The sequence below is a fragment of the Pelodiscus sinensis genome, chromosome 4, assembly GCF_052426305.1.
Source record: "Pelodiscus sinensis isolate ZL-2025 chromosome 4, ASM5242630v1, whole genome shotgun sequence".
Taxonomy (NCBI): Eukaryota; Metazoa; Chordata; order Testudines; family Trionychidae; genus Pelodiscus; species Pelodiscus sinensis.
In genome coordinates, this window is record NC_143055.1 from 128,546,309 (window position 1) to 128,793,357 (window position 247,049).

Below are 247,049 nucleotides of genomic sequence, written 5' to 3' on the forward strand. Positions count from 1 at the left end.
GGGTAACTGAAGCAGCCGTCCCAAGTGAATGTTTCAAGGGCTGATGACTTGGTTGAGAGACACTGAGTGCTTCCCCCTACCAATCCACTTTCCAGTCTCCATGCAAAGCAAACACCATCCCCTCTCCAACTTCCTTACACAGACATGCACATACAATGCCTCTTTCCCCAGTCACCATCCATCCTTGCTCAATCCATCTGCTTTCCTGCTGGACCGTAAGATCCCATGCTACCCAACCCATGGCCCAGGCTCGCTGGACTATGTATAGAGGCAGCTGATGAGTCAGGGAAGCAGCACGTAAAAACAGAAATAGCTGGCAGATGCGTGTGGTTTTGTTGGCTAATCTTGGCATCACTCGGTCAGATGTGATGAGTCAGGGGAAAATGCTGTGTGTTTAACTTTAAAGTTTCTAACGTGACCTGTGTCCCAGATCTTAGTGTGTGTCCGTGTCTTTAGCTTGGAGTTTGTGAGGACTATTAGGCTACGTCTAGACTGGCATGATTTTCCAGAAATGCTTTTAATGGAAAGGTTTTCCGTTAAAAGCATTTTCGGAACAGAGCGTCTAGATTGGCACGGACGCTTTTCCGCAAAAGCACTTTTTGCGGAAAAGCATCTGTGCCAATCTAGACGCACTTTTCCGCAAAAAAGCCCCAATCGCCACCTTCGCCATTGGGGCTTTTTTGTGGAAAACAAATCTGAGCTGTCTACACTGGCCCTTTTGCGCAAAAGCTTTTCGCAAAAGGGACTTTTGCCTGAACGGGAGCAGAATAGTATTTCCGCAAGAAGCACTGATTTCTTACAGTAGAAAGTCAGTGCTTTTGTGGAAATTCAAGCGGCCAGTGTAGACAGCTGGCAAGTTTTTCCGGAAAAGCGGCTGATTTTCCGGAAAAACTGGCCAGTCTAGACACAGCCTTATTGTTTAGCTAGAGAAACCAAAAGGAAGGGGAGGCAAACAGGAGCAAATTTTACAAGAGAGCATTGTTCAATGTTTCGCCTGCAGAAGTTAGGAAAGATTTCACCAAAAAGGTACATTAAAAATTCCATTTCCCCTTGAAAAGTTATTATGCCAAATGTAGTGGTTAAATTCAGTCATGAAGATATGAAAGAGCAATTTTAGCCCTGTTCTAAATGCAAGCCATAATTCAGCCTTAATTATGGAGTCACTACTGATGCCTCCAGAACTTGTAGCTAAAGCAAGAGAGGAACTGAATATGTAGAATACAGCTTAGTATCTATTTACATACTTAATGAAGGTTAACGTTAATTCTTTCAAGAATAGCTTGTTTATTTATTATTCTGTAAGGTCCCCTATTTTGCACTGTGTTTCCTATAAACCAGCAGCTAATTTGTACTGTATGTGAGAACAATAAATGAGAATAAAAATATGAAAGTTAAACTTGTTTCCTAGAAGCTGTATAACCTTTCAGTCTCAAAGTCATATAATTACATCATTCATTATTTACTTAGTTCCATAAGTGTACATGTCAGCTTTAAGGCAAAAAAGAAGATGACTTTCTACCTTGCAAAATTATTCATACTTGTGTAAAGAGGAGACAAAATACCAGGGCAAATAGTTGTGCAAAGATGATATAAATAAGAGGTAGTGTGAGCCGCAGGTGGGCCAGCAGGGGTTACATTTGTGCTCCTGTAGGCTAGCCTTGAGGACTGCTAGCGAAAACATCAGGTGTTCTTTATAAGATGGCCTTCACCAGCCAAAACTCCCCTTGTTTGCTAGCTAAGAACCTCGTATGGGATAAATAACATGACCTTGGCTCTCAGCCCCATGGGAACATTGAGAGTGGCATTGGGCCAACTCACACACACTTGGTAAACAGCTAAAGTATAAGATCTGCTGGGGGTCCCACCCCTTTGGGAGTTTCCCAGGAACCTAGACCTTGAAGGGTGCCCTGGGTCCCCCAGCTGGAGTCACGGTCACTGTGGCCTGGTGCAAGATGACCGAAATGGGATTCCCTACAGACCTGAAGGGGCGTAAGCATTTCCAAGAGCCTATTGCTCACTTATATGCATTGCTTTGCCTATGCTAATTATTTGGATTACTTTGCAGTAGCTGTGTAACCATTTAGCAGTATTAAGCCTGTAACAGTAGTGATGTAGTAAGATCTGTATTTTGCAGTAGTTGTGTAATTATTTGGATTACTTTGCAGTAGCTGTGTAACCATTTGGCAGTATTAAGCCTGTAATAGTAGTGATGTAGTAAAATTAAGAAAAGCAACTATCCCTAATCGACTGCCTTGAAGCAAATCCACAAACCTGGTGGGCCCTGGCTCTGTGACTCGACCTAAGTGTTTGCAGGATCAGGCCAATGCTGACTTTTTTTTTTCAACTTACGATCATTTTATATATTCAAGTTTTCTAAATATTTAGAGTACATTTCACACTCAGGAAAAGAATAACACTCCTGAAAACATCCCTACAATGTTGCATCAATATATCTGGATCTTTATCCGGAAATGGTATCTCTTGTACTGAGAGGATAGTTCTAAGCCCTGTATGTTTGTATTCTCTGTGGCCTATTCAGTCCTTGGCCACTGAGCTGAGATTTCCAGCAAAGGAGACAGTAAGGGTGGATTTGTTAAGTCATTGGGGGTATGTCTACACTGCATTCCTCTTTTGAGAGAGGAATGCAAATGCAGCCGAGCGAAATTGCAACTGAAGCGCGGGTTTGAATTTCCCACGCTTCATTTGCATAATTGCTTCTGGCCGCTTTTTCGAAATACTCTATTTCGAGATAAAAAACCCAGTGTAGATGCAGTTATTTCGAGAAAAAACCCTTCTTTCTAAATAACCCTTAAACCTCATTTTTTGAGGAGGAAGGGTTATTTCGAAGTAAGAGTTTTTTCTCGGAATAACCCCGCGGGGACTGCATTTGTTTTCTTGAAATACGCTATTTCGGAAAAGCGGCGGTCTGCGATTATGCAAATGAAGCACGGGAAATTAAAATCCGCGCTTCATTTGCAATTTCACTTCTCTGCATTTGCATTCCTCTCTCGAAGGAGGAATGCAATGTAGACATACGCTGGGAGACTGTCACTCAAAGGAAATAGAGATTCCCATTATACCCAGGGTTTACAGTTTGGTTCAATGGCTTACAGCACCTCCACTATACACATTGTTCCAGCACCGTAGCTGCATTGGGTGGCTGAACACCTTTTTGTGCTTAGGGAGTGAGATTCATGCCTAGATGGTCCCTTCTGCACTGGGATATTGGTTCATTTTGCCTGAGAGAGCCATTAGTTGCTCAGTGAAGATTCAATTCAGCAACGTGTTTTGCTAAGGAGGGATGAGATGATTATTATATTTATTACGGTAGCACCTTGGCACAAATCCAGACTGAGGCCCATTGGGCTAAGCACTATACAAACACAGAGTAACAGACAGTCCCTGCCCCACAGAGGTTACAATATAGACAAAACCGACAAGGGATGTGCCATGTAAGCAGAGACTACAAAAGGATGGTTTGCAAATATCATGGTAGTGCCAGGATATGTTAGAATGTGTAGGCTTGAAGGTCTTAGCTAAACAGAAAGGCAAAAGAAGAGGGAGAGGGTACTACAAGGAAGAGGTGAGAAAGCCAGGACTGGTAGGCAGAGGGGAAGTAGGAAGGGACGCAGAAGAAGCGTATGAAGATGTTTAAGATCAAGCATGTTTCTAAACGTTTTGCTGAATCAAAGCTTTTATGCCCACAGGCAATGTCATGCTGATCTTGAAAGGAAGATAAGTCTCAGCTTGTTGCATGACCTGATGATTACAACATATTATGACACATTGCACCCACTGCCTTCCCACATCAGGCTTCAAGTGTGAAAACTTTGTCACAGATAGCACTTTCAAAATGCAATCAATGGTAAGCTGCTTCATATTTATTTTTCATGTGAAATAACTTTCACTGAACCAAGATTTCATATAAAGAATCTAGAAAATCTGCACGGCCCAATTATACAGATATATTCTCTATGGATAGATCTTTGTGAATGAGAAAAGTACTGGCACAAACAAAATACCACAAAAAAAGGGCTTTTAAGGCTTGACTCACACAAGTACTTGTGCCTGGGTGCCAACTTTAAACATCTGAATAGTTCCAGTGGCATCAAGGAGTTTTATTTCTTTGCCAAAATAAATTTAATTTTCTCTTAAGAAGTGCTTCAGCTGAAATCTCAGGTTCCAATTTCCATTTCAAATGTGCTGTTACTTTCCTGAATTCCAGCTGCCTCGGTGTTCCTGCCTTTCTATTGGTTCTCCATAGTTTCTAGTGTTCAGATAAAACAGCATTTTGCTTGACTGTATTAGTACAAAAAGCTTCACTGCATGAGTATTGAATTTCACAGAAGTACGTTGCACAGAGTTACAAGATTCAGATTTTTTTTATTTTGTCTTTGATTTAAAGATTAGGGACCTGATTCTGTTCTCACTCAAAGGTTGTCTACACACTGAGGGCACGTCTACACTGCAGGGCAAAAGTCGAATTTAGATATGCAACTTCAGCTATGCCAATTGCGTAGCTGAAGTCAAAATAGCTTAATTTGGCTTTTGGCGCTGTCTACGTAGCAGGAAGTCAAAAGAAGAACACTCTTCCTTCGATTTCCCTTACTCCTCATGAAATGAGGGTTACAGAAGTCAGAGTAAAAAGTCCACCATCTCAAAATTGTTTTGAAATAACGGCTTGCTGTGTAGACGTGCACTTTGTTATTTCGAAATAATGTCCGTTATTTCAAAATAACGCTGCAGCACAGACGTATCTTGAGTTAGTTTGCAGGAAGCCAGAATATGAATCCACAGTGCATTAGCTTCTGCACACTGACCATGAAGACTCTTCTCCCACTCATTAATGGCTCTCAGCTGTTTGAAACAGGAATGAATCAAAGCACAATGTAGATCTTTTAGTGAATAATGACAGGATTAACACAGCCAGCTAGCATGTGGCAATTGACAAACCTGTGTACGGTAAATTCTCATCCTGGCTTGCCACGCACCACTTAACCATGTAGACAAGCCCATACACCAGTGTAAATCAGGAGTAACTCTCCTTAAGACAATGGAATTACTCAGATGTGAAACCAGTTTAAGTGTGAGGAAAACCAGCCCTTTGAGAAACAAAGGTTTCTAGTATGGAAACAAACTTCTGCTCCATTGCTTCAAAGGCTATGTGTGTAATGCAATCTCTTAAGAAGCATCTGTTCTTGAAGAATTCCCAAGAAAGGGATAATAGAATATGATATGGGAGAGAATTTCTAAATCCGGTTATTGACTTCTCATGAGATTTTCCTTTCCTTGGTATACCTGACCTGGCCTGCAAAAAGAAATTCTAGTGATTTATTCTGTTGGCTGCACTTTGGAGCTGTTATAAAAAACAGAATTAAATTAGTTCTTCAAAACTGTAATCTAATAACTTTTCATTTTCAGGTATCTAAAAGGGTGTCATAAAGAGGAGGGAGAAAACTTGTTCATCTTGGCCTCTGAGGATAAAACAAGAAGCAATGGGCTTAAACTGCAGCAAGGGAGGTTTAGGTTGGACATTAGGAAAAAGTTCCTAACTGTCAGGATAGTCAAACACTGGAATAAATTGCCCAGGGAGGTTGTGGAATCCCCATCTCTGGAGATATTTAAGAGTAGGTTAGATACATGTCTATCAGGGATGGTCTAGACAGTATTTGGTCCTGCCATGAGGGCAGGGGACTGGACTCGATGACCTCTCGAGGTCCCTTCCAGTCCTAGTATTCTATGATTCATTAAATTAAATAAGGTTGCCTGCAAAATCTTACCTTTTTTTAACTTCAGGGGATAATTTAGTATCTTTTAAACACAGAAAAATGTGTACCACCGAAATATTCCCACCTCTGCTGCAATTAAGCAGAGAGTCATTTAAAAGAAAAACCCTCATGGCTGTGAAGAAAAACTTGAAAATGTGAACCCCCAAACACTGGAAATCCAAAAGGCAAATTAAGCAAAAACAAAACTTCTTATTTTAAAAATCTCTTGATTTTTAGGAGGCTTGACTTGTGATTTTTGCATCTTGTGATTAGAAAACTAGTGTGGCTAGCACCATTGCTCCCTGCTACCGGAAAGGTACCCTGCATTTCCAGCACTCACCTTCTCCTTGGAAATCACAGAGGCCATAATGGGAGGCTGGTAGCTCTGTGGCAAGGTAGCCTCTGCTTTCATAGAGCTCCTTATCTTCTGCAAGAAGTGCCACACAGGTGCTTACTGAGGGATTCCAGAGCAACACGGCTCAGCTGAGGGTCTGAAAAGGAGAACTCTCTCAATAGTGTTTACTTTTCATGAACAGTTCGACTTAGGGATGGTAAATGTTGGTTAATTGAATAGTTGAGTAACCTCATGAATTCTTATCAGTTAGTTGACTATTCTATATCTTATCAGTTAGTTGACTATTCTGTATCAGAGGCAGCAGTGCGGGGTGCCAGGAGGGAGCTGGTCCACGAGGGAAGCCAGTTTAAAAACCAGCTCCCCTTATAGACTGGCTGCCTGTCACCCTGTGCTGCTGCCTATGATAAAGAAGCAGCAGTGCGGGGTGGCAGCACCCTGTCTGGGCAATGGTTCTGAGCTCCCAGACCTGGCACGAGCTGGAACTGAGCGGGGCTGCCTTCTCACCTGGCTCCTAATACGTTTTAAATGCAGAGCCGCAGCGGGGCAGGTCCCCGACTCAGTGTGAGCCAGGACTGAGCCTGGCTGCCTGCCTGCCCAGCTTCTAATACAATTTAAATGCAGAGCTGCAGCGGGGCTAGGTCCCGGACCCGGCGTCAGCCAAGACTGAGCCAGGCTGTTGTCCAGCCTGCTAAAAAATTTACTGGTGGGGTAGAAGGGGAGGGAAATGCGTGTAGTCTATAGCATTAACCTATAAGCTTTTGCTTATCCCTAGTTCAATTATATTAGTGCAAGCTGGTTTTCTCTGAATTACAGCCGAATCTGCTGTACACAAAGGGTACGTCTAGACTACAAGCCTCTTTCAAAAGAGGCTTTTTCAAACAATACTTTTGAAAAAGCCTCTTTTGAAAGACAGCATCTAGACTACAAGAAGATTTTTTGAAAAAGCGGCTCACTTTTTCGAAAGAGAGTCTAGATGCTCTTTCGAAAAAGCCCTGTTTTCATTCAATAGTGCCTTTTTACGAAGGATGGCTTTCAAAAAAAGGCATTATTCCTCGTAGAACGAGGTTTACCACGATCGACAAAACTGCCGTGTTCTTTCGATTTACTTTCGAAAGAAAGTGGCTGTAGTCTAGATGCAGGTGAAGTTTTTTTGAAAAAACGCTACTTTTTCCTGTAATCTAGACCCACCCAAAATGGAATATGAAGGCTAATTCAATACTGAGGCAATTTGTGTGTTGCTCCTGTGACAAAGGCCATTTTTTCTGCTCTTCCTTCTGGGGAATAGTTGTTCCACTTGTTCACTGTGAAACTTTGAAATGTCTGTACATATTGTAGAGATAATATATGTGCTACCAAAATTCCATGCACATAAGGAGCCCTACTAATGGGAGCATTTACTGCAAACAGTAACCATAAAATCCACACGTCTCTTCTTAGATTTTTTTTGTTTTGCTAGGTCAGGCAAATAATGGATTCAGACTTTTGTTATTCTTGAAATATGTGTGGGCAACTTATCGCCCTGCCTACCCTGTTTAGTTCTGGACACAAAGATTGTTGGTGTTGCCTTTCTGGTTTAACAATCAAGGATTTTCCCTTGGCTGTGGACTCAGGAAAGGGTACTGGATAAAGCGACTTTTAGCACTACAGACAGCTAGATCTTCTTATGCAATGTATCAAGTGCAATGCTGCAACAGTGGTTTATTCACCAGATCAGCACGTGAATTCAAAACTTCTGATGAACAGATCATTGCGATAACTGTATGATAGAAAGGTTTAGCTCAACTGGGTGCCCTCCCAAGCGTCTCAAATGTTAGCTCCAAAGCCACACTGACTACCTTGCCCACTAGGACATCTCTGAAGCAAATAGCTTAAAACAATGCTCATCTGAATCAGAATCTCCATGGGCACACATACGCAGATGGCCTATAATGAACTAGACAACCAGGTCACGTCTGAGGATATAGCTACACTAAAAATGCAAGCTACAGTGGCATAGCAATAGTGCAGACACTGAGGGGTTCTTCTAACAGTGCATCAGGAGGGGTTCTTCTATTATAGCGAATTCACCCCTCCAAGAGGCGATCGCGAGGTCGACAGAAGATTCATCTGTGGATCAAGAGGTGTCTAGACCAGAGCTTAGGTTGGTTTAATTACCTCACACAGGGCAGGAGATTTTTCACAGACCTTAGGTATATAGTGAGGCAGCTCTAATTTTGTAACATGGACCAGCTCCAAGGAAACAGTGTACAGTTCTCAAGCTCTTCATGTCTGTGTGGGTGCTGACATTGTCACCATCACTCAGGCTCAAGGGAGACAAATGAAAACGCGTCTTCACAGGGAGTCTACCTAGTGCCGGGAGTCATCCCGGTGGATTTTTGTCTCTCTCAAATGGATTGACCTCACCCTGACAAACTGGCTCTCCCAGCACTAGCAAAACCAGTCTCCATAAATCAGCAGTGACGGTAACTTAACATTTCTTACACGTACCGTCCTATTTCAAACCTCGGGGTCCCCACCAGCTCTTTAAATAGCTCCCTGCTGGCTTTTGCGGCAGCTCAGCCAGCTGCCCACCCACCCGCTTACGGTCACCTCTGCCAGAAATGAAGCCACAGTGACCCTGAGCCGATTGCTTTAAAAATGCAACCTGCAGAACAATACAGAGGACTGGCCAGTCTGGATCAGCCATCCACCTCCCCCAGCGCCCCCCTCTTTCCCAGAGGCCTGCCACAGACTTGGCCCGCGCACTCCGCGCTGGATTGCAACCCCCCAGCTAGCCAGGCTGCAATTCGAGCCAGGCTAGAGGAAGAGGGGCCAGACCCCCCACATCCCCACTTTGCTTCCCGGCCCTGCTAGGGCAGCGCTGCGGGGGGAGGCCCCGGGCCGGGGAACAGCTGACCTCAGCCGCTTGCTAGCGTCACTGCCCTGCGCGCTGGGAAAACGAAACCCGGAGCATCCTTTCCCCGGGCAGGCGCAGCGCCGCACCCCGCTCGCCCGGCGCCCTGGCGTGGGCGGAGAGAGGCGGCGGCAGGCTGCTCTCCCGCTGCCCGGCAGTGTGCGTGCCCGGCCGCCTCCCGAGCCCCCGCCATGAGGAAGCTCTGCCTCTCCGCCGCGGGGCTGCTCTCCATGACCCTGCTCATCGCCAGCGTCTCCTTGCTGGTGGCGCGCGTCTTCCACAAAGCCGTGGAGCAGCAGGTGAAAGAGGTGAGGCGCCCGCCCCGTCCTGCGCGCACCGCTCGGGGCGCGCCGGTGCCAGCGCCGCGGCGCTTGGCGAGGCGCAGGCGGCCTGGGCTGGCTGGAGAAACAGCGAGGCGGGGGGGGGCTGGGGCGAGCCTGGGGGCGAGCCTGGGGCCGGAGCTCGATTGCTGCCCCCCGAGCCTGGCGCAGAGAGGCAAAGCATCCCCCGGGTCCCTTCCCGCGGGGGTGGGCAGCAGCGCTATGAAATCCGTCCCTGTGAGAGCCAGAGGGGCGGCCCTGCCCGGGAGCTGCAGCGAGGTAAACAAGAACACCCCGGCTCGGTTTGAGCGCCCTGTTGAAAGACGGCAAACATCTTTTTGAGGCGGCAGGCGCCAAAAAAATCTTGCTGTAGCCACCTCCCCCGTCCCTGCAGACGCCTTAACTGTGAGGCGTTTGGTTTTAAAATAGTGTAAAATGTAATCGTGGGCAACTAACTTTAATAACTGTAATTAAGGGGCACACTCCAAAGTGGTGGAGAGCATACAGCATGGATAGCATAGAGCTTTACCCATTTGCTGACTTACAGTTCATGTTATGTTTCGTCTGAAGAAGTGGGCTGTGCCCACCAAAGCTCTTGATACCATCTACATGTTTTGTTTGTCTCTAAGGTGCTGCGGGACTATTTCCAGTCCATGTTATATGAGCCTGGTGACACTGATCGGGTGCGTCTAGACTGGCAAGATTTTGCGCAAAAGCAGCTGCTTTTGTGCAAAAACTTGCCAGCTGTCTACACTGGCCCCTTGAATTTGCGCAAGAGCACTGACTTTGTAATGTACAAAAGCAGTGCTTCTTGTGCAAATACTTTCACGCTCCCGCTTGGGAAAAAGCCCTCTTGAGCAAGAATACTTGCGCAAGAGGGCCAGTGTAGACAGGGAAGAATTGTTTGGCGCAAAAAAGCCCCGACGGCTAAAATGGCAATTGGGGCTTTCTTGTGCAAAATTGCGTCTGGACTGGCCAAGGATGCTTTTGCACAAAAGCACTTTTTGCGCAAAAGCATCCTTGCCAATCTAGATGCTCTTTTGCGGAAATACTTTTAACGGAAAAACTTCCATTAAAAGTATTTCCGCAAAATCATGCCAGTCTAGATGTAGCCATCTTGAATAATTCTGGCATGTTTGCCAATACATTTCTCTCAACTTTTCAAAAACGACGAGTCCTGTGATATCTTAATGACTAACTGATTTATTTTAAACAAATCTGTTAGACTTTAAGATGCCACAGGACTCCTTGCTGTTTTTGCAGATACAGAACTAGTCGTTCTTTTAAAGTTGTGGACTAACAAGACTACCCCCTAAGACTTTTAAACAGACTAACCTATTTACCCCTCTGAAACCTCTCAGCTTTTCCAGACTCTTGTTTGGCTAAATGTTTTATTTGGTGACAGGCTAATATATTAATGGTGTGATCCATGGCAAATCATTAAAAATATTCTGTATTTTAAACTTCAGCAGTTGGGTATCATTTTTTAAAAAAGCATTTAAAATAATTCCTAAATTACTTATCATATTGTTTTTTTAAAATCATTTGTTCTCCCCTCCAGTCTCTCCTTTGTTTTTGAATGGTTGTTATCCAGAGTTTCTAGCCATTAATCAAGATGGATCAATTGGATTAGCTGTTACTGTTAGAAAGCAGTTACAGGAAGACTCATTACTTACTGATATCAGACTTAATAGTGATAACCGTTAATAATGTTTGGTTACAAAACAGTGCTTTTCAATTCTAGATCACAAAGCAGAGTGGGGATTGTCATTTCCACTTTTCAGATGGGGAAGCTGAGGTGCAGAAAGATGAAACGATGTGTCCATCTCCAACCATGATCCAAAGGGCATAGCTGGGAATGGAAACTAAGTGTCCTGAAAGCCAGACCATGCTACTAAGCACTGTGTGGTACTGTTGTTAGTGGTGTTGACAAAAGATGTGTGTAAAGGCAGACAGTGAACTAGTTTAACTTAAATCATTTTAACTGAGCTACTTGTTCTCTGCAGTTTGTTTACAACTGATTACGTGAGTTTAGCTTGAGCCTGTACATTTACCAATGCAAGCTCAATGGATATTAGACAGGTCGAAACTGATACAGGAGAATCGACATGCAAAGTGCCACCAATATAAGAATCACATAACAACAGTGCAAATTTGTGTGTAGACCAGGCCTTAGTCTCCTCCATACTGGGTTAATGATGGGGAGGAAGAAGGAGAAAATCTATCTTGATCCCACTAGTCCTTGTGCAGCACATAGCAAGGAGTACAGAGATATTTGAAATTGTGAGTGGAGGTTAAGCTTATGCACAAATAAAGTTGGTAGGCATAGGGGAAATTTTTCAAAAGCGCTTTAGTGACTGGTGCGCCTACGTCCCAGTGTCTTTCAGTGAGAATTAGGTATGTAGGTCACATAGGAACTTTCGAGAAGTATGACATTATTCCTTTGCACTGAGCAGGGATGTCAGCATGTAGTCGGTTACATGATTAACTGATAAGCCTGTGCTCCAGGGCCACACCACTCATATCCTTGTGGGGGGTGGCACGGCTTGGCTTCTTTGGGGGTCACTCATTTGCCATGACGGGCCAGATAGTCTATCTTAGGACTGTTTGCCACTGACTGTACACCGTCCATCTCTAGATGTCCATTCCCACCTCCTTTAGATCCACAGAAGTCAGAAATCCACTTGCTTTGGTGGATCAGCAGAATCCATTTAATTCAGCATTCCTTTGAAGGACTAACATTTCTTAATGCCAAGCAGGGGAGGGTGTTCCATGCAACACTTCCAGACTGAAACGTGCCCTTAATCCTTTGTTCCATGTACTTGGGGTTTACCTAACACCCATTGGTTTCCGTGGGAGTTAGGTGCCCAGACACCTTGGAGGATCTGGGCCAGCTTGCTTTCCCACTCCGAAATATTGTGGCCATCCTAGGCTCATCTTTCTGCCACACGATCAATTCTATCCATGTGACCACTCTGGAAACAGAAACCGAAGCTGGGAGATGCGAATGTGTCTGAGAAACAAATGATGTTGACGAAATTAAGATCCTATGAGAACAGTTCTCCAGGCTTGTCTGGTTTAGAGCTTGTATTTACAATATGTAATGTGTTTTCCCAGAAGAATAAAAGGAGCGAGTGTAAATGTGATCCATTTAGTTGCAAATTATTTTCCCTTCTTCTGCTTCCTGGTGATGTAGCTCTGACTATGTAGTTTTCTTTGTGCTTTTTTTCTTAAGCAGTTTTATTTAGTGGACAGATTTATCCTCGCATTGACTTCAGTGGCTCTGAGACCATTTTTCCCAATATTGATTTATTTTCTCTTTTTATAGAACTACTGCATCATAACTGTAATGTCACTTTCAAAACACAATGAACACTTTTGGAATGAGACTTGTAGACCATGTTTCTAGAGGAGCTGTACAAAGGTGGAGTTCTGCACCCCACCCCCTGATGATAGATGGATTGCTGATACAATGGTTAAGTGATTGTACAAGAATGTAGGGGTTTATGGACATTTAATATAGACCTCTGTAGAATACAAGATGACCTGCTAGCTGATGGATTTGTGTGTGTGTGTGTTTTCTCATTGTTTGTTAGGAAAATCCTTAATGGGGGTGGGTGGAAAAGGGCCCCATGTCCCCCCAGGGATTTTGCTGGAACAGATGTTAAGGCCTGGTAAGGACTCTCAGTAAAGTGTAGGATTGGGGCTGAGAATAAGTACTCTCCCAGGCTGACCTAAAACAAAGTACAGAGTCAAAACTTACACCCTTTTGCTGGAGTTGGATTTATTAGCAAAGAAATTAACAATAATACCAAGTGCAGTTTCTCTCTTCTTTGAGCTTGGTGCCACTCTCAGGCCTTTGCTACAGATGCCACATCCTCCATCTCTAGATGTCCTCTCCCACTTCTCTGTATCCACAGAGGATGAAATCCACTTGCCTTGGTGACTCAGCAGAACTCATTTAATTTAGCATTCCCTTGCAGGATCAGCATCTCTCTGTGGGGACAGGGGGGCCCTTAATCCTTTGTCCCTATTTTTACAAGTGCAGTGCAGTTTTAGGAATCGTTCCAAGTAGAAAACTGTAACAAAGGGTTTGAAAAATCCCAGTGTAGCTAGTTGTTTCTGTTCCTGCCTCCCCACCACCTCCGCTTGTCTCTGAATTAGAGACCTTGTTGCCTGCCACGCTTTATCTGTCCTATCCTAACCTGTTTTTCTTGATATATTTTGATAGCATGCTAGTAATGCAAGGGGCCTACAGAATTAAATTTTCTGTACGATTGCTTTAGTAGGAATATGGTAGTTGAGGATAAGTTAAGACTTATTTTTTGTTATTTTTCAAGATATATATTAGGTAAGAGCTTTTGCAGTTGGTTTGACAGGCCATTACTTAATTCTGATCGAAACCAATAAGCAGAATCCACCATCTAATTTTTCTTTCTTCCGCAAAGCTGAGATGCCAGATTTCCTGGATCTCACGGCAGGTTCCCAGTCTTTCTGACTGTTCTGGGATTTGGCCCAAGAAAATGTTACTTCTTTCTCATGCATATTTATAGGCTGCCCCCTGTTCCTTCCAAGCAGGTATAAGCACCCACAGAAATCTTACAAAGCCCAGCTTTGGGCAAAGGGTTGAACATCCTGGACATTTTGGCACCAAAAGGGCGATATAAGCCCAGGAATTGGGAAGTTGGGGCTGCAGCAGCTTTTGCTGACAGAGTCTGCTCTGGAGTGTTACTTGTTTTCTCTTAAGGTCAGAAACCAAATACTTATCTCTATTCTATCGTCCTATTTCTATCTTGCTTCTTATAGTTTGTATTTAAGTCTTGCTTTTAAGTATCTCAGTGTCATATACTACACCTGCTCCAAGGCCTTTCAGGTGAAAGGAGGCTGGTCTTTCCACACCCAGCCTTGGGGAAAATAAGATCCTGTGGGTATGAAATGCTGTTAAAGAATTAGTATCTGTATACAGGCAGTCCCCGGGTTACGTACAAGATAGGGACTGTAGGTTTGTTCTTAAGTTGAATCTGTATGTAAGTCGGAACTGGCGTCCAGATTCAGCCGCTGCTGAAACTGACTGCCAGTTCTGACTTACATACAGATTCAACTTAAGAACCCCAAGCTTCCCCAAGTCAGCCGCTGCTGAAACTGACCAGCGCTGATTCCAGGAAGCCCGGGCACAGCAACTCTGCCCCAGGCTTCCTGTAATCAGCGCTCATCAGTTTCAGCAGCAGCTGACTTGGGGAAGCTTGGGGTTCTTAAGTTGAAGCTGTATGTAAGTCAGAACTGGGGGTCAGTTTCAGCAGCGGCGCTACTGGACCAACCCAGCAGCACCCCAGCTGCTCTGCCCCAGGCGTCCTGATTCAGCCACTGCTGAAACTGACCAGCAGCGGCTGAATCAGGACCTGGGGCAGAGCAGCTGGGGTGCTGCCGGGTTGGTCCAGTAGTGCCCAGAGCGGGTGCTGCAGGACCAATCCGCAGCGCCCCAGCTGCTCTGCTCCAGGGTCCAAAACAAAAGCCTGGTCTGCTGGGGGGGCACACTATCCGCGCCCCCCCCCCCCCCCAGCAGACCAGGGACACGGGGAGCAGAGCAGCAGCGGCAGCGGGGTGCCGCGCCTCTGAGGCTTTGCTCTGGCAAAGTCTCAGAGGCGCGGGACCCCCCCCCCCCCCCCCGCGGCTGCGGCTTCAGTCCCAGTGCCTGTGGTCTACTGGGGACGGTCCCCAGCAGACCACAGGCACCGGGTCTCAAGCGGCAGCAGCAGCGGTTCCCGCGCTTCTGAGGCTTTGCTCTGGCAAAGCCTCAGAAGCGCGGGAACCCGCCCGGTGCCCCTGGTCTGCTGGAGACGGTCTCCAGCAGACCAGGGGCACCGGAGCAGCTTACGAACGGGGCTTTCTCGCCCCGGAGCTCGCAGGTAGCAATCCGCCACCTCGACCTCCGGGGCGAGAAAGCCCCGTTCGTAAGTGCGGATCCGACGTATGTCGGATCCGCGTAAGTCGGGGACTGCCTGTACTTAGATACGTTTTAGTTTATGCCATTTGGGAAGAAACCAGTTAATCTGTGTTCTTACTGCTGTACTCTTTGTGGTTTTTGTAATTGTTATTCCCGTGGCAATAAAATTGATTTTCATTGCATTTCCTCATTTCAAGTGTGACTGCTGTCGATTGCCTGTGGACCCTCATGAGGGGGAATCTTATGGTTCTACTCACTTGTAACCTGGGATGATGAGGATGAACTTAGAATCTCTGGTCAGATTGGAAACCTTACCCACCTAAATTCCACTGCAGCTCCTTTCCTACAATCCCAGGGTGCCTACTGGTGGGATATTTGCAGGTTATACCTGGTCATTTGTAACAAGAACGCTTAACGCATGTCACTGCCATATAACCACATCTGACGTGTAATAAGATGGCAACCCCCCCCCCCCTCAGTTTATTTAGATTCTGAGTTGCATTTATGTATATAGAGTTGGTTCTAGTCACCCCCTTCTTAGGACTTCACAATGCTCTATGCCTCACTGTTAAGCCCGGTGATCCGTAGATTTACGATACCTGTTTTCTGACACCTACTTACAGGCTTTGCTGAACCTCAGTAGCCAGTATTGGCTGGTATGGAAACCAACATCGTTCATTGTGCTCTGGGTGGTCGGTCTACATGCCACGGAATTTAAGAGACAAACGTTTGAGGGAACGAGGCTGAGAATTCCGACAGTTCTAGACCCCCATCTTGCAAAGGCTAATGCGCGTGTTTGATTTCAGAGGGACTACTCATGCTGCAAGTTAAACCCATAGAGACGTATTTGCAAGGCCACTGCCTTATCAGTCTCGGTCAAAGGGCAGATCACGAGTCCGTTTCTTCTCTGTCATACACAGAATGCCCAGCAATTGTGTGATTTGATTTTTTGTTTTTGTAGGAAACAGTATTACAGAATGGCACAGAAACCTTTAACCTCTGGGAAGACCCTCCTCCCCCAGTCTATATGCAGTTCTATTTTTTTAACGTGACCAACCCATTAGAAGTGGTCAATGGAGATATGCCTTTTGTGGAAGAAATAGGGCCGTACACCTACAGGTAAGTCTACGTCCCTTGCTTTCTTTGCAAAAGTAAAAGTTGGGAGGGTTGGGGTGAGAACATCGATCCCCTGACCGGTTTCTTAGAAAAAAGCCTGTTGGCATGTGCTGGAGTGTGTATTCAAGGGAGGAAGGATGTTCTAGGTCAGAGATGCTCGTGTGTCAGACAGATAAACAGGGCTCTAGTTTTTATAGGGCCCTATGTGAAGTGGCACAGAATCCCCCACCTCCTACTCCTCATGGCACATCCCTGGCTGCCTCCTCCTTGTCACACATTTGTGCGGCGGCACAAGCTAGCAAGTCAAGACGGAATGGAGACCTTTCCAGTGGGGGAAGGGTACAATGAGGATTCAGTCTTTGCCAAGGCCCACTGGCCCCAGAGGAATTTGGGATGGAGAATAGGGCTGTAATCGTGTAGTTGATTAACTGATAAGCAAAAGCTTATAGTTTAATGCTATAGACTATGTGCATTCCCCCTCACTCCCTTGACAGTACATTTTTTAGCAGGCTGGCCAGCAGCCTGGCTAGGTTTTGCTTGGTCTGGGCCTGGGACCTACCCCCGCTGCAGCTCTGCATTTAAAGTGTATTAGGAGCCAGGTAGGCTGGCAGCCCAGCTCAGTTCTGGCTCATGCTGGGTCTGGGAGCTCAGCCCTCCTGGGAAAGGGCTGCTGCCACCCCGCACTGCTGCCTCTGTACCAGAGGCAGCAGCGCAGGGCGACAGGCAGTCAGTTCACGAGGGGAGCTGGTTTTTAAACTGGCTCCCCTCGCAGACCAGCTCCCGCCTGGCACCCCGCACTGCTGCCTCCGATACAGAGGCAGCAGTGTGGCGTGGCAGGGGGCTCCTTGGGAGTGGGGCTGGAACACATTGAGTGCTGCCTCTGTGGACCATAGACTAGGTGAGTAACCGATAAGAATCCGTGAGGTTAATCGACTGTTCCGTTAACTGATATTTAACATCCCTATTGGAGAATCGGAGAGGGGCTGGTGGATCAGGCGGAGGCATGTGGAGAAACACAGCATGGGCTCTCCCATGACATGTAATTTTGCAGTCAACGTGCCAGAGGTGGGGCTGGGTGGTGCAGCCTGTCTCAGTTACTTGTAAATGATGCAGATAAGCCAGGCTGCACATTTCAAAGATCTGTGATTCACTCTCCCTCTCCCTTTTGTTTGGCTTGCCCGATGTTGACTTGTCTGAGCAGGACGGCGTTGTGCCTGGCTCGGTCTGAGAGAGCAACAAACCCTGGAAGCCAACTTCTATTTTCCAGCAGATCGATTGGCACTGCCAGGGCTGTGGGTTGCTGACAGCACCAGCTGAGTCACATGCCGGCCATTATAGGCTGCTGCCCACTGGGGTGGAGGAGAAGCATTAAGCTCCTTGCTCAGGCCACAAGCCAGCAAAGCACAGAAGTGCATGCTTATCTTTAAGCTCACGAGTGCTTAAACCATGCTTAAAACTAAGCATGTGCATGTGTGTTTTGGGGGACAGTGCAGTCTGGCTTGGTATCGGACGGTCTCTGAAATTGTGCAGAGGGGTAGCAGCGTTATGACGGACGTAAACAAGATTGGACAACGCTAAAGGGCTGTTTGGAAACTCAGCATGCTGGAGAGATGATGCAGCTTTAAAACAAATCATGTTTTTGATCCACAGACTGTAAACCTAGTAAACACAGGGACAAGAGAAGGACTGTTGTCATTGTACACTGAAAATTCAAATCTAGCCAAAAATTGTACTAGAGACTGTCTCTCTAGTCATCTGAAACCATATTTACTGGTTTTACAGGACAGAGATCAAAGAGTAATTTATGGGAAAGCACAGCCTGCTCATCTGTCCAAACTTGCTGAGCTCCAAAACGCTCCTTAATTTTATCTGCTCTTGCCACATTGAAGACTTTCCTCTTTTATCTCTGAGACTCAACCCTGGGAATCCTAAGGGGTGAGTTTTATTTTCACATCCAAGTCCCTTAGGAATGGGAGACATCTCAGACTGATTATGACATGGAAATTGGGAGCCCCCTACAAGTGCTTATAAGCCTGTTTCCCACACGCACCGGCTCCCAGGGAGTCAACTGCTGCCCCGCGTGTAACTGTGTAAGCGCTGCAATATTCAGCGGCTACATGATTACTTAATTAGACTCGTTTTAACATCCCTAGTGAGCAGTTGGTGAGATGTAATCAAATTCTTACACAGCTATAAAGAAATACTAGCAAACATATAGCCTAACATTTACATCTCTTTCTTTTTCTGCAACAGTTCTGTGCACTGTTAATTTGGAAATTGGGAAAGCTAGTGCTACACTATTTAAGCATACAGGTTGAACCTCTCTAGTCCGGCACCCTCAGGATCTGACCGGTGCCAAACCAGAGAATTCAACTTGTATATTGTTTGAGAGATGATGGCTGCTAAAGTTTGTACAAGGGTGGGGCGTATATTTCAAAATCAATGAAAACTGGAATTCTGATTAAATCAGCTGGCAGCATTCCACCCTTTGTGTGCTAGTCTTGTTTATGAGCAATCCCAGGATATCTGCTGCTTGGGATGGTAAACAGTATTATAGAGGTGAAATCCTGGGCTCATAGAAATCAGTGGAACAATCCAGTGGACTACAGCCAGACCAGAGTTTCAGCTGGGGTGCAGGGACCAGCATATGGCCTGTTCCACACACTCATCTCACTTAACTCCATTGTACCTGATCCAAAGAGCACTGAGAGTCAGTGGAAGGACTTCTCTGTTGGTGTCAGTTGGCCTTGGATCTGGGGATGAGGCTTAATTGGTGCATATGCTTTGTACAGTATGCGTCTTCTGTACAGAAGGAGCGAATTTTGCCCATAGTGAAGAGGCAAAAGTGTCGTTTTCAATCCATATTTCACAAGCAGAATCTTATTCTGGGCCTTTACATCCTTTTGGGTGGTTTTGGGCTAACCTCTCCTCTTTTCACGTTGTCATTTATAAAGCAAAAGAAAAAAAATAAGGAAACTTCACTAGACTGCATTAAGAACGCTGGTGGGTGAACAGGATTGTAAAATTGCTCAGCATTGACCTCACTCGTCCCAAAGGGAGTTTTCCCACTTCAGGGAGAGCAGAGTTTGGCCAGTGCTGAGTGCTTGTGAAAATCTCACCCTTTCTCTTTACGCATTTAAAGCGGGAGTTCTGCAGCTATCTACTATGTATTTCAGAGAGTTTGTCTGTATGTCTGACTGTTCAAGAACTCCTCCTAAATAGTAAGAGCTAGGACTGCCGGATGTGATATGCAGCTTCTTCTTGTCATAACATAAAGCAAGGTGAAGGGTTTGGTTGTTCCAGGAAAATGGGAAGTGCCTGGAATGGGATTGATTCTCATAAAATCCTGACTCTTGCACCTCCCAATCCCCCTTCCCTGAGCCCCTCCTTAAGGATCCGAGCAACGCCGCGTAAATGTGCTAGTAATTTGTACCATTGCAAAGATTTCCTTAAGAGCCCAAATTTTCTGTCTCCCAGAGAGTACAGGCCAAGAGCAAATGTTCATATTTTGGACAATGACACCAGAGTCTCTTCTGTGAACCCAAAGACGTATGTGTTTGAACCGGATATGTCTGTTGGAGACCCTGAAGTTGATCTGATCAGGACAGTAAACATTCCTGCAGTGGTGAGTTCCATTGTGTGTATGCCTGGAATGTTACTGACATGTGTTTGGAATGTTACTGACACGTGTTTGGAATGTTACTAACAAGTGGCTCTTACTGACATATGACTACAATTTTTACCTATATGCATGGATTTCTCAACTTCAAAGCACTTGGTGACCGCCAGCTAATTTCTTCTTATGAAAATTTCTTGAGATTGATAAGAATGATCCCCATTTATGGACAGAGAACTGGCATCAGAGACGCTAAAAGGCCACTGAGGTAGAACATGTCAGAACAGATTGGAAATTAGGCATTCCTGGATCCCAACCCTCCGCTCAGACCACTGGACCTCCGCTCTCGGAGTCCTGTCATAGGATCTACTGTATCATTTTAAAGCGGGGTCTCAAACTCACTGAGCATTTTCACAGTCCCGTCCAGGGGAGAGGAGGTGTCCATACCAGAAACCTAAATGCTGCTCCTTCCTGCTCCACCCTCTCCCCTCCATTCCACTCCTTCACCCAAGTCTCCTCCCCTGAGGATGCCTCATGCCAGGCCCTCCTGGTAATCCCTAGGTCAGGGGGCTTGGGAGAAGGGGTGCAATGGAGGAAGCGAGCAGGAGAGGCAGGGCTAGAGGGACTGGAACAGACCTACCCCCCCTTCAGCTGCATTGGATGGGCCATAGGCTGTGAGTTTAAGATGCCTGTTTTAAAGGATATGATATTACCTCATTTTAAAAAAGAGGCACTTGATCTCTGAAGTCCTCGGGTACTCTTAAATGAACGGAGCCTGATTCTCCATCGCCCTGCACTTCATGTAGTCATGTTGTGATGGCGAGTTGGGGTTCCACCTGATCCGGCAGCCCCGTAGCAGCAAGAACAGACTCCGCCAGCCAGTAGAATAGAGGGGGTTTATTGCTTCTCCAGGGTACAGCACGGCATAGACGTGATGTGGTTTCAGGAGTCAGGGCCAGGATGCCTCAGAGCCCTTGGACTAGGGGGTCCATTGTCATCCCTAGACCCTCAACGTAGGCTGTTTTCTCCATGGTTCCCAGCTAGCAACTGACCCTTCCCCCGAAACCTGGTGTTGGTCTCCGCCTCCCTCCCTTTGTCTCTCTGCCTGGGAAGCGCCTTGTTATCTGGTCAGGCTGGGCCTAGCTGTCTGGGCTAATACATGTGTGAGTGAGTCAGTGGGAATCACACATCACAGTGCAGGGGGACACCAGGTTACAGAGCAGACAACACCCCCACTATGTCACGCATGCCCATCGGTTCAAATCACACTAGGAATGTTTTGTACCTACTTTACACTGATGAAATTGGCTGCCGAAGGTGCAGGGTAACAGAATCCAGTCCATTGTCTGATTCTGTTCTACAGCTCTTGGAGATGCCTGTCAAGCCAGGACTTGTACTGAACAAATATTCAAAAACCAGATATAATGGTTAATATTTTAATAGTTTTTTGCCTAACGGTTATGTGTTATAAGAATATCGTCCCTTGTCATTGTGACGGGACCATTTCCTGCAGTACCTTTGAAAGACCTTGTTTTATTACATTTGTGTATCAGTATGGGCCAGGATTGTATATAACCTCTCTAAGGAGGAGGCGTGACTGAGGTAAGACTTGGGAATGCCAGAAACTACTGAACATGGTCTAGACAAGTGTGGATGTTTGGGAGAATAAGCATTAAGTGGATTTCCTGGGGAACCCACCGAGAGAAATTAATCCAAATCCCCTGCCCCTTTTGCAGCCAGTTTCATCAGTGTAAAGTAGGTATCAAACATTTCTACAGTCTTTTGAAGCTACATCTGAAGCAGTGTCTGTGTCTGCTGATTACCTGTTACAGAAGACCAAGAGCAAAGGCCTAAGCTGTATAAAGAATCAGCTGATCTGCACACTCTGTTGCAGTTCTGGATCTAAGACTTGTAATCATGGGGGAAAAACCCATAATGGGTCTGGGCCAGTGCCCTTGGTTGGATTGGGGGTGACTTCTGGTGAGCTTTTTGACATGTGTTTTCTCTGTAATGCTTTTGCCTTAAGAATAAATGTGCTTGCTTAGAAGGATGGAAATGCCAATGATTTGGATGTGTATAGGTGCATATTTAGAAGCTGTGTGGTGGGCAATACTCTGGTCACAGCCCTTGAGGAAAGCAAAGTGCAGGTGCTGGCCTGTTTAAGTAGCTGGGCTCAGTGGAATATCGCAGTGTAAGGCAGGGAGCTGTGCTGGCTGGAAAATTCCCACCGGGAAGAGGATGGAAACAAATCTCTAGAGAGGAAAATATGGCTCTGCAGAAAGCCCCGGCTTATGATTTGTTGTGACACTGCTGTTGTAGCCGTGTTAGTCCCAGGATACCAGAGAGACAAGTGAGTGAGGTAATCTCTTATTGGATCAACTTCTGTAGACCTAGCACTGTCTACACCAAGGATCAGGTCAGTGTAACTGCATTGCTCAGGGTGTAGGTTTTTCAGACCTCTGAGTAATAGTTATACCTCCCTGATTTCCTAGTGTTGACCACATCTAAACAGGAAAGCTTGTCCCTTTCACCAACAGAAGTTGGCCCATTAAAAGACATTCCCTCACCCATCTTGTCTCTCTAGTATGCTGGGACCACACTAAGGATGTTAAGGACTAGTCAATTGCCTTCCCTCCCCCCCCCCCCCCTCCTTGCTGCCTCTATCAGCAAAGGGCGGGAGGAAAGGGGTGCTTCAAAGGGGCAGCTCCACACAGCTGTGTGGGGCTGCCCCTTTGAAACGCGGAGGCAGCATTTCAAAGTGGCTCTGTGGAGCCTGCGGTCAGCTGGGAACTCCCCAGCTAATCCTGGGTTCCACTGAAATGCCATGGGGAGCCCGGATCAGCTGGGAGCCCAGAATCAGCTCGGAATCCCTCGCTGACCCCGGGCTCCATGCTGCGCTGAGGATTTGAAATGTACAAGAGCGCCCGCTAGGGACTATTGTACATTTCAAAGCTGGCACGGGGTGCGCAGGCTGGAGTTAGCTGCTGATTCAGGGCTGCACATGGAGTTCCGCATTCCTCCTTGGAAATGTACAAGAGCCCCTTGTACAAGAGCACCGCATTGCAAGAAAGATGTGGAGAAATTGGAGAGGGTCCAGAGAAGAGCAACGAGAATGATTAAAGGTCTAGAGAACATGACCTCTGAGGGAAGGCGGGAATTGGGTTTGTTTAGTTTAGAAAAGAGAAGATTGAGGGGGGCCATGATAGCAGTTTTCAGATATCTAAAAGGGTGTCATAAGGAGGAGGGAGAAAACTAGTTCATCTTGGCCTCTGAGGATAGAACAAGCAGCAATGGGCTTAAACTGCAGCAAGGGAGGTTTAGGTTGGACATTAGGAAAAAGTTCCTAACTGTCAGGATAGTCAAACACTGGAATAAGTTGCCCAGGGAGGTTGTGGAATCTCCATCTGTGGAGATATTTAAGAGTAGGTTAGATAAATGTCTATCAGGGATGGTCTAGACCAGGCATGTCCAAAGTCCGGCCCGCGGGCCAATTGCGGCCCGTGTTCCGGTTTAATACGGCCCCACAAGTAATTTGGCAATATCTATCTTTTATGGCCCCCAACGAATCCATATGTATTGAGATGAATACATTGTAAAATCTCAGTTAATGTCAGTTGGTCTAAATCAGTTATAAATATATTTGGACACAACATGTATACTTGGTGTTATGTTCCTGTTCATATTTTTTGAACTTAAAAGTTGACAGACAATCTTTATTACCAATAATATGTAATGTATTTACAATGTTCCTGACATATATTTCAGCTTCCTGGATTTTTTTTTCATCTGGCCTTCAGATATGAAAGGCAGAGTGATTTAACACCTGTTTAGATTTGTGATCCATGTGACGAAATGAAAAGTATGCCGTTTGCAATAAACTTTGCATAAAATAGTTAACTTGCATTTAATTTTAATGGTTCAAAGAATGTCAGGCAAAATGGTCGGCCCTCATGCATGTTCACTTCATCAAATCTGGCCCTCTTTGAAAAAAGTTTGGACACCCCTGGTCTAGACAGTATTTGGTCCTGCAATGGGGGCAGGGGACTGGATTCGATGACTTCTCGAGGTCCCTTCCAGTCCTAGTATTCTATGATTCATTTGTCACCGGGCTTGCTGGGGCAAGTCAGCGTGCTGTGAAAAGCGATGCTCGTACGTTTGTTAATATCCCGCCTCACAGCAGACTTACTCGCTAGCAATAAGGAAACCCCAATGATTTGGACGTGGATAGGTGCACATCTATTTGTTTCTCCTAAGGTTCATTACATATTTTAGGAAAAAGTACAAGACTGGCCACCTGCATGAGTTGGTGGCCACACTCTGGGGCCACCAAAAATATATTGTGAGAACCGTTGCCCCAGAGGTTTGTTTCAGTCTTTAACCTGGTAGGCTACATTTTGAGTCAACGCTGTGTTGCACACCTAGAATTGTTCAGTATGCACATGAAGGGGGTGGGGTGGGGAGCGACACCCTGTTGTGGCTACTGCCTTTTAATAGGTCTTTGGGATTCACTTCTCTCTAAAAACATTGTATACTGGATAAGTCTGCTATCTAGTCCCTTGTTTTGTGCATTCCTAGAGTGCAAATGCAGGCACAATTTCCTATTGTCTTCAGCAGCAGTTTTGCATGGGTAAGGACTGCAAAAACAAACAAATCCCAAACAAAAAAAACCCCAAGCACTTTTTCAGTGTCAGCTGCTCAAGACAAAAGATGCTGTTTTCCTGACTGGTCTGCAGTAGATTGAACAGACTGGAATACTCTCACTTTTAGACTAAACCTTATGAATAATAAATCCTGGTAGCTCAGCCGCCTGATTTTACTTTTTCAGTTTTGGGTTAGGAAGCTGGGTAGAAGCAAATTACACAGGTGAGGGGTTGACATTAAAAAACTTTACTATTAAAAATAAGATTTAAGGGGTTTAGAAGTTTCTCCTGGCTTTTTATGTAAAAAAAATATAAAAATTCTTTCATGCAGAAGCTGATCATTTCTCCAAAAAGCTTAAAAAAACCCAACTCTCAAGGGAGTTAATTTGCATTAGCAGGTGGAACTTCAGCTCATGTGCCAGAATGTAACTTCATTAGGTCTGACACTAGTTCACAGTACAGGACAGGGAACTCTGGTGAGTGATCATGGCAGAAGCTGGAAGCAGCAGGTTAGTTGTGGTGGAGTTGGATATGCCTGGTGATCACCTGAAGACATTCATACATCACTGTCAAATACCACTGTAGGGCTTCAGTGTGGAGAGGCATTACAGCAATAGGAGGGTGTAGCTGTGTGTGACTTACTGCAGCAGCGCCTCCTGCTGGTTGCTCCAGGCATTAGCTCAAACTAGCCCCCAGAGCACCCTCTTCCCCCGACGTCTCACCTGTTGTTACCGACTTCTATCAGGAGCCGTGTCTCTCCCAGACCGTAGTGCCTTTCCCTTAGGCTCCTGCCTCACAGCGGGGACCCCCGGGGTCTTCCCCCTCAGGGAACCCCTATGCCCCCCTTGCCTCAATGACCCGCTGCTCATCATCATCTAGCCCTGCAACGGGCAAACTGAGTCTGAAGTGGCCACTCATCCTAGGCAAGAGGGTGTGAGCTGCTGCCTTCGCCTGCCCTGGCTGCCTCCCTAGTACCCCTCAGGCTCTTTCGCTGGGACTCCACCTGGAGTTACTCAGGCCAGAGGTCCCTTGGCTCACCCTGCCTTTCCCCAGCACTGCTCTGTCCGTGATACCTCACTAGCAGGCAGCTCCGTCCGCGTGGGAGTGTGTGCTCTGCTTTTGAACTGCTGGGCCCAGGGGTAGTTGCCCCCTTTCCTGCCCTCCATGTCAGCGGGCCTGTAGGTTGGCTTAAGTACCTTGCTCAGGTGTGGATTTTGCATACTTAGGAGTGATATGGCATAGACCAGCTCATCATCGCCTTTCCTGAAGGAGCTGGCTCTCTGACACTCAGCACTGAATAGTTTTGCTACTGGCGAGCCAGTGGCATAATGTTATTTGCAAACTGCACAAGTAAGGGAGGAGCTTGTCCTGTGGTGAGTCTCCTTAAAATGAGGGTTTTAGGAAGAGTGTAACCCTAAGAGTGGGAGCGGGATTTGGAAAGGTAGAAATTGCACTGTCGTGGGAGGTATTTTTAGCAATAAAAACAGCCTCTGATAACTTTGACTGTGCAGTGTTGTTGTAGTTGGGTGGGTCCCAGGATATTCGAGATAAGATGGGCGAGGTAGTATCTTTTATTGAGCCAACTTCTGTTGCAAAGAGAGGCGAACTTTCTACCGTAGACAGTCATACTCGAAGAAGTGCCGTGTGAAAGGATGAAAACTCGCCTCTCACCAACAGACGGCTCAATAAAAGATATTTCCTCGCTTGCTCTGTGTCTCTAACAACTTTGAATAATACAGGTTGGACCTCCCTGGTCCAGCACCTTCGGGACCTGACTCATCCCGAATGAGGGAATTTGTCAGACCAGGGAAGGTCCCCTGCTACCAGCCTCTCAGGATACTGTCTCTCCCTCCATCTGGCTCTGCTGCAGCCCTGCTGCTACAGGGTTTGGGCTTAGCTCTGGTCCGCTTCTGCCAGCCTGCTGGGACTCTGGGAACAGAGCTCCCCAGCTTCCATGGACCTGCTCTGCCAGGAGTTTCCCGGGGATGGGGGTCCCTGGGGACAGGGCTTGCTCATCCCAATGCTGGGGCTCCCCGCAGCTGGGCTCCCGTGTGCCGGTGCTCTCTGGTCCAGCAATGTCTATGATCCTGCAAGACCATCAACGTTGCTGGACCAGAGAGCCCTGGATTTAGGAGGTTCAACTTATCGTTGCAAAGAGAAATAAAACCACAGGCTTATTACTGTTTCTAACACTTCACATTACAGTCTGAATCTGACCTGCACACCCTTCCCCGCTGTTGTAACCTCGCTGACTCCAGTCATGCGGGGTACTCACTCTGTTTTGCTGAGTGTCAACACAATAGGAGTACGTGATCGTAGGTCTGACTCCATAATGGCGAGCTACAGTGGAGCCCTGTAGCAAGTTAATTTTATCCAGTTGCAGCTAGTGCAGCTGTTTCTCCTTGGCCGTGTCCAGACTCAGGGGTTTTTTCGGGAAAAGTAGCCTTTTCCCGAAAAAACTTCCCCTGCGTCCAGACTCAAGCCGCGTTCTTTCGAAATTATTTCGAAAGAACGCAGCTTTTCTTTCGATGGCGGTAAACCTCGTTTCACGAGGAAGAACGCCTTCCTTCGAAAGTTCCTCTTTCGAAGGAAGGCGTTCTTCAATGTAAAGAGGCCGTCTTCGAAAGAGAGCATCCAGACTCGCTGGGTGCTCTCTTTTGAAAAAGCGGATTTCTCTTTCGAAAGATCCGCCTGCAGTCTAGACGCGATCTTTTGAAAGAGGCTCTTTCGAAAGAAGCCTGCAGTCTAGACATAGCCCTTGTTACTACATGAGTGGTGTTCAACGTGACCCCTTACTGATGCACTCCGCTGTGACAGATTGCCAGACTGTAAAGACGACGGCTAGGCTTGGAAGGATAAGATTTGTATTGGGAAATGCTGGCAAACACAATTTTCACCCTACTCACACAAAGCCGCTTAAAAGGACGGCTGCTTAGTGAGCATCTCCTCCTGGCCAGGGGCACCTGGAGGCTCCCTGCCTGTTTTTCCCCCCTCTTCATGCTCCTTTGTGTATGTGAAGGCGATCCTCTCCGCCTGGCTCGATGGGCTTGTGTTAGCAGGGCTTGCCCTAGCGCTGTAAAAATAGCGTATCACAGCACAGGCAGGCGCGCTATCCTTTAAGAACTCACAGCAGCTTTCTGGGGCTAGCTTAGAACTCATTCACAACAGCCCAGCGTCCCAGACAAACGTCCACACCAGCAACTTAGCTCTGGCATTTTCTCTCACCCCACAGGGCTCTTCAGTCCCAGTCTGATCTTCCAGGGGCTGACTTCCAGTCCCAAACAGACCCCTCGTTGCCTCCTTACCCCACCAGCCTCCTGCACGCTGGGCTTTCCCCTCCAAACTCACTGGTGTCATGGAGCTGCAAGAGTCTTTTTATTTCTCTCTCTCTGTAGTGTCCATTGGCGCATTGGGCTTCCCCTTTAACTTTATCTTCCCTCTGCTTTTTATACGGCAGTGTTTCTTAAACCAGTGTGCCGCGAGGCAGTTGGAGGTGTGCCGCAGAGAACAACAGTTTAAAATGGTCACCCTTAAAGGGGCAGATGACTTTTACTAAGGTGGGGGAAAAAACCCCAAAACTCTCCCGCCCTCCCCGCTTCCCCAGACACTGGGTTTTTTTTTTTTTTTTTGGTTCAACAAAAAATCAGTGGTGTTCCTCATTTAAAAAAAAATATTGTCTGGTGTTCCTCGGTCTTAAAAAGTTTAAGAAACACTGTTATAGGGAATTCCCCTCAGATGAGCTCCTTCCGTATCAAAGTTGGCTTAGCCCCACACTCTCCAGCTCATGGCACAAGCTGCCCGGTTACACCAATGAAAACTATTTCCATTGATAATAATCAAGATGTGCCGCTAATCAAAATAGGAAAAATGCTCTGTACAGTCCAAGACTCTCTGAACATGACCAAAGTAGAATGTGAAGCTATTGATTTTCCAGGGGAAGCCAGTTTAAATACGCTCAGGCATTCCCACAGCTGTGAAAATTTAAATTGATACGCACTGAAGAAAATGACTGAAAATAAACACCATAAAATAAAATTGTACCATGCATAACTCTAGCCCAGTCCACACAGGGGTGATTCATGTTCATGCATTTGAATGTAGCTCCTGCCAGCACGATTCTCCTGACCTGTGTGAACTAAGATTTCTTCTGAGACTGATGCTATAAAACCCCTATTGTGGACTACCTAGGGAAGTAGTTTGTTTCACTGTCTGTCTAACGCTGTTCCTTGAGCAGAATTTTTGAGTGCACCTGTCTGGAAAATCAGGCTAGAAACTTGCTAGCAACAACCCTTCTATTGTTGAGAGCGTGATTCTTTTGCCATAAATAATCATTTGTACCAACATGTTCTTATGCCAGTTTTGATCTTTTTTTACATAAGAAATTTGTCATTTAACTAGCTGTCTAACTTCATTTCTTATACAGTATTGGGCTGTAGAAAGTTCAGTGTTCCACAGGCTACAGGGAACATGAATTCCCTTCTGTTCAGCATATGCTGTTTGCACTGATGTAGCCAGGCCATGTATTTTGGAGAACTGGCTGCCTTTTAAAGGATGTAATCTGCATTTGGTTTCACAGCTCTGTTAATTTCAGTCATTGAAACTAAAATTCAAACACCTATCTGGAAATAGGCTGCTGTGTTTAACTAAACATTGTTGCATGTACTTTGGTTTAATGCCTCAGAGCCACAACATTTTGAAACTAAAACTCCATTATTCTGGCCAGTAGGTTACCATACCGTGCTTAAACACCATCTTGATTCAGCTTTGCTTTAGGTACATTCTTAAGGATAGGCTTAACTTAATTAAATGGAACTTACGTGCTATATTGAATAGGGATGGATTTAAGCAAGCACGTAAATGTTTTGCTGAATTGGGGCCTGTGAAAGCATATCTTGATAAGAAAATATAAAAAGAATCCCAGTGACCCATAAATTACCGGTTTCTGTTAAATCATAAGGTTGAAAATATGCTGCATGCCTGTGCACTGTTCTCGTATTTCTGTGTGCATTTTATTTTAATACTGTATCAAATTGCCCTTGTTTCATCTCTCATATCAGACTGCCATGGAACAGACCAAATCAACTTCTCTCCAGTTTCCCGTAGAGGTGCTCCTAATCTTGTACCAAGAACACCTGTTTATGACACACACTGTCCATGAGTTGTTATGGGGCTACAAAGACAAACTTTTGACAACCCTTCATATGTTTCGTCCGGAGATTGATCCCATGTTTGGCCTGTTCAATAAGGTAACTTGCTTATGATGTCTTGCTTCCCAGGGCTTTAAATTAATGGCACTTCAGTGATGCAAGGTTAGGGCTGTAATTGCTGGTCCAGTGGTAAAGGGCATATTGAGGTCATGCGCTGGCATTTTGGAAAGGTTGTGAGGAAACAACTGGAGAGAGGACAGTGGGGATAGCTGCCTCTTCTCGGCTGAAGGACAACACCTGCTTTTTGTGGTTCGGAGTCCTTGCATGGAGAGCAGCACATCTGCTTTTTTCCCCACCCATGTTTGGCAACGAGGTTGCAGTTTAGAGATGGGCCTTACCACAGTTGCTCATGCCTTTGTCCCCTCTAATTCACTCTCTGCGGGACTCGAAAACCACTGGGAAAATTCAGCGGAGACAGAATGTGGCGGCCTATTTGCTTAACAGCCTTCCCTTGCGGGAGCGCACAAATACCTGGGTTCCAGAGACTGCGCCGGCAGCCAGTGTGTGTCTGGTTGCAATTCAGAGGGTTGATTCAGTCTCTAAAGTTCTTTATGGTTTGGCCCATGGATATCTTGGATACCCCCTTCTCTCTCCTTGAAAACGTCTGGAATGCTCTGGTTGGACCGTTCCGCACGGTTCTCACTGCATGGGGCATGCTCAGTGCAGCCCAGGACTCTCTGAACATGACCTGAAGCTATTGATTTTCCAAGGGCAGCCAGTTTAAACCTCTGCTGCAAAACTAAAATGATCTACAGCCTCTTCATCCCAGGCAGTGGTTCATGCGGTGAGCAATTTGAAGGGAAGAGAGGCTAGTTCTTGGTTTCCTCCCCTCAGGATTTCTCTGTCTCCGAACTAGCTCAGCTTCTCCCATGTCTCTTCTATTCAGGAAGCTGTGTAGTGAGCCACATCTGCCTCATGCAGCCCCTAGCAGAGTGCAAGGCACAGTAACAGGGAGGCCCTGCAGTAAACACTGTCCACCCTGCTCTGGTGCATCAGCCAGATGCCCTAGGGCAGGGGTGAGGAACCTTTGCTGAGTCAGGGGCCACTAGGGTGGCCAAATGGTTGAACCAAAAATACCAACCCCCCCCCCCCCACACACACACACACACACACAAAACCACCGGGAAAAAATTCTGTTGAAGAAAAAAAAGGGGGGAGGACTCCAAGACTTATTAAGCAATAAATAAATAAATTAAATAAAACAGCATTAAACAGCATGTCCCCTTTAAGAGTGAGTGCAGGGATAGGAACAGGGGAGTGGTTGAGCACTAAGACCCAGGGGAGGCATTGCTTCCCCTTGGTCTTTTTGCTGGCAGCCATTTTGTGCCAGCAGCCTTGTGGAACCAGGTAAGCAAGGGAACTGGGGGTTTTGGGGGTCGGGGGGCTCAGGGCGGGGGGGAGGATGGGTGCTGAGTGGTTGTAGGATTGCCAGGTACCTGGCATTTTCGCCTCCTGGCCGGGGAAAAAATCAGAAAATACCACACATCCCAGGTATCTGGTATTTTCTGAATTTTTTTACTGGACGGGAGGCAAAAATACTGGACTGTCCAGGTGAATACCGGACACCTGGCAACCCCAGCGGGCCACTGACCCACAGAAAAATCAGTTGGAGGCCCACACATCAGTGAGAAGCAAAAAAAAACCAACCAAAAAACCCCAAGCCAAAAAAACAACCCAAACTGTCACTGAGTTGGCCCTGAGAAGGAGAAAGACAGCTCGCACACCAGAGCCTGGGGCGACCCAGGCTAGTAGATGATGTGTGCTCTAGCTGTGTGGTGAGAGATGGGGGGGTGTAGCACCAGCACAGCCTCCCCAGTGCTGCGGGTGTGGAGCACCACGCCTCAGGAGCCGCATCCAGCCCCTGGGCCTTAGTTTCCCTACCCCCGCCCTGGGGAGTGAATGGACTGGCACTGTGGAGACAAACTCTTCTGTGTTTCTAGATGAACGGAACGGATGACGGCGAGTATGTGGTTCTCAGTGGGAAGAAGAACTACCTTAACTTCTCGAAGATTGTGCAGTGGAGAGGAAAAGAGTGAGTTCTCAGAAGTTTCCCACAGTCTCATCTAACTTCCTCTGGTCATTTCTGATGAGCACCAGTGGTTTCCAAAGAAGCCAGAAGCAGCTCTCTGCCCATCTCAAAACCCCCCAGCTCTCAAGCAGGTAGCCTTTGCCTGTAGAGGACAGAGGCAGGCTGAATGCACCTGAAGGGTGCTGAGGGAGCAAAACAACTATTCAACCCTTTACATGGATGCCAAATCCACTCTCTCCACCATTGCCCTGGGGCCCCCCAGCTGAGGCAGAAAGGGAGCTGGATTGTGGCTATGCCTCCCATCCCCAGATACATTGCTCCCTCCTTGGGGGATGTCATGGCTGCTGGCATTTCAGATGTGACGCTGATGGAGGCTGTACGCAATAGCATTCGGATACCACAGGGGGCAGACGATATGCCACGGTCTTCAAATACCGCTGTGGGGGAGTCTAAGGCTAGGTCTACACTATTGGGTTGATTCGGAAAAAGCTACACACATTGCACTCCACAATTTGCGTAGCTTTTTCTGATTGTTTTTCTGGAAGAGGCTTTTTCGCCATTTGGCCCTGTCTAGGCGGAAAAGCCTCCTCTTTCGGAGGCGCAGAGAGTTGGGGCAGGAAAGGGCTGGGGTGCCAGAAGCAGGCTGTGGCCAAGAGACTTACTTGCCCGCTGCCAAATTAGCCAGCCCGCCTGCAGAGCTTAAAATATTTCCCAGCCAGCTTGCTTGTGTGGCCATGGGCTTCATCAATAACTGAGCCCAGGAGAGGAAGCCTGATTCTTCTTAGCTGCCTATTGTTCTAACAAGCAGCTCCCATTGGCCGGTTTCTGCCAGAAACTGGCCAATGGGAATGTGCCGGGGGCAGGGCGGCTCCTAAAACTTCCCCACTCCCCTCTAGTTCCAAAACAGAAACAGAGCCCGTGTTTCTGCCCGTTGCATGGGGCAAGATGGTGAGCCTGTCTGGGACTCCCTGCTGCCTCCGCAGGCTGGATCCGGTGGCTTGGTGGCCTGCGGGCCGTATTTAGCCCAAGCTTGCTCTAGGGCAAAGCTCAGTCCATTCCTAGCTGTTCTGAGTAAATAGCCTTGCCTGTTGCTCTGCATCTACTCCCAGTAAGTCTAGAGATCGGAGTTCCCTATACAGTTGCTCCGCACGTGGTATGGCTTATAAACAAGCCCAAAATGAATAACCCAAAATGCCACGCTGCTAATTAAAATGCTTGCCAGCAACTTTTTGCTTGAGCAATATACTTGGAGCCAGATTTTCAGTTACACTAAGGCCCCAGCGTAAAGGGAGTGTTAGTGTAATTTGCGTGCACCTTAAGCCCCGCACGCACTGCCGATTGCACTAAGGATAAGTCCGCTCTGCGCTCGGAGCTTTGATTACATAGCAGCTAGACATAGGTGGATTAGCTTGAATCTAGCTAGCACAGCTAAAAATAGCAGTCAAGCCACAATGGCGTAGGCCCCAGTATGGGTTGTAAAAGCCCACCTAGATACCGGCAGGCGTACTCCCATTCCTGCCCTGCGCTGTGAAGCCTGTGCCACCGTGTCTTTGTTGCTCTAGCCAGGCTAGCTCCAATTGCAGTGTGGGATTGAGAGACAGACCCTCCCTTTCCTACCCTCGCTAGCCATGCGGTATTAACTCACCATTGCTCTATAATAATCCTATGGCCCTTTCGTTCCGTCTCTCCACTTCATTTCCTGCAGGTCGCTGGACTGGTGGACCACAGAGTCATGTAATATGATCAATGGGACAGATGGGAGTACTTTCCACCCATTGATAAGCACAGATGAAACTATCTATGTCTTTTCTTCTGACTTCTGCAGGTAAGGAGAGGAATTCCAAGCATAACATATCAAACGGTTCACACTGGGCGCTTCTGAGGCTTCGGCTGAGATCTTTTCCCCTTAATGATATGTTTAACAAGCTCTATTCCTGTGTCCTTTATGAATTCACACTAACCAGTGGTTTATTAGGTGATGAGCTTTCGTGGGCCAGACCCACTTCCTCAGATCAAATTGTGGAAGAAAATTGGTTGTGCCAATTTTCTTCCACAATTTGATCTGAGGAAGTGGGTCTGGCCCACGAAAGCTCATCACCTAATAAACCATCTTGTTAGTCTTAAAGTGCTACATAGTCCTGTTTTTTGTTTCAGCTAGACCAGACTAATACGGCTATTACTAACCACTGGGAGTGAGTTCCCTAACTAGGGTTGCCAGGCGTCCGGTATTGATGGCCTCTGTCCAGTAAAAAAAAACCAGAAAATACCGGACATGTATTTTCTGTTTTTCTCGGACGGAAGGCCGCTTGGGACATTCCCCCTCTGCCATGTCTTAGGGACGAGGGGGGGAGAGGGAGAAACAGTGAGCATGGGAATTTAAAGGCGCAGTGTCCCTTTCTTTTGTGCTGGGTTTTTTTTTTTCTCTCAACAACTTTTTTCTGCCATGTTTTTTTTTTAAGTATCTGGCAACCCTATAGACCCTAACTCAGCAGGATGAGAAGAGCCAGCCTGAGCATACCACATACTTGAAACTTCTCTCCCTTTGTGAAATCCGCTTGCACTTCCTAGTTTGCTAAAGACATTTCAGAATGCATCTTTCTGTGATGTCATGTCTAGACACATGGGAGATTTTTGTTTTCTTGTCATTCTACCTATTAGCCTCCTTCCCTCCTAGGTATCTCATTTGAACACAAACTTGACATGAAATTATCTTTTTAAAGCAGGAAGAGTAGATGAATCCAGACAATACGGAGAGTTCAAAGGCCCTTTTTGTGGCCTGCTGGTACTATCTCCCCCATGCATTTTTTTTCATTGTCGCTATCATGGTTGGGAGGTCTTTGGCGCACACAGGTGCAGCACCACTGAAAATCTTTTGGCTGACAAGATAGACTTGCGAGGAGTTGAGGGATCCTTCTGAGGCTGGGCATCCGGATCCCCAAACCTCCCTTTTATTTTAAAGGCTCACCCTTTTCATGCAGCACTACAGCAAGAGCTGATCCAAAGGTCACTGTAATTCATGAACTCCTAGGGCTGGAAGAGACCTCAGGAAGTCACAGAGTCCAGCCCCCAAAAGGAACATTGTCTGTGCAGGAGAGGTCAGATCATAGAAACATAGAACTGGAAGAGACCTCAGAAGGTCATCAAGTCCAGCCCCCTGCTCTAGGCAGGACCAATCCCAACTAAATCAACCCGGCCAGGGCTTTGTCAAGCCGAGACTTAAACACCTCTAGGTGATGCGATGAAGAAGGCCACTTAATTAGTGGCAAGGCATCTGTTGACTGCAGTGGGCTTTGGGTCCTGCCCTCAGCTTGCTGTAAATCCAAACGGGCAAGGCAGATGCCACTGGGAGGGATGTGCAATGTAGGCGTGTAAGTCTTTGTGCATGCCAATTCGGATTCTTGCTTTTCTTCCCCCCAGATCGCTGTATGTGACTTTTGATAGCTATGTGAGTGTCTCTGGAATCTCTGCCTATCGCTTTGTGCCCCCTCCCATGGTGTTTGCCAATGTGTCGGTGAACCCAGACAATGCAGGATTCTGTGTGCCTGCGGGAAACTGCCACGGCTCGGGTGTCCTGAACGTCAGCGCCTGCAAGCAAGGTAGGTAGCCCAGGTGTGCGGGGAACACATGGTCACTTTTAGCTAAAATGCGTGGGGGGCAGTTGGCATGAGGCTGTCCGGCGGCAAGGCCTCTCGGCGCTACATGACGTCATCGGGAGCGGAGAGAGTCTGAGTCGAGCCCCGCGTTGATTAAAAGGCGGCCGTCGGGGAGAAAGCTGGTCTGAACTAGCAGATACCACCTGCTCGAGTTCTACTTGACGTCATTGAAAGGCTGGAGTCTGGCGCGCGTCCTAGGAGTTGGACGGGTCACCACTAGCCACTCTCTACACAGCACAATCACTCTGTCGTGGGCAAAATTCAGGATAGGGCCTACATGCCACATTAGCCCTAGGCCTCCTGCTGGCTGCACTGGGTGAATTTCCCCTCTGTGAGGATGGGGTCTGCCAGTGAGTAGCCCTGCTCTGGTGACCCCCTTATGGCCTCAAGACAACCAGCAGCTCCTCACCTCTGGTTCCCTCCCGGTTCCTCAGTGGTCGAAAAACGCTTTTACAAATCCGGCAACAGCTTTCCCCGGGGTCTGGTTTATTACCTCACGTTGTGAAAATTGAACACAAGAGCCTGACCTCCTGCATTAAATTGGGCACGGCCCCAAATCTCTTGCGGTCCAGGGTCTTCCCTGCTTTGGCAAGCTACTCCCAGCCCTTCCTAGCTGGAGCTCAGCCTTCAGGCTCTGGCTTCCCAGCTCCGACCTTTTAACCTCCTGCATATTAACATAGCGCAACACAACATACTCAAAATAAAATGTTCAAATCCGTCCGGTCTCGCAGGCCTTCCCAGCATGTTCCATCCCCGTGCTCAGCTTCCGTCTCTCTGATCGAGCTTAATCGCTCCTAGCCACTTTTTGTTCTTTTTGTTCTCCTGGAAAACAGCCTGCTGCAGGACGAGGTATATCTCCTTATAATATAAGGAGATATACCATCTCATAGAGCTGGAAGGGAACTTGAGAGGTCATTGAGTCCAGTCCCCTGCCCTCATGGCAAGGCTAGGTACAGTAGACTTCTGATAATCTGGCACCATCAGGACCCAGGGGGTGCTGGGTGCCAGATTATCAGATATGCTGGGCTATAGGAAGGGGATCTGGGGTGGATGCACCCCTTCGTACTGCAGGACCAACCAGGCAGCACCCCAGCTGCTCTGCCCTAGGCATCCCCAAGTCAGCCGCTGCTGAAACTGACCAGCAGCTGACTCAGGGAAGCCGGGGGCAGAGCAGCTCCCAATTATCCGGCTGCCTGGAGCACTTCCAGGTTCCAGATGGTGCTGGACCATTGGAGTTTTACTGTACCATCCCTGACACATTTGCCCCAGATCCCTAAATGGCTCTCTCAAGGATTGAACTCACAACCCTGGGTTTTAACAGCTAATGCTCAAACCACTGAGCTATCCCTTCCCCGTGCTCAGGTGTGCTCCTTAGGAGTCAGAGTGGGCTGGCCTTGGGACAGCTGCTGCTTGGGTAAATGTCACTTCTCCCGTCAGTATGTGGCAGTCACACTTTGTGCTGGGGTCTGTGCTTTCTGTACATGCGCGGTGAAGGTTTGCTCTGTTGGCATGAAGAGTGCAGTGATGCTTCTTCAGAATGTCCTTTGGCCCAGTCTGTGTTGGGAATAAAACAGTCCTCGCAGAACATTTGTAATCCCTTCGATGAGACTGCTCAGGTGCTTAGCGCACGCAGGGGACCCTTGGTAACCACACGAAGACATGACTGACCCCTCCGAGAGGCAGTGTGGGTTCACAGCATGGATCATGCCAAGGGCCAGGTCCCTAGCTAGTGTCAAGGCACGTGACTCTTTTGCTTTCAGTGGGGCTATCTGTGTGCCCAAGTGTTTTGTTGGACCAGGACCTAACTCTTGGGGGAGAACTAACTACAAGTCACATTGCTTAATGTACTACTGTAAGGCACTTGATGACTGAAGTGAGGAGAGTGTAAGAGCTGAGGTAGGATACAGGTCGTAATTTGTTATGTTGGTAGCCCATACAAATATAATAACAATACCCAGCTTTTATATCATCCTTTTTTTCATCAGTAGATCTCACAGCACTTCACAACGAGCTTTTATGCTATTCCCATTTCATACGTGGGAAATTAATAGAGAGGTGAAGTAAGTTGCCCATGGACATCTGGCAAGTCAGTTGCAGGGCCAGAAATAAAACTCTGGTTTCCTGAGTCCTGGTTCAATGCCCTGTCTACCCAGATATGCTGCCTCATATAAAGTGCTCCCAATGAAGTGAATGGGGTCTGGAAGAAACCAGTTTTCTTCAGTAATTTATTGCTGGGTTCTGGGAATGTACAAGGATGATGCTTACCTTTGTTGTTTCATGTTGTGTGGGAAGCATCTTATTTTTGTTCTTGACCACACTGATTGGCTGGGTGGGTAAGGGTCTGATGCATTGTTGTCTTTAGCAAATGGTGACTTCAGTTTCTGACATTCCAGGTGCCCCAATATTTTTATCAGCCCCGCATTTTTACCAGGCAGATGAGAAGTATATTAAGGACATTCAGGGCATGCATCCCAGAAAGGAGGATCATGAAACATTTCTGGACATCAATCCTGTAAGTACACGCATCCCTCTGATATGACTTGCAGGGTACTGTATTTGATTCGCCCTTTAAGAGATAAAGTGCAGAAATGAAAGCTGCAACCTCTGCCCTGTAAGGACTAGAGTGTGTGACACGGTCTTCCTGTCCTGTGGATACCAAACCCTTGAGAGAGAAATCCAAACTCTCCCCCAAACAAGCAATATAAGAGCCTCAGTATTGGTCTGTGAGCTTGGAGTGTCGCTTGTGTAAATCCAAAACTTCCCCAAAGATATGGACTTGTAGAATACACTCCCTAGACAAGGGAGGAAGGAAGATATTAAGACCTGATCCAGTTGCTATTCATTCAAAACTGAGTCCTTAAATCGTATCGCTGTAAGCATCCAGTTTATATATGATGGCATCTGTGAAGCCATGAATTTGATGGGTTAGATATTGTCAGGCCATATGGTTTCATAGTGTTTATACTGGCTTCATCCCTGATCTCGCAAGCTCCTCTCTACACACTGTAACCAGCTCTCTCCTCCTCATTATCAGTTGCCTAGCTCATGGTGGTGAACCCCAAGACACAATTTTGTCCAGAGAAGGCAGAGACACACTCCAGCAAGACTTCCTTAGAGAGGCGCTTGCCACTCCAAACTCCAGGAGAATTGTGCTCCAAATTCCACAGTTTTCAGTCCCCAAAAGGATCATTTTGCGATTAGCGATATCTCAAGCTTTCCTACAAACCCACGCACACTCAGCAGCCTCCTCGGGGACAGGTTTTGGCAGGAAATCTTCCCTTTGTATGGGACAGGATTTCTTTTAGCCTGAGAAGGGCGGAGATGGTTTCTATTCAGCTGGTGTTTTCCCTCATAGACTCTGGTTACTCGATAGCATTCTGAGGCAGCCCCCTTGCTCTTCACTTGGTTTTCTTCTGTCTCACTTCCTGGCTTGTAGAGCAATGAGCAGTCTGCAGGCTCCACCTTTCATCTCGGGTTCCCCAAAGCCCTCTCCCAGTTCCCCTTGAAAAAGCAGAAGTGAAATCTCCATCTACGTCAGGTTCAAAAATCCAGGAGACTGGAGGCCAGTCGTACCCCTCAAGAGGTTAAATCCAGTCAGACTGTCCAAAAATTTCAAGATGGAGGCTCTCCATTCATCCCTGGAGGTCAAGAAGCCCAAGTAGTGGCTGGCCTTGGTCACAGAGCTGTTAGCTAGATTCACAGCTATTTTGCATCCCAGAAGAGATACAAGGTGGCTGGAGTTGACCACTGAATCTGGCAGAGCATTTGTATCGTTATTGAAGGTATCGGTCCGTAGCTTTAAAAATAGGGGTACTCTTCCGTAAATCCACACCACAGAGCAGTGGCTTGGAGGTGAAAATGTGAAGGAGTAAAGCAGAGAACGGAATGATAAAAATACAAAACAGAATGCGGGGAAAGAACAAAAGAGTGGCCAGCGTAATGATAAAGGAACACACCGTAATCTGACTCAGGATGCTGTGAGGTACAATGTCTTTCTGCTTCAGCAAGAGCAGCTCCTTTCTGAGCATTAGCACACATGCTGTTCAGAATCCAAACTCTTAGTGCCCAAGAGTTCCTGATTGCCCAATCTCTTCTTGCACAATTCTTTCTCATTATGTGATTTGACAATACTATGAACGAATCCCTGCCTCACCCAAAAATTAAAGCTAAATTTTGTCACCTGTACACTTAAAAATTTCTTCCCCTTCCTCCCCCCATGCCATTCATTGCAGCATTTATAATTATTATTGCAACTTTATGGAATAATGTTTTGCATAGGTCTTTTTAGTGGCATTGCAGCCAGATTCATCACTCTATCTTGGATTGTATTAGCAATTTGATTTACGATTAAGGCACAAAGACTCTAGGTTCAATTTCCCACTGTGCCGTAGACTTCTTGTGTCACCTGAGCCCTGTTTGTTTAATCTCTCTCTGGCTCAGTTTTCCCACCTGTAAAATGGGGATAATAGCACTTCCTTTTTCCCCAACCTTGCCTATCTTATCTGTTTACACTGGGACAGGAGCTGTCCTTACTTTTGTGTGCCATGCCTTTCAGGGTGGTGGTAATGAACTCTCAGTTGGAGCCTCTAGGTGCCATGTTAATACAGAGACACTCAGGTGTTATAGTAATGAGAGTCATTTAAATATATGGATGGATACAAATAAAAATAATCCCCTTGCATGTATCTACCTACCCCTCCTATAAAGAGGTAGGAAACCCATCCAGTTCCATCTTAATTAGTAGATGTGCTGTTTTATCATCTGAAAAACAAATCCATCCCACTGTAAAGATTGGGCTGAACTCATACCTTAAAAAAATCATGATAATTTTTTTACTCTAAAGTTTCCCTTTCTTTCACAGCTGACGGGGATACTTGTACAAGCAGCCAAGCGATTGCAGATCAATGTTCTCGTCAGACATCTAGATGGATTCATGTAAGTATTCATCTCTAGCAGCAGAGATTTCAGGATTGCTTGTCTGATTTCGTATTTGAAGTGACTTTGTCTGCAGAGTCATTTTGGGAAATACTATTTGTAAGGAGGAGTTCAGAGTCCAATAGGATCTGATCTAGAAAATGACAGGGGTAGTTCCTTCTCCTCATTTTGCATTCACACGTAGAATCTCTAGTAATTTCAGCAGCCTGAAAACTCAGGTGTGAGTCATCGCAAAGTAAAGTGGCCTTACTAAGTTTTCGGAACAGATTTTTCAACCTGCAAAAGCCTAAATGTGTAGAGCCCTGCGTGGATACGGAATTTTCTATCTGCATCTGTATCCACCAAAATGAGCCACGGATATCCGCATCCACATTTGTATATGCCGATACCCATGGATATAAAGCGGATATTCTCAAATTTGCAGGGTTCTAGGTGCAAAATTTGTATCTGCATTAGGGATGTAGGATCCTGTTTAATTGGTCAACCAGTTAAACGTAATGTTTAGTGGATACCCGCAGATTTGCAGGGCTCTATAAATGTGAAACGCAGGATGTGACAAAGAACCAGACTGGACTCGTGGCTTGATTTCCATGAAGCCAATAGAGCTGCACTTTGCTGATTGACATCAATTGAGGATCTGACTGCCTGTCCTTATGTTAGTTATAAGAGAGACACTGTCACAGGCATGCACATGTACCCACACACAGCCATAATTTCTGCCACAACACATGGCAAACCCAGTCCCAGCTGATGAGGTCAGATTGGTGTCAGCATGGTAGCAGGAGCTATTTAAAAACGTTACACGAACACCCATTCATTTTTTCAACCTGACACTTTTAAAGTTCCCACATGAGCTTGTATGTACAAGGCACTTTAAAATATGTAAAGGGTGGCATCTGATCAGCACAGATCCTTTGAGGGCCTGGATCCTAAGACATTTCCTCATATCTGCCTTACTGCACTTTCTAACACCTCGGAGATGCATCACATAAAACACCATCTGTCCCAGTATTGCTGACACTATTAACATAACTGCTCTGTAATACCAGGCAAGTGTGTTTCTTATAACAGCATCTGTGTCTGTGTACAGACCTTCAGCAACCACTCGGCTTGGTGTTCCCATTCCCTGGTTCAAACTTTCTGTTAGGTCGGCTATTAATAAATCTTCCCATGGATCCTTCTCCTCCCTCGGTCCCAGGAAACTCCTGTGTATTTTATTGCTTTATAAACAAAGACGACGTCCAGTTTCTAGATCCTGATTCTTATCCTAATCTGGGGAAGAGGAAGGTTAAAAGTTGAAATAAAGATAAGAGTCTGGAGTTTTCACATGAGAAAGTTTTCCCCCTGGAGTGCTGTGTTCTAATCTGTCTGGAGAAAACCGAAACTCTTGGGAATCTCAGTGCTTTGTTGTCTTTTTACACAGCGAAACGGGAAGTGTCCGAACTCTGATTTTCCCCGTGGTGCATGTAAATGAGGTAAATATTATAAATGGTCTCCACTGTAGTGTGTGCCTGGCTAGAAAGATACCACTGGGCCTACAAAAAAAAGTGGGGAATGTGTCATTTTTCTCCCAGGGGGTAGGAAATAGTTCTTTGTATAAAATTTCTGGTGGTTCGTTGCCCTAGATCCCAGTCCTGCAAACTCCCCTTCGCATCGGTCCTCCTATTGACTTCAAGGGCATCTTTCATGGACGTAAGAGTTACTCGTAGGGGAGAATTTTGAAGGATCAGGCTTTTAGTTTGTGACACTTCCAGGGAGGTTTGTTCACCGTAGACGGATCCCTGAATTCTGGGGATTTGTGATGCAGTCAGTGGTAAAAGGGACGACACCAGAGGTTAGTTTGTCTCTAGGAAGGAGCATTATCTCACTGAGGATCGTCGTTGTGGCCTGCCGCCATGCCGCTTCATACTGTGACCCAGCGAGGCCTCACACATTAATTGTGGCCTGCCTCTAATTACAGCTGGGAGTGGTACTTCCTGTTTAGAGGCCTATTGATTTCCAGGAGGCTGCTCCTGGTCGTAAGCACGTCAAGCGAGGACAGCGCTCGAATTGGACCCCTCCGAGGAACATCTTAGCGATTGCAGGAAGCACGCTGGCAACTGCGGGGGGGGGGGAGGGTGTGGCACTCTTCCCTCAGGTTCACTGCTGAACCAGTTCCTCAGTGGGGTGCTGGAGAGAAAGCATCTGCCCTTTAAAAATCCCACCCTTTGAAGGTGTCCCACAGCTGTCCCCACAAAAATCTCTAGTCATTTCTGCAAATGCAGACCAGTTGATCCCGCGAGGTGCTGCACTAGAGCTAGCAGGCTGAGGCAAGGCACATGCAACAGCCATCATGGCGGAGGGGATGTTGCTGTTTCCAGGGTCGCCCTTAGGCCTATGCAGAATGTGCAACTGCCGCAAATTGAGTGGTGCCGTAGGCAGCTGCATGTGCTTAGGGACACGCAGTACAGATTGGGGCGGTGGGGAGGGGGAGTGGGCTGGGAATTTTTGCTGGTTGTGGGTTTTTTTTTTTTTTCTCAACAGAATTTTTTCCTTTTTGGGGGTGGGGGGGGTGTCGGTATTTTTTGTTAAACCATCTGGCAACTCTAGTGGCAGCTGGGAACCCATGTAAAATGTGGGGGTGCTATAACACCCCTTGGGGTCCCATGCCTATGTCTCTGCCCCCGCAGTCCTGTCCCATGCTGATGCCTGCCACTGCCCCCCCAGTCCTGACTGCAGCCCCACCCCATCGAGCAGCCGCTCCTCCATTCCTCCCTCCTCCATCCTGCCTCTAAATAGGGCACCATAAACCATAAGGATGGTCTTATGCTTACTCCGAGTAAGAGAGAGCAGCATAAGGAAAACTGAAATGTATTGTTTTTCCCTCTTTCTCGTTGCCGTCTGCTCCTCCAGAGTACTCTGATTGATGAAGCATCTGCCAAAAAACTGAAGAGTGTTCTGTTTGAAGCCACAGTTGTATCCAGCATCCCCTTCATAATCATGGCATTGGGAATTATTTTGGGGATTGTTTTCATTGTGCTTGTATGCAGGCCCCCTGGATCAAGGGAAGAGGTTAGTAGCATCTGAAGTAGACCTTTCTTATCTGTGTTTCATTTGCCTGCAATGATTTGAGCTTTTGAGTTCCCACAACATTTTTGCTTTTTTGTTTTTGTTGAAAATGCTCTTTCCAGGCTAGAGAAGTGTTAATAGACCCAGAATAAGTGCACGCAGACAAAGCTATGCAGCCAGTTTAAGATGCATGGTAAGGTGGGTGAATATAAATATTTTGCTTTGTTCCTAATTCCGTAACTTGCTGAAAACACTAGTTGTAAAAAGAAGCCTGTCTAGTAAACTCTGAAGGGGTACGAGCCAAAAAACCCACCATATTTGATTGACATTTTGAGCCCTGTTCAACTTGACAGGTGCCTTTTGAAGAAAAATTATGAAGTTAATTTTCAGGTTCTCTAGTAATATTTTGTGCTGGTTTTAGGCCCAGTGTTCCTCTCAAGCCAACTAAGGCCAGATTTGTGTCTAAACCAACAATCCAATTCTGAACACCCAGACACTGAAGATGAATTCAGGTTCTTAGCCCAGATTTACAACTTGGGCCATTCTGTCCCCATCAGAGAACTGAAAATCACTTCATGATGCGCAGTCTTCACTTAAAACCTTACAATAGCTCATCATGTAATGGTAATTATGGTCTTACAACTTGAGCATTTCCACATGTCAATATACCTGACATAGAATGGATCATTGCTTCTGAATGGATCACCTCTTCCAAATTACTTCACAAACTTCTGCTATAAATGCACATTATGACTTAAAAAATCTCACCAATCAATTGTACAATACAGTCTCATACAGAAAATAGTGTTCTGTATGTATCTTCTGATCTGTTCCATTTAAAAATTGGCATTAAGATTGTCATTGCTGTCAAAGATTGTGAGCAGTGACTTCACCCTACTTCACTGGTCCTGTTTATACGGACACCTTAGTGATGAGAGAAAGTGATGGAGGTACCCTAGTAGGCTTTTTCGACTTCTAGCTGCTGTTGCTCTAGGACGGTCCTGCTTTTTGTATATTTTGTTTTCTAAGCAGGTTCCCACAACCGCACGAAAAAGCACATGCAAATCTGCATCCTGAATTCTCACCCCAACCATGTGTGTGCTATTTCTCAGTGGTGAGAACCTGGTCATGCTTATCGTTAGTCTTGTGCTGGTAGTGTTGTGGCAAGAGCTCAAGAGAGACACCTGTGTGATCTTTCTGCAGCCTGACCTACTTTCCTCAAATGTTGACTATTCTCACTTGGAAACTTTTGCTTCATTCTTGCACCCTCACCTGGGAAGCTTTTGGGCAAGGGATGTTTTAATGAGTCTGGCCCTGGGTTCCTTTATGGGAGAGGCAGATCCTGTTTCTCCTGAGCATCTGGGTTTCTTTTTCCCTTCCCTGTCTGGGTGGCAGGCTCAGCCTGAGAGACTAGCAACGGGCCCATGGGCGCCAGCCAACTCCCCAGTCCTACCTACCCTCTGAGCCCAAACCCAGAGAGATCAATCCCAGCCACGTTTCTCAGGCTTTCCTTGGTACCAGGGAAGTTTAAAAAAGAGGAAAGTTGGACTTCCACATTTCTCACGGTGACTGTGTTTTTTCCTGCAAACAGAGACTGGCTCGGAGTATAATACAGCCCTAGTTATACCTCCTTGTATTGCACCAGTTCTTTTCTCTCCCTCATGTTTATGGCCTTAAGCTATTTGTAGACTATTAGCATGCCCCGGACCCCTCTCCTCAGTTGTCATTTAGCCAAACTCAACATATTCAGCTCTTAAATCTTTCCTCTAAATCTGTCTCTTTCGCCCTGCATCATTTTTGGCTGTTCCTATCACAACTCCCTCTGGTATCTCATTAACTTCCCAGGTGCCCAGAAGTAAGTATTCCCCTTCCAGGGGTGGTTCCAGCCATATACAGAGGAACCCTCACTCCCTGCTGTGTGACTCAATATTTTTGCAGTGGCAGTCCAAGATGGGCTTTAATATCATATCCTTATTTCTCTGCCCTCTGTCGCCTAAAAGTCTCCAGCATTACTACTTCCTGGATTCCCCCTCCTGTTGAATGTGTGTGCATCAGATTCTTTTTCCCGAGATGCATTATCCTGCTTTTTTCCCCAAAATGCCCTGCCTTTGACTCTGCCCCTCTGTAGCTCCATTTTTACTATCCCTGTCTTCATTGGCGGAGATAATTCCTTCCAGTGTAATCTCGTCCATATGTTGTTCCCGGCTCATCATAGAGGGTGTTAAATAAGCCCTGCCCTAACGCTGCTCTCTGAGTCATCCCTCTAAACATCTCCAGGGAAAGGAGACAGGGTGTGCCATGGCTGACCAGCAATAATAGCCTCTGCAGAGAAGAAGGAGGCATGCTCCTTTCTCCTCTCTAGCCCCTTGGGGCAGCTTTCCCACTGGGAGCCCTATGGGGAACAATCTGTGTGCTTACAGTAGTGCTTACAGTGTGGTTGTACTGGTCCTGGTAGACGGTGAACAAAATTTGGGTGGCTTCTTGCATCGTCCCCCCTGAATATTTATGCAAAGGCCACTCACAGTCCACCCTGTGGTGCTTTTATAGCTTATTAGTTGTTAGTATTGCACTAGGGATGGAATTTGGACTTAGGGGGCTGATAAAAACCAGGATAAAAACGCTTCTTTGCTGCTTTTGAAACTCAGTGTTCTATTTGCTGTCCTCCAGCTCCACATTGTCTATGGTTAACTTTTCTGCTATTCCATTTTGTGTTTCAGAGTTCTGAAGAAGAAAGGGCTCCACTCATCAGGACATCCTAATACTCTTTTCTTCCCCGTCACATGTGAACTTGGTGAATAAACTATGCAAGTTGATCTAATACCGAACATTACCCGGCATTTGGCGCTGTCTAAAAACCACCATGCTAATTATAATTATTTGTAGTGCAGGGCTGGGAAAAACTAAAATGCTAGTGAGTGAAGAAACTTTTCTTCCCAGCTGCTAAATAAGTTTTAAAACAGATTTTAAAATGGCTTGAGATCCTGCTTTATTAACTAGTGTTTAATATTCCCAGTGTTGTTTTAATCTGAAAGCCATAAAAGCTCAGAACCACTATATCAGTGAGAGTAAAATACCTTGATTCATGTATTAGAATTACTTGGGGTAAACTTTGCAAAAGGACCTTAGTGATGTGAGCTCCTAAATTCCTTTTGAAAGTGGAATTTAGGCATGTTTGAAAAGATGGCCTGGATCTAATCTTGTCTTTTGTGTAGAGTAAACTTGGCTATTTAACAGAGTGTGAATGGATTTTTTAGCAGTTACTCATAATGCCTTTCTCCTCCAAAACTGTTTTGAGAATCTAAGCCAAAATGGTAAGTGAGACCTATTTAATCATTAGTTTGCAATCAATAAGCTAAGTGCTTTGTGACATGTTTTTGTACAGCACTTTGATCTGTCCCAATATTGTTTGAAATCCCATTGTGTGGTATCAATAAAATGCCCTAGCAGGTATTTAATTATATTTTACACTGATTAGTTGAGGGTACAATAGTGCGTTCTCCTTTTTCCTCTGTCAGTGTCTCTCAGATATCTGTTGTGTGGCGCACTGAAAAAGCAGATGTTGGAAGTGTATTTATAATTTCATTAAAAATGTAGGAAACCTACAGACCTTCTGTGTTAAGGCATGTTTGGAACATAAAGAAAAGCAGCATCAACATTTAAAAAAAAAAATACCGGTAGCGTAAAATATCAGAAAGGTACATTTTTTTTCCCTCGGTGAGGAAGTGTCCCCTCACATATATACTTCCATCCAATAAAGTCAGTGAAAAATTGAGAGAGACTTTTCTAGGCTGGCTGACCACTCCTGCATTAGCCTGTCGATTGTTCATATGTTGGGCTGTCCCAGTTCCTTATTTCTATTGTTGTTTATTCTCTGTATTACTGTAGCACTGAGGAGCCCTAGTCCTGTAGCAGAGCCTCACTGTGCGATGGTCTACAAGTTTGTAGCAGCGACGAGGAGTCCTGTGGCACCTTGTAGACTAACAGAAGTGTGGAGCATAAGCTTTCGTGGGCAAAGACCCACTTCGTCAGATGCATGTAGTAGAAATTTCCGGAGGCAGGTATGAATATGCAGGCCAGAATCAGGCTAGAGATAATGAGGTGAATCCAATCAGGGAGGATGAGGCCCACTTCTAATAGCTGATCTGGAGGTGATCACACCTCCAGTAGCTGATCACACCTCCAGATCAGCTACTAGAAGTGGGCCTCATCCTCCTTGATTGCATTCACATCATTATCTCTAGCCTGCTTCTGGCCTGCATATTTATACCTGCCTCCGGAAATTTCCACTACATGCATGTGACGAAGTGGGTCTTTGTCCACGAAAGCTCATGCTCCAACACTTCGGTTAGTCTATAAAGTGCCACAGGACTCCTCACTGCTTTTGCAGATCCAGACTAACATGGCTACCTCTCTGATACTTGAGATTTGTAGCAGTTAGAAGAGGCTGGAGATACTGATGCTGCACCAGGCTGACTTGTTCAGCTGACAGGCTACTGTCCTAGGCAAGCCAAAACCAACCAAATCATCATCATCCAAATTCAGGTATTGCCTTGTGGCCTGGCTGAGGATAAGGGCTCTTCTATGTAAAGAAGCTCCCAGCCCACCATGACCTGCATGTATGTTCCCAGTGACGTGAGACTCGGCCATTCATTTTAAGAGAGTTGCTCTGCAGTAACATCTTCTTTTCATCTTATGAGAAGAAATTATCTAGCCCTCTAATTGGCGGGGAAGAAAATAACACAATTTGAAAAATCCTTGTGGATGTGGGGTTTGGAGCTTTGCTTTACCTTTATCCCAAACACTGTTCTGTGGGAGGGGAGAAACTCCTTTTGTCATATTTGATTCCAGGTGCAGATACCCCTTCCCCATCACCCTCATCTTTGAGTTTCATTCTCTAACCTGCTCTGAATAACTTTCCCCCAAGGAACATCTGATTCTTAAATCTCCACTGGACCAAGGGAAGTGGTCTTAGCTGGCTAATAGACAAAAAAAGTGGTTCTTTTAATAAATGTTTCCCATGCTCCTGCTGTTACATTTAACCCTCCTTTCATATCTGTACAGCTGTCCTGTGTAACTGCACCTTCTAATTTTCAGTGTGCAGTTGGAAATCTATTAAATGTCATGTATAATGACTTCCATTGGGTTTTAAAACATATGCGCTGGTGGTGAGCATTAGTGGGGAAAAATGCCATAAAATCATATTTGGTTGTATCTTCTACATACAGGCGTGTTAGTCCCTGGGACGTCTAATTCTTCCTGGAACTTCTCTGATATTAAATCACATGTAAGGAATATTGTACGTTTAGTATTAGGAGCAGGATGTTCCAAGGGCTCAGCAGTGATCTAACACTGCTCCAGTGGAGCCAACAGCATCTGTGGGCCCCTGGGCAAGGTGTGTGTGGGGGTCCAGCTCTGCACTCCTGGAATGGGGGGGTAGGGGCAAAGCCAAGGGGCAGAGCTGCAAGCAGCCAGTCCCCCGGAGTACAGCACGCCCTTTGCCCTCATGCAACCCTTAGTGCTGGCCACAGCATGCGGCACTCCAGCAGCAATTTAAAGGGCCCCCTTTGAATCGCTGTGCCCTGGGGCAACTGCCCTCTTTGTCCCCTGCCTCCCCACCCTCCGGCGGAGAGCCTGCACTGTTCCCATTGAAGTCAATGAGAGTTTGCAGCTGGTTTCAATGGGAGCAGGTTTATGGCATCCCCAAGTACATTTGAAAGTCAAGAGCAAAAATGACTACAGAATTAAAAGCGGAAATGCCATTCAAGCAGGATGCATGATACAGTATTAGATAGTGTTTTGTTTACGTTTTGTGAAACTGGTGCATTGCAGTTTGATACATCTCATTGGAGCATTCCTCCACCCAACCCTCTGTTTATCCAGCACGTACAAAAAGTCAAAGATACCTTTGCAAGAGCCATTTTATTGGATGCCAGACCTTCCAGCTATGTTTTATAAAGGGTTATTGGTGATTAGTATATTTGGTATGGAGGGATAGTTATCCTAAATAAGCCTTTCCATTATTTCTTTGTAAACCATTACCAGGGTACCTTAGAAATCCGGAATCCTATTTTTTCACCTTTTTCAGCTGTTTACATGTAAAGAAACACTACAGAGAAAATCATTCTCCTCTGGATGCACACATGCAACTCACAATCGCACCTAATTAACACAGAAAGGCAGCATAGTCTAGTGATGAGCTTAAAGCTAGTTTTCGGGAGACCAGGGTTGTAGTCCCACGTCTGCTGCTGTCACATTGGGTCTTTTGGAGGGTTTTTGGGTCTTTTAGCATCTGTAGGTTTAATAACACTTACCCATAGACATACCCTCCAGAGGCATTGTGAAGATGAATGAAGTAGTATTTGTAAAGTGCCATGGGTTTGATTCTTCAAAGGACAGCTTACTGTGAGCCAGACACTCAGCACCTTACAGAAGAGCTAAGATAGTTCCTTATAAGCAGTGACTGTTCCTTATATTGTTCTTATTATTAAAAATTATTTATGCCTGCATCCAGGGAAGATTAACCATCTATAAACCTTCTGTTTAGCTGTTCTGTAAAGCATTGTTTGTTTCACACAGTGGAAGTGATTCCATGCACCATTAGATACTCTTTTTAATTATTGAAGAGTCCCCAGAGATAATTGTTAACTGTGTTATTTGTTGATGGATGTTGTGTTCTAGCATTGTTTTCCTGAGGCTGACTGTTGAAGAGGAGACACTCATAGCAATGATCAGTATGTTTGCAGACTAGATTCACTTTCTGTGACTAGCAATTTTGGTTTCCACTACTAATGCAAATCAAGTGTTGCATTAATAAAAGATAATGTTTCTATAAAAAATGTAGTGAACTTGGTATTCTCTTTCACTATACAATTTCTGTGTTTATGTCTAAATATCTGGGGCCTTTGGGAAAAAAAGAAAAGAAAGAAAGCAATGCACAGCCAAAATTTTCAAACCAAGTTTTTGGCTCTGAAATTCATATGCTGGCACCTAAAAGAGTGGCCTTGTTTTCAAAAGTGCCATGCACCCCGCAGTTCCCACTGAAGTCAATGGGAGGAATGGACAGAACACTGAATTAGGTCCCTCAGTATGGACTGAGGAACCTAACTTTAGGCACCTGAGAGCGATTGTTGCAGGAATGCTCAGGGTTAGTCTAACTCTGCTCCCATATGGAAGTAAATGGCAAACCAGCCCGATTCTTATGGGAGAAGAATTGAGGTGGCACTGAGAAATAAGCAGCTTTACTTTTCTGTCTCAGCAGAGTGTGGGTATGAGACAGTCCTTACACACAGAGGGTTGGGGTTGTGAAATAAGGATTCTGAACAGTTTCCAGTGAGGTGATGTGATTTAGAATATTGATGCATTTGCTGATAGTTTATCCCTATCTTGTTCCATAGAGAGGCTGAGTGATACAATAGTTGGATATATGTACTTAGGGGGAATCCACCAAAAATGAGAACCTTGTCTTTAAAAAGTGTCCACTAATTTTGAGTGCCTTGTTATTTGGGACCCAACTCAAGATGCTTGGGGCATCATTCCAGTTGACCTCAGTGGTGCTACAGATGTTTGGCAGGCTGTAAGAGGCTCAAACTGGGTACCCCAAAACTGAGGGCACCTCAAATTAGTGAACACCTTTGAAAATGTTGATTTTCCTTTTCTCTTCACTGAGTTACAGCCACACGCTGGTGACTTGGATGCTGCTTAGAAGGGCGTGAACCCCACTTTCCTCTCCTCCCTCTAAGGCATAGTGAGGCTGTGGAGCAGTCTGTGGAGTCGGGTTGAAAGACAAAGTGACCTCACATCATGTCTTTCTTTGAAAAGCAGAGAACATGCCCTTCTGATTATAGGACTCCTGCGAAGACACCATTTTCTGCTCAGAAGTGGTGAAAATTAATAATTTTGTATGGTGAACTATTTCACTACACGATAATGTTTGTGCCCATCGCCTCAAATTGTGGCTGGCTCCCTTGTGATTTGTAATAACTCCATTTCCCTTTAGAGTGCAACAACCACACATCTGATTGAAAAGCAAGGCCAGATGCCTGTCCCTACAGGGTGGGTTCTCTGTCACACGCAATGGGGCTGTCCTGCAGGCGAGGAGTCACCCGCCAGTCTATTGCGCACTGCAGGGACTGGGGTGAAGTGCACCTCATGCCCCCCTGACATCAGTGGGAGCTAGGTGCTTAGGCCCCTCTGGGGCTGTGGGCCTATCTGGCTGGCTAGCTGCATAAGAGCGGTGGGCTTTGCAAGTCCCGCTGCCCATGCTCCGCACAGCACAGCCAGCAATGGGACCCAGGCGTCCTGGCTTCTGCCCACTCTGCCAGTCCACAAGTGGGTACCTCCCCCGCCAGAGCTACATGGTATGGCCCTGAGTCAATGATTTCCGCGCCCCCCTTCCATTAGCCTGATTGGTATGTTCCATAGCTACCATTTCCCCCGCAACACCCCAGCACCGCCTATGACAGGCGCGCGACACTCGCACTAGGGGGCAGTCGAGCGCGAGGCCCGCAGTGACGTGCCATCCCCTACCGCTCATTGGTCGCTCGTTCTGGTGACGAAACAGCGCCTTTTAGTGCGTCATCATCGCGCGCCGCCCTCGCTGAGTTCAGGCGCCGGTTGCTGGGGCTGCCGGAAGCGGGGCCCTCCTCACCCGGAAGCGTTCCCCCTGGGGGTGACCGTTTCCAGCCGGAGCCGGCGGCGGCTGCACTCCGCCACCCGCGCCGCCTCATGGCCTTCAACTTCGGGGCAGCCGCCGGCGCCGCCGCCGCCAACCCGACCGGTGAGTGCGGGCAGCCCGGCGCGGCACCGGCTACCGGGGGGGGGGGGCGTGTCCGCTCGGCACCGGGTCTCCCCTCGCGGGATGCGCCGCTGGCCGCGGGGTCCCGCCCCTCCCTGCGCCCGCGGCCCCGCCAGAAGCGCCGCCCCGGCCCTTGGCTGGGAATGGGGCCCGCCTACGTCTCGCACGCACCCTCGCAATGAGAGCGGGCGGGTGGGCTTTGGTAGCGCTCCCCCCCCCCCCCCCATGGGTCTTGCCGCCTCTTCTCTCGGCTGGGGCTGTGCTTTAGCTCAGGAGCGCTCCCCAGGGGCCTCTGCATTTAACGGGGGGGGGGCGAGTCAAACCAGTCATTAAGAAAACAAACCCCGGGATGTGTCTTGAACAGAGAACGTGCTGCCCCGAGATCATGAGGAGTTTAGTCGTGATTAACTAGGAGCTAGTGTACATGGTGTCCTGATTTGCACTCATTAGGGGTGTGAAACGTTACTTATCAATGTAATAGGGATGTAATAGTATAGTATACAAGCAAAAGCTTATTGGTTAATGCTGTGGACGACATGCATTTCCCACTCTCCCTCTGCGGCCCCCCCCCCCCCAGTACATTTTTAGCAGGCTGGCCAGCAGCTGGCTCAGTCTGGCTTGCCAGGAGTCCAGGACCTACCCCAGCTGTGTCTCCGCATTTAAAGTGTATTAGAAGCCAGGCAGGCATGCAACCGGGCTCTATTTCAGCTCGCACTGGGTCTAAGAGCGTGCATACACACTGCACCACCCTCAGACGGGCTGCTGCCACCCCGTGCTGCTGCCTCTATCAGTGCAGGGCGACAGGTAGGGAGCTGGTTTTTAAACCAGCTGATACAGAGGCAACAGCAGCTTGCACTGGCTGCTGGCCCCACCCCTGTGAACTAAAGAATAGTTGAGTAACTGATAAGAAATCGTGAGGTTAATTAGCTATTCAGTTAACCAATATTTAACATCACTAAAATGTAACTCTGCAACCGCTAAAATCATAGTAGTTACACATGCTGTGGGCTCTGCCGTATGAAGTTTAAACAAGCTTTATGTTGCAGAGGCTGCAGCAAAGCCTCCCAGGAGTGCAGCTGGCAGCCCTTGTCAGCCCAGCTCCCAGGGAAGCTTCGCTGTAGGGTCTACAGCTAGCTCCCCAGGAGCCAGAATATAATCTGCAGGAGGTGGGGGGAACTGGGTGGTGCAACATAGACAGGGGATGCTCTGACTGGCAGGCTTGGGCAGCCCCTGCCAGAGGGTTAGGAGTGGAGGAGGGAACTGAGCAGGGCCCGCCACAGATCAGTGGTCAGGGAGCTGCTCCAGCGCCTACCAGTTACATCCCTAGACTGATTAGTCAGAACAATTGTTAGATAAGTATTCACAAAAATCTTGTGTTCAAGCTCTATAGTTTTGTCCATGGAAGGGGATCACACTCCCAGCGCTGAGAGCTATGCCCCTTGTGGAGGTAGCTTTTCTAAAGTGCCAGGAGAGCTTTCTCTCTTTGCTGGTGCCATGATCACACTGTTGTGGCATTTTAATGCCGCAAATGTGGACAAGGCCTTAAACTTCTAATGCTTTCTCTGCCCTGGTATTTATCTTCACTTCAGAGGTAGCTCAGACTCTTGAGTGATGCTCCTAATCTGGCTGTCCTCCTTACCCAAAAACCTCTCACCTGACTGTGGCTGTGTTTACACCCATGCTAGCTAGCTAGTACTAGGGTACAGGTTAATATCTGAGTGTACGCTCAGGTTGGTAACCCACCCATTTTGCAGTGTATACACAGCCAGGTGTATACACTCAGGTGCTGATAATTCTCCAGTGCCTTCCCAAAAGTCCTCAGGTGTGCACAGAAACACACAGGTTCTTCTGCAAGTCACTGAGGATGCATCTACACAGCATCCTAAACTTGAAATAAGGTATGCAATTTGTGCTATGCAAATTGCATATTGTATTTCGATTGAATTTCAAAATAGTATATTTTGAAATTTGGCACATCTACACAGTGCCAAATTTCGAAATAATGCGCTATTTTGAGACATCCCTTAGCCATTGTGGAACGAGGGTTACAGGGGTGCCAAAATACCGCATCCAGTATTTTGAGACCTATCTCAAAATAGTGTGCGCGTTCAAAAGATGTGGGATAGCTATTTTGGGATACTTCCTATATCCTGAAATAGCCCTGCTGTGTAGACATACCCTGAGAGAGAATCATAGTGATTCATCTTAGTGCACTGTTGAGAATGCTGGTGTACAACTCTAGAAGTCCTAGTGAGTACAGTACCAGTGTAGACACAGAACGAACATGCTTGAATATAGGTTTGGAGTAAGCTGCTCATCACCAAATTAATTCTGCAATGAAGATATTCTCCTGGAAAGTTGTACTGCTTTAGCTACACTGGTTGTTCTAGCTAGTACACTTAAAATGTTACAACTTCCCTAGTGTGGACTCTGTTACACTGGTGTACGCTTGCTTTTTACATGTACAGCTTTTCCCATATGGGAGAAGGAATAACTAAACCAGCATGTCACTGCTAATGTAACTGCATCCATGCTACACGTTGTACAACTAATAGCAGAAGAAATTGTGCCTCTGACATTGTTACATGACAACCTTTCATTAGTAGCCCAGGCATGGGTAGGGTGGGAGAAATATGATCGTTACTTGTATTTGCTTTACATTTGTATCTGTTAATAGCATCGGTTGAAATAGCAGAAAACTTTTACTTCACTGCTCTGTGCTTTTTAGTTCCTTAACTATTTCTATCTTTCTTGTCCCTGGCTATGAAAAACAAAACAGATTTTTGCTTCAAACTAATGCTGCCTGCTTTCTTTCTGCTTCCTGCTCGTTAGGATTTGGTGGGCTTGAGACTGCAAACTCCACTGCCAGTGGGTTTAATTTTGGGGGTTTCGGATTAACTGCCAATCCTGCAGTGAATTTTAATATTGGGAATTTCGGTGTTTCCACTACCTCAGCACCACCATTCAATTTTGGTAACAGTCTGGCAAGTGCAGGTAGATAACACACACTTGTATGTAATGAATGTTGATAGCAGTGGTCCAAGAATTCTTTTCAGAACTCTGGTATTCAAGTTTAAAATTTTCTTCAATACTTTTTGGATAGCCCAAACTAGGGAACAAAGCTTTTAATAACTTGTATCAACATTTCTAAACATGACTTCAGAAATACTTCCACTAACTTTTGGAGTTTTTTCATACAAATCTGGTTAAATAAAACAACTTAGTCTGTCAAATGCACATTTTCTCTAAAAAAACAAACCATGGTTTCCTGCCAGTCTAAATCTAAGTCTTGGTTATTTAGCAAAAGGCCAAACTTACTGGCAAACTGTAATTTCAATTCTTTGTTCAGTGGTCATATTGAATAATTACAGAGTAAATATATATAGCTGCATTTCCTTTATATTCTTGGACTACTGTAGTCATGTTTTTGTCTTTCCTATGTCTGTTCATTGGACTTCAGTTGGTTATCATGAAAGCACTGCACTTTGTTTCGGTGGAGAAACAAATTTTATACGATCAGCACAAAATCCTTAGCCCTTACTTTTTGTCTATGTTCAAGTACTGCTACCTACTCATCTGCTGCAACAATGCACAGATGAAAAGTTGTATTTAAAAGATGCTCTAGCTTTCTTGTTCTCCCTAATGTGGATGTGGTTATGTTGTGAAGGGTATCAGCAATCCAGTGTAAATTGGTCAATTGAGTAATCACGTTGATTTATTTTTAAATTTAGAGTTATCTTTTTACTTGAAAATATTTGTGCCCTGTATTGTATACTCTTTCAGGGTTTTCCACTTGTGTAGGTTTAGCCCTCAGATCTTGTTCTTGCAGCTGCTCGTATAGGAAATTTATGCATTCCACAATCTCATCTTTTTTTTGTATTACAGCACCCATGTTACTTTCGTGCACCTGAGAAATAATGTAAATCGTGTTTAACTGATTTTACTCTGGTACCAGATGCTCATAAATTACCTTTTCTAATGGATAAAGGCTAAATTGAAACCAAACTTAAGATAATGTTTTCATTTTATTAACAGTTTAATACTACAGTTAAACAGTTTTCAAGCAAAGGTATCAAGTTGGCCAAAGTACAAAATTACCTAAAAAAAAATATCCCATGATCTGATATTGCTTTCCGCACAGTTGATCATTACAGTGTATTTGAAGCTGTGGTTTATCATTGGAAACATCTTTCACCCAGTTACATAAAGCTGATGTTCTGAATAAGTGACAAGAAAATCTGACTTAAAAATTGCCTGGTTTAAGTTTCATTGTGTGCACACAGGGATAATAAATCTAGTAGATTTATTACTAAAACATGGCTGTTTTGATTCTGATATAAACTGTGTTTTGATATACAGATATGTCCATTACCCATGACTCTGTTCATTTGTTGAATCATGCACACTATACTGTTTGATATTGATTGCTGATTGTTGGACATAATTTTGCAATTTTAACTAAGACTGTATAACTGCCACTTAACTGCTTTCCTGCCATGCATAACATGCCATTTCAAGTTGACTGTTTCATTATACTAAGGTGGTTTTTTTTAATAACATTTAACTTATAAAATGGCTTTACAACACCTTGTCTTTATAGTGAACTCTTTTAGTTGGGATTCTGTGAGGTGTTATTACTCCTTCTACTCCAGCTGTGTATAGGAGGCCACTGTGGGGAGACTAACAAGTTTGGGCTGTGATGCTGTTGTTTTCATCTGACCTAAATGATGTAGTCTCTGCTTTTCTACTGCCTGGCCAAGATCAGGAGTAAGACAAGAGTAAGGATCTAAAATGTATAATGGGATGGCTTCTTTAGGATCTGTTCAGGGAGAATTTCTATCTTTTGTCTAAGAATGCGGATTGGAATTTTGCTTTTGGACTCTTAATGCTCAGGCTGTCCAAGTCTTGACAGTAGAATAAAGTGTATTTTTCATCTTTTGTTCTCTAATAAGGTGGTGGTTACTTTCACACATGTCCAGATCAGAAACACATGCCTGAACATTTTTAAATTTAATAATTGCGGTGCACAACACATCGAGTTACCATGTTTGCAGCTGGTACAGAACACCACTGCTGGCCTGCAAGGGAATATTAGCTGCAATGAGCTGCTTAGCCCCTTTTTGGGTAAATGCAATGGCTTTCTTTTTGATTCTAGATGAAATTCACCATTTTTCTCAAGGCAGGACCATGGACTCTGGAGTTTGCTGCTCTTCCCCCCAAAAAAGGACTGAAATGTCTGAGTTTGCTGCTCACCAGCAAAGTGCAAGGATCATACCTTTTTGGTTTTTGCTCAGTGGGTTTGATGGGTAACTTTGGGTGGTGGCCAATTACGTATTTAAAAGGAAATTCTGGGGAAGAAAAATATCCATCATGCTTAGCTGCATTACAATATATCAGTAGAAATAAATGCTGTCCACTTATCTCCTGGTTACTGCACCTTTATAGTTGGGTGCTGGGGACATCTGAACTCTGACCAAAAGTAAAGTCAAAGAATTTCAGTAATACCCAAACAAACATGAAGAAATCGGAACAAAATGTACAAACTAACTTTCCCTCTCCACTTCTTTTCCCACCCAAAACCTAAGAAAACTCCGCCTTCTCTCAGATTTGACTAGTGAGGGATTCTGGTGTATTAAAAGATGAGCATGTCTTAATCTTAAAGTGTCTTGAAGACGACCTCCTCCCATATCCCTGAGGCAGCTGCAACAATTGGAAAGTAAATCTCTCTGCTTGTGCTCTTCATTCCCCTACCCATGCTCCCTTCTGTTTGGTTCCTTTTTCCTCCCAGATATGCTGTTCAGCCATCTGGTCCTCTTTCCCTTTGCTGCTACAGACATGCTACCTTGTTTCCAGGACCTTGTTCTGCTGGTGGTGCCTCCAAGTTCCTGTGGGCCTGCTCCTGTTTCTTTCTACTGTTTTGTAGAGGTCCTTAGTAGAGGCATCTCTAGCTTCATGTTTTCAGCTGCTTTTACAGACTCTTATGAAGAGCCTGAACACTCATAGAAACCACGGTAAATGGAGAAGATACAACGCTATATGACTAGCTAGCTCTTCCCAGATCCCAGTTTGGGAACTGCTGACTTATATTTTCAGCCTCAAAAAGTAAATCTTCAGGCATATTTGCTGGACTTTATACAGTCAATTCAGGTGTTGCTAGATCTTACAGATGTGTAGACCAAGGCATATCTGAAACATTGCAGTTATGTACCAGGTAGGATGAGAGAACAAAAACATGGTTTGGACTGTGAAATCCATATTCAGAAGGAAAGTTTGCAATTTCCAAATATTTCCGAGATGGAAGAAGACTGCTCTTTGCTGTTGATAAAAGACTAATCTCTTGTATTTAGCCAATTAAGAATAAAAGATACTGATTCCCTCCCTCCTCCCCCCACGTAGTCATTCATCTTACTGACAATAACTAAAAGACTTGACTGGATAGGATTGAAAGTACTGTCTTGTATTCATCCTGCTGTCTTGACCAAGCAGTCAGATGGCACAGTTGTAGCTGAGGAGATTCGAAGAGCTGTTATATAATTGGATGCTATCAATTTACTGAGGACAACTCTGACTGTACTTTTGAACCGAGGGGTATCTTAAATATTGGCACGTTAAAGAGGTTCTACTGTGTGACCCTTTAACTGTTCCTTTCAAGAACTGAGCACTTCCCTTTACATTGTAAACTATTCTGACCGATCCATCCTCCTAACAACCTGTGTGCCACACATCCTGAAATCTGATCTACACAGACTCATTTGTGCATGCAGAGACCAAGGAAAGCCAGTGGAATTCCACAGGAGGGACACTCTCTTTGCCACAAGGGTGTGTTTTATTGACAAAAAATAAACTTCACAAAAGGAGAACCTGTGCAACATTTAATCCAGAGTTAAGGCCGTTTTACCGTCTTTGTGTTCTTGCTCATATGCAACCATTGTATGCAAGATGCTGAGTTTTCTCCACATATTTCTAGCTCTCGTTTATATTTTAATTAAATTCTTTGATATTAGAAACTCACCACCCAATCCCAAATATCCAGTTATTCTGTAGAATTAATGTGACAAATTAGGGTACTAGTTATAATCTTCTGTAGCTAGGGAGAGCATATCTAGGACCGAACAGCATTCTTGGTACATGGGGAACTTAGTTAACTAAAGCCTAAGGGTTTTGTTTGGTTTGGTTTTTTTTTTCATATCCATAGGTTACTCGTCACAAGATAAATATGTATTGCTTTCTTGTTCCCCTCTTTCTCCTGTTTACTTTATTGTCAATAAAGTAAATAACTATTGTCAGAAAAATTTGCTTGTGCCACAACACATTCATCTGTCAGCTTCTCCTTTCATAAAACTCATTGCGTTGATATGTGCAGTTTATCATGATCTACAAGAGATTGATCTTTGTGGCAAAGCTACCTTGTTTATATCTGCAATTTATTTCCTAGGTGCATTTGGAGGATTTGGGACAACTACCACCGCTCCTGGGTCAGCATTTAGCTTTTCTGCTCCTACCAACACAGGCACCACTGGTGAGATACCGTCATTCTGAGTGCATATTTTAATTAAGAAATAAACATAGCATCAGCTTTTTAGATGTTTTATTTGTTCTTGCAGTTTGCATGTAATTTATTTTAATCTCTGATTTTTCCCCCCTCTCCTCTAAGGACTATTTGGTGCTACCCAAAACAAAGGTTTTGGATTTGGTACTGGTTTTGGCACAGCAGCAGGAGCTGGTACCGGCTTAGGTACTGGTTTAGGAACTGGTTTAGGCTTTGGAGGATTCAGTACCCAACAGCAGCAGCCCAGTAAGTACAAAGACTTGTATTTCTTTTAAAAGCTAATGTTAGTAAGCAAAACATCTCTTGCGCCTCACTCCTGAGTAATCAGAATATTGGCATGGGTATACTTGTGAGTAATGGGCAAATAATAGAACATTCTAGCAACCTAACATATTAAGCTGATGTTTTGAGCTCCCAGAACTGTTAGTGAAGGCTTTCCAGATCTCTGCCAGGGAATGGTAGATCACAGCAAAGATTTTAGTACCAGATGTAGAAAGTCCTTGTCTAATCAGTCATCACTCTTGCTCTGCTTCACTTAGCCTGTCACACTGCCAAATGTTCTGCTTTAGGAAAGAAAAAGGACTTTTAGAGAGGAAGCTGGTCATCCTGTGACCATTGGGAAGGGAGTGTAAGAATGCCCAAGCCAATATATATTTGGTAAGAAGCCTTCTAACTTGCTAGGCTGGGCCTATTTTGCTTGGTGTGCATGCACCAGAGTCCATCCTTGTATAGACTGAAGGAAGCCAGGTATTACTCCCACCGCATCAATGGGCAAAGTGACTGTCCCCCTCAGATTTGGGGTATCTAGTTGTCCAGGCTTTTCTAGAGGCCGATTGCTCCTATTAAGTTAGAAGCTCTCATCATGAGGAGACTCCATTTCCCTTAGAAATAGAAGCAGTGGAACACAAGAAGTTCATTACAGTGAACACTGCTGCACCCTTCTTAGTCTCTACACAGAGCACCAGAGTCTGAAAAAGGGGATGAGGCACCTAAACCTCGCCCAATGCTAAATTCACCTCCAGACTCTACATAGCCTTGGCATTTTAATGTGAATGCTTAAAAATTCACTGTTTGGCTGGATCCACACATTAAGTGCCTCTTGCTGAAATTGCTACAGGTTGCTCCCTATCCCCATGGTTCCTCTCCTTCTTCCTCTTCCCCCCCCCCCCCCAAAAAGAAAAGAAAAGTTACCTGCTATTTATCTTACTGATGCTGTTCACTGTCTACAAGGGGTCTCATAGAAGAGATGGAGGACAAGGGTTCTTTAGAGCACCCTGGACAGTGTTTTCCTCTTTCACTATAGCACCCAGATACCATAACAACATGTCTAGGGGGGACCTTTGCTTTTCTTTAGGCAATAGAGCTCTGTATTGTTTTCTGCAGAGCAAGCTAAACCTTACGGTAAGGTAGTTCTTTTCCAGATTTAATATTGCCTTTCCAAGAAAGATATCTTTGGGCATAGCGTGAGCAAAGAGTGGATTCCTGGTCTCATCTAGGAAAGATGCTGAGTATGGGCATGACTTATCCAAGGATCTCTCTAGACACAACAGAAATTTCAGCTTTCTATTGACCTGCAAAATATATAGGTTACATTCCAATGGCATTTGGCTTTTCATGCCTCATCTGAAAGAGAACAAAAGAACTAGGCTAAACTCTTAAGAGACATTGCTATGCCATTCCCTAAAGGATCAGCCCACGGCAAGAGACTTGCTTGCAGTTCATGGATGCTTGGGGCAACACTGCCTCTGAACATAGCTCACTTTTTGTAGTGACTTATGGGTACTTTATAAAGTGAATTATTTTTCTCCCCTGCTTCCAGAAGCAGTCACATCTCATCTTCCTTCCTTTCCTCAAAAGAGGGAGTCAGTTTATCATCAACTGTCTATTTCAAAACCAGGCAATGCTCCTTTTGCCCCTGTGTGAAAGGTTTACAAAAGTTTGTTCCCTTTATTTTTTTGATCTCTTAAAAAGTCCAGGATGATCCAACAAATTCTAGATAGTGGGGCATAAATGTATCAAAAAGGAATCCAACACACTGGTGATCATTTCAGTCAGCCCAGGAGGCATTTAGCATCTTCATTACAGCATGCATATTTCCACAGCCCCATTATAGGATCCCTCAGAAATATCAGTGCTTCACTTTGGGATCTCCAGGTATAGTATTGGTCCCTTCGTATAGTATTGGTCTCTTCTTTTGGTTTAGCATTGGCACCAAGAATCTTTATAAAATTGATCGTGGCAGTGACAGCATTTTGAGATAAAGGGACTAATGACAGATTTGGCTTAAAGAAAAGTCAGGATATGGAGAGCTCTAGGATCTGCTGACTGCTTTACTATGTCACAATACACCTTTCAGCTTTTAATGCATTCAAGAATGGTAAAATTGGTAAATACTTTAAAAATTGAATGTCAGACAGTTCCATCGTCACTTTTGGGGTGGTATGATGCCATTCAGAATCAAACTTTGTGCTTATTTACTCAGAGTTCTTGGTGTCCCCAGAAATGCACAAGAAGCTCTAGTTTGGTATGCATTTATCAGTTTATCTTTCTTTCTTCCTCAAGAACTGTGTTTTCTATGTCTGATTTTTAGCATTAGGCAGTTTGTTCAATCAGCCCTCTCAGATACCGGCCCATTCCAATCAGCTGATAAACACAGCCAGTGCTCTTTCTGCTCCCACGCTCTTGGGAGATGAGCGAGATGCTATTTTGGCAAAGTGGAACCAGCTGCAAGCCTTCTGGGGAACAGGCAAAGGATATTTTAACAGCAACATTGCTCCAGTGGAATTCACGCAGGAAAATCCATTTTGCAGATTTAAGGTACGATATTTCTGGTATTTACCTTCTAAGTATGAAACCACATATTACATTATTCTCCTCCTAGTATGCATGGTATAGAGTTCTCTGAGTGGTGTGCTTGCTGAAAATCTAGGTCCTGCTGAAGTAATGGTAGGAGAATTAAGGTCACTATCCAAGATGAGCACTGATCCATTAGAAATGCATTTCTTCTGATGCCTCATCATTTAAATAGTAACACGTGAAATTATCTTTCAAATAATTTGTAAGTTTTAGAAGATATGACCAACCTTTTTTCTTTAGCTCCAGAACAGTAAGTTTGTTGTTCTCTGCATCAAAAGCAACAGGAGAATGTTTCTTACATTTTGCTTGCTTGACATTTTGGTAGTCCATATTCTCTTCTGCATGAGCTAGATTCAGGCTAGCTTATTCTGATTGATCTCCCCTGCTTTTATCTGCAGAAGTCTTTAAGCTCTTTTTATGTCTTGTCACAGTTTCCAGTTCTGCTGTGTCAGCAGAGAGTTATAGGATTCCTCGTCCTCAACAAAGCGGATGATACTTAGTCTGTAGCTGAGCTAGAGTAAATAATGGACACACAGACCATAATAAACCTAGCTTTCTGTCCATGTTTGAGATACTTCTCTAAGAGATGCAATTTTTATTTTAAATGTTAATGTAGTTTGCTGCATAATTTAGGCTAGTTTTGACCTATACGTCACAAAATATTACAAACGCTCTAAAACTGAACCTATGTATAGCAAATGTATAAAGGGGTGTAAAACAAGTTGGCCGATGTTTGGCTGTCTTCATAATACATTTTATGGTGCAGTCTAGTAATGGGACAACTTGGCACTTTTGACGAATCACTTTAATATAGGTATCAATTCTAAAAGGCTTGCACCCAACTATAGGAGGAGAGTGCTTTTTGTAAATTACACAATGCACTTAATCTTTCTCATAAATTTAGCTTTCCATTAGTTCTGGGAGATGCGTTTCTGTGCTGTGTATTCAGTCTTATTTCTCCTAGGGCCTTGAATATTGCCCTGAGTTGATTCAGGCTGTGGACTCTTTGTGCCCAAGTGAAGTGGCTTTGAGGGAACTCTTGCTGAATCTCATTTGACTTTTTTCTAAGCACCTGCTGACACAATAGTTGTAAGTGCAACAATGCATTGAACGACTAAGATCCATTTGTATCCCCTCCATAAAATTTGCTCTTTGCTGTGTTGTAGCTGAGAATCAAGAGAGTTCAATGACATGCCTGGGTGTGCTAAAAAGCAGTGCATTATACCTTAAACCATTACAACACCTCAATGCATGAAAACAGTTGCTCTAAAGCAAGTTGAATAATACTAACTCATTATTTTCCAAACTGTCTTGCAGTCTTTGAAAATTACTATTGTTATTGTGTGAACAGAGTTTCTTTGTTAGGATATTGAGCTGTGTCAGCCAGAGTGTGTAATACTTAGTCTAACTGCAAGTTTATCCCGAAGGATAAAGAGTGGTTATTTTAAAAAAAATTGAGATTTGGCATTTTAAAACTCTATCCCTATCCACTGAGATGGAAAAATAACTGTCTTGGGTGTATTGGACTTCTCAAATGTTATGTTGTCATCTGCAAGATTTCAGTTTCATTTAAGCCTTACATCTATATAAGAACTCTGTACATACGCATTGAGTTGTATTCCCCAGTATCTTCCTACTCCACAGAGTAGAGGTTGGAAGTGATGCAGTTGTGAGAGATGCTCCTATCATTGTGGTATCTTAGCAAAAGTGTCCTAGGTAAGACGTGGGCGGTAACTGTCCCACTTTACTCAGTACTGGTGAGACTTCAACTGATGTATCCAGTTCTGGCTGCCACACTGTAGGAAAGCGGTGGACAAACAAGAAAGCCCAGAGGACAACAATGCAAATGAAAAAAAGATTTAGGGGACTCAATCTGTGTGGAAAGGTTAAAAGAGCTTGGGCATGTTTAGTCTTGTGAAAAGAAGACTGAATGAGGGACCTGATAAGTTTTCAAATATATTAAGGGCTGTGAGAGATGGTGATCCAGAGTTCTGCATATCCACTGAAGGTAGGATGAGAGGAAATGGGTTAATCTGCAGTAAGGCAGATTTAGGTTAGAAATCTCTTAGTATCTATCTGTTTGGGTAGCTAAGCACTGGAATAGGCTTCCAAGAGAGATTGTGGAATCACAATCATTGAAGGTTTTTAAGGACAGGTTAGACAAAGAGTAGTCAGCGATGATCTAGGTATACTTAGTCCTGCCTCAGCACAGAAGGATGGACTAGATAACCTCTTGAGGTTCCTACATTTCTGGGATTTTTATCTCTTTACACTTATTTCTATATTACAGGGTTTTTTTAATACCAACTGTAACAAGTCATAATCACCTTTCCTATGTTTACATTTGCATTTTAGAAAATGCATAAAATCCTGTTAGGTTTAATTCAGCTCTCAGTCCTCAGTCATTAACAAAATTTCTGTTGTCCAACCTAGAATCTTCCCAACAGTCCAAAATTTCTCAAAGGCAGAGAATGGATACTTGTGAAAAATTACCTTTTAAAAAACGTAACCATTTCAAAAGCTACTTTATTGATAGCTCAACAAATGCACTTCTGGAAAGTGGGAGGGCATGTAGCACCTTTGCAATTATTCATATAGTGGTATTCTAATTAGAATTAGTCGGAAACATGCCTTAAAGGGTGCGGTCTGACATGTTATAAGCTCTCTGAATGTTATCCTCTCCTGCACCCACATCTTGGTGTGTCCTGCTTTCAACTGAATCTTTAACAACATTCTGTTTGGCTTTTTCTACAGGCTGTGGGCTACAGCTGCATGCACAGCAACAAGGATGAAGACGGCCTGGTGGTTTTAGTCTTCAATAGAAAAGAAGTAGACATTCGAAACCAGCAGCAGCAGCTAGTGGAATCATTGCACAAAATTTTGGGAGGAAACCAGACCCTTTCAGTCAATGTAGAAGGTGTTAAAACAATGCCAGATGACCAGTATGTGAATATCTTATTGTGCTCTATTGCTCCCTTTTCTGTGTGTATAGTGTGTTGGTGTTTAAAGTCAATCTGCTTTGGTACAGATTTTCTATTGAAACGCCTTTAAGAGCCTTATCTCAACACTGAACTACATGTTTAAAAGTGTAATGTTTGTATTAATAGAGGACCATCTGTGTTCTTCAACAGTATCCTTTTCTTTGCCTACAGGTTTTAGCCTATTCTGTCTCTTTTTCTTTCCATTCTTTTTGATGGATCGCTAAATTCAGTGTCTTTTTCTTGGTTTATTTGGCATTCACTAGGGATGTTAAATTTTGATTAATTGGCTAATCAAATAGTCAATGCAATTTTGCACTGACTATTTGATTAGTCAAAAAGGGCGCCTCTGCCTTTGAAGTGTAGCAACAACCCAAGGGCTGTTGCTACACTTCAAAGGCGAAAGCTCTGCAGGGAGCACGGGGCCAACGGGGGGACTCAAACAGTCCCTCCCACTGGCCCCGTGCTACCCGTGGCGTTTCAAAGCAGCAGCACAGCATGGAGCCCAGGGTCTGGACCCAGGCTCCATGCGGCGCTGCCACTTTGAAGCACCTCACCCTTCCTCCCACTTGCTGCCTCTTTCTGATAGTGGTAGCAAGGGGCCGGGGGAAGCGACTAATTGTTCACATCCCGAGCATTTACATCACCAAAGAGTCCAGCAAAGTTCTGGGAATAGACTTATCTTGTGATTTCTATGCTCAGCAGCAACACAGGAAAATCAGAGATTTGTGTGGTGGTTGGTTAGCATGACTGGTTTAAATGCACTAAATATTTTCTAGAGCAGAGGGCATTCCCCACTAGTAAGATACGTAAGGTAGATGGCAAATACCAGCCATCTTGTTTTACACCTCTTTACACATTTACCGTGCATAGATTCAGTTTTAGAGCGTTTGTAATATTCTGTGACTTGCAAGTCAAAACTTTCTGGGGTGCCTGTCAGGAGCTGGTGTGCAAGGGGAGCCAGTTTAAAAATCAGCTCCCCTAGTGAACCAGCTGCCTGTCACCCCGCGCTGCTGCCTCTGGTTTAGAGGCAGAAACATGGGGTGGCAGCAGCCTGTGTCCGTGGTGGGTCAGAGCTCCCCCTGGACAGAGATTGCTGGGGAGGGAGGAGAGGCTGCTGTGAAGCACCCTCTGTCTACGGTGGGCCCAGGTTCGCTGTGCACAGGCAGCTCTGTGGCAGCCTCCTATGCTGCTGCCTCTGATAGAGGCAGCAGCATGGGGGGAGGGACAGGTGGCACCATGGAGGTGGGGGGGGGGGAGGAATGAGAGTAGTTGACAGGATTAACTGATAAGCCTAGGTTTATCGGTTAATCTTATACTCAGCTACTCGTTTATAAACCTAGTTTGTAATTCTGACTCCAATGCTCACTTTTTTCTGTTTGCTATATTAGTCACCAGTAAATATTTTGTGCTTTATTTAATTGACTGGAATGTATTAATTGAAAATAATTATGCTGTTCTGTTTGTCTCTTGGCTCCAGGCTTATAATTGCATTTCAGTTGTTGTTTCTGTAAACCATTAACTGTTCTGGGGTTCTTGTATTCTGATTTTCTTCCCGTTGCATTTGCTTGTTCAGGACTGAAGTTGTTATTTATGTTGTTGAGCGGTCGCCAAATGGCACTTCAAGAAGAGTTCCGGCAACAACCTTGCATGCTCATTTTGAACAAGTCAACATAAAAACATCACTGCAGCAGCTTGGAGTTACCCTTTCCATGGCCAGAACAGAACTTTCTCCAGCACAAATCAAACATCTTCTACAGAATCCTCCTGCGGGTATGTTTTAGAGTGCTAAAACAGTTGGCAAACAAACCTTTCCATATTCTCCCAGACACCTGGAGAACAAGTTACTTGGAATTAGATTACTTTTAATCAAAGGAGTTTTAGACTGACATTACTTACATGCCTATCCCAAATATTTCTAACCCTTCCAACAAAGTTTTTGGTTCAGTTGATGATACAGTTATGGAAATATCTAACTAAATAATATTACAAACCAAGCTGTAAGGGTACGTCTAGACTATGGGTTTTTTTTTAAAGGAGATATGCAAATTTGGCACTAATTTGCATATTTTCCGATCGCTTTTTCAAAAATGAGTTTTTTGAAAGTGAAAGTCTGAAGTATTTTCTGGGGAGAAAAAACCTTTTGAAAAACCCCATAAACCTTCTTTTTTGGAGTAAAAGTAGTTTTTTCGAAAGGGTGTTTTTTTTTCCCAAAAAGACCGCATCCAGACTACTTTGCTTTTTCGATAGTGAATCTGAAGTTATGCAAATTAGCACCAAATGTGCATATTTCCTTTAGAAAAAAGTAGTCTAGACATACCCTAAGAGTTTTAAACTAATTTAGTTTATCTTGTTAACTGCTTTATTGAATCCAGCAAAATTTATATGCCAGGACAGTAATGTTTGCTGGTAAAATAAATACAGGAAGGTCCTGTATTCTTACTCCTCCCAACTTCCCTTGAGTGACTCAGCTAATACATAGCAATACACATGCATAGACACTAGTTGTATGCCTTTGGATGTGTGCAAAAGAATAAATCCCTCTCTTGTTCACTTGCATTATTATATATACACTTCTGCGTAACCTAAAGAGAATAGTCGTATCTCTTTCTAACTTCACTTTATGCAAATTAATATACCGAGTATGCACCTTAGCACATTATCTTGGATAGGTAATGCAGCCTAATGGTGATGGCACAGAGCTGGGAGCCAGGACCTCACAATTCAGTCCCGACCCTATATGGTTTTTGAGTAAATCTCATTCTGTTTCCTTGTTGTAGAAAATAACACTAGTCTGCTTCGCAAGAATGTTCTGAAGATGAATTTATAGTAGGCAACCAACAGAAAATATTTAATGGCTTTATCTGTCTTTGAATTCCCATTTGCCAACTCAGCAGCAGCGATGGTGCCAAATGAAGTCTTTCCATTGCTGTGTCTTCTAACAGCTTCAGAGCTTATTTAATCATTAAATTGCTATATAAATATTTATTAATATGCTGACACTAATTACTGGCAAAGTGACATCCCGATTGAACTCATAATTTTCCAAAGAAGTCCTGTGTGTGTGTGTGTGTGTGTGGATGATTTTAATAGTCCTTGGTTTAACACACAAAGTAGTTGCTTGTATGGGTTGAACCTCTCTAATCTGGCACACTCAGGACCTGACCGCTGCTGAACCAGAAAATTTGCCAAATCATGGGAGATCAGTATTGTCTAGCACAGGGTTTCCCAAAGTGTGCTCTGTGGAGTCTTGGGGCTCCATGCAACGGGTTCAGGGGCTGAGAGAGAAAATATTGACAGTTGTGTATAACCCTATTATTTTGTTACTAATTTTCTGATAATTTTTTTTACCCAAAGAAAAACAGAGAAAAATAGAATTCCAAAACTTTGTCTATTTATTTGGATACCTATTGAATTGAAAATCACAATATTCTCATGATCCCATGGCTGAAAAAGTTCAGGAAACCCTGGTCTAGCGGCATTACCAACACTTCCACTGCTTACTGGACCTTTAGAAGACATGTAGGGGTAAATTAGAGCTAAACAACAGCACAGAACATTGAGCGCCAGGCCTGGAGCCTATAAACAAACTTTATGGGACCGTGGGAAATTTGGCCACATCCATGATGAATGTCCATCGAGCTGGACCACGGATGGTGTTAGACTAGAGAGGTTTAACCTGTACTGCTATTTTTATATTCCTTTTGGACCAGATTTTGGTGGTCTCCTAACAACAGTAAGGAACCTTTTTGACACTTAATTATTTTAATCACCATTTTAACTTTCTACTGTAAGGCAGTTTGACAACTGTTCTTTGGCCCAGATATTTCCATACAACCTATCTCTGAGACTTTATAATAAACTGAATAAATAGCTTAATGATTCATCTTCAGAGCTGATTTCAGCGTGGCTCTTTCACTTGCTTTATTAAATCTGATCACTTACCTGCCGTGTGATGTGGGAACTTTTGAGACCTTCCATTTTTCTTTTGTAGGTGTGGATCCTATTATCTGGGAACAGGCCAAAGTAGATAATCCTGATCCTGAAAAGTAAGTCTGGTTCTTTTTTGTTTTGTTTTCTGTGACCATGAATCTACTGTGTGAATTTAGCCTGATAAATCAAACATTTTCTAAAATAACTTTCAGATAACTTTTAGGGCAGTGGGTCCCCAGTGCGGTGCCCGCGGGTACCACGGCGCTCGCCGGGACATTTATGTGCACCCACCTAGTGACCAGGGCTGGCCCGAGCCATTCTTGTGCCCCGGGCCCTGGGTGTGCGGTGCATGTGCGGCCCCGCCCCCGGGCGCGCAGCAGCCCCAAAAGGTTGTGGACCACTGTTTTAGGGGATATCTTAGGATTACAGCTGTGTAAGGTGATAACTATAGGGTAGTGATGAGAGGATGAACAGAGAATCATACAAACCTGCCTTTAGTATGTAAGGGAAAGAGAGAGAGAGCTCACTCTGACCTCTGCAGCCCCTTTCTTCCCTCTCTCCTGAACTGTTCAGTTCTCTGGAAGCAATATCTCGAATGGTGCAGAGTCCACTACATGTGTACAATGTAGGCAGCACCCCTGAAATTGTTTATAACAGTGTAAACTTGTGTCACAAAGGCCTGTGGGCTTGGGGTCAGAAGTCGTGTCTGATTTGAGGTTGCAAATGGCAAAAGGTTATGAATTCTTGCTGTCAACGTCTGGAAAATCTCTTGTGGCCCCGTTAGCGGAATACCCTGATGGGCCACAAGTTGCCCTCTCCTGCTCCAGCACGTATGTTAATTGTTTGGAGCTGTTAGCTCATTGTACCTGTGGATTCCAAACCAGCACATTTCGCTTATGTAGTTGATATATAAACAAATCTGGGAGTGCTGCGTAAGTTGTACATGTGTAGTGTCCTCTACACCCATCTGTCTAGACTCTATGCTATCTCTGTTTATTGCTTCCAGAGAACTGATCAACCCTATTCTGTTTGTCCTGCAACTGTACATAAACACAGTCTCCTACATAGTCAGTAGAAGTGGTGAGGACTTTTGAACTTAGCCTCTGTGTTTGTTACAAGAATGAGAAGAGTTATTGTAATTACAGGTGTTATGTCCACATTGGCGGGTTGTTGCGCCAGAAGAATGCAAATGAGGCTAAGCGTGGAATATCGCTGAGCCTCATTTGCATACCTAATGAGCTGTCATTTTTGCAGAAGAGGCTCTTGCGCCAGAATGAGCTGTCTACACTGCCCCGTCTTGCGCAAGAAAAACCCTCTTGCGCAATGCCATTATTCCGGAAAATAATCAGCGTAGCGGCATTGCGCAAGAGGGTTTTTCTTATGCAAGAAGGGGCAGTGTAGATCGCTCCTTCTGGCACAAGAGCCTCTTCTGCAAAAATGGTATGCAAATGAGGCTCGGAAATATTCCACACTTAGCTTCATTTGCATACTTCTGGCGCAACAACCTGCCAGTGTAGACTTAGCCAGAGTCTTCAGTTCAGTAGTGTTTTGTTTAACTACAGCTAACTCTTGCATTGAATTATTAAATTCTTCTCTTCCTATAGGCTTATTCCTGTGCCAATGGTAGGTTTCAAAGAGCTGCTGAGACGGTTAAAGGTCCAAGATCAGATGACTAAGCAGCATCAGACCAGATTAGATGTAAGTGTTATCATCTTGCTACTGATCCTTTTGAAGATATTTGCAGACAATAGATTTAGTGCTTGAAAAGTGTGACACTCTTGTGGCCTTATAAACGCTGACTTCACCAGCTTCGTATCATCTGCAAACTTAATGAGCATACTCTGTGCCAGGACAGGGGAGATTGTCAAGCAAAAAAAATCAGCCTGCCCCGTAAAACCCTGGCAGCCCCTTGAAAATGGCTCGGGGGGGGCCTGCAAAGCACTGTTTAGGAAACACTGCTCTGCCAATATCTAAATAGTTGATGAAGATATTGAACAGAACCGGTCCCAAAACAGACCCCTGCGGAGCCCCACTTGTTATGCCCTTCCAGCATGATTGTAACCTGTTAACCATTCTCAAAGAGTAGTTATTATCTAGCCAGTTATGCACCCATCTTCTAGTAGCCCCATCTAAGTTGTATGTGCCTAGTTTATTGATAGGCAGGTGATGCGAGACTATCAAAAGCCTTACTAAAGTCTAGGTATTCCACGTCCACCACTTCTCCCTTATCCACAAGACTCGTTATCCTATCAAAGGAAGCTATCAGATTGGTTTGGCATGATTTGTTGTTTACAAATCCATGCTCTTGCGTATGATCAATAGATACTTCACACCATGCTACATGCTGGAGCTGAAGGGTTATAAAATAGTACCTATGCTTCTGGTTAATAAACAGCTAGTCTGTTTCGTATGAATATCTTTTCTCTAATCTGCTCCCTTGAAAGAGAAAATTGACAGTTTTGGGGCTATGATAGAGTCTAAAATTCCCATTTTTTTTTAGTTTGGGCATTTTCAAAAGTCTCCAAATTAGGCTCCTCACTCCTCCTGATTTCCGATGAATGGAGGTGCTTTAATATCTTCTGTAGGTCTCCTGAAAGTTCTAGCCTTAGCACCTGACAGAGCCTCAGTTTAGGGTGTCTGCATTAGACATGGATTCCCCTGGTGAACAGGTGTGCTGTAACTGCCTGATGAAAGCAGATAATTTGACTTTGAGGGGACACAAGTAAGCAGAGAATGGGTTAATGCAGGGGTAGGGAACCTTTTTTCGGGTGGGGAGCCAGCGACCCATAGAAAAATCAGTTGGGGCAGCACACAAGTGAGAAACAAACAAAACAAAACCAACCCTTGCTGACATGACCCCGACTGAGGGGTGAGACACTCCCCACATTCCCCTCACACACCAGAGCCTCGGGGGGCCCAGGCTAGTAGTTCGTGTGCTCCAGCCCTGTGGGGGAACAGGAGGGAGCTGGGGAGTCAGTGCAGGCTCCCCAATACTGAGAGCCACGCAGGCCAGATCCAGGCAAGCCAGAGGCCACGTTCCAGCCCCTGGGCCTTAGGTTCCCCACCCCTGGGTTAAAGGTACTGACAGAATAAGGCCTCCTCAGTTATCTAAATATCCTGAGAAGGAGGAACAGAAACCTTTCAGTTAGTTACATACAAAACAAAAACAGCATGATGGTGAGTGCATAGATGGGCTGCAACAGCCCCACTCATTAAACAAAGGGGGCATTTTGTCATTTTTACATGAACCTTTTTGCAGATGTTTTCAAATATGGCCCCTTTCCATTAGGATTGATCATTCTTTTGAAACTAAGGGTGTGAAAAATGAATTCTAGGACAGTCCTTTTACAAGCAGGAAAATCTTTTGTTTTTGAAAAGAATTTAAATTTGTGGATAACGTCCAGCTACAATGCTTTTCTTTCAGATAATATCAGAAGATATTAGTGAGCTGCAGAAAAATCAGACCACTACTATGGCAAAAATAGCACAGTACAAGAGGAAATTAATGGATCTTTCTCACAGAACCTTACAGGTAACACTGGCATGCATTAGATGGTTTGACCCAATGTGAATTCCAGGCAGCTGAATCGGCTTAATTTTTCTTTTAACAGCTCGACTTCCCCTTCCTGTTACTACTTTTCACTTTATATGAAAGTCTCCCTCTCCTGAAGATTCATAGACTTGACAGAAAAGCTGCTTAATTTCATGGAAAGTTGTCCTGTTGGAACGAGTCAGGTTTTGTTAACCCAATTTTAAGTAGTTTCAGACCCTGAAGCGGCCCTGACTCCTAGCAATTCTTGGCTCTTTATAAATTCCTTTCCCTACTGAAACTGAGATTACACAGTGCTGCCTGAAGCACAAATGTAATCTGAAATTACACTGTTTTTACACTCCCAAGAGGTATGGTTAAGATGATAATGGCTTGCTGGTTTATTGGATTTATTATTTTGTTTGGTTAACTAGCTCCTACCATTTCTGACAGAAGGAAGCTTTGAAATGCCAATCTCAGTTTGAGTAAAGTGGACAATCATCTGTTTTGCATTTTCTTTAATATCTGTAACTTGCTTTAAGATCTGGCAGATAAATTGTAAACTCTTTACGGCAGAGAAACTAAGACCATACAGGGCAAGAACCATGACCACAGCTGAGGGATGGGGCTTGAAGAAGGTGTCTGGGGTATGAGGACAAAGGGGGAGAACTTCACATTTGTGGGGCATCAGAATAGAAGATGGAATCTGACTGCAGAAAGCACCAGAAAGGGAGCAAGAAAGGGAAAATAGAAACAGCTGTAGATGCAGGTATGGGAAGGGAAATGTGGCAAATATCTTCCTTGTATCTAACATGCCACAAGTGAAGATGACGACTCTGGTTTTAAACCCCATCAACAAGTGTACAGGTACAACAGCACAACTCTGCTTTTGTATTTTACTTACAGCATAGAAATTGACACTGAGCATGCAAGTGACACAAGGTGGGTAGGGTAATATCTTAGGACTTGTGATGGTCCACTAAAAGGATATTGCTTCACCCACTTTCTCTCCAGTAGCCTGGGAGTGACATAGCTACAACACTGCATACACCATACAAGGCAGCCTTTAGATACCACTCTTCTGTTAGCCATCTGCAGAAAAATGTTTGCATTTATGCACATAGAACAAGCCTGTAGTCATTCCAAAGCTCACAACTTCAGTGGTTCCGTTTTCAGGTGTTAATTAAACAAGAGATCCAAAGGAAAAGTGGCTATGCCATTCAGGCTGATGAGGAGCAACTTCGGGTACAATTAGATACAATTCAGTGTGAACTCAATGCACCTACTCAGTTTAAGGTAAGTGAATTATAAAATCTTGCAACAGAAAATGGGGTCTTGGTCTCCTTATAGCTGTAAACTAACATCCCCAAAGCAAGGCTACTCCTATTTGTAGTACATGCTCTTTCATAGGAAGAATATTGACATTTTCCTTGTTGATTTGAGGTAGAAGACTTGCATGTTCTAAACCCAATCTTGGGGGAGAGAAGGACTTAAGTTCAAACTACAATGTTATGTAGTATTAGACTGTTCTACTGTACTTCTCAGCTTCACTTTAAGGGGGAGGAATGAGATATCTTAAAACAAGATAGTATCTTTCTCTCTTAGGCCTCTGGATGTCAGGGGAAACCTACTTTTCTGTCCTCATACAAGTGACTCCCATCTATTTTCAGGGTCGACTAAATGAATTGATGTCTCAGATTAGGATGCAAAATCACTTTGGAGCAGTTAGGGCTGAAGAGAAGTACTACATCGATGCAGACCTGTTACGAGAAATCAGACAAGTAAGTATACCTTGTGGAGACCTGCACGCAGAATTCTAGGGGCTGTTTGTTTGGATGGTGCGTAGCCTAGAAGTAAAAACTGTTCTTGTGAGAACTCAGTCATGTTTTCAGTAAGGAGTTCACAGCCCTTCTGGCATGACTTTTTAAAAAATGAGAATGCAGTCAACTTGGCAAAAGTATTGTAGGTTAGCTTGCAAAGAGTTACAGTAGTTATAGTAACTTAGTAAGGGGATTTTAGAGAGGTTCTAAATTCAATAAACCTATTATGATCTTTTATTCAAGTAGGAGACTGAGCTATAGTTGTGTGATAAATGCTGCAGCTGAAGTTCTTTCTTTAATTATTCTAGCATTTGAAGCAGCAACAAGAAGGCCTGAGTCATTTGATTAGCATAATAAAAGATGACCTGGAAGATATAAAACTAATAGAACATGGATTGAATGAGAGCATCCCCATCAGAGGAGGAGTCTTCAGTTGACTTGTCATAACCCATTGTTAGTGTATCAAATGTATTACTGTGGTTCAGGGTTCACTTCCAAAAGCTGAAACTGACCAGGTTAAAAAATGCAAATCTTAGTATAGGCTTCTCGGAAATTTGGTATTGGCTATAATCTTTTGGACGAGCAAAGCCTCTTCCATGATTTTCAAACCTGATGACCTTTGGAAGGTTTAAACTTATGAAGCTGTACATGCTTTAAAAAAAAAAGACTGAATCTGTTCAGATACTGTTCTACTATACAAGTTATGTACTATTGTACATTTTTACAATAGCATTGTTCTTCCATGCAATGCTAAGGGAATCTTTCAAGTTTTCATTTTTTTTTGCAGTGAGTAAAAACATGAAGGAATCTATATGACAAAATTATGCACACAAATAACTAGGCTGTTGCAAACTTGTACTTCACACTATAAATGTCTTTTTCAGATTATCTGCTAGGGGAAGTTGTGGATTTAGTGTCATTGGTGTAATGTGACTTTTTGGATGGCAAGGCTATATTTTTATATCATTTTGCTTATTTAGGAAATAGAATAAAATGTCTACTTTAAACACCGTCCTTTATCTTGTTGTCTTTTTTTATTTCTCAAGACTTAAATTGCCAAGAATGATCAATACTCTATATAACTTATCAAATACTGTTCTAGAAAAAATGTCAGGCACCCTAAGGTGACACTTTGGTGGCAGCTTTTGCTTGATTTCTTCTCCTGAATTATATTAGCACTACACTAGATACCATAACATATACTTCATGTGCTGTGAAAATTCCTTAGTGAATGCAAAATTTTACCACGAATTTGCAATGAACAAATGGTATATTCAACTGAGATACTATATTTGGGGAAGAAGATTGGGTAAGAGATCCCTTATTTTGTTGCAACAGTCATCTGGTTATGTAAAAAATTTTGACGCTGCATCAGTGGTGATGGGGTAATGAGCCGGAAGTTGGAAGCTAAACCCATTCAGACTAGAAATAAGAAACATAGTTTAGCAGGGTGATGAACCCACTGAAAGTAGGAGTGTGATCCTAGAGATGTGGCAGGTTCTCCAGGAATTGAAGTATTTAAAGCAAGACTGGATTTAAAAAAGGGGGGGGGGAGAGGGCTTCCTGCAAAAGTTAGTGCAAAGTTCCATGGCCTGATTTTATTTAAGTCGTCATAATAGCTCATTAATGCTTACTTTGGACCTTTAAGTCTATTTATTCACATACAAATCTAAAAACGCTGTAGGCTCTTGCTTTTAGACACTAACAACTTCAGTTACTGCAAATGTTCCCAAAGAATTCCACTACAGTGTAACCTTGCTGAGTGTCAGGAAGATCCAAGAGTTTAGAATAAATAATTTGACAAATTCCTTCCATTTCCTTTTAAAGTTCAACTTACCTACTGGGCCAGTGATAGTTCCCAAGTGGAACACTGCTGCTTCCTGGGGCAGTAACAGCTGCCATAGAGATGTCTAAAACATAGTTACTCAGTTCCTCTTCCCTACAAGTCTTCATAGCTAGAGGTGTGTTCTGCAGTTGGGAAGGGGTGTGGCTTGGGTTGACAGTCCAAGGCATTGCAAGTGGCAGTTCAGATGCTCTTACTAGCTGCCATCTCTGCTGTGTGGGGTTGGTGGGAGTTCTGCTGCTTTATCATCCCCATGCGATCGCTCAATGAGGCGGAAGGCCTCCAGGAACTCATTGAAATCTATGTTTCCATCCTTGTTGAAATCGATGCTGCGGACCAGGTCGCTGCTGCCATCATCTGTGAGCTCAATGTTCATATGGGAGCTGAACAGCTTCCACGTCTGGCGGAATTCTTCAAATGAAATGAGGCCTGCAGGGAAGAAATTTGCCAATTCAGTTGAAGAGGTAGCACAAGGCCACAGGGAGCCTGCCCCTTCAGCCGCACTGCACAGGAGCCACCTTCTGTTCCTGGCTCAGGCTCACTTGGACACTGAGGAAGTCAGTTAATGCATTGTTTCCCATCTATACACTGGTGACAACTCCATCCCTTAGATAAGGCTAAATTAATCCATGTTTAGCTAGTGCTAGAAAAGTATTTATACCTACTAATGCAAAGAATAGGCCAAAATGAAGCAAAAGCTTAATGCACTGTGGCAGGAAAGGAGTTCCAAACAGCTGAGAGGCACTATGAGTCAGGGGAGAACATACAAATAATTTAGCAGTATATCAAAATCAATCTAAAAGGCTCTTTTGTTTACTGTTGGGTTGGGGGTGGCCAGACCTAAGAGAACAGGTACTGAGCAGAAGTTTGAATTAATGATGATGCTGGTTAGTTGTTCACTGCCCCCATAACCTCAAATAAGTACACAGACCATATCCTTTTATAGTGAAAGTATCCAGGATAATTTCATATTACTCTGACTTTCCATCTGCTCTCAGTGCATTTCAAACATTTGTTGAATTAAGTTTCTAAAAACCCTGTCAAGGAATCTCCTCATTTTACAGACGGGAAACGGAGGCACAGACAGTTTGAAGGGCTTGATCCTACCCTTCTGAAATCACTGACAAAATTGCCATTGTCTGTAATGGTGCACAACTGGAACATAAGTAATTGCCCAGTTACAGGAGGTAGCTATCAGCACAACTGGGGTTTTGTTCCTGAGTCTCAACAGGGCACCGTAACCACAAAGTCATCATCATGGGTTGTATTCCCGTTGCACCAAGGTCCTGCAAAAGTCCATTTTCACAACACACAGTGATTTGCCCACAACTAAACTAGACATCCTCAGCTGAGCCACCAAAGATCATACTGGTTCCTAAGACCCTGTTCTAACTACTGAGAAAACTGCCTTCTGGTTCCCCATCTATAACAATAAGGGGGGGGGGGGGTGAGAGAGAGTGTAAAGGTAAAATATAGTGGGGGGGAGTGAGTCAAAACTCATCCTTACCTGAATGATCACTATCTATGATCCTGAATATGGTCTCCAGGTTGGAGCGGTTTCGATAAATAGTTTCTAGTAAGCTTGACTGTATATGCTGGAAGATAAAACACATTTTGTTTTACATTAAAACATTCTAACAAGTGCCAGCAATGCCCCTCTGCCATGTATATTGGCCAAACTGCAGTCTCTACGACAAAGGATGAATGAACACAAATCAGATATTTGAAATGGTAACACACAGAAACCTGTTGAGTAATCTTTTAACTTGCCCAGGCACTCCATGGATCTAGAAGTGACTGTACTATTACAAAGCAATTTCAAAAACTAGATGGAGAGAGAGAGACGCTGTGGAACTTGCCTTCATTTGCAAATCTGATACCTGTAATCAATGTTTGAACGAAGACCAGCTCTGGATGGGCCACTACAGTGAACACCCCAATGACATCAAAAGCTAAGCTCTGGACAATTATTAGCCTCATTTAGCACTGACAGACAAGATTTTTTGTCCTCCTTTCCCTCCACATCCCCTCTCTTTCTCTGCTATTTATTTGTACCCTAGACCCTTGCTCCATTCATCTGAAGAACTGGGTTTTGCCCACGAAAGCTCATGATACCAGCTACATTTTTTATTAGTCTCTAAAGGTGCTGCAGGACTTTTTTTTTTTTCCAGGTACAGACTAACATACCCCTCTGAGACTACCAAGTCCTAGCATAGGCTGGGATTTCAGACTTTTATATAGTGACTACAGTTTATGGTGCATAAATAAAAGCAATTCACCCATAGCTGAAAAGAATTGCCTTTTCATGTTACTATGTACTGCAAACACACACTTAGAAACCCTTACTAAATACTTTAATTGTGTACAGATCTTAATTCTTGACCCTCCTAGGTATGCTGCCACCGCATCCCACTGTGGCCTCATCTGCAAGCACTCAACTGTATTGTAAGGAGGATGCGTCTATGCATTTTGCATTGAGATTTGGTTGCACTAGAGTTATAGGGCCACATTCCTACAACTGGGATCTGAAAAGCCCTGAACTGCAGCACCTCGAACTCAACATTACTGTGGGCTAGGCTTCCACATCTCTGATTTTAGGGCTTGTTCCAAATTTGGTTCTAGATATGCCAGTGTAGTCCCCAGATGTAGGTGTTTGGGGTTTTTTTTTTTTTTTAATTCAGGGACCCCCCTCAGTGGTTTCCAAAGAGCCTAACAAACCAAATGGTAAAACACAAATCCACCCCCAGCCACTAAAAAAAGGTTTGGCCCTTACCTACCTCACAGGATTGCTGTGAGGATTCAAAGCTTAACTTGCTAACGGTTAAACAAACAAAGGAATAGAAATACACGTGTCATTAACTACAGGCAGTCCCCGGGTTACATGGATCCGACTTACATCGGATCCCTACTTACAAACAGGGTGAGGCAACCCTGCACTAGCTGCTTCCCCCCAGCAGACCAGGGAGACGCGAAGCTAGCGCCCCCCGCCACTCCCCCCCCCAGCAGACCAGGGAGATGCAGAGCGGCTTCCCTCAGTCCTTTATTCTCAAGCTGAGGTGTCTGCTGAGAAAAGTGAGATGTGGGAGAATAAAACTGAGCTCTGGAGAAATGTTTGGCTAGAGTTTCCCCTACAATATGTACCAGTTCCGACTTACATACAAATTCAACTTAAGAACAAATCTACAGTCCCTATCTTGTACGTAACCCGGGGACTGCCTGTACATGCAGAAAATGTTCATGGGCCCGATCGAATGCACATGGGCACCTTTCCATGCACGTCAGTGGGGCTTGGATCAGGCCCTCCATGAACAAATTCTCCATCTCAGCTTTCTAGCACATGCCCTCATCACCATGGCAGCTGGAGGCCCTGTCAGTTCTGCAGGCCCACGGGCTTCGTGGTCCAAGCCGCCTGCTTTGCTCTGAGCAACGGGCACGTCGCCGGTTACCTCCTTGCTCCGTTGTTCCACAGCTAAGTGCTCGAGCCAGGATTTGTATTCCAGCATGCCCCCTGCGGCACTGCGCACCAGCTGAGGCCTCAGCATCCGCCAGGGCAGTCCCAAGCGCAAAACCGACTCCACCGCCGTGGCCCAGTCGCTCAGTGTGATGGTTCCTGTGGGAAAGGGACACTCATGAAAGCCCCCTGCCATCACCCTCGGAAAGAATGGCCTTGCTTATTCCGTAATCCTGTTGGTGACATCACCACACCTCTTCCACAGGCACTGCCCGCAGAAAGCCTTATTTTATCCCCAACCCGGCCACCAAGGCCCAAGTTTTCCCACTTTTGCTTTATGCCCCTTGAAGCCCACTGCCAACCATCGCTGGGCAGCTGCTGTAGACAGACAGCTCCGTTACACCAGGGAAAGCCACCTGGGGCTCTGTCCACGGCCTATTAGTTCATGAGGCCCTCTCTTTGCTTAATCTCACCCGTGTCATCCTGGTCGTAGCCCTTAAATGCACAGATGAGGTCTGATTTGTGGGCAAAGAGCTTCTCTCTGAGCGCACGAAAGGCCGACTCCTCCACACGGCTGATCCTAGAACAAGCAGAAGAGACACAGACATTTAAACACACAATTCCTCCCAGGAGAGCAAGAGAGAGAGAGAGTCTCTCTGCCTCGACTTTCCATCTGGAACCATTCACACCTGCCCTGGACATGTCTCACACGGGCATCATGCATTTATGGCAGGCAAGTTAAAACCAAACTGCCCCACGTCAGATCACACAAGATGCTCTGCCCTGTAGCTTTGGTGTAATTCATCCCAGCATGAATCACTGCATATGACCAGAGCTACAAGTTCCCTCGCCCCAACCCTGTACCTAGAAATCAGTTCAAGATCCTGCTCAAGTCAGTTTAGGAGCCTTGCTTGTCCTAGAACTAGACACATGTGTTATTCTTACTTCACAAAGGTCTGGGCTGTCCCCATTTGTTTCACATGTTCATCTTCTAAGGGGCTGGTCCCATCTGATCAGCTTCTTGAAGTGATTGAGTCAAACTTCCAGGTACAGTAGACTTCCGATAATCCGGAACTTATGGGATTTAGGTGGTGCCGGATTATCAGATATGACGGACTATCAGGAGGTACTATAAACTGGTTATATATATACTGTATACATTATATACTGTGTATAAAGTGTTCTTAACCCTTTTTATTGTACATACTGTATACAGTATACTGTAATGTTTTAGTTTTTTTAAGCCTTTTTTACCCTTTTTGCTCAGTTCAGCTGCTGCAGCCGTAAGCTTGTGACTCATTTTTTGCCGAAGTTCACTCAGTAGGCTCTTGCCATTTTGATGCCGGATTATCAGGAGTGCCGGACTATTGGATGCTGGACTATTGGAGTTTTACTGTAGTTTGTAAATGGGAATAGTTATACTTTATACTGAAAAGGGGAGATTAGAAATGGACCCAAGAGTAAGAGTTTCAGGCCAGAATAGAGCTTTGTGATTTCCATCACACACAGAACCTCACCTAGTAATTCCTGTCCCAAGCATGTAATTTCTGGTGCTAAAGCAGCACACCTTTTAGAAAGACACCCTGTCTTGATTAATGAACATCCAAACTCTCTCAAAACGTCAGCTCTTTTTCTATCTGGGGTTTTGGATTAATCAATCTGCATTCTGGTTTCATTCTAAAGCAGAATTTGGTGATCTAAAGCAGTGTTTCACAACCAGTGGTACGAGTACCCTTTGGGGTACTCGAGAGAAGTCGGGGGGGGGGGGACATCAACCCCACTGAAATTTGGAGAAAACTGAATTTTTGTGCTAAGTTTTACAGCACTTTATTATTTTTGTACTTTTTGCACCCAAAAATTTCATTGCCCACCTGGCTACAATTAAGTTGTTTAAATTAAGTTCCCATAATATAAGGACTAGAGGACACCAAATGAAATTAATGGGTAGCAGGTTTAAAACTAATAAGCGAAAGTTCTTCTTCACACAGCACATAGTCAACCTGTGGAACTCCTTGCCAGAGGAGGCTGTGAAGGCTAGGACTATAACAGAGTTTAAAGAGAAGCTAGATATATTCATGGAAATTAGGTCCATAAAAGGCTATTAGCCAGGGGGTAGGAATTGTGTCCTTGGCCTCTGTTTGTCAGAGGCTGGAGATGGATGGCACAAGACAAATCGCTTGATCATTGTCTTCGGTCCACCCCCTCTGGGGCACCTGGCGCTGGCCACTGTCAGCAGACAGGCTACTGCGCTAGATGGACCTTTGGTCTGACCCCGTACGGCCGTTCTTATGTAATAAATGTGTTACAATGGTAGAAAAAAATTGTGTGTCTCTGAAAACTGTAGAAACTGGAGGTACTTAAAAAAATTATAAAGGATACTTTATAAAAAAAGGTTGTGAAACACTGATCTAAAGTGCATCTCTTAATAGCATGGCTAATACTTTGTATTTCTATGCCATTTATAAAACTGAACTAGAAAGCCTTGCCTTTGTCTCATAGTTAATGTGTGGGCTGTCTTGTTAGCTTGATACTGCACAAAATGAGGGATCAGGTCCGGTCCCAGTTTCACATAGGCTCCTCTGTTACTGCCAACCTCATAATAGTTTGAAGCGGAAAAGATTGTCAGTACCTAAACGGGAAAAATGGGCAGGCATTTCTCATCAGGTACAATACACACAGACAATTCACAGACCAGATCAAGGAGCAGTATAATTTGTTTGGAGAAAGGAAATTCTAGGAGAACGTTTGGGTAGGGAAGAATGAAAATATGTATGTTCTCTAGGGGTACTGCCAGGTCACTAGCCATCATGCCCAGACTTCTGCTATTTTACCAAGTTCTTTGGGAAAAATTCTGCTCCCAAATACAGGCAGTCCCCGACTTACGCGGATCCGACTTATGTCGGATCCGCACTTACGAACGGGGCTTTCTCGCCCCGGAGGTCGGGGCGAGAAAGCCCCGTTCGTAAGCTGCTCCGGTGCCCCTGGTCTGCTGGAGACCGTCTCCAGCAGACCAGGGGCACCGGGCGGGTTCCCGCGCTTCTGAGGCTTTGCCAGAGCAAAGCCTCAGAAGCGCGGGGAACCGCCGCTGCTGCCGCTTCAGTCTGGGTGCCTGTGGTCTGCTGGGGACGGTCCCCAGCAGACCACAGGCACCCGGACTGAAGCCGCAGCCGCGGGGGGGTCCCGCGCCTCTGAGGCTTTGCCAGAGCAAAGCCTCAGACGCGCGGCACCCCGCTGCCGCTGCGGCTCTGCTCCCCGTGTCCCTGGTCTGCTGGGGGGGGGGGGCGCAGCTAGTGTGCTCCCCCCCCCCCCCAGCAGACCAGGCTTTTGTTTTGGACTCTGGGGCAGAGCAGCTGGGGCGCTGCCGATTGGTCCTGCAGCGCCGCTCTGGGCACTACTGGACCAACCCGGCAGCACCCCAGCTGCTCTGCCCCAGGTCCTGATTCAGCCGCTGCTGGTCAGTTTCAGCAGCGGCTGAATCAGGACGCCTGGGGCAGAGCAGATGGGGTGCTGCCGGGTTGGTCCAGTAGCACCGAGGAGCGGCGCTACTTGAGCAACCCAGCAGCACCCCAGCTGCTCTGCCCCAGGGCTTCCTGGAAGAGTTGCTCTGCCCCGGGCTTCCTGGAATCAGCTGCTGATCAGTTTCAGCAGCAGCTGACTTGGGGACGCCTGGGGTTCTTAAGTTGATTCTGTATGTATGTCAGAACTGGCGGTCAGTTTCAGCAGTGTCTGAATCTGGACGCCAGTTCCGACTTACATACAGATTCAACTTAAGAACAAACCTACAGTCCCTATCTTGTACGTAACCCGGGGACTGCCTGTATACAACTCTGAATCCAGACCGAAGTCAGTGAAGTCTGGATTTACCCTGGTGTGTCTGAGAGCAGAATTTGGTCCTGTAGCTGCTCATTCACATTGGCAGTTTTCAACCCTCGGCATCATCGCAAACGGTTTTGAATAAAACCCCTGTCTGGATACCCCATAGGTAATTATATAACGAAGGAGACAGTAAACTTAATTTACTAAGTACAGCAACGTTCGATATACGGACACATGCCTGGTCTGCATGCAGAGGCAGCATCTCTGGGATGGATCAGAGTAATTTTAAGATCCCCAGTCCAAAAACTGACTTAAGGGAGAAAGCATGTACAAGTAACTCCAGGGTTACAATCCTATAGGCATTTTGTACAGCAGTTATCAACAAAAGCACCACGAAATTCAGAGTTAAAGTAAAACTCAAAAGAAACCCAAAGTGGTAGCACAGAAACGTGCTCAAATACCCTTAACTCTGTCCCTCTGGCACTGGCCTTTCCAGCTACCTTTCGATTGTGGCAGAACTCATAGCCTTCCTGCTTGCACTCATGAGAGCGAATCAGCAACTGCAGGCCGTGCTTCTGTAGAATCTTCTCTGTCACATCAGGCCCAAAGTAGCAGCCACCTCCGCGGACTGTATTCATTGTACAGCCCTCCTGAGGCACCGGGTCACTCCACAATATATCGACAATCTGAGAAATCAAACACACAGAATGACTCTCTGCAGAGGTTGCCGCGGCAACGTCAACATCTACCAGCACCTGACACACCAGAGCATCTGAGATTCCACAGGTATCCCTCCCTCGAAGCACCGGGCAGCCCTGTGAGGTCTCCACGGATTGGGCAGCCCAGCCTGCATGCACAGTCCGCAGGAGAAGACGGTGTTAGATGGCGGGAGGACAGGATCCCGGTGCTGTCCCTGGCGGCCAAACTCACCTGCTTCCACTCTTCTTGGCGAGAGTGGCTGGTTCCACAGGACTCCAGCTCCGACTCGGACATGGTGACAGAGCTGACGCAGGTGAGCTCCTTGTCCGCCGGGGTCTCACCAAACCCCACCTGTCTGCGGCACTTCTCCAGCTCCTCTTGGACTGTCTGCCGGACCCACTGGGAAAGCTCTGTTCTGCTAGCGCTGGGATGGAGGCACGAGCCAGGGAACGAACTGCACTTCGGAGAGTCGACACCCTCAGGGCTCTCGCTGTTCATCGCTGCGGAGTCCACGTGTCTACACTTCTCTTCTCTCTTTTTGCCCCTTAGTACAGAAACGAACTGAAAGAAAGAAAAAAAAAGACAGAGGGGTGGGGGTCTGGACACGAGGTTGGAGGGCAAGTCCCACCTTGGCTCCAACACAAACTCGACCCTTGTGGCCTTGGCCAAGCCACGCAGCACTTCTTGCCCCAGTTTCCCCTTTGTTAAATGGGGATTAATCACACTGCCTTACTGGCCTAGGTGTTGTAGAGCCCCGTGCAAAGCAGGAGATAACCCAGCTAGCGCCGCTGGGAAAGGAGGGTCTAGCGGAGAGAGGACCCCTCAAGCTGGGGTCTAAACGGCAAAAGCCAGTCTCTGTTTTTATCCTCCCTGGCCAGGATATCACACAGAAACCTGCTCTCGCCCGCACAAGCCAGCGGCACATCCACCAAGGAGACGTACCTTGTGCCTTTCGATTTGGCCCAGCAGCTCCAGGTCAGTCATGTCAGACACGCCACCGTGTAAAATCAGGACTTTCTGATCGATTAAGGTGCCCAGCGGCAGCCAGCAGAAGACATTCTGGAGCATCTTCAGAATTTTCTTCCCATGCACCTAGGAGGAGGAGGGGCGGAAGGGAGGAGGTGACTTGGCAGGAAGTGTCTGTCAGACACAGGAGAGGAGGCGCGAGATTTCAGAGCAACCCTACCTTGTATTTTTGCATGACCTCCTTGGTGAAACCATAGCTAGATGGAAGCCGAGGAGAGAATTTTAGGCAGCAGTTTAGTAACAAGCACGTTGCATTCCCAATAGCCCAGCGGATTGGGAACCTTTGGGGTCGGGGACCACTGAACTCGCAGAAAAATCAGTCGGGGGGGCACACACAAGCAAGAAGCAAAAAGAACAAGCCCTCAGTGATGTGGCCCCTGACTAAGAAGGAGAAAGCCACTTCCCACTCTGCATGCCAGAGTCTAGGGGGGCCCAGCCGAATAGATTTTGTGTGCTCCTGCCCCACGGAGGCCGGATCCAGGAAAGCCCAGGGGCCTTAGGTTCTCCACCCCTGCAATAGCCCGTGCGTTCCACACTCATACCGTAAGTTGACCATGTGGTCCTCGTGGTTTCCTCGGTTCAGGTGAACTTCCTTTGGGTACACCAAGAGGAAGGCAAACAGAATGATCAAGATCTCAATGGACTGTTTGCCTCGGTCCACAAAGTCCCCGTTGAACACGTAGGACTTCTCCGGAGATGGGAGGCCATTCTACATAAACAAGGAACATAGTCAAACGCGACAGGGCAAGATGGGAACAGTCGGCAAATCTCTCCCCGCTGTATTCTCTCCACTGCCACCTGTACGTATATCTGCCTTCCAGCTCCCTGAGTCTCATAAGAACGGCTGTACTGGGTCAGACCAAAGGTCCATCTAACCCAGTAGCCTGTCTGCCGACAGTGGCCAGCACCAGGTGCCCCAGAGAGGGTGGACCGAAGACAATGATCAAGCAATTTGTCTCCTGCCATCTTTCTCCAGCCTCTGACAAACAGAGGCCAGGGACACCATTTTATCCCCTGGCTAATAGCCTTTTATGGACCTAACCTCCATGAAATTATCTAGCTTCTCTTTAAACTCTGTTATAGTCTCAGCATCTTGATCATCCACATCAGCAACTGAAAAGAACTAACGTTGCCTTCTAGCCATTGTGCCTTAGGGTGATGTTAACTGCAGACATTGGCTACAAACACACGGTAAAACAACAGCCAGGTGTTGTCTTTTAGCTGTTAAAAATGGACTGCTAGCATCTGGAAAAAACTACAGCTAGAACAATAACCAATGTGAAGACAAGGTCTTGCAAAGCACAGCCATTTCCAAACCAACTGAGCGGAATGTGAGAAGCCGGTTTAAGAGCTCGATCCTGGAGAATACTCCCCACTTCCTGGCTTCCGTGAGGAATGGCCGTAGGATGGGCCAGCATTGCTCCGGGGCAAAGCACAGGACATACCTTGTAAAATATCAGAAATAAGTCATCCAGCCGGCCATGCAAGTCTCCTAAGACATGAAAAGATATTCAGTTCAGGGTGGGCTTTTCCCCTTCCCCACCTTCAACATAAAGCAAAGCACTGTGGAACAACTGCAGTCTTCATACCATCCTTGTCGGGGAATGGGACGGGACACAAACAGGCCTGTGCAAACAGGTGCGGTTCCTCAGTGCAGCTGCGCCCACTTACACTGAGGCCACATCTCCACTTGCTGGAGGATCAGCACTCTGGCATCGATCCTCTGGGGTTTGACTCAGAGGGTCTAGGAAAGACCTGCTAAATCAAATGCTGAAAGTGTCCCCATTGGCACTGGTACTCCTCGTTGTCACAAGGTGTAAGGGAAGTAGATGGGAGAATTTCTCCCATCGACCTCCTGCTGTGGGGCCACCCTCGAAAATTGGTGCAAGGTCTGTCCAGACTAGCCACAGAATTCTCATAGCTGGAGATGCGTCTCTTGCATCAATTTTCCTGCCTTAAGTTACTTTTACAGATGCTAATGGCAAAACTAGATCTATTAAATAAAACAGCGGGGATTGCTCATCCTTCTTAATGATTAACTGGGTTTTGGGGTTTGGATTCTCCTCAACTGCCCTCATGAGCATTATGGGATGCTTTTATCAAAATGCATCCTCCCCCACCCCTCCTTTCTACAACTTCTACTGTTACAGCAGAGCTATAGAAGCCTAGCTACTACTTTCATTGGACTCACTGACCAAAATATCCATGCACGGCCCAGCCTCAGGGCAGCTGTGTTTATATACTGACAGAACGAGGAGCAATGGTCTCAAGTTGCAGTGGGGGAGGTTTAGGTTGGATATTAGGAAAAACTTGTTTCACTAGGAGGGTGGGGAAGCACTGGGATGAGTTCCCTAGGCAGCTAGTGGAATCTCCATCCCTAGAGGTGTTTAAGACCCAGCTTGACAAAGCCCTGGCTGGGTTGATTTAGTTGGGATTGATCCTGATTTGAGCAGGGGGTTGGACTAGATGCCTCCTGAGATCTCTTCCAATCCTAATCTCTGATTCTATGTACCAGCGACTGAACTGATCTAGAATAGGGAAAGAAAACTGCTGACTAAGCTTCCTAAGCTGGTCACTATGGAGACCTGGGCCCTCTACTGGGTAGGTTTGATTTGACTTGAACGCAGCAGGTTACGGTGAATTGGATTTCCGCTCTGATGTCCCACCATGTACACAGGCACAGCTGTACCATTTTGAAGCTACACACAAACAACAGTGCCAGACCCTGCGCCGTTCCACGCCTACGCCGCCATTTCATTTGCTGGGGTTACACACCTAACACAGAGCAAGATTTAGCCTCCACGGCTTTGCAGTTGAAAACCACACCCCTCCACGGGTGGGGCTAGTTCTGGTTTTTCCTTTTGAGCGCTCTTACCGCAGACGGTGACCTCCTCGCTGTAGCAGGTGGAGACATGGTTGATGTTTGGCAGCTGCATGAGATGTCGCCTGGTCTCGTGCAGGAGTTTTAAGACATAACGAGCGTGGAGCTGCTACTGGGAGAAATCGAGGGCATTAGAGCGGGATGTTCGCAATACGACAGTGTTCAGGGAGTGGAAGCGAACGGGCTCGGGCAAGCCATTAGCATGGTACTTGCAACTGCAAAGGGCTACCTAAAATGCTACTGGTAATGAGGCGTCCAAGGGAAGGAGACCTGGGTGGTGTACATGGGCCAGTCCAGCGAAGATAGCAGTCGCCAAGTTAGGAAGGATTAGCTGCAATTACGTTACAAGGGAGTATACACAGGGCCAGATTTTGAACAGCACCTTTCACCGAGATCTCTTTCTGCAATGGGAGCTGCTGGGGCCTGAGCACACTTGACAATCCAGCCCTCCGAGAGACAGTGAGAGTTAGGCCAGGTCTATACTACACCCGGAAGATCGGCTTAGGGTAGGCTGTAGCATAATGTAGCTGAAGTCAATGTACCTTAAGCTGAGCTTGGCACCGTCTCCACAGCAGGGAGTCGATGGGAGCAGGGCACCCTCAGCATTCAATTCAGTGGGTCCTTACTAGACCCACTTAATCGAACACCAAAAGATCAATCTCCGTAATGGTATGTAGAGATGTGTCTATCATGTGTTGCAGCACAGGACCAGAGCCACTGTTTTAGTGAGCTACCTGGTATCTGTATTACAGTATCACAACTCCAGCAGAGATCAGGCCCTTGTTGTGCCAGGCATAGTGCAAGAGACATTCCTGGCTTACAAACTAAACAGGTAAGACAGACTCATACCCCTAATTGTGTTTGTTGCTCTTCTCTGAACCTTTTCCAGTTCCACTACATTCTTTTTAACATGGGTTGACCAGAAACTGGGGACAGGATTCAAGGTAGACTTACGTAGCAGCAATATAACCTTTTCTATCTGATTTTCTATTCTTTTCCTAATAGCTCCTAACATTCTGTTCACCTTTTTCACCAACTTTTTGGCCAACTGCCTCCACAGTCATCACATATTGATTTATTGGGCCCACGAAGAAAAAAAAAAGTGGATGTCCTAAAACATTTCCCCTTCCTATTTCTAACTACGCGTTTGAAAAGAGAGAAGCAAATCACCCCTGGAACTCTTCTTCTACCCTGCCACCTCCATGGCAGTGCAAGGAGAGAATACCACTGAAATCCCCCTTTTGGGGATACTTACTTGTTTCTGCTTGAAAGCTTCTACTAAGGCAGTTGCATGATCAGGCCGCAGCGGGAAGGAGAGATGAGGTCCCATATAGGAATCTGGCACTTCCACAGATTCATAATCACAGAGCTTTTCCAGCTCTGTGTCTTTGTAGCTTTCTTCCTCAGTTAATATGCGGCTAATGAAGTCCCCTGGGTGGAGTTAAAAAAAAGTGAATCAGGTCTAATTAAAGATCATCATCCTGGAGGGGTATTCAAGGACAGCCCTTCGTTAGCCTTGATTCCAAAGCATGTAATCCAGTTAGAAACTAGATCAAGGGAACTAAACCTGGTTTAAACTCAGAATTTGCTTCATGAAGGAAATTTTGACATTGATTCTTTTTTCATCCCCATGCAGATTGAAAACACTTTTGAAATTTCCTGCAAAACTGATATTCTGAAAACTTTCGGAGTTTGAAAAAAACTTTTAATTTTAAAATTCTAAAATGCAATTCAGGTATCTGAACAAAAACGCAGACAATTACCAAAATGAAATTCTTTTCAAATTTTGAAAAAACTCCCCACAGGGATTTTGCACTGAAGTCAACATGTTTTTTCTAAATGCTATAACTTTGACAAAAATAGGATTTCCCATATTTCAACAAAATGTTTCCAACCAGCTCTGTCTAGATGTGATTTGGACTAAGCAAGGCCCAGTATGCTCCGTGGCAAGTATTTCTGAAAGCCTGCCTTGTTCCTGCAGCATTTTGGTGTAGCTAGTCTGTGGTAAGAGTTTTTTGTGCCCCCCGAATTAAATGTGGAAATGAATGGTATAGCTAGGCAGGGTCTCTTCTGTTATTTCTTTTGATATGCTAGTCAATGTATTTCACTCTGTATCCAGATCTTTGATGTAGCCCAAACATATTAGGTATTGAAAACACGTAATAACATTGTAGGATTTCATGGAGTGGGGCAAAAAAGTTAGGCGAGAGAGGCATGTTGAGATAACGGGGTAAGCACATCAGCTGGATGTATTTGCTAAAATGATCAGCAGCGAAATAGTTAATGCCAACATGTGACTTGTACAGCCAGAGTTCACACACTATTGGGAAGTCCCTGCCCTTTTGAGCTAGTGTTTCAGGCTCTCAGCTCAGGAAGGCTGCACTGCATCGGTTGGCATCCACGTTTCTATGGTCCTTGCCACAACCGTGGAGGGCTAGAAACTTAATATTTGTAAAGACAATCAGGCTGCTGGGGCACCTTCGCCACGGGTAGAGTCTGCAGGGTCATGGAATTCACAGGACTCTGATTATTGTGATTAAGAAACATTTGGCAAAGACAAACCCTTTTATAGCCTTATGAATGTGACTTTTATTCCTCCCAGCTCCTACCGGGGAGGAAGCTGTTCTGCATCTCCCGTTGGATCTCCCTATTTTACTCCTGACCCACTTTAGCCTCCTGAGACCTGCACTGCAGTCATGGCCCATTTGACGCCCAGCCAGGTCTCCTTTCAGATGCCGTTAAGGTCGCTCCTTAATCAGTCACCAGCGTCATACGAATCCATCTCCCTCTCCATACCCTGCACTCGGTGCGCCCCGCAAGTACCACACCTACGTAGGGAACACACAGGCTTACTCTCGTTGCTGCTGCTTGGCGTGAAGTGGTCCATGAGGTAGCTGAAGAAGTTGTGGAGCTGTGGGCGACAAGGAGTGCCATGTGAGTCACCCCCACACAAGAGCTAAAGCTTTGCAAGCTCTACTGCGAGGCAAGGATGGAAAAGGTTAACTGCTTCAGGGGGCTGGAGCAACCAGACGCCGGGTGGGGGGGGAGGCTGCACCAGCCTGGCTGGCCCACCGCCTGACAGACAGGAGCGAAGGGGGCTGCTCCAGTTAAACCCAGCATTTAACTTTTAAACCCAGAATTTACATCCCTCCTGCGGAGTGTTCCTCAGAACATGGTTCCTCTCTTCACCTGACAATCTCCGCAGCACGCCGCACGGCATTTACAGCATATCAGGTCACACCTCTTCCCAGTGTGGAGCAGAAGCCCTGGTCTACATAGACCAGTCTCCCCTCTCGCAAACAGGCCAATAATCTGGGGAAGATGAAAAAACTACAAAATGCAGCCCGTTGTGCAATAGGACACCACCAGGGGGGAAATTCTGCATGAGCGCTAGGCAGTTATTAATTCAGACCTTGCTGCGGGAAATTGATAGTCCCTGTTCATTTCTCCTCTGGGCAACGTAGCTACGGAAGCTGCTCTTACGCATAGAAAAATCCAGTCCCATTTGACTGAGCCATTTGCCTCACAATATCTCGCTGTGGAGAGTTCCACAGCTTAATCCTCCATTATGTCAAGTGATACTTAATTAACCACCTTCCCAATGTAATGCTGATCGTTAACAGCCAGATTTTAAGATGAGCTCAGCTCACTGGAAACACGCTGGGTACCAAACACGACAAAATCTGGCCTTGGGAGACAGACTAGAGAGCCTCCTCCTACACCCACCCAAGGCAGCGCAAACCCTTCCATTGACGTCAATGGGCGTCAGAACAGGCTGAAGACGAGTGATACTTTGTAACTGTTTTTGGAGTGCATGCAAAAGACAGGGCTTTCCTCACTCCCCTTGCTTCACTTCACCCTGGGTTTTTTTCCCCCACGGGAGTTTGCCGGTGGGAGTATGGAAAACAAGAAATCATAGCATCCCTCTCTGAGGATTTATCCAGGTTTCCATTTCCCCTTCAGCTACTCTGATCCAGAAATCTCTCTCTCACTGCAAGAAAAGATGCAAATATCTGCTTGAGACAGGCAGGGGTGAAAACACAGAGCCCAGTTAAACAGTAAGCGCTCATGTGTTCATAAGTCCCTATAGACAAGCTGTGAACTGAGACTGATGTGCCCCCAATCCGGTCTCATTTCATTTGCACCCCCTGGTTTCAAGGAGAAGTATTTCTGGCTTTCATCACAGCTCCCTATTCGCTCGTGTAACAGGAAAAGAAAGTCAGTGTGAAGAGAGCCAGAAGGGGGCTGGGAAGCCAGACGGAAGTCAACACCTTACCAGAAAACAGCAAGGACAAAATTTAAACATGAGAGGCAGCAGATCAGGAGCTGCTGTTTCATTGCAGGAGACAACTTTCCCTGCCAAGCAGCCACAGAAAGAGTCTTGAGAGGTCTACCACAAAACTCTGGAGATGCCACCCTCTCCTAGGCAAGAAGGGTCAAGCAGCTGAGGCCTGCCAGGCAGAGCAGAAATGTAAGAAAGGGGGAACCGAGAAGCTGGCGGGAAAAAATTCCCATTTAAAACACAATTGTGCAACTCCCTGAAGATGCATGATCCTACTGCTGCGGTTCTCCTCCCATCATCTCATCCATTCCCCCTCTGCCCCAGTGCATAAGTGGGTCTTGCATTTTGTCTTTTTCACAGATCACTTTTTATTGCAGTAGCCCTAGATGGTCTAACCCAATTATGGGATGTGGATGAGACGCTGAAAGATGGTCCTGTACATACACGCTGGAAGCAGCTTCCCGGGAGCAGTATTATCCTTACTGAACAGAGAGGGAAATGAGGTGAAGAGGATAAATAAATGATTTGCCTAAGGTCACCCAGAGAATCTGCTGGATAATTGAGAACTTGAACTCAGGTCTCTAAAACCTCCTCCCCGATCCTTAACGAAGATGCGGCCCGCCAGACGGCAAACGCTTCCCCGCAGCACTGTACCTTGATCTGATCCTGCTCACAGGAGTACTCGATGGATTGGAAAATTCTCCACGTGCATCTTCGGCGCATCTCTAGCCGGGCAACGTAGCGTCGATACCACCTTTGGATCAGGACCGCGGCCTTGAAGGCTGTGACACAAAGAAGAGAACCAGAGAGCTGGGATACAGCCTCCCAGCATCAGGGCAAATGCTCTTCTCCCTCCTAGCCACGCCAGGAAAGAAGGGAGTTTTCTCCTTCACACGCAAATCACAGGAAAGAATTAACTCTGGCTGACTGAGAAAAGACAACTCCACTTTGGCATTTGGTTTTGTAGCAGGAGGAAACCAAGATCCCTCCTCATTTAAAAATGGGAGAATGACAGAGGTCTGAGACTAGCCAACAGTTACGGTGCTCACCAGGGACATGAGATTACAGATTCAAGACCCTGCCCCAAATCAGACAGTGTAAAATCTTGAAACTGGACTCCCACATCTCAAGTGAGTTTCCAAATCAGTAGGTTCTTGGCTATTCTGGGGTCTCTCTCTCAAGTTCCACCCTGGATTCAGGAAACCTTCCCTGTGACAGGTGGGTTGACACAAAATCCTTTGGAAACAATCTCTCAGCTCAGGGGACAGGATCTACCCATGTTCCACATTGATCTCCACAAGACGTTCTGCTTAAATACTTTGTGGGAAATACTCCAGGTGTACTTCATCTTAAACCAAATCCATGGACTGAAATTTAAACCCAGTCTCGCTACTTAAAATAGCCCCTCTTCCCTCTTTCTCCAAAGCCACTGCCCATTAGAAACAGCAAAGACAGCCCTCTCTGAAAGTTGAGTGCCCAGTCATTTACATTTAAGAACTTCTAAGTGCCTCAAAACCAAAAATATAAAGTCCACAAAAGATTCATTAGTGACCACACTCTGAGCATGTAACATCACATGCACGTCATTTAATGCTGCTCATGTATCAAAAGGTAAGGGACTAGTTTTGTGGTGCTGTTTTATACATCATTATAATTGCACAACTAAAAAAACGCCACATTATCTCATCACCAAGCTTACTTGGATGAGCTACATCTGGCAGGGTTTGTGCTGATTTTAAAAAAGAGGGGGGAAAGATTTTTCCACATTTTACGAGGAACTGAGTAATAAATTGAGTAGCAGACACACTAACAATTATTCACTAGAGGATATAACTTTGCTTGTTCAGCAAACCTACAGGTAATCAGAAACAATGTCCGTTCTTCGTAGTGAATATAATTCAGTAAATCCCAAATCACACGTGAAAAAAGTATTGCTCTTTTCACCCTATCTGGAACCATTACTAACCAAATCTGGTCACACAAATGAGATTTCTCCAGGAGCATCCTTAACCAATCTTCCCTGGAAGAATGTTGACATGCCTAGACGCCACGGTGATGGGCACATTAGAAATACAACTAGGTATCTGAAGAGACTCTGATCTTAATTCATGCTCGTGTAATTAAGGAAATCCTGTTTTCAAACCTATAAACAGCATCAAAAGTAGATCAACCAACAGTGTTTAAGCAGGTTCCCTGCCTTAAGTGAAGAGTCACAATTCTGAGCAACTTTAAGATGGATCAGCAAAAATACACGATAAAGTGCATTCTTTTGGCAAATTTTAAACTGATACATAAGCAGCACACAGTCTACCTGCTCTCAGATAACATTAAGGTTTCATGCTTAAATATACGAGTCAAGGAATAACATTAAGACCATACACATCCTCACCTTTGCCCCTTTTGGGCATACATTGCAATGGTCACATATACTATTCTCCAAATGATACTGACACCACACAAAGCCCTGCAAGGACACAAAACTTGTATCCACATCTGCAAAAATGAGCTGTGGATATCCATGCAGGGTTCTAGATTCAACATCAGTAACTACATCCACATCCGTAGCTTCAAAAACGAGCAGTGGATATCAATATCCACACTTGTGGATGCGGATTCCTGTGGCTATAAAGCTGATATCTGCAGACTTGCAGGGCTCTAACTATAAAATAAGAAAACAGGCCCTGAAAGTGACAATTTTGCCATGGATTGTCCTGGAATCTCCAAGAATTAAAGGTGAGTCTTTAATTAAAGACTACATCACGTGATGAAATCTTCAGGAACACATCCAACCAAAGCCAGTAACCCTTAATGACTGTCTAACAGTCTGGAGTCCCCCTTCATGTTCCTGCTCAGTTGCCTCATGGATCTCTAGTTTCACTTTACGGAAAACGTGAAAACTCCTCAATCACCTCTTATTTTCTGCCAGTGTTTCAAGTGGTGTGGCTTGCTCCATTCCTTTCCTTGTTCACACCCTGAAGATTACGGTTGTGCCTGGCAAATAGGAATGCTGGGAACAGACTGGAATTCAATTATGACTTCAGTCAGCGGAGGGGTCAGAGCTACAAAAGGTCATATCCCAATACAGTGGCTACTTAACAGGCATCTCTGACCACCCATAATTTCAAACCTTCCAGGAAATCAGGAGTGTCCAGGATAATCCATTCAGGCAACACCACCCTTATTTCATGATGAGGACCAAATGGACAACACCATTCTAGTCTTTGCGGGGGACCAGGGTGGAGCAGATAGCTCAGCAAAACATCATATCTGAGCAGCAGGCAACACATAAAAAGCAGAGGAAACCGGATCAGTTTGAGGTCCTGGAAAAGCCAGTAATGCAGCTGCAGAGGCAGAGAATCCACATGGATTTTGTGGACATGGGACAATTTGGACCAAATGATCAGATCCAACATTTGGTTGCACATGCGTTGCTTAAAATGCAAATTCCTCGTCGGAAGAAAAGCTGCTTGGATGAAGATTTCATTCAGTTTGTTAGAGAGAAGCCCCTGTATATGCTGCAGCAACTGGGCCTGTACCCAGAGCAAAGCCTTTGGTTCTGCAGTACTCTTATGTGGCAGACAAATTCTGTCACAGTATCATTTAAATAATGATAATTATTCAATGAATGAAATATGGAAATGAATATGCCATTCAGACCAGTCTCCTCTGTTTTATGTATTTTCAGTTAAATTCCATTTTATGTTCCAGTTTCAGGGTGCCACAGATCTTGTTTTTAACTGAAAAAGCACAGCTGCATGAGATACTGGCAGGAGGAGCACTGCTAGCAGATCTAGAGAAGTGATTATTCCCCTTTATTTGGCTCTGCTGAGGCCACATCGGGAGTAGAGGGCCCCCCTCTATATGAGAACGGATGTGGACGCATTGGAGAGGGTCCAGTGGAGGGCGACCAAAATGATTAGGGGGGCTGGAGCATGTGACCTATGAGAAGCTGAGGGATTTGGGTTTGTTTCGTTTGCAGAAGAGAAGAGTGAGGGGGGATTCGATAGCAGCCTTCAACTTCCTGAAGGGAGGTTCCAAAGAGGATGGAGAGAGGCTGTTCTCAGTAGTGACAGGTGGCAGAACAAGGAGCAATGGTCTCAAGTTGTGGTGGGGGAAGTCCAGGTTGGATATTAGGAAAAACTATTTCACTAGGAGGGTGGGGAAGCACTGGAAGGGGTTCCCTAGGGAGGGGGTGGAATCTCCATCCCTAGAGGTTTTTAAGTCTCGGCTTGACAAAGCCCTGGCTGGGTTGATTTTATGGGATTGGTCCTGCCTTGGGCAGGGGGCTGGACTTGATGACCTCCTGAGGTCTCTTCCAGCTCTCTGATTCTAGGAGAAAGCAGATTATTTTGGGTTCAGAACATTTGAAGCTTTTGGCAGCTGGAGATGAGGATGTTTCTGGTAAAATGTTTGGGATTGAGGATGTTTCTGGTAAAATGATCGATGAAATTATTAATATAGTTTAAAATGCTGTCTGTAGGTTTCAGAGTTAACATACATATGAAATGAAAGGGGCAGTTGTGGCCACTCAGAGTTAATATTTCAGGTAGTATATGGACTCAAGACAACAATACTAAACAGGTGTACACTCACCTATCCTTTCAAAGTGTCTGCCACAATAATAAAGGCTGGAAACAACAACAGTTAAAACAAAATGATTCCAAAGCATGATTGTAGGGTATGTGACAGACCCAACAAAAAATACCAAGACTGCATAGTGAAAAAGGCCTTGGTTATAGGTTAAAGACATAATGATACTTTGTTATGGGCAGTTCTGGACAGGGAGCATGCAAAATATCTGTGTTTCTGCTACAGCACCACCTTGTGTTACATGGAGCTCTATAACAGCTTGTGGTATTTGTAAAGCAATCACTCCATCCCTGAGAACTCTAATGCTTGCAAAATGCTTATTAGTGAGACAAGATATGAAGCAATTTTTTTGTGTGTGTTTACAGAGACCTGAAGAAGAGCTCTGGGTGAGCTCAAAAGCTTGTCTATGAAGTTGCTCCAATAAGAGATCTTACCTCACCCAACCAACATCCTAGGATTGGCCTGGATACAACACTGGCTACAAAATACTTATGTAAGTCACTGGGTGCATTTACTAAGATTACTTGGGCATGCAGAGGAACACACAGGGCCACACAGAACATGGGTAGCAACGTATACAGACTTCATTGAACTTAAGATACCTTAAGAAAACATGAGTGGTTCTGAAGAAGTGGGCTGTGCCCATGAAAGCTTATGATTATTTTATTTATTTTTTTATATATATAGTCTCCAAGGTGCTAAAGGACCAATTTTTTTTTTAAGTTACAGACTAACACGGCTACCCCTCTGAGACTTTGATTAGTTACCCATATCTAGACACCTTCCTGCGTTACAGCTTGGTAAAGTTTTTTGACGGAAACTTTTTTAGGAGACAAATACAGATTTGTGCCATCAGAACTCTGCAATAATTTGTGTCTGTTTTGCTGAATGGCTTCAATTAAAAAAAAAATCTTAAAAAAAATAAACTGATTTTTTTCAGAATGATTGCAGCACTGTTCTGTTGCCTTACATAACAGATACTTTCTGTGAAGAACCCTGATTTTTTTATTTCATTTATTTCCAAAACAATGCATATTATATTAGAGCGGAGGGTATACACTACTGCCATCATACAGTTTTATGATTTCTGCTGTATCAGTGAAAACTGAAAGAGAAAAATTAAAACAGCTAAAAAACAAACCAGTGATGCCATCACTTATAATTAAAAAAATAAAAACCAAGCTCTGTCAAGCCCAATCACAAGAGATGAGACAAGAAGATCACTGCATTACCACTCTTTAAAATAGACTCTGCCTTAGCTGCCACGTCGAACCTTTAAAAGAGCCAAAGTGATTAATCCTCCATCATCCCCGTTTGGTTTGGCAAACTCTCTGTGCAAACCAGTCCGTGTTTTGGTTTCAGTTTCAAGATCCGACAAAAGAAGTGTTCATGCCAGCACAGCTTTATCAGACCCTGGAAACATAATACACACGTTTCCCCAGGAACTGACAAACTAACTTGGGTGACAACAGCAACAGATTTGCTTTGCTTCACAGCTTTGCTTCTGCCTTTAATCTCAGCCCAAGCTGAAAGCTATTTACTATTATCTTCTTTGGGAGGGTCTGTTTTTATGGGATACTCCCCTATGCAACAGGGTCCAGGGACAGTGTAGATGCAGCTCTATGCTGAATATTTATAACCCTCTCATAGGACGTTTATAATCCACCGGGAAAGATTGAAATATACCTCGGGAGACACTCACCTTTTTCCGATTTCCGCAGCAAGTAGTAGGCATTAGTGGAACTACCACATCCCATGATCTCCAAACAGTGCTCCTATGGGATTGCAAACAAATACGGTATCGTCAAAATCAAGTACAGGCTGAGCCTCTCTAATCTGGCACTCTCAGGACCTAATTGATTCCAAACAAGTGAATGTTCTGGACTACAGGAGGTCAATGTTGTCTAGCAGCATTACCAACACTTCTACTGCTTACTATGCGGCTAGAGGACATTTAGGGGTAAATTAGAGCTAAATAACAACTCAGAACACAGAGCTAGGACTGGGGGCTGTAAACAAACTTTAAGGGACCACAGGAAACTTTGCCACACCTATGAAAAGTGGACATCCTGCTAACTAAAATTATTCCGGACAATGGATGTTTCTGGAGGAGAGAGTTCTGGATTAGAGAGGTTCAACCTGTATGCAGCACCAGGAAGAGCATTCACATTCAAACTCAGGATGGGTGATCTGCGTTCCAAGCTGCTGGGAGCCAATCATAACTATATTAATACTCAGTAAGGCTCAGAAGTCACAGCATTACAGGTGATCTCTCTCAATTTAAGTATAACCCTGACATCTCAATTTTCCCAACATACCGTACATCTGTGCACAACCTGGCTGGGACAGAGTCTTTTGGCAAGGTCACCACTTGGATTGTTCCAGCTTCAGGTCAGAGATATGGAAGGACATTTTGGAGGTATTTTGTTTTTTAACTAAACTGAAATGCTTTTGAATGCTGGGTGCCTACATGCATTATGTCCCTCAATCAGGTAGAGCAGGGCTACTCAACTTTGGAAGCCCTGGGGGACACAATGATATTCACAGCACGTGCCGAGGACCGCAACTTAAGTGTGGTTGCATATACATGCAACTATATATGCAAATAGCTTTTCACACTGGCAGGCATGAATACAAAGATTGAGGCAAGACTACACAACACACAGGGCCCGTTTTAAGTCCGTTCTGCTGATATTAATAAAATGCAATATTTACCCGATTTCCACCCATATGACAGCACTTTTAATAAACAATGACAGTCCAGGAATTTTACTACTAAAATGCATATCAACAGAAGACTATTATATTGACAACTTTTTTTGGTTTGGCTCCCACCCGTGGGCTGCGTGTTGAGCCCTGCGTAAACCCAAACCACACTGCGGGCCACAAACAAATGGGCAGCGTGTTGAGTAGCTCTGAGATAAAGTATTTAAGTATCAACATTTTAATATAGATTCCTAACTTTAGTCTCCCAAATTTGAAGGTATCTAGGTAACCCATAATGGCAACTGGCATGAGCCTTTGTTTGATTTATAAAACGTTCAAGGTTGTTACAGAATATTTCTGCAACCTAGACTAGAATTTATGATTTGCCTAAGAAATTCAGGCCAAATGGCTTTGTCTGAGGCAAGAGTGCACACAAACATGCCAAAGGATTAGATCATTTTCACCTGGAAACCATGCACATTACCACTGCTCATTCAGAAATTCAACCTCAATGGCAGGATCAAAATAAGAAGAGGTTGTAGAGGTGCAGATAAACGAAAGGATTGTCTGAGATAAGCCTGCAAGCAGGAAAGATGGGTTAAGAAGCTCGATGGAGACAGGCATTTCTTATGTATGCATGGGTTGAATTGGACTGGAGAATCAAGGGAGACAGATCAGGTAGCTTCCCAAAAGGCTAACTACAATAAAGTCAGTTAGAATAGGCCAACTAAAGGACTGTATTCGCTGAGCATGAAAGAACAAGTTTAACCACAAGGCTTTCTTTTGGAAAAGTAGGAACATCATAGCATGAGAATAATCCAAAGTGATCCCCAAGCACATCATGTCTGCAAGCAACTCTTTTGTATGAGTCTTGCCTTCCCCCTGCCCTCATCAAGGCCCGACCCAGATCAGACGTCCTCGACATGACAATACCTAACTCTGGGGCTGCACTATTGCACTGGGTGTCTGCATTTGCACACACCCGGATGTGCCACTTCATCCCTAATGACGAGGAATTAAAAGACAGGGACAGCGTTTAAATCTATTTGCTACATCGCCGCTGAGTCGAGGTGAGGCTAAAATAAACAGTTAGCTGTCATAAGAAAATAATCAGCTTGGTTAAGTAAATGCCGCTTTTCCTCACCTTTGGGTTTTGCACCTGGGGGATATTACACCACCAAAGAATTGCTTGGATCCCAGTCATTCCCATTAATTTCACCATCGCCAAGGGTGCATGTGCACAGCAACTAGCTGGCTCACAATTTAGGAATCAGACCAATTGTGAAACCTCTCACTCTGGAGACAACCCCATGGGATTCCTTTTTCACCATTCAACCTGTGATGGGTTTTGGAGACCACGGACACAGGCTATGACCTCACACTCTGCCCAGGTACAGAAGAAAACTAGAACGAGCAGAAGGCGGCTAACACAGCGAAGGCGTTCCTCTCCGTTCCTTCTGAGGAAGGCGAACTGCTTTGGTTCGTGACAGAAGGAAGCAAGTTTGGTACAAAAGCTTGTGCGACAGAAGCCTGCATGTTAGGAAGCTGCCATGAAAGGGACAGGAAGCGTTTCTGTCAGCAATCGTCCTGGGCAACCTCTCGGTCACACGCATTCAACGGATGGTGACACATCAGTCACAGACAGCACCATGTAAAAACTAGGGATTTCCAACAGTATTCTTGGGAGACAGAAATATGGCTGGGAGGGAGGTAGGGTGGCAGGAAAGGGCCTGACTGAGAGGCAAGGAAGGAAGAGATTCATAGTGAGAGTGGCAGACCAGAACTCAACTAGTTTTGTAGAACACAGAATCAACAGATGGTAGAGGCTTTTCCTCCTCACTCTGAAGGACAGAGGCCTCGCTTTTCCTCTTCCTCTGCACCCGGTTCCTTAAAATGGCCAGACGGTCTAACCAAAAATACCAAACACCTCCACCCCCCCCCCAACCCCCCCACCGGGGATAAAATTCTGTTGGGGGGGGGGAAGGGGGAGACCAAAGTTGTTGAGGGGAAAAAAAAAAAAGACTCCGAGAGTTATTAAGCAAAAAATAAATAAATAAAACAAACAGCATGGCCCTTTCAGTGCATGTAGAGTCAGAATAGGTATAGGAACAGGGGAGTGGTTGAGCACTAAGACCCAGGGAAAACATTGCTTCCCCTTGGTCTTTAGGCTTTTTTCTGGTGGCCATTTTGTTTTCTTGATCAAGCCAGATTCCCTGCGGAACCAGGTAAGCAGACGGTCTAGGGGCTCGGGGGTAGGCCAGGGGCTGGGCCCAGTTGCCGAGTGTGTCATGGGGTTGCCAGGTGTCCGGTATTTTCGCCTCCACCAGCGGGGAAAAACCAGAAAATACTGGACATTTTAGGTGTCCGGTATTTTCTGATTTTTTTTTTTAACCGAAAGGCGAAAATACTGGACTGTCTGGGTCAATACCGGACACCTGGCAACCCTACGTGTGTAGTTAATTAAAGAAGAGAGATACACTAATTAAAGAAGCCTAAGAGGAATTGCATGAAGAGTCAAAGGGCACAGCTGGTGCTCACCTCCGTAGGAAATCGAGTTCTGTTTTGGTTGCATGAAAGGTGCCAAATCAGTGTGAGAGCCAGCTGCAGGCCCAGCATTAAATCCCCACCCCGACTGGGACATGGCAGAGAGGTGGCCAGTCCTAGACTCCAGCCGGCAGGGGCGGGAGCAGCCGAACAGGGAAGCCCTGGGCATGCCCATCTAAGCTGTCCAGTGGTCGGGCTTCCCCGGATTGCGAGGGCTCTGTGTGGGTGGGGCAGTGGTGCCCTTCTAGAACTCCGGGCATCGCTAGCTGAGCCGCACGGCTGCCTCCCCGGGTTGCAAGTGAAGTGGGTGTGCCTACGGGCTGCAGCTGGGGGATGCTCTGAGCAAGACCCCGGGATTGCTTTGCAGAGCCCTACCCGCATAGGAGAGCCACGATTGGTCCGCAGGGCTGTCAGTCAACAGAGATCTTGGGGTGGGAGGGGCCTTGCTACAATGCACTTGGTGAGTGGAGGATGGGGAGGATCTAACAGAGACTGCCCCCCCCCCCAACCCCTTCCATATGCCTTCTCCTCTCTGACTCGCCCATTCTCTCTGCAGGCAGGGGTCATAGACTTGTGACTAAGAGGGGGCACTGCCCAGTGACGGGGAGGGGGGCGGCACTTCCAGGTGATTTAGGGATATATGGAGATGGGAGGCAATTGTGGGAAAAGAATCATAATGCTCTCTGCGGGACACCAGCTGTGCAAGGCAGCAGCATCAGGCCCACCATGGGATACCCCACACGCTGTTCCAGCTGAGTGGTCTGCTTTGATCCCCATCCCCGCCCTAGGAACCACCCTGCTGTCTAACCCTAGACATCGACTCAGTTGGACTGCCAGGGACAGATCAGCCCTCCTGGGTCTCCGCCGTTGCTGAGTCTCACACGACCCCACGGACAGGACTTCTGGAAAACCAGACAACAGCAGAACACAGTGGGGTGTGGATCTTTCTCCACCTAGCTGTGATGCCACCTTGTCATTTGTATTACCAAAGCGGCCAGGACCTCACAGGGCTGTACAAAAACAGATGAGACAACCCCTACCCTAATGAGTCTAAATGCATGGAAATCAGGTCAGCCAACAGATATTTTAAGCAAAGCAGCAGGAATGATACACTGCACAATGACCAAGCACACCGATGCTTCAAACCAGAGCAGAACAGATGGGGGAAAAAACACTACAAGACAAAAGAAAGACGATTGTGTTGCCCGTCAGGTTGAGCCGGCCAGCAAAGCAGCACAAGTTGCATCTTCATGAAAACACAAAAATATATCCACGGTGCACTATCTGAAACCCAGGAGCGTTGTCATAATCCCTGCACTTAAATACTTACACTTGTAAGAGTCCGCGACGCCTACCAATGCAGTATAGGTACTCCCCTGTTGGCTCAAGTCTCAAACTTTACAATAAATCTTTGCAGACGTGCAGGTCTGTTTTGATGGTTCTTATTGCTGAGATCACAGAATTTTCTAAACGCCCAGGACACACACGTTAAAAAGGCAAATGATTAATAAGAAGTAAGGTTTGAGTCAGAGCATGCCTTAGAAAAACGAAATAAACTCGCAAGTCAGAGTTCAAAGTTTCTGGGGGCAAGCCAAGAACTAATATGCTTTATAAAACTTCGTGGCAACATCTCTGGAACGTGGCCACGCCTGCTGCAAAAAGGAATGTGCTCCCCGTCGTTGACAAGAAATAAATACATAAACATAAAAGCCCAACCACCAGAAACAAATGCAAGGTAACTGGCGCCGAAGGCCCAACAGCCTGGCTGCAAACACACGTGTGCCACTGTTTGCTGTACGGCTGGATCTGGGCTCAGGCGGACAAGGTTGTTATGGCTTATCAACACACGGTCTTTTCCATATGAGCAGCAAGGGAGCTTGGCCAAGAGCACTGTAGTTAGAAAACAACGCTGTCCCTTGCAGCCAACTCTGGAACAACTTCATCACGGTCTGCCCAGGTGTTTTTAGGGACCCTACTGCACAAGACACCGCTACAAAGAAAAAAGGAAAAGAAAACTTACCTTTGCTACCAATAGGTTAAGGAAAGATTTCTTGGGATCCACACTTCAAAGCTCTCTGGTTATTTTTAATGTGCTTCGTGCATTTATATAATCAGCATTTGCTGCCCACCAGGATCAAAAGTCTGAGATGCTTTAACCAGACGTTCCCATCCGCCGCCTTAAAATGATGAACGAGCTACTCCAAGCATATTTTCCCCTTCGCCGCTCCAGGAAAACTCCCATTTCCTTCTGAACGTCCAGCATGAAGAACGTGTGCTGGTCCCCAGACAGAACACAGACCCCGATGGTGTATTTACTGCAAGGTTGTTTTGAGAAGCTTTCCAAAGCCTTCCCATGTGACACTTACAAAAGACCACAGATCTGAAGGGGATTAGGATTACCAACGGGGATCAGGGATGGGAAACACAGCACGCCGGCCTCTCGTGTCTCAGCCCTTGTACATCTTCCTGCTGCCCTTAGTCACATGCTCTCTCTCAGTCCCGACATTGGGAGGGAAGGTCCCTTGTTCGGGGTACATTAGGTCAGGGTTCCACTGTGCAGAAATAGAAGGCTATGGGTGAGAGGACATAGGCAAATTGGCCTGTGGCCAGGTCTTCTTGGCAGCAGGGAGGCCTAGTGGTTAGGTCCCGGATTTAGCTGGCGGGAAAGGGCTGCAGAGCCCTGCCGCTGGTGCCCCAGGAGGCCTACTATCTGAGAACAGTCCTTAAATTTGGGGCACGACCCCAAGACTCCAAGTTTCCCCCTCCTCAGCGAGGGTTCCTCCCTTTTGTCCAAGGGGGTGGGGTTGGAGGCTGACTTGCGCCTGTGGCTGGCCAAGCGGACGGGGTTTAGCGCGGGTCCTGAAGACAGCGGAACCACACTCCTGTCTCCGCACTGGTCAGCGCCTAATTGAGGCAGGCTCCTTCCTTTTATCCTTTCTCCAGACCTTGGCTACAGGTAAAGCGGGGTGGGGCTAGCTGGGCCAAAAGGCTTTGTTTAACCCCTGTGACGCCAGGCCCTCCTCTCTCCACTCCCTCATATGGCCAAATGAAAACCCAAACGTGAACGCTCCCAGTTCCTGGAGTGCAGAATGGCTTTGTCCGCTCCTCTTTTGGTTCCCTTTAAGATTAATCAGACAAAACACTTTGAAGTAAGTAATAGAGAAGCCATGAAGAGATACCCTGGTCAGCACAGGGCAGTTCAGCACAGGGCCACTTGTCATCACCTACAACCCCCAACTTAAACCTGTCCAACACATTATCAATAAACTACAGCCTATACTGGAACAGGATACCATACTCCAAGAGGCTCTGGGAGACAGACCCATAGTCTCCTATAGACAACCACCTAACCTCAAGATGATTCTTACCAACAACCACAGGACATACCACACTAACACCAACCCTGGTACCTTCCCTTGCAACAAACCCCGTTGCCAGCTTTGTCCACATATTCATTCTGCCGATACCATTATTGGACCTAACCAAGTGAGTTATAAGATCAAGAACACATATTCCTGCGCATCCAGAAATATAATCTATGCTATCATGTGCCGAAAGTGTCTGTCTGCTATGTACATTGGACAAACATCTCAGACACTTCGCCAAAGGATTAATGCCCACAAAACAGATATCAGACAAGATCACAAAGAAAAAACAGTTTCTTGCTATTTTAACCAGAAAGGACACTCTCTCAATGACTTAACCACCTGCATTCTGCTACAAAGACCTTTTACATCTGCACTTGAAAGGGAATCCTCTGAACTGTCATTCATGTTAAAATTCGACACTCTCCAAAAAGGAATGAACACACACTCAGGCTATCTTACCCATTACCAAGATAGCTTCCCCAATTATCACCTCTAATACCATTAACTCACAAACATCCCACTCTCCCCACCTCTAATATCATCAATTCACAGACACTTACCTTCCTTCCTCCCCCCCCCCCCCCCCCCCGCATCCCCCTCCTGTTCTGAAATGTGATTTGTCCTTTTCATATGTGTTCATTTTTTTAATTGTATCCTTTGGTATATATGGTTGTGACTATTTTCTTCCACTATTTGATCTGAGGAAGTGGGTCTGGCCCATGAAAGCTCATCACCTAATAAACCATCTTGTTAGTCTTTAAAGTGCTACATTGTCCTGCATTTTGCTTCGGGAATAAAATAGTTTTTTTTAACCAAATGTGCATCCCAATGAACACAGTTTTGCATTCTTATCTAACTTCTGGATTCACATACCTAGGAAGGAGCCTCCTCCACAGTCCTTAGACATTGTAGCTCTAAAATAGTGATAGAAATGCAGCCGTGTTAGTCTGGTGTAGCTGAAACAAAATACAGGACTATGTAGCACTTTAAAGGCTAACAAGCTCTAAAGCATTCATCTGCTGCATAGATGCAAAAATCCTTATTGAATCTTAGGTGCTGGAACTCAGAGTCCTGGAGATGTTGCTACCTTGAAGTGGTTTCCATTCCATACTAGGTTTACAGTTTGGTTCAATGGATCTCAGCACCCCCGCTCCCGGTGCAAATGGTTCTACCACCCCTATACTGAACCGCACTGAAGTTACTCCATCTTTCCTTGAGGCAATCCCTTGCTCAGGAAAAGAAACAAAAAGGCTGAGCAAAGAAACTATTACAAAAGTTGCAGCAACTCTTTGGCACACTGGGGGCCCTGCCATACTTGGAAAAACAACCTAAATGGAAAAAAGCACAAACATGCTTGCACCCACCGCTTACAGCAGATAACCAACAGGCGATTAAAATAGTGGAGGTCAGTTCGTTGCGGACAGGTGTTCACGAGTAATCAGACTGCTGCCGGGTGTTCGTGAAAACTGCTTGGAACAAATCACTTTGAAATGTGTTGGTTTAAACTCTTCAGTGGGTAACTCACAGATGACAAATATCTGCAGAACTGGGATTCATTTGCAAAACAGGAAAAAGACACTATTCACAACAAATGCAATGAGTAATTTGAACATATCTATAAGCCAGGGAGATTCTAGACTTGACCCCTAGCGATTGTAAATCAGCAGGCATCTTAGGAAAAGTCCATAGGTCTTTGCCTATTTATTCCAGCTGAAGATCTGGCCTGCTAGCTTTGTGTGCGGCTCTTATGAGAAGAAATGCGAAAGAGAAAGGCAGGCGCAGCTGCCAGCTCTACAAATTACAGTGAGACAGATAGAGAATTAAAAAGTCAGCGCAGTCCCCTTTATTCCCACATTCTTCTTGGAACCCTGTTTCTCATCAAGTCCACTTCAATGCTACCACAATAACTGATGCTTTTGAGTACACAGGGTCAAAGCAAAAGCTTGCCATGCCTTTATCTAGGTAAACGTAGAGCACTTAGGTAAGTATTGTGGCAAAACTCTGGCAAAACCCAGTGGGCCTTGCATTTCTAGGCAGTTATTGTTTGCCTCAGAGGTTCTCTGTGACCCTTCACCTCACAGCTTCCTGAGCCATCCTCAAAGTCAAAAGATTGGGGTAAAACCCCTCCATAATCCTGGCTTCCCTTTCTAGGAACAGACTTTTGTTTAGTGGTGTGGGGAGGATTGGAGGGAACCCAGGCCCACTGCTCCGGGTTCTGGCCCAGGGAGACTCAGTAGCAGCAACTGGCAGTGTTTTTCCTCTAGCCCCAATACAGCAAACTTTACCCTGTGTCAAATGCTCCCCTAGTATCTTCTCCCTGGTACCTGAGCGAATCTTTCCTGCTTCAGCACAAACTCTTTCCTTTTTGCGATCCTCAGCAACACATTTCCCTCCTCTTGTTCCTTTACTCCTCTCCTTCCCTCCCCCTTGCCTGGGGGAAACCTTTTAAAGTAACCCAGCAGGCCTTAATTGCCTGCAAATGCCTGATTATCCTGCTGCTTCAGACAAGCTCTTAACTAGCCTCAGGTGCCTTGGTTGCTTGGCAGCAGTCTCTGGCAGTTTATTCAGGAATCAGAAGAACATTCACCCATGCAGCATGTCTACCCTCCACCAAACTATTGTAGCCAGATGTCCTGGGTCTGTCACAGTATGTAATAATATAATTTATGCTATCATGTGCCGAAAGTGTCCGTCTGCTATGTACATTAAACAAACATCTCAGACACTTCGCCAAAGGATTAATGCCCACAAAACAGATATCAGACAAGATCACAAAGAGAAAACAGTTTCTTGCCATTTTAACCAGAAAGGACACTCTCTCAATGACTTAACCACCTGCATTCTGCTACAAAGACCTTTTACATCTGCACTTGAAAGGGAATCCTCTGAACTATCATTCATGTTAAAATTCGACACTCTCCGGGAAGGAATGAACAAACACGCAAACTATCTTACCCATTACCAAGATAGCTTCCCCAATTATCACCTCTAATACCATTAGCTCACAGACGTCCCACTCTCCCCACCTCTAATATCATCAATTCACAGACACTTACCTTCCTTCCTCTTTCCCCCCCCCACCCCCCCACTCCCGTTCTGAAATGTGATTTGTCCTTTTCATATGTGTTCATTTTTTTTAATTGTATCCTTTGGTATATATGGTTGTGACTATTTTTTTCCACTATTTGATCTGAGGAAGTGGGTCTGGCCCACGAAAGCTCATCATCTAATAAACCATCTTGTTAGTCTTTAAAGTGCTACATTGTCCTGCATTTTGCTTCACTATGTAATGACATATAGCTAGACACAGCACCAGGAGTTAAAGAGCCTATAAAGCGGTGTTAGGAAAAGCTCACTTGATCAGTTCCACAACATTTCAAGGGATGCTGTGTGGGGATCAGTGTTTTAAAGGAAGCAAAAAAAGTATTTTGCTACACAATGAATTGTATCTAAATTTGATTGCAGAAGAGCACTCCAGGTATGGAGATGCTGTTTGAATTTATCCAGCAATTCAATCTCCTAAAAGATGTAGAAAGGTGGTCAAGCTACATTAAATGCTTGCCCATCATTAATTTTTCACATAAGCCATTGCTGAAAGGACCCTGTGATTCCAAAGAAAAGAGAAAGGAGCAGCAGCAGGCAAAACCAAACACAAATTCTTTTGTCTCCTCCATAGTCATTTTGAGTAAATTTTAGCGTTGCTATCATCTTAGCATGCTGTACATACACCTACTGTGACAAATGGGATCAGAACCCCAAATAAACCATTCAGGTAAGCCCCCTTTAATAACGAAAGGAGGGTGTACACACGGATGGCTCCCCCAGGTAACAATTATTTACACTGGGCTTAAGAGTAAATACAAGTAATTTTATTAAATACAAACAGTAAGATTAAGTGAAAACAGACAAAGCAAATTACAAATTTAAAATAAAAGAAATTACTTAACTAGTTCTAACACACTAAAGTGTATTGCAAACTTACCCTAAAACTGTTATTTCAGGGGGAAAAACAAAACAAAACAAAAAAAACACACCTTCCAAGCCAGGGAAGATATTTTGCTCCCTGGGGTTTCCGGCTCTTCAGGTGTCTCAAAGACCAAGAGACTGAAAACTTTGCATCTTAAGTAGACTTCCTTTTGGGCAGGAATTCTTTGTTCCTACATTCCCCGCTTCCATGGAATATTACCTGGTCAGAACCCTGCTGGAATGGTCACATGTCTTCCTAAGACCAGCCATGCTTAGACTTAACGGACAAAGAAAGCTGTTATCAAGTCATTACGTTGATCACCCACATGTTGAAGTGTTCCCAGCACTGGAAACATCCTTGATGGCTAGCATTTGCACATTAAAAACCACAAACTATTCCAGCCCCATATTTCTAACTTTGCATACAGAAATAATGCAAACACCAAAATAAGAAACACAGATCCAGCAGACCGTGACATTAAAATTGATAGGTTACATGAGATATTTTGTCCAAAGCATCTTTGGGTTATGCATATTTGTGTACACAGGACAATGTCCTACTACATGGGGTGAGGGGGCACATCACAATGCGTGCCCCGATCTGTAATCGCACCTGTAATGGCTGCAAAATTTCTACTGATGTGAACAATCAACTGGGCAAAGGAGATTCAGCCTCTGTTGATCCCCGCAACCCCCTACGACCTGAGGATCCTCCAATCAGTTAGGGAAATAATCAGTGTCGTTAGACCCTAAGCTGAACTAGGCTATTTTGTTCTGGAGGAAAGTACATTCATTGAAAGTGACACCATGCAGAGCTGCTCTGCATGCTTCCTTAGCAAAACACACCCATCTCGCAGAGCGGTAATCTTCAGGGAAAATCAGCCATTCAGATCCAGGGCAAATCGCGCATTCCCATCCACTCTCCAGCAATGCAAAGGGAAGTTTAAACTGTTCTGGGGGCATCAACTGGCAAAAAAACATCCTTCCCTCACCTATCATCTTACGGCCCACATAGGAGCCTCTGACGTGCTGGACCGCAGGAGAACCAGACTGATTCCCAGGTCCTGTGAGAGGTGTACCGGGGCCCCAAGCCCCTGTGTGCTTCAGAATACATATCTGCTTGGCCCTGCTCTGCTCAGAGGAGGGTCGAGGGGTGGGGGAAGAACACAGGCCTATCCACTCACCAGACACACGTCCAGGAACAACAGCAATTTCAGGGGCTGCTGTAAACCTGACACTGTCACAAGACCTTCAGAGCTCTTACTGCCCATTCCAGTCCGCCCTGGGATTGCTCCACCACTCAGTTACTTTTACTCAGGGGTGCTGCTAAAAAAAGGGGATGAAACCAGAAGGCGTCCATTTTGGATGTGAATCACAGACCCCTACGTGCCTGATAAAAGAAGAATGAAATGGCCCTACACAAACCAAAGGAGCCACTGAATATTTTTTATTGCAGTATTTTCTTACTGGTCAACCAAAAATAGAGACTTTTTATTACTAATATACTCATCATTTAAAGTGCATACTGTATTCCAGAACCATGAGTTTAAAAAAAAAAATCCAATACTCCCCCTCTCAAAAATCTTCTAGAAAGTCAGTGTAATTCATAAAATTTAGTAAAACCTTCATTTCAGAACATTAACATCATCAGAATCTGGCAAGTCAGCTTTACCTGAAACACTCAAGGAATTGTTTTGTGCAAAAAAAAACTGCAGTGCATTAATTTACTTTAAAAGTAATGCTGGACTTGGAAAGCTTCAACTTTTCCCCCTTTTGTCTGTTGAGAGAGAGAGAGAGAGAGAGACAGACAGACAGACATGAGAATGGATCTGCACAGAGCAGAGAAATAAATCTAAGTTCTCCAACAAAGGCTGTGTCCAGACTCAGGGGTTTTTTCGGGAAAAGTAGCCTTTTCCCGAAAAAACTTCCCCTGCGTCCAGACTCAAGCCGCGTTCTTTCGAAATAATTTCGAAAGAACGCGGCTTTTCTTTCGATGGCGGTAAACCTCGTTTCACGAGGAAGAACGCCTTCTTTCGAAAGTTCCTCTTTCGAAAGAAGGCGTTCTTCAATGTAAATAGGGCTTCCTCAAAAGAGAGCATCCAGACTCGCTGGGTGCTCTCTTTCGAAAAAGTGGATTGCTCTTTTGAAAGATCCGCCTGCAGTCTAGACGCGATCTTTCGAAAGAGGCTCTTTCGAAAGAAGCCTGCAGTCTAGACATAGCCAAAGAGAAATAGACCCTGCTATCTCAAAACCCCCATGTAATCAGCACTAACGCAGGGTCAATTCCGTGTCCAACTGAAGTCAACAGCCACACTCCCATTTGGGGATGTGAAAGTGCATCCGTGTACATGGCTAACTGACGAGCCAGGAGCTGGTATGTGCAAGGAGCTGGCTTACAAGCCGGCTCCCAGCATAAAACGGTTCCCGGGGAGCTAACTGACATTGTAACCACTGAAAATTTCAGCAGTTGCACACGCAAAGTTACTTAATTAAAACTCCCACAGCCATCAATGGCATCAGGATTTGGCCCTGGAACGAATTCTCCTCTCTCCTCACTGAACAGCTATCCGCACCAACAGGTTACTTACACATGTTTACTCCAAGGTTCTGATCCACGTTAAGTACTTGTCTGGAACTGCAGCACTCATTACTGTGGTATACACCGTGTAACTGGTGGGAACAGAAAGAGGGACCATGTGCTTAAAATACCATTTAAAATCAAGGAAGATCCAAGGTAACAGCAGCAAAGCAAAAGAATGAGTCTTACTAGAAAGAACCATCAAAACAATAAGTGATGAGCACTGAAACATCTGAATGAGTCTGGTAACAATGACAGCCAAATTCTATCCTGGTGCCAACTGGCATAATTCCATTGGTGTCAAGGGAATTTTAACCAGCAGAGAATATGTCCTAATTTGTGGGCCTGCACCTATTTGATCATAGCACTAGAATATTAATAATACAGATCCTAATTGTTACAGTGACAGAATTCAAATTAGGAGGAATAGCATAGAATCATAAATACGAGAACTGCAAGGGACCTCGAGAGGTCATCAAGTCCAGTCCCCTGCCCTCACAGCAGGTCCAAGCACCGTCTAGATCAGTGTTTCTTAAACTGTGTTCTGAGGCAGTTGGACGTGTGCCGCTGAGAACAACAGAGCTCAAAATGGCTCAACAAAAAATCCTTGGTGTTCCTCGGTCTTAAAAAGTTTAAGAAACACTGGTCTAGATCGTCCCTGACATGTGTCTGTCTAACCTGCTCTTAAATATCTCCAGTGATGGAGATTCCGCAACCTCCCTGGGCAATTTATTCCAGTGTTTAACCACCCTGACAGTTGGGAAGTTTTTCCTAATGTCCAACCTGAACCTCCGTTGCGCAGTTTAAGCCCATTGCTTCTTGTTCTATCCTCAGAGGCCAAGGAGAACAATTTTTCTCCCTCCTCCTCCTAACACCCTTTTAAATACTTGAAAACCTCTATCATGTCCCCTCTCAGTCTTCTCTTTTCCAAAGTAAACAAGCCCAATTCCTTCAGCCTTCCCTCATAGCTCGTGTTTTTTAGACCTTTCATCATTTTTGTTGCTCTTCTCTGGACCTTCTCCAATTTCTCCACATCCTTCTTGAAATATAGTGTGCTCAGAACTGTACATAATCCTCCAACTGAGGCCTAATCAACAAGAGTAGAGCGGAAGAATGACTTCTAGTGTCTTGCTCACAATGCTCCTGTTAATGCATCCCAGAAGCATAATTGCTTTTTTTGCAACAGTGTGACACTGTTGACTCATATTTAGCTTGTGGTCCACTATGACCCCAAAATCCTTTTAGCAGTTCTTCCTAGACAGTCACTTCCCATTCTGTATGTGTGAAACTGATTGTTCCTTCCTAAGGACTTTGCATTGGTCCTTATTATTAAACTTCATCCTATTTACCCGAGACCCTTTCTCTAGTTTGTCCAGATCATTTTGAATTTTGACCCTATCCTCCACAGCATAATCAGATGTACAACATATAGGTAATTTAATATTTATCGATGACACCACGGAAGCTGTGGAGAGATTAAGCTATATATAAAACAGGATAATGTGGAGAGGGGGGTGATGGAGGTTTCTGTAAGATATAGAGCTGTTATAGAGCAAGTTAAGGAACTCAGCACTGGTTAGGCACACAACAGCACATAAAACAAACCCCGAAGCGACAAGATGCATGTACTGTTTCTTCCTCTTCAAAGCAAGTTTACTAACACTGATTCACAAGGGCAAGAACTGCAACAAAAACTAAGCGGAAAAGGAACATTTAGGATATTGTGAGCAAGATGCATGGTTCAGCAGAAGAGCACCACGGCTGGTGTTAGTATCAATTTGCTTCACTGGTGCGTATTATTGTGAAGTTTAGACACACAGAGGAGGAGTAAGGCTTATGAAATAAAGCTCTTTTACTGAAGAGTGAGTGACAGATGAAGAAAGCAAGCATTGTGTTTATGGCTGGGGAAAATCAGAGACTATTTTGCATATTTAAAGACAAATCTTCTGACAATCTAAATTAGTATTAAAAGATCAACTGCCTTGATACATGGCAACGAGCACTGATCCAGGTTTCTAAACAAGATACTTACTTGTTTAAGACCGGCCTCACTGATAATACCTATTCAAAAAAATTAAAGAGCCTGTCATTTTGTCAGATTAGAAGAAACATGTAAGGCTACTTAGAAAAAATGACATACAATTATTTAAGAAGGATAATGCAATATCAGAGGCCACCGTATTCATTTTTAAAAATCAGAGCCTGAACATTTTGAATCAAAATATATTTGAGAATACACCAAGTTGTGTCATTTACGTAAAGGCTGAACCCCTCTAGTCCAGCACGCTCTGGTCCGGCAACACCCGTGATTTGGCATGATTTTAGTTAGCCGGATGTCCACTTATCATGGGTGTAGTCAAGTTTCCTGCAGTCTCATAAAGTTTGTTTACAGCCACCAGTCCTGGCTCTCAGTGTTCTGGGCTGTTATTTAGCTCTAATTTACCCCTAAATGTCTTCTAAGAGCCCAGCAAGCAGTGGAAGTGTTGGTAATGCTGGTAGGCAACACTGAACTCCCAGGGTCTGGCAAATTCTCTGGTTCAGCACTGGTCAGAGAAACTGAGCACCCATCATGAGAGCTGATGGCAATAGGGGCTAAAAATTGAACCTCAGTATTCTCAACATGGGGGCTGCAAAAATGAGTCTCCAAAATTAACAGACACTAGAAAATTTGTGTATAAGTGACTTGCCCAAGGCCCCACACTGAATCAGTAGCAGAGCATGGCTGCATTCTCCATCACTACAGCATAGTTCACGTAGACCCTGACAACAACAGGCGGCCCTCAAATGAGCACAACAGTCTTAAAAAAAAAAAAAACCTCCAGCGAGAGTCCTTTGTTGCATCTCTCTCACATGCACTGCTTGGGCAACTTTCCAAACCCTCGACAAAAAGAATTACATTCCTGAATTGCTATTCAAACCAGCTCTTCCGGCAACAGAATTTTAGGTCAACATTTAGATCCAACAATGCAGAATTTTAAAAAAATACCTTGAAGAGGGTTTCAAAATTAATATTCTTCTGTCCAGTGGCATTGAGAGCTTTAATGGCTGCAGTTCTGCAAGGAAGGGAGGCAAAGTCACTTAACAAAAATAACTGTCGCATGCAGCATGATGAAAAGTTTGTCACTACATCAATCCATGTCAAAACATCTGTTTGGTTGTCAGTTATTCTAAAGGGCCTACTAGCTGAATCCAATGCCCTATAATTGAATGAGAGCTGTGGTCATTAAAGGAGACAGAACTATTAAATCCCCCACAGCTGACTGAAAGCTATTATTATTCAAGGCTACAGCTACCGAACAGCAGCCAATCTGGCCACATATTTCATCCCCTTGCATAAAACTGTCAGATCAACTGAAAGTGTTGCTGAAGAGTTTAGCAAGGTTTCCAAACAGCCTGTCATTGTGAAGCCTGAATACTTGGATTAGGGTTAAATTTCTGTCTTCTATTGGGACGCCGACCCCAGACATCTTTCCTTAGCTATGATTTTCCCTTTGCCTCATCTGAGCAAACCCTCATCTTCTAACCCCTGTGCTTCCAGCTAAATAGTCCTGCAATCCGTCAGTATCACTCCTTACCTGTTCTAGTTTCTTCGGAGTAATGCTGCAGGAGCTGAAGTAGCTGCCCACTCAGCGCTCAAAACTACTCATGGGAGCACACAAAAACTAGTGTCACCTTTTTAATACAAGCACGGTGCGGCTCTTACTCCAACTCACCTTCGATCGTCAAAAGGAGGAGGGGTTGTCCAGTGATCATAGTTAGTTTCCACACGGAACCACCTATTCCGCAACACACACACACACACACACACACACACACACACAAAACAAAAAACAAGCATCATTTCACCCAGTTGCACTTGTGACTCGTGCCTGTTTTTATTAGCCACTTAGTAAGAATAGAAAAAGAACCAAAAGGTTCCCCCTCCCCCAGGTCTGTCGAGTCACCTGTCAATGGCACAGTAAAAGGCAATCTTCCAGCTGTAGTGGATGTTCCCACACATAAGCTGCTAAGGCAGTTGGAAAGAAAGTTCAGCTGAGTCCAAGTGTCAGTACAGTCAACAGCAAAACTACCACTGACTTCAAGAGATGCAGAATCAGGCCCTTAAAATCGAGTCTGCTCTAAGAAGAAACTACGTATAACAAGAGATCTCTCATTTATGGACTGTGCTCCCCGTGTATATTAAGAACTTTAGGTTTTCTGCATATTTATTTTACCTTGAGTGAAAAAAGATAAGGTTTTTAAAAAATGCTTTTAACTTCTGTTAGCCCTGCAGCACCAACCTTACAAACAGGGAATTGGGTGGATTCTTTCTATACATGAACTGAATTGTCTATTAAATAAGGGTTCAGTGAGATATACCCGCACTGAACTTAATGGGGCTGCAGATGGCTCACAGAGGGTACGTCTAGACTACCGGGTTTTGTCGACAGAAGTTTTGTCGACAGTATCTGTCGACAAAACTTCTGTCGACAAAGAGCGTCCAGACACATTGAGTTCTGTTGACAAAGCAAGCTGCTTTGTCGACAGAACCCTGTAGTCTAGACGCAACCCTACAGGCAATAACACCTTCTGTCGACAGAACTCTGTCGACAGAAGGTGTTATGCCTCGTAAAATGAGGTTTACCAGCGTCAACAAAACTGCTGAGTTCTGTCGATGTTATGTCGACAGAACTCAGCGGTAGTGTAGACGCTGGTATAGTTTTGTCGACAAAAGTCCACTTTTGTCGACAAAACTCAGTAGTCTAGACACACCCAGATGGTCCAGTTTAGCATGCATATCGTTCATTACCAGTGATGACACACAAAAGAAGAGAGTCCAGCTCAGCTTTCAGATCCCAAAGTGAATGTGCAAGGCTAACAGTCCACAAAAACCATCATCTGAGCTGTAAATCAGTGACACATGCAAATTTGTTTCCTACCTACATGTAAATTAGCATATTACTGTCAGGGGAGTGGCTTAATAACTGGATAGCAGTCATATCTGTACCAGTAGCTGAATTGTATTAGTCACAGGCAATGTGACTAATGTTTTTCTACTCATGCGCAGAATAAAGTTTTTATGTGCACCAAGGCATAAGCAGATGTGCACCACCAATAAAAACACACACTACTGGCTGTGGGCACTGTGGATGCTCCGCCAATCAGCTGGGCAGCATTTGAATCTCCCACATGCTCAGTTTACAAGAAACACTGGTCACAGGATTATATAATGTAAATATTATTGTTGATCTCAATTAAAAACAAAACAAAACCCGTGTATCCCCTTTCTTCCTCCAGTTCTCAGAGGACTGCCCCTGCCTTGCAAAGCTTCCTTGGCCGAAGAGGGCTTGGAGGAAGCTCCATTTAAACACGTCACTGAAAGCGTCTACTAGCTCAGCCACAATCGATACTGCAGACACACAAGATGCTACCCTCCTACCGGGCCTCACGTCTACCGAACACTCTTCCCAACAGCCCCTCAGAAAGGTGAAACAAAGCAACATGTGAGACCACTTACGCTCCAGCTGTGGGTTCCAGAGGCCAGATGTCTGCCGGGCCCTTTCTATTCCTCGTGATGACCACGCCCTCTTTGGGCAACGTCCCTCCGACGATGTAATAAACGTCCGCAATGATGGGGGTCGCAGCCAGCTTGAGGACAGCAGCTTGAAAGTCTGCAGCTGTGTCCAGGGTCTAGTTGTGCAAAAACAAAATCGCCAGGAATGAACCCTGCCCAGCAACGCCGAGACACTGCACCAGGACAAGTGGGACCAGGGAGGGCTCACAGGGGCGGTGATGGCTGCATTTTATGGAAAGGTAAATGTTGGCTTAGTGATCAGAAGGGAAGGCGTTTGTGAAATGGTCTCTCAGTTGATCTTGCAATCAACGTACGCACTTTAAGCAGCTAAGCAGGCCCACGGATGTCAAGAAATGAACTTGGAGCATGCACCTAAATGTTTGCAGGATTGGAACCACATATAAAGCCAAACTGCAAAATCCCTTCCTCCCACTAGTGAGCATTTAATGCCAAGAATCAGACCTTTTAAGTCATGAGGCCCACTAGGAAGGCAAAGTAAACAAAAAACAAACAAACAAAAAGGCTGAGATTTTATCCTAAAGAAGTTAGGCTCCTGATCCCATGTGACGTGCATGGGACTTGGGTAATTAACTCCCTTGGGTGCCTTTGGCTATCCTAGCCCAAGCACATGATGGCGAAGGTAGACCCAAGTTTGACGAGCACACATTTTTCCCCGTAGCTAGTGACATTTTGAAAAATTCCCATGGCAATAGCCCAGACTTGCACTATTTGTCATAAGAACCAGGAAGGGACAGTGACTAGGAACTGAGTACTCCGGTTTCATCTTCCTGAGTAAAACAGAGAAAGGAACCAAAGAGCATCAGTGATGAAAAATAAATGAGACTGTTTCAAATGAGCCACTGAAGGACGTGAGCATGTTGTCAATTTCCACTGAAGCACTTTGCAGGACTGGATCCTAAATTATAGGATGAAAGAAAAAAGGCTTCTCCGGGCCTGGTTTCTAAATGTGGATTTGGGGGGCAATGAGGAAACCAAAATGCAAACAGCATTTTATTTAGGCCTTGCTCCTGCAAAATTATGCACTTCATTTCCCCCACATGCGTAGTCCCATTGATGCCAATGGAGTTACTCATGTGTGTAAAACTACGCACGTGCCACAGTGTTTGCTCGATTATGGCTGTAGGAAATACACCCTTAGAAACATACCCTCACAAATTAAACACAGCTCAGGAACAAAAAGCCAATGGGGCTAGTGAAATAAATTTAAAAAAAAAAAAAAACTGTTCAAGAGACAAGCAGGCACCTTGGATAACAGCCAAGGTATATGAACAAACTGAACATTTAGCAGTGGCCAAAGGTTTGGTTTTTTTCTAATATACAGCTGTCTCAATGTTTGCTCGTTATGCCACTGAAGTTATGCAAGACACAATGTGCATACGGTACAAAGGTCGCTCACATTTTCTAGACAGCATCTGCATATTCATGTCATTACGTCTGTGAATTAGAGCCAACAAGGAAAGAAACAGGAGGTGGAGTTTTGCGTGACACTGAGTTAAGTGTTCTGCTCTCACTCCCTGGCATATAGACACTTGTTTGGCTCCCTTAATTAAGCCCTGGAGCAGCACATATACATTCTAATAACTGCTTAGAGTTTCATGCACAGATTTTCTATGAAGCTGTCTGCACATTTCTACAGTCATTCCACCTAACAGGGAAGGATAGACATGGTTACGGACCATTCACTTTTGGACAAATGTACCTGGCATTTCAAGAAATTATTATTGTCTTTTGGGGGCTCAAGTATGGTCCACTAGGAGGAACTCCCCAATTCAGGAAAGCTAGTACATTCACAGTCTTTCAACAGACAGCCAGTGTTAAGGACATAAGAACGGTCATACTGGGTCAGACCAAAGGTCCATCCAGCCCAGTTACTTGTCTGCCAACAGTGGCCAATGCCAAGTGTCCCAGAGGGAGTGAACCGAACAGGTAATGATCAAGCGATCTCTCTCCTGTCATCCATCTCCACCCTCTGGCAAACAGAGGCTAGGGACACCATTCCTTACCCATGAATGGACTTAACCTCCACGAATTTATCTAGTTCTCTTTTAAACCCTGTTATAGTCCTAACCTTCACAACCTCCTCAGGCAAGGAGTTCCACAGGTTGACTATGCGCTGTGTGAAGAAGAACTTCCTTTTGTTTTAAACCTGCTGCCCATTAGTTTCATTTGGTGGCCCCTAGTTCTTATATTATGGGAACAAGTAAATAACTTTCCCTTATTCACTTTCTCCACACCACTCATGATTTTATAGACCTCTATCATATGCCCCCTTAGTCTCTTTTCCGAGCTGAAAAGTCCAAGTCTCTTTAATCTCACCTCATATGGGATCTGTTCCAAACCCCTAATCATTTTAGTTGCCCTTCTCTGAACCTTTTCTAATGCCAATATATCTTTTTTGAGATGAGGAGACCACATCTGTACGCAGTATTCAAGTTGTGGGCATACCATGGATTTATGTAAGGGCAATAAGATATTCTCCGTCTTATTATCGATCCTTTTTTAATGATTCCTAACATCCTGTTTGCTTTTTTGATGGCCGCTGCACACTGCATGGACGTCTTCAGAGAACTATCCACGATGACTCCAGGGTCTCTTTCCTGATTAGTTGTAGCTAAACTAGCCCCCATCATATTGTATGTATAGTTAGGGTTATTTTTTCCAATGTGCATTACTTTACATTTATCCACATTAAATTTCATTTGCCATTTTTTTGCCCAATCACTTAGTTTGGTGAGATCTTTTTGAAGTTTTTCACAGACTGCTTTGGTCTTAACTACCTTGAGTAGGACAACGGGATGTGCCTGGAATGTGATTCCGTTTTATGAGAAACGGAGGGAGAAGTCTGCTAGCAGGGACGGATATACTGTATAATGACCACCGGGGGCAGCCATAATTCCATCAAGGCAGCAGGGGTGGAGAAAAGGATAGCTATGTATTATATATTTGAGAGAGTCTGTGTCTGAACAAGCACTCCACCCCTAGCTCTCCCATGAACACACGCTTCTTACCCGGCCCTAAGCTGCTGCCGTGAGAGAGGGCTGGAGCTGTCCTCTCTCTCCCCAAAGCAGCCTGTATCCTGAACCCCACATCCATAGCACCACTCCAGAGCAATGATTTAAATGAAGAAAAACAAAACTTATTTGAGTCAAGTATCTGAGAAACTCCAAGTAAATCTTCTACTCACCTGTATATCTAGCTGCCAGCGCAGTTGCTATGCATTTACACTACTTTCTATCCACCTGATCCCTTAAAATACTTCCTGCTGTGTGGAATGGGAGTCTTTACACGGAAACTTATAGAATACTAGGACTGGAAGGGACCTCGAGAGGTCATCGAGTCCAGTCTCCTGCCCTCCTGGCAGGACCAAATACTGTCTGGACCATCCCTGATAGACATTTATCTAACCTACTCTTAAATATCTCCAGAGATGGGGATTCCACAACCTCCCTGGGCAATTTATTCCAGTGTTTAACTACCCTGACAGTTAGGAACTTTTTCCTAATGTCCAACCTAAACCAGTTTAAGCCCATTGCTTATTGTTCAAGCCTTAGAGGCCAAGATGAACAAGTTTTCTCCCTCCTCCTTATGACACCCTTACATGTTACTGAGTGACAATTACAAGCTATTTGGCAAGAAGCTCCTGCAACACTGGAAGGGACTCTTATTTCCAGCCCTAAGATAGTTTACAGCACAAAAACTTCTAGTCAACACAATACACTCCTGAACAGGTCATATCCTTGCCTGCGTATCTACGTAATTGACAAGGCAAATGAAAAACGGAATTCTTTTAATTGAAATTTGCAACTTCTAACAGCTTGTGGTATGCGACAAACAAAAAAGATTAAACACTCTACATACGTACATCCCTGACAAGCCAGCTGACTGGGAGATTTCGATTCAGGAAAGCAGCTATTGCATTCTCCCACCAACTTCCTTTGTCTGCATAAAGAAAGGGAAATACAGTTACACACAGCGGCAAATCCAGCTGCCAACCAATATGTATATAGTCTATCTTCCTCTGCTTTCCCCATCTCACCACTATTCACTTCTCCTCTCAAGGTCTGTTTTCAGTCTCTATAATCTTCTCCCTTTCTTTCACCAAAGAATGTCCACAATACATTCTCCATCCATGCTGCTACTGGAATTCAATGTGGCAGTCACAGCATCAGCTGTAGTAACTTTTACTACAATGTGACAGCCTCCATAACAGAGTTTGGGACAAATGGCCTTTTCTCCATCCATGCTGCTACTGGAATTCAATGTGGCAGTCACAGCATCAGCTGTAGTAACTTTTACTGCAATGTGACAGCCTCCATAACAGAGTTTGGGACAAATGGCCTTTTCTCAATTTATTTGCACAAACAAACAAACCCACAAGTAAAATCACAGCAGAAAACTCAGTATCGAGGAGACACTTAGGCTATGTCTACAATGCATGCTTATTTCAAAATAAACTATTCCGGAATAGTTATTCCAAAATAGCTTATTTCGAAATAGCATGTCTACACTGCAGGGAAGCCTCAAAATTAGTCTGAGGCAGCGCATTTACATTAGGGAAGCCTATCTCGATAGAGAGCCCCAGGAGGCATTGGGGAGGAATAACTTAGAATGGCCCTGGTGCCAGCATGTTTGAGGGAGGCTCTGGCAGAAGAACTGGGTAGGGATAAAAGCAGCTGAACTGCAATTAGTTCCATCCAACATATGTGAGTTGAAAGGCATAAGGTGATCACTTCAACCTCCCTGGGACAAAAGTGCTTCTGAATGATGTTCTACAATGACATTTACGACTATAACAGCGCTGTAGTTCGTATAACCCCAGAACGAGAGCTTGACTTACCTCGTTCATCACCAGAGATTGTGAACTTGTGTGGACTTTGTCCTGTCCATAAGCCTACATAGCCGAAAAAGGTGGTACCCTTATAGGCCACCTGAAATCAGAAGATATACAGCGTTCTACAGTTATGGGGCAGATATGTTCTTAATACACTGATCCAAAACAGCACCCTACATTTTACCTTTAGATTTCCAGTACAGAAATAGCACAGTTCCCGTCGTGTCATTAGAAAAAGTTAACACAGCAACGTTATGCAATTAAAATGTCGGCATCACGATTTAAGAAGGAAACTAGAGGTCAAAAAAATCAAATATTAAATTCCACTGTGTTTCACTTGCTCTAAGGATAACCCAACTACTGTCAAAATGCTGTTCAAGTTAGTGACTGTCTGACAGACAGACTCCTCCTTTTTTTAGGATAGACAGGAGGGAACTGCCACAGCAAATCTGAGATTTGCAAACATTTCTAGGATTTAAAATATTTAAAAAAAAACCCCACCCCACACACATTGGTCAGCCCAAGCAATATTTGCAGAACTTGCCAGACTAACAACCATGCAATAAGACTCTTAAAAGGGAAAAAAGACAATGCTGAAACAGAAGAATCAAGAGACAAAAATGACGTATTAGGCTCTCTAATCCCTCTCCTGACCAAAGCTGAATTTTATTGTACACGTTAAGTATTTTTTCCAAATTTTAAATGTGTTCTTTGTTTGGTCACTTGGATGGGGGAGGAGGGGAAATACTGTTCTCCAGCCAAATATATCTAGCAGTGTTCCCTCTAATTTTCCCCACCCCTGTGCAGAATGAATTTTCTTACATGCACCCATGTGGAGGTGATGTGTGATCTGGAGTTCACATGCCAACCGCCACCTTCATACTGATGCACATAACACAATGTATGTGATGGGTGAGGGGCCGAGGGGTTCTGAGCGTGGGAAGGGGCTGGGGCAGAGGATTGGGGTGCGGGCTATGGCTGGGGGTGCAGGCTCTGGGGTGGGACTGGAGATGAGGGGTTTGACATGAAAGGGGGTGTACAGGCTCTGCTCTCGGGACACAGTCTTCAGGGTGGAACCAGGGATGAGGGCTTTGGGGTGCAGAAGAGGGCTCAGGGTTGAGGGGGACTCAAGATGAGGGTGGGGGGTTACCTGGGCAACTCTGCACTGGGGAAAGCATTGAGGGGGATCCTGCCCCGACGACCCTGGCAGCTTCAGGGCTTAGGGAGAGCAATCTTTCCCCACTGCAGCCCTGAGCCCCTGTGCAGGGCTCAATGAGAAGCTGCAGGGCTGCACAGCTTAGGGGGGAGCTTAGACATCACACGACTGATAAGATTTTTCTTACTCTCAATCTGAGTTTCCCTTAATTTCCCGAACCACCTTGAATAATTCCTCTCCATTCTTGGTGTTTTCACTATACTAATACTTGGAAATAACTGTCTCATCCCTTTACTATATATTTTGCTCTTTCAATATTTCCTTACAAATAGGTCTCATCTGGCCCCAGGTCAACTTCTGTTTCTTAAGCAGGACTCTTGTCCAGTTTTTTCCAATTTCTCACTGATATTCTGGTGCCCAATAATGAATAACTCAAACGCAGATACACCATATCAGGCTAGATAAACAAGCTCTGTTATATACACTTGGAAAGATGGAGGAACACTCTAAATAGTGAATACTATATTATTCATTTTCTTGCACATCTGTTGATTTAATCAGTCCACTAAATTCAGCTGCTTAAAGATACATAAATCCGTGTACCATTCTCAGAGAACAATATCATTCCATGCCAAACCATACCTGTCCATTTCTCATAAACTGCACGTCAATTGTAATCTTCTGTAAAATATCTCCAAAAGCATAATCCAAGTTCCGACCATGGTAAATGTTTCCCTTCAAATCTTGAGCAATAATACTGGTGCAGAAACTTGAAAAACAGAAGGAAAAGGAACTATTTACAAAAAACAAAACAAAACACCACACACACACACACACACACACACACACACACACACACACACACACACACACACACACACACACACACACACACACACACACACACACACACACACACACACACACACACACACTTTTTCCAATACAGAATCTCTTCCAGTAAATTTTTTGGGGCAGTAACTGAATGTTTTATCTTCTCACTAAAGTCCCATTAACACTTATAGGATTTCGTATACAAATGTTAAACTTCTACAGTTAAAAAAAAAAGTTGAGACCACAAAGGTTGCAATGTAAACATGCATATGTGAAAATAAAATTGTGTTTGCAACTTTCTCTCTACCCTTTTCAGTGTCTATATTACAATGCAGTGTTTATCTACGATTTCTATACTGTAAATATTGTCTCACAGTTGTTTTGGTGTATAGTTCTATAATATCCTATAGTCCTCCAATCATCTGATGAAGTGGGTTTTTACCCACAAAAGCTCACGGTTTTATATATTTTGGTCAATCTCTTAGGTGCCACGGCTACTCATTCTTTTTAAAGTTACTAGCACAACTATCCTTCTGAGAATCCATGAAAGTTCTTAATAGGAAAAAACATAGAATTCCACCACTGGAATTCCTATGTCTTGATATGTAGCCATCTCAGTTTCCTCCATCCATAAAACATCTTTCCAAGATTTCACTCACTAACCTTAAAAGTATCAATCCTCACCTCACTGCAAATTATCAAACAGTTCAGCAGTTTCTTTGGATACAAAATAAATTGGGAAAACTCTAAAATTATGCCCACAAAATAAACAATGTATTTATACTTATTTTGAAGATACTGAGGTCAAGTTAAAGAGAACTAATTTAGCTAGGTATCTCTCTTCTCCCTTGCCTAAAGTAATAATTACCCTTAACAGGACTGGGCCCTAAATTATTGAAATGCATACTTTATATATTGGTTCTCTCCTCTCTAAAGACAAAAATCAAAACAGAACACTGAAAATGAGGTAACTATATACAAAATTTTAAAATATGTACTTACAGCTGTAGAAAAAATATATTTATGAAAGAGGATGTAATCATGTAATTAAAGGCCGTGTTACAATGTACGCACACAAAAGAGAGAAAAGTTCAGTGCTTAACTGTGCAACCATCACATTCTTTTAATAAATGCATGGAATTTTGAAGTACTTTTAAAGAAAAGAGTAAAGAGAGAGAAATTCCAACACAACAAATATTGGATTAGGCATTTCTGCAATGCCCTATCCACCTCATCCTGAGGCTTACAGAAATGAGTCCTCAGACTTGTGCAGTTTTTTTAATACAGCTGCGTGGGAAATGTTTTTCCTGTCCTGGGAAAAGTTTGGGGGAAAGAAGTTGAAGTCTCCAATATTTTTGCAAATTGACAATCTCCTCCCCCCAAAATCAGTTTAGGTCAATCAAAATGTTTTTATTTTGATTTCACCCTTTTCATATTTTCTAATATAAACTATAAATGATCTTAAATTTCTAAATGAAAAATAATTTTGAACAGAAAAACAGACATTTTTCATTTCAAATGTTTCACAACAGGACATTCAGACAATTTCAAAACTTCTCCAAAATCTGTGACAGACAAGAAATCTGTCGAAACCAATCCTTTTCCCACTAACAATTTCCATTTTGATGAACTGACATTGCATGGCAAGAAAATGTTTATTCATCTATTTCCCAACCAGCTCCAACAGTGATTCAGGCATTCATTTGTACCAGACAGAGATATAACTGAGTAACTGAAAACGAGTTTAAAATGCAAATTGTTATATAATCTTATTGACAGCAATCTGTGTCTATAATAATGCTCCTTTGTAGCAAACTGCACCCTACAGTCTTTAACTCTTAATACACAACTCTTCAGCTAGAAAGTAACCAGAGCCATCTGGCCTTTATTAGCATTAAGAAATAATTTACACATCACAAAATAGCAATAGCGGCACCTATGTCATGCAGTAACACTTGAATGATTATTGAATATTTGCTCCTCATTTGTAGCTCCTCACACACTGCAAAGTATCAGATAACCAATGCTAAAAGCCCTTTTTGTTTTTTAAACAGGTGCAACTCGAAGGACTATCTTGGAACTGCATGTAATTACACTCAAGATACATTAGATCTGAACTACAAGGAACCTGTTAGTGCAATATTTTTCCCTGTGTAGATAAGGTACACACACCTCTATTTAATAACCTACTGTTTATAGTAATAATGGCTGTTCCTATACATGAGAATAAATGTGTTAGGATCCCAGAAGAAAATGGATAAAGAAAAATATGTCACCCTCATTTCATAATATACAGCACGTTAGGATTCCAAACACAGCACCGATGCTGTTTTTACAGGAGTACACATACATATTACATTTACATCAAAGAAAAGATTATCAGCACTAACTTTCTGCTGCTATTTCATCACCACCTCACATGATTCAGGGCCCAATCCTGTACGGTGAGGTGACTCCTTAGCACTTAATGGGTTCACTGTGAACTGAGGGCAGGAATTCCCTTAACAGCTGGTGTTCAGATCATGAGTCCATCCAGCCTTCCAGTGAACATTTATGCTTACAAAGAGATTGTGTCACCTAGGTTGAACCCAACATTCAACTACTGTGATAAGGGGTTTTAGTCAAAATTAAACTGGGAGAGTAGATTTTTTCAGATGAAAAATGTTAAAGTTTTTTTTTAATTAAACTTTTCTCTGCAGTTCTGTGAACTCAAACAATAGATTAGCAATAAAAAAAAAGTGACTCAAACAAAAGTTAGCTTTTTTCCCCTCTTCCATTTAAGTTTTACCCACAGTTTCAAAGACAATTCTTCATTTTCTCACTGCAGGCCAAGCCAAAAAGTAAGTTGTGGTATAACCACAATCAGCCAGCCAGCAAGACAGTTTTAAACACAAATGTATCTGTTTCCACTCAGAAGCTAAGTGATGCTTAACAAATGACTTAAAAAAAAAAAAAAAAAAAAAAGCAGCACAACTCATTTTCCTAGACCAAAGCTTTCTTACTTCTGCGTTATGAGTGAAACATAGCCAATTTACTTTTTAACTGTGAAGGAGCTAATGAGGGTTTAAATGAATGCTTCCTGCCAATTTGTGCTGAAGTTTCAATATATATATTATTGCATAATACTGTCTCACCTCCCCCCTCTCCCTCCCCATTAAAGCATTAATGTAGCTGGATTGATTTATACACTTAAAGAAATCAGTCTGATTCCATCTGGTATATTAGATCACAGATTTTCTATTTGCATTCAATGGTAATTTATAGCCATTTTTACAGTCAGACACACTCCTCCACTGCTTTAAAATTGGAATAGTCTGATTTTTTCCCCCCAGGACCAACATAATACTCACGCAGTAGATTCATAGGCCAAATTGATGAGGATTCCATCTCCAACGCTGATCCCCAGCGCCTGGCACATTCCCAGGATCTCTCCTGCAAAGGGTTGAGGGATAAAATACTCCAGTTTTGCTGCTAGGGGCTGAATGACAGCATGGACCCACTCCGGGACAGTTTCGCTGAAAGACAAACCCAAACCATCAGCTCCTCCTTGCCTTGAGGACGGGGGTGGACAGTCCGAGTAATAGGTACAGTATCTTCAGCTCACAAGTGAACCCAGTATTGGATTCAATGCCCTGCTGCTCAGCGCAAGACAGAAAGTTGCTTTGTGGTATTAATTCTGAGTTAGCAGCCTTGTGCTAGGCTGCCTGTCGGGCTCATGCTCTCAGCCCAGAAACATTTATCCAGGTAAGTTCTGCAGGAATCATGTAAGTCAAGTTACCCAAGGTTTGCAGGAGGAGATACGTTCTTTCATTTCCTGTTAGTTCCTCAGACTCCTAACTTGATACATTTCTAAGGTGCCCACCATCACCATGCTAAAGGGGGGGGGTATGAAATGCTATTTTTGGGGGGTGACGTTCACTCTACTTACACAAAGCCTGAGTATCGGGGCTCAGTAGCAGCAGACTGCACCACAACAGCCCAGACCTACTCCCTGGAACTACCACGCAGCAGTATTGTCTTCAAGTCGTCATTGTCAAGTCCAAGTCGAGTCTCAAGTCATGACAGTTCCAGTCTCAAGTCGAGTCCCGAGTCCCTAAAGTCACTTTTCGAGTCAAGTCCCAAGTCGAGTCTCAAGTCTTAATTTAAAAAACGGTCAAGTCACTTTTGTACAAGCCATCCATATGGGCATTTTCGGACAATTTTTTCCACCGAGTCGATTTCACAAAATTAGCAAGTCTCACGTCCAGTCTCAAGTCACACACAATGAGCCCGAGTCGCGTCATCTCGGCGACTTAAGTCGGGCTCCAGTTCAAGGCGTGGGACTCGAGTCAACAACTCTGCCATGCAGCCCTCACCAGCGCCCACCTGGCAAACCGCTTGCCAGAGATTGAAATCCAGCCTAGCTGATTAGCAGAGCACCCACCGCCTGTGTGTCTCCCGGTGGTGCACACCTGCATATGCTGCTGTGTGCATAAAATTTATTCTCCACGGGATGGGGGGAAAAACAGGGGGCATTGGCCCTCCCCCAAGAACCAGGCCAGAGCTAGAACCAGCTAGTTCCCTGACTTGAACTCCCCCCTTGTGCAATTTACCGGCACCTCCGCTCAGCCCCCGGGGAGGGCAGAGCTGCCAAGGCAAAGGAAGCCAGGGCCCTAGGCGAGGGGGCGGCGCAGAAGCGTGGCTCCGCCAGACGCCGCGGTGATGGGCGACCCCCCCGGCCTCACTCACTGGATGACCCGGCGCAGCGCCGCCCGCAGGAAAGCCGGCTCGAAGTGGCGCAGCGCCGGCAGCCAGCGCAGCTGCGGGTCGCGCTCCAGGCTCACGTTGCACAGCGGGGGAGCGGCGGCCGCCCCGCCGAGCAGCAGCAGCAGCAGCAGCGCGGAGCAGCCCGCGCCCCGCAGCCCCATGGCCCCAGTGCCGGCCGCGGGCTGGGCAGGGCGGAGCCGCCTGCAGCAGGGCTAGGGGCCGCCCCCTTTGGAGAAAGGCAGCAGCTGCGGCAAGCAGGGCTGGGGCGGGGCTGCTTGAGGCCATGTAACTCCAGCTCTCCCGCCAAGTGTCCCTCAGCCTCCCTCAGCAAGCGCCTTTCCTAGGGCTGCAGGGATGTTTACACAAAAGGGGGGCGGCTGGAACCAGGAGGGGGGACAGGTGCAAGCCCTGGAACCAAACTGGGCTGAATATAAAATGGGAAAAACTTCAACCCTGATGAAATGCATCCTAAAATAGTCCAGCGGGTAGAGGAGGGAGCTGAGCCTTTAGTTATCTTTGACAAGGCATGGAAGACAGTCCCCATGGATAAAAAAGGAAAATAAGGACAACTCGGAAAACTACAGACCAGTCAGTTTAACTTCTGTACCAGGAAAGGTAATGGAGCAAGTAATTAAAGAATTCGTCTGCAAACACCTGGAAGAAAATGAGGTGCTAGGGAACAGCCTGCATGGATTTGTAAAGAACAAATCGTGTCAAACCAATCTGATAGGTTTGTTTGATAAGATTACGAGTCTTGTGGATAAGGGAGAAACGGGTGGACATGGTATACCTAGACTTGACTAAGGCATTTGATATGGTCTCACATGATATTCTTATCAATAAAGTAGGCAAATACAACTTAGCTGGGGCTACTATAAGGTGGGTGCATAACTGGCTGGATAACCGTACTCAGGGCGTAGCTATTAATGGTTCACAATCCTGCTGGAAGGGCATAACAAGTGGAGTGCCGCCGGCGTCTGTTTTGGGACCGGTTCCGTTCAATATTTTCGCCAACAATTTAGACATTGGCATAGAGAGTATGATTATTAAATGTGCAGATTATATGAAACTGGGAGGGGTTGCAACTGCTTTGGAGGATTGGGTCATAATTCAAAATGATCTGGACAAACTGGAGAAATGGTCTGAGGTAAACAGGATGAAGTTTAATCGGGATAAAAGCAAAGTACTCCACTTAAGAAGGAACAATCAGTTTCACACATACAGAATGGGACGTGACTGTCTAGGAAGGAGTACTGCAGAAAGGGATCTAGAGGTCATAGTGGAGCACAAGCTAAATATCAGTCAACAGTGTGATGCTATTGCAAGAAAAGCAAACATTCTGGGATGCATTAACAAGAGTGTTGTGAGCAAGACACGAGAAGTCATTCTTCTGCTCTACTCTGCGCTGATTATGCCTCAATTAGAGTATTGTGTCCAGTTCTGGGCATTACATTTCAAGAAAGATGTAGAGAAATTGGAGAAAGTCCAGAGAAGAGCCACAAGAATGATTAAAGATCTAGAGAACATGACCTACGAAGGAAGGCTGAAAGAACTGGGCTTGTTTAGTTTGCAAAGGAGAAGACTGAGAGGTAACTAAAAGGGTGTCACAAGGAGGGAGAAAAATTGTTCTCCTTGGCCTCTGAGGATAGGACAAGAAGCAATGGGCTTAAACTGCAGCAAGGGAGGTTTAGGTTGGACATTAGGAAAAACTTCCTAACTGGTCATGGTGGTTAAACACTGGAATAAGTTGCCTAGGGAGGTTGTAGAATCTCCATCTCTGAAGATATTTAAGAGCAGGTTAGATAGATATCTATCAAGAAGGGTCTAGACTGGTGGTTCCCAACCAGTAGTCTGCCGACTCCAGTGGTCCATGACCGTACAGCCTGGGGAGGGGGGCGGGGGGGAGTCCATGAAATGTTTAAAAATAAGGATCGAAACCCACCACAGTAGGCCTGATCCTTTCTTTTCTTTTCCCCCTTTCTTTTTTTTTTCCCCTCTCTCCCCCAGGAAGGGGGGGGGGGAAATCTGTGAAATGTTAATAGATTGAAAAGGGGTCCGTATGCTCAAAAAGGTTGGGAACCGCTTGTCTAGATGGTACTGGGTCCTGCCATGAGGGCAGGGGACTTGACTCGATGACCTCTCGAGGTCCCTTCCAGTTCTAGTGTTATATGATTCTATGAAACCCAGTGGCACTGCTCCAGCATCTATGCACGTATTTCTAAATGGAACCGAGGCAACCATTCCCATAGCTACAGCTATAGCCTCAGGCTGTCTGACAACACTAAAAAGATGGTGTGTGGACTGTACCAAGAAGGCATTAACTATTGCTTACGTTTTCTATAGCAGAAACTTTAAAAATGCAGAGCAAACGGGAATAATTAAAAAAAAATCAATCCAGCTGGTTTTGAAATGTAGTGTTAAGTGTTTGTCGAGGGTAACAAAGGGAAAAGCAAGTGTGTTGGGGTAGTGAACAAAGGACAAAGATGAGAGGGAGAAACTGTGGCAGAAAGAAGCAAATTATTATTTCAGTGCATGGCAAAATGTTACAAAACAGCAATTAATGAGCTGCTAGCAGCAGGGGAGTGGTACAAACACGCACTTCCTTTCATCTTCCAACAGATTTAGGCCTCCTTCTGCAATTGACTCAGTACTGGCAAATCATTGCCCTTCCTTGGCATCAATTTCAGGAGAGGGGCATTGTTTTACAACAGAATCATGCCTATCCCATTCTTCCACTAACCGTTCTTGTTTTCAAGCATAGAAGAACCTGTGATATTATCTCAGGCCTCCACCTTTATTTCTAAAAACAGGAAATGAAAGTTAACCATTCAAATGTGGTGTCACTTAGAAGAGAAGTCCTTATATGCTTATGAAAGGCACATAGGTTTTAATCGATGTACAAGTTATTGTTCATGGATTTTACATTTTTTGTCCAATTACTTACCTAGTACCTGAATGATTCAAGTAAAACATTTAACAATGCAATTCAGATTGGTTATGACCCTGTAAATAGCAATTAACTCGAAATAAGTTATATTCAGTAAAGTAAGTTATAGTTAGCCCTCCCCTCGTGGGGTGCTTCTATAATTCAAGATCTTCTGGTGTATTGAAGTCTCTTGTCTCCAACAAGTACAAATGAGAGTCATTTGGTGCTGCAGCATTATAGTCCATCAGTTCTATTCAGAGTTATATGCAATGGACATTCTGTTCTTCAGTACAGTGATTCTGTACTTTCCAATATAAAAATTGTTTCCAGGACTATTACTGCATCCACAGGAAAGTATTAAGTAGTCCACTCCTTTGTTGTTTTAACATTATTTCACCAGCCTTTTTCTCTTTTTCAAAAGTGCATCTCGTAATGCCAGCTAGAATACAAAAATAAATAATTACGTTGCATAACAGTGGGATGTTTTGACAACACGTCCTCATTGTTAAACTACAGAATACCAATTCCCATGTAATATTTTTAAAGGTTTTCTACATCGATTTAAATGATAAAAGAATACAAAGCGTACAGTGCTCACTTCATATTATTTTTATTGCAAACATTTGTACAGGTTCAACCTCTCAGATCTGTGACTTGCTAGTCCGGCAACAGCCGTGATCCAGCAGGACCATGGATGTTAATGGACCACAGAACCCAGCCATCAGCTGCTGGGGAGGCTCAGTCTGGGGATCCCTGTCCAGGCAGATCCCTAGCCATGCTGGCTGTAGGGGGGCCAACAGCTGGGAACCCTTAGGGCTGGGGACCCGCAGCAGGGCCAGCAGCGGCTGGGGATCCTCCAGCAGGTCTGACAGCGGCCACAGAGCCCCAGCCGACCAGAGGCGGCCATAGATCCCCCCCCCCCCCAAGGGACGGGGCTCCCCAGCTGGGGCAGCAACAGGGAGGAGCAGCAGGCTGGGAGGCCAGTAGCAGGGGACCTCCTCTGGTCTGGCAAAAATCCCTCATTCAGGATTGGTCAGGTCCTGAGGGTGCCAGACCACGGAGGTCCAACCTGTACTATAAAAAAAAGATAGATAGATAGATAGAACTGAACATTTATAGGCCACTTCATGCTTTAACTTGTAGGCTCTAAAAAGTTTTGTTTTTGAGCGCAGTTATATTAAAAAAAAAAAACTTTACGTGTGTATGTTGCACTCACAATAAAGAGACTGTACTTGTATGAGGAAAATGAAAAATACCATTTCTTTCAGAGGTTTTACAGTGCAAATAATTTGTAGTACAAATAAGGTATCTGAGCACTGTATACTTTATATCCTGTGTTGTAACTGAAATCAATATATCTGCAAATGTAGAAAAACATCCATATATTAAATATATTTTAATTGGTATTCTATTTGCTGTCTAACAGTGTGATTAAAAATGCTATTAAATGATTTCCGCCCCCTCCAACTGAATCCCACATTTAAAATGAGGATTTAAGCTCTGGATTTTAAACAAGATCAAATTTTAGTTCGTTTAATTCCCCCCCGCTCCGAACAGAGGCTAGTTCGATCACTAACCTGCTTGCTAGTTTGGCTTTTCGCAGAGATCTGAGGTAATCTGGCTGCCTACCAAACTCAGACACATCAGCACCGCAATGCAAGCACAGAGGATTAGTGAGCTGACGAGTCCCTCAGCTGTCCATTTATAAAACGAACCTCTTGTGTTTTATAAGAGCAGATAGGGTTGGCACATGACTTAGTCGATGGGGTCAGCCGAGACCCCACAGTTGTGAGAAATGGAGAAGATACCAAGCAAAAAGCGAATTTCAAGGTGCTGGTCCAAGATCATGTTATTTAATAAAACAGCATAAGAATACTCAGCATCTACTGTTTTCATCTGGTTTGAAAAGACAAAGAAGTCTCTGACGGACTGTTCTCAACATTGTTTGGCTGGTCTTAGCAGGGAATAAAAAGCCAGAAATGGACCACGGGGCTACTAAAATACTCACTACACCCCAAAGCCTACCAACAAACTTGTGTTTATAACGGAGTCGATAAATATGCTCTCCCAAAGAACGAGCTTGGAGAGACAGCCACAAGGCAGGGTCATCTTGGACACGCTCAAAGCTGGGTAAGTACAGCGATGTTATAATAACTGGCAACATTTTGGCCTTGAGATTTACCAAACCAGCGGAGATTTCAAGAAGCATCTTTTATCAGAGACATAGCATATGCAGCCAACGTGAAGGGGAGGACAGATCTGTCTCTGGTGAACAAGATAACCAGGAAGACGGTGACTGTGAAATGAGGGTGTGAAGATGAGCCCAAAGGAAAAGAAAACGATGAACTAAAAGGCCTGTCACAAAAGGCAATTCTACCACACAAAGGCAGCATATTCTGTCACACTGGTGTCCTGATGGCAGTATAACCAAAGTTTGAGCTTGCCTATGCTAAGGGGTCAATGCTGTATTAAAATTAAATTCCCATATTCTACAACACTAACATCAAATCGTGTAGTGAAATCCAAGCAAATTATTAGACAAGTCCAAGCCAGTTGTAAGACAGGTCCCGGACACAAGCAACCCACCCACTGGGTGCAAGAGCCCACATCTGGGACTGCTACAGAGTCCAGGCATTTGAGTACGACGAGGCTAAAGGATGTACAGACGGCAGAAGGGCCTTTTTATTGGGTTGGTTAGCAGGCAATCATTAGTTTAAAAGAAGCAGCCTGTTACATGTTCACTTGAACTAAGCTTTAACATGAGAAATTGTTAAGTACAAAACTTCTAGGGCGCTCGACAGCACTTATTTTAGATGAAATACCATAACTAAAGTTTGTTGCATACATCACCCCAACCAGTCTCCGCATTACTCAATGAGCAGAGTATTAAATACTGACCTGTTTTTCTCTGAAGGAACGTTTATTTTTTGTCCGGACATTGTGACTGTATCTCATCATCATAAAGTTCTTCTGCTTTTTCTTTTCTTTGTTCGTGGAGCTGGCGAATGGATTCATTTTTGTTTTCCTTCTCACAAATTCTTTTCTGTCTGTCTTTCCAGCCTAGAGAGGGGGGAAAAAAACTCCAATTAAAGCCCACAGCGTTATCTTCGTCTCTCACAAGTGACACCATTTAACTGACCTCTGTAGAAATGCCATTCACCCCTGCACATTTTCATTTCCTGGAGCTGCAAACGCAGATGTACATGCTTTCTTGGGCTGTTTTATGTGCTTTATGCATGGCGGTTTAACTAGATCTTTTGAAATGTTGTTTTAAAATTCCCAGCATCAGCCACGGAGACATGGAACTGAAGTTAGCCGTTCGTCTGCCAGGATGGCAAAGAACCCAAGAGGGAGCAATTTTCAAAAGCACAAATGGCAATCAGGTGCCATGCTGTCATTCATGCCTGAGCCCTTTAAACCTCCCCTCCCCCCAAAATGCATTCTTGTAATTCTCCAGGTTGCAAAGCCTGAACATCTTGAAAATCTGCTAAGAGGATCTGAGATATCACGGCTCCTCACCATGGCTGTGGCCAGTCTTGTTTCTTTATCTGATTTAGGCTTCTTATGTAGATGCTCAATATCTCTGAGCGAAAGCAACTCTCCCCTGCAAAATAAAGAAAATATTTTGTCTGGCATCAATCACAATCCCCCCATGCATTGCTCTACCCCACTCTTGATTTGCTGTCGAGACGGATTCTCAGTTCATTGCCCACACCTTGAACTTTCACACAAGCACCTTTGTGCTTTCTCCCAGGCTGCCCTGATGTACGGGCCCTACAACCCACAAATATCTGCACAGCTGCCTCGTTGTCCTCCTTCAAATCCCTTTTTAAACACCGTATCTGCAAAAACTTCAGCAACAGGCAGCCATGTGCTGAGACCATGGCCTGTCAAACCGACAAGCAGCGTCTCATTGTTCCCTGATACTAACCCTCCTATAGTCACCGGCTGTCTCCTCTCATGCTTAGATTGGAAGCGGTTTGGCAGGAGGGCTGCCTTTTTATTGTGCATTTCCAAAGAGGTCCTAGCCCATGCCTCTAATAAAGGCAGCAGTGCGGGGAATACAGCCAGCTCCATGGACCCAGCATGCAAGGAGGGCTGGCTTGAAAGCTGGTTCCCCACGTGTATCGCCTCCCCCCCCCCCCCTCCGCAGCAGCGTACAGGGGGCAAGTGGCTTCTTGCATGAGCCAATACACACAGGAAACTGGCTTTCTGCATATACAGGCTCCCGCCTGCCTCCCTCCCTCACCCTCCATACTGCTGGCTCTATCAGAAGCAGAAGCGCTAAGACGGGGGGGGGGGGGGCGGGGGAAGAGAGGAGAGGGGCAGGTGGCTCTGAGGATCCAATGCTCATGGGGGGACCAGCTTAAAAGCCAGCTCCCCACAGCACCAACTCCAGCTCTCTCCCAGAGGCAGCAAGGAGTGGGGAAACGCGTGTAGCTGATAAAATTAACCAATAAGCCCAGGCTTATCCGTTAATGCAGGGCTACTCAACATGCGGCCCATGGGCCATACATGGTCCACGGCCTATTTGTTTGCAGGTTGGGTTTACGCAGGGCTCAACACACAGCCCGCAGGTGGGATCATCTGAACACGGCCTCCACTAGGAACACGCTCCACAACAGGGAGTCAAAATAATGGTCTTCTGTGGATATTCATTTTAGCAGTAAAATTCCTGGACGGCCATTGCTCATTAAATGTGCTGTCATATTGGGTGGAAATTGGGTAAATATTGCCTTTTATTAATCTCAGCAGAACTGACTTAATTGGGGGCCTGCGTGTTGTGTAATCTTCCCTTAATCTTTGTATTCATGCCCGTCAGTGTGAAAGAAGCTGTTTGCGTATATATTTGCATGTATATGCAGCCACACTTAAGTTGCGGCCCTCGGAATATGTTCTCAGTATCACTGTGGTCCCCGGGGCTTCCAAAGTTGAGTAGCCCTAGGCTAACGTGTACACAACTACACGCTGAAATCCCTAATTCAGGCTCCTTAGTGCTACTGCCGTATAAATTAAATTCATTATACCACAGGAGTGAAAACGACTTTTGTATTCTACCTGTGCTCCTCATTGCTGTCCATTTCAATGTTCTTTCTCTTGGCAGCTTTGCCAGGTGCAGAGTTGAGTTCTTTCGCTATCTGGGCCAGGCGTATTTTCTTGAAGTCTTCTTGAGTTAGAACCCGGCTCGTGCTAACAGCTGCTGCTTTGGCTTTCTGTTCCTCTATGGGCATGTTTTTGATCTTCTCTGCCTGTAAATGCAGACAACAGTGAGGAGCATCAGGGTCTTGTTGGTTTATTTGTACACACTAGTCTTACTGTAAAGGCAAGGCCTGTTTCTCGCCACCTGCGAGGGTCCATGGAAAGAAATGGGACTCGCCTTATAATAAGGAAAAATTGCTGGTCAGGGCAGAAGATAAGAACAGTGAAAACATAGTACCGGTCGACCCTCTCTAATCCGGCACCCTCAGGACCTGAGTGGTTCTGAACCAGAGAATTTTCCGGTTGACAGGAAGTTAATATTGTCTAGCAGCAGTATCAACACTTCCACTTCTTACTGGGCTTTAGAGGACATTTAGGAGTAAATTAGAGCTAAATAACAACACAGAACACTGAGGGGCAGGACTGGTGGCTACGAATAAACATTATGGGACAGCAGGAAACTTGGCCTCACCCATAAACAGGGCTCACCAAACTGCGGCGAGCCTCGCTCACCAGCCGTGCTGTCCGGCGATCGGCGCATGCGCCGATCGCCCGAACCCGGCTCTTCCTGGGTCAAGCCCTGCCCATGAAAAGTGGACATTTGGCAAGACCACAGATGTTTCCAGACCAGAGAGCTCTGGACTAGAGAGGTTCAACCTGTAGTTACATTACTTCCGTTAAAAAAGTTGTTTCCAACAGTCAGAGACAGGAGATAGCACCAGCCGTACCAAAAAGGCCTTCTTCAGGCCTATAGCAAAAGTTCAATGGTGGGTGTAACCAACTACCAACACAGCCCATGGGGGGACCCCCATACAGCATGTAATAAAGGAATTCCCAGGCTTTTCAGGAAATTGGTTGTTCAAGTGTATGGAAGAGGGAAGGGGTAAGGAGGAGCATTAGAAATGTGTCAAAACACTCTTGCTCTTTGTTTAGGAGAAGGCTGAGGGTTATGTGCCCAATTTCCTTGAGCAAATATTTACATACAACATCCTCCCCTTCTGTGACCCATGGATACTCAATTACACCTGTGCAAAAGGCTGCAACACACCACTGATCTGCTTAGCTATTGTTTACACACCCACTCCGCATACAAAGGTGCGAGCCAGTAAACACTCAAGCCCCATCTTTGCAAATCACATTTACAGGCAGTCCTCGGGTTACATGGATCCGACTTACATCGGATCCCTACTTACAAACGGGGTGAGGCAACCCCGCACTAGCTGCTTCCCCCCAGCAGACCAGGGAGACGCGAAGCTAGTGCCCCCCTCTCCCCCCAGCAGACCAGGGAAACGCGGAGCGGCTTTTCTCATCAGACACCTCAGCTTGAGAATAAAGGACTGAGGGAAGTGAGGTGTGGGAGAATAAAACTGAGCTCTGGAGAAATGTTTGGCTAGAGTTTCCCCTACAATATGTACCAGTTCCGACTTACATACAAATTCAACTTAAGAACAAACCTACAGTCCCTATCTTGTACGTAACCCGGGGACTGCCTGTATATTTAGGCTAAAGAGCGATTGCACAACTCACTACTTCCTGCTGCTCCTCATCTGAAGAATGGTGCACATCTATCCATTCCCCATCTTCATCGTCATCCTCCTCGCTCAGACTGGCACTCTGCCATCCATCTGCACCAGAGCAGAGGAGCACACAGTTAATAGAACACACAAAAACAGTCATTAAGATTTGATCCCGGACTCACTTCCTTCCATATGATCTCTACCTGCTAAATACATTTTTGTTTTGAAAAGCCCTCCATTTGCAGTTCTCAGTCACCTACTCCATATACCACCAGAAGCATTACAGGGTTGTCGAGATAACAGACTGCTATTTAAAAATGATACATTTCAAGTAGCCTCCCCAAAGTGCTAGATGCTGTACAAAACCAGTCCATGGACCACAAAGTTGTGTGTCAGCGAGATTCAGATATGTGTTTTTATATTAAAAAAAAACAGATCGAGTTCACTGGCAATAGCTTGTGGCAACATGCAAGCTGTTAAAACATGCCCCTAACTAGGTTACTTCAGGCACCTGTGGCATCTAGTCATTAAAACAGAGGGCAATGTACTGATGACCGAGACTGTCACTGTGTTACAAGTATATACAGTAACACAGTGACAGGAATCAGACCCCCAATGGAAGTTGTGTTGTCATTATCAGTTGCTCTCAGTGGATCAAACCATTAATAATAAACAAGTTATCCCCAAAGTTGAGAAATAACACCAAAGGCAGCACGTGGAACACGGACATGCCAGGACCACTGGGAATGGAGACAAGCTGTCATGTAAATCTGATGTAATGGCAGCCAATGGTAAGGAATTCTATAAAGTTACCAAGTGTGTTAACAAAAGGCTCTAGATAAAAAAGCACTATGCGAGCGCTAGTCCTTAGTACTAGTTCCCGGGGCACCTTCTACGCACACAGTGATACTCTATACCATTCTCAACATCCAACCAGTTCACACAGATATGGAAGCAGCACACTTCATATGAAGAAGTCATGTTATTATTTTCAACAGCCTGAGTACTGCTCTTCTTAATTTTTCTAAGTGACTCAAGTACACGTAAGTGATGTAGGAAGTTAAGAAAAAAAAAGCCAGAAAATACTTACCTGCTGAGTACCAAAAGATTTCATTTCTGCACCACATGTTTTGATAATTGCTGCAGTCAGAAACCCAGGGAAACAGCCCCAGGTCAAGTCACATATACATGTAAACTTGCAAAATCCCTTAAAATACACCTCAATCCTGATCTGCAACACCCTCGTTAATCCAATTCAAATCCTCTCTCAGCAGGGACTGTAACGAATGTTGGAGACAGCTTTTAAGTCGACAGTGAAATCCCAAGGACTATCTAGTGAGAAATGTATTTTCTTTGCATTTCCTAATAAGCAAACAGTTGTTTATCGGGGAGAGCAGAACGTCTGCATTTTTGAAACCATTTGACCAGCTTTTCCGTGAAGATTATTCACGCAAGCAATAAAACCCTTTTGTTATCTCTTGCAGAGGCACATACTGTATGAAACAGCACAGAGGCAATGTCAAATATAACTGGATTACTGTATTGAATCAAGGGCAGCATTTGTGCTGCCGCCCTGGACAAATGCTCTTACAGCCAGAGTTGCTCAAGACACTACAGCATCAAACAACAGGTTAGATTTTTGCATTACAACAAAAGATTTGCACCCCATTTTTAAGTGTAACTACAATTCTAAGGGCAATTCTGTACTAACGTGAAGTTGGAAAAAAAAAACCAACCCTAACCAACCTTCCTCAAGTTTTCCTTCTTCTGCTTCCTTATTCTCAACTTCCAGTACTTCCGCTCCTGGAATATAATCTTTGGCATCTAGTTCTCCATATTCATGGATTCTGGCTTCTACTGAGGCTTCAGTAGGTTTACCCTATAAAGTAAACAAAGTACATGCTTTAAGTAGCTCTTTGTTTTCGTTAATTTCACCAACAAGTCATTTTAAAAAGGGGTTTAAAGTTGATGGACTTGATCACTAACCAGGGAAACATGACAAGGCAATATAAATAGTACTGTTCACTACACAGACTGCCCCCTGGTCTCTTGACAGTTTAGCACTCAGGACTTCCACCCTGCCTAGGAGGGCCACAGGGCTGCCGGCAGTCCTCCACAGTAGTTATATGACAGTGCTCTCCCAGACCCAACCAGCTGCTACACAGCTGGGTCAGTTCATTCCCAGCACTTGTCTGGCCAGGATCCTCACCAGAACAGGGCTGGTGGCTCCTGATAATAGGGAGGCTGCACTGTTGCAAGATGTTTTTTCACCCAACCAGAAGTGACTCACCCGCATTAGAAATCTGCCAAAGCATACACCTAATATCTCCCCTCCCCCAACTCCGAATCCAACTTCTGCAGCTTGGACCTAGTCCTAGTCAGCTTTATACATTTGAAATAAGTAAGTATTGCAATAACAGAGATCCACAGCCCTCAAGGTGCTGATAATCCCTCCGACCACTTCTTCTATAAGTCTGGGTTTTAGTCCCACAGAAAAATTAATGATGAAGATCTTCTGATATTTCATTTTCACAGCCTAGCACTTCACTGCAGAACACCTCCTCTCCATAGATGAAGGATGGGATTTAGCAGTGAGCAGAGACACCCTTGTTTAGTGCTTCTCATCTACAGATTTCAAACCATTTTGCAACAAAGCATCGCTATCCCGATTTTACAGATGGGGAGGCAAGAGATGACTTGCCCAAGGTCATCTAGAAGGCCAGTGGCAGAGCCAGAAATAGAATCCAGGTCTCTGAACACTAGGACAGGTGATCTCTCCAGGCCAAAAAACAACACACATATTCTTAAGTACAAGATATACATGCAATGAATCATGTTCAGTGGTTTGAGACATTCAAGTTATTTTAGGCTCATTTTCAAGATCATTCTCCTGTCTTTCAGAAACAAACTAATGCACATTCACTTACCCTGAATTTTTTTTGTAACATCTGCGGGTTCAGCGATCGGAAAAGATGTATCAGAGTTCTTGCAGACATCATTACATCTACAAAACAAATACCAGAAATAAACAAACACCTTGAAGAAAGCAGGATCTGGATCAAACAAAAAAGAAAGCATCGAGCTAAGTTTTGTTCTTTAGCTGGGGAGGAAGGTTTAAGGAAAAGCACTGCATTTCTTGACATCTTTCTCAGTGGCCTGCACTGCTTCCCGCAGCTCCCATTGGCTAGGAACGGCAAAGAGCAGCCAATGGGAGCGGAGAGGCTCCAGACACTCCAGGTTAACAAAACGTCCCAACATGCCAGCGGCGTATGCTGACAAGCTGGGGGACTAGAAGTTTCCAAACCGCCTATATAGTGTCAGCGAATGAACAATCACTGCGATTTTTACAATTTTTTTTTAACTTGGGGGAGGTCAGCTTATGAACCAACAGACTTATGACTGGCTATTTACATTAATTTTTAAACCCCCTACTTTCTCATCTTTCTTCCAACTGAACTAATATCTTTGCTCTACTCTAGGTTTATTTGCTGGATATATCTCCCCAAAAATCCTGTCAAAATTTAAACAGCCACCAACATCTGTGTGGATCTGTTACCTCTAAAAAGTTTCTTCAGGACTAAATCAGATATTCCCAAGATAGCTCTTACAATCAATATGCATACAGGTCATGAACACACATCCCCTACAATGACCAAGCAACTGACAGAGTTCCCACTGATCAAACTGCGAAAGATCAAGCCCTTATTTAGCTTCAGTTCAATTAACTACTAGACAACTACACCTCTCTCCCCTCCCACTACTCTGACTGTATCATCTCCCACATGAGAACATGTGGAACAGACAGAGGTGCAGGACACCAAAGTGAGAAATACTCTCCAACTCCAACTTACTCCACTATAGGCAATGACGAGGTGATAGCAGAACACACAACATAAATGAGGGTTTGTTTCTTTGTTTTGGGGGGGGGGGGTAGCGTAAAGCAAATTTTTCCATCTTGAAAGCGCTAAACTTACTTTTATCTTTATGAGATCTGTACTGGGCGAGGTCTTGGAGCAGGTCTTCAGTCATAGCCAGAGGACATCTTGCAGTTATCTCTTTTATCGCATTAATTCTAGAAAAATCAAAGTGTTTTTTTTAATTTCCTATTAGGAAAGATTTTCATAGAATCCCAGGGCTGGAAGAGACCTCAGGAGGTCATGGAGTCCAACCCACTGCCCAAAGCAGGACCAATCCCGACTCAATCATCCCAGCCAGGGCTTTGTGGGTTTTTTTTAAGAGACACACCAACTTCTTTTCTATCACATGCACAATGTTTCTAGAAACCCAGGTTCCCTGGGCATCCCAGTCTGAGTTGTGATAAATGTCTGTACCTACCCTACAGTCATAACTTCCCCGGAATTCTTGTCAGTGACAAAGTTGTTGGCTACGGTCATTAATACTGACTGGATGATCTAGAAAAGAAGAAAGTTATGTAGATCCAGGTGAACATATATTCTTATTGTAGTTATGTTCATTTGCATACAATGTCATATTCACAAAAGGCAAACTCACCCAAAGCTTGGGGCTTGGCCCTTTAAGAGGCTATATTTAGAAACATTCTAATCCCTGGAGCATTTTTTGCGACACAAATCCTCCTACAGGGAGTAAATGAGACCTAGTGGATACAGTGACGAATTGGGACTCAGTGGACTTGGGTCTGCCACTGGTCTGCCGAGTGTCCTTGATCAAGTCACATCACTGCTCCGAGCCTCAGATTCCTTTTCTGTAAAATGGGGATATAATGCTGCAGTGCTTCTTTGTAAAGGCCTTTGAGATTTACTTTGATTAGAAGTGCTATATGGGAATCAATGTTTGAGCATCCCAGTGTCGGATGGCAAGGAGGTTCCTAGTTTGCGGCAGTGAGTCCTAGCTGGCCTGACCAGCGCAGTACACTTCACGCAAGGTTGTCATGATGTTGCTACAAAAGGTGGCATGTAATGGTCATTGGAAAACAACTAGCATGCTGATCATTGACATTCTGGTGTGATGTACGTACTATTAACAGGCAAAGTTATCCAGATCTGCTAGAAATAGGGCACGAAAGTGTTCTTTAACCAAGCATGTCAGGGGAAGTTGATAAATAGGTTTCTCAAGAAAAAGGAAATAGCTGCACTGGGCAGGTGTTGCCATGGATGCTGGTATGAGAATTTGCAGAAGAAGCACTGCACTATAACAGTTACAAGTAGGGGTGAAGCCAGCATGGAGGCCACACTACTGGGGAAAGGAAGTTCATCTTGGGGACACACATCAGAAAAATACATTTCCAAAGTGTACTGGATTGCAGAGAGGATCCCTAAGTTATCCTTCACCTGAAGAGTCAAAGACACAGAGCACTTCGGGCTCTGTGATTGAGTCCTGGCTAAGCACTGGCCAGCCATGCAGGAAAAACAACTGTGATGAGAATCTTAGGTTGTAGAAAAGACTCCAATAAGTTCAATAAGGTGTTAGTCTTAGAAGTGCATTTTATTTGTGGGTGTTTGTAACTGCGTCTTAGCCCAATTCCTTCTTCTTGGCATCACTTCAATATTAATATCTTTGTTAATAAACTTAATCTTGTTTTATTAACACATTAGTCCTGTGTTTCAAACCAAAGAGGAAAATTCTCCAGCAAATTAACAAATTAACGTGAGGAGCAGCAAACTTAATTGGGGTTTGAGAGTGCTGCAGAGAGAGAGGTTGAGCAGTGCAGGATTGGGGGTAGGGGGGAGACAACTCAGGGCTGGAAGGTTTGTTGAGGCCACCTTGCCACAAGTAACTAGGCTATGGAAGCCAGAGTCCGACCAGCCTGCTTGTGTGCATACAGACGTCAGTGCAGTGATCCACAACAGCAAGACACACGGAGGTGCAAGGCAGGTGTTGACTGAACCCACGGATGACTGGGGCAAAGCCCAAAGAGGCCCGTATAGTCGTTATCTGTCGAACTTGCACAACAAGTGCGACAAACACAAGTGTTCTGTTTGAGCTCAGCATGTGCTTTTCAACCCCACCTGGCCCCAAGAGGGTCTAATCTCAGAGGAACTGAGCAGACACCACAGAGAAATCACTCTGTATTTCATTTTTCCCTTCATAAACAATACCCAGCAGTCAACACCGCTTCTAGTTTGGGACTTTTAACCTGAGTGGGCAGATTTTTGCCTCTCTCGGCATAGCTGCTGAACGTGCAGAGAGAGCTATAGAGCCTTTTTTCCCTCCAATATTAATAAGATCTGGAAGGATCCTGACCTCTGGTGGCACCAGATGATGAGACGCTTGCGCCGCAAAAAGAAGGATCTTGGTGACTTCTAGAAAAGTAGAAAACAGAGAAAGGTTCCAGAGTCAATAGACCAACGTATTTAATAAGCCACTGAAAGCAGGAACAGCCAGCTTCTAATTCCGTGTCCCATCCTGCAAGACACACAGCACTCTGAACCTCCACACAGAACATGAAGTCATTCGAGGCCTTGCAGAACCAGATCCTCTGTCACCACAAAAAGCACTTGCTCAGATACCACAAACTTTACCCCCGGCCATCAGCTGGCCACCTGTTTTTGAGCTCTGTAAATGGACTGAAGAGCACTTTGAGAAGTCTGTCCCAGACCCGCTGGGGGTATGCAGAGGTCTTCCAGAGGGTACATCAACACATCTCTATGTACTTGCCTAGTTTTACACTAGGTCACATACAAAATACTAGCCAAGTCATTTCCGACTAAAGTTTAGGACAATGACTTGTGTCTACTGCGCTGTATACTAGTCACTGAAATGTAAGTACAATATTTATATTCCAATTGATTTATTTTATAATTATATGGTAAATATGAGAAAGCCAGCCAGTTTCCAGCAACAGAAATACCAAAGTGTCACTCTGTCTGGTTTTGTAAGCAAGGGGTGCACTGAAACTCTGGGGGCAAAGCAAATCAGACTCCTGAAAGGGGTACAATAGTCTGGAAAGGCCGAGGGCAACATTATTTCAGTGCAGAACAGGGGCTATGCAAACTAAGAGGCACAAGGTTTGCTAAATAATTACAGACAGCTTCTTGTAGGTGCTTGATTCAATGCACAGAACTCAGGGGATCCATTCTATTCTGATTTTAAAAATTCTAGCTCCCTGTTGTAGAAATACAGTCCACAGTTTCCAGAGCTCTGGAAATCAGGGCCTTTATAGCCCACCACAACTGGGAGCAAAACTGCATCTCCGTTCTCCTCCCTGCTCCTTCCACACCCTCCTCACCTGACAAAGCAAACCTATTTGTCCAACCTCTGTCCTACAAGCACCACTGCTTGGGACCAACTGTGCAAAGGACAATAGGGGAGTGCAAAACACAAAGGCAGGGAGAGGCTTACCTCGCTGATGCGGCTGCATGAACCGTTGCACAAAGGGATAGAAGTTGAAGAGAAAAAGCTGCGGGGAGGAAAGTTGAAACTGGATTAAAACCTTCCTATATTCCCTCCCTTGTACCTGCCTGCCCAGACGAAGGGCCTGTGAACCATCCATAATAAACGAGCCCAAACCGGAATTCATTGCATGTCAGCATTTAACAATGAGGAGTCCCTTACAGCATCTGCGGAATTCACATTTTCAAGTTCCTCCGTGGTGATTTCCCTCACCGTCTGACATGAAGAGACAGTCCTGCTGAAGCCAGACGGTATACAGGCAGGTTTCCCCTCCCACACTCAGTAGCGCCCACGTTTGCCAATGCTCAGGACAGGCTGCAGGGCCCATCGTTTCTCCTTGATCCACAGGAGGAGGAGGAGAAGTCGGAGCACTGTATAAACTGTGTTTGTGGGGATTAATACAACACAGCTATACTCTTGTAGCTGCTGGGAGGAGGGGACTAACAGGGTCCCTTTATGCTAACAGTACTCTGAAGACACTGCCAAGAGCACTCAGATCCTAGGCTCACAGCCCTGCCACGAGAGCAGGGGACTGGACTTGATGACCTCTCAAGTTCCTTCCAGCGCGACGATTCTGTGATTCCTTTATGTTATCAACCACCTCAGTGACTCCTGACCCAGAGGTGTGGGAACTAGGAATGCTGGGTGTACTAAGATGAGGGCCTGAAACATAAGCCCATGTATCACAGGCTGGGTATGAGGCCTGAGGCCCAGACACAGTAGTCAAGACTTTGCTAATATAAAGCAGGGTTAAGGCTGTGAACAACAGCCAGGCCTCTGCTCACAGAAGTTGGCAAGAGTAGGGCTGACGTTACAGAAACACTCATCTCTAAGAGGTACGAGGCACAGGCCGCAAACACATTCCAGAGAGGTCGTAACAGAACATCTCGTGAAGAAATATATCGATAACTCCACACGTGCACCCCCCCACAGGTAACAGAACATACCGACCTGGGTTACGGACAGGGTCTAAACTAACAGCAGGATCATAATTGAACCCCCCTTGTACGAGGATAAGGGGTGGTAACTAAGCAACAAGAGGTGGCAGATACGCCCGGAGTGATGCGCAACGTCTTTTAAACTGTGTATAAAAGTGAACCCCAAAGAGCTGTCTTTGTCTGACCTAGGGGGCAGTGTCTAATTCCATGGTGCTGAGTTGGTCCATTGTAACAAGCATGCCTGTGTTAGCAGAACTATAGGCAACTGTGCCTTGTCTACAATAAACCTGGCCTGGTGCCTTCCATCCTCATCTGATTTTGCCGTCTTCTGGGGCTCTCTCAGGCTGTGACTACACTGCGGGTTTTTTGCAGCAGAGGATATGCAAATGGCACACTCATTTGCGTATCTTCTTCCGATTCTTTTTGCGGTAGAGGTTTTGCCACTAAAAAGCCCCACATAGATGGGGCCATCTGTCGGAAAAAAACCCCTTTTTCACAAGATCCCTTATTCCTCAAAAATCGAGGTTTACAGGATCTTGCGAAAAAGGTTTTTTTTTTTATTTTGACAAATGGCCCCGTCTACATGGGGCCTTTTAGTGGCAAAACCGCTTATGCAAAAAGAATCGGAAGATATGCAAATGAGCATGGCATTTGCATATCCTCTTCCGCAAAAAAAACCAACACAGTATAAACATAGCCTCAGGGCAAGTCTAGACTTGCTTTCATTTTCAAAAGATGATATGCAAATTCAGCACAAATTTACATATCTTCTTCCGATCGCTTTTTTGAAAGAGGTTCTTTCGAAAAAGAAAGTATTTCGAGAAAAACCCCTTTTTCAAAAGAACCGTGTAAACCTCATTTTTTTTAGGAAGAATGGTTCTTTTGAAAAGGGGGTTTTTCCTCAAAAGAACCGCGTCTAAAATACTTTATTTTTCGAAAGAACCTCTTTCAAAGAAGCGATCGGAAGAAGATATGTAAATTCGTGCTGAATTTGCATATCTTCTTTCGAAAGTGAAAGCAAGTCTAGATGTGCCCATAGAGAGTTTCCAGTTTCCCTGTCCTGGCCTGGAAGGCATTTACTATTAAACTGCTGTCCCTCTCAGATCCACTAATAGTGCCAGACATGGAGTGGCTTGAGGCTGTAAACGTAAGCCCATTAGAAAATAAAAGGAAGCCAACCCAATCTGGAGCTATAAAGCCAAGTGGTGAAAGGCCAGGGCATTATCCCGCTGTGCTATCATGATCACATGCAGACCGTTCATGATCGGTGAGCTCAAAAACCCATCGGCGTTAACTCGCTCCATACCTCGTGTATCCCAACTAGTCTGGAGATCAGGTCCATGAGCATCATCTTCACTTCGAAGCGTTCCTTGGAGGTCTCGAGCTGCTTGAGGAGCTTCTCTGCAAAGTCTGGAAGCAACATGCAGCGTGAGCGAGAGGTACTAGCCGGGGTAGGTTCCCGGATCTCAGCCCCAGAGACTTTTGAGGAATAACACAGTCACGGACCATTAGATAAACAGCCACTGCGGCTCAGGCAGCCTCACCCTGAGGGAACACCAGATGAACTGCTTCCTGGCATTAGCGCGCCAAGGAGAAAAAACCGTGACAAAAGGCTCAAAACAGGAAGAACAAGCAAAAAGGGAAATCAAAAGGCTTATCACAGGGTGGCTTGCTCCCATAAGGGCCCAGAGGTCTGGGGCTGGCCAGCCTTGTTGAATCAGCCCTGCTTCTGCCATATTTAGCGGCTTCCTAGTCTAAGGAGGCTGGACTCACTGGGGTCAGCGTGAAACACCTCAAAGAGGAAACTCCACTTGCAGGAGGAACCACAGGGAGCGAAGCTGGGCTCCTAGGGAAGTCCCTAACGTTGGTTGTAGAAGGATGCCAAGGAAGCAACCTGGGTGAAACCATCTTGGGGCTGGGCGATTTAAACAGGAACAGGAAGCTGAGCAAGACAGACAGGACTCGAAGCCATATAGACTGCACTAGGTGGAGCGCCTCTCGGTCCAGTAGACCAGCCTCAGAGACTTGCCTGAACATCAGTATCTTGGATTGAACACATATTAGGGTTTCCAAAGTGCATGAATCTCAAATGACTTGGACACGGCGCTTACCTTGGGGATCGTGGATCAGGTGAATAGCGGAGAAGTTAAACACCTCCGGCTTTTTCTTCTTCTTATGTTTCTGTGGGAGAGCAAGAGACAAGGAGACACTTTTTCCTTGCCAGGGAAGAATTGGTCTAAGCTAATTCCAGACAGTAGTTCTGGAGGGCGGCCACGCCGCACCGCCAACTTTAAGAGGCGTGTTTTGATTTTAAATAGTAAAGTTCATCGGTGCTTTTTAACATTTCCTGAGTTACGTGCGGTTTTCTGCCATGTGATGCCAGGCAAAGTCAATGCAAACCGCATAGCCTAAGCTCTACTCCAACACTGGAAACCATAGGTGCCAACTTCCCCTCTTCTCCCAAGTCTGCGCCCCCTACCCCTTCCCATCACCCCTGTTCTGCACCCGTTCCTTCCCTTCCCCCAAGTTCATGCTGCATCCCAGCCCGGAGTCCCCTATCACAGTCCAGGGAGCCTGGATCCAGGATCTGCCGCCCCTCCCCCAACTCCAGCCCATGCCCCAGCTGGAACCTGCAGGGGCCAAGGGAGGGGCACCGATCCTGCAGCCCAAGGCCCGGAGCTGCCACAGTGGGCAGAGGTGCCTTTCCCTCCCAAGCCTAGTGTGGCTGTGAGGAGAGAGAGAACTGGGGGGAGGCCTTAGAGGACCCTCCTTTATCCAACAGCCTGCACCCACTTCCAGAGCCCTCACGCCCCTGCACCCCAAACCTCCGTCCCAGCCCTGAGCCCTCACGCCCCCAAGCCTCTGCCTCAGGCCCGAGCCCCCACCCACACTCGGACCCCCTTGGCCTCCACCCTGCCACATGAATTTTATTATGTGCCCCCACACAAAGGCGGCGTCACACCCCCCATCCACACTGGTGCACAGAACAAAATTCATTCCGCTCAGAGGAGGGACAAAAATCAGAGGGGACACCAGATAAGAGCCCCAAAAATTCTGATCTTGAAGGTCCCAGTGTACGAACTGACGAAAGGAGAGCACCTCATATAGATGGACCGGGGTCTCAAAAAGGGGAAACAAGAACCACCTGTCATCTTCAGAAATCTACACGATGGAGCCCTGCATTGTTAAGGCGGGCTGCTTTTAAAATCCCATTCAGATTTACAAGTTTTCCATTGACTATTGTTTGCCATTCTCCCAAGTCACCACTAGGAACTTTACGCTTAGGTTCTACTGCTAATTCCACAGCAATGCCAACAGGTCCCACTGGGCTTCTCTCACCTTCAAAACCTTCATCGCTTTCTCCAGCTTCTTCTTGTGTTTGGTGGTTTTCTTTCCTGTGGCGTATCTCAACTTGAGGTCTTTGGCCGTGGGCCCCTCATCCTGCGGAAAGGAACATCAGAAGAGATGTCTCAAGGGAACATGGCTTCTCGTAAGACATTGCGGCTGATCGTCAGCAGGGTCGCACACCAAGTTTTCAAGAATACAAAACCAATACACTATCTCCAAATATTTGCCATGCAACCAGCCTGACATTCATTTCAATACTTAAAATTTTGACTTCATGAAAGAGAAGATATACACCAAGATTTAGGACCAGGTGACACCCACGTCAATAAAACAAAACAAGAGATATGGTACCAGGGATGAGGCAATAGAACGTATTATTCAACACCACCCAATTCATGAGCAATACTTTAAAAGGAACCGGATATAGATCAGATGAAGCAGCAGTGACTGCGTATTAGGTTAATGTAAGTCAGTTAATCTGTCCAAAAGAGAATTCTTAACAACATCTATGTACTGTCTGACACACTCTTCCCATTGCTAATGTCTGTGCATTCAGCACACATCAGTAAATACAGATGTGCCATCTCCCCATTTTACAGATGAGGAACTGAGTCAAAGAGAGATAAAGTGACAGTCCAAAGTCACATGCAAAGTCTGTGGCAAAGCTTAAATTAAAAAAAAAATTTGGACTCCCAAACCCCAGTCCAATCCTCCAATCACAAGTCTACATGAAGCCTCTGGTAATTGTTTACCTTTTAAACAATCACGGACCTCAGTCCCCAAATCCTCACTCAAGCACATGAGCGACTGATTTTAATTGGAGTTGGGTCAGCACACAACTAAAAGGATCACACCCTTCCTAAGAGTACTTCATAGTGTAAGCTCTTCAGGGTGAGGCCATGGATGCTTTACACCAACGTGCAGTGCCCGGCATCTTGAAGGCACTGCTAGAAACAAATACATTCTTACAGTCTGTAAAGAAAAATGTTTTTGTCTTTCCAACTAGCTCATTCTTATGCTGGGCGTTATGATGTCACATGCTGCCAGCTATGAGATCACCATCCCCAACTGCACAAGCGGGCCAGTGACTAAGTGACCCTTAATGATCTTGAACATGAAGAGGATCGTTTTCTTGATCTTCCCCTCAGGTTATTTCCCATTAACAGTACCAGCACATATTCTGAGGAGACCACGTCCCTCAAACGGATGGGCAAACACACACACTAATCCTTCTCTTCTTTCTGGCTGGCATGAAATAAAGCCCACAGGTGTGTGGGTGAGAGAGACAGACCCAAGGTGTAGGAAGAGATGGAGGGAAACAAAGGAAATGCAAAAAGGGATGAGGGTAGATACATAACACCTATTGCAGGTAAATGTATCTCATTTTTCAGAGTTTGAGAAAGTGACAGCAAGAGCTTAGCTACCAGACTAACCTCAGATTCTGAGTCACTCTCTCTCTTCTCATCTTCATCTTTCCCAAGGAAGAATTTCAAGCCAGCAACTAGTATCTGAAAAACACAGGCAGTAGGGAAGGAGAGGGGAAAAAAAAGGGAAAATTCATTTACAAGAGGCAAAAGTCCTCATGTTAGGTCACCAGTTGTTTAACACGGTAAAAGGAACATGCTGACTGACAACACAAGACACCTTGTACAAAAAAACTCCATCACTTTTTGCTGCCGGTCTTGCAATGGATCAAAGCGATGCAGGACTGCCACCCCCATGTGAACCTGTACCACTGATGCAGTTTAAGGCCATGTTTGCACTAAGGCAGCTTCGCTAGCACAGGTATGTCGGCAAAGCACCTCAGTGCGGATGTAGCTTATTACCAGCCACACTGCGCTTTCACTAGTATTGTTTGTTCTACCTGCCCTAAACAAAAGAAGCAAAGCCCGCCCCACGGCATCAAAACCCAGGGTTGCTACCAGAACAATTATGTCTCCCATGTACATGAAAAGGTCCTGGAGGGACATGAATATAGCACAGATACAACCAGTGTTCCCTCTAAGCTACAGGGCAGCACAGCTTCACAGGTGATTAATCAGCTCCGCCTAGTCAGGGGCTCAGAGCTGACTGATTGGGCGAGGCTGATTAATCACCTGTGAAGCTGTGCTGCCCTGCCACTTAGATGGAACACTAGATACAACCTATTGTGTGAAGTGTTTTCTGGGAAGCTACAGTTTGAACCTCTCCAGTCCCGCACTCTCTGGTTTGGAAACATCCGTGATCCGGCATGATTTTATTTAGCAGGATAGCCAATTATCATAGGTGGGTACGTCTAGACTACATGGCTCCGTCGACGGAGCCATGTAGATTTGTTTGTTCGGCAAAGGGAAAAGAAGCCGCGATTTAAATAATCGCCACTTCATTTAAATTTAAATGGCTGCCCCGCTCTGCCGATCAGCTGTTTGTCAGCAGATTGGGGCAGTCTGGACGCTCTCCTGCCGACATTAAAGCCCTTTATCGACCTCCCCGGTAAACCTCATCCTACGAGGCATAACGGGGAGGTCGATAAAGGGCTTTCAGGTCGGCGCGGGAGCATCCAGACTAGCGCGCTGAGCCGAAAAACAGCTGATCAGCTGTTTGTCGGCTCAGCGCAGCAGCCATTTAAATTTAAATGAAGTCGCGATTATTTAAATCGCGGCTTCATTTCCCTTTGCCGATCAGCCTAATCTACATGGCTCCATCAATGGAGCCATGTAGATTAGACACACCCGGTGTGGGCAAGTTTCCTGCTTTCACATAAAGTTTGTTTACAGCCACCAGTCCTAGCTCTCAGTGTTCTGTGCTATTATTTAGTTCTAATTTACTCCTGACTATCCTCCAAGGGCCCAGCAAGCAGTGGAAGTGTTGGTAATGCTGCTAGACAATATGACCTCCTGTGATCTGGCAAATTCTTTGGTTCAACACTGGTCAGGTCCTGAGGGTGCTGGACTAGAGAAGTTAAACCTGTAGGACAATTTTGATTTTATTGCTCTGACCATAAGGCCACTCATGGTAACTGGCAGCAACTTGAGCTCTTGCACTCAGTTTCATGAGATGGTTTTAAAAAACAGAGTATGGGTCTTTATCATATAAGGTCCCAGCCCATGGCATCCTAGGTGTTTCTAGAACCAACCCCACTGCAAAATCTGACACAGGGCTGTTGCTGAGAACAGACAGCGAAGGTACCGGTTTTTTTCAAGGCTGAGCTGAGAAAGTGCAAGAGTGCTGCTCAGTGCTCCTGAAAGTCACTTTAGACCAGCACGGCCCAACACATGAGGACATGGACTCTCACGCCAGCCAGCAACCGCTGGGCTACTAACTTCCATTGCGGCTGACCAACTTATTTCTCCAAATCAGAAATAAATTAAGCTGTTCTCTTTGAAGACAAAAGTTAAATGAAACACCTTGGGGAATAATTACAGTAGAATCTCAGAGTTACAAACACCAGAGTTACAAACTGACTGGTCAACCCCACATCTCATTTGGAACTGGAAGTATGTTATCAGGCGGCAGCAGCAGAGACCAAAAAAGCCAATACAGTACAGCAATGTGCTAAATGTAAACTATTAAAAATAAAGGGAAAGTCTTAAAAAGTTTTGACTAGACAAGGAAACTCTGTCCTGGTTCTATTTTAACAACAGTCATAAGCAACATTTTTCTTCTGCATAGCAAAGTTTCAATGCTGCATAAAGTCACTGTTCGGTTGTAAACTTTTGAAAGAACAATAACGTTCTGTTCAAAGTCATGTGCAATTTCCATTCCCCGGGTGTTTAAAACATACTGGCATACCTTTGTGACTTTGGAAAAGCAGGCCGTTGTGATAACATTGACTGTTTTAGCATCATTCCTGGAATAAAGCAAAATATTTAATGTATCTTCACCATTGATAACAAGTAGTTTACTGATTTTGAAAAATTCTTAAAGTGACATAAAACAAGACATCCTGGGAAATGTAATGCATTAGAAACAAATCCCACAATACCAGCTGCTTTCATCAGTGATATCAAAACTGAACCAAGAGGTTATGTTTCTCTATGCCATTTGTTGTCATTCTTCCTACACAAATATGATCAGACTAGATACACAAAAGTGCGTATGTTTTGTCTAAGTACACACTGGAGAAACACACACAATTGCATGGAGCTACATGTACTACACACACTGCCAAAAGCATACACAAGGGCTTGGACATCAGCCACCTTTTGACTTCATGACTTACCCCACAGCAGAACTGTACGGAAGATTTAAAGCATCAATGGAGAGGCTCAAGAACGCATGTATAGGTACAGGTTTTGCTTGATGATTCTTATTGTTTGGGAACCATTAAAGCATGTTGATTTGCAACACAATATAGTCTTTACACTGCATTTGGTGCTTCTTTTTGCCAACCAGGAGGATGCACTACATCTACACACATTTATTTAAGCAATTATACTGTATAGCTTAAATCAGTGGTCCCCAACACGGTGCCTGCAGGTGTTATGGCGCCCACCAGGGCATTTATGTGCGCCCGCCTAGTGACCAGGGCCAGCCCGAGCCATTCTTGTGCTCCAGGCTCGCCCCGGGCATGCAGCGCATGCGCAGCGCCGTCCCTGGGTGCCCGGCAGCCCCAAAAGGTAGGGGACCACTGGCTTAAATGCATTTATTTGGAATCTTAATTTTTACATTTTCTATTACATTAGAAAGCAGCGAGTGACATTTCCTATTTATTAGATTTTTTTTAACTTGTCATTTGGATGGAAATTCAAAATAAATTAAAATGCACAAAACAGCATTTTAAAATGTTTTTATTAGTTAAAGCTACTTAAACATGCAAAAGGAAAAAACTTCTTAGAAAGTTTATCAAAACATGTTTTGCATTTAAAACGAACTGATTTATTCAACTTAAACAGTATCATCTGTAGTAAGTGAACTGATTGTTTCTAGACACCATGTCCTCAAGATTTTAGAACTAGATCTCATTTTTCCACACTTCATTTTTATTCATAGTTTGGAAGAGGACAAGCTTTTCCACTTTTCCAACTCCCAATTTGTTTCTAAATTTTGAATAACTGAAAAGAAGAAAATAATCTCATGAACTAACTGAAAAGAAGAAAATAATCTCATGGCACCTGCAAAAGATGCTACTGCTGTCAAAAGCTGATTTAACCCGTAAATAAACTTGAGTTCTGAGTGCTTAGCCAGTGACTTCCACACCAGCTCAGTGGTCTGACTTTCTTATAATTTAAGCAGAACATCTTTGCTGCCTTATTTTATTTTTTGTGCTTAATTATTTTAATACATTGTAGTGTGTTCCGGCCTTAATATTTTAATTTAAAAGTAAAAAGTCTATTTTAAGTAATTTTTTTATCCACACTGGGTTGCCCCAGAATAATTCTGAGATGCCAATACTGAGACATCAAACTCACCAAATGTTCCTTCTATACAGTTCAATCATCACATCCAGAGATATCTTGGCTGCGGTAGGATTGCTGTCTCTTAACATAGTATACATGAAGTTCTGCAGCATCTTTAGAAGAAGAAGTTGGGAAAACAATGAGAGTTTGAAAAAGCTTTCATAACAAAAACCATTCATTCAAAGGAACTTTGGAAGCCAGCCTACTTACTGTATTCACTTTATTGTTCTTGTGCTTAGCATTTATATTCTTGATGTCCGTCACAATGTGAGTATATAACGTCTGAAAACAAACAGTGAGATGTAACGTGAAGTAGCTACGCCTTGCAGCTTCCAAAGTTCATTCCCTTATGCCCACTAGTACTATCAAGCAAGGAGAGAGCCACGTCCTATGGCAAAGAAGGGTTTTTCCAAAAACCACAGCAGGGAGAAGAAAAAAAGTAATTGGCTCCAATCCTGCAAAAGTTACACATGTGCTTAACTTCACACACTCCTGCAAATGGTCCCACGGACTTCACAGGGGCCACACATGGCACATAGAGCGTCTCAATGTGGGGATGACAGTAGGGAATGAGCTTAGGGTGCAACCTTACAAAGCAAAAACTATTCTGCACTAATTCCTCATGTGCTTTGGCAGGAGTGCTTGGGAATCTCTACTTAGTTCAACAAGCTTGGTGTGCGCTCAGTACCTGCTGCTGGAATGACAAACTATCTATGACATGGGTTCCCCAACTGGTGGCCATGCCCCCTGGGGGGGAGGGTGAAGAAATTCCCAGGGGGGGGGGGCGCGAGGCAACCCAGCCTCCCCCCTCATCAAGTTTTGCTGCCCCGCTCAGTTCCTTTTTTTTCCCCCAACACGTTTTGCTGCTTTTTTTTTTTTTTTCAAAAAATCAAGAAGGGTGGCGTGATGCCGAAAAGTTTGGGAACCACTGATCTATGAGGTTGCACTGTGCAGGGGGCTACTGACCAGTATAAGATGCACATTTCTGGGGAGCAAGTCTGGCGCGGAGGGATAGTGGGTGTCTCCGTGCATGGCATACACGGATGGCGGGGCACAGCTGTCCTGCATTCAGCTGGGAGAGATGCTGCATGCTGGTGGCTGGGAGCCAACAGAAACGAGGGGAGAGGAGGGAACTGCAGCTCATCAGCAAAGCAGTGTAAAAGGCAACCTAGGTTGGAGTGCTAAGGGGACACAGCAGTTCAGATGGCTCCCTGGAAAACGTCACAGCACCATCATCTGCATCGTACTTCCACTAACTCTTACACCAGTGGCACCTGAAACCCACGCAAGGAGTTCCAGTTGCTTGAGCCCTGTGAAATCAACGGCAGTAGCCAATACTCAGAACGTCAAGGAACCAAGCCCGTAACTCTCAATGATCTGCCAACTCCCCGTCCTATACGGGCTGGGCGACAGACTATTTCATCTCACATTTCAGGTTTCTAAAGCTGGCCCTTTCATACTCAGCATATTTATCCCTAGGGGCATGTCTACATTAGGAAATCAGTTTGAAATAATTAAATTCGAAATAACTCCCGAAATATCTATTTTGAAATAAACTTTTTCCCCAAGCAAAGCAGGAGTACAGATATCAGTCCGTTATTCCAGAACCAGCTCATTATTTCAAAATAATGGGCTTGCTAGTGTGGACATTCCACTTGTTATTTCGAAATCAGGGGGACTATTTCAAAATAACTCCCTAGTGTAGACCAGGGCTAAATGTCCATCTCCATAACATTGGGCCACAGGCTGCTAAAAGCCCAATACACTAAAATCTTTGTTACTCAAGTCAGCAGAACTACAATAAGGTTATATATTTAGGTACTTGGAAGAGCGAATAGACGGTCGGGTACTGCTGAATTACTTGTGCTTCGTTCTCATTAGGGAGGGAAAAACCATTGACAAGAAGCTCACTGAGGATATAAAACCAGTTCTTATTTTGCTGCTTACTTTTCGTAGAAGTTTATCATGGCAGCGGAGGAGTTCAAAGAAGAGTTCCAGCAAACTTGTAGGATTTATTAGATTCTTGTTTCTCAGTAAGATCAGAGCTTTGCAAAACGTCTGCAACAAAGAAGCAAAAATGTCGGGTCCACATCCTACTCAGAATTATACCCGTGCTTAATTGTATATATAACAAGTAGTCCCAGTGAAGTTACCAAGACAGTTGACAGCAAACTAAGCATGTTCATCAGTCTTTGAATAATCAGACCATGAGGTGCTACAGGAGCCCAGAATTGCTGTGTGGTGATCCCATACCAACAGGATCACTCTGGCCTTAATTTTTGGATATTCAATTTGAGACATCTTGAAGGAGCCTGATTTTCAGAAAGCCGGGCACTGAGAAACGGAGGCACACAAAATTAATCGTCATTAGGACAATGTAAGCCAGCAATGGGCAACCTAGACTAGTGAGTGAGCTGCATGAGCGGCTGTGACGGTGCGTTGGGGGTCCCCCGTCTCCTGCACCCCGAAATGGCACAAACAGACTGCACCAGCCGGTGGAATAGAGGAAGTTTATTGCCTCTCCAGGATACAGCACAGCACAGATGTAATCTGGTCACAGAGCTGGGCTAGGATGCCTCAGGCCCCCTTGAGATGGGGGAGACTGGGCCCCTAAACTCCAGCCCTTTTCCCTAGGCTGTCTCCTCCATGCTCCCAGACAGCAACTAACCAACCCTCTTCCAGCCCTGCCCCCCAGCCAGGGCAGCATTCCACCTTCCTTTGTTCCTCTCCATGGGGGGGTGTCTGGCCATACCGGTTGAGAGGTCCCTTTGCATAGTGACTCATCCTGTTTTGCTGGGTCGTGGTACCCACGGCAGCCAGTGGGGGTTACCCCAGAGCCAGCAGCATAGAAACCAGCCAGGTACCCCCACTACGTCACAGCAGCCCTCCTTCATCTCTGGTCCACAGAACTGTTGTAACCCAGATGGTCTCCTGGGACAGGGTCGTTTCATTAACTGTGCTTGCATACCTAAAAAGTGCAGGGTGTGCCAACTGAACCATCGTAGCACTCTCATTGGCTGCAGAGGGAATGGACGGCTCTCACAGTAAATGTTGCATGCAATCAGCATGCATCTCACTTCACGTGCCCTTGCTCTATGTGTGTGACTTTAGTAATACTAGTAGGAAAAAACCGACATGGACGGAAACCAGTGGAATCCGGCAACCCTGCACGTGGGCAACGGTACACAAAAAGGTCTTGTGGGCCACAAATAGAACCCTGATGGGCAGCATATGCCCTGCAGGTTACCCACCACTGATGTAAGCCCTTTCTTATGCTGTCAAATACAATTCTCTCCAGAATCCTCTTAAAGACCTTATCAATACATATCCGTGTTTTAAATGTCAGACTTGCCATTCGAAGATCGGCATCCAAAACTGTGTGGTTGTAAGAAAGCAAATCTTTCAGCTGCTGTGGAAAATCAACAAGATGTTCTGGATAGCACTGCCCAACCTGTTTAACAAAAAAGGGTTACTGAAGTCCCCATAATAAACTGTAATAGTGCCACAATGATATATTTGCCTGAGAGATCTGACACTCTAAAAAACTCTCCTTAACTATCATACATTAAAATGACTAGCTTGTTCATAAACTGAAACATATCCACATAATTTCTAGAATGCTGAAGTTTCGATCATATTACATACCAGCATAAAAGCTCACTTCTTAAATAATTAAAAGGATTAAGAAAGAGTTTTGTAAAATCTGTATGGTCAATGCATTTAAAGGTGATCTGCAACACTCATTCCAAAAATAAGGTAATTATGAAGTAATAAGTGCCATTTAGCATCACTATGTCATCCCAGAATTATTCTAAAACATCACATCTACTCACAATTCTGGTCGCGCAATGTAGTCTGTCAAATAGGGCTCAACTAAGTTATTGTTTGGTTTTTTAAACAAACATCTCAGTTTTTTAAATGTTTTATATTTACCATTTTTATACCATAATCCACCAAAAGCAACAGAGGAGAAGAGGAATTTAAAGATCTAAATTATTAAAATCTTTGTGCCAGTTACTTGCCACTGGCTGCTAGATATTTTGGCAGGGTGTATATAGCTTACAAGTATTTCATTTGGAGGAAATGTTTTGCAGGTCACCTTTAATAGTTCATTGGGTTGGCTTTTCCTAGAATTGTGGAATTTTACCTGTGCCAGGAACATCACCAATTCAGCCAGTTCCTTACTGGGCTTATCTGGCTGGAGTTTGAAAATCTCCACATTGGACTGGTAGTGATGATACTGCTGAAGAAACTGAAACACAAACATGGCATTTCACTCTTAGTTATTATTATTGGATAAGAGAGCTTTTCAATAGCTAGAGATCCAAGGTCCCCATTCTGCTCCACACTGAAAACTCCCAGTGACATCAGTGGTACAGCACCAGGCCCTGATAAGCTCGTCACGTCAGAAAATCCCTCCAAAACGGCACTGAATCCCTTCAAACATATAATTATGTCAACCAAGCAGCTTTTGATGATACATCTCAAGCATCTCAATGACATGACTAACAGCTAATCCACCTGGAATGAGAGTAGGTCTTTTATTAGGGTGGAGTATTAATATTTATAGTGGGGCACATAGGCACCAATCTAAGTGAGGTAACTAGAAACTGATCTTGCAAAGATTTTATGCATTGTGAGTAGACAAGCACATGCTTAAGTCTTTGCAGGATGCGGGCACAGGAGAGTATGCATCTGAAGCTGGTGAAGCATAAATACTATGGTGCAGGTATATTGCACGCACATTGCCTGGAGGCAGGAGGTGTTACTGCCATTCTGACCAATTATCACCAGGTGGAGAATTCCTAAGGTCCAAAATTCAGCTCAACCTCTAACCATGGGGGGAGAAAGGACAGCGAGAAAGGTATCCAGGCCTACCGACCATATATTGTGAGAACAGCTGTGTTTCTCATAAAGGATCAAAGAGAACGGATATCCCTTGCCCCCAAACTAGTGTTCAATGTGACTGTCCCGCTGGCAAAGACTCCATCTTGGACTAGGGATGTAAGAGTTTAACCAGTTAACCGATAAGCTAATGCGTAACAGCAGGGCTCGACAAATCCACTTGCCCGTAGCGAGTAGATTTTGACAGCTGGCGAGCTGTGACGGGGCGGAGCTGCCCCGCGGCAGCGAGGGCGACCCGCCCGGCACTTCAACGGCGCCAACCCCCAAGCTGCACGGGCAGCGCGGTGTTCTGACAGGGGTCTGCGCCGCTTGCTCCCGCGCAGCCGCCCAGCTGAGCGGTGTGCAGAGGGGCCGAGGCCGCACGTGGGCGTAGGGCGGGGCCAGAGTGTGCGTGCGTCCCTGATCTCAGGGGGAGAGGCGCCGGCGCAAGAGAGAGCCGCATTCAGAAGGAGAGCAGCAGAGGAAGACAGAGGGGTGAGGAGACGGAGGAGAGTAACGGAGGAAGAGGGGAGAACAGAGGAGTGAGCTAGAAGACGGAGGTGGGCGGAGGAGTGAAGGGTGCGAGCGGAGGTGGACGGGAGGCGGAGGAGGTCAGAGAAGGCAGGAGGGAGACGGGGAGTGGAGCAGAGCATGGGGGCAGAGGATGTGAAAGGAGAAGCAGAGGTAGGAAGCAGACCAGGACGGGGCTCCTTAGTGTCTCTGCTCTGAGCTGCTTCCTACCGCCACTTCTCCTTTCACGTCCTCTGCCCCCACGCTCCACTCCCACCTTCTGACCTCCTCCGACTCCCGTCCCCCTCCACTTCTCTGGCCACCGCCGTCTTCTAGCTCACTCCTCTGTTTTCCCCTCTCCCTCCGTTACTCTCCTCCTCCTCCCACCTCTCTTCCGCTCTCCTCTTCTCCCCTTTTGCATGCAGCGCTCTCTTGCGCCGGTGCCTCTCCTCCTCCACCCCTGCTTCCGTCCCAGGACTCGGCCCCTCTGCACACCGCTCAGGAGCAAGCGGTGCAGACTGCTGTCAGAACGCCATGCTCCCCGTGCAGCAGGCGGGTCGGCGCCGTTGAAGTGCAGGGCAGGTCATCCTCGCCGCTGCGGAGCGGCCCCACCCCATCACAGAAGCAAACACACCATCCTGGTCGTCCCGTTCTCCGGGTGGTGCGCACCTGCGCGGTGGTGGTGGCAAGTCCCTTTTTTGTCTGGCGAGTAGGGTTTTCTATAATTTGTCAGCTTCTGTTAATGGTTAAACGCCATGGGAACAGCCAGCAGGCCCCCGGAGTCGGGAGTGCAAAGCCAGCAGACCCACAGTTAACTGTGTAACTAGGGATATAAGCGACTACTTGACTATCCGAAAGCTTATCAGATAGTCGAGTAGTCCCTCAACTAGTCGTGTCCCACCTCCCCAAAGTCCCACACTGCTGCCTCTCTATCAGAGGGGGAAGCAGATGGAAGCTAATACGTGTAGGAAGCCAACTTTTAAGATGGCTCTGTCCTCATGCCGGCTCTGTGGTGGCGCCTGCCCCCGTCCACTTACTGCCTCCCACAGAGGCAGGAGGAGGGGAAGCAGGAGCCAGTGCTCAGTGGGGAGCCAATTTAAAAGCTGGCTCCCCATGGGCACCAGCTCCACACAGCCACCTATCCCCCTCCCTGCACTGCTGCCTCTGTATCAGAAGCAGCAACATTGGGGAGGGGGGAAAAGAGATCGGATGCTGGAGCAGTCTCTGTCCCCAGGAACTCAGGCCTCCTGCAGACAGGATGCCCAGCAGCCTCTGTCTGCAGCAGGCCAGAGCTGCTCCATGGGATGCCGATGCGGGAGCCAGTTTGCACAGGGAGCCAATTTTTAAACAGAGGCAGCAGCACAGGAGGGGCAGGGGGCTCCCGGGGAGGGGGGCTGGGAGCCAGGCGTGCGCTGGCTGCCAGCACCGCCCCCAGGGAGCATCTTAGTACCCGCGTAACCACCAAAAATGTGGTGTTGTTGCGGCTACTCGATTACTACCCCCCCCCCCGCCATAGCGAACACCCCCGTTCGCCACTAGGATCTGATGTCTCCTTACTGATCGCCAGTCACCGCGGCCTGGGGGGAGCAGGGGCAGACAGCGCTCCCCGGGGGGCAGGCGGAGGGTGCTGCGGGGGTCGGGGACGCTGGGATCACGCTGCCCCCAATCTCCCCCGCTCCCCCCAATCTCCCCCGCAGGCCCGACAAGCGCGACCCCCCCCCCCCGACCCCTCTCAGCCCCTGACACCAACAGGCCGCAGCAAGGGGGGTCACTGCCCTCCGGGGGGGTTAACAAGACACCGAGACCCGGCTGCTGAATCCCGCCCTGCTCGCTGGGAGGGGGGGTAGCGGTGCCTGGGGGGGCTGCGGGTGATCCCCCCCCCTCCGGGCATCTCCATCGCTCACCTCCTCGGTGTAAGCCGGCGGGTCCCGCTTGATCAGGTTCTGCAGCTGGGGCAGGTTGCTGGGCAGCTTGTTGTTGTTGCGGCCGGACATGGCTGCGGGAAGCCCGGGCGCCGCCGCCGCCTCCCTACGCAAAGCCCGGCCCGGAACGACCACGTGGGCCACCCCCTGGGCGCCGCCATCTTGGCTTTCCGGCGCCAAGGCGGCCGCAGAGGGACAAACTTACTCCAAAGCGCGAGGCGTGCGGCTTCCGAGAGCTCGGGGAGCGGCGCGGGGAAGGGCTGGGCAGCGAGGCCGAACTAGAGCGAAGCGTGGCGCAGCGCCCCCTGGCGGGGCAGCCCCAGAGGCAGGCGGCTTCATTGCAAAGTGTTCACAGAATCATAGACCCATAGAGCTGGAAGAGACCTCAGAAGGTCAAGTCCAGCCCCCTGCTCTAGGCAGGACCAATCCCGACTAAATCAACCCGGCCAGGGCGAGACTTAAACACCTCTAGGGGATGGAGACTCCACTACTTCCCTAGGGAACCCCATTCCAGTGCTTCACCACCCCTCCTAGGGAAATAGTTTTTCCTAATATCCAACCCTGGACCTCTCCCACCATAACTTGAGACCATTGCTCCTTGTTCTGCCATCTGTCACCACTTGAGAACAGCCTCTCTCCAGCCTCTTTGGAACCTCTCCCTTCAGGAAGTTGAAGGCTGCTATCAAATCCCCCCTCACTGTTCGCTTCTGCAGACTAAACAGACCCAAGTCCCTCAGCCTCTCCTCATAGGTTATATGCTCCAGCCCCCTAATCATTTTGGTTGCCCCCTACTGGACCCTCTTCAATGTGTCCACATCCTTTTTGGAGTGGGGGGCCCAGAAATGGACACAATACTCCAGATGTGGCCTCACCAGAGCCAAATAAAGGGGGGAATAATGACATCTCTGGATCTGCTGGCAATGCTCCTCTTAATGCAACCTAATATGCCATTAGCCTTCTTGGCTACAAGGGCACACTGTTGACTCATATCCAGCTTCTCATCCACTGTAACCCCCAGGTCCTTTTCTGCAGAACTGCTATTTAACTGGTTGGTCCCCAGCCTGTAACAATGCTTGGGATTCTTCTGTCACAAGTGCAGGACTCTGCACTTGTCCTTGTTGAATCTCATCAGATTTCTTGTGGTCCAATCCTCCAATTTGTCTAAGTCACTCTGGACCCTATCTCTGCCCTCAACCGTATCTACCTTTCCCCCTAGCTTAGTGTCATCTGCAAACTTGCTGAGGGTGCAATCCATCCCCTCATCCAGGTCATTAATAAAGATATTGAATAAAACCGGCCTAGAACCGAACTTTGGGGCACTCCACCAGAAACCGACTGCCATCCTGACATCGAGCCATTGATCACTACCCGCTGGGCCCAGCCTTCTAGCCATCTTTCTATCCATCTTACCGTCCATTTATCCAATCCACATTCCCTTAACTTGCTGGCAAGAATATTGTGGGAGACCATATCAAAAGCCTTGCTAACGTCAAGATATATCACATCCACTGACTTCCCCACGTCCACAGAGCCAGTTACCTCATCATAGAAGCTAATGAGATTGGTCAGGCACGACTTGCCCTTTGTGAATCCATGCTGACTATTCCTAATCACTTTCCTCTCTTCCAAGTGCCTCAAAATAGATTCCTTAAGTATCCTTTCCATGATTTTTCCAGGAGCCGAGATAAGAATGACCGGCCTATAGTTCCCTGGATCATTCTTCTTCCCTTTCTTGGGGTATGTCTACACTACCCTCCTAATTCGAAATAGGAGGGTAATGTAGGCATACCGCAATTGCAAATGAAGCCCGGGATTCGAATTAGGAGGGTAGTGTAGACATACCCTTGAAGATGAGCCCTACATTTGCCTTTTTCCAATCATCCGGGATCTCTCCCGATCTCCACGACTTTTCAAAGATAATGGCCAAAGGCTCCTCAATGACATTTGCTAACTCCCTCAGTACCCTTGGATGCATTAAGTCTGGACCCATGGATTTATGTATGTTTAACTTTTCTAAATAGTTCCTAACCTGTTCTTTACTCACCAAGGGCTGTCGATCTTCATCCCATTTTGCATCACTTAGCGCATTAGTCCGGGAGCCCACCATGTCCATGAATACAGAGGCAAAGAAAGCATTGAGTACTTCAGCTTTCCCCACATCATCTGTCACTAGGTTACCTCCTTCATCCATTAGGGGCCACACACCCTCTCTGATCACCTTCTTCATGTTAATATGCCTGTAGAAACCTTTCTTGTTATCCTTCACATCCTTAGCCAGTCGCAATTTGCACGTTCACCTTCCTGATAACCCCCCGGCATTCTCGAGCTATACCTTTAAACCCCTCCCTGGTCATTTGTCCAAGTTTCCACTTTTTGTAAGCTTCCTTTTTGTGCTTAAGTTCACCAAGGATTTCCCCCGTAAGCCAATCCTGTCTCCTACCATGTTTGCCTCTCTTGCTACGCCTCGGGATGGTTTCTTTCTGTGCCTTCAATAAGGCTTCTTTAAAATACTGCCAGCTCTCCTGGATTCCTTTCCCCTTCATGTTAGCGTCCCTGGGGATTCTGCCCAGCAGATGTCTGAGGGAGTCAAAATCTGCTTTTCTGAAGTCCAAGGAGTGTATTTTACTACTCTCTTTTCTTCCTTTGGTCAGGATCCTGAAACCTACTATCTCATGATCACTGCTTCCCTCGTTGTCACCCACCTCTGCTTTCCCTATTAGTTCCTCCCTGTTTGTGAGCAGGTCAAGCTGCGCCCGGCCCCTGGCCAGATCCTTCAGCACTTGTACCACGAAGTTATCCCCAACATTCTCCGAAAACTTCCTGGATTGCCTGTGTACTGCCGTATTGGTCTCCCAACAGATGTCAGGGTGATTAAAGTCCCCCACGAGAATCAGGGCCTGCAATCTGTAAGCTTCTCTCACTTGTCCGAAGAAAGCCTCATCTACCTCAGCCACCTGATTCAGTGGCCTGTAGTAGACACCAACCACAACATCACTGCTGTTGTTTGCACCTCTAAACTTAACCCATAGGCTCTCAACAGGTTTTTCTCCCTCTATATACTGGAGTTCAGAGCAATCATAGTGCTCTCTTATGTATAGTGCAACTCCTCCTCCTTTTCTCCCTTGCCTGTTCTTCCTGAACAGTCTATACCTTTCCATGACAGCGCTCTAGTCATGCGAGTCATCCCACCAAGTCTCTGTTATCCCAATTAAATCATATTTCTTGGACTGAGCCAGGGCCTCCAGTTCTCCCTGTTTGTTGCCCAGACATTAGTGTACAAACATCTCAGATAACCAGTTGATTGCCCTATCTTCTCCATTCAAATCAGGGGTCCTCCTTTCTTGCTGGCTCCTCTTTGCATTTCTTCCCGGTATCCTATTAAGTGTTCCTGCTTAATAGGAATTGGTTGGATAAAGGGGCAAGAGCAGCCCTTGGCCTAGGGTGTATTATGGGAGCATTGAATTTTCTATGTATCAGTATACAATTAATAACCTAGGTTATATTAATATTAACTGCAGATGGGGTTGCCCAACTGTACATATCTCCAACACTAGGAATTAAATTTCAGTGGATGAGTGTTTACCTAGTACAAATTCCAAAGCAGCCATTATCATTTCCAGTATCTTTTATTCACATTAGTTAGTGTATCTTTAAAAGGCGAAGTCTTACACACAGCATGTTTGCCACCACAGTTCCCTGTGTGTTACATTTCAGAACCATCTGATGCATTTGCTCCATTAGACACACAGTGTGATTCACCTTCTAGTTCCAAGCCGTCTTCAATTTCATTTATAAAGCCCACCGACAAAATATTTCACATAACCTTGAACAAGCATGTGTGATATTTCATACATTCACATGGAACATGTAGCTCTAAGAGTTAATTGCATCCCTGCTAGGAAAAGAGTTGGAATTCTTAGCATGCTACCTGAGAATATTTTTTATCTCTGAGTTATGACCGTAATAATATAATAGTCCAAACCATGTGCTTAAAAGACAGATCCCTTGCCCCAAAACTATGTGTTTGCTAATTAGATTAACAGGAGCAATCTGTTCCCACATCTAGCCACTAGGAGAGGCCAAAGACTAAGCTGCTTTGCCAGTAACATTCCTGAGGTTCCAGGCATCTCTTCCCTACTTGTCTCCACACAGCCAGACTCGCTGATGTTTCATCAGTGTTGACATGTCACCCCGCAGATGTTGCCTTAGTGGACACAAGGATTTTGTGTTGTGAACAACATGTAAAACTTGCCTCAGCTGCCACATTTGTATTTTAAAAAGCTGTAGAGCCAGAGGGAGGAAGCAGACTCATATTCATTGCTCACTGGAGAGGGAGCCTGAGTCTCTGAAATCCTAAAATTCGATTTGTCTCTTGAAAAGATCTTTATCCCTTCTTTCTTACAGGTGCGTGTTTTGTGAAGACCTGTCAAAATAAAGAGTGGGAATTTTAGCCTCTCATCATAATCTTTGTTTCAGATTTCACATACAGAACGGCTTGATTTTCCTCTCACACTCGCTTTATGCTATGCAACTCTATTGGACTTAGTCCTGATTTACACCAGCTTAAGTCACATGAGAACTAAGGCCATTGTGCCAGATTCTGCCACTGTCAGACTGACGGGCACCTTACTCTGTGAATAGTCCCTTTGTTTCTGATAGGATTACTTGTGGAGCAGCACGGTGTTATTCAGCGAAAGTAAATATGGCACAATCTGGTCTGGAAGGACTATGTGATTTCTCTGTAGGCATCATAGATGGCCATTCTTCCCAGCTTCTGAAACTCAAACACGGGCGATGATCCCCAAAATTCAGCACATGGGAGTTCAGAGCTGAGTCTGACACACCCAGGCTATTTCATCTAATGTGCTTTTCTCTTTGAAATGATGTAGTGCATTTTACCTACTCTTCTGCATGAAGCAAAGGGTATTGCTGCAATGGGTGAGTGGGTGGGGTTCTATATACCCTGAATACTTTATCCTGTGTCCCAAGAACTGTGCCATTTTCTTGGGTTGCAATGCAGGTGTCAGAGAACACTCTAAGCAATGGCTCAGCCACAGGCTGCCAGAATGCAGTGACCAGCTACCGAGCCCAAAGTTGGCTCTCCCTGATGTATAAGCACAAAGTGAGCTCTGAAGCACATAGGAGTTTCCCCTTGTAGATGGACAGGAAAGCCTACCTTCTTTTGATGAGTGCTGTCATCAGCTTCTGCACCCATTTGGAATTGGGGTTCAAGCATCTTTGCTCTCCTGAGGGCTTCAGAGTAGCACTGAAATGAACAAAGCAAACAGATTACATTTCCTCACCATTCGTCTAATGGAAAGGTCACCATTGTCTAGTGTCTTAAACTATGTTCCATGGAACACTAGTGTTCTGGAAACAACTCGCAGGTGAGCTGCAACCTCTTCTTTGTTTCTATTACTTCTTTTTTTGTGTGTGTGAGACAACAATTTTTTTCTGCTTTTCCCTGTGTCTGACGGAAGCCCGCTTGGGATATGCGGCATCCCTAGAGTTTTTATTATTATTATTATTATTTTGCTTGACAAATATTTTCCCCGGCATTTTTTTTCTTTCTTTTTGCTTGACAAATTTTTATAACCCTCTGGCATCCCTAGGTGTTCCACATAAAAAAAATTAGTGTTTAGTGTTCCCTAGTCTCAAAAAGTTTAAGAAACACTGGTCTTGGTTATCTGGGATCGGGGTCTGGGTAGCAGGAATCGGACCCTGTGACGAGCCGAGTGATCCACTGAGAGTTCTGTCTACCTGGTGTGTTTACAGTGCCTCTAGGACATGGGATCTAGGTTCTCATCTAGCCTCAGAGCCTGATTCCCTATCACTTAAGCAGACATTTACCCTTGTGCCAAGGGAGGGTCAAATGCCCCTGTTCAGATCTGGTAGCATTTTGCACCCACTGTGCACTGGGGTAAATGACTAAACAAAGCACAGAGCCGTGGTGAAGTATACCTTCTGGGCCACTCCTTACACATCAATTATGAGCAACAGCAGGGTTCAAATTGTGATATATTAAAAGTATTACATTACAGGGGGGAATCCCATTACGTCTTGCCATGACAACAAGCAGCTCCACTGGTTAAGTTATTACTTACATGATCTCCACATGGTCACAGGAAGAGCTCTTGGGAATCACTTCTATTTTTCCTAAGGCTTTTCGCAGAATGAAATCAGAACCTTTGTCTATGCAGCTGCAACGTCCTTTCCCCGGGGACAACTGGCCTGTAAAAGAGAGAGAGAGAAAGAAAGAGATTAGAATGATATCACATACCTGATATTTCTTCAGTAAAATAAAGTTGGAAGAGGAGAATTAAAAACGCCTTCATTCATTCTGATGAGTAATTTGCCCTGCAATGTTCCCATGTGCGTATTTACATTAAGGGGCTGTCGCTTAAAATTCTACCCACTTTTGATCTCCAGAGTTCATTTACACTAGGCCCCTTTGAACCACTTGTGCTATCAGTCTCGTTTTGATGTCAGAGGACCCGATTCTGCTCTCACATGAGTCAATGTCAAACTGGAGTTACCCTGATGTAAAAGCGATGTGAGTGAATGAGCAGCTGGAATTAAAATCATTGTCGGTCGCAAAGGGTGTGATCCAACACCCATTGAAATTAGTGGGAACTCCCTCTGATGATGAAAACAAGACTAAATATTATAAACTGAGGCTGCTGATTTCCCACCTTTACAAACGAGGGAACAGCTGTCACATTCATTTCCCTGCTAAATGCAGGCTGATCATTCTGAGTCCGGTGTGGACAACGCACACCTTCTAGACACAAGCAGAGTGGGCAGATGCTTGCAAGTGGCAATAGAATGCAAACCCTGAATTGAGTTGTTTTTTCCCCCTACAAAAACAATTTCCAAGCATTTATTCTGCACCACTTTGCAGTTGATCACTCATTCTATTACCTGTCTTTCATTATATTGATGCCTCTTACCTTGAGTTTCAGCTGCAATCAGTAGCACTGAACAAAGAACTACAGCCCAGGCTCCCTTCATGGTGACGAGAGTGAAAGTTCCTCTGTATTATTCTTCAGTATCTGCGAGAGGTTGAGGAGTGTGAAGAGAAAAGTGTTTTCCAGCGTATATTTATACCCAAATCCTTTTCCCTCCTTGACACTGATTGGTCTGGATTATTGCTGTGACAGCTAAAACAACCAGAGATTATGCAGCTGATATGGGGAATTCCCAAACAGATGGCAGAGTAAAGCATTGTTTTGCTTTGCTATTTGTTCTCCTTTAATTGAAAATTCCTCATTTCTCATAAGGAAAAGAACTGAGTTTCACTTTCACTGACTTTTAGGAAGTGATCCACGTGTGCAAGACTATATGTGCAGAGAAGACAGTTGCTTTTTTGCTCTCCTGGGCAAAAATAAGGGGAAATTCTTGAAATGGAAGCCACAAATATATATTGTGTGGGTTGAAGCGGCGGAGCGGCGGGGGTCGGTGGGACAAAATCAAGTCTCAGTTCCTGTCTCTTCGTTAAGGGTGCTCTGTTTTCTTATATCTCTTAGGAAACTTGCTGAGAAACATGGACCAAAGTTTTAATTACAAATTGCATGCAAGTGTGAAGGACACACGTAGGCTGTGTCTACATTGGCACCCCTTTCCGGAAAAGGGATGCTAATGTAGACTTCGGAGTTGCAAATTCCATGGGGGATTTAAATATCCCCCGTGGCATTTGCATTTACATGGCTGCTGCTTTTTTCCGGCTTGGGGATAAGCCAGAGAAAAGCGCCAGTCTAGACGTGATTCTCTGGCAAATAAGCCCTTTTCCGGAGGATCTCTTATTCCTACTTTCAAGATCCTCCGGAAAAGGGCTTATTTTCCGGAGAATCACGTCTAGACTGGCGCTTTTCTCCGGCTTATCCCCAAGCCGGAAAAAAGCGGCAGCCATGTAAATGCAAATGCCGCGGGGGATATTTAAATCCCCCGTGGAATTTGCAATTCCGAAGTCTACATTTGCATCTCTTTTCCGGGAAGGGATGCCAATGTAGACGTAACCTAATAGAAAAAATGCAGTATTTCTGATATTTAAAATCCTCAAAGATGAATCAAATTCACATTTAGGATCAAGCAATCGGAGTTGAGAGTCTAATTCTTTTTTCTCTGAAACATTTGGGGGGGGGTGCGTTTACCTTTAAGAAATTCATATGTGTTAAAAAGTCTGAGGGATAGTTGTGTTAGTCTGTAAGGGTGCATCTACACTGCAGCGTTACTTCGAAATAACGTCAGTTGCTGTGTCTACACAGCAAGCCGTTATTTCAAAATAATTTGATGGACTTCATACTCTGACATCTATAACCCTTATTTCATGAGGAGTAAAGGAAGTCGAAGGAAGAGTGTTGTTACTTCAACTTCCTGGTGTGTAGACAGCACCAAAAGTCAAATTAAGCTACTTGGACTTCTGCTAAGCAATTGATGTAGCTGAAGTCGTATAGCTTATCCCGACTTTTGCTCTGCCATTTAGATGTGCCCTAACTTAAGAACTTAAATGAGTGGCCCTATAGCACCTTGCAGACTGTGACAGGGCGCCTGCCCTGCACTGGCTCTTTAAGACCAGGACTCAGGCCCTAAGCCAGGGCTGGGAACAGAGGGACCAGCTGAAGCCATTAGGGCGAGTGAGAGCCCAGCTGACAGCTATAAATAGAGAAGCACAGTTTGCTTGGGAGAGAGCCAGTGGTGGGCTGACTGCGGAGGAAGCAGGAGCTCCTAGGAAGGAGGCAAGCTGGGGATAGCCAGCAAGGGCTGGGAGAGGGCCAGCCAAGTGTTCCCCTGGCTAGGGGCCAGCGACAAACCCTGGTTTGCAGGCGGATCAGGATGCTGACTGGGTAAGCAGGACAGTTGAGACAACCCGTTGCCAATGATGAGCAACCCATACAGACTGTAACTTGCCCTGAGACGGGCTAGATGAGGACAGTCAGGGGGCACTGAGGCACGGTGGGGGCTTGCCCCCTTGACACAGACTAACAAATACATATATAAAGTATCATGAGCTTTTATGGGCACAACCCACTTCAGATTGCTCGACTCATCTGAAGAAGTGGGTTATGCTCAATGTGAAAGCTCATGATACTGTATATTTTTTGTTTTGTCTCTAATGTCTACACAGTAACATTATTTTGAAATAACTTAGTCCATGTCTACACAGCAGGCAGTTATTTTGAAGTACTGTCAAGTTGGAGGACTTCTGACTCTGATGCCTGTAACCCTCATTGTATGAGGAGTAAGGGGAGGCGGAGAAAGAGTGCTCTGTTTCGAAATAAGTGCTGTGTAGACACTCCCTGTTTTGAAATAAGATATTTCAAAATAAGCTATGCAGTTGACACAGCTCTATTTGCATAGCTTATTTCAAGTTAAGCCCTGCTGTGCAGACGCACCCTGAAGTGCTACAGGACAATTTGTTGCTTTTTTAGGGTATCTTAAGTTCAGTGAAGTCTGTACATGTTCCTAACCATGTTCTGTATGGTCCTGTGTGTTCCTCCACACTAATCCCCCAAGTACTCTTGGGAAATGCAACTATTGCCTTACATAAGATTTTTAAGTTTCCCTATGTGTTAAATTTCTCTCGTGAGTTCATTCAGACAGTTCCCTGTACACATCCTAAGCGTGGGATGAGCATTTCCTAAATTTCAGGGAAAGCGAAAGCTACATAGTGTCTCTATGAGAAAACAGTAGTTTAAATGAAAAAGGAACCAGCGGCAAAGACAAAAAATTCCACAGGATTATTAAGTTCGGGGACTTCCCCACCCTGGCTGTATACGCTCTATTTAGTTTAATTTACAAGGCAATATTTTCAGTGCTACTGCACAACGAGTGTGGTGCTATATAGTGTGCAGAGGACCCTGGATTCTGGCTTTTAGCCATTATTGTGTCTTCTTCTCTTTCACAACATATGAAATATGAAGGAGCCACCAGTGGGGTCCAAATTGTGGAATATATTTAAACTGAGGGGTTCTCTCTAGTTCTGTCTGCAGACTAGAGGGCTCTGTAATGAAGTGTCACAGGATGGATTCGCCCCGGCCCCCTCAGAGGCAGGGTGTTAGGCCTCTAAGACATCCCAAAGAGTGTTCCACCCCATGTGCATCTCAGTCCCTATGGCTTAGGTCCAAAAACAACACTCCGTCCCCAATAAAGCAGTCCAGCCTAGCGACCAGGGTCAATTATAACACTACTCCCTGATCTCAGGGCAGCGAGGCCCATAGCTACAGTCCCAAAATCAGTATCAACCCACCTTCATTCACCCTCCCCCTTAAGAAGGTCTCCTAGCGAGACGCCTCTTCTCTGGCATCTGCATTGACCTGGGGCGGGGGGGAATCAGTATTAGTGATGGCTTTCCTCAGCTGGTGTGCCACCTGAAAAGAGTAGGGCTGGAGAGATAGGTACCAGCACACGATTTGCACGTTGGTGTCTGTTACGTTGTGAAGCCATGTCCGTAACCAGCGTATAGGGGCTACCTAGAAGCAGGGCAGGCAGACACTTATCCGGAGCAGGGGATCCGCCTCCACGAACTTCCACAGCTTTGACTTGAGGGGTCTATTAAACCGCCCAACTAACCCGTCCCTCTGAGGATGATACACGGAGGCTTTGAGGGTGCGGATCTTCAGCAGGCGGCATAAGTCGGCCATGAGCCAGTCAATATCTCTCTTGGTAATCCCACCCTAGCAAATTCCTTCAGGAGCCTGTTGGCAATGGGGTGGGCCATAACAATTGGTAGGGGGACTACCTCAGGGTAACGTGTGACATTGTCCACTATGACTAGGATGTATTTATGCCCATTACTGCTCCTCTCCAAGGGTTCAACCAGGTCTAAGCCAACCCATTCTAAAGGGGTCCCCACCACCGGTAGAAGCACCAGGGGTGCCTGAGGGAATCCTGGTCTTCTGGCATTCAGGGCAGGATGCATAGTAGGCACGGATGTCTCAGGGTATCTCCAGCCAAAAAAAAAAAAACCTCCCTGCTACTCTTTGTAGCATCTTTCCTCTTCCCAAGTGCCTGGCCCAGCATGCACTAAGCGTAGTAACCCCTGCCGGGACCTCCGAGGAACTAGCAGCTGGCGAATGTCTGCCGTGGTTTAGGGGCCTGGGACCCGCTGGTACAGAAGATCTTTGCAGATCTCAAACCGGGGTCCCTGGGGGTGTCGTTGCAGCAGATCGCTTCCTGGGGACAGTTTTACTACTTGTTCCCAGGCTCGGCTGAAGGTCGAGTCACCCCTCTGTTCCTCGAGGAAACCCCCTTGGAGGTCCAGACCCACTTGTTTTGGGTCAACTGGGGCCTCTATCTCCCTGTCCCAGAGTCCCCTGAGGGTCCTTCATCCGGATTGTCCGGCAGGTCCCAGCCTATCAACGCCGTCCAGGTGGGTTGAGTCCCCTTCGTTCTCAGGGAATGAACGTTCTCTCCTCACAGGAGGTCTATGAAGTTGGGCCAACTGCGCCCTAAGACCACCAGGTAGGCTAACTTCTGGGCCACCATCACTCAGTATTGTTCTTCCCGCTGCCCGGTCTCCACCAGTAATGTGGCCCGGTGCTGCAGCAGCCATGGCAGCAACCTGCTCCAACGTGATGAGGTAGGATTCACGGTCATCATGGGGTCCCATCGTTGTGAGGCCTATGGGCAACCTCTACCCCATCTGCGGCTGGGCTAGGAAGAGGCGGGTGGTGCAGCCATCATCTGCTGGATCCACTGATCTTGTTGGGCCTGCCGTTGGGCAGCTAGTTCCCTTAGTAGCTGTTGGTGCTGCTCCTGTGGTGAGGTTGCTGGGTCACCATCTGTTGGAGCAGTTGGGTCTGCAACCATTCAAACCCTTAAAGAGAGAACTACTACATGACAGCTGGCTACAAGGGGACACCCGCTGATTCCTCACAGGCCCCTAATCAAGAAAACCCTTACGCCCATACCTACATCCTTTTTTGCCTCAGTGGGAGACTGATATGATACAGCACGTCTGGGGATTTCTAGGACAAAATAAGAATTTCCGTAATGGCAATCCAAATAGATAACAAGTGGCTAGGAGAACAAAAGGGCAGTGGAGCTTCCTGTTGTTAGTACACAACATTTGTGATGTAGAAAAGAAAAGAAAAAAAAAGGCATTGTGTTAGAAAATAATGGACTCAAATGGAAAAATCCTTCAGACACGAACCATATTCTGCATGTTGACGGACTGAGGGTTTCTTGTGTGAGAAGCATCTAGATTCCAAGGCCGAAAGCGACCATTTGATGTCTAGGCCATGTCTACGTTATGGGACGAAAACAGCATAGCTGCAGTGCCGTAGCTTTGCCACTCTAATCCCATGATTATGTCTACACTACAGGGTTTTTGCACAAAACCAGCCGTTTTTGCGTAAAAACCCATGGAGCGGCCACACCTCCAGTGCGTTTTTGCACCAAAAATAAATACAGTAAGTCAACAGGACAGAGGGCTTTTGCCAGTAGAGTTATTCCTCTCCCCACGAGGAATAACTCCTTTTTTCGCAAGAGTTCTTGCGCAAAAAGGTGTGGGTGGATGCTCTACAGGGGTTTCTTGTGCAAAAAGAGCCCATCACAAAAAGCAGAGGTGCTCTGATGGCCTTTCTGTGAATGTCAATCAGAACTTTCTTGCACAAGAGTATCCATGCCATGTGGACACTCTCTTGTGCAAAAGTGCATCACTTTTTCAATGTGCTTTTGAGGTGTGGGCGCACTTTTGCACAAGAAGTTTTTGCGGAAGATCTCTTCCGCAAAAAGCTTCTTGTGCAAAAACCCTGCAGTGTACACAAAGCCCATAGTGTAGATGCAGGCTACCATGACATCACCATAGGAGTTGTACCTTACCAAGTAGCAGTAGCTAGGCCACCAGAAACATTCTTAGGTCAGCCTAGCTGCAGCTACACTGGGGGCTAGGTCAACCTAGCTTCATCATTCAAGTGTATGAAAAATACATACCCCTGACTCCCTGAGCAATGCAGCCATGCAGATCTAAATTTTAAGTCGAGACCAGGCCCTAGTTTGACTTGTATCTTGCAAGCCAGAGAACTTCCCCAAAACAATTCCCTTTGAGATACAGCATATTTTTTAAAGAAACAACCAATCCTGGTCTCAAAACTGCCAGTGATAGAGAACCTTTGGTAAATTGTTTCCAAGGATGGATTTAAGAGCAGGCGATGTAGGCAATTGGCGGGGTGCTGGTGTTAAGGGATGCCAGGCTCGGGGTGCTGTGTGTGTTGGCATGCAAATGTATCATCTTATCCGGCAAGGATAAATCACTCATGCCAATCATGCATCAAAGTCATGAAATAGGCTATTCAAAAGTTTAAGAAATGTGGTTAAGTTACTCCTCACTGTGTTGCCATTTGGGGCAGACCAGCCCTGATTGTTTCAATTGTTAAAAATCATATTTTTTATATCTGTCTGAATATCTCTAGCTTCAGCTTCCCTCCACTGGATCACGGCACAAAACTTCCAGTAAAGATCTATACGAGATCTGCATGTATGGGTGTGCCTATGTGGGGAATTTAGTGGCATAATTACACTAGGATATTTATAGCGCTGTAGTTATGCTGGTATAAATCTCTGTGTAAACGCACTAATCCCAGAATAAGAGTGCCCTTTTCCAATTTAGTTTGTCAGTTTAGAAGCAACTATTTTTGTGAATGTCCAAGAAGAGAACAGAAAATCATCACAGGGAGTGTACCAGTGACAAAGATTGGGGGAGTGGTGAATAATGAAAGGGACAGAGCATTCTGGGTAAACTGATAAGCATCGGGGGGGGGGGGGGGGGAGACTGTTTGTTTCCCAAGGCCCTGCACCCTCTAAGGGTTGAAAGCATCCTGGCTAGATGACCCCCTCCACTGCCAAATCCAAGCAAACAGGCATAGGAGTCGGCGAGCCTGAGAGAGGGGGTATCTCTAGCAGCCCCCGTGGACCAAACTGGATAAAAGCAAAACATCAAACTTCCCGACAGAGCAGAAATCCCAAGCTTTGACCTGCTCTGGTGTGGGCTGAGCCATCCAGAGTGAGGAACTGGAGGAGAAGCCAACAAGAGGAGAAGTCATGAACTGATCTTTGTGCTTTTATTGTTCTTAAAGCCAAATCGCAGGGCAGAATGACTTTCGATACTATAGGACGCATGATGTTTTCTTGTAGAGCAGGATAGGGAGATTCATGCTCACAAACTCACCCCAGAAGAGCACAAGAATTCCCTTTTTTGCAGATAAGAGGGACAGGATGTGTACATAATGCACTCACAAATAAAGCTAAGCGCTTGTATGTACATTGGCAGCTGGCCATAAGTCTCTGCACACACTTTACACAGACACTTATTTGTTTTTTCTCTGAGAGGGGTCAAAGTCCTTCCTGTCATCAGTGGGGATCCAGTTACAACGTGGCCTCCCTTAACATGGAGATTTGATTTGTCCAAGGCGTTGTACTCTGTCCAAGGCGATATAATCTGTCAGCATCTGTCAGTCACTGGGTCCCACAGGCTTCCAAGACCACTGGGTCTGGGTCTCTGTTTCTAGTCCCTGAGACTCACTCAGACCTCAGCATTTAACCCATAAAGCATTCATGTCCTTCCAAACAGCCCCAGGGAGCTGAAAGGGGCAGGGAAGAGACAGGGCTAAGACTGCTTTGCCTGAGCACCTGGCTGCCACCAGCAGCTGGTGCCGTAAAGGTCACTATTCCTGGTCCACAGCCCTTCCTGCAGGTAGCTTGAGCTGTAGAAACATACTCATCACTGGTGGAATTCTCCTGTTCAGTCCTTAGTGCTGGCCAAGATGGTGGCTACAGTACAAGCTGCCCCAGCATGCGCGATTGCAAAGGAAACACCTGCCCTTTCCAGGGATTTCCTGGGGCCCTGTCCCAGTGCAGGAGCTGTGCAAAGCACATTCCTTGGCCCTCTCTTTGGGGGGAAGAGCTGTGGGTCTTCTCAAGCCAACATTTTCAAATGGGACCACTGCTATTGAGCGCCTCCATTTTGGGGGGGAGGCTCGTCTGGGGACCACTTAAAGGCGCTGCTTGACTTTCGGATAGTGAGCGCACATACCGAGTGGCAGCCGCTCCGCACCACTGGCCACTGGGCCTAGATGTGAGCTGGGGAAGTCAGAAAACAAGACACCCCAACTCACTGGGAAGCATTGGCCTTCGTTTCTGGTCAACGATCCTACTTATGTATTTTCTTTATGTAGAGCACCTGCATCCAGAGCATTGGATGGGTACCCTTGAACTAGCAACACTTAATTCAAACAAAGACCATGTAACTGACCGGTATTTCTGCAGACTGGGTGAAAGTGGGGACCTGTAACACACTCAGGTTTACATCTCTCTCTCTCTCTCTAGGCATGGTAAACTTTTATCCTGATAGATTAGGAATTCTCTACGCCATACAAAACTGCATCTTGTTTCTCTTCTTTTTGTTCTTCTGTGTTGCCTTCACTCTACTCTTTCCTTTTCTTTTTGGCCCAGTCTGCAACACAGACAGACCCCTCCTAATTATAAACAACCTCCAAGGTGATTGTCTCACATGTTGACAGCTCAAGGGGAAGTACTTTTTTTTTAGTGACCCAAGTGATTTAGCCACCTACGTCGCTTAAGAGATTTTGAAAATATTACCCAGCACTATTTCTCACATCCACACAGCATCTTCTCCAGCCTGTGTTGACCTGTCCTGCCATTCGTTAAATCGTGTTTGTACCCCGGTCTTTTGGGGCTCTCCGTAGCTGGCCCATGCTGCCTCAGTTGATGGTGCTGATGACAGAAGACGGAGAGTGTCTTTCCCATGGTGCAATGTATTTTGGAATATCTGCCTGCAGAAAGCCCCAGAGAGCTAATCTGGATGCACAGGTCCCATAGGTGCAGAAGAAGGCGGGAACATAGAAGGAGTTCACTGTGGCTACATCTACACTACAGGGTTTTTGCACAAAAACAATTGTTTTTGCACAAAAATCCACAGTGCGTCCACATCTCAAGCGCATTTTTGCGCAAGTAAATCAACAGTAAAATGGCAGAACAGAGGGCTTTTTGCGGTGTAGGTAAACCTCCTTCTACGAGGCATAATTCCTTTTTGAGCAACAGCTGTTGCGCAAAAAGGCAGGTTTGGATGCTCTGCAGCGGTTTCTTACACAAAAAGAGCCTATCAGAAAAAGCACAGGTGCTCTGATGGCCATTCTGCGAATGGCCATCAGAGCTTTGTTGCGCAAGAGCGTCCATGCAGTGTGGATGCTTTCTTGCAGAAAAGTGCATCACAAAAGCAATGCGCATTGAGGTGTGGACGCAGTTTTGCGCAAGATGTTTTTGCTCAAGAACTCTTGCGCAAAAGACTTCTTGCGCAAAAACCCTGCAGTGTAGACGTAGCCTGACATCCTACTCTGGATGGTGGCACAGTAGAGACTTGAGAGAGGATGAGGGCTATAGACCTGATTCAGAGCTACTTAAAATCAGTGGGAGTTTCCCACTGCTTTGTATGTGCTTCAGACCAGGTCTGAAGAGGATACAATGGAGGCAAAAGCCAAATGGAAAAGGAGCACAAGGAAAGATGTATGGATAGAAAGAGAATGAACCCAAGAACCTTAAAGAGAACATGTTGGCCAACCATAAGAAAATGGATTGGGAAAGAGCAAAAAATACTCAAGCCTTTTGCTATGTCCATTTATCTCCCAAATGGCCTGTCTAATTTGATGCTTCCTACGCGAATGATCAAATTGAGGGCCTGATCCTGACAGATGCAAAGGATTCTCCATCCCCATTGACCTCAAGCATCTGAGGCTGCCAAGAGATAACAGAAGCCCTGGTGTTTTGCTTTGGTCTGAGGTGGTCACTGGACTACATGATGGTGCATTTCCTACATGTCTAGCCTAAGAAATTCACCACTTCTCAACCTCTTCCCCAAAATCCCCTCATGGACTTCCGTTTTCTTCTTCATTTATACTAAATGGAGTGTTTGTCTGGAAAGGAAAAATGAAATAGTAAATCCCCGTAGATGTTGATGTTTTTTGCTCAACCGCAGGGTCTGTAGCTTAAGCAGCTGTTGAAGCAATAATTGAGTCCAGGCAGCCTGAAATGATTGCCAACAGAAAGAAATCCCCTAAAGCCGTGTTTCTCAAGCTGTGGGGCCTGACCTCTCGGGCGGTTGCAGGCAACTTAGAAGGGGGCTGTGGTAACACACAGTTTGAGAACCCCTGCCCTAAAGCCTTTTTTTACCCAGGAATCCTCTCTGTTTGCAGAGCTACTAGGAAGCAGCAAGAAAAGGCTTTTGCTCACTATCTTGCTTGAAAAATGGTATAACATATACGCCCATTAGCAAGGCTTCCCTTTACTTTTCTAGACTTCCATTCCATTTTCTAACATGAAATCAGCTGCTCCCCTTCGGTATTACTGGCCTCCATTCTCCAGCAGTGCTCTACATTGCACAAAATATTTGTCTTCAACAAAGAGCAATGACACTGTGACACACCAGAGGCAAAACAGCACTTCAGCTCTGCTTTGCCACTCTCTTGTGATTTGTGTGGCCTCGCACAATTGAGCAAAGTAAGTATCAAATGCCTCTGACCCGTTACCATTCTAACATTGCTAGTCCCTGCAGGAAGCAAGTGTTAGCCATGGTTGGGTGCATTGGGTGCATCCTCTGCCCCATCTAGAGAATGAGTGTACTACAGCCGCCAGCTGCGTGACTTAGCAGTCTGGAGTAGAATTCCCCTTGTAGCTCCTTACATACAGGCTTATCTTGGTAACAAGCCCGCCTATTAATTAGACAACTGGCCTTAGTTATTGTGAAAGTGAGAGATTTGCTGAGCATGTAAACAGGGGGGGGGGGGGGGTCAAATGACTGAAGTTTAATGAGAGGAATGCACCTGTCTCTGTTTTACTTTTGTTTTCTCTATCCTGAGATAGTATTTTCAATATAACAGCAGGGGACCCCCACCTCCCCAATTCCTCTTTCCGTCTGAGTCTTGCTGACACTCTGCTAGCTGTACAACTAAGATGGAAGGGGGAAAGTAAGAGATTTTCCATTGTGTACATCTCTGTTCAGAATCACAATCCAGTTCTAGGCAATCACTTCCTGGGTCTTCTTGGACTTGGTCCTTAAAGGTGCTGAACACGGTCTTTGATCCAGCAAGGACTTAATCTAGTCCGTAGTTCAGATTAAGCATCTGGATCACCAGGGAACATCATGACAGCCAGGAGAAAGAAGAAGTGTGAGGGAAAGATACAGATTGGAAACCTTGATCAGGTACCTGGGACTGACTGTAAGAGAAGGATGGGGGAGTGAATAAGAAATTACAGAATTTCTTTGATAATACAACTGTAGATTGTATCGATTAAAAATGTGTGTAGTGAAGGCCATGAGCCAACGGGCCAACAGAACTGAGCACTCTAGCAATCAGCAGAAATGTTATTCGGCCCAAGACATGCAATGCTCACTTGGGTTCCAACAGTTTAAGAACAAAAGAACGGCCATATTGAGTTAGACCAATGGTCTATCTAGCCCAGTATCCTGTCCTCCAACATCAGCCAGTGCCAGCTGCCTCAAAGGGAGTGTAATCATCAAGTGATCCATCTCCTGTCGCCCATTCAGAACCCAGTGAAATCAATGGAAGAATCCCAGTGAATTCTCTGGGCTTTGGATGAAGTTGAGAGTAAGTGGGTGCACCCTGGTGTGCAGCTCCAGCAAGAGCTGGCTAAGCTACAGCAAAATCCAGCAGGGATGAATTTAAAGAGCTGGTAGGGACCAGCGTTGCAATAGGACAGTACCGATAAGAAATTTTAAGTTACTTTCATCACTAGCTTTAGATCAGTGTCTATATAATAGAATGGGAAGAATTGCAAAAATATTCTATAAATATTTGGCTGTTTACAAAAACTAATTTGGATTTGACCAAATGTGTGTTCTGCACTGGGCAGCCTTTTCCTGGACAATTGGGATATTTTAGGTCCGGTTGCCCCTGTAAGGGAATAATATCCAACAGTTTTCTACTTTAAAAGGAGTTACCCAGACAGTTCTGCTTGAATGCAGCAATGGATTAGTCTGCTTAAAGAATAAAATAAGATTATTTAATAAAGAGATTATAAATGAATACAAGTACAAGGCGTTAAAGTCAGAAATGCTTACAAGGGAAATAAAGATTAAATGAGTTCTAGCAGCTAAAACTTAAACTAGATTTGATTCAAGAGCAAATATTCAAGTGCAGAAGATGGGGGCCCTCACAAGACTTTACCCTGCCACTAAAGGCTTCTGTTTAAAAAACTCCCCAAGGTCACAGATTTCCTGACCTTGGATGGTAAGTTACCACCACCCAAATGCAAAAACCCCTTTGAGAGTCTGGGCAGATGCATTTGGAAATTTCTCCCTGTGGGGTCTCTTTAACCCTCCCTCTGGAGAGAGCTTAAAAATCCCCCTATAAGTTTCTTAATAGCTGATCTTGCAGTTTGGGGCATTTGCACACAGAACTCCCTGTCTTTTAAGACACAGAAATTAGATTATGGTCTTAAAAAGGTGATTGTTATTAACTAAATAAAGAAGACGTACTTGATAAAACCTTACTTGGTTGCTAGGTATTCCGGTGCAACTAAAAAAAGAAAAATATTAAAACACAGAGAATTGATTCCCTGGGATTTGGTTTAAAAGCTACAGTGTAAGGGAGGGTAACATGGACTCAGCACAGAGAAGTCCAACAAACCCAAGAAAATAATCTGATTGTGCCTGATTAGACATTCCCTGTTCTCCTTACATCCCTGTTGTTCCAAGGTTTAGTCCTTCCTTAGTCATGGATGTCGCTGAATCCTCCATGCCTGTTTTCCTGGCTTAACTCATATCTGGTCACACAAAGACTACCACGGGAAAATCACTCCTTCCAATTCAAAACCCCACACTCTGTTTTCATTGGCTCTCCTGGCTTCTTGCCAACATTTCCGGCTTCCCTAGCATCCCTGGAGACTCTCTAGGATCCACTGTCTATGGTTTTAATCCTTACAGGCAATTTAATTAACTGAATGGTTGGGATGTCCAGAAAAGTCGAACCTCCCTACTATTGAACACACATGCCCATGTTGCTCTCCGCTTGCACAGGTGAACAGCTTGCACAGCAGCTAAAACTTAACAAACTAGATTTGGTTCAAGAGCAAATATTCAAGTGCAGAAGATGAGGGCCTGCACAAGACTTTAACTACCTTTCCACATGGTTTGGCAACACAGGGTGCAAAACAAAGGCGAATCAGGCCTTATAACTCATTGGGTTTTTTTTTTCAGAGCTCCTGTGCAAATACTGCTGTCATGGACTATAATTGGAGCTGTGGGCATGCAGCATTTCTGGAACTCAGACCCTATACAAATAATCCAAGCCTTGATCCTCTAACCACATTCATCGTTAACTTGACACACACAAATGTAGTTCCATAGTAGCTGATGGTTCTGCTTTTGTGCTTAAATACATGCATATAGATGCAGGTGCAGGATCAGAGCCTGAATTTACACTAGTGTCTGTGCTTGGATCAGGGGAAGAAGGTTAAATGTGACTGTTTTTTCTTCTGACTACTACCAGAGAAAGAAAGGGGGAGATTTGGAGGGGAAAAGGTGCAATGCTGAGTGGAAGCAGACTGCTGTGTTCCATTTTTTGCCCCCTCAAGCACTGACTGCAATGCAATATTAAATAATATCACTTCCTGGTATCTGAGACTTATCACGACACAGGGAAGGCAAAATGGGATGATTTGAGACTGAAAATGCATAGAACAGGCATGATTTACAAGAAATAAAAATTCTTGTATACCATAATCTAAACCAGGTTGGGGATTTTCCTACAGTGACTGTGGCATATTGTAAAATATGTGCCATACCATTTTGTGACTCTGCCTTGAAAGTCTACAGCCGTGATTTCTGGGAAGTAACTCTCTGTTTGCTGGCAATTTTCCAGAACTAAAACAATACAGCCTTCAAGCCGCTTGATTAAATTCCTCCAACACAAGTTCATTGGCAACAATCTACCCTTTCTGAACAGTAACAACTATTCTAATAGCTGAAATATATTGAATAGCATGCCATAGCTGAGCCACAGAAAGCTAACATGTTTCCCACAGAAATTAGTTTAGTTGCCTGTAAATATGAAAGCACTATGCCCAGGAGAAATTGTAATGTCAGCCAAAATTGTGTACAATCTCTTACTTGGATTGGTGACCAGTGACTTCACAAACAATCCCAGTCAAGTCAATGTGGAGATTCATGTAATAGCTCACTAGTGTGAGCGAAAGCTCTGTTTCTACAATAACAGCTTCTTCGTATGCCCAGTTTTGGACCCATACTCCCACTCTCTAAGCTATGTTGCCAACTCTCATTATTTCTGTGGTGGGACTTGTGATATTTGATATTTTAAGGCTTAAATGCTGGAGTTCTGTGATTTCAAGAAATCCTGACTCTTTATTTAAAATGGGTCGGCCTTCATAATTGTGGAGAAAAACCTGAAAACATCACCTGCATGTGCGCTGAAGACCAGGACAATAGAATGAAAATAAAAACCCAGTGGCTCTTAAATCTTGTGATTTGAAAGGCCATCTTGTGCTGTTTTTGAGGCCTCACTTCCAAACCAATTTCTGAACATTTAAGAATGGCAGTGCTGAAATGGCAGCAGTTGGTTTCTTCCCAACCCCTCCTCCTCAAAATCTGTCCGCTCCTGAGGGAAAGAGGAGAGCTCTACGTCTGTTGCTCTGAAGGGTCAGCGACACTCTTCTCTATCTGCATCACCAGGCCCGGGGCAGAGGGAGCACATAACAGCTCTGGGAAGTGCCAATTTGGAAGGGGAGATGAAGAATCTCCTGAGGGATTCCACAACTGCAGAACGAGCAGAGTTGTACTGGGGAGAAGGGGATTATGGGACACTGGGGCTATGCACATAAAATGAACATGAATTTGGGCTGGGGACAGGTCCAAGGGTTGGGGACACAACACAAATTGATTTGGGGCTGGGTTTACTTGGTCGATGCACGAACTGGGGGCCCAAAAATGAAAGTTACTTTGAAATTACAGGCGTTCTCGGCAGTGTGGCTCAGCAGATGGAGCTGAGGAGCACAGAATTAAGGTGCCATTTTGGGCTCTGAGGAGAATCTGAGAACATTCCGTACTCTCAGGCAGCACTTTGTACAAATCTGTATAATTATATTGACATTAAAGCTCTACGGGCATTGTGTCACAAGATGTTGTTAGGAGATTCTGTAGAAACAAAATGAGCTGAAATCAGTGTGCCAACGACTTTGTTCATGACCACTCTATGTCACTACCTATTTGGTTGATGGCGTTCAAAAATCAGAGGACGGACCAAATATGACTAATCTTTTTGGCTGAGCCTGTGAGGCCTTCCACTCAACTCAAGGGCATTTCTCTGTCTACAATGCTGTAACTTTTAAAAAGCACATCCGATCAATTCCAACATTTCTGAGACAGTTCTAAGCATCAAAGTGGAGAAAACTACTTTTGGTGAAAATTGGAAGAGGAAAATGGGAGACACGAGGAACCTCCTGGTATCTGGCTAATAGTCTCATCAGCTTCAAACACCGATGTCTGCAAAAACAATAAGGAGTCCTTTGACAGCTTGGAGACTATGGCCATCTCTCCACTTATCGGATGATCGACAATCCGGAGAACAATCTTCTGGGGTTCAATTTAGTGGGTCTAGTAAAGACCCACTAAATCAAACACGGAGGGTGCTCTCATCAACCATGGTATTCCTCACTGTCATGAGAAGTAAGGGAAGTTAATCGGAGAGTTTCTCTTGTTGGTCTCTTGCTGTGGGGCCACCCCAGAAAATCGATGCAAAGTACATAGACTCCAGTTATGCAATTCACGTAGCTGGGGCTGCTTATCTTGCATTGATTTTCTCCACCAGTGTAGGCCTGGCTTAACAGATTTAAGATGGCTCATTGTTTTTGCAGATACAGACTAACACAGCTACCCCTCTGAGAGTGTAATTATCTATAGGTCAAAGAACCACTTGATGGCAGCAATTAACACCTTCCAGCACAAAACCCCCATCTCCATTTCTAATGCTGACATTTCTGTGATAATTTTATGAAGAGATGCACAATGACTCAGTTTCCCCACTCAATTTGTATTGCCACCCGCTGGTTGCAAAGGCTGCTCTATGGACGTGTGAACCCTGCCACAGGGGCAAACAGAACCCCTGGCATGAGGTGGAGAGAGGTTCCATTGAGCCTCTGAAGTAGAGGGAGATGGGAAGCAGTGGTACCCACAGTGCTTTTGGGTCAAGGTGTGGACAAAAGGCTCAAATTACTGAACCAAGTAATGTGTGTGACTCCTCTAGTTTAAAATCAATCTTTAACCATTTTTGGGGGCTGTTCGCAATACTGCTGCTGTGAGAACAATCAGACCGGTGAAAGCTTTATCCTGTTACTATAGACATGCTTTGGGGATGGCAGTGCGGAGGGCAGAGGGGGGCTCAAAAAATACAGTCCCTAAGTCAGTGCAAACTGACACTGCTTCATTTAAACCAATGGGGTGAGGTGGACTTACATCTGCAGAGGGTCTGAGTCCGGTAAGAGCATTCATTGTGTGTTTGGGGAAGGTATGAATTTCATCCTTAGAAGGGGGGAAAAAAAGCAATGCTCAAATCCTAATAAATCTATTTATTTACAAAACACTTGTACAAATTAAAGATATTATTTGAATGTAAAAAAATGTACAGTCTCTGACAAAATAAAATGTACCTGTATGTATTTTAAGGTATGCTTTTTGACAGGTATACCTTATGTCTCACTTTTCATGACAGATTATGTCTCAAGGTTACAATCAGTATGACACAAAGAGAAAAATCCAAAACAGAGGGTGACAATCCCTCTTAAACTCTCTTGTGAAACAAATCAATCAGTACTATGAGTGAAAGCTAGGGTTAAAACTCTGACCTTGAGTTTGCTGGCTTTTGTTAGTTTGTATCAAGCATGTTTTTATCTAAATGTGGAGTTCCCTTTCAATGTTCCCTCTAACTTTTTCCATCCATGTGTGGAATAAATTTTGTTATGTGCACCAAGGCATGTGTGGATGTGCACCACTACTAGGAACATATGCTGCCAGCTGTGGGTGCTGTGTCAGTCAGCTAGGTAGCATTTGAATCTATCCTGGGCAGCTGCTCAAGCTCTCAGCTTACAGGGAACACTGTTCCCGTGCATGTTTTTTGAAGAAGAGAATGTTCTTCCTGAGTATTCATAGAATATAAATGGTTTACCCACAAGACTCAGCTGGTTTCTTTGGGATAGAGATCTACAGCATCTCTAAGGAAAATACAGAGAGGACCTAATGGAGTGCAAGCCCTTGCAAATCTTTTTTGGTGCGTTCAAGTCTTTGATAACCAAAGCCCTGACAAAGGCTAAACAACAACAGTGGAAACAACGAGTGTGAAAATTGATGACAGATGTTAAGACACATGGAAAAACAGCTGCAAATATTTTATCTTCTTTGGAGTGAACCACACACCGTGATGTACTCGCAAAGCCTAGCAGTACCGGAATAGCACGTCAGTGAGCAGTCAGGTTTGCCGCGTGCTTGTCCTCCATATGAGCAGGTAAATGGCATGGGCAGCCATGTCCACGAGTTATTTTGCATAGTCTTCCTTTCTGGACACCGCTCTTACTTACTTCTTTTCAATAATTTCTGCAAGGGAGAAGAGTGCTGTCAGTTCTCTGGTCTGGCCTCCTTCAGGCACAATTTATTGCATGTCCATGAGAGCAAAGTGCATGGCAAAGAAGGGAAAATACCAATGCCCCCACTTTGCAGCTGGGAAAACTGAGGCACGGATGTTAAACACCTTACCCTGCATCACATAGGACCTGATTCTGATACCCTTACTAAGGCAAAATAGCACCGTGCTCCATAAATAGCCTTTTGAAGTCAATGGCACCATTTTGGTAGGGCAGCGGTGGGAGGGGTGCATAGGGGAATGCTGCTTGCTTTTCTTCCCATTCCCCTGACTATCAGGGATGGAAGGGAAACTATGTAGATTTTTTGACTTACTCCTCTGCCTCCTCTCCTCACCAGGCAGGAGTGGGAGGCAGGTACACAAGCCAAGTACTTTCCCCTCGCTCCCTGATAGGGAAGAAAAGCATTCAGCATCCCGGTACACCTAGTTGCTGCTCCTCCTGCCCTGCTGAAATGGTGCCCTTGATTGAAATCAGTGGGACTACTTCAGGCTTACAGTGATACATGCTGCGTGTAAGGGTGTCAGAATATGGCTTACAGGGATTAGGTAGCAGCAGTGGGAATTGAACTGAGCAGTCTTCAAGCTCAGGATTCTGCGGTAACCAGATTGCACGGCCTCACTTGGAATGTTCTGTTCAGTGAACAGGGAGCACGGTGCACCACAAAACACAGACCCGCTCCAAAGAGCAAACAGCGGATAGGCCATGCCATGCCAGAAACACACACATCTCCCGGTGGGCCACATTCATGATAAGATTTCCCCTCCCCGTCAGAAAACTTTCCACTGCCGCAGGACTAAAAACCTCAAATCTCCTATTCAGACTCCTTGGCTACATCTAGACTTGCATGATTTTCCGGAAATGCTTTTAACGGAAAAGCTTTCCGTTAAAAGCATTTTCGGAAAATCATGTCTAGATGGGCAGGATGCTTTTCCGCAAAAGAACTTTTTGCGGAAAAGCATCCGTGGCCAATCTAGACACGCTCTTCCGCAAAAAAGCCCTGATCGCCATTTTCGCGATCAGGGCTTTTTTGTGGAAAACAGTACTGTGCTGTCTACACTGGCCCTTTTGCGCAAAAGTCTTTCGAAAAAAGACTTTTGCCCCAACGGGAGCAGCGTAGTATTTCTGCAAAAGCACTGACAATCTTACATGAGATCGTCAGTGCTTTTGTGGAAATTCAAGCGGCCAGTGTAGATAGCTGGCAAGTTTTTCCGCAAAAGCAAATGATTTTGCGGAAAAACTTGCCAGTCTAGACACAGCCCTTCAGAGTCCGCTAAATGTCAACCTAGTAACCATGTATGTTTCCAAAGGCTCTTCTCCTATAAAGCTAAATTGGAACCGAGCTCTGCACAATCCATCTATTCATTTAACAGTTCTAGGCTATCATGCCAACTTCTTACTGGTGTTCACTGTCTGCTGCTCTGGAATTTGTTTCTGTACAGCTGTCCCTCTTTGTAAGGTGCCTTTTTGAAATGGCCATCCCTGTGTTTCTGCATGTGCTCTTTCTTAGTGCATGGAATTACTATTTAACCAAACTTAATTCCATTTCCCCATACTGTATTCCTCTATAGGATGGGAAAAGGGGTTCACCATCTCACACAGGATCAGTTCTTACTGGAGTTCTTTATCTATCCATCTTTTTCTATACTTCTGTGCAAAATGGAAATCACTTCTGTGCATTTTGGAAGGGGTTGTGTTGTATATCAGTTCTTCATCTCTGCTAGGTGATGACAAATTAAAATCTAGGCCCTGATCTTGCAGCCATGAAAGTCAATGAAAAAACTTCACATGGGCAAAGAATCAGCTTCCTCGTGGCATTGAATTTGTAAATACAATGCATGTAAGTTTGGCTTTTTTTTAAGTAACGGGCTCATAAGATCTTGTCTACGCACATACCACAATTACCCTTTAGGGTGAGGCTCTTGATTTATTTGACCCATCACAAAGTCACAAAATGATGGCGCTGTGATTTAAGAAAAGGGATTTAAATCAGTGTTTCCAGGACTACACTGTACTAAAAAGGGGTCCTTTCATCCAATGGTATCTCCCAATATCAACATTTCAGTGCTGTCAATCCAAGAGTTTTGAGGTGAAGGAAACTTGCTAAAGATATATAGTAGACTGATAAAAGGGGCTGAGGCTTTTGTCTCCCAAATATCTAATGTTGGATTTATAAAGGGTTTAATACAGACTCAAGCAAAATATTTCCTCATATTCCAAAGTTGCATTCCCTACAGCTTGCATTGAAAAACCTCAAAGTAACGTATTCAATAAAAAGCCAAGAAAAAGGTGCCATTCTTATGACCTACCTGTATCATGCGTGATGCTTGCTTGGATTTGTTGTTCAGACATCTTCTTTTCCCGTTCCCTTTCAGTGTGACACTGTCAGGAGAAAAGGTGACTTAGCATGAAATGGGACATGACTGAATACTAAAATAACGTGCCCTGCACAGTATTAATTGTGCACTTACATCACTTCAACTTGCTCACAGCTGCTGGTTTGCCCAAATATTTCAACTTTTGCAATAGCTTTTGGGTGGACGGCAGACGCACCAGGTCCGACACACAGACAGCGTCCTCTGCTGGAGGTTGCCATTCCTACAATGACATAAAGAATACTGTTATATAAATGCATTTGAGCACAATAATACTTATTATATAAACCTAATGAGCCCAATTCTCTTTTTTCTTATGCTGGTGTAACTTCGTCTAATTCGCTGTAGTTTTAGCAGATGCAAGAGGTGAAATAAGATAAGATTTTTTTTTTTTTTTTTGCTCATTGCATATGTCTGAATTTTATTCTGACAGATCAGAGCAGAAAAGATCTAATCTTTTTCCATCTTCAAAAGTGTTCAGGAAAACAAATAACTGAAATCAATGGAAGACAGGAATCTACATTCCTTTTGAGAAGCTGGGACAAAATCTCTTGTTAGTCACTTTCGTTTCCTGCAGAGTTGCCTCCAAAAATGTTTCAAAGGCTCCCTCAGTAAATGAAAGTTGAGCAATATCTCAATTACGTGAGAGACATGTGCATGGCACCTGCATGGAGCTAGTGGTGTTCATCCTATACATTCACTTTCTAGGATCATATAGAATAAAACTGCACACGTGTAGTGAAAAGCATCTTTTTTACCATAAATTGAGCATTAATTTACACTTTGCTTGACACATCTGCTGCAAGAGGCCAGTTTCCAGAAGGGGAGGGAGCAAACCTCATTAAGTAACAAAATACGATTATATGAATTGAGTGGCTTTTCCTGCTCCTAACTTACTTTGCATTGTCAATTACACAAAGCCAACAGCTGCCTCTATTTTACTGCCTTCAGTATTTCCTGATACTGTGTCCCTGCAGCTATTAGAAGATTTGATCTCAAATCTAACACTTGTAAGAGTTTGCAGAGCATTTACCCAGGGATTTTGTGCTAACGGCTGGAGACAGTGGATGGTTTTTAGACACCTTACAAGAAAGAGGAGTGAAGAGCAATGCAAGATTGCAGAAATAATATAACCCTCAAACTGACAAGGGAAATGCTACTGTACCTTGCAGCAGATCTGCAGCCAGAAGAAGCAGGAGTGAGAGAAGAGTAAGAAACTTCATGTCTTGCTCTGGAGCTGCTGCTGTTTCTTCCACTTGCTGCTCAGCTGGAGTCAAGTAAATGTGGAGTGTATCGTTCAGAGGGACTGCTATATGTAGGGCATTTTCACTTACTCTCCACTTCTGTGGGCGGGAATTCCCACTGTCAGAAAACCCCATCTTTGAACAGCTCCGTTTCCTTCTCTAGATATGCAGCACTGTGCTAGTTTCATTTTCCCAGGTTAGAAGAAATCCTTACCTATTCCTCTCAATCCAAGGAGCTGATCATTTATGAGTGTATTACTGGGTTAGTTTTATATCGGCAGGCCCTACTTCTGTGCTCTGGCTGACTTTAGACATGCACGATTCCATCCAAAAACTCTCCCCCACCTGCCCAGAAGTACCATTTTGTATGTACAGATTGAACCTCTCTAGTCCAGCAACATCCACAGTCCGGCATGATTTTATTTAGCCGGATGTCCACTTACATGGATGTGGCCAAGTTTCCTGCAGTCCCATAAAGTTTGTTTACAGCCACTAGCTCTGGTTCTCAGTGTTCTGTGCTGTTATTTAGCTCTCATATGTCTTCTAACAGCCCAGTAAGCAGAGGAAGTGTTGGTAATGCTGCTAGATAATATTGACCTCCTGGGGTTTGGCAAATTCTTTAGTTCAGCACTAGTCAGGTCCTGAGCATGCTGGAGTAGAGAGGTTCAACATGTCGTGAGAACTGCTACTCAGCATGAGAAATTAAAGTATATCACGGGCTAAATGGGTGCAGATCAGTTTTCCCTGTAAGCTGTGCACTTGGGCGGCCACTCAGGAGAGATTCAGATGCTGCCCAGCTGATTAGCGGTGCACCCACAGCTGTTTTTTCCCCCATTGGTAGTGCACATTCACACATGCATTGGAACACATCAAAATTAATTCCACACATGGAAGGAAAAGATTAGAGCGAACATTGGTGCAGAAGATCATAGGAATTCAAAGAATGGTTCAGATCCAAGATCCATCCAGGTCAGTATCTTGTCTCTGACAGAGGCTTCCCCCAGATGCTAGAGAGGTGTAGGTGAATGTGTAAACACCCCTCAGTAGGCAGAAATGGAATAATCATCCCCCCATACACACACACCATAGTAGGTCCCATCTTGGGATCTAATATAGAGAAAAGGTCTTAAACCCGCAAGCACACGTTTTTAACTCAGGATATTCTTGAAACCCACTGAAATGGCCAGTCCCTTTCTTGTTAAGTTCTTGGCCTCAGTGAATTCTACAGTCTATATGTGTGTAGAAGTCTTTCCTCTTCTGAACTTTGAATTTCAGACCTTTTAACTTCAAGTAGCCCCCTTGCTCTTCTCTTGTAAGACAGGGAGTTTCTTTGGTCTCCTCAAATCTCCTATTCTCTTTCCATGTATCTTCATCTCATCGCCACTTCCATTAGTTGCTGGAAGTCCTCGGTGGCAGAGGATAGCTGGAGGTGGCTACTCCCAGAATTACTATACTGTTAGCCTGCAGGAGTTCCCCAGCACCCCATGGGTCCTTCTGTGACTAGATTTACCCGGCGTTGCTTGGTTCCTTAACTCGATTAATTTTTCTTTTTCTTCGTTTATAACATCGCTTTGGGGTGGGGCTGGTGAGGAGGGGTTCAGGATGCAGGTTGCCTGGGGAGAGAGGACAGCTGCAGCCCTCTCTCACCGCAGCAGTGTGGGGCCAGGTGAGAAGTGCATCTCTATGGCCGCTGCAGCTCCAGCAGGCACAGCTGGGAGAGGGGTGCACGTCCCCTGACTTGGGGCAGGTCTAGGTTTGCCTGCCCTCTGCGTTCCCCAGCCAGAGTGAGGAATGCAGCAAGCTGTGCGCTTTCCCTTGGCTCCCTGATGAAAGGGAACAGCCAGCAATGTTGCCATACGAATGAGGGGGGGGGAGGATGTGAAGCCCCCGACCTTTCTAAAGGGCACCTGGGAGGTGAGAGGTGTGGGGCAGTCCAAGACACCCTAGCCCACCCCTTTCACCTGCCTGATGATTCTGTCTCTTTTCTGTATAGTTTTATGCATGGGGGAGGGGGAAGAGGAGCTTCAGCCCCCTCTCCCCACCCCACACAACCAAACTGCATTCAGTTATGATAAGAGGCAACGGCATCACACATTTGGTGGTCCTAGTTCTTACCGTTTGGGAGGTGTTCCTGAACAAACTGATGGACAGACAGACAGGCGCTCTCGCTTGCTCGCTCACAGACGAGCTCTCTCAAATATACAGTAGACTAGCAGACTGACTCAGTATTGCCCAGGTCCTTCAAGGCAGGACCTTGGGGATGTGGGGGCCGGGGTGCAGGAGGCTGGGGGCAGGGAGGGTGAGAGTGAGTGTTTGGGTGTGAGGGGGGCTCAAAGTGGGCAGTCCCCTCTAATCCATCAGGGGCCTGTTCTCTCCCCCAGGCCCCTCCCCAGCCTGCCAGAGGTCTGTTCTCTCCCCACTAAGTCCCCCTAGCCTACCAGGGCCTTTTTTCTCCACACACCCCCCTCTGGCCTCCATGGTTTCTCCCACCCCCACCAGTGCTGTGGCCAAGGGCCAGAGCGGGGAAAAGGATTTGGGGAAAGGGGGGTACTTATCTGGTGTGCTCACAGACAAGATGGCAGAGACCCAGCTCAGCTGGCCACTCCCTTGATGGTACAGCTGCCCCCTTTGGACACTCTGCAGCCTCACTGTCCCCAATGGACACGTTTAGTATCACGTCCCTCTGAACAGCAGCCCCTCCCTTTGCATGTTATGAAAAACTGTCCTTTTCCCAGGGTGTCCAGCTGTCCTGGTACAACCTTGCTTTAAGTTAGGAGAAGAGGAAGCTGCATGTCAAATTTGGTGGCCCTTGCTCTTACCGTTCAGGAGGAGTTCTTGAACAAACAGACTCACAGTCAGACAGACAGACAGACTCGCTCTACATTACACTGGGTTTTTTACCCTAAATTACACTCACATTACACTTTTTTTGCTAGCTATTAAAAGCAGGTCACAATAAAACATCCCGCAGTTCTGTAGCTCATTTTATGTTGTATTGAAAGGCAGAGGACAGATCACCTTCCATTTAGTTGGCAGTGGTCACTGTCAGCTGCAAACACAGTCTGGCTGTGTCAAGACTGGCAAGTTTTTCCGCAAAATCATTTGCTTTTGCGGAAAAACTTGCCAGCTATCTACACTGGCCGCTTGAATTTCCGCAAGAACACTGACGATCTCATGTAAGATCGTCAGTGTTCTTGCGGAAATACTATGCTGCTCCCGTTCGGGCAAAAGTCTTTTTCCGAAAGACTTTTGTGCAAAAGGGCCAGTGTAGACAGCTCAGATTTGTTTTCCGCAAAAAAGCCCCGATCGCGAAAATGGCGATTGGGGCTTTTTTGCGGAAACCCGCATCTAGATTGGCCACAGACGCTTTTCCGCAAAAAGTGCTTTTGCAGAAAAGCATCCTGCCAATCTAGACGTGCTTTTCTGAAAATGCTTTTAACGGAAAACTTTTCCGTTAAAAGCATTTCCGGAAAATCATGCCAGTGTAGACGTAGCCACAGAGTAAACGTAGACAAATGTTTCATGGCCTTAGTTAAGTCAGTTATTAAACTTTTAAGATACTTCATGCTTTGTTCTTCTTTTCTCCTGCAGGCTACAGGAGGTTTCAGATTAGTTTCTGTATTTGAAAGGTTTCTTAGCTGGATGTTAAGATAGAAAGTCCTAGCTATTACTCCACCAAAGTGTTTAATATTAAGTCTTTAGCCTCAGGTACAAGGTGAGACATATTGAACAGAGCCTCCACTTGAGTCTGGCTTGATTTGGGTTCTCAGGACATGGCTCTTCCCCTCTGGATTTGGTCCTTGTTTCTGCAGGAACAGAAGTACCCTTCAATGTCCTAAATAGTTCTCTTAAATTATAGAGATGCCTTTCTCTGACCTACTCATTAAACTTTGCTTCTAACTAAAAGGTGCTGAGTTGTTAAGGACCCTTAACTTCTAGTCTAGAGTTTGATTCTGAGTGTGCTTTTGCATCTGCTGCCTAGCTCCCTTGGCACTCACTTAAGCCTTTGACTTACAGCTAGAGACTTGTCTGGTGAAGCAACATGCAGGAGCTGTCTCCATCTCCGTGAGAGGTGGTAATGACTTGGTGAGAGAAGCTCTCCTGACAATACAGTGGTGTCCACACCACGGCTTAGGTCAGTGTAACTTATGACCCTTGGGGGTGAAGTTATTCCAAAGTAACTGGTAATGTAGACAGTGGTTCACTTGCACTCTGTTTCTCTCTCTCCCCCCTCACAAAATTCCCCTGCCTTCATCCTCTCTATCCCCCCAAAATTCCCCTGACTTCATCCGCTTGGCGCCAGTTCATTTTCACTTCCCACGGAACAATTCTTGTACAGAAGTGAAAGGCGTCTTTTAACAAGACTTCTTTGTGTGGGTGGGTGAGTGGGTAAGTGAGTGGGTGGGCTTCCCTATTTGTCAGTAGGAAAAGTGCAAATTGAGATGTTTTTTATTTATAATGGCCTGAAACATTCTTACCCTTTTTTAAAAAAATTGAAGGATGATTATATACTCTTTGTCTTTGTTAAAGTTCAGACTAAACTTTGAGTCACGTCAGTTTCAGCTAACACAGCTATTACTCACAGAACTTGTAAAATCAGGCAGCTCCTTTCCAAGGCTGGGCACCGTAGGATAGACAATGCCCACTCGTGCTCTATTGTGCTGTTGTCTTTTGAAAGAAATAGTACCATCACTTGATGGAACCAGAGAATGTGAATAAAGTTACTGGTGATCTCTAGGTGAGCATTCAGCTAATATGGCAGCAGTATAGCTAAAGGGATATGAAAGGTTATTTCAAAATTCTGCCTTCAGATGTGTGCCCAGAACTTTCTTTGAACTTTCATCAGGGAGCCAACGGAAAGTGCACAGTTGGCTGCATTCCTCACTCTGGCTGGGGAACGCAGGGGACAGACAAACCTGGACCTGCCCCACAAATTCTGCCTGGGGAAGCCACACAAATTCGTCCCCAGGCAAAATTTGACTTTGAGAGCAACTTTCAAAATGGGCCTTCGAAAGTTACTGAAGGCGTGGCTTTTCAGAGCTTCCAAAACTTCCACTTGAAGTGGGTGGGGGTTGCAGGTGCTGAGTAACTAGGCCCCTCCTATCCCTTTTTTAATCTCCCCAGCAGTGAAATGAGAGAGAACTTAATTAGGCCACGTTCAATAGCCCATTGAAGTCTCTGTGAACCTTTCCATTGCCTTCTATGGGCTTTGGATCAGGTGCATTGCTTCTAGAGATGTAAGAATGTAACTGTTCAAACAGTTAACCGATAGGCATATGGTGATACACCAATTCCCGGCCCTGCTCCCAGAGTGCAGGCTGCCATCCTACACTGCCAGCTGTGTGTCAGTCTGCAGCTAGGGGCGGCTGCTGTAAGCCACCGGGGAACGTAATAACTCAGGCTCACATAATAAAAACATGAGCCATGTTCTGAAATGGGTCTTGCAGCACTGCAAATATTTCAAGATTCTTTCCTTCAAAAGGCATGTTTCTGATCTCAGCATTTAAACTAAAATAACACCTTCACTCCTGATGCAAGCTTGTCTTTTGAAGTTCATGTCGGCCACCTCCTCTGAGTGACCAATCACTGTGCTCTCATGTTAGGGGACGGAACTGGAAGGGACAGTCTGGAAAAGAGATGCCAAAGTTTACCGGTGGAACTAGGCAGCATTTAGTCATAATCCATCCCTCAGTGAGGTTGTTGCAAGCTGTCCAAGGAAAATTCACTGCCTCCATTTAACATCTTCATGAGCATGGACTTAGAACTCTTCATCTACACAGCAAAAATACATGGAAGGGTGTTTTATGGGCCCACTGATCTAGCATTAGGACTGCACAGGTTTATAAAATAATCTGGGGTAGATCCTTAATTGCTGTAAACTGCTGTCAATGGAACAATGACAGGTTATATCTGCTAAGGATCTACCCTGTTGTTCTGAAGAAAACCTAGCTCTGGTGGCAAGGACAATCCTAGAGATGGTATCATGAATGTGAATGAGGTCTCTTTGCTGGTCACCTGCTATAGAATAGAAACTGCACTAAGGCTGACATATTTGCATTCTGAAAAGTGGCTTTTTCAGTACAGTAGTTAAAACTGGTTCCATTAACAGCCTGTGTAAATAACAAAGTAGACTCACTTCTGTAATAGAGTGGTTTTAGTATTACTAATGGACAGTTGGTCCATTTCTGTTGCATTTAATCACTCTGCAGAACCTGGGGTACAGCTACCCCATGGCACTATTTCAGGATGCTTCCAGCATCCCAAAACAGCTGTTCTGCATCTTTGAAACAAGCCCATTATTTCAAAATATAATGGGCTTGCTATTCCGAAGTCCCTGTAAACCTTATTCCTTGAGGAACAAGGGAGATTTTGGAATATCGGTTTATTTCAAAATTAACTCGAAATAAGCTGTGTAATTTGTGTAGTTCAAATGATGTAGCTTATTTCGAGATAAGGGTGAAGGGTAGATGCACCCCTGGGGTCATTAGAAGAGCAGTCAAATGGAAAATTTACTGTTTCTACTATAAATAGTTAGCTTATGTAATATATTTATATGTCTTGGTTTGCTGCACACACTTGTCCTTCCTCTTGCAGGTTTCAAAATGACAAATCACTCCTTAAAGAATGTATTATGCAGGAGAGCAGTAATCTAAAGAGAAAGAAATGCTAATTATAGTATATACGTGCTTATCAAAACCCGCTTTGTAATTCTGAGCTCTAGATTAAATACCCAAGTCCAGAGAACAAGCAAGGAAATTCCCCAATCATTTGGTCATTGGACAAGTAGCAACAAGATACAGGGACTTGTGCCTTTGTGGTCAGACATGAACCCAGTGCTGGCTACACTCCAGGTTCAAGGACACTTAGCAATCTTTGTGGGGAAGTCCCAGTTTCCTTGAGGATTTAGAGATGTTACACCCCTTCCAACTGAAACGGCAAAGCTGGCCAGGGATTTCCACAGCCGCTTCCACTTTCCTGTGTGACCATGACCTCCCCTGGCAGCCTGGCTGCATAGAAAACAGACATGTCCCCGTCACAAGGAAAACATGTGTGTGTTTATGCACGGGCCTGGATGTTTCAGTTGCCCGAGGGAACAAAAGTTCAGCTCAGCCTGTGACAAAATTGCTTATTAAAAGTCAGCAAAAAGTGAGACAGAATTTGTCCAAATGAAAAGGTAACTGAGTGGGAGAGGTCCAGGTTGGATATTAGGAAAAACTATTTCCCTAGGAGGGTGGTGAAGCACTGGAATGGGTTACCTACGGAAGCGGTGGAGTCTCCATCCCTAGAGATTTTTAAGTCTCGGCTTGACAAAGCCCTGGCTAGGTTGATTTAGTTGGGATTGGTCCTACCTTGGGCAGGGGGCTGGACTTGATGACCTTCTGAGGTCTCTTCCAGCTCTATGATTCTATGACACCACTCAATGGTGGTGTTAAGATCACAGGGAGTGAGCAGAGGAGAATGGACTCAGAATGTTAGGTCTAATTAGTCAACAGAATAACGAGGGGGTGGGCTATTCCATCCATCACCCTCTTCTTTGGAATCCTTAAGAGACTGTGGGAGGCATCATGAAGCTTGGATAGAGATGGGAGGAGGGACTGGAAGGAGCGAGTGTTACCATCATGGCTGCCACCCCCACAACTCCCGGTCTCTAAAATCTACCAGGATACCTTTGGTCTTTTATTGTCCTGAACCTGAAAGGTATCCTGAGCAGGTGGGGCCAAAGAGGGAACCAATGACAGTGCTGTCTCCATTGGCTTTGGTTAAATCCTGGACAACCCCTGAAACGTGAGCCGTGGCCTCCTGCTGCCACGCCCTCTCTTGTGGCATTTTCCTTCCCTATCTTTTCTCTTCTTCCTTTTTTTTTTAATTGTAGTTTTAATACGTGTCTAGCTGAGCTGGCCAAGACTGAATTTTCGTAACACTGCTGTGAGCCAGGGACCAGAAAGGCTGCTAAAATCAATGCCTTCAACACCCCATCATTAGCACAAGTTTGCAGGTCTCTTAGGCTATGTCTACACTGCAGGGTTTTGCCAGGAACATGCATCCAGGGAACGCGTTTGCTCTTTGGCTGTATTTTGCGGAAGAGCAAACCTGCTCTTTTGGGGAGCCCTGTAAACCTCGTTCTATGAGGAATAGGGGCTCCTCTGAAAGATGAGGCTTTTCCACCATTTGGCCCTGTCTAGACAGGGCCAAATGGCGGAAAAGCCTCTTCCAGAAAAGCAATCGGAAAAAGCTATAGTGTAGACCTAGCCTTAGGAATAGTGTTTCTCCAGCAGGGAAGTGGCAAGAAAGAGTCAACACCAGACATTAGCCAATGTATTATGTTGGCTCTTCTTTTCATTTGTCGGCAAAGATCCCAGGCCTGGGACTATCAGCAGCAACAGCTCCAGCTCATCTCAACTCTCTTTTTTTTTTTATCTTTCACAGGGAAAAAACCCAATTGAATCCCAGAGAAGCAATTCTCTGTGTTTTAATCCTTTTTTAGTTGCTCTGTAACACCTAGCAACCAAGTAATGTTTCACCCAGTGTGTTTTCTTTGTTTTGTTAATAAAAATCACCTTTTAAGACCATCAGCTGTATCCTAGAAGGCAGGAGGTTCTGTGTGTACGTGCCTAAGACTGAAGCCATGCTACTAGCAGAAATTAATTTTCCAAGCTCTCTCCAGAGTCAGGGGTAAAGAGTTTGAAAGTGTCCCACAGAAAGGAATTCCCAAATGCATCTTCCTGGATTCTCAAAGAGGCTTTTGCATTTAGGTGGTAGCAGCCATCCCACTCCAAGGCCAGAGACTCTGTAATCTTGGGGAGTTTTTAAACAAAGGCCTTTAGTGGCAGGGTATTTTAAATGCTCTTCCAGGCCCCCATCTTCTGCCAGAATGGGGAACAGCCATGACAACCCCAGAGTTATACAGCGATAACCAGTTGTACCACGCTGAATGTTCAAACAGGCTACGTCTACACTGGCATGTTTTTCCGGAAATGCTTTTAACGGAAAAGTTTTCCGTTAAAAGCATTTTCAGAAAATCGTGTCTAGATTGGCAGGACGCTTTTCCGCAAAAGCACTTTTTGCGGAAAAGCATCGGTGGCCAATCTAGACGCACTTTTCCGCAAAAAAGCCCCGATCGCCATTTTTGCAATCGGGGCTTTTTTGCAGAAAAGAAATTTCTGCTGTCTACACTGGCCCTTTTGCGCAAAAGTTTTTCGGAAAAAGACTTTTGCCCGAACGGGAGCAGCATAGTATTTCCGCAAAAGCAGTGACAATCTTACGTGAGATTGTCAGTGCTTTTGTAGAAATTCAAGCGGCCAGTGTAGACAGCTGGCAAGTTTTTCCGGGAAAGCAGCTGCTTTTCTGGAAAAAGTGGCCAGTCTAGACACAGCCACAGAGTATCTATGACTGTGTAGCTCTGTGGTCTGAACATCAATAAGGAAAGGAGTTCTCTACTGCCATCTACCCGTGGTCTGAAGGAAGAGACAGGATGAGCCAAAACAAAAGACAGGACTATGCAACACTTTAAAGACTAACAAGATAGTTTATTAGGTGATGAGCTTCTGTGGGCCAGACCCACTTCCTCAGATCAATTTGTGGAAGGAGATTGGCACAACCATATATACCAAAGTGATACAATCAAAAAAAAGTAAACACGTATAAAAATGACGAATAAGGTTTAAGAACAGAGGAGGAGTGAGGGGGGAAGGTTATGTCTGTGAGGTAATGACATTAGGGGTGATAATTGGGGAAGCTATCTTTGCAATGGGTGAGATAATTAGCATCTTTGTTAAGACCCGTACGCAAAGTACCAAATGTAAGCATGAATGACAGTTCTGAGGCTTCTCTTTGAAGTCTGGAGTTAAAAGCTCTTTGAAGCAATATGCATGTTTTAAGGTCATTGAGAGAGCCAGGCATTAGTTGCATGGCTAATACTAGGTCTGGACAGAAAATGGGGTTTATATCCCAAATATGGTCCTTGGCCTAAGAATGCAGTAATTCAACAGAGATTTGTACAGCACAATCTCCAGGAGTGCAAATATCAGAGGATAGGGGGTGGAAAGCTGGAATATTTTATGAGCTGCAGTTTCTGGTTTGTAACCTGTTTTATTTTCCCGATTGCATAACGCCCCCCATCTTTATACTTATAGGCTACGTCTAGACTGGCATGATTTTCCAGAAATGCTTTTCACGGAAAAGTTTTCCGTGAAAAGCATTTTCGGAACAGAGCGTCTAGATTGGCACGGACGCTTTTCCGCAAAAGCACTTTTTGCGGAAAAGCATCCATGCCAATCTAGACGTGCTTTTCCACAAAAAAGTCCCGATCACCATTTTCGCGATCAGGGTTTTTTTGCGGAAAACAAATCTGAGCTGCCTACACTGGCCCTTTTGTGCAAAAGCTTTGTGCAAAAGGACTTTTGCCTGAACGGGAGCAGCATAGTATTTCCGCAAGAAGCACTGATTTCTTACAGTAGGAAGTCAGTGCTTTTGCGGAAATTCAAGCGGCCAGTGTAGACAGCTGGCAAGTTTTTCCGGAAAAGCGGCTGATTTTCCGGAAAAACTGGCCAGTCTAGACACAGCCATAAGTTCCAGTTTGACTCTAACGATTTTGCAATCATTAATTGTGAAGTGGTGTTAAGCTTGGGGTTTTCTGGCGCTATCATTTGATGGTTATTGTCAGGCTTCCTATCGTTATTTCTTATTTGTTGTCTCTCCTTCAGCGATGTCTGTCCCTCTCCAAGGTTTGTCACTCTGTTGTCCGGCAGAAAATTTTTTTTTATACAGAGAGGGAGATTATTCGGTAGTCACGACAGCCGTTCCCTGACTTACGACAACCTCAGCTAACGACCATCTGCACTTACGAGCAACCTCGCAGCAGCACGTCAGGGACGGGCTGTATACACTCATCCACTGCATTTGAAACCCATTGTGAGGGGGTGAGGAGAGGGCCTGGCAGTGCAGGGGCTAAACAAAGCCTTTTTGCCCAGATAGCCCCGCCCCGTTTTACCTGCAGCCAATGCCTGAGCTGGCGGGAGAATAAGAGAGAGGAGCCTGGCTCAGTTGGGGGCTGACCAGCGAGGAGACAGTAGCTGGTTCTGCTGTCTGCAGTATCTGAGCCAGAACCCATCTACATGGCCAACCCGCAGAGCACGTGAGCCTCTCACCCCACTCCCTGGGGCAAAGGAGGGAGAACCCACAAGGAACCTTTATGAAAGAGGGGGAAAATTGACCTCTTGGGGCCATGGCCCAAACTTAAGAACTATACCCAGATAAAAGGCTGGAATTCCCAGGCCTGGGGCAAAAGTGGCAGGGAGCTGCACCTCTTTTCCCCCGATAAATTGGGGTCCTAACCACTAGGTCACCCTGCTGCCAGGGAGACCTGGCCACACCCATCTTTGAATATGAATAGTCTTTGATTTGTAAATGCAAGTAAAGAAAAAATTCTTTCCGCATAACATGTAGAAACAATCTGTCCTGTCAATGTTTTCTAACTTTTTCCATCTATGTGTGGAATATATTTTGATACGTGCATAGAGGATGTGCAGATGTGCACCACCCACAAAAACACATGCTGCCAGCTGTGGGTGCTCTGCTAATCACCTGGGCAGCATTTGAATGTCTCCTAGGTGGCTACCCAAGTGCTCAATTTACAGGGAACTCTGGTGCTGAGAGCATCTTCTTGCAATTTATTATTCTGCTAAAAAGAAAAATTTTGAATAATCTTTCTCTAAAGAAAAAGCGGTGTCCATTCACCAATAGTAATGCAAGTCTTGTATGGCAATGCTTTGTGAAACTGCATGCCCTTATAAATAAACATCTGTCTAAATATCCAGTGTACACTCTTTACTGACTATCTGAAATGTGGTGTGTAGTGCGCTACCATGAGCAACGAGCTATAGCATTCCTTTCAAAAGGGGAACAACTATTCTTTCCTGCTACAAAGCATTTTCCTTCCTGAGACTCTTGGCGCATGCAGAAACCACATGGCTCTTCTTCCCCATCAGTGACTTCAGCTCTCTCCCTGCTCGGAAGGAAGGGAGTTTCTCATACACCTAGCCCCTGAAACTGAAACTAAAACTCCGGCCCTGCCCTGCTGCTTTGGTCTGGCGAATAGCAAGGCTAGCTGACAGCCCAGTAGCTGCTTGATCACTCAACAAGGAGGGAGAGATGAGAGTTCCACCCCGCCCGGCTCTCTCAGCATGAGGCCCGAATCTGAGCAGTTTCTGCCTCAAAACACGAGACCACTTCCTCTCTGGCAGTGACTGTGCTGGTGCAGAGGTATAACCTGCTCCCTACAATTTGCCTTGCGCTATCTCCAAGGACTGATGCGTTGTTACATATTGGTACAGGTTGAACCTCTCTGGTCCAGCAACATCTGTGGCCCATCAGGACCACCGATGTTGCCAGGCCAGAGAGCCCCAGCCGGTCTGGCGGGTGGCAGCCCGCAAGGCCAGTGACCTGGGGACAGCGAGCCCTGGGAGAAGCTGCCACCCCTCGTCAGACAGGGTAGAAGCAGCTGCCGCCCAGCGTGGGACTGAGCAATAGGGGCAGGGAGACCCAGGAAAAGCTGATGCCTTGCATGGGACCAGGCGGCCCCCTCAGGAGCAGCTGCTGCTTTGTGTGGAGCTGGAAGGCCTGACCCCCCCTGGAGTGGCAAATTCCGCGCAGGTCCTAAGGGTAGCGGACCAGGGAGGTCTAACCTGTACTGTATTACCATAGGCAGGCAGCAGTAGCTTGCGGGTAAGTGACAGTGTGGGCCGTAACTTTATGCAGTGATACACAAATGCAAAATCCCCACTGTGCATGTGGGGATAAATGGAATAATTTATCCCAAATCTTCTCCCCAGGTTACTCCCCCAACTCCCCCCTCCTTTTTTTTTTTTTTTTTTTTTTGCTTTCTTGAAAAATTTGTGTCTAGTATTTTTTTTAAACCACGTGGCAACTCTAGGCGTGAGCCGGGCAATTGCCCGGGGCCACCAATTGGTTAGGACCGGCCCTGTCTGCAGCACCTTTCGCCTGTGTGTTTGTAGCATGTACCTCTTTGGACTCTAATGTTCCACTCTATACACGTGCACAAGAGAGAGAGAACACCTTTAATCTGCGTGTTTGGAATAGGTACATGCTTATATTTAATTATATAGGTCACTTGAACATCATGCGTCTATATACAAGAGGAGTTACAGTGGTCAAGAACTAGCAAGATGTGGCCTACTACCAACTTCCTGTGCCCTTTGGGCTTGACTGGCACTTGCTCACAGGACAGTCCTTACTTATACAAGTAGTTCCATTTAAATCCATGCATTTTCCCTTTTAAGTCATTTCCTTAATAGTTACTGGGTCAGAAATTATTCTATTTATTCGTTAAATGAGCATTTCCCCCACTTGTGCAGAACAATATTGAAGACAATTTATCATAAATGTGCGAGGCGAATCATCACGGAGGCAGTGCGTTATTTCATTGTGTAAACATTAGAGAAGCCCTTTGAGTCAAGTGTTTAACGATAACACTTCATGCGCGAGGACTCGGCTGAGGTGATGCAATCCAATTGGCTTTTAATTCTGAAGATGCATTTCACAACAAACTGTTCATCAATTCTGTGTATGTGTGTGCGAGAGAGAAAGAGAGGACTTCGTTGTGAGTCTATGGGATTTGGTTTCCATAACAACCAGCTCCAAACATGCCTGCGCTGTGCAAGATGTGGCTGGAAGCTTATCCCTTGTCCCTGCTTGCCCTGAAGCAACACTGCAAGCGTCTGTATTTTTAAAACCATAGCTACCCACTTATTTGCACTGTCATTGAAGGGGGAGCATTTTATAAATCCTGTCCCTGCATCAGTGACCGAGCTAGAGGCCATCTTGGATGTGAGAATTTTGTCCTGAGTTTTGGAGCACTTCAGGTATGTATTTTGATGTTCGCAGTTTCAGCTCACTGTCAGCTTACAAATACCACGGTATCCTAACTAATTATTTAACATGCCATTGAAATTTAGCTGTCTGATGCTCAGAGTAAATTGCATGTTACCTGGACGCTTTATTAAAAATCTAGATTATATGTAATCTGTATGATAGATCTTCTAGGCGTTGGCAGATGAGGATCATGCTATAGAGCTGGTAGCATCTGTTTGAAATAAGACTACTATTCAGTCATGCAGGTAGTCTTCCTCCCTCCTCCCCCTCCCTCTCCCCGAAACCAGTGAATAGTAAGTAAGGTGAACAGAATTTGGGTCACTATTACCCATGGATAGTTTTGAACTGTTAAAATGAGAAGAAAAGAGAATTCAGGGGACATAGAAGAAATAAGTGATGGTCCAACCAAAATGATTAGGGGGCTGGAGCATATGACCTATGAGGAGAGGCTGAGGGACTTGGGTCCGTTTAGTCTGCAGAAGCGAAGAGTGAGGGGGGATTTGATAGCAGCCTTCAACTTCCTGAAGGGAGGTTCCAAAGAGGATGGAGAGAGGCTGTTCTCAGTAGTGACAGATGGCAGAACAAGGAGCAATGGGCTCAAGTTGTGGTGGGAAAGGTCCAGGTTGGATATTAGGAAAAACTATTTCACTAGGAGGGTAGTGAAGCACTGGAATGGGTTACCTAGGGAAGTAGTGGAGTCTCCATCCCTAGAGGTATTTAAGTCTCGGCTTGACAAAGCCCTGGCCGGGTTGATTTAGTTGGGATTGGTCCTGCCTAGAGCAGGGGGATGGACTTGATGACCTTCTGAGGTCTCTTCCAGTTCTATGGTTCTATGATTAGGAATTGAAATGCTTAACAGCACAGCAAAGAAGAACACTGGAGAGACTCCAATGGTGTTCATGTGTTTCATTAACATCTGCATTCCATCAAGCACTGACCAGAAGTGTTTGCTTTCAGATACCAGGAGGAAATGCCATCTAAGTACTTCCAAGAACGCGACAAACGGAGGTTCTCCGATTCCCTTAACAGCCAGCGCTGGAGATTCTTGAAAAGGGGCCTGGATGATTTCAGGAGTGGTTTCCCACCGCCTACGGGCAACATCATCCTTTGTGGCACAAAGGGGCCTGCACCAATTGTGCTGGGTAATCTCACATCTGATGCTACACGCATGGCCCGGAACAAGGGAAGGAAAAAATGCACCAAAATCCAAGTCAGCCCTTCAAAGCTCAGTCCGTTGCAGAAAGCCAGGAGGGATCTCATTGCACAGACAGAATACTGCCTGAGCCAACACCCTCTAGCTCTCTACCCTCATCTGGAAGACAGTGTCCCTCCAGAGGTAAAGTCCCCATGGCTGTCACTGTTCTTCTTTCAGACAAGTTTTAAATAGAAAAAGAACCCTGTTCCTTAAACAGAAAATCTACAGACTATATGACTCATCGTGGCAAGGTGAATGATCGGAAACACAGCCAGAGATCTGAACTGGCATCGGTCACAGGTTTACTACCATTGTTGAGTTTTGTCGCATTGTTTGCAGTCAGTGATCCTGCCCCCATTCATTTGTCAAAACGGAAGAGGGCGAAGCATTGTTTTAAAAGGGCTGCTTTAGAAGTCAAACAGCACACGGGGTCATATTCAGGCAGAGTGTGTAGCCAGCAATGTTATTGCCTGGCATCAGATGTTCCATGAGGTCAGTGTCTGTGTTTAAAATTAAAGAGATAAGAGTTTGACCCGGACACCTGCGCAAGTCCTGACCTAATCCAACCCCCGATCTTTTGCAGCCTGTCTCTTGAACAGCCCCATCTTCCCCCAGCCTGGCTGTATCCCTGCCCATTCCCTGCCTCATGCACACAGTTATACCTCTGGTTAGGGGAGGGAGCTTCTGGTAACAGAGCTCAGAGTTAGCATGGTCATCTGGAGAGGGAAGGACCAGGCAAAGGCCAAGGGTTAGTCTTGTGCTGGGGGAAGGGAATGAGAGAGACGAATTCATGGCAAGTACATGCCTCCTCAGGGCAAAATGCTATGAGGGAACAAAATACTGGGGTGAGGTTAAGAAGCAGCAAGACCACTAGGAAAGAGTATTTAGTGTGTCAGGAGAATCCTTAAGCAAAATGCAAGACAATGTAGCACTTTAAAGACTAACAAGATGGTTTATTAGATGATGAGCTTTCGTGGGCCAGACCCACTTCCTCAGATCAAATAGTGGAAGAAAATTGTCACAACCATATATACCAAAGGATACAATTAAAAAAAATGAACACATATGAAAAGGACAAATCACATTTCAGAACAGGAGGGGGATGCGGGGGGGGGGGGGAGGAAGGAAGGAAGGTAAGTGTCTGTGAATTGATGATATTAGAGGTGGGGAGAGTGGGATGTTTGTGAGTTAATGGTATTAGAGGTGATAATTGGGGAAGCTATCTTGGTAATGGGTAAGATAGTTCAAGTGTTTGTTCATTCCTCTTTGGAGAGTGTCGAATTTTAACATGAATGACAGTTCAGAAGATTCCCTTTCAAGTGCAGATGTAAAAGGTCTTTGTAGCAGAATGCAGGTGGTTAAGTCATTGAGAGAGTGTCCTTTCTGGTTAAAATGGCAAGAAACTGTTTTTTCTTTGTGATCTTGTCTGATATCTGTTTTGTGGGCATTAATCCTTTGGCGAAGTGTCTGAGATGTTTGTCCAATGTATATAGCAGGAGAATCCTTAGACATTTTGAGGGGCAAATGGGAAATCTTGGGTCTGATCAGCAAGATCCTAAGTCAGTGTAGACTCTACCTCTGTCCTTAGGTTGTGAAAAAAGTACTTCTGGTGAAATTGAAGGCAGGAACTTCAAAACCAATGAAAGAAAAATCTTTCACATCATGTATAAGTAGACTGGGGGAACTCCTTGCTGCTGTATACAGTTCAGGCCAAGAGCTGGACTTTTACATGGATATCTATCCAGAGATACATTAGTTAATGCTAAACCAGGTTTGGGAAGGTATATAAAACCCTGTGCTTCAGGTATGACACCCATCTCTAATTATTAGGGACTGAATGAGTCCTTCATGAGGGCAGATTATCTGTCAAATTAGGGGTTTCTTGAATCTTCCTCTGAGGCATCTGGTGTGTGAGACAGGAGAGAATACTAAATGGACAGTAGGGCTGATTTCATCTGGCCCTTGCTATGCTGTCCAGGTGCACTGTTTGTAATGTGCCCCCTTATGTAGACTCCACGGGAACTGCACTGGTGTGAATGCCGTGTTCTGTTCTGGTTTGGCTCTCAGCTTTTCGAGGAGGTTGTGGCCATTCTGGACCCTGAGATGCACGTGAATAATGAAGCTGGATACAAGGACTGTGACGGGGAGAGCCACACTCCTCAGAAACTTCAGCCCCAGCAGGAGGAGGAAGGGGAAAGTAAAGAAATGTCTTCCAAGCCATCAGCACTGTGAGTACAGGACAGGACCGTGTACGCAGCCCCACGGCTGCCTGGATCCACCTTCTGTTGCTAGGCCTGGGTCCAGTTCAAGTCCAATCTCTCTCCTCTGTTTCTAATGTTGAGTGTATACTATACTCTGTGTCTAATCACCTTAAGAGGGTCTTGCCTGTCCGAGAGCATGTTTTACAGTCATGCGGAAGGGCTGGGCCAGGTTGTGGCTATGGGATCACATGTTTCCCAGAGAGGTGGAGAACAAACTTGGCCAAATCATGACTTTTAAAGTGTCTGTTTACAAATGTGATATGGTAATGGTACCATGTAGGGCCAAACACCGGTGTATTTTCTGCCCCAAGTAACCCTGAGAAAGTCAGAGCTGTTTCATGGGACAAACATCAGCACAGAACTTGGTGCATAGCACAAGAAAGTTTCCTGACAAGACTCTCCTCTTCAAGTATATCTTAATCCCGACACTTAGTCCCCCTGCTGCGGTAAACCTGGTATTTTCCTCTGTAGAAAAGGATAGTTGTCACATTCCTTTCCATATTCGTAACCTTTATACAATAGTTTGGGAGTCATTTGGACCAATGTAATATAGCTTGAGGTGCTCAGTGTTCTGAAAATCATTTTGTATCTTTTCCTGAAAAAAAAATTGTGGGCCAATCTTTTTAACAAAATCCGGTACCAAAAGGACTGTATTTATCACAAAATACCCTTATTTGAATCCTTTGGGTAATACTGATTGTAAATCGATGCCCTAGAATGCATTTGGTAGTCCTGGCCTGAGGCCTCTCCCAAGACGGTGATCACATTGTGCTAGGTGTTGTACAAAACCATAAGGAGAGACTATAAATCACGGGAAGCTATAAGTAGTGGTTCAACAAGCAGGTAAGGGAGGGTGAGAGTAACAGCGTTAGTAAAATGTAGTGACCATCATGTATAATTTGCCAGTTTGAAGGGTTGCTTGTTTTTATCCGGATTACTTTTTTTTCCCCAGAAAAATGAGATCTGAACATAAGCCTGGCCTTCAAAACTTGAGACTTTCTCACTAGATGGAGGATAAGTGGCTTCCCAATTTGGATCATGTCCTCTAGAGGTGAAAGGTTAATGCATGAAAACACTGTGACTGTGTCTAGACTGCAGGGTTTTTTCGAAAAAAGTAGCCTTTTTTCGAAAAAACTTCACCTGCGTCTAGACTACAGCTGCGTTCTTTCGAAATTAAATCGAAAGAACACGGATTTTCTTTCGACGGCGGTACTCCTCATTTCACGAGGAAGAATGCCTTTTTTTCGAAAGTGCTCTTTCAAAAAAAGGCATTCTTGAATGCAAACAGAGCTTTTTCAAAAGAGAGCATCCAGATTACCTGGGTGCTCGCTTTCGAAAAAGTGGCTCACTTTTTCAAAAGAAGAGGTTGCAGTCTAGACGCTTTCTTTCGAAAGAGGCTTGTAGTCTAGACGTACCCTGTGCTATTTAGTCTCAAGAATGCAAGTCATTGGGAAATAAACTGAACCATCTGTGATCCAAAACAAGATAACCACAAATGTTATGTGGTCGTCTGTAGTTGTGACTGCACCGTGTCCTTTATTACCAAGTCTTGTTTTTGCTAATCAAAGACATTTTAGGTTTTATTATATAACATTAATATCTTAAGCAGCAAGAAGGCCAAAGGCAAGAATGCACAGTACACCTACCTGTCCAAGAAAGAGGTAGCAGCAAGAGAAAAGAAAGCCAGTCTGAGCTACAGTCCTCTGCTAGATGAAAATGTAAGGCGAGTGACTAAGGAGTTTTGTGACTGGGTGGCTTCTCTGGTAAGTAAAAGAACCTGTAAAACTCCACACACTCATTCCAGAAATGCAATGATCAAGACTGAACCTAAGGCTCTCCAGGCTTGGCAACCTAAATACAACTTTGGATGCGGGTCTGAAAATGTTCACCCTAATTTACAGGAATGTTTGGGGGGAAAACTGAATTCAATCACTTGGAATGCAACGAAACAAAGAATAGCTTATTTTGGAATACTGTCAAGTCAATTTGGGTATGTCTACACTTGCACCCTCTTTCGAGAGAGGGATGCAAATGAAGACATTCGAAATTGCAAATGAAGCCGGGATTTAAATATCCTGCGCTTCATTTGCATATTCGCATTATAGCGCTATTTCAAAATAACAGACGCTGTAAACCCTTCTCTCGAAATAACTGGTAAACCTCATTGTATGAGGAACAAGGGTAATTTAGAGAGAAGGGTTTTCTCTTGAAATAACCGCGTCATAACAGCGTCTGTTATTTCGAAATAGCGCCATAACACGAATATGCAAATGAAGCGCGGGATATTTAAATCCTGGCTTCATTTGCATCCCTCTCTTGAAAGAGGGTGCAAGTGTAGACATACCCTAAGTTTAATCAAAGCATTTCCCTGCTGGGTGGACATAGTTATATGAAATCTGACAAGTACACTGCTCCATTCTGGAGTTGAATCCATTTATTTGATCAACATTAGTTCACCAATTCATATTGCTGTTAAGTCAACTTTACATGTGCCTATCGATTGCTATGAAAACCACATGTTAAATATGTACAAATTAATAGAATTAGCAGAAATCAGTTGTGACACAAGAAAGGTACCCTGGCTAGCGTAAGGAAGATGAGGTCTGGGGATACAAGTTGTGGGCTAGCCAAACCAGAATGACTGTTCGAGAAGCTGCTTTCTCCTACTCTTACACCAGCTAATGGGGAGAAAAGATTAGCTCAGTGGTTTGCGCATTGTCCTGCTAAACCCAGGGTTATGAGCTCAATCCTTCAAGAGACTGTTTGGGGCAAGAATTTATCAGGGATGGTACATGGTCCTGCTGTGAAGGTAGGGGACTAGACTCAATGACCTTTCAAGGTCCCTTCCAATTCTAGGAAATAGACAATTTCATTACAATTTAAAATTTTTAAATTTAATTTAAAGGAAGGCGAAAAATACAAGGTAGACGAAGCCACCATTCTGAGCTTGTTTGACACTAGATATGAAAGCAAGCCAGTGCTTTCTGTGCCCATCCATGTTGTGGAACTACACAATGTACCAGCAGAACTGAGAAAGTATGTGAGTGTTTCACCTCCATCGACTGCTGTCAAGAGTCCTCTTCACACCAGATGCCACCCATGCCTTGCCAAGGTAAAAAGGCCTGAACCTACACTTTCAGATATTTCTAATTACGTTAGGAGCCTGGATTTTTGGGTGCCCAGCTTGATCCTTTAAAGCAACCTGGTTTTCAAGAAATGCTGAGTACCCGCCTTCTGAAAAAAAGATTCCTCTAGGTGTTTGAAGGTGGGCACCAAAAATCAAAGCACTTAAAATCTCTGTCTGTTTTGAATATTTGTGTACCCTTTTTTTTTTTTTTTTTTTTTTTTGCCTGAGGTAAAACACTAGAACAAGTGAAGATGGGAACTGGGAACATCATTTAGGGCCTAGCCATCCTGTCCCTTTACTGGCCAACCTGCCACTGATGCTCAGAAGTTTTGCTTGAATAAAGTTCCTGATCTGAAGCCCGCTGGTGTTAATTGAAAGACTGTAGTTGAGCTCAGTGAGATTTGGATCAGGTCCAGAATTGCAGGCTCCCACACAATGGGTCAAATTCAGAGGGGGTGCGACGTGGTTTAGTTCTTGGACTCTCTTAAACTTCAACTCTTGTATCTATGCTGGTGTAACTGACAGCCTGGGGAGCATGTGGAGAACTGCCTTTTAACTTACAAATTCTTACCCCTCCTGTTTGTGGCTCTTTTTGCTATATGCTTTCATTTTAATCATTTAAAACTTGGGACGAAATATTATCTCTTAACCACAGAGCACGTGTGTCAAACCTGAAGAGGAAGTGACATTGACGATTTTTGGGAAGAGAGCAAAGTTGGGCCAGATAGCAGATCACAAACATAGCAATGGAGAGGCTACTGCTTCTCCAAAATTGTAGCTGGTTTTGCTTTAGAGACTAGTTAGAAGACTTACCCAGCATTGCTGCGGTCCTTAACTCAAATTTTGTTTTTCTTCATTTAAATCATTGCTCTGGGGTGGGGGTAGGGAGGAGGGGCTCAGGATGCAGGCTGCCCTGGGAGAGAGGACAACTCCAGCCTTCTCTCACCTCAGCTGCAACAAACACAGCCGTGGGAGGGGTGCCTGTCTGTTGTGACAGACACAAACACAAACAGATCAACTCTCTGAAATATATAGTAAATAGTTGTCCCTTTCTCCATCCTTGCCCCCTGCTGGCCCAATGGAGTTATAGTTGTCCAGGTCCCAATCTCTGGCGCCTTTCTGCCTCCCACTGGTCATTCTACAGTAGAATCCCCTCCTACCGGTCCCCTCCCTTCCCATTTTATGAGAAACAATCACATTCCAGGCACATCCCATTCTCCGGGCACAACCAAACTCTGACCTTGCTTTAAGTTATGATCAGAAGAAGCTGCCTACCACATTGGGAGGTCCTAGCTCTTACCATTTAGGAGGAGTTCTTGAATAAACAGACTCATGGACAGACGGACACGCAGACAGATGCACATTTCTAAAATATATAGTAAGAAGAAGATGATGGAAAGACATTCTCTAGGGCAATTACTCCAGAGCTGTGATCCTCTAGGACATCTCAGGTCATCCACAAATAAAATTAGCATGTTTGAGATGAGAGCTAAGCAGTTGTTGCTTGAGATGAAGAGAAAAAGTTCCTGTGAGAGGATTTCTGTCTTGTATGGATCCTTGCTTAATGCTATATGTAATACAAAAAAAAATCAATGAGAACTGATAATTATGGAAGATAACTAATGAAAGATTTATACTTATAGCAGGGATAGGATACCTGCTGTAGAGACCAATGGGAGACATAATCAGCTATATTCTGTCCTCCCATCCGTTCATCAGGTCTGACATTTCACCCAGAAAAAAAGCAGTGGTTCACATAGCATGTAGTGGGAGGAAAGGCAAACGCTAACATGGCTAGTGAGTATTACCAATGATCTTTTTATAGGACCCATCCCAACCAAAACGGGAGAAGATCAGATATGGCGCCTGGTACCTTGAACCAAAAACATGGAGAAAACAAAGAGCAAATGAACCTTTAGAGGATCCAAATGCAACAGTTGATACCTTTCAGAATTTAAGAAACCAGCTTAGTGCAAAGGTACTGCAAGCACCCCTGGACACTGTGGTATAGTTCTCAACGGAGTTAACGAACTACCTGGAATATGCCCACACACCATATGCTGTCTGACATAGTCACAGTGTGGGGAGTGGTTTATATCAGTGTTTCTCAACCAGTAGTACAAGTCCTTTTAGGGATACTCGAGAGGAGTCTGGGGGATACATCAACACAACAGAAATTTGGAGAAAATTGAATTTGTGTTTTAAGTTTTACAGCGTTTTATTATTTTTGTACTTTTTACACCCAAATTTCATTGCCCGCCCGACTACGATTAAGTTGTTTAAACAAATGTGTTGCAACGGTAGAAAAAAATTGTGTCTGAAAACTGTAGATACTGGGGGTACTTATGTTTTTAAGGGGTACTGTCTAAAAAAAAGGTTGAGAAACACCCTACTGTTATATTATAACCCTACTGTTAGTTGTGGCCCAGCCATGGCTGTTAATTTAGCCCACACGAAATGGTGGCCCAGCAGGGCCTCTGTGTGGGCAGTGACTCTAAAAGGCAGATACACACAACAAACCAGCATTTACTCTGAAGGATTTTCAGTGACTTTTTAATGCAGGTGAGAGTGTTTTGCTTCAGTAAATAAGTAGATCAACCAAACACTTTCCAACTTGGCAAAAATTCATCCTCTGGGAGGGAGCAAGCACATGAAACATCAGCTTAGAAAGCACTTGCATTTGGCTGCATTATATCCACCCTTATAAACAAGGGCTCAGATCCATCACTGGTATAAACAGACAGCCCTACTTACAGGCTACATCTACACTGGCCCCTTTTTCGGAAGGGGCATGCTAATTTTCAACTTCAGAATAGGGAAATCCGCGGGAGATTTAAATATCCCCCACGGGATTTAAATAAAGATGTCCGCCGCTTTTTTTCCGGCTTGGGGAAAAGCCGGAAAAAAGCATCTAGACTGGCCCGATCCTCTGGAATAAAGCCCTATTCCGGAGGATCTCTTATTCCTACTTTGAAGGAATTGAAGTAGGAATAAGAGATCCTCCGGAATAGGGCTTTATTCCGGAGGATCGGGCCAGTCTAGACGCTTTTTTCCGGCTTTTCCCCAAGCCGGAAAAAAAGTGGCGGACATCTTTATTTAAATCCCGCGGGGGATATTTAAATCCCCCGCGGATTTCCCTATTCTGAAGTTGAAAATTAGCATGCCCCTTCTGAAAAAGGGGCCAGTGTAGATGTAGCCACAGACTTTAGGGGATGAGGTGACATAACACTGACAGGAGGAACCAAACCTGGGAGCTCTAGAGCATAGTGCATGTGCTAAAAGCCAGCTGGCTTTCAGCTAAGGCTGTAGAGCAGACTCAGTCTTTCTCTTTGTCAGTGGTCTCAGTGCCACTAGGTGGGACCCTGAACCACACCCACTAGGTGTGTGGGTTACAACAAGTCATAAAAAATGCTACGATGAAGTGCAACAAAAGGCCGAGTGTTCGTATCAGAATGGCAGTGAACAGCAGAGGGGCTCATTCTGTAATCACTGTATTTTGTTCTAGCAAATGAGTGTCAAAGAGCTACTAACATGTCAGGAAGCTTCAGGGGGTAGCTGAGTTAGTCCTTGGCTGGAAAAACTTAAGAAACAACAAATGTTCTAGTAGCACCTTAAAGACTAACAAAACATGTAGATGGAATCATGAGCTTTTGTGGGTACACCCCACTCCCAAGATTCGTGTTTAAGGAATAGGAAAGATACTCCTGGCCCACTAGAGGGCAGTGAAGTGAAGTAAAATTCAAGAGTTTAGCAAAGTCTCAGTTTGAGGGACAGGGAGCCAGGTTTTTAAAGCAATGATTGTTATACAATCTTGGCGTGCTGAATGACAGGGAATAAGTAGCCGTTTCATAGTGTTCTACTTTAGAGCTGTCAGAGAGCATCAGATTCTAGGACCTGTCATAGAGATTCAAAGGGCGTCTTGGACTCACCTGGATGTCAGACCAGATGGGTTCTGCTAGCACCAAACCAGGAGTTAGGAGGGTCTGAATAACTCTGAGATAGAGCACTAAGGTCAGAAACAGAGTAATCCTGCAAGGAAAAAATCAGAAAGTCAGTGGAGACAGCCAATTGTTTGGGGGTCACACACCACTGAGAAGCCAATTCTCCCCACCCCCCCAAAAAAAACCCCAAGCCCTACCCTCTCTGGCCTGGTTCCGGAGACACAAACAAACAAAAAAAGACTAAAAATGCACTGTCACGCTCAAGAGGGCTGGGGCTCCCACCAGCCACACGGGGCCAAATCCAGCTGCAGTTTCCCTTGATCCAGCCCACGGCACAGCTCTCAGCTTCCCCCCACCTTAGCTGGCCCATCACTTCTCCATCACTTGGGGTAGGGAGGGGAGCAAGGCAAGGAGACTAGTGCCGGGGTCGCAGTACTATGGGGGAGAAGGGAAGCCCCAAACCCCGCTGCAGGCCTGACCAAGAGAAGCTGGGGGCTGGATTCAACCCATGGGCCATAGGCTCTCCATCTCTGGTCTAAGATAACAACAAAGGTAAAGCCCAGAGAAAGAGAGATTTGAAAAAGATCCTGTCTTAGGAGCAGGATGGGGTGTCTGCTTCATCTGAAAATCTGTTGACCCTTGATTTGACAAGGCATTTATCGAAAAACAAGATACAGTTCAGCTACAAGTTACTGAGTTCAATAGTGTTCTCTTACAGTGTAAGGAAGAATAACTTCCTCTACTGTAAGAATTCCCGGATGAGTTATATGGCCTGTGTTATACTGAAGGTCAAACTAGGTGACCATAAATTAACCTTTGGGATCTATTTTTTTTTAATCACAATTCAGCATTGTGAAGTAACCAGATCTCTGTAAAAGCAGCAAATTAGAAATCAGTTAACCATTTGGAATCTTAATTAGCTTAAATGGCACTTGTGGTACAGGTGAGAATTTAACAGAAACCCCCTTTGTAGTCCCACCACCTTTACGTCTACTCAGCAGGGCTAAAGTCAAATTAAGCTAAGCCACTTCAGCTACATCAGTTGCGTAGCTTAAAGTGAAATAGCTGAACTCAGCTTTTGGCGCTGGCTACCCAGCAGGAAGCTGAAGGAAGAATACTCATCCTTGAACTTCCCTTGCTCCTCGTGAAATTAGGGTTATCATGAGTCGGAGTAAGAAGTCCTCCAGCTCGACATTATTTTGAAATAAAGGATTGAAGTGTAGACACACATTTTGTTATTTCGGAATAACATTAGTTATTCCAAAATAACGCTGCTGTGTAGACGTACCCTGAGTGAGTAAATAAATGTAAGTTTCATGGGCTTATTTTAAGCTTTCCCTGAATATGAAGCTGCTCATGTCTACTTTGGAAACTCTCTTAGGATGCAGAATTCATGCAGCTCCATGGAACACGGGCTTTTCAGGAATTCCTCGAAAGGAAAGGCTACCGGAAGCCTGCAGTAAGTCAATGATTGCGTAGCAGCCGGTCTACATGATCAACAGCCTGGGCCGTGGTGCTCTAGGTCTGTACATTCAGGAATCAGAGCTGTGCTTGCTGCAACTCTGTTCAAACACTGTCATTGTTCATTAAATGTGCTGTCATATGGGTGGAAATCGGGTAAATATTGCATTTTATTAACATCAGCAGAACTGACTTAAATGGGGCCTGTGTGTTGTGTAGTCTTGCCTTAATCTTTGTATTCATGCCCATCAGCGTGAAAGAAGATATTTGCATATATCTGATATCTATTTACATGTATATGCAACTACTCTTAAGTTGCGGCCCTCGGCATGTGCTGTGAATATCATTGTGGGCCCTGGGGCTTTCAAATTTGAGTAGACCTGTAATGTATGGGTTCCAGCCACACAATGAGGTATAGCATATCTGGGTACCATGCTCCAGTGTGGGTTGGTTCTATTCAAACAAGCCAGGAACAGTGCTCTTAGCTTGAGGGCCATATTCAAAATGCTGATGTAAGTTTATTCTACTCCACATAGCCAGACTGCTAATAGCATCATCCCCAGAGCAGTTAACACAGCTTGGATAAAGCAGTTCTCACTAAGAAAATGAAGAGAAAATACACACTGCGCAGGAAAATTGTGTTTACACCCTGCTGTTAATTGCTGGGTTGGAGGTGTAACTGGCATAGCTGGTGACAGGATTTCTAAAAGGTGTAAGTGTAAGGGAAGCTTGCATTTCTGTTATTACCTGTATAGCAATTGTGCGTATACAGAAAATCCCATTATTGAGTGCTTTCTGGCACAATTCCATCAGGTTTAAAATTGCTTTCATTAAAAAAAAATCTATATGTCAACACTAATCACACTGATTTCCTGATCCCCTGCAGTTTCTTTAAAACATGTTTGTATTCAACAGCCATTTAAGTGCATTGCTAGTAATTGTACATATATATATCTTTTGTTTTAGTTTCTTCTGCAGATGCTGGCTGCCCAGGATGCTAACAGAGCACAAGAGTGGACTTCAAAGGGCTTCAAGAAAGAATCTCTGAAGAAACCTGAAGGGATCAGAGAAGGTTCTTCCTCCACAATTGTTAATTAACACAGACCTTATTCACAGGAAACACAAGTACTAGTGAAACTGCTCCAGGAAGCTCCAATAATAGTAATCTCAAAGAGAGTTTGAGTGTTTCCTTGTTTTAGAAAATGTTATAGTCAAATATAGTTTAAAGAGAACTACTTGAATTAATAAATTCAAGACATATGCCAGCTGTCCTGTCTGCTCATCCATTGTAAAGGCTGGCTGGGACGCTCTGTTACATTCTAGGGTATGTCTTCCTGAGGAATCCCGAAATAGCTACCCCGCATCCAAGGAACGTGCCCATTATTTTAAAATATTTTTTGAAATAGCGGATGCGCTATTTTGCTATCCCTGTAAACCTTATTGCACAAGGGATAAGGGATGGCTCAAAACAGGGCATCGTTTAGAAATGTGGTGCTGTGTAGACGGGCCAAATTTCAAAATAAGCTATTTTGAAATAGATTCGAAATAAGATACGCAATTTGCGCAGTGCAAATTGCATATCTTATTTAGAGTTTAGGGTGCTGTGTAGACGCACCCCTAGAGATTTCAGGCTGGCTCTACTGTACTGCAGTTGGTTAAGAATCAGGATATGGTGTGTTACTTGTTAACTGCCATTCTTAATGCTGTATAGAGCATAAAGAAGTTGTCCTTTTCCTAGGGAGCTTGCAATCCAACAACTCAATTATTTCTTTACGTGCATAAATGATTACCAGTCTAGGGAACCCCTAAGAGAGAGAGCTTCTCATACCAAGACAACACCAGAAAAGGTTTATCTTTAGACAAAACCCCCCTTTGAGCGCTTGGCAGTATGGCTTATACCATTCCCCAAGTGGAATACACTCTGTATGGCACAAGTATGGGGCTTCTAGTGAGTGATGTGGAAATAGCCTAGTAAGCGTGGGCTTTTTTCATGTCTTCTGGGACTGTCCTGTTCATTGAAACCAAATTTGTGCCTCCTTCTAACTCTTATTTATTGGTCATAGTATTCTGGGTGTGGTTTTATGCCCCCAGAGAGCATGAGCTCTCCTCTGTCTGTGTAGCACCAGCCTTGGGCTATGACACTTGCAGTAAGAACCACTTGAATTCCCTCACAGGACTTTTACCACTTCTTCCTCCACCCTTGTCAGCACTGTTTTTCCTGCTCACCGACAAACATAATGTTGGCTGTGGGGACAATCAATCTTAGATGCCATGGTGGTCCCCATTTCCAGAAAATCCATGCCCCTCACGCACAATAAAATGCTCCAAGTTCCTGCGCCCATATTTTAGCCCCCAAATAGGTGGTGTGACTTTCAGAATTACCATGCACCCAAAAGGTCACTGATGTCAATAGTGGTTTCTCTTTAACTATGTGTGACAAGGTGGACAAGGCTGGAAGCCCCCTGCTGGAGGCTGGTGGCCTTGCCACAACTTGTCCCAGGGAAAAGAGCAAAGGTCCTCCAGGGAGCTAGAGCGGCTGCTTCTGCTGCAGCCAATCAGGGCCCAGGAAGCTGGTATAAAGAAGCTGCTGAGCCAGGGCCTGGCAGTTCCTTGCTGGAGCTCAAGCCAGGCAGACTGACTGGGAAGGCAGTGGCATCTTGGACAGCTGTGAGTGTAGATTGAATCGCAGACCCAACTGAAGCCTGTACGTGGTAGACTACAGCGAGTTGCAGAACTGTGGACAGGGTGTGGTGAGAACTTTACCTCAAAGCCCTGACAGTCAGGGGTGGATGGAGAAGCTTCTTGGGGAAATGGCCCAAGGAGTGAGGTAGCAATGGACAACAGGGATACTTAGATGGCAACAGTTACTTACAGGATCCCTGGGCTGGGACTCAGAGGAGTGGATGGTCCTGGGTCTCCTTTAGCAGCTACAAAAGGGGGTAGGAAAAAAGTCAGGTCCCAGGCAACCCAGAGGAACAAAACATCTGGGATACGTACACTCCCAGAGCCGGTTGAAGCAGAGGAGCTCGTGGCCATGCCCTCAGCCAAAAGGGGTGCTTGAGATAAAGTGAGCCCTTTGTACTATATCATTACGCTATAGAAGTATTTTATTTTGAAGGCTTTCTTCCTCCTTCATGTGTTTTTTGTTTGTTTGTTTTGTTCTTAATCTGATTAACTTATTTCCTAAGCATGTGTGCCATTTAACGTCCGGCTGTGCTATAAAATAGCATAAAAGGATATTTAGCCTTCTGTGGCCTCTTATTTTGTTGATTAGATGTAGGTGTTAGGCTGTTGTCTTGTCAGTAGGGTAGGTGTTTTGGATTTGAAGTGGAAACTCTGATCACAAGCAATAGTTTGGCTTCTATTTGAAGGTGCTCGTGTTGTAGAGACCTAATAGGCCAGCCTCACAGTAAGATTCTGATCCTGCAAGTTACCACGTGCACTTCTGTGTTAAGCCCTTGGAACATTCCTGCTGAAGTAGGATGGATCTTCATGTGATGGTGATTGATCATCATTGTATCCCAGACATTCCTTGATGAAAGTCTACGCATTTAATCAGTACTTCACAGTGGGTTTGCCTGTGACTAACATCAGTTATTTAGTGCAAATTGTTCTTTCTCTTGAAGATTAGAGGAAGACCAGAAGACAGACTCTTCCTTTTAATGCTATTTAAATTTCACACACAGATAGCTGCAGGAAAATCTATTTCATTTATTCAATCTTGCTAACAAAGCTGAAATCATGGGTACAGGAATTTTGCTCTATTTGGGCACAACATGAAATATGTCAGGGTTTCTCAGAATAGCCTAGGGATGTGCAACCAGTTTTTAGAACAGGGAGGAATGGATCAGCCTTTCCAGGAGTAATGCCGCACGCAGTTTATGGACTTGTATACACGTGACAAGACAAGGTCTGATGCACATTCAATGTGATGTACAGCGCAATGCTGTATCAGCCTCTTTCATGGGGGAGAATCCCTTCTACGGGCCAGAGAAAGGAATCTGGTGTAGAAGACCAGAAGAGAGTCCTAAGTAGGGCCCCATTCTTGCAATCAGATCGAGCAGGCCCAAAGGCTGCCAATGCGATTCCGAATGCAGAATCGGGACCTAGACCATTTATTTAAACCAAAAGAATTTGTTCTCCGCGGTGTTGGGTCAATTGCAGAAGGCATTAATAATTGTCAGTATGGAAACACAGAGCAGTGAAATATCATTGGTAGGTAGCTCAATCTCCAATATAGAGTGGAAGAATGATTGACTAGTCCCGTAACACACGGCATTTTGGCACCATTTAAAAATACTCAAAAGCAGCAGCATCCTCAGTCTTCTCTAAATATGTGGGGATACACCGAGGATGTTTGATTTTCAAAGCCACATAAGGGAGTAGGATGCCCATCTGTGGCGTCGCGAGGGGGGCAGTTGCCCCCGGGCGCCATGCAAGGGGGGGCACCAATTTATCTGCCAAATGTTGCGGGGTTGTTAACTTTTCTCCACCCACTCACCTCCTTTGCAGAGCCATGCAGCAGCATGCTGATGGAAGGTGAGCTGCTGCTGCTGCTGGTGCTGGGGGGGAAGGGGAATGGGATGGGATGGGGAAGACTCAGATGGCCAGCTCTTTGCTGTTCCCAACTCCCCAGGGCTACATAATAACGGTCCAGCTGCTCTGGAGTTTGGTGGGCAAATGATTGGGGGGTGCAAATTTTGCCTTTGCTCCCGGGTGCCTAACACCCTTGCTTACACCACTGATGCCCATTAAAACTGAATGGGGACTGGGCTTCCAAATCCCCTAGATGTCTTTGAAAGCCTCACCCTGAATGTTCTCTTTCTCAAGAATGGCACTGGTTTCTATGAGGCTTGCAGGTGAAAGTGCAACAACATGGTCTTGCGGTTCTTAAAGTTGGTGCGAAGGATTATTTTCAATAACTGAAGTGGGGTTTTCCAGCAGAACACACAGACGGGGCCATCTCAGATTGCACACTGATATTTTATGTGCAGGCGCGGTATCTCTCTGTGCCGAAAGGGACTGTAGTAGGCACCAAAAAGCCCAAGACACTGGAGAAATGACTTAGGAAAACATGGTTGTGGGAATCGGAAGGCAAACACTTGCCAGGCCTTTGGGTTTCATTGTTTCTATCCACAGTAAAGAACTAAGCCTGCCTTTGTTACTATGGCCCAGCCCTCACTGACTTTAACAAGAGCCTTGTCTGAATCGGGACTAAAAGAAGACTGTTCGAGCCAGATGCCCCAATGGTGTAAGTTAGTGTAGCTCCATCAGTTCAAGGCAGTTACACTGACTCATACCATCTGAGGATCTGCCCCATAGTATGGGGATTTTGTCCACAATGGATAATTGGCGTAATGGTTCATATTTATGTCCACCCTGTGCTATAGGAGAAAGGCATCACTTTTCATGTTAATTGTGAGGAGCTGGTATTTCAGACACTGTTTTTCTTACCATCCTAATATAAATGTGCTTTGTTCGGGGAGGCGGGGAGATTACAGTATAACAAGGCACTCTAGCAGCAGTGGTTTAATCTAGTCAGGGTAGCAGGATTCTGGAGTCAGGGCCGCTTGGATGGCGGTGGTCTTCCCACCGTAGGAAAATGGGAGGGTTGTGGTGTAGCATTTGTTCCGGTCGTAGGTGTAGCAGGTATCGGAACTCTTGCATGTGTTGCTCTGCTCAGCAGTAACTACCCGGTCATTCAGCTCCACTTCTACAGGATCACATTTTTTGCAGCTGGAAGACAAATAAGATGGAATTCCTGTTAGGCAGCAGTCATGGAAAGAGGCCACCACACAAGAGAAGGTTTGAGTCCTCACTGCTACTTTGGTAGTCACATGTCAGCTCGGCTTAGGCTCTGGAACAGCCTAATCCTGATTTAGGAGCTTATGGCCAGCCCCCAAACCTTCAAAATTGGTGAGTCAGAGCCCCAAAATGATGAGCTTAGTTAATGATAGGCAGGGATGGGGTGGTGGAAGTTCTTGTTATGTTTTTGAGCCTTCAGTGTGCCCTTTGGTCATATTTTCAAACTTTTCTCTGCAACCATGAGGCCTAGAAACTCACTTTCATCTTTCATGAAAATTGGAATTGTACTGTGATCCCATGACTTCAAGAGCTGAGACTTTACTTTAAATGTCAAATGCAGCATGACTCAGAATAAAATCATGAGTTACACCAGCAGAGAATCTGGCCCCAGATCTTAAATTTAATTAGGGCCGAATCCCATTCACACTGGATACAGCATGAACATGAGCATCTTCGTCAAGATGAGATTCCTGCCCGCTTCACCCCTGCCTATGATAGAAGTCAAGATCTTGCTTTTGCCCCATGCTCTCTCATGGGAATTGGATTTGGTCTGTGGACATCAATGTTTCTTAAACTTTTTTAGACCGAGGAACGCCAAACAATATCTATCTATCTATCTATCTATCTATCTATCTATCTATCTATCTATCTATCTATCTATCTATCTATCTATCTATCTATCTATTATGAGGAACACCAAGGAGCAAAACAAAAAAAAAATTAAAAAGGTTACCTGCCCCTTTAAGGGTGGCCATTTTGAATTCTGTTCTCCACGGCACACCGATGTGCCACAGAACATAGTTTAAGAAACACTGATGTACACCAAGGTGCTATTTTAAAAAATGTCCTTCTATGAAAAGATTTGTTTAGCTTCTATATCAAAATTCACCATGGTGCATTCTGAATTTCCTCTCCATTGGAAGGACCGTCTTGTGGTTAAGCCAGGGGAGTTGAGATGAGGGTTCTATTCCCAAATCCTGTGGCAGAACTCTTGGGACACGCCACTTAACCTCTGCCTCAATTCCTGTCGCAGAGATGTGGTGAGGATTCATTCATTCATTCATGGTTGTGGTGCTTTGGGCAGTAAGGTTGTGCCAGATAGTTTCACAAAAAAAACCAAACATGGCGGGGAAAAAAATTGGTTGGGGCGGGGGGAACCACCAGGCACAGCAGGGGGAAAATATCCCTGCCGGTCTTCCATCCGAGAAACTGTAAATACCGGTATTTTCTGGGGGTTTTTTTGTTTTAATCGGACAGAAGACACAATTGCCAGACTGTCCAGGTAAAAACCACACACCTGGCAACCCATACCTCGTGCAGGGAAGAGGTGGGGGAGAGGGGCTTCCTTCCCTCCCCCTCTTGCAAGGGATTCCTCCTCCCCATCTTCACCCACTCCCCCCACCAGCCTTTCCCTCAGGTTCCACATACCTCCTTAACAGTTAAGGAGGCATTGCAGCCAGTGTAGGGCTAGCTAGGGCTACAAGACACTGCTCCTTGCTGCAGCCAGGCTATTGTAGAGAAGGGGGGGGTGCAGGGGGAAGGGGAGAAGCTGGCTCTGTTTTGGCTTCCCCTTAGTTCCAAGAGGTGCCCCATGCAGAGAAGGGGCGCAGGGGCTTCCCTTCCCTCCCACTCTGGGAATGGATCTCCTCTCTCCTCTCATCCTGCTCATGGCAAAAGGTTTTGCGGGCAGCCTCCTGAGCCTGGAGAGGAGCTGCAGCCTCTTTCCCTGCTGCCTGACAGACATGCCACAGGGCTCCAGCATGTGGAGTATCTCCCTCCCGCCAGATCTCCTGTGTGGCCTCTCCCATGTGCAGGAGAGGAACCAGAAGTATCTGGCTGTGCAGCAGGAGAGGCCAGGGGAAGTCTTTTAAGTGATCCCAGGGACACTCCGCCCCCTCCCCTGCCAGACGCCTTCCGTCCGAGAAAAACAGAAAATAACGGACATTTTGCATGTCCGGTATTTTCTGTTTTTTTTTACTGGACAGAAGGTGCAATTACCGGACTGTCCGGGCGAAAACCGGACACCTGGCAACCCAAAAATGGACAGTGGGACGGAAGGGGAAAGTGTTTTGACATCAATGCAAGAAAAAAGATTCCTCACAGCTCAGTCATGCGGTAGACAAAGGTGGTTCTCAGTGGCGAGGTGGGATCAGAGATGTTCTGTCTTGCCTTCAGTGGGATTCTAAGGGAAGAAAAAAAAATCACAGAAAGCACAGGACTATCAAGTGACCACAAATTGCTCTAATGAATTCTGCAAGCCCCACACTCTGGCATGAGTATTCTGACAGACGGAATCCAAGTTGAACAAGTTCTCATCTTGCTCTGTGTTCAGATATTTTCATCACTTTCCCATCCACTCACTCCCCAGGACGTTTCAGATGCTTGATCTGTAGAACAGCCTGTGTGTTATACCTGCACTGAGACTTCACATACCCTCAGGAGCAACAGGGCCTATTGTGCATCCTTTCCAGGCACCGCCCCTGACAGACTGGAGGGTGTCAAAGCTCTGCACTGTGTTGGGCCACTAGTGAGTGAGGGAGCTGCTTGCCACAGGGATGCTTTCAGTAATGACATCACAGCACTGATGTTCCTCCTGCCCTCTCTTGAGCTGGTGGCAACCAGGACACAACACGTATGAGACAAGCTCACTTTCTAGTGAAGTGAGTTCTCCCTGGACATCCCTCGCTCCGATGCTGCCCTCTTTACCTCAGCAAAACTCAGTGGCTGTGTCTAGACTGGCAAGTTTTTCCGCAAAATCATCTGCTTTTGTGGAAAAACTTGCCAGCTGTCTACACTGGCCGCTTGAATTTCTGCAAAAGCACTGACGATCTCATGTAAGATTGTCAGTGCTTTTGTGGAAATACTATGCTGCTCCCATTCGGGCAAAAGTCTTTTTCCGAAAAACTTTTGCACAAAAGGGCCAATGTAGACAGCTCAGATTTGTTTTCTGCAAAAAAGCCCCGATTGCGAAAATGGTGATCGGGGCTTTTTTGAGGAAAAGCGTGTCTAGATTGGCCACGGACGCTTTTCCACAAAAAGTGCTTTTGCGGAAAAGTGTCCTGCCAATCTAGACGCTCTTTTCCGTTAAAAGCATTTCAGAAAATCATGCCAGTGTAGACGTAGCCAGTGGGAGTAAAGGGTGCAGAATTCACTCCTGGCACTGACAATTAATTAGCTATTGCATCATGGGGGCTTGTCATTCCCTGAAAAAATCAGGCACTGGCCTCTTCTGGGGCAAAATCTCAGACTTGCTTGGCCATGGGTCTACTCTAGAGTGGCAGTCTTATGTTCTGTGCCAACCAGTGTCCCTAGTTATCAGGACAGGAAAACAGCTGCTCTTCTCTCCTTCCCTGTATCTTACGATGCTACTGTCAATCAATGTTCCCTCTCATCTCTTCCATCTATAATTTTTTCCATCGATGTGCAGAATACATTTTGTTATGTGCACTGAGGCATGTGTGAATGTGCACCACCAGGAGAAACACAAATCTGGCTGAGAGAGCTCTGCTAATCAACTGTGCGGCAATGGAATTTCTCCTGAGTGGCCACACAAGTGCACAGCTTACAGGGAACACTACTGTCAGAAACACTTCTGACCTGCTTTTAGGGCTGTTGGAAGAAGCACTGTGCAGCTGCAAAGCAGCAAAATTTAGCATGACATGGGCTTTTCGCTAGTCTACAGCACTATATGTTACAGGTAATTGGTACACAAGGTAGGTGTCAATGAAATCCCAATTACTTTCACTGTAACATGAAAGCCAGGATATAATGAATCCCATTCATGTCCCATAACTAATAGGATGAAGTGAGACAAAGAAAAGAAACCTGCCATGTCACCTCATCTATACCTGCTTAAAATCAAGCATTGTTTGCCACTTACATGACTCGTATGTTTCTCTCCAGGACTTTTTCCTCAGGATTATCTTTAGAAGCGACAAAGCTCGAGGTCACCTTCACACACTTGCACTTGTTATCGACTAGGGTGTGTTCTTCCTTCTCATCATCCTCAAAATAACCTGGGAACACAGGAGAGGTTTTAAAAGGAGAGAAAAATAGGAGAGAGGAAAATTCTTTCCAATTCTTTGGATTGGGTTACTGTATTTTTCAGCTATCTTATCAATGACGCAGTAATGTACAGTGTGTTGGGGTGCTTCTCATCTATCTTCTCTTCCCTTGTGGCAAGCCCTCCCTCCAAACTGAACTCCCCTACTGCTCAGCCCCCAAAGTTCCTTCTACCGCTTACTCAAACAGTAGGGTAGAAAAGGGAGAGGCGGGAAAGAATGAAGTCACAAATTATGCATCTCTGAAGAGACCCTGGTGCAGGTTTCCTGTAAAACAGGAGGCAGAACCTGTGCCAAGCAACCTGAGCCAAAGAAGATGTTTTGCTCCATGCTAGGCAGCTCAGGGGTTGTCTTTTTGTTCCTTACGCAGTGTACAGAGTAACCACACTGGGCCAAGCTGGATCCAAATAACTGTCTGCTAATGAGGCCTCACTTCACATGTACACTGGCTTCTGAAACAGAAGACCACGAGGGCCACAAGCTATTTAAATAGTAATAGAGATGCAGCCCTGTTAGTCTGGTCTTGCTGAAACAAAAGGCAGGACTATGCAGCACTTTAAAGACTAACAGGATGGTTTATTAGGTGATGAGCTTTCGTGGGCCAGACCCACTTCCTCAGATCAAATTGTGGAAGAAAATTGGCATGACCATATATACCAAAGGGATACAATAAAAAAAAAGTGAACACATATAAAATAGACAAATCAGATTTTAGAACAGAGGGGGGGATGAGGGAAGGAGGTTAATGTCTATGAGGTAATGATATTAGAGGTGATAATTGGGGAAGTTATCTTTGTAATGGGTGAGATAATTAGCATATTTGTTAAGGCCCATTTGTAAAGTGTCAAATTTTAAGCATGAATGACTGTTCAGAGGCTTCTCTTTGAAGCAGGATGCAGGTAGTAAGGTTGTTGAGACAATGCCCAGGCTGGTTGAAATGGCAAGAAACTGTTTTTCCTTTGTGAAACTGTCTGATGTCTGTTTTGTGTGCATTGATTCTTTGGAGAAGTGTCTGAGAAGTTTGTCCAATATACATAGCAGAAGGACACTGTTGGCACATGATGGCATAAATTATATTTCTGGATGAGCAGGAATATGTGTTCTTGATCTTATAACTGAAATGGTTCGGTCCAATGATGGTGTCACCAGAGTAAATATGTGGACAAAGCTGGCAATGAGACACTACTGCTCTACTTCTGTACGCTACATCACAGGAGCACCAACACAGAGCTCTGCTATCCCAAAGCTGCCTGCAGCATGAGCAGTAACGATCCCACCAACATTCCAGCCTCTCCTCAGGCTGATGGGACCTTCCCCATGCTGGGCAGTTTCAGCAGCTCTAACAGAACCAGCCCTAACTTCATAGATCCTCCTCCAAAGCAGAGGGAGAACACAGCAGTCGGGGTACAATTTTTAAAAAATGAACACATATGAAAAGGACAAATCACATTTCAGAACAGGAGGGGGATGCGGGGGGGAAGGGGGGAAAGAAAGGTAAATGTCTGTGAGTTAATGGTATTAGAGGTGGGAAAGGGTAGATGTCTGTGAGTTAATGGTATTAGAGAGGTATTAGGGAGGTTGTGGAATCTCCATCATTGGAGATTTTTATGAGCAAGTCAGACAAACACCTGTCAGGGATAGTCAAGATAGAAGATGGTGCTTGGTCCTGCCAGGAGTGCTGGGGACAGGATATGATGACCGCTTGAGGTTCCTTCCAGTTCTATGATTCTATTATTCAAGTTTTATAGTCTTTATCCGTCTCCGCGCTCTGTCCCCTCCACAGTCTACTTAACTGATTAAACAAAAATCCTGTCTTCTAAAACATCGAGTCTTCCTGTGTCTTTGCCTCATTGATTCTTGATCTCTATTCAGATTTCATTTCTCCAGCCTTTTCTTCTTCCTTTCCATCTCCTTTGTAACGGTATTATGTATCGCACATATAATTCTCCTCTCTAAGAGTTTGAGCCAAAGTCCATTGAAGTCAATAAATTCCCACTTTGGGTCATTCTCTAATTCGGTGTATTATTTATGTATTATCCTGACCGCACCATTAGTGAACTTTTAGGAAGACATGCTCTAAAGATTATTATGGTACACTAAAAATAATGGGTCAGATTCATCCCTGGTGTAACTCCACTGACTTCACCTCTAATAATACTGAATGCAATTATATGTAATCATAGTTGCTCTATGTTTCTGGTAAAATTTAAATCATCTTCTAAATCACAAGCAGTGAAAATAAAACATCATCCAGCTGTATAATAATGTCTCTATGTCCCAACAGCGCAACAAAGACTCCTTGGGAAAAGCAAAGTTTAGCAGTGGTTAATTAAATAGGGCATTTGGAGAGGAACTTATGAATGCTTGGAGGTTGGATAAATAGATTCTGCATGTGTCTGAGTGTAAAATGAATTTTCATGAGAAATGTCTCTCTTAACAATGAGTGGTCATGTCAAATGCCATGATAAATAGGTGTGGCATTCTATAAAATCAATAAATAATCATCTGCAGCATAATAAAAAAGCAAAGAAACTGTAAAATGGCTGCTCGTGCAGAGATACATTTTAAACTCTTTCCATTATTAAAGCAAGAATAAATCCAGTTGGACTCAAAATGGATTAATTAAAAAAACAAATGGTCCAATTTAGGCTCCCAGAAAGGCACTTAGCTCACACAGACTTAACTGTGAGTGGCACACACATTAGCGGCTGCAATCATTTCAATGAGAAGAAGCAAATTCAGCTCTCGGTTGAACTGGTTCATATTTGACAATCGACCCCTGTCACCGATACTACACACTCCAGCAGCCAAATTCTGTGCTCTGTTACATTGCTATGAAATCAATATCTTTGATAGAAGTTATAAATTATAAAGAAGTTATAAATTAACGCAAAATGTAGCTCTTAAAGTCACCAAGATTAAAGAAAACGTAGGATATAATGGACCGTGGGGGTGTATTGTTCCAATTGACAACAGACGAGAATACACAGTAGAATCTGACCAAATGAACTAAACATATCTCAGCTGTAACTGAAGTTACACCACTGTAAAAATCACATCAAATTAGTCTAAATGTACTTGTCAACCAACCATTTTTACTATTCTTTATAGGCAAGATTCTTACCTTACTTACACCATAGTATAAAACTTCAGTGAGATCAGAATCCAGCCCTACTGAAATGACCATTTCTTCTAGAAAGAAGCATTAATGAAGCCTTTGATTCTAGCAAGGAAAAGTCAGCCTTTCAAGTGTCCCAGATCAGAGGAAAAGAAAACACCTGGACTTTCAACTCATTGATGCAACCAGCTGGCATTATGGAGTAGCGAGCAAACGCTTTCTTTAGCATTGCAATAGGGATCTTTCAAAACACCACTCTTTTGGTGCAGAGACAAAGGGCCTAAGTCAAGTCCAATGAATGTTGATTTCAGTGGGCACAGGGTCGGGACCTAGCAGACAGAGATTTGTCTTGTCTGCTTATTAAAATTGTGGATGACAGCTGGGCTGTTCAGCAAAGCTACCCAAATGCAAGTTTATATTTAAGCATAATGTATAATAGTCTTTGTTTCATTTCACACCTACCTGCCACAAGAGTAGCCCCCAAGAAAACTGCCAGGACTCCCCATAGTAACAAAGAGGTCTTCATCTTGCCTTCCCTTCTTTTGAAGTAGTTGAGTTTAGAGGAGTGTCATCTGCCTATAAGGGTGTGTGCAAACGATAGAGCGATTTGTTTCCTAAAATAACAGCTCAGAGTGCTGGCTCTTTAACACTGCTGTAAGATGTGGTTGGGAGTATTGAAACCAGATACTGCAATTGGTTTAATGCTCAAATGAAGATTTGGTTCTTTCAAAGACCTACTGAGGGGTAGAATTATTGTAGCATGTTTAACTTGGTTTGCTGCCAAGCAAGCAGGGAGACAGCAAGGATGCTCAAGGAGCACCAAATTACACTGGCACAGATGGATCATGTTCATTTCTAGCCCAGTGACACATTTACAGGTAGTCACACGCAGAGCTGGGAATGGGAGATGGGGGAAGGAGAGGAAGATTCCCAGACTGACAGTAGAACACAGCTCTTGCTTCTAGTCCTGAGAAATTTGACTTCAGAATCCCTTAAATTACTATTATTTGTATTGTAGCAGCCACTGGGGGCTCCAAGATCAGAGCCCCATTGTACTAAGCACTGTACAGACTCCTAGGAAGAGCCAGTTCCTGCTCCCAAAGAGTTTATAATCTAAATAGACAAGGTGAAAGGTAAACAGAGGTGAAGTGACAGAACTGGAAATAGTTCTCAGGTTTCCTGAGTCCCAGCCTGGTGTTTCGTCTGCTACACAGCACTACCTCTCTGCTTGGGAAAGCTAAGAGATTGTTAGACATTTGGTAGTTGTTCCTTTCCTTGCCTGTTAATGTCTGCATAGGCAGACTGGGGAATCCCATTTCCTGCCAACAGCCCCACCGGGTACCAATACACCTACATCAATACACCATATAAAAGGTGTACCTGCCATAAGCAACAGTGACAGGGGTTCATTTCAATGGGAGACTTTGTCCCGACAGTGTCCATCTGCTTGCCCACACCCCTATTCTGCACAACAGAGGCACAAGTGACTTGTCCAACCGCATTTCATCCACAGAGCTCAGAGCATCTTACAAAAAAGGTGGGAAAAATCCTTCCCCTGCTATCATTTTACAGATGGCAAAAATGAGGCACAGCAAAGCAAATGAATAATAGAGCCACAAAGAGAACATCATCAAAGCTTTTAATTCCCATGCTAGGCAGTACCCACTAGACCGTGCTGCCATGGAGCTCTAGATTTAAAGTGTTTGGGAGGGGAATGTGTCTTGGACACATACTGCTCTAGGTGAGCAAACTCACATGCTCGCTCCCCTCGCTGCACATCTTACTGAGTGCGGTCCGCATCCTGCACCTATTAGAGTCACGTTGGCTGTGTCTACACTGGGCCACTTATTCCGGAAAATCAGCCGCTTTTCCGAAATAAGCTGCGAGCTGTCTACACTGGCCCTTGAATTTCCGGAAAAGCAATGACGCTCTACTATACAAAATCAGCCACTATTCCGGAAAAACTATTCTGCTCCCGCTCGGGCATAAGTCCTTATTCCGGAACACTGTTCCGGAAAAGGGCCAGTGTAGACAGCCCAGTAGTCTTTTCCGGAAAAAAGCCCCGATCGCGGAAATGACGATAGGGGCTCTTTTCCGGAAAAGCGCGTCTACATTGGCCATGGACGCTTTTCTGGAAAAAGGGCTTTTCCGGAAAAGCATCCTGCCAATGTAGACACTCTTTTTCCGGAAATACTTATAACGAAAACTATTCTGTTTTAAGCATTTCCGGAAATTCATGCCAGTGTAGACACAGCCAGGGAGTTTTGTCACTGAGAATAAGAGGGGCAGGGGTTGATGTATCTTGGGACACTGGCACAATACAAAGAGCATGTACTGAATTAATAAGTATCTTCATACAAGCCTTCCCCAAAGCGGGGACAGATAGATGCCCATTATAGCGTCCATCATTATTTCATGCTGTTGCAATTCTCTTTTGGCTTCATCCCGCTGTATCGCAGATTGATGCAGACCCCAGTCTATCCATCGGTCAGTGAGGCTGCCTAACTGTACAAGCAGGACTTGCTCTTTTGTCCCCTCTCCTGTGTGCCAAGATGTCTAGAAAGCATTTCTCTCTAGATGTTACATGGCGCGTTCTTATGCTATTGCCGTTGGGTGCCTACTGTGCTCCACCTTTAGCCCAGGTTTAAAAATAAGCATGAGTTAACCAGGAGGGAGTTTCTGTTCCCCAGTTGCTATTGGTTTCAGTCATTTGTTCTATAATCCAAAGATAGATTTTTAAAAAAGATGTGGCAGCAGAAAGCAGAATATGCAAAGGAGTCTGAGCCTGGTTGTCCGCCTATGCAGGACAGTTTAATAGAGGGAAAAAAATAAAAAAAATCAACATCCATGAACGTTGGAGATCTATGTAGTCTGCAAGGGGAAAATTAGGTGCTGATTTACATTCTGTGTAATCCTGTTGGGGTCAGTAGGCAGCACGTTTGGAAAGCAGGCCATTTATGTTTTGGAACCTGAAGATGGATTTAGGACACTTTTAGGAACCATTTTCAAATTGCATTCTTGGGAGCCTAAACCTGACTGTGTGCATACCAGCTCCCCCCAACCCCTATTCACACACTGAGGTCAGGTCTACACTAAAAGGGAAGGTTGACTCATGATACGCAAGAGATATGTTGGTTCAGGGGTGGGGAACCTTTTTGGGGTTACGGGCTTTTAACCCACAGAAAAATCAGTTGGGGGCTGCACACAAATGAGAAGCAAAACCAAAAAGCAAACAAAAAACTTAGCCTTCTCTGATGTGGCCCCTGACTGAGCAGGAGAAAGACACATGCACACCAGAGCCTTGGGGCCTCTTGCACACCAGAGCCTTGGGGTGTCCAGGCTAGTAGATTGTGTGTGCACACGCCCTGCTGGAGGACAGAGGGGGAGCTGGACCACTAGCACTGAATCCCTAATGCTGGGAGGCAGCCCTGACCCTCAGGAGCCGGATCCAGGCAAGCCGGGAATGTATGGAACCCGACGCCACTTGCTGCATGCAGCTCCTTTGTGCGCATTGCTCTACCTCACTTTGAAACAGGGCGAGAGCAAAGTCCACTAAGAAAGTGTTGGCACGCGTCAGCAGAGTCCACACAGACAATCACTCAGTGGCAGTGAATGTGGGTGAAATTTACTCCCTTGTTTACCCTCCATTAAATGTTCATGTAGAAGCCCCTCAAACAAAGGCTGAGATGTCAATCTCGATTTTCAGCCTTAAATCTATATCACTGAATCTTCTTTCCATCTAAGTCAACCTAAATGTTAGTTTGACAGATCTCTTGTTTTTCCCCCTGTGGTTAAGTATTTGTATTAATAAGAAAAGATGCACCTGTTCCGTGGTTTGGTTTTTAAATAAACTAGCACCTGCACTTGTTTCACATGGAACCATTGCTGGGTCTGGTGTATGACAGCTTAACGTACCAGTTCAACATTTCTCAGTGCATCAGACATAATTTACTATCACTCCTTCTGCCACATGACATGCTTTTTTTTAGTAACCAAATTACTTCAGGCAGTTTGTATTTGATTGTTCTCCCTCCTCCTTTGAAAGGGTGGGAGAGTAGAGTTAGATGTTTCTCATGACTAAAAGTGGAAGCTATAGAAGGAAACACTCATGTGGACAAGAAGGAAAATAAAATGGCTTAAAAATGGAACAGCCCAGATCCTTTGTTGCTGCTAATCATCATAGCTCTGTAGACTTCAATGGAGCTATGCTAGATTATACCCCATGAAGATCTGGCCTGAATAGCTAGTCCCAATACATTGTTCAAGTAGTATAACTGAAGTATCCACTGAAGGAATCGAGGCAATACGTATGGATGCTACTTCATTGCATTACCCCAGTGGTCCCCAATGTGGTGTCCGCAGGCACCACGGTGTCTGCCGGGCCATTTATGTCTGCCTGTCGAACAATCTGGGCCGGCCCCTACCCTGGGCGTGCGGCACAAGCGCGGTGCCAGCCCCTGGCGCATGGGCAGCCCCTGCCACGGGCATACGGCACAAGCGTGGTGCCGGCCCCTGGTGCATGGGCGGCCTCTGCCCCAGGTGCATGGCACATGCCGGTGCCGGCCCCGGGCATACGGCGCATGCGCGGCCCTGCCCCCGGACACGCGGTATGTGAGCGGCCCTACCCCCAGGCGCCCGGCAGCCCCAAAAGGTTGGGGACCACTGCATTACCCAATTACACCAGATTTTAGACACTATTGTATTTTGTAAGTTACGTAACACAAGAACGGCCAGACTGGCTCAGACCAAAGTTCCATCTAGCCCAGTATCCTGTCTTCTGACAGTGGCAACTGAGAGATGCCGCAGAGGGAATGAACAGGTAATCAGGTGATCCATCCCCTGTCACCAGAGCCGGCCCAAGGTACGGGCGAGGCGGGCTACCGCCCGGGGCGCCTCATTGTAGGAGGCGCCACGTGGGGCAACCGGGCCAGGCGGAGCCACGCATGCGCTGTGCGTTGGGGGTAGGGCCGCATATGCGCTGGGCGCGGGGCCACATATGCGTCGCACTCCCGGGGGCGGCACCGCGCTTCCTGGGCCTGGGGTGCGCGAAAGGCTCGGGCCGGCCCTGCCTGTCACCCATTCTCAACTTCTGACAAACAGAGACTAGGGACACCGTTCCTATCCATCCTGGCTAATAGCTATTGATGGATCTAACCTCCATGAATGTGTCTAGCTCTTTTTTGAACCTTGTTAAAAATCCTGGTCTTCACAACATCAAGGAGTTCCACAGGTTGACTGTGCACTGCACGAAGAAATACTTCCTTCTGTTTGTTTTAAACTTGCTATCTATTACATAATACAAACAACCAGTCTAATCTGCCATAACTGCTGAAATTAGGTTTCTTTTTAGTGCATGCGCAATGTGACTCAGAGAGTGGCGCGTGACCAGGATTCATCATCACCAAATAGAGTCCATTGGCTGAATCATTAGGTTTCCCAGCCTGGCTGGGTATTGACAGGGCAGCGTGGCATGAGCATTGACCCAGGTCCCACATTCTTGGTATTAATTTGTTCGAGTACCCCATAGGCATCTCGTGGCAGGCTGCATCTCACCGGCTCTCCTAAGCTAAGCTCTGCTGGGTCTGGAGAGCATTAGGATGAGACCTGCAGATCCCGGAAGGAAATACTAGGACAGTGTTGCAGACAGGTACTGGCAGAACTAGGCCCTGCATAGTGATAGGGTGCTGTCCTGATGAAGGTGCTGTCCTTCAGAGGGGAGGTAAAATGGATATTCTGACCTCTCGTGACATAAAGGTCCCGTGGTACTTTAAAAAAAGTGGGGATTTTTGGGGGGCTGAAGTCCAGCCTACAGTTGCTTATAGATATTCTCCTAACCAATCTCTGACATCGCAACTGGATGCAGGGAGCAATTCATCTTGTCTATTCTTAGAGACATTTGTGTAAATGGGGGGTCTTTGTAAAGGGCAAGAGGTCAGGACAGTTCCTGTTCTGTCCCTCCTCACGTATTGGCTTGTCCTTCTTCTGTCACTTTCTAGAGTGTGGGACACTTTGGCAGTCTGGTTACAGGCAACCCAGTAGTTTCAGTTTCAGTTAACATGCAGGTGCACTTCAAATCTTTCTTTTTCTGTGAGGCTAAATCACAGGGAGGTGTGTTGCATGGCTGTTACCAAAAGGGCATCTAAAAATGAGCATGGGGGTGAGGGAGGAAGGGAGCTTACTTCCTCTTCAGAGATCTCTCTCCACGTGGCAGCATTCATTACAGAACCTTGCAAGGGCTGAGAAATGCAAGCCTAATAATAGCACAGAGCTGCCAGCTCTAACTACAATTGAGCCTTTTTAGATCAGTCATGCGGATTAAAAAGGATTCCCTTTATAAATAGTGTAATTTCCACTCCAGAGCAAGCTGATGCTTCCATACCTGATCTAGTTATTATTACATTCAGCAGCAATGAAGCTTAATTTCAAGATATTCTAAAACCTTAGCTGGAAAGTCGGCATTTCATAATGCCTTCTTAGAATGTGTGCCCCTGATGCTGCCCTCAGGAAATACAGAATATTATTTGTATTGTGGTGTTTCTTGGGAGCCCCAGTCAGGAACCAGGACTCTGTTGTGCTAGGTGCTGTACAAATAAAGAAAAAAAAGAGTGTTCCTAGCCAAAGAGTTTACTGTCTATGAAAAAGCTCCTTTAATATGCAACTATGGGTCACTATGTTCAAAATATGGTCCTGAATATGATATGTGCAAGTTATGTGCATATACATATATATATGACTTGACACATGAATGCAAAATTTGCACCCAGTCATATTTTAAAGCAGGCTAAAGTCATCTGAAAACTTGACTCCTTACCCCGTGTTTGCCAAATGGAGATCATATATAATAGAAGGACGTAACCAGTTAGGGAAGTCCCTGCACAGTGGCTGAGAGCTAAATCCTGCTTGTATTACTCAACACCAAGTGTCCTATTGACTTCCCTGGATCCACTCATTTGAGTAAGGTGAGCAGGATTTAGCCCTGAGTTGGCAACATGCACATTGTCACAGGCAAGAGTCAAAACAGAACAAAGCAGCTTTTATCAAGTGCCCTTGGGCCAAATTGGACCATTTCTATGGCCAAGCCAGGAGGTAAATCGCTCAAAGCCCTGCTTTCTTTGTCTTCTAGCAGTGTCTGATTTTTAAATGAGTTGTCACCCTCTAACCAATTTTCCACCTGTATTAATTGAGCCACAAGGTCAATGGGTGGGCAATAGCTGGCCAAAGGGAATGGGAAACTCATCTCAGATTTCAACTCACCATTCACGACAAGGGAGGACTAACCCAGCAAACGGTGGCTTCAACTTTCATTGAAGCCAAATACTAATCAACTTTCTCCTTTGCTTTGGAAAGAGTCTTAGACCATGGGCCTTTTTTGAACTTGCACCATGACACAACAATTTTGTAAGGCAATATCACAATGCTATGTGAGATTAACCTAATTGTGCCTCCTTTATGATTGGTGGTATGATGCAGCCAACTAGTTTTTCTCAAACATAAGGTTCCTCTAGCAATGTTTCCCTCTGTAATGGATACATACTGGTACCTTTCAGGAGGAGAGTACAGTAATGGCAAAGAAACCAACTGTCAAACCATAATGAATAGCTCCATGCAGCTACATATTGAAGATATAATTAGATGTGGCTGACTGATGTGTATCTGGAATGCACAAAGCATGTGAGTAATGCTCTGCTGAGAGCTGTATTCATTTAAGCTGGCAAATACAAGCAGAAGTTACAATAATGTCTTAAATATCATGTGTCTGGAAGTGCCTTTTCTTTATCATGTAGGATAGTGATAGAAATGTAGCCGTGTTAGTCTGGTGTAGCTGAAACAAAATACAGGACTATGTAGCATTTTAAAGACTAACAAGATGGTTTATTAGATGATGAGCTTTCGTGGGCCAGACCCGCTTCTTCAGATCAAATAGTGGAAGAAAATAGTCACAACCATATATACCAAAGGATACAATTAAAAAAAAAAGTGAACACATATGAAAAGGACAAATCACATTTCAGAACAGAAGGCGGATGGGGGGGGAGGTAAATGTCTGTGAGCTAATATTAGAGGTGATAATTGGGGAAGCTATCTTTGTAATGGGTAAGATAATTAGCATCTTTATTCAAACTTGAGTGTAAAGTGTCGAATTTAAGCATGAATGACAGTTCAGAGGATTCTCTTTCAAGGGAAGTCTTAAAAGGCCTTTGAAGCAGGATGCAGGTAATCAAGTCGTTGAGTCAATGCCCTTTCTGGTTGAAATGGCAAAAAAATGTTTTTTCTTTGTGATCCTGTCTGATATCTGTTTTGTGGGCATTGATCCTTTGGCGAAGTGTCTGAGACGTTTGTCCAATGTACATAGCAGACGGACACTTTCGGCACATGATGGCATAAATTATATATCTGGATGCGGAGGAATATGTGTTCTTGATCTTATCACTCACTTGGTTAGGTCCAATAATTCTCCTAGTAGGTCTGTCAATCTCAAAGCACCACCCCCAGGAGTGCAAGGGCTATTTTTATTGTACAGCTGTGGGTAGCCCAGATGTAGGGTGGGGGGGGGGAGGCTTATTCACCATCAGACACTGAGTGGCAGGGCTGGGAATGGAGCCCAGGTCTCCTCCTCTCGTGCCCACCCAGCAGCTCTCAGCAGCCGCGGGGCTGAGCGCGAGGCGCCCTGGGAGGAAGGCGCGTGGCCAGGCCCGGATCCCACGCGCTGCGCTCCCGGGGGAAAGAGGCCGCCCCGTGTCGCCCCCTGCTGGCTCCTGCGTGGTCAGAGCACAGGGGCCCCGCGGGCGGGCTAGGAGGCCTCCGGGGCACGCGCGGCAGCCGGAAGTGGGGAAGGAGATCGCCGGAGCACAACAGCAGTGACCGGACGAGAGGAAGGGGCTCGCTGAGACACACGTGCCGCGGCCGGAAACGGCCGAAAGTGCGAAGGACAATAGCGGTAGCGGTGCCGGAGCCGGAAGTAGGGAGGGAAAATAGCGGTGGCACACTGTCCAGTGCCGGAAGTTGGGGGAGAGAGCGAAAGGGAGAGAATAGGGGCGCGCAGGGCAGGTGCCGGACGTTGGGGAGGAGTATGGCGGTGGCACGCCTTCAGGGGCCGGAAGTTGGGGGGGCAAGAGCGAGAGAACGGTGGTGGCGAGCGCAGGGCAGGTACCGGAAGTTGGGGAAGAGAATGGCGAGGGCACACCGTCAGGGGCCGGAAGTTGGGGGGCAATTGCGAGAGAACGGTGGTGGCGTGCGCAGGGCAGGTGCCGGACGTTGGGGAAGAGTATGGCGAGGGCACACCGTCAGGGGCCGGACGTTGGGGTGGAAGAGCGAGAGAACGGTGGGGGCGTGCGCAGGGCAGGTGCCGGAAGTTGGGGAGGAGTATGGCGAAGCACACGCTTCGGTGCCGGAAGTCGCGGAGGGGAACGGCGGCACACAGGGCGCTCGGCCGGAGCCGGAAGTGAGCAGGCGAAGCCCGGCGGCCGCACACGCGCGCGGCCCGCAGCATGGGGAGGTCGCGCCGGGCCGCCCCGCGCCGGCGGCTGCCGAAGAAGGCGGAGGATGACGCCGGGGAGGAGCCCGAGCCGGGCCCGCTGGCCGCGCAGAGCTTCACGGACGAGGTGGACGATTTCCACGAGGCGCGGTTCCAGGCGGTGATGGGGGCGCTGGGCAGCGAGGAGGAGGCGGAGGAGGAGGAGAGCGAGGAGGAGGTGCTGGGCCTGGAGCTGCCGGAGGACAGCGAGGAGGAGGAGGATGGGGACGAAGAGGACGGGGACCTGTCTATGCACAGTGACCTGGAGGAGCCAGTCAGCGGCTCCGGCCTCCCCCACGAGCTCTCCTGGGGGCAGCGCAAGCAGGCCTATTATGACACCGAGTACGGGGCCGCTGCTCCCTCCAAGAACAAGCAGAGCCGGGAGGAGGCTGAGGCAGAGGAGCTGGAGGAAGAGCAGGAGGCTCAGGCCATCCAGAAGCGTTTGGTGCAGACCTTGGGCGAGGAAGACTATGGGCTGGACCTGGTACAGGCCTATGCGGATGAGCAGCGCAGCACCCAGCGGACAGAGACGGGCCCAAAGATTGCCAAGGATTTCGAGGCGCTTTCCAGAAAGGAGCAACTCAAGCTGTTGCAGCAGGAGTCACCTGAGTTGCTGCATCTGATTGAGGACTTTGAAGCCAAGTTAAAAGAGCTTAAGGATGAACTCAATCCACTCATGCAGATGGTCAGGAATGGGATCATCCCAAAGGGAAAAGGCAGCCGCTATCTGGAGACCAAGTATCATCTCTATTTGAATTATTGCACCAATATCAGTTTCTACTTGATTCTGAAATCCAAGAGGATTCCAGTGCAGGGCCACCCTGTTATTGAAAGACTGGTTACTTACAGAAACTTAATCAATGACTTGGGGATTGTGGATGAAAACTTATCATCAGAAGTCCAATGGCTCCTTAATGCGCTGCACAAAAATGAGAGAAATGATGAAGAAGGCAAGAAGAAACTCACAGTGTTGCTTCAGAGGACCGCTAAGAAAAATAAACCAAAATCTGTTCCTAAGATTTCTAATGCTGAGGCTGCTACTAAAGATGATTCAGACTTAGATGAAGAGGCTGCCTTGAAATTTTACAAAGAGATGGAAGAGAAGGTGAAACTCAAGAGGAAAAGGGATGATCAGAATGCTATGGAAGAGGAACTGGTTCTAGAAGAAGATCCAAATAAAAAGAGAGGTATAACGTATCAGATTGCCAAAAATAAAGGCCTCACACCCAAAAGGAAGAAGATTGATCGTAACCCAAGAGTCAAGCATCGTGAGAAATTCAGGCGTGCCAAGATTCGTAGAAAGGGCCAAGTTCGTGAGGTTCGAAGAGAAGAGCAAAGATATGGTGGTGAACTGTCTGGCATTCGTGCTGGAGTTAAGAAAAGCATTAAGCTTAAATGATTCTCCCTGCAATTTGTGGACCTGAAGACAGTGGATGTGAACATAATAAATCATTTCTAAATAGAACATTGTGGTTTTTTAAAAATTGTTATTAATGTAGAAAGCATACTGATTGTTTTAAGATAATGTGTTCAGCCAGCCCTTACTTTTGGAGACATGTACAACTAACCTAGAACACTCAACTCCTTTACATGAGCTGTTCCCTGTATCATTCTGTAACTTTTCCTGTGCTGCTGTTCACTGAGAAGCAGAAAAAGGTTGTGGTGAAGGATAGGAGCGAATTACTAATGACAGGGCAGGAATCAAGTGGGGGTAGGAATTAAAAAAAGATGCCAAAGGATTTGATAGTTGAGAAGAGACTTTACAGAGTCCACAAAAAGATTCCATGTGGAGAAAGCGGATGGGGAGCTATTTATAGCTGTTATTGCCATATCATTTGTCTAGTTTATTGCCTAGTTTATTTCTCTGGTCTAGTAACTATGATAAAATGTGGAATTGGGTGCCTGCCCTTGTAGTTCTCTAATGGCTGCTAAACTTTGCTCCTTCTTGCTCCCATCTTTCCTTTGACTATTTGGAAAATTGTCGGTGAAATAAGGTTTAGATAAGAATCTAATTATACAAGGGAATGAATTAGGGAGGTTAGGGTTTAAGAGACTAACTATTCCACCGATAAGGGGATGCTTATTAGTTAATAATATCGGTTACACCCAGCCTCCAGGGAGGAAGCTTAGCTTTACTACCCCGTGGCAGGGTAGTAAAGCCTCCTTTCCAGGAGCTGCCCTTATTTGTAGTTACAGCTAAATCATGCTAAGTACTGAGACAGCAAAAACAATTAGAAAACATTGCTATTTCTACAATATAGATGCCTTTAATTTAAAAAAATAAACTTTTTAATTTTATAGCATCTCCTATAGTTCCCGTGCATTCTGATGGAGAATTGTATTTTAAATTGCAGAGCTGCAGTGGGTTTGGCCCTGGCATGAGCCAGGACTGAGCTGGCTGCCTTTTATCCATTAATTGAGTGGTTGATGGAATTTTTATTGGCTACTCAATTAGTAAAATAACTGCATTTTAACATCCCTAGTACAGTCCACACAAACAATTTACAAAACTTCCGTTGAAAAGGAATGTGTGTGAAAATCCCAATGATTAGTGGATTGGTGGTGCTGTTGAGCCAATAGCTTTCTTTAACTATGGTTTTTATTATGAAAAGTGCACTTACTATGTTTTATAGAATGGGATATTCAAAGGTCCTGGCTTAACTCTGCTGCAGCTGAAATCACTGGAAATTTTCTGTTGGCTATTGACTTCAGTGGAAGCAGAAGTGGGCCACACCGTGCTTTTGAAAATCTCACCCTTAAGGTATTCTGACTGTGAACTATGTCCTCTATAATAGGGATGTAAGTGTGTAGTCAGTTACACAATTAACTGATAAGCTTGGGCTTATCGGTTAATCATAATGACTACACGCATCCCCCCCCTTGCTGATTCTGTACCAGAGATGCCCGTTAAGCTGGCTCCCGCAGAGCCTTCTCCCCGTTGCCTATCATAAAGGCAACAGCACAGAGGGAGGGAGGGAGGTGCTTAAAAGCTGGTTCTCCATGCTTATAGGTGCCCACCAAGCTGCCTCCCCCACTTCCTGCTGCCTTGCACAGAGGCAGCAGCACTGGGGGCAGGTGGGAGCTGACACGTGCATGCCAGCTTCTGCGGAGCCACCTACTACCCCCCCCCTTTCCCCTGCTGCCTCTCACAGAGGCAGAAGTGCAGGGGGGCAGGAGAGAGATGGTGCTCAAGGGGTTCCAGCTTAACCAACTCCCCACAAGCATGCTCCCCCCCGTGTGCTGCTGCCTCTGATAGAGAGGCAGCAGTGCAGGTAGGGAAGGCACGTGGGAGTCAGTGCTCATGGAAAGCAGCTTTCAAGCTGGTTCCCCACCCATGTCGGCTCCCACAGAGCCGCTTGCCCCCTGAGCTCCTGCCTCTATCAGAGGCAGGTGAGGGGAGCAGGCAGGAGCCGGTGCTTGCAGGGAGCCAACTTAAAAGCTGACTCCAGCTGAGCACTAAAATGTCTAGCAAATACATGATTACACAAATAAACAATAGCTACATTCCTACTCTATAATATGGTAGTTGTAAATTGTTACGCCTGTCTGATGATACAAATGTGCAAAATTTGAAAACACAAATTCATATTATTACTGTGGTCACTAACTGAAATGGTCATTTCCTGTAGAGGATTTTCACAGTAAAATTCACATCCTTAAAGTGTAGAATGTACAAAGCTAACAAATTAATGTGCAAACCCAAGGGCGAAGTATGCAAAATTATTTTTGATCATTTATAGAACTGATTGGCCTTGAAAAACAAGCAGATTTTTGGAAGTGGAAACACACGGTAATGTATTTCTCCCTTTTTCAATTAAAAAATGTCCTTTCTCTAGAAATTGTAGACTTAAATCTTAAGCCAACACTAAACATAGCTATAGCTTGGTATAACTACCAAGTTTAGCTTATACCTTCAGTCTTTCAGGAAAGGTTATACCACAGTCCAGTCAGTAGATGGTGCACATAATCTTGTAGACTTGAAAGTAGTGGCACCCTATTCAAACTGAAAATGAAATCTCTTGGGATCTTATTAAACAGTTTGCTGATTCAGATACTGGGCAGTCTTCATTTTTGAAAATTGAAGTAATTTTTTATAGGGGCTTTTAAGCATATCAAGTAAGAGGGATATCAAACACTACAAGGTAAGTCTCGTAATTGTCTCTGAGTGTAACTAAAAGACACTTCTAGAAGACTAATAACCAGCATTGATGGTAAATGCTTGTAAAGACCTCATAAGAGAGAACGTGTACTGTTTCTTTATAGCAGGAAACAAGACAGGCGGGAAAACTGGGAAGAAATTAGGGAAATGCTTTACAATGACATAGGCAAGGTGGGTTATGGTAATGTTTTTCTTATTCTAACATAGTTATTACTTCAGATTTAGAAGAAACTGACACATCCAAATTACTATTGTCACATGACATTATACCTTTGCCACAAAGTATTTTGTGTTTTAACCAACCCGGCAGCGCCCCAGCTGCTGTACCACAGGCATCCGGAGCAAAGCCGCGGAGCACGGGGGCAGCGGGACAGCCCAGATGCGCCGCGGCTGTCCTGCTGCCGGCGTGCTCCGCGGCTTTGCTCCCCGTCTCCCTGGTCTGCTGGTCTCCAGCAGACCAGGGAGACGGGGAGCAAAGCGGAGCAAAGCCACGGAGCACGCCGGCAGCGGTACAGCCGCGGTGCGTCTGGGCTGTCCGCTGCCCGCGTGCTCCGTGGCTTTTCTCCACTTTGCTCCCCGTCTCCCTGGTCTGTTGGTGTCCAGCAGACCAGGGAGACGGGGAGCAAAGCCGCGGAACACGCCGGCAGCGGAACAGCCGCGGCGTGTCTGGGCTGTCCGCTGCCCGCGTGCTCCGCGGCTTTGCTCCGCTTTGCTCCCCGTCTCCCTGGTCTGGGGAGACGTGGAGCAAAGCCACAGAGCACGCGGGCAGCGGACAGCCCAGACGCGCCGCCGCTGTCCCACTGCCGGCGTCCTCAGAGGCTTTGCTTCCCGTCTCCCTGGTCTGCTGGTCTCCAGCAGACCAGGGAGACGGGCAGCAAACCCCGTTCGTAACTGCGGATCCGACATAAGTCGGATCCGCGTAACTCGGGGACTGCCTGTACAGACAGGTCTACCTACATAGAATTAAATCATCTTCTTGTAGTTGTTCACGTCCTTCACCACAACTATCCTGTCTATTTGCCTGGTACTCATCCAGACAGCATCAACATTTGGAACCTGGATGTATGAATGGTACAGTAAAGGGTAGGGCCTCAACAGAGCATTCTAACTCAAAAGTGTAGGGAAGTAAAAGTAAATCTGCAGCTGCCTAAAATGATAAAGGTTCATCTTTTCTCCGTTTTATGGAACTTCTAATAGTAAAACAGTGTAGCTGACAATTGTATCTCTTCCTATCAGTGACAAAACCCATTGAAAACTCTACGACTCTGGTGTAGCAAATATTTATTTATTTAGTGTGTACACAGTCATCTAGCCCAAGCATGGTATGATGCATTTCTTCTAGGTCATCGCTGAACCTGTTCAGCAGGCATTTATTGACAATGTGTGTCATCATCTGTGTTGTGGCTCAGCTCCACAATGGGCTGCCATGAAGACCCCAGCTATACTGGTTGGCTTCTGAGAGACTTTGCTCTCTGGCCAGACCACTGGTGATGGGGCAGGTCAAAATCAGACGGGCAGATTGTGGGGTTGGCAATGAGGGACTGGTGGATGAGAGCAAGGGCTGTTATAATCCTCAGAGTATTTTTGCCCTAACATTCTGGCATGGCAGACGAAATCATAAGGGTGATAAATAATTAATGGCAGCACTAGAAACAAAAAACTAGTCTCCAGAAATGAGTTGTCTTAAGATTGCCACTTTAGCAATTTTGTTCTATTGGAGAAAAGAATACAGTATTATGTTGCAACATGATATGATATTGCAACATGATGCAAAAAGATTATGGCAAAGATATTTTTCAGGGCCAGTAATTTAATCCGAAAAAGTTTCAAGAAAAATGAAGTAAATTGGTAGGAAGTAGGAATCCTAAAATCAGCACAGTTTCATTTTACCTCTGAAAACGTTAATAAAAATATTTTATGCCTATCTTTTGCAACTAGAATTCTCGTTTAATGTGAGCCAGTTACTTGTCTTAATAAAAATAATAACATTGCACTTCTATCCAAGAATCTGAAAATGCCTAATAAAATAAGCCTTATTACAATCCTGCAATGGATGAGTATGTATTAACGTTCCCATTTTGCATCTAGGAAACTGAAGGACAAAGAAGCTTTGATTCTTATAGTTGCATCAGGATGTCTGACAGAAATAGAATGTAGATCTTCCCAGCTAAGGTCTTATCCAATAAGGTACAGTACTGAGTATCTTCAGCTCCCCCAGAAATCTTTAGGAGTGGATGACAGCACCTTGCAGGATTGAGCACTTAATCATAAGATTATGCTTTCTTTCTTACTTACGTTAATCTTTGTTTTGGGAACACAGTGTGGTACACATGACCTGACAAAGTTTTCTTA

The 247,049-nt window shown here is 45.2% G+C and overlaps 10 protein-coding genes across 14 annotated transcripts; 4 read left to right on the plus strand and 6 right to left on the minus strand.

Annotated features, from left to right (window-relative positions):
• Positions 1–9,041: 9,041 nt before the first annotated feature.
• Positions 9,042–46,982, plus strand: SCARB2 (scavenger receptor class B member 2). Of its 4 annotated transcripts, none has more exons than XM_075929443.2 (13): positions 9,042–9,324; positions 16,242–16,399; positions 19,874–20,021; positions 29,710–29,898; positions 31,800–31,891; positions 33,594–33,713; positions 35,306–35,484; positions 37,935–38,053; positions 40,403–40,476; positions 41,900–41,951; positions 43,369–43,527; positions 43,647–43,722; positions 46,242–46,982. In XM_075929443.2, the coding sequence occupies exons 1-12, from the start codon at positions 9,208–9,210 to the stop codon at positions 43,674–43,676; spliced, it is 1,437 nt and encodes a 478-aa protein (XP_075785558.2). In that variant the 5' UTR covers positions 9,042–9,207; the 3' UTR covers positions 43,677–43,722; positions 46,242–46,982. The 4 variants fall into 4 exon arrangements, with proteins under 4 accessions (XP_075785558.2, XP_075785559.2, XP_075785557.2 ...); XM_075929444.2 differs by having other exon boundaries at positions 43,647–43,717; XM_075929442.2 differs by lacking the exon at positions 43,647–43,722 and having other exon boundaries at positions 9,043–9,324.
• Positions 46,983–52,133: 5,151 nt separating this feature from the next.
• On the plus strand, positions 52,134–75,994 carry NUP54 (nucleoporin 54). The gene is made up of 12 exons (XM_075929441.2): positions 52,134–52,300; positions 59,754–59,837; positions 59,973–60,113; positions 62,458–62,684; positions 65,478–65,665; positions 67,278–67,474; positions 69,696–69,750; positions 71,239–71,332; positions 73,059–73,166; positions 74,340–74,459; positions 74,834–74,944; positions 75,292–75,994. The coding sequence occupies exons 1-12, from the start codon at positions 52,249–52,251 to the stop codon at positions 75,418–75,420; spliced, it is 1,506 nt and encodes a 501-aa protein (XP_075785556.2). The 5' UTR covers positions 52,134–52,248; the 3' UTR covers positions 75,421–75,994.
• Positions 74,046–109,240, minus strand: PPEF2 (protein phosphatase with EF-hand domain 2). The gene is made up of 16 exons (XM_089778130.1): positions 99,274–109,240; positions 93,636–93,763; positions 91,553–91,610; positions 89,955–90,130; positions 88,694–88,808; positions 87,264–87,310; positions 86,361–86,527; positions 85,979–86,015; positions 85,735–85,884; positions 85,024–85,353; positions 84,594–84,779; positions 82,764–82,906; positions 80,751–80,857; positions 80,273–80,436; positions 78,334–78,421; positions 74,046–77,255 (listed from the first exon to the last, which is right to left on the minus strand). Exons 1-16 carry the CDS (start codon positions 99,326–99,328, stop codon positions 77,023–77,025), a joined length of 2,184 nt encoding a protein of 727 aa, XP_089634256.1. The 5' UTR covers positions 99,329–109,240; the 3' UTR covers positions 74,046–77,022.
• Positions 109,241–112,743: 3,503 nt separating this feature from the next.
• Positions 112,744–130,076, minus strand: NAAA (N-acylethanolamine acid amidase). The gene is made up of 10 exons (XM_006133904.4): positions 129,858–130,076; positions 128,480–128,644; positions 124,938–125,064; positions 123,146–123,236; positions 122,171–122,247; positions 118,231–118,403; positions 116,447–116,509; positions 115,720–115,786; positions 114,766–114,794; positions 112,744–112,825 (listed from the first exon to the last, which is right to left on the minus strand). Exons 1-10 carry the CDS (start codon positions 130,034–130,036, stop codon positions 112,750–112,752), a joined length of 1,047 nt encoding a protein of 348 aa, XP_006133966.4. The 5' UTR covers positions 130,037–130,076; the 3' UTR covers positions 112,744–112,749.
• A 2,299-nt stretch (positions 130,077–132,375) lies between these two features.
• On the minus strand, positions 132,376–164,043 carry SDAD1 (SDA1 domain containing 1). The gene is made up of 22 exons (XM_075929431.2): positions 163,851–164,043; positions 160,700–160,804; positions 159,905–160,003; positions 158,500–158,610; positions 156,763–156,834; positions 156,565–156,665; positions 154,946–155,003; positions 152,608–152,682; positions 151,166–151,267; positions 149,938–150,007; positions 149,133–149,236; positions 146,838–146,895; positions 145,740–145,798; positions 143,853–143,929; positions 143,492–143,589; positions 142,445–142,521; positions 141,264–141,396; positions 139,528–139,625; positions 137,860–138,050; positions 136,321–136,405; positions 135,700–135,861; positions 132,376–133,240 (listed from the first exon to the last, which is right to left on the minus strand). The coding sequence occupies exons 1-22, from the start codon at positions 163,938–163,940 to the stop codon at positions 133,190–133,192; spliced, it is 2,076 nt and encodes a 691-aa protein (XP_075785546.2). The 5' UTR covers positions 163,941–164,043; the 3' UTR covers positions 132,376–133,189.
• A 3,432-nt stretch (positions 164,044–167,475) lies between these two features.
• LOC102444332 (C-X-C motif chemokine 10) lies at positions 167,476–170,976 on the minus strand. The gene is made up of 4 exons (XM_006133884.5): positions 170,819–170,976; positions 169,973–170,099; positions 169,045–169,134; positions 167,476–168,291 (listed from the first exon to the last, which is right to left on the minus strand). The coding sequence occupies exons 1-4, from the start codon at positions 170,877–170,879 to the stop codon at positions 168,267–168,269; spliced, it is 303 nt and encodes a 100-aa protein (XP_006133946.1). The 5' UTR covers positions 170,880–170,976; the 3' UTR covers positions 167,476–168,266.
• Positions 170,977–187,466: 16,490 nt separating this feature from the next.
• On the minus strand, positions 187,467–192,455 carry CXCL11 (C-X-C motif chemokine ligand 11). The gene is made up of 4 exons (XM_006133906.5): positions 192,087–192,455; positions 191,018–191,144; positions 190,856–190,928; positions 187,467–188,502 (listed from the first exon to the last, which is right to left on the minus strand). The coding sequence occupies exons 1-4, from the start codon at positions 192,298–192,300 to the stop codon at positions 188,479–188,481; spliced, it is 438 nt and encodes a 145-aa protein (XP_006133968.4). The 5' UTR covers positions 192,301–192,455; the 3' UTR covers positions 187,467–188,478.
• A 12,880-nt stretch (positions 192,456–205,335) lies between these two features.
• On the plus strand, positions 205,336–219,962 carry LOC102444570 (protein FAM47E-like). 2 transcript variants are annotated; one of them, XM_006133885.5, is made up of 8 exons: positions 205,336–206,045; positions 207,013–207,391; positions 209,318–209,478; positions 211,118–211,274; positions 212,417–212,623; positions 214,464–214,616; positions 217,961–218,038; positions 219,007–219,962. In XM_006133885.5, exons 2-8 carry the CDS (start codon positions 207,026–207,028, stop codon positions 219,136–219,138), a joined length of 1,254 nt encoding a protein of 417 aa, XP_006133947.3. In that variant the 5' UTR covers positions 205,336–206,045; positions 207,013–207,025; the 3' UTR covers positions 219,139–219,962. The 2 variants fall into 2 exon arrangements, with proteins under 2 accessions (XP_006133947.3, XP_006133948.3); XM_006133886.5 differs by having other exon boundaries at positions 211,121–211,274.
• Positions 219,963–221,732: 1,770 nt separating this feature from the next.
• Positions 221,733–231,572, minus strand: JCHAIN (joining chain of multimeric IgA and IgM). The gene is given in 4 exon segments (NM_001286896.1): positions 221,733–223,776; positions 225,947–226,027; positions 227,726–227,861; positions 231,487–231,572. Coding segments are annotated over 4 exon segments (483 nt in total). The 5' UTR covers positions 231,551–231,572; the 3' UTR covers positions 221,733–223,574.
• An 8,694-nt stretch (positions 231,573–240,266) lies between these two features.
• On the plus strand, positions 240,267–242,003 carry UTP3 (UTP3 small subunit processome component). The gene has a single exon (XM_006133907.3). The coding sequence runs from the start codon at positions 240,513–240,515 to the stop codon at positions 241,935–241,937; it is 1,425 nt and encodes a 474-aa protein (XP_006133969.3). The 5' UTR covers positions 240,267–240,512; the 3' UTR covers positions 241,938–242,003.
• The last annotated feature ends 5,046 nt before the right edge of the window (positions 242,004–247,049 follow it).

Bases quoted from the DNA above. Each gene is read 5' to 3' on its own strand.
- SCARB2 (XM_075929442.2), top strand. From the start codon at position 9,208: ATGAGGAAGCTCTGCCTCTCCGCCGCGGGGCTGCTCTCCATGACCCTG. The intron at 41,952-43,368 runs GTAAATATTATA...CTGCTCCTCCAG, and splicing joins CCGTGGTGCATGTAAATGAG to AGTACTCTGATTGATGAAGC. The intron at 43,528-46,241 runs GTTAGTAGCATC...TTTGTGTTTCAG, and splicing joins CCCCTGGATCAAGGGAAGAG to AGTTCTGAAGAAGAAAGGGC.
- NUP54 (XM_075929441.2), top strand. From the start codon at position 52,249: ATGGCCTTCAACTTCGGGGCAGCCGCCGGCGCCGCCGCCGCCAACCCG. The intron at 52,301-59,753 runs GTGAGTGCGGGC...TTTATTTCCTAG, and splicing joins CGCCGCCGCCAACCCGACCG to GTGCATTTGGAGGATTTGGG. The intron at 71,333-73,058 runs GTAAGTGTTATC...CTTTTCTTTCAG, and splicing joins AGCATCAGACCAGATTAGAT to ATAATATCAGAAGATATTAG.
- PPEF2 (XM_089778130.1), bottom strand. From the start codon at position 99,328: ATGGGATGTGGTAGTTCCACTAATGCCTACTACTTGCTGCGGAAATCG. The intron at 91,611-93,635 runs GTACAGTGCTGC...TGTCGCCCACAG, and splicing joins GTGAGCAGGATCAGATCAAG to CTCCACAACTTCTTCAGCTA. The intron at 77,256-78,333 runs GTAAGGATGAGT...TCTTCCCTGCAG, and splicing joins CATAGATAGTGATCATTCAG to GCCTCATTTCATTTGAAGAA.
- NAAA (XM_006133904.4), bottom strand. From the start codon at position 130,036: ATGGGGCTGCGGGGCGCGGGCTGCTCCGCGCTGCTGCTGCTGCTGCTG. The intron at 116,510-118,230 runs GTAAGTGGTCTC...GTTGCGGAATAG, and splicing joins CTGGAACCCACAGCTGGAGC to GTGGTTCCGTGTGGAAACTA. The intron at 115,787-116,446 runs GTGAGTTGGAGT...CCTTCCTTGCAG, and splicing joins CCTCCTTTTGACGATCGAAG to AACTGCAGCCATTAAAGCTC.
- SDAD1 (XM_075929431.2), bottom strand. From the start codon at position 163,940: ATGTCCGGCCGCAACAACAACAAGCTGCCCAGCAACCTGCCCCAGCTG. The intron at 156,835-158,499 runs GTAAGCAGCAAA...GTTTGTTTTCAG, and splicing joins ATGATAAACTTCTACGAAAA to ACGTTATATACTCACATTGT. The intron at 156,666-156,762 runs GTAAGTAGGCTG...CTTCTTCTAAAG, and splicing joins AGAACAATAAAGTGAATACA to ATGCTGCAGAACTTCATGTA.
- LOC102444332 (XM_006133884.5), bottom strand. From the start codon at position 170,879: ATGAAGGGAGCCTGGGCTGTAGTTCTTTGTTCAGTGCTACTGATTGCA. The intron at 169,135-169,972 runs GTAAGTAATAAC...TGTTCATTTCAG, and splicing joins TGTGACCATGTGGAGATCAT to TGCTACTCTGAAGCCCTCAG. The intron at 168,292-169,044 runs GTAGGCTTTCCT...TTATTTTGACAG, and splicing joins ACAGCACTCATCAAAAGAAG to GTCTTCACAAAACACGCACC.
- CXCL11 (XM_006133906.5), bottom strand. From the start codon at position 192,300: ATGGGGTTTTCTGACAGTGGGAATTCCCGCCCACAGAAGTGGAGAGTA. The intron at 190,929-191,017 runs GTAAGTGCACAA...TTCTCCTGACAG, and splicing joins TGTGAGCAAGTTGAAGTGAT to TGTCACACTGAAAGGGAACG. The intron at 188,503-190,855 runs GTAGGTCATAAG...TCTCCCTTGCAG, and splicing joins AAGCATCACGCATGATACAG to AAATTATTGAAAAGAAGTAA.
- LOC102444570 (XM_006133885.5), top strand. From the start codon at position 207,026: ATGCCATCTAAGTACTTCCAAGAACGCGACAAACGGAGGTTCTCCGAT. The intron at 209,479-211,117 runs GTGAGTACAGGA...TAATATCTTAAG, and splicing joins TCTTCCAAGCCATCAGCACT to CAGCAAGAAGGCCAAAGGCA. The intron at 211,275-212,416 runs GTAAGTAAAAGA...TTTAATTTAAAG, and splicing joins GTGACTGGGTGGCTTCTCTG to GAAGGCGAAAAATACAAGGT.
- UTP3 (XM_006133907.3), top strand. From the start codon at position 240,513: ATGGGGAGGTCGCGCCGGGCCGCCCCGCGCCGGCGGCTGCCGAAGAAG.